At 46.0% G+C, this 288,358-nt stretch overlaps 3 protein-coding genes across 5 annotated transcripts; all 3 read right to left on the bottom strand.

Annotated features, from left to right (window-relative positions):
- Positions 1-10,463: 10,463 nt before the first annotated feature.
- LOC146867996 (bone morphogenetic protein 2-like) lies at positions 10,464-54,700 on the bottom strand. The gene is made up of 5 exons (XM_085615159.1): positions 53,950-54,700; positions 45,954-46,096; positions 17,567-17,683; positions 16,951-17,149; positions 10,464-11,127 (listed from the first exon to the last, which is right to left on the bottom strand). The coding sequence occupies exons 1-5, from the start codon at positions 54,251-54,253 to the stop codon at positions 10,685-10,687; spliced, it is 1,206 nt and encodes a 401-aa protein (XP_085471285.1). The 5' UTR covers positions 54,254-54,700; the 3' UTR covers positions 10,464-10,684.
- Positions 54,701-103,452: 48,752 nt separating this feature from the next.
- ERCC6 (ERCC excision repair 6, chromatin remodeling factor) lies at positions 103,453-279,397 on the bottom strand. Of its 3 annotated transcripts, none has more exons than XM_085608761.1 (21): positions 279,295-279,397; positions 275,019-275,477; positions 268,114-268,234; positions 258,264-258,381; positions 250,181-250,922; positions 246,761-246,889; positions 240,286-240,444; positions 238,243-238,378; positions 174,454-174,624; positions 171,784-171,960; positions 154,960-155,076; positions 150,071-150,166; positions 147,977-148,195; positions 147,668-147,778; positions 137,278-137,397; positions 127,013-127,107; positions 123,580-123,725; positions 121,645-122,310; positions 120,088-120,289; positions 107,718-107,793; positions 103,453-106,668 (listed from the first exon to the last, which is right to left on the bottom strand). In XM_085608761.1, exons 2-21 carry the CDS (start codon positions 275,474-275,476, stop codon positions 106,234-106,236), a joined length of 4,494 nt encoding a protein of 1,497 aa, XP_085464887.1. In that variant the 5' UTR covers position 275,477; positions 279,295-279,397; the 3' UTR covers positions 103,453-106,233. The 3 variants fall into 3 exon arrangements, with proteins under 3 accessions (XP_085464887.1, XP_085464885.1, XP_085464886.1); XM_085608759.1 differs by having other exon boundaries at positions 279,231-279,352; XM_085608760.1 differs by having other exon boundaries at positions 279,216-279,328.
- LOC146867995 (Krueppel-like factor 9) lies at positions 254,122-254,802 on the bottom strand. The gene has a single exon (XM_085614193.1). The coding sequence runs from the start codon at positions 254,800-254,802 to the stop codon at positions 254,122-254,124; it is 681 nt and encodes a 226-aa protein (XP_085470319.1).
- Positions 279,398-288,358: the final 8,961 nt, after the last annotated feature.

Here is a 288,358-nt window from a genome sequence, read left to right as displayed (position 1 = left end):
TGTTGCAGAGCTTCGTGATGGCCCTGGTCGATGCTGTGGAACGGAGCAAGTCCTGCCTATGCCTCCGGCGCTCGCTGTGTTGTCCTGCTCGGATGGCACGGGTGAGCTCCTGGAGGTTCTGACTAATGTCCCTATTGCCCTCTGCCACAACTGTGGCCATTTGCCACGCAGCGTCAGTTAGAGTGCACATATGTTTGGCCAGTCGTGAAATGTTGAGGTTCATTGTCCCCATGTGTCTCCCCTGCAAGCGCTGAACACGCAGCATCTGGGCCTCGACTCCACCATAAATGTTCCTTGCCTGGTCGGCTCCCTCGGCAGTACTGCGCATGGACCTGTGCCACTGCGTGACTCTGCCACGTGCTGGTGGTGGTGCTGGCGGTGTGACACCTGTATTACTTTGCCCACTTGTGGGTGCAGGACTCGGGCAGGCATCCATCACCTGCAGGGAGGGGCATGTGCCCTGCGTCTTGGTGGTTTTGTCGCAGGTGGTGGTGGTGGTGGTATTGTCGCTGGTGGTGGTGGTGGTGGTGGTGGTGGTATTGTTGCTGGTGGTGGTGGGGATTGACCTTCCTGCGGAGTGTCGCCATCGGAATCTGCCGGTGTTTCGGAGATGATGAGGCACTCACTATCATCTGAATCCCCAGGAGATGCATCTGTGTATGAAACAGTGCATTGTTAGTTTATTTTGTGACTACATCTGTTTGTCATTCTGCATTTATGTCCTACAATGAATTACATTATTTGACTCTCTGTTGGCCCTGTACTGCTGATCTCATTTATTTAGCATTTGTGACTATACATGCACACTTTGCTGACATGACTACGACTCCCATGATGCAATACTGATGTGAGGGCATATGTATTATGCACTTCTGCCTGCACACTGTGATTGACCTGGGGGGATGGGGATGGGTATACGATACGCAGCGTATGGGCGCAGGCATGCATCTTACCTTGTTCTGTGGTGGCTGCGCCGGAGGTGTCCATCTGCGTTACTCCGACGACCGCTTCTGGCTCAATGGTCCCCTCGACGAGCTCCTCCAGGGCAGTGTTTTCAGGTACTGTGGATGGCCCCCCTCCTGTGCCAGCTGCCTCCTTGATCCTTTCAGCGATCATTTCCTTTGCCCTCTTCCTGAGGTCATACCACCTCTTCTTTAGGTCGTCGATGCTGCGGTGCGTCACTCCCACAGCATTCACCCTCTCCCTGATGCGAAGCCAAATTTTCCTCTTCTCAGCTTCGGGCACCTTGAGTGACAGCTTGCCAAACAGCTTGTCATGCTTGCTGCTCACCCCCTCGATCAAGTGCTCAAGTTCCCTGTCAGAGAACTTTCTCTTCCTCTTTCTGGGTGTGTCTGCAGTGGCTGGTGCATCCCTGTCCATCCTGGATGAAGGTAGGGTGGATGGTTTCAGTGGGTGAATTCTCTTGCCTCAGCCTGCGTGCTCTGCCTCCTCCTGTGAGCTCCTCAGGGCAGTGAATGAGGGTGGGGCTGATTGACTTCCTGGTTGTGATGTCATCAGCCCGCTTCTGGAGCGACCCCATTTTAGCGAATTCGCTAATACCGAACTCGCTAATTCCGAATTCGGTAATACCGAATTCGGTAATTGCTAATCGGTATTCTCTGAAATTGCTATTGAGTAATCGGTAAATATTAGCGAATTTTAAGGATTCGCTGATATTTACCGAATCTGTTCATGCATTCCGAAATGCGATTCCTTATTACCGATTCTTTATTTCTCGCTATTAAGGAATCACTTTTTGGAATGTTGATGCATGGGCACCTATATGTTTATATAAAAAGATATACGATGAGACCACACGATAACAATACAACATATGCGTATTTGTAAAATTTCACCCTGCTGGTTATTAGTCCAGCAAGCCCTGGTAGGTTCTTGCAGTATTAATGAGCAATTCTCAATGATCCAATGCAGTCCTAATGCAATGCTATGCAGTTTGTAATACAAGAATCAAGCACTTCGTCATGTAAAAATAATGCAGTTTGTAATGCAACAATTAGGCAGTTCGCAATGCCAAAATAATGCAATTCGTAATGCAACAATCCAGCCGTTCGTAATGCAGAAATAATGCAATGCGTAATGTAACAATCAGGCAGTTCATTATGCAAAAATAATGCACTGCGTAATGCAACAAAAAGGCAGTTCGTAATGCAAAAATAATGCAATGCATAATGCAACAACTGGGCAGTGGAACACGGACCTCCAACGGCAGGCTCGGGCCGGCGACGATGAATTCCCACAGCTCCTCTGGGGATGCCGGTCCGGGCTGATGGCAATGACAATCACAGCACTTCTGGTCACGCTGTCGATCAACTCAGAGAACATGACTGCTCCGGGACACACAGTCACGGGGAAATGTTCCCACGAAGGTCTCAGGCTGCAACAGGGCACACGCACACAGCGTCGCTGAGACTCACTTAAGCTCCAGGTGCACACAATCGCAGGGCAATCCTCACGAAGGTCTCAGGCTGCACGAAGCACACGTATACAACGTCGCTGAGACTCACTTGGACTCCGGGTGCACACAATCACAGGGCTATCCTCACTAAGGTCTCAGGCTGCACAAAGCACACGCACACAGTGTTGCTGAGACTCACTTGGATTCCGGGTGCAAATGATCACAAGACAATCCTCACGAAGGTCTCAGGCTGCACGAAGCACACGCACAGAGCGTCGCTGAGACACTACCGGAAACCTTTATGTTCCTGAGTTTCCACAACAGGAGCCAGCTCTCCTCGGGCCCTTGGGGACAAGATGCTTCAGGACACAGCACACAGCAAAGTCCTTTCAAGCAGGGGGACACAGCACACAGCAAAGTCCCTTAGCCTGTCCTTGGTTAAATCAGCAAACTGCAGGCCAGCCCCAGAACACACGGCAAGGGTCAGTCCTTTTCTTCAGTCTCTTCAGCTGTTTCTTCCTTGGCAGAGGTTCCTCTTGACCACGAAGTAGTTTCAATCCTTTTTAAGTCTTGATCAGTTTGATTCCAACGTTCAGGAGTTTCAACTCTCATAGTTATACACCTAAATGTCTTTGAAGTCTTTTGTATCCGAACCAGTTCTGGGTGTCTCCCTGCCAGTGACACCTTCTTCCTTTGCTAGGGGGAGTCTGGGTCATTAATCACTCAGCAGGGTATGAAGCCATTGATTTATGGCAGCAGCCCGGGCCTCTTCACCTCCAGGGACTACTCCTCCCCCCTACACTCCAGATGCAGGTCAGCCTGTTGCTGTCTCACCTCCTCCCCTGCGTCAAGACATTCCCCAGATCCTATTGCTTTCAAATCCAGACAGTCAATCCACAACCAGGCAGAGACACACAGAAATGTTAGAACACAAAAACCCAGCCACTTCTAAAAGTCTGGTTTCTAAACACACAATGCAAAAACCACCTTCACAAAAAGATGAGTTATTAAATTGTGAGTTCAGGCACACTAAACTTCACCTTTCCATCTTAAGCCTATGAGAAGATAGGCTGGAAACATATTACACAGCCTCCCCATTCTGTCCTATGGGCAAGATGGTCTTTCAACAGTGAAAAATGAAATGGATAGTATTTCACTGTCAGGACATGGTACACACCTCAGTACATGTCCTACCTTTCAAATACACTGCACCCTGCCCGGGGGGTACCTTGGGCCTACCATAGGGGTGTCTGATCTGCATAAAAAGGGAAGGGTAAGGCCTGGCAAGTGGGTGCACTTGTAAGGACAACAAGGCAGTTTAACAAACTGCACACAGGCACTGCAGTGGCAGGCCTGAGTTTTCTCTTTCAGGCTACTGGTGTGGGTGGCAGAATTAGTGCTGCAGGACCACTATTAGTATTTGTATTACCAGCCCTGGCACACATAGTGCACTTTACTAGGGACTTTACTAGTAAGGCAAACATATCAATCATGGACAACCAATTACCAGTACACTTTACACAGGGAGCACTTGCACTTTGACACTGATCAGCACTGGCAAAGTATCCAAAGCATCTAAGTTGCAAACACCATGTCAGACAAGCATTTGCAATGCAATAGGTCTCGCAGTCACAAGAGTTTCAGCTATTGGCATTGTGAATAACAATGCCTTTTATTTATGTTTTTAAAACAAAAACAAAAATAAAATGCATTATTATTTGCAATGTCAATAGCTCAAACTCGCGTAAATGCAAGACCTATTGCATTACAAATGTTTGTTTCTCTTCTCTCAGCTCCAGTTAAAGCGATTTCTCAGCGAAGCTCACTACCAAAGCCCGTATTAATTAGAGGGCATGTGTGAAGCTCGGCCTTCCTCTCGGCAGTTGCAAAAACGCACTGGTACCAGCAAGCAAGCACTGGCAAGTTTAAATACTGTTCTCTGGTATTCGCTTGGGTTTTCGTTTGTCGAGCGTGGCGCCTATCCTCTTGTGCGCAACAGTTAACAGCACCAGAAAGTTGCATTTCGTGGCACTGTGCAAGAACTTTTACATCACATAGTAATATATGACCATTTCATAACATAACACAATGGTGTAACGCAATGTATTATTATGACATAAAATAGCACAGTGATGCAGCATAATGCAACTTTATGACACGCAGAACACTGCACATCATAACACAAGGACTCCGGGGTGACAGGAGCACAAGGACACAGGGCTGAGAATGCAGAAAGGTCACTTCAGAGTGAGACACAGATTCACACAGGAGACCCGGATATTGACTCACCCACCGGAGGGCGAGTCTGTGGCACACTGGCAGGGACATATGAACAGTGTCAGGTGGGCAACGAGCCAGGGGCATGAGAGACCGAGACACACTGATACACACAGATGCTCTGGCTCAGAACTGTGGCAGGGAAACACAACCACTCACACACTGCACTCGGTCCGTTTCAGTGAATGGTTCTAAGGCACAGTCAAAAACTCTAATCGCAGAGGGAGGCTTTCACACACAGATACACTTACTTTCAGGTGGATCTGGTAGAAATTCACGAGCGATCAGCCTTCTGTAAAATAGAAGACAGCCGTGCGCAGCTAGCGACGTGCGACCATTTCATGCACATTGTAACTTAAACACACCGCACGCGGTCCTCTGGAAAATAATAAAGCCTGATGCACTTTTTACAAAATTGCAACAGGAGGGAACGCCTACAATCCGCAGGTAACGGCATTAGGGCACCAGTAGAACACTGACACACACTGTTACTGACACAAGAAACACTAACAAGCTGTCTCCGTGGAGCCGACGGGGGACGGAAAGTGAAAGCATGCGATGTGCTTGTGAGCGCATGGTGGAAGCCAGAGACGAGACGCCATGCGGGCGCGCCGGTGGGAGTGTGTGAAGCAGAGGAGACACCTTGCGCGAGCACATTGGATGTCCGTGCGCGCACATGGTTTGTCTCCCTTTGCTAGGAAAAGCCACAACAATAGAGTCTCGCCAAGTGAATCAGCTGCGCTGCATTCGCTAGGCGAGTCCTAAAAAACGGTCAAGGTGGAAGGCAAAAAGTTTAGGGAACAGTAGCCAAATAGGGCCAAGTCCAACACAAACCCTTCCCAGCCTAAAGCCAGGGTAGACCAATCAACTACCTTGATGGACTTCCCTGCTTGGGGTGATAGAACACGGACGCAGGACCGCTACTGCAAGGACACCCTCCTGTTCTATGCCTTCCTGACCCCAGGGGGTTCTCTTGGTCACTACTCCCTGGGCCAACTATGCTGCTCCATGGGTACTTCCTGGCAATCGGGGCCTCTCTAGGGGTGCTGGTCCCTTGCCAACCCCCACCTAGAGTGGTACCCCTGGAAGACCCATTGGTCAGGATACTGTTCCCAGTTATCCTGCCCTCCAGGTTAGAAGTGGGTTTACCCTGGTCACTTCTAGGGGACCTAGCCCTACTGGCTGGGCACTGTTCCATGGGTTTTCCCATGGGTAGGCACTTTCCTCCCTTAAACTTCCATTTAGATTTCTGTGCCTGTCCCCACAAACTTCAGGACCACGGGAGCTCTGGTTACAGACACCCCACGCCCTCCTGACGCTAGGTGTTCTCCCTCACACAGCTGGCAAGTAGTTGCTAGGCCTCCAACCTGGTGCTCCTCTAAGGAACCCTCCTGTCTCTGGGGTGAGGTGGTGAACCCCTGGGGACGCTGCTCACATTCCCTTTCTCCCCTTTGAGACAGGGCACTACCCCGCATGCCCCCCCCCACTACTCTGGAACCTAACTGCTCCACTTTGCTTCTCTTCCTTCTCTAATGCCTCCTCAGACCCTTGGACCCATGACCAGGGGTCGGGCTCTTGTGCAAGCTCCCAGGAATCAAAGAGCTCGCACCCTAACAAGGTTTGGAGCAATCCTGGAAAACAATTACTGAGCCTAGGCTCCCGGGGGGCCAAATTGAGCAACCCCTTCAAATCATTTGCCATGCTAACCATCATCCAATCATCCAGTGCACGCTTGTACTCATCCACACTTGGCACTGGCTGTGCGCTGCCACTATCTGAACTGGACCCCACCTGTTTAGCCTTAATGTCCAGTTCCCTCATGCTTAACTCATGAGCTAAGAGAATCTTCTTATCTTCCAAGGCGAAAGCGTTCCTGCTCTCTTCTGCTCACTTTTCACTTTCAATGAGCAGCTTCTTCTCTTCTGCTTGAGCTTTTAGTTTCAAAACTTCCAACTCATGCTCTCTGACCCTTTGATTTTCCTCCAGCTCCTCTGGGGAAAAGCTCATCCCTGAATGGTTACTACCAGCCCCTGAGGCTTGTCCTTCCACTGGCAAATCCTGTGGACCAAATCCATTCCTTGAGTCATCCTCATCCACCTCAACATCACCTGTCTTCTGAGCCTCTTTGTCTTCCCACCAGGCCCTCAAGGCCGTTTGCAGCTCCTCCTTCTTGGCGCTACTTTTCATCCCAAAGCGCTGCAGAATTGCCTCAATTGATCAACTTTGTAGGTAAGCAATGCTTCAATGTCGAACTCTAATTCACTGGCTTCCTGACTCCTTTGAGACATGATATGTGGCTTAAAGGTCGCTCAAAAATAGAACCAAAAAATCAAAACACAATATGTGGTTGCGTCGTGGTCTGCGCTAGACTAGTGATGTATACGGATCACTGTGAGTGAATTTGCAAATACACGTTCAAATTCCCAACCGCTGACCATCAACGGTAGGTCCCAACCGTTGCCGCCAATGTTTCTAGTTGGCTGAGGTAGGTACCTTAGGTCAAATAGAGACCCTTGCTTCTAAGTCAATGAAAAGAAGGGCGCCTTCTCAGATATCCCCTGCTCACCCCCTCGGTAGCTTGGCACGAGCAGCCAGGCTAATCTCCAAGGCAAATGTGTAAAGTATTTGCAATCACGCTCCCAGTAACCCAATGGTAACACCCCAAATGGATTCCACACGAGTTTCCTAAAAGAATTATATGTTTATATAAAAAGATATATGATGAGACCACACGATAACAATCCAACATATGCATATTTGTAATATTTCACCCTGCTGGTTATTAGGCCAGCAATCCCTGGTAGGTTCTTGCAGTATTAATGAGCAATTCTCAATGATCCAATGCAGTCCTAATGCAATGCTATGCAGTTCGTAATGCAGGAATCAGGCACTTCGTAATGTAAAAATAATGCAATTCGTTATGCAACAATCAGGCAGTTCGTAATGCCAAAATAATGCAATTCGTAATGCAACAATCCAGCCGTTCGTAATGCAAAGATAATGTAATGCGTAATGCAACAATCAGGCAGTTCATTATGCAAAAGTAATGTAATGCGTAATGCAACAATAAGGCAGTTAGTAATGCAAAAATAATGCAATGCGTAATGCAACAATCAGGCAGTTCATTATGCAAAAATAATGTACTACGGCACCGTTCACGGTGCTGTGCATAGACTCTATGCCACTCATACTGACTCGGGGTCAAAATATGCCCCCAACACGGATCTGGTGTAAAACAAAGTGCAGCTCCACACTCCGGCCCCGGTACTGCCACTCCTCGGCAAGTACGGGCTGCGATTCTAACTTGAGCGGAGACTCACGCTGCAAGGATGGAAAAGGCCAAGAGCGTTTCTCTCCGAGACCACACCCCGCCCCAGGCGGCGACACACGCACGCTCGCTGAGCATTACCTGGGGGGTGACATCTCGCTCTCCTCTCCTCGCAGCTTGGCCTCCGTTGTGACTTTGTTGATCGCGAGCAGTGGAACACGGACCTCCGAACGTGATGGTTCAAGGTCTCTCCTTGGCAACGGCAGGCTCGGGTCGGCAGCTGTGAATTTCCACAGCTCTTCTGGGGATGCCGGTCCGGGCCGATGGCAATGACGATCACAGCACTTCTGGTTACGCTATCGATCAACTCAGAGAACATGACTGCTCCAGGACACACAGTCACGGGGCAATGTTCCCACGAAGGTCTCAGGCTGCAGCAGGGCACACGTACACAGCATCGCTGAGACTCACTTAAGCTCCAGGTGCAAACGATCACAGGGAAATCCTCACGAAGGTCTCAGGCTGCACGAAGCACACGCACACAACGTCGCAGAGACTCACTTGGACTCCGGTGCACAAGATCACAGGGCAATCCTCACGAAGGTCTCAGGCTGCACGAAGCACACGCACACAGCGTTGCTGAGACTCACTTGGATTCCGGGTGCACACGATCACAGGACAATCCTCATGAAGGTCTCTGGCTGCACGAAGCACACGCACACAGCGTCGCTGACACTCACTTGGATTCCAGGTGCCCACGATCACTGGGCACTCCTTACGAAGGTCTCAGGTTGCACAAAGCACATGCACACAGTGTCGCTGAGAAACTTCTGGAAACTTTTATGTTCCTGAGTTTCCACAACAGGGAGCCAGCACTCCTCGGGCACTTGGGGACCAGTTACTTCATGACACAGCACACAGAAAAGTCCTTTCAAGCAGGGGGACATAGCATACAGCAAAGTCCCTTAGCCTCTCCTTGGTTAAACCAGCAAACTGCAGGCCAGCTCCAGAACACACAGCAAGGGTCAGTCTTTTCCTTCAGTCTCTTCAGCTGTTTCTTCCTTGGCAGAGGTTCCTCTTGACCACGAAGTAGTTTCAATCCTTTTTCCGTCTTGATCAGTTTCATTCCAACGTTCAGGGGTTTCAGCTCTCATAGTTATACCCCTAAATGTCTTTGAAGTCTTTGTGTTCAGGGGGGCACTGACCCCTGTCCGAACCAGTTCTGGGTGTCTCCCTGCCAGTGATACCTTCTTCCTTTGATAGTGGGGGTCTGGGTCCTTAATCACTCAGCAGGGGATGGAGCATTGTTTTATGGCAGCAGCCCAGGCCTCTTCACCTCCAGGGGCTACTCCTCCCCCTTACATTCCAGATGCAGGTCAGTCTGTTGCTGTCTCACCTCCTACCCTGGGTCAAGAAATTCCCCAGATCCTATCACTTTCAAATCCAGTCAATCCACAACCAGGCAGAGACACACAGAAATGTTAGAACACAAAAGCCACTCACTTCTAAAACTGTGGTTTCTAAACACACAATGCAAAAACCACCTTCACAAAAAGATGTGTTATTAAATTGTGAGTTCAGGCACACTAAACTTCACCTCTCCATCTTAAGTCTATGGGAACATAGGCTGGAAACATATTACACAGCCTTCCCATTCTGTCCCATGGGCAAGATGGCCTTTCAACAGTGAAAAACGAAATGGAGAGTATTTCACTGTCAGGACATGGTAAACACCTCAGTATATGCCCTACCTTTCACATACACTGCGCCCTGGCCAGGTGGGTACCTTACCATAGGGGTGTCTGATGTGCATAAAAAGGGAAGGGTAAGGCCTAGAAAGTGGGTGCAGGCACTGCAGTGGCAGGCCTGAGTTCTCTCTTTAAGGCTGCTTGTGTGGGTGGCACAATTAGTGCTGCAGGCCCACTAGTAGCATTTGCATTACCAGCCCTGTCACACATTGTGCCCTTTACTAGGGACTTTACTAGTAAGGCAAACATACCAATCATGAACAACCAATTACCATTACACTTTACACAGGCAGCACTTGCACTGTGACACTGATCAGCAGTGGCAAAGTACCCAAAGCATCTAAGTTGGCTACACCATGTCAGAAAAAAGGTCTAGGGGGAAGGCAAAAAGTTTAGGGAACTTTAGCCTAAAAGGGCCAAGTCCAACACCATTAGAAAGAATTTATATTTTAAAGGGCTGATTTTTATGAGATTGTTGGAAGTTGTGGACGTGCTCATAGGATAGCAGTCTGCTCAGGTAAACACATTGATAAGCTCGGGGAAAGGAGGTGGTGTGCTAGTGGAGCAGTGTTCACAAACTTATGGGATGGCGCTGATGGCCTAATGGAGTATTGTTGACAACATTATGGAAAGGTGTTTACAAGGTAGCTGGAAGATGCTGATGCAACACTTAGGATGGTGTTAACAAGCTCATAGGACAGCTAATGTGTTTTATTGATCTTTCATGACAGTGTTTACATGCTGACCACGCTCAAATTCAGTATTGACAAGCTCACAAGTCTTTGCTAATGAGATCATGGGATCATTTTTATGAGCTATGGGGACACTGTTTACATGCTCATGGGATGATGTTGATCAGGTCATGAGACAGTAAAGATCAAGCAAGAGAACAGCTTTTTATTTTTGCCCAGGTGCTACAAAATAAGCATGGCTTCTAGCAGGAGGTGGGATGCGATGCAAAAACACAGACTACGGTCAGTGGCAGCCACAGCTCACAGCCACCATATCATCATACTGTTTGAGGACCACATTTTCCTCATCATCGAAGTACAGCAGGTTAATGGAGTGAAGCTTATCGGGCACGCAGCAGGGAGTGTCAATGTCCTTGGAGAGCTTCAGGGCATGGGCAATGGACTGCACTGTGGCATGATTGGTCGCACCCAGTCCTTGCCCCAAAGGAAAGACACAGGCCCCGCGGCAGTGGTAGGCATTGTATCCTCGAGGAGAGATGATCCACCCTTCCCAGCCAATCTCCTCAAAATCCACATAGAGGGGTACTCGCTGGCAGGACATGTGATGGTGCTGGGCAGACATCGAAAGGTCCCGTATCTGTCTGATTTTCTTCAGGTCAATGGCAGATGGGACATTGTTCTGATTTGGAAGAAATTGTGGAAGTTCCGCTGGTGCAGGTGGAAAGCCTGGTAGGAAAAGAGCAACAATTAAAGTTTCAAGCACAGTAACCATTTACATTGACTCCCAATGAGTCAGAGAACAAATCAAGGATGAATATTTGACATGGTGAGCAATATAGTCAACCCCAAGTGTTATGTGCAGTATTGGATGACAACACTTGCACTATAAAAGTTGCTCTTTAATTTTCCTCCTTCAAAAAGCAGCAGACAAAAGAATGTAGAATACCAGAACATTATACACTAAAACAGCTGCTAACAGTCAACCATCTCTTTTGTTTACACCTCATCTGAGCAGCTAAATACAAGTTTTGGTTTATTATTTTGTCTAGTAATGTATCATCTAACAATGTGGCGCATATTGATTTTTGTCATCTGTATTCAATGCAGATTTTGTAAGATCTCAGCGGCTGGTTTTTGGGCCACCGTTAATTGATTTTCTAATAATCAGCTCTTGAGAGAGAAGGAAGGCTCTACAAGATAAAAAGGGCTATTTTTGACTTTTTGAAATGAAACAAAGTAGAGATATGATGGACCAGATCAATGGGTTTTATGAGGATAGGTCTCAGCAGGATGTTACTGAATACTATCTACCAAGGGTGTTAAGACACAGGAAATTGTTGCCCTGGAGGCATAGCAGTCCACCAGTAAAATTCTCCTGGTAAATAGAAGTGTAATACTGCTCCTTAAGAGATAGCACTGGTGACTCGTAAATTATGTTTTGACCGTTAGGATGATGTGGATTAGAAAGTCTTTGATAGAGAAGCAAGAAAAGTATTAAGGTTGGGTTGAACTCAGCCATATCAGGAAAATAAAGAATGTCTTGCTCTAGAGGTGGGTTCTGAACTTATTAGCTTCTTTCTGTGATGGGAAGCTATAGGGAAAGGGCCAACATCAGTAGTTACAAACATAAAGATAGGTGCACAGCAGTGGCTGTCCTTTATTGTGTATACTCAATACGGCAGGAGAGTTCATGATGAAGGGCTGGCAGTAGATGTAACATCATTTGGAGGTTGGCTTTGGTACCTTTTTTTGTTTTCTGGGGGATGGTAATTTTACTTTATTGCCAGGTCACTGAAGATTAATATCTTTCAAACTAAATTCAAAACTTTCAGATTGCAGATAAAGAGCCAAAGCCTGGAGACTGGAGCCTATTATTTGGTAACTGTACGGTGAAGAGCAATGCAGAATATGGAAGCACTTTAATCTCACTTAAACGAGCACAATTACAAACACTAATCCACAAAGAAGTAAGACCATTGTTATTCACAAACTGCACTTCTAAATTTACTACAGCTAAAAATGACCAAAAAACAGTAGTATATGTATTCCAGCCCCGCCTTGGAATACATCCAGCACCACAGACCAAACATGGCCACTCACAGGTAATGCAACACACTCCCATAGAAAATAATGGATGGAGAGACTTAAAATTATGCTGGGCGAAATTTCTGTTATGCTGGCTTAATCTCTCATTATTTTGTTAATTTCATATTAAGTGTCTCACACGAAATTCCTGAAATTACTCATTTAGGACAGGACACACATCAAAAATGCTGTGCCGATTCACAGGAGTATCTTGAAGGATCAGAACCCGAGATGATGCTCTTCATGCCGCTTGTATTTTATGTGCTATTTGTTTAGCTAAAAATTAGTCCTCTTATCCAAAATTGACTTGAGGACACATACAATATAGTGCCATAAGCAGGTTTTACATTTTGCATAGCTATGCTGAATTTTACGGAAATTTTCATAAATATGCAAATGTAAATTATGCAAGTTTGGCACACCCCTACTTAAATCGACATCCCTTAGAAAATAAGCTTAAATAAAATATATTCTTTTGAATGTTATATTACACACACACTCACAAAAATAGACAGAATATTTTAAGTGTTAAAAGTTATACTGAATTTTTTGTTTGAAAATAAACGTTTAAAATGTATTGAAATATGTATTAAACATTTAATTTGATGAGCATATACACAGTAGCAGTTTGTTTTTTTAGTTCTATGTTAATAAGAAATATCTGAAGGTAATTAGCATTCAATTTTTTATAATTATTAAACTTCATTATTTTTCCCTGCACTTTACCGTAAGGGGATCTGCACCTCCATGGGGAACACCTCTGCCTATATATGAGAATTGACTAGTAGTAACTCTACACTTTTATATTGTGTTCCAGCAGACTCCACCCCCACTTCTGAAGTTGTAGAGACATGTAAGCCTGCATTTAGTGGTAACTTTACACACAGAAACTGTGACTACTTCTCCAATGAAGGAAGGTAAATACTTTTTTTTCCCACTTGCGACTCTTCAGTAATAAGATGAAGAAGTTCATAACATTTGTGATTCTTGCTTTTAGAATCTTTGGTTTAGCTGCTCTCTGGAGCGGGAACACACTTCAAACTGCATTTCTTTTTATAGGACTGATCAAGTGTTGCACACTCCTACAGTTGACACTAGTTGGAGGAGACAAATGAAAGATGTATGCTGATGATACCCTTCTTTGTGTCTTTATTACCTTCTAGATTTTCTTTAGTTCACTTAAGCTTGGAAAATAATTTCTCTAATTCAATTGTCACACGTGTCACACCCAAAATTATATTGCAGGTGTCTATTACAAGAGTCCACCTCATGTGTGAAACCCTGTGTCATTGGCAGGATTCAACTTTAGGTACCACAAGCATCTCATACAAGAGTTTATCCCAGGAATCTTTTACAGAATTTTACCTCCTGTGACATTCAACTTTCTACTTCCGGTGACACATAAGGTCCTGTCAATGACACATTGTGAAGAATCCTGTCCATTCCACCCATGGCACGAGAGGTATAGGAATCCACCTCAGGTGCAACAGGTGTCATATACAGTATTATCCTCCATTCAATCTCATGTGTCATCCGCATAATTTAATTGCAGATGTCATTTACCTGATTCTACCTCGTCGTAAAGTATTACACACAGAGATCCAGCCCAAGTGTAATTTTCTATATTCTGCCTCAGGCATTAGAAAAATGATTTTGCTCTGGGTGCCTCAGAAGTCTGATGTCAGACCCAAAAAATCTGGCCGGGCTGTCACTCAGAAGATTCTATCCCAGGTGACTTCTTTAGCATTCTGCCCTAGACGCCACATACTTGATTACACTGCAGGCATCACAATAGTACTTCAAATGGCAATGGGGTAGACTCCTGAATATACTACCTGTGGTACTATTTGACTACATTCTACAGCATTTATCACATCAAGTTTGTACCTTGAGTCCAATGACAGGATCCTGCCTCAGGTGCCACTCAAATGATTCTAAAGCAGGTGTAGTATGTACGACTCTACTTCGGGTGTGATCTACATGACTACCACAGTTGTCTTTTACATCATTTACATGATTCTAGGCTTGTGGCGTATACAAGATTACCCGCAAATTTACCTCAGAAGTCAGACCCTGAACTCTACATCGGGTGTCAGATGCAGAACTTCACCTCATGTTACACATACACATTTCCTCGTTATGTGTGACACACAATAGTGTACTTCCTGTGTCAAGCCACGCCACATGGCAGAAGCATCCTATACCAATGAATGAGAACCCAAAAAGCAACACTGTTGCAAGTCAACTGGATTGGAAGCTGGATCACACATTTGTAGTTGGAGGGTTCTGGTTTGGGGGTTCATGTGTAAGGGCAGGAATATGCTCTGATTGTGTCACAGACGAATTGATGCAGGAAATAGGCATGCATGGCAACCCTTATATGGTCACTTTTATGACTGGGGACAAAGTAGATAAATGCTAGATGGGTGATATGTTTAGAAGGATTAGAGGGTGGCCAGGGGGGTACTGGCAGTGTGCAGGCAGGTGATGTTTCAATAAATGTTAGAAAGAAGAGGAACAATCATATTTGTTTAGCTCTCCAGAAGTGAAAGAGGTGTGTATTTTGTGCATGTGACCAGCTAAAGAATGACACAGTTTAGTGGTACTGATCGCCTCACATATTGAATGACAACATATACAGTAGGTCAGGAATGTACCTTATTCACCATATATGGGTTTCCTCCTCAGTAGTTGTAAACTGAGGCATCTTTTCAACCCTAAGTTTATTCCTCCTTGAAGCAGGCCACAAGTTCCTACCAACAATAAGTGACAGAAATGCAGAACTAGAAGACAATTTTTGTGATTATGTTCTATTGGGGGGTTATACAATTCCATAGAAAAGACTGAACACCATCATATACAGCTTTCTATCCCCATTATCATTTGCTTTAGGTGTCACATACTGGATTCTTTCTTGTGTTTCACACTCACAGAGGTCTTCTTCAAATGTTATAGAAAAGATTCAATTTTAGGTGCCACACAAAGGCTCAAACCTAAGATGCTACACAATGGGGTTTCTTAAGGGGCACGAGAAAAAGTTTCACCTCTCCTGGAATATATCCATTCTGCAGCACTCGTCGCCAGCAAAACCTTATCTACGATGTCACCAAGGATTGTTCACCAACCGTAAAACAGAACATTCCATCTCTGCTGGTGCAACAAGGCTGTATCTCAGGTGATCTAAGCGTTCAGGCACCAAACATTTTATAGGAAACTCGCTGGCAGGAAGGATGGGCGGTACTCGTAGGCTAACTACTCCACAGTTGCTGGGGGATGCATGTATAACAGTTGTACTGAAATGCACTAAGATGATAAGGAACTTAAGGTGCAGACAAAGGTTGATACACAAATAGTAAATATACATTAAATAGTTAGCACTAAAACTAGTTAGTAAAAACTGCAGAAAAATACTATACTGGGCATTTATAACAAACGTTTGACATCTTGTAATTAAGCCTGGGTGGTAATCTTTTTTTCTCGCTCGCCAACAGTAAGTTGCCGAGCACGAGCGAGGAAATCCCAACACTAGACCACTTCCCTGCCAGATTTCTCGACGTGGGCGTTCGCGGATGGCTGCTACCACTCACGTTAATAAACCTTCCGTTTGCATTGAGGAAGCTGCTGCTCGAGTAGAACTTTTACTCGATCAGCATGAAGAAGCAGCATCCTCTTGCACTGCGCAGGATGCCGTTTGCGCTGAATTTACAGTGCGGGACAAACACCTGGCGCTATAAATCAGTGCAAACAGCGTGAGGTAACCCACTCTGCCACTCGCGGAACTCCCCATTGCTTGGCGGAGTTTTTCTGTCACTTGGCTGAGTTCCGCTTAGCATAACTCCGCGAACTCCGCCCAGGCTTCCTCATAATGCTGAAAGGTCACAATATTGAAGTGCCACAATTATGCTCAGTCCTGGAGTGCTTGAAGGGAACTGTAGTCTTAAATAAACAACAAATTGCAGTCTTGGAATGCTGTCAGATTATAGTTTTGAGTTTTACAGGTCACAATCTTGATGCGCCGCTAGTTCATAATTTTGAGCCAATAGATCACTGTCCTTCAGCTTTAATAGGTCACAATTTTTACTTGATGACAAACCAGGGGCTACGTGGGCTGGCAGTTCAAGCAGTTGGTGTTCTGACAGCAAGAGGCTTGGCAAGCTGGCAGGTCACTTGTGCTAACAGTTTACACCCAGGCAACGCTGACAGTCCACAGTCCTGGGAATGCTGAAAGGTCCCGGTGACCATGGAGAGTTGCAGAGTTCTGACAGGCTACAGATTAGGAGGACAGACTACGAGACTCTTGTCATGTTAACAGTGATCTTATAATGCAACCTGATTACAAATGTTTATTGCTAAAAACTCACAATAGTCATGTTTTGACCTCAGCCATTTTCCCGACCAAGCCCTTCAAAAAAGACCCAAAGTAGCATACATGCATCCCTTGACAGTACCCTTGTGGCTCTGTACCTGGCTCTGGTGGGGGGCTGGAGGCCCGTCGCCTCCCATCATCGCTGAAGAGTACAAGGAATGGTGAAGTCCGCCTCCCCTTCCCGGGGGTGCTCCGGGAGAAGCTCATGAAGTGGCTATCCAGGGAGTTGCCTGATGGCAAGGTGGATATGATCAGGAACCCATAGTTGGGGCTGGCATCCTGGAGCCACCTGGAAACCTTTTCAGAGAAGGAAAATAGCATGAGTAGCTGGTCAAAGGGCTACTGGTGGAATTGGACAGGGCCAAGTTTCTGGAGCAGGGTGTGGGCACAAATTACCAGAAATGGATGCTAATTTGGGTAGCAGAATGTACTATGTCATTCTCATGTCTGCATATTGATAAGCACAACATAACCACTGCCCTGGGATAGAAATGTTCTTTCGCCAAAGTGAATGAGGGCTGAGCAAACACTTTGGTAGGTGGTGAGAATCGGGTACCATGCAGCGCATGGGACCGGACAAAGGCAGTGGGACCGAAGTGTATCGAATTAGTAGTGAGTGCAGAAGTGAAAGATTTAATACTGAGTGGGGAGATCTCAGAGTAGGAAAGACCTTCCCTGGCCTTCTCATAGACATGCAACAGGAAGAAGACTCACCACCTGAGTGACGTTGAACACCTCCCACCCCTGCGAGTGCAACGGGAGAAGTCTAGATGAGATGAGGTTCCCTCTCCAAGGCTTGACGCGACTGTCCAGTAGTTCGTAGACATCCGCCTGAAACAGAGCATGTTAGACTCAAGGTTCTTGATAAACTTTGAAAGGGATGCTTCTAATATTCAGTTCTGTGGTCTTTGTACTTGAGTAGGCACATTCATACCACAAAGACTTGGCACACAGTCCCAGTGGAGAAACTAATAAAATAAGATTACATATTATGGTGTCTGTTATCACATTTATCATGAAGCTATGCCCAACCAAGAGCTTTTTCACATGTGGAAGCCAAGAGTCTGTCTCACACTTACACTCACCTACACTAGCAATCCATGATATGGAAACATGCAGCCTGCTCTCTACCAGTGTACCAGTCTACCAGTCTGAAGCAAAAGTGGTAAGGGTTGGTAGACGACTGCCTCTGCAGAAAATGGGCATTTTGTACTTGAAGTACCTTTGCTTGAATTTATGTATAGGAATCATTTTTGCATACATTTTTCTTTAGGAGGTATATTTGCTCAAATCTAGTCTGCAGAAGTTGAGTGTTTGCTCAGATATTAATTTTAAGTGGACATCTTTGCCCAGATAGTTCTGCAACAAGAACTCTTTCACTAATCCTTGTAGTTGGAATTTGAGCTTGGATTCCTCTTTAGAATAGGTATTTTTACTCAGATTAATGTGTTTTTGCACAAGGTGTGCACTAGTTGTGAATACTTTCAACCGGATACCTATGCAGCAGATACCTTAAGTGAACTAATTCTGTACAGGAGGGATACCTACTTTGCATGTCTCCTTCGGAGGGATAATGTCTGACACCTCTCTAGTGGGCATCAATCTTCAAGTTCTATGTGGGAGGACAATTTTGCTCGATAACTTTATCCTAGACATTTATTAAGATTTCAATTTGAAAAATAGTGACGAAAAAAGAATTACAAATTAAAGACTTATGAAGGAACAATAAGCATTAAGCTAATAATTATGAGCTTCATTGCAAAAAAAAAATACAACTCTTGAGACATAGTAACTGCTAACGTATTATGTGTTCATGTGTTCATACTTGTGCTCGTTTTCAAAGATATTAAAATATATATTCAAACTCAATGTATGTGAAATATGTCAATTAAAATGAATATATTACACTTTTGATAATGATAAGAAGTAGAAAGTGTATAAATGACGGCGACATGGCAGAGGAAGCCAAGATGTTGGGCACTCTTTAGCCGAGCGCCTGCACCCCCTCATTACCCTGCATTTATTCAGCAAACCTACACATCGGCTCTACGGTCACCGTAGTGAGCAGCCCTGATCACCTGCTCACCCTTCCGTCCTCCTCTGGCGCGGTAAACAACCAGGTGCTCCCATGTGTATGGGCCTTCTCCGAGCGGGCTTTCTTGTTGCAAGTGCCCGACGCCCCAGAGGGAACGAGTCTCCGCTGAATGGCCTGGTCATTTGGACCACATCAACACCAGGGGTGCGGGCTGGCACATGGACCCTGGTACCTCCGACTGAGCCTCCCTCTGCATGCCACCGTACAGTTGCGGGCTCAACACAGCATTCAAGTTTCCCTACAGCACTGGAGAGGGCTATGATACACGAGCCGGCCCACTGCGGTCTGGAGCAGGTTCATTGAGGCCCACACAGCCTTACCCTTGGCCATGGACAAACACGGGTCTCGATAAACAACTTTGCATGAGGGGTGTCTTCCTCCCCAACCACTTCTTGACCAGAGGGGTGCACATAGGCATGATAAGCTGCCTGGGTTTTCCTGTTGACGCCATCCAGTTGATGTCCCAACCTGTAAACCCCCACCCCCCTTTGACTTGCTCCTTTTTGTGGAGCCAAGTGGGCTGGTGGCAGATGAAAGTACAGCCCACTTGGGGACCCTTATCGAGCAGTGTGGGGCAGCCAAATCTGCTGGGACCAGTGAGACTCGTCGGCCGCTTGTGCTGCCCCTCCCACACTAGTTTGCTACTCCTGCAGGGGGAAGCAGGCAAGACCTGGACTGAAGTAGAGTGCACCTGAAGCAGGAGTGCTACATGAGAGGGGCCAGAGACTGGTCAGCATGAAAGACACGCCATGTGGAAAGAAAGACACGGGCTTTACTGCGAAGCCCAGACCAAGATGGATACATTCACTACTCACCATACTGGCACTTGAATGCCCCCACCTTCAAACTGCCAATCTTCAAGATTGACAGGCTCTTCAGACACTGGAGCCATCCTACAGGCCATACAGGCTTAACGCAAAGCAGTAAAGAATAAAATTGGTGAGGTGAAGGTAGACATGACCCTTCTCCGCAAGCACCTTCGCAACATGGCCAAACGGGTTTCTGAGGCAGAAGGTCAGGTTTTGAAGCTTTAGGTCAATGTAACTACACTTAAATCCCCATTGTGTAAAATGCTTCCGCCCACTAAATGTCTCAAAACCAGGGTGGAGGACGCAGAAAACAAACAAGGTGAAATAACCTGTGTTTTGTGGGTTTCCCAGATGGATCTGAATCCGCAGAGGATATCACAAAAAGAAGAGGGAAAAAAACACAACAAAATTCGTAGAGACCAATAAGTGAGTGGGAAATACACCAAATTTGTAAAACTGCCCTCACACACAGCAATCTGTGTCATGCTTCATCATAGGGCTGCTACAACACCTCCGCGCCAGCCAAACGCCTGGAGGTGGAGCAATATGGGGGGGGGGGGGAGACAAACAAACAACGTACAAAATAACGTGGAACCAACGGTTAGTTAAAAGTGCAGAACCAGTGATAGGTAGTGATTAAAAACCAATACTGGGAAAACCTTAATCCAATTTTAATATTAGGTGCCCAGTTTGGAATTAGAAAAATCAAAAAACGTGGGTAATGGGTTTGGAGAGCTTATAATGAGGTTCCAACCCCCCACTCTGCATGGATATCGACATGTTTCAGCCAGCACTAAAAAATAACCCGGCTTTCCTCAGGACTTCTCACCACTGTTGTTCCCAGTTGTGAAACCTTCCTACTCCCAATTTGGGAAGTACAAGGAAAAAATACCTCAAATGAGGTCTCTCGCCTTTTGAGAGGAACCGAGTTTATTGAGTTTATAAACTCGAAATGGCGGGGGAGTGAGGACAGCCGCCCACACGCACTCTTGCTTTCTAGGGCTGCTGTCCGCCAACGTATTTCGCCTCCTTCACCGCCGTCATCGAAAGGCGAGAGACCTCATTTGAGGTATTTTTTCCTTGTACTTCCCAAATACTTACTCTATAAAGGCAATCTGTGATAGGGCCCCCATGATCCACCCTCCACTGGTACTGGACAGTCCCTCTGCCTTAGACAAAGCCCGTCAGTAATGGAGAGTTTCTACTCAGTGAGCACATGAACATGGAGATAAATTAGGCAAGTTACTTTTCTGGTTATCTTTAAAAAATAAGGCATCTAGGATAATCCCCACCATACTAGACAACACAGGGATGGGATACACTAGGGCTGCAGATATCACACAGACATTCGCCGAGTACTAGTGCACTCTATATGCCCATCAACTGAAACCTTTTAGCGAGCAGACCAGGTCCATCCTGACTGACATCCCAATGTCTTCAATCTGGAGGGCCCAGAGGGCAGAACTAAATGCACCTCTTACATTGGAGGAGGTTGGTGATGCCCTAAAAGAGTTGAAAGCGGGAAAGGTACCTATACCTGATGGCTTTATTGCACGTTTCGCGACATGCTGTCCCCCCCGCTTGCTCGATCTCTTTGACAAGGCTGGAACTGAGGAGCAGTCCACCCAGACCTGAATCTTGCCATTGTGTCAGTGATTCATAAGTCGAAAAGAACACCCGAGCAATGTGCCTCCTAAAGACCCATATCGCTCATTAATAAGAAACTAAAGATTTTTGTTAAGGTTCTTGCCCGTGAGGGTGCTAGCAAGTGTGGCAGCAAGATGGCCATCTTAGGGAGGCTCTACCAGTTGGACAAAAAAATCCGGCATTCATCTGGCGTTTATTGGAGGTATTGGGGCTGGACTGACAGTGTCTCAGTTTCTGGGGTTATGCCACTCCGTTTGAGCCTGCTTCTGGTGAGGAGGGAAATATGTGCTCTGTTCATCGCCCGAGCAAGTTGCAGCCTGTTGTTTTGGTGCCGCCATCCACGCCCGTTCCCCGAGTGGACTGGCAGTGTGGGCAGGAGGCCTGGAGGGGTCCACTCATACTATATAGGGGGCCGGAGCATGGCAGCATGGACTGATGCATCAACAAGGCTGGACGTGGTTTCAGGGGTGAGTAGTGGTACAAAAATAACCTTGCCCTATGGCGGCTCATACAGGCTGAGCGGTGGCCTGCTCTCTCCATTGTGCTGTGGTCTGCTCTTTGCCTCCCCAGGTCAGACTGCGCCACTGAAGTGAAGCTTGTTGACCACCTATGGCCTGTTCATGCCACCCAAGATAGGTCACTCGGGGTGAAGTGGGGCCTGGGGGCTTGTGACTATACTCACCTCCCTGGAGAATCATAGAGCAGTGGGATTGCTTGGTGATGCAGCGGGCCCTAGCACGGCCTGAGTGACGAGATTGGAACCGTGCAGATCACGAAAATTGCTTGGGCCCACGGGAGCCTGCCAGGAAGAACTGCTGCATACTTCCACAATTGCGTTGTTTCACGCTGAGCATGCCTCCTGCTGGGAATGCACCTTACACTTTGGGACCTGCTGACTGACGTGGGCTTGCTTGTGCCCACTATGATTGATCTTCGGGGTGAGGCGGGGCTCTTGGGTGAAGATCTGCTTTTTTAATCCACCTTTGATCTGCAGTACTCCACACTTTTGGTCACTGATACGGAGTGGGCTACATTGGGAGGTGGTCATGCATGGATGACCATAGACTGCTTGAGTATGATGTATAGAGGTGCCTGACTGGACCCACACTTGGGGAGTAAAGAAGCCCTGTGGCCGCCAAAGTTCGATTCATGCACCTAGCACCCCCTGGTTAGTGGCACACCTCTCTTTCGACTACTTATGAGGCTCACCTTCAATATGGGAAAATCAACAATAAGCAACCCAAATTGACCTTAAAATCATGCAGAATGACACGTACTACTGAATTGCCCCCTGAGGACCAAGTGCTCGGCCCTCAGGACAGCAGTGGGCTTGCCATGGAGTCAGGCATCCGCTCCATGTTTCTAGATCTTAAGCAGAGCCTAAACGCCATTGAACCGAAAATAGACCTGCTTGCTGACCGATTAAAACCACTGAAGGAGAAATTTGACAGGCACAAAGAGTGAATAGACCAACTTGAATGTCGCACGTCCGATGCTGAGGATGCACACTCCTCGGCCGTTGAGCACCTGCTCCAGATGGAGAAGGTACTCAATTTTATCTGCAACAAGAATGAGGACCTAGAAGCACATTCACAACAAAACAATCTGCTAATTCTTGAAGCCCCCAAGGCAACTGAAATGGATCGCATGAAGGACTATGTGGAAGTGATGCTCTGAAGACTCTTTGGAGATGCCCTTTCCCCTAAGTTCATAGTTGAGTGGGCACATAGATCACTTGGTCAGAGACCTCCCCCTGGCGCTCCTGCTTGCCCAATCATTGCTACGTTCTTAAATTATCGAGAAAGGGGTACTATGCTGCATTTGGCAAATGAACATTCAGACCATCCAATATCAGGGCAATGAGATCACCTACTTTCCAGACTTCTCCTTAGCCATGCAGGCTGCTAGGTGTGACTTCCTTCCAGTGAAATGCATGTTACAGAAGATGGATGAAAAAGTACTCTATGACTTACCCAGCCAAACTCCACATACACCACTCCGAGAAAACCTATTACTTCACTGATCCCAAGACTGCTGCTGTCACCCCCTGACCGCCCATGAGATTAGGCCGTGGTCACCTCAGCGACAATGACTGACAGAACATCTCCACTTTGCGTTTATATAAGAATGGCATGCCATGATCCTGGAAATTGTGGCCTCTCTTAATATTTCTTTTCTTCGCTGGGAGCCAGCGGGCTTCCAGTGGTTTATACCCTGTCCAGCTGCCCGCCTAGGATGCCCAGGGTACTAGTTCTGGTCTTGCCTCAGCCAGCTTGATCTTCCCTTCTGACCACCCAGCGCACAAAGTGCCAGGCTGGGCCTACTGGTTGCCCCACCCCGGGGATGATTTCCCTTTTGCTGTTTTTGACTGTATATGGGGTTTTGAATAGTGGGTGACACAGCAATGCTTGGCCTGACTGAATGGCCTAAGTGGGAGGTGGGTTGTTGGTTGGGGCAATGTTTCTAATATACAGTTTATATTTGTTTTACCCCTTTTATAGCCACTCAGCATTGGGCTTTTCACCTCTTCTACTGATTTTATCCGATACCTATTAGCACCTCCTAATTCACTCATCTTCCTAAACAGCCTCTGTTAAATGCTTGACTTGGAACATTAGGGGTCTTAATTACTGATGTAAAGCGCTTCATGTCTTTGCATATCTACTACGCCACAACATTAACATCGGCCTGTTGCAAGAGCTGCATCTGATGGAATTGACACAGACATTCTTGACGGCAAAGTGGATAGCAGAGAGACATATGGCCTGCTATTCAAACTATGCACAGGGCGTTGTGGTGTTGCTCCGTGAGGGCCTCCCTTGGCACACACTTTGGGTACTTTGCACAAGCAGGGTTGCTATGTTATCCTGGCATGTATGTTATGATAGAATTCCTAGTCATTGGTGTCTGTGTATGGCCCTAACACAGATGACTCCTTTTTCTTTGCTGAGGTCTGGCGGCTAACTGGTTCGATGGACTCAGGGACGGCGCTCTGGGGCGATGACTTCAACATGTTCCTTGATGCTACTATGGAAAGGTCCAGTGATTCACAACGCCCACACCCTTATGCTGTTGCACAATTGCGTACCATAATGAAAGATAATAGTCTCATTTATATTTGGCATTCACGTCATGCACACAAAAAAAAAGCACAGAAGGTACGTGCCTAAGGTCCTCACATAACACCTGGTCCAGAATTGACTGGCCCCTGGTCACCAGGGACGACCTGGACCACTGATATTCTGCATCTCCCAAGCACACTGTCTGATCATGCCCCGATCCTTTCAGAGTTCACCCCTCCTAAGTACATTTCGTGTGCGTTCTCTTAGCAACTTCCCCCGGGAGTGCTGCGCAATCAGGTGTTCCGGAGTGCAGTACGAACAGTCATTATTGAGTATTTTGAATATAACTTGCAGTGTTTTCTCTAAGTCCATATTATGGGAAGCCTTTAAGGTGGTTATCCGTGGGGTGTACATTGCTAAGCAGGCGGGGGTGAGGAAAATGATATGAGGGGAATTAGTACAACTCTGGTTAGTGATTCATGCCCTGGAGCTCCACTACCTCACATCCTGCGATGTGGACACCTTGGCATCCATCTGCAGAAACTCCTGGAATATGAGGAAGCAACACTTCAGGAAATGCACTATTTGGGAAGGGAGACCCGTGCCCGGGCTATGGCGAGGGTGATAAGGCAGGTAAGACTCTTGCTGGACTAATGTGCAAGCCCTGGGAGAGCAAATATGTTGTGGAACTCCTAGACAATAAAGATACCGTCTATGTAGACGCAGACTCCATACAGTGTCTTATGGTCTTCTTTTATCCTGACTTGTACTTTCCTCTCAGAGACTGCCCCCTCTGACCATCTGACCTCTCACCTTATTTGGATACAAAACAAGTACTATGGCTAGAATACGGCCTCTGCCTTTTTCTCAATTAACCATTTAAAGTAGAGGAAATACTCCAGATCATCGGAAACCTACATGGGGATAAAGCCCAAGGTCTTGACAGCCTCACCACTGCCTTTTACAAAGAATGTGGACCCTTACTTGACCCCATTTCCTAAATATGCATGAGAAGTCCACAACAAGCAGACTTCTTCCCCTCAGCCTAAGTGAAGCTCTTATAGTTACTATATTGAAACCCAATAAGAATCCCCAGCTCTGCAACTCATATAGGCCTCTCTCTATGATAAATATTGACAACAAAATCTTAGCTTAGCTGTTCGCCTCATGTCTCCTTCCTCTGGCCTGATCAGTCAAGCTTCGTACCTAACCACTCAACAATTCATAACCTTCTCACATTTTTTGCTCATCTACACACGATTGAACCCAGCTTCGGTGCTGCTGCAGTGTTCTTAGATGCCACCAAGGCATTTTACTCACTAGAATGGCCCTACCTTTTCCACCTTTTAACTCATCTAAGGATCAGTGACAATTTCTTATAGCTGATTCGACTACTTTATGAGTAGCGTGTTGCACACCTGAGAATCAATGGAGTGATTTCCACTTCTTTTGCGTGAGCATGATCATGCAACACTGTGCCCAGTACAGATGGCTCTGTATGGGCCCCCCCAAGTCAGTGATATATACATACAGTGGCTGCCACGGTTTGGGCGTGGAATGAGCTGCAGTGGAGGGCACAGCTTACTCACCATTCACCCCATTGTTTCTGATTGCGGGTCATCCCTTCTAGCCCATGTCAGCGGACATAGGAGCTCATGCACAGCTTCATCAGATACAGCTGACATCCTTCTGTATGGTATATCAGGAGCGTACGTTTGTAATCCGTCAGCAAATAATTCGGGACCGAGCCACGTCCCTCTTGGACCCCCTGACCTACTATCACCTCCGAGCGTCCCTCTCCCTACGAGCCCTTTGATGACACTTTCCCTGCAGCACCTCCAACATTCCCTGTCTTGGAAGCAATTCTTACCAACCTGTTCCCCCGTAGATTAGTCATGAGTCTTTACGCTGGTATGCATAAGATCGCACTGCTTCGCACACCGTCAGCTCGACAAACCTGGTCTGATGACCTAAATATCAATTAGCGATGAACAATGGAAATACTGCTTCTATCAGTCCAAAGCCCTCTGCCTGAATTACAGGTCAAGCTTAATACATTTCAAATACTTACAAAGAATTTACCACGCAACGGCGCAGATGCTTAGGATGGGCTTGGCGACAGCGAAGACTGCTGACTTCCTACACGCATGGGACTGCCCTGATGTCAGTAGTTTTTTCTGATATTTTGTGTAGCCATTCCCCTTAGTGCTTACCCTGCGTTGTGAAGATAGGCTTTGTCAAGGAGGTCCCCCCAGAGATACGCAGATTGAGAACAATGATGCTGCTGTTGGCCAAGCGCAGGGTGGTGATCCATTGGGGTAGACGGCCAGCACCTAGTAGAGACATGTGGCTCCAGGATTCCACCAAATTGCAGAGAGCAACTGAACGCATATTGGGACTTGATGCCTTCACGGTCTCGCCCAAGGGACATATGGTCCCCTCTGGTAATATTCCTCAGACTTTGGTGCCAGAAGGATGATGCGGCTAAAGACCCCCAGGATCTTTATTCACCTGAAAATGTACTTGAGTGACCTTCTTCATAAAGAGCCCTGATAACTCACCCTACTAATGGTGAGGGGTATCGATCACGCCTGCGGTCAGACTAGTCACTATGATGTTGGACACCACTATCTATGTCGATGATGAACTCTGCTGAGTGACCAGTTTATTCCCTCCTCCCCCCTTCCTACCCTCTTCCCCCACTCCCCCTACATTCCATTTACCTTGATCTTGTACGCTTCAAATTTTTCTGAACCTTGAAAGCATACAGCCTTGTTGTTGTAGTTTGGTTTCTCACTGCAAATTCTAATAAATAAAAAAATGTCAAAAGAAGAGATTCTTGCCAGTAAGTTCCCTCAGGTACTCCTGTCTCTTGTACACCCAGACCAATGTGGATTCATGCCGGGCCGTTGCACGTGGCACTGCATCAAGCGCCTTCATTTGGCACTTGCTCGTCATCAAGTACTTCGGGAGCCTTGTGTTCTTCTCCTAGTTGACTTCGAGAAAGTTTTTGATACGGTATATTGGTTGCTTCTTGACAGGGTACTGGAGAGAGTGGGGCTTGGGCCACGTTTCCATCACTATGTGGGTTAACCCTACTTGTCCCTGGCTGCCCAAAGTACGTCCTAATGAGGTGCTCTCTGATCCCTTTTCCATTTGAACTAGACAGAACTGCCCCCTTTCCCCTCTTCTCTTCACCCTGACAAAGGAACCCCTGGCCCAGCTGATCAGATGTGATGCCAAGATAAGGGGCTGAACCTGGACTGGCAGAGGATAGGATAGAATAACACTATATGTCAACAACATTTTCCTATGCTTGACTCGGCCCCAAGACTCTGGACCACGCATTCTCTGACTCTTAGAACTATATGAAGAGCCCCCAGGATTATGGGCCAATTGGTCTCTACTGATTCCCCTTGGTGGAGACACAGAGCTGGTTACATGGCAGGCGTCCATACCATTACGACGGCTTAGCTTTTGGTATCTGGAGATGTATATCTCGCTGAAACCGAGCTTGACATGGAACCTCTAACTAGCTTCTCTTATCTCTCATATGAAGAGAGACTTTCAAAGTTAGGCCCCTCGCCTATTCAAAATTATCGGCAGGGTAGCCCTTCTCAAAACAAAGATTCTTTCCTGCTTTCTGTATGCCTAGCAAAATTTACGAACTGCTTATCCCACCCTCCTGGTTTTGCAACTTGGTGGCATTGATCCGCTCTTCCTTATGGGCAGGCAATGCCCTAGCATCACCCTAAATAAATAAAAGTGCTGACTTATGATGGGGAATGGGTATGGCTGATGTCCGACTATACTACATGGCAACGCAGTGTTGGTGATTAATGACTGGCTGAATGGAGGCTTAGGAGATCCTGCATACAAGACCCAACTGTCCCTCCTGGAACTTGATAGCATCCTGCACATTCTCTATGGCGGGCCCCCTCACCCAGACCTTCTTGAACCAATAAGAGTGATCTTCCTGACCTGGCGAGCAGCATTGTGTATGACCGAGTAGGATAAAAGGCCCACTCAATGTACTCTCCTTTGGAAGGGAACATGGCTCCGCCACGCCTCGCAATTTGAAAAGTTTGCCAACTGGGATAGGATCGGGATCACCTACCTAGGCGATGTCTGGCATGGATCAGCGATGAGGTCATGCCGGGAGCTACAAGCCCAGTTCACCCTCTCCACCACCCAGTTCCATAAATATCTACAGTGCAGACCAGACATACACTTGCAGCTCACCACACATATCTGCATAACCCCCCTGAATATAGCCTTCTCAAAGCTAAACTCCTGATGGGCCCTCTGGGAAAAGAGGGGAAACTCCCAGATTTATAAATCACTAGTGCTAAACACTCCAGACAAGTTCACAGCCATGAAACATAAATGGGAGGGTTGGGTACGCCCACTAGACAAAGATGATTGGAGATATGCCTGAATGGCTTCCGGTCACTTGCCATTTCTTCCCAGCTGCGTCTTATCCAACTACACTATCTACATACCACTTACCTTATATCCCGCAGACTGTGGCACACCCGCACTGATTCACCTGACTGCTTCCAGTGCTCTGCGCCAAATGCAGATCTCTATCATACGATCTGGAGTGCTCCTGCAGCTGTGATCTACTGGAAAACTGTGGAGTTTGGCCTGATCTGGATGCTGGGGGCACCCCTAGCATTGACCCCTAGAAATGCGCTGCTGGGTACTCTGGGGAATATGGGTGGCCCATGCAGCAAACACACATTAGTGGGACAAACTACTTTCTTGGCTGAAAGATATCACCTGGCGGTGGCAGTCGAAGCAGCCACCCAGCATATTGGGCTAGAGGGCTGCCATGGACTAATGTGCAAAGATGGAGGAACAGATTTATCGAGCATGGGGCAGGCCCCGTAAACATGTGAAAATATGGGGATGATGGTGGGAGTGCCCCAGATTGATCATTGATTGAGGAAATATGTGGGGTGTCTTTATTTAATATGTAGTCTCAGTAACTGCACAGGTATACAATGGTACCACTGGGCCATGACTGTGCTGTATTTGTAATAATGAAAACAAGAAAAGGTGGTTATGAAAAAAGTATAATATCAATGACATAGTAAGAATTAATAAATATACCCCTCCTAATGTTAAGAATCACAACAGCAATAGAGACAATGTAATATCAATGATAGTTTTTCTAATTTTGGCCCCACATATAATGTAGAGAGAATCCAGTAATCATTATTCAGCCAATAGATGATGGAAATATAATTTCCAAAACTCCTAAAATTCTTGATATTTCTGAGAAAGGCTGTGTAAATAGTATCTTACATCCAAAATGATGTAGCTGATATGGAAGATATACTTTTAAGTGTACTGATTAACTATTAGATTCTTGATATCTACAGAGGACCCATTGATTAAAACAAGTGTGCTAGATACAGATGAAATGTACCACATGACCGACTTTTAATGTGGGGGGGTATAGGTTGGTTGAGAGTGTTGGGAAAACAGTATGAGGGTGGGATCACCTTGATTTACAAAAATTATGTGTCTCTCATGAAAATGATGACGTGCCATTTTAAAGAAATATTTGAAAGAAATTGACTTTAATGTTCAAATCCCCTTTGCTGTCCGATTGCAAATTGATGCGTAACATTGACTGGGCATTCCGATGTGATCCTGGCTTGATTGCAGGGAGTTTTAGAGTGAAAAGAGAGAGGAATCAATAGATAGATATAGAGTTTGAGTACCCAGATCCCCTCTGGTCACAGGGTCATGCAAAGGTACTATATGACAACCTTTGAAGTAAGATATTTTTTATTAATACCTACATAGATTGCTCTTTTTGGTCAGCTACTTCCAGTGGGCATTATTTTCAAAGAAACCTCTGAAAGGTGCCCCTTTGTAGGTGGATCCATATTCTTCCTAAGACACTTCTGAAGGAGGCTATCCCCATCAAATCTTTAGGCTAAAACACGTGCGGCAAAATTTCTCATCTTTGTGTCAGGAAATAGTCTTATGCTGCTATGGTTCTGCCTATGAGTAGATGTTTGCTGGATATTCCACTACAATTCCCTGATTTAAGGAGTAATGTGATTTTACGCTGTATCATTGTGAATGTTTGTTTTCCCACCCATGCACAGTGCGATTCTGCTATGGCCAGCCTTGGAAATTAAATTATTCCCAAGAGAGAGGTTATTCAAGTGTTCCAGTGATCTAGTTGTTTTGTCAAGAGATTTTAATGCAAGGATCTCGAACCCAGATCCCGCTTATGATCACTCTCCCTCACTGGATCGTGAATGGCTCATATCTAAAACTACTTTGGGATTCGGTGCCTGAGGTTCAGTGCTGTAATAATATAACACATCTGAATGACAACTTCTATGGCAGTAGGCCAGCATCCCCAGTGCGGGTCTCTATCACTACTATAGCTTTGCTGGATTAAATGTTTATCAATATGGATACCAAAGGGGATGATGGACGGAGCGTTTGAGAAAATCAAACACTCACCCCCAGTCAACTGATCTGGGTTTAATCCATCATCATTCTTTAGCTCACTCCACCACCCCAGTTCAGACATGGCCATATGCAAATCAGTCTGACCCTGTGCCTCAGGGGAACAGTGGAGCCCGAACTGCCAAGCCATGTCTTCCCTGGACCGGTAACAAGCATCCTGGTACCGGTTTCGGGTTCATAACCCTCATCAGCCAGGCTATCTTGAATCCAGTGGCAAAGTGAGCACGGGTCCCACGTCTGGGCATACCCTCCCAACTTAGCGTGAACATAGCGATACCAAAGGGGATGATGGACGGAGCGTTTGAGCAAATCAAACACTCACCCCCAGTCAGCTGATCTGGGTTTAATCCATCATCATTTTTTAGCTCACTCCACCACCCCAGTTCAGACATGGCCATATGCAAATCAGTCTGACCCTGTGCCTCAGGGGAACAGTCCAGCCCGAACTGCCAAGCCATGTCTTCCCTGGACCGGAAACAAACATTCTGGGACCGGTTTCGGGTTCATAACCCTCATCAGCCAGGCTATCTTGAATCCAGTGGCAAAGTGAGCACGGGACCCACGTCTGGGCATACCCTGCCAACTTAGGGCGAACAAAGCGATACCAAAGGGGATGATGGACGGAGCGTTTGAGCAAATCAAACACTCACCCCCAGTCAACTGATCTGGGTTTAATCCATCATCATTCTTTAGCTCACTCCACCACCCCAGTTCAGACATGGCCATATGCAAATCAGTCTGACCCTGTGCCACAGGGGAACGGTCCAGCCCGAACTGCCAAGCCTTGTCTTCCCTGGAACAGAAACAAGCATCCTGGGACTGGTTTCAGGTTCATAACCCTCATCAGCAAGGCTATCTTGAATCCAGTGGCAAAGTGAGCACGGGACCCACGACTGGTCATACCCTGCCAACTTAGGGAGAACAAAGCGATACCAAAGGGGATGATGGACGGAGCGTTTGAGCAAATCAAACACTCGCCCCCAGTTAACTGATCTGGGTTGTCCATCAATAGTTCTTTTTGCATTTGTCACCCCGAGTGGGACGGGTATGCTCAGACGTGAGTCCCGTGCTCTCCATGCCTCTGGAATCAAGCTATTCTGGCTGAAGAGGGGTGAAACTCCGAAACCGGTCCTAGGATGCTTGTTTCCAGTCCAGGGAGGACCTGGCTTGGCAGTTCGGGCTGGACTGTTCCCATTGGGTGCAGGGTCAAGACTGATTTGCATATGGCTGGGTCCAAACTGGAATGGCATGGTGAGCAAAAAAACGATGGATTTAGGCCCAGATCTCTGTACTGGGGTGAATGTATGACATTGTTCTGCATTCTGTCCATCAATAGTTCTTTTTGCATTTGTCACCCCGAGTCGGACGGGTAAGCTCAGACGTGAGTCCCGTGCTCTCCATGCCACTGGAATCAAGCTATCCTGGCTGAAGAGGGGTGAAACCCCGAAACCGGTCCTAGGATGCTAGTTTCCAGTCCAGGGAGGACCTGGCTTGGCAGTTCGGGCTGGACTGTTCCCATTGGGTGCAGGGTCAAGACTGATTTGCATATGGCTGGGTCCAAACTGGAATGGCATGGTGAGCAAAAAAACTATGGATTTAGGCCCAGATCTCTGTACTGGGGTGAATGTATGACATTGTTCTGCATTCTGTCCATCAATAGTTCTTTTTGCATTTGTCACCCCGAGTGGGAAGGGTATGCTCAGACGTGAGTCCGGTGATCTCCATGCCACTGGAATCAAGCTATCCTGGCTGAAGAGGGGTGAAACCCCGAAACCGGTCCTAGGATGCTTGTTTCCAGTCCAGGGAGGACCTGGCTTGGCAGTTCGGGCTGGACTGTTCCCATTGGGTGCAGGGTCAAGACTGATTTGCATATGGCTGGGTCCAAACTGGAATGGCACGGTGAACAAAAAAACTATGGATTTAGGCCCAGATCTCTGTACTGGGGTGAATGTATGACATTGTTCTGCATTCTGTCCATCAATAGTTCTTTTTGCATTTATCAATATGGAGGCCTTTGCAACCTGTAGGGAGTTTCAAATGATCGTGTGTAACAAAAGTTATCACTTCCCCTGACTGACTGCAAAAATGTGTCACTCATTCAGTTTGGAAAACCAGCGGGGGGGGGGGGCGATTGATGATTATGTGTAAATTTCAACAAAGGCGGCCCAATGCCCTTAAACGGAAGCTGCGTAAAATTGTTCCTTTGGGACTCCACAGATCTGTCCTCCAAATCATCACAACCCGGATTGATGACAGTATGATGAGTATCACCAATGTGGCTAGAATTTTAAATCATTGTTTTCAGACTCACCCTCCACACCAGCACTGCAGATTATTCTTTTTCTTTGCTTTATATAATTTACAAGTTAGCTGAGAGTTTACTTCAGACACAGGGTCAAGTAAAATCTAGTGTTATCAGTTGCTTGTTACTTCTCAGGGGTGCAGAAAGCAACATAACCCATGACTTTGTAAAGAACTTGAATTTTGTCAAATAAAACCTTTTTAAGGTTTCAAGACAAAAATTGTCATGTTAACAACTGGCATGCTCTGTGTTGTAAACTCTGGCCATATCAAGCCTTTTTAGGCTTAACTACTATAGGGTTAACAGAAACAAGAGGTTTCTTAAATCTCTGGTGACACATGGATCAACTACATGTCTGATATTAACCAATTCCAGAATCCCCCCCAAAGAACTTAGGAGCTACAGTATTTAACCTTCTTAATTTATATAAGGACTCAGATTTTAGGGGTCAAATTGGAGGGTCTCTGATATTTTCAGTTACTAGATTAAAACAATGTCCCGGCTCGTATACCTTAAAATGGTAGAGTATAAGTGCAACATTTTGAAGGGGTCTCAAAAAGTAATTATCCTAGATGTGAAAAGCCCAAATGTGCATGTGAATATATATATATCTGTATCAAGAACCCACAAATTCCCAAAAAATGTATAGCAAGTCCTCCCATACCACCCCAGGTGTCATGCATCTTGATAGGGCCAACACATTCGTCAGAAATTGTTATAGTTATAATTGGGCTCACTGGTTTCCAGGGAGTACTTTTCTGAAAGGGATGGGATTGTGGTGAGCAGTGTAGTAGTTAAAAATCTCAGGAACCTTCCAAAAGATTCTTCTTTATGACATGAGGGCCCAAGAAATGGTTTAAAACTTGTTGGGGATGCATATAAGCAATATTCCTCTGGCATCATATAGTTCAACATGTATCAACCAGTGGGTTGGCCCTAAATGTCCTCCCAGGCTCAGTGGTGGCCGGCATGACTTGCAGGTGGCGGGGCGGGCACTGGGGAAGGGGGGTGGCGAAGGGGGTACGCAATGGAAAATAAAATCGTAAAACCTAAACTCCAGATGCAGGCCCCTGGGGTTCTGCTGCAGGTAGCGTTAAAATGCTGGAATAAATGCACCCGACACACAGTTGGGACTCCCCTTTACGCACCCGACCTACCCCTGATTGGTGTACCTTTTACAGAGGATCTACTGAGAGATTGGACAGCAGTGGGTATAACGACGGCTCAAGACTGATATCAAGTCAAAGAATTAATCCGCCTGGCCTAATTCCTTACACAATACGACCTATCGTCGGGGCAGTTCGTAAACTACCATGCAATGATGAGGACATTTAGCGTGCTATGGGGAAGAGGCAGTCATGAGCCCAATATGCACACAGTACTACAGGCAGTGGTGACACTTGATGCGGCAAGACCCTTGGTAAAATGGCTATACAAGGTGATCATGGCAATTACAGAGCAGCCCTTGAATCATCTACAGAGGAATGGGGAATCCTGGTGGGAAGGGACCTGACAGGGGGAACAACCTTTACAACGCAACTTTTACAACGCACTACACTTACAACGCATTTTTTACAACGCAAAATCCATTACAACGCATTCCATTACATAGCATGACACTACAACGCATTTTTAAAAACTACCTTTACAACGCATTCCATTACAACGCATACTACCTTTACAACGCATACCATTACAACACATAATATTACACTACACTATCCAACACTTACCCTACTGTTGCACCCCCTGGAGTTAGAATAGTAATTTTTACCCCTATACTATCCAACACTTACCCTACTGTTGCACCCCCTGGAGTTAGAATAGTAATTTTTACCCCTATACTATCCAACAATGACCCTACTGTTGCACCCCCTGGAGTTAGAATAGTAATTTTTACCCCTATACTATCCAACACTTACCCTACTGTTGCACCCCCTGGAGTTAGAATAGCAATTTTTACCCCTATACTATCCAACACTTACCCTACTGTTGCACCCCCTGGAGTTAGAATAGTAATTTTTACCCCTATACCATCCAACACTTACCCTACTGTTGCACCCCCTGGAGTTAGAATAGTAATTTTTACCCCTATACTATCCAACACTTACCCTACTGTTGCACCCCCTGGAGTTAGAATAGTAATTTTTACCCCTATACTATCCAACACTTACCCTACTGTTGCACCCCCTGGAGTTAGAATAGAAATTTTTACCCCTATACTATCCAACACTTACCCTACTGTTGCACCCCCTGGAGTTAGAATAGTAATTTTTACCCCTATACTATCCAACTCTTTCCCTACTGTTGCACCCCCTGGAGTTAGAATAGTAATTTTTACCCCTATACTATCCAACACTTACCCTACTGTTGCACCCCCTGGAGTTAGAATAGTAATTTTTACCCCTATACTATCCAACACTTTCCCTACTGTTGCACCCCCTGGAGTTAGAATAGTAATTTTTACCCCTATACTATCCAACACTTACCCTACTGTTGCACCCCCTGGAGTTAGAAAAGTAATTTTTACCCCTATACTATCTAATACTTACCTTAAATGCAATTTAATATTATGCGTTGTAATGGTATGCGTTGTAAAGGTAGTATGCGTTGTAATGGAATGCGTTGTAAAGGTAGTTTTTAAAAATGCGTTGTAGTGTCATGCTATGTAATGGAATGCATTGTAATGGATTTTGCGTTGTAAAAAATGCGTTGTAAGTGCATGCGTTGTAAAAGTGTGCGTTGTAACGATATACATCCACCTGACAGACACTCAATGGGGTAGAGCCCTGAGCAGCCCAAAGAAAATCTCTAGGAACTCCAATTTTAAGTTCTCACAATTCAATATCTTGCACATGACCTATCTTACTCCCCACAGACTCAACATCATGTACGGGAACGCTGGACAGCCGTGCCCATGGTGCACAACCCTGAACGTAAGATTTGTACACATGGTATGGGACTGCCCTGGCCTACAGGATTTTTGGCACCGGATTGTAGAAATAGTAAGTGAAGTGTTGGCATGCTCTCTGCCATCCCGAGCAGAGGTCTGCCTGCTGGGTTTGTTTCCGCCACCTAAAAAGAAGAAAGTAGGAACATAGGGGCATATTATCAAGGACGGCGTTGAAAATTATCGCCGGTTTAGAGGCAGAAAACTGCAGCTAAAGCGGCGATAGTTTTAACGCTGTCCTTGATAATATGCCCCTAAATTTGTTGATCTTGCACTGGTTCTAGCAAGAAGGTGTATATCCCTTCGATGGCAGGCAACAATAGGACTCCACTGAGATAGGTCATGAACCCCTACACCCCTCTCACTACTCTGGGACCTAGCTGGGCTACTCTGAACCTCTTCTCCAATACAGGACGGGATGATACCTGAGCTACTACTTTTGGAATCTTTTTCCCCTGCCTCCTCAGCGCTTCGGGCACTTTCCCAGCAGTCCGCTTTTATTGCAAAGTGCCAAGGACAAAAGGAGTCATACCTCAAGAGGTATTGGCGCAACCCGGAATAACAACTACTGAGCATCTGCTCTTTGATAACCATATTGACCGCTCCATCCAAATCCTGTTCCGGGTTAACCCCAAGCCACTCCATCAGTGCATCATGACAATCATCCACAAAATACCCCCACGACTGGTGAGACAGCTGCTTCTTACTGTCCCTGAACTTCAACCTGTACTCCTCCTCTCGGGAACAAGGTACCATACTCGGGGAACTGGGAATGGGACGTCCTGCACTGGACTCGATATCGCTGCCACCACTGGACGCTACCCTCCCTGGGGAATCCAGACAACTACAACTGCGCTCAGGGGAGAACTTACCCTCCAGAGCTAGTTTCTCTCTGGCAAAGGCCCTCTCTGCCTCTGCCATCCTCTCCTGCGCTAGGACCCTCTCGGTCTCCAGCATGGCATGCTCTATCCTGAGCTTCTCCATGGCCAGCTGATGCTCCCTCTCTTTCCTCCTATCTACCCACTCCTCTGGGGACAGGAAAAGGGAGGGGGCGCTGCCCCTGACACTGGACCCAGCAAGGGACTCCCTACCTATGGGGTCTTCACTATCTACTGGCGTCCCTGTCCTGTCACTTCCTTCCTCCTCTTCAGACTCCTCAGGGCTCTTGGCGTTTGGCCAGGGCCCTCTCCTCCTCACTGCGCTCACGTTCCCATTCATCCTTTTGCCATTGGATCAGGTTCTCCCTAAGTTTTGACAGGGAGTCTGATACACTCACTGCTATGCCTCTCTCCTCACAAAACTCAACCAACTCCCCCATACTGTATCTAATCTGACCACAGAAATTAAAAGCAGCCTCCATTTTGGCAGGACGCTCAGGGACACGTGCAACACAAGGGACCTAGGTGTCTGAGCTGAAGCAAGAGTACACAATTCAAAAATGACACTTTTTAGGAGAAGAATTTAAAATAAACCTCAGAACAATAATCCCCAAACACGTGATTATCTAAAATGCAGAGTTTTGTAGTGCAGCCAGTCGTCGCTGTGGTACTGTGCAAACGCAAGTCCTAATCCCACCTCTGATCACCAATGTTAGAAATGGGATTTCTGGTTGGCTAGGGCTTGCGCCAAAGCCAGGCAGAAACCACCACTCTAAGTCAGGGCTGAGGAGTTACACGCCAAAGATAACCCCTGCTCACCCCCTTGGTAGCTTGGCACGAGTAGTCAGGCTTATCCCGGAGGCAATGTGTAAAGCGTTTGCGCGCGCACCCAGCAACAACACCCTAGGCCCACCACAAAAGGAACTCGACACAAGGATGTATATAAAAATAGCTTTTGAATTATAATAAACACATTAGATGATAATCACATAGTTTACACTGTGCCAACTGGCACTGGCAGAATTTACAGGGGACTATTTACATAAGACAGGGCCACATGGACCACTGTCCGAATTAGCACAAATCACCAATTGTAGATGTAAAACATATACCAACTGTAACGCAAATTATCACTGTAGAGCACAACCCGTAATTACCGGCGCAATAATGACCCCAGCATTATCACATTAGGCATAACCACATTAGGAGGCATAAATACATTATGCACAAGCGCCGTCATAAACACGGTATGCCATAACTCCTAAGCATAAATCACATTAGACCTGAATCATATTAGGCAAAAACCACAGTAGCATGAACACGCTATATAATAAAACGCTGAGCACCATAGAGTCACTAGTTAGGTGCATACATCCCCTTAGCGTAATTTTGCTGAACTGACTCCCAGGCCACCTGGCCTCTTACTGGGGCTCCAATGCCCTATGTCCCAAAAATGTTAGGGCGTAAGCGGTGGGCCTTCTACTGGCCTCTGGGGCAGCGGAAAGCAAAGTGCCCCAAGCGCAGGGGGGCCGGGGGAGTGTATCTCACCGCTCTCGTGTAATCCAAAATGAATGCCCCACGTTGCAGTGGCCCGCTACGGCGGCAACACTGAGGGGAATTTGGCCCCAGCACTGGGGACGTAATAGCTCTCAACGTTGGAGTCCCGGTCTCGGACTCAAACGGGAATCCAAAACTGTGCCCACGAGTTGCAGCTGCCCTCTGACAAGTGGGGCAGCTGCGAGCACCGACAATGTGCCCCGAAACAGGCACCAACTAGGTGTGCGCGGGCCCCACAGGGCTTAGTCACCAAGGCAGGCCCCCTTTTTCACCCCACTCACCGGACTGAAGCGAGGACTCCTCAAGGCGGGGGACGCCTCCTCCGGTGTAGGCACGGGGCTCTCCCTCTCGGCACGGGAGCCCCGCCAGCCACTGCTGTACTCCTCCGCTCCTTCGCACACCGTCCAGCGCGGTGTGGGCTCCCGCCTGGACGCTTCTTCGGGTTTCCTCTGCTCTTCGTACCGGAGCGCGGGGTGGGCTCCTGTCAGCTTCCGGCAGCGGCGATCACAGGAGCGCGGGGTAGGCTCCCATCTGCTTCCTCGCAGCGGCAATCACAGGAGCGCGGGGTAGGCTCCCGTCCGCTTCCTGGTTAAGCCCCGCCCACGTCCTCACACAGGTTGCCTGGCTTCCTGTCCGGGCCGGGCTGCGGCGGAGATCCTCTCTTCCTTCACCGAAGCGCGGGGTGGGCTCCCGCCCTCGTTTGAAAGTTAAATATAATGAAATCAGCGGGGTGGGCACCTGCCAACGAGCACCGCAATGCAGGGTGGGCACCCGCTTTCGAGGAGGCACAACCGGGGGAATCCCTACGTCGGGATTCCTTCGACAAGGTTCGCCTGCTCAGCGCTGCAGATAGCCACGGGACGCGCTTCTTCGTCGGCGGGCCAAGAGCCAAGCGCTCTAGTAAAATATATGCAAAAGCGCTCCCAGGGTGCTGGGGGCAAAAGTCCAGGAAAAGTCTTTCAGGAGGCAGGGGGGCAAGGGCTGGGCCTAGGGGCCAGCTCACAGGGCCCTCCAGGCAGGGAGGCAGTCCCCAGTGGCAGTCTCTGCTGGCGCCCAGCAGCAGCAGCAGCAGACCCCCCCCCTCCAGTTAGGATCAGAAGAAGAACCTTTTCCATGGGGTCGCAGCCCCTTTTTATATACACATTTCCTTTGTCTCAGGCTGCAGGGTTAGGGGAAAACCAGATGCAACTGGTTTTGGAGCACTCTGTTGTGCTCAGCCCCTCTCCCCATTCACTGGACAGGCTAGGGACATCAGTCGCACCACAGGGGGCGGAGCCAGCATTGCGTAGGGAAAGCCCAGCCCTATTCAGGTCCCAGGTGTACTCCTCCCTGCCATCAGCATGCCGATCTCTCCATTCACCACCGGGGCAGACCCATCCTGACTCCTGGAGCCAGGCACACCAGCCAATTACAAGCCAGACAGTCACTTCACATTTATTACACAGACATGCCAGCTTCTAGAAGTGGCACTTCTACACTAGACACAGTAATGCCGCACACATCATCGCGCAGCATTCAATCTCACGAGTTCGCACATACCAAACTCGATCCTGCACTCTCCACGCATCAGGAACTACCAGGGACACACACATTCCCCATGCATTCCTATGGGAGGGCAGGCCAGTCTCACTAAATGTAACACAGAGCGCACACACTTTACACTGGGACACAGTGTTAAAGTGCCTAGAGGTCTAAAACAACTAACATCAGGTCACATTAAAAGGTGAAAAGTTTTAGGGGTGAACCTGCCAGAAGGGCCAAGTCCAACAATGGGCCTAGTACAGAAGGGGAGCAGAGAGCGGGAAAGAGACTTGGAAAACTAGTGGTGTAAAAAAAAAAGTAAAATGGCTTGTGATTGGCTGTGCACGGCACAGATTACATGGAAGCTTTCAAGGTAGTTTGCTCAGAGTGACATAACTTTAGATAATGCATCATGGGAAGGTGAAGCACGTGTATAAGGTGCAGCACATGACATATGTAGTAAGGTGAGGCCACATGTCGCCGAAGAATTACAGTAGAGAGGCTAAATATTGAGTGTTTACCCGTCGAGGCGTTTAGAGGGTGGCGAGAGATATTACTTATTGAAAGGTTCAAGGTCTGGGGCGTCTTTGAGATTAAGGGGTAGCTTGTCCGAGAGTCTGGGAAAATAACCAGAAAGTGCTCTCTTCCCTGTGGCTTCTGAGCCCCAGCCTGCTCTTGACAGTGCTACATCTAGATATGAAATGGCCTGACATGAAATGAGGATAACTGGGACTGACCCTGGTAGAGGCATTTTGATTAAATAATCCAGAAGCATATCAACATCAACTGATCTTTTGCTCAATTACCTCAGTGTGAGTGGGGCATTTTTTTCAAATTTGGTACATCCACATTAGGGTATATTTAGAAAGGCGGGGCCGGCATCGGCCACGCCGAAGGTATGGCGGGCGTGCTGGCCCCCGATGACCATACCGGGGCGGGCCTGTCGCGAGCTTTAATGATGCGACTGTTAAAATAACGTAGTACTTCCAGATAATATGATTCTTCAAGGATTTATTTCTTAGTTCCAATATACAACCCTCACGAACCTTGATCTGGCATCAACTGCCAAAACCAGGTTCTAACATCAACTACCTCATCCAGAATATAGAACATTACACATGTAACATAACGTGGTCAACATTCCTTTTAACTAGCATTGGCAAAACCATAACAGCGACAGGTGCGCCCCTGCCATTAATTGGTTAAGGTCTGGGGGCGTGACCAGGAAGTGATTGAAAGCACTTCCGGGTCACGCACTTTGGCTAACGCCAGGCCAGTTAGAACTGGTCTGGCCGGAATCTGGGCGATAAAAGGCTGGGGAGCGGCGGGGTCTGCCTCTTTGCTCGCTGCTCCCTCAGCCTGCCACTAGTTATACCAGCCTCACCAGGAGGCTGTAATTTAATTTAGTAAATTGAAGGTCCTTAGGGGGCGGCGCCATTCTTGAATGGGGTCGCCCAAGGGGGAGGGAGAAGTGGTCTCTCCTAGAACTCCTGGGGCAGTTACAGCCGGTTGGCTGGATGGGTGCGGGGGAGGGGGAGTTACGCTTTCCCGGTAGGCTGCTTGGCCACCCCGCACGTGCACAATGGCGCAAATAAACGGCGCATAACTGCAAGGGCCCCATTATGGAGATAATCTACAGGGCGTATGGGGGTGACCTGGGGGGGGAAGTACCCTCACAGGGAACGGGCCCTTTGCGCATGCGCAGTCCGGCTAGAGGGCGGGCATAAGGGCGTACGGGGTGACCTGGGGGGGAAGTACCCCTCATGGTGAACGGGCCCCCTGCGCATGCGCACTCCGGTTGGAGTGCGTGCATAATAGGATAAGGATCGGGCGCCAGTTATTGACCTTGCCGTAGGCTCACAATAGGGATACGCAGAAAATAAAAATAATTAAATATTGTTATTATGATTATTGATGATGGTATGTTTAGATTCGGATAGAAAATCCTTGTACTAGAGATATGTTAAGGTAATCCATCTGACATCTGCACCTACCAATGTAATCAATGTAATGTAATGGTTTTCTGCGTATTGTGTAAATATTGTATATTAAATTTGTTTTAAAATTTTTATGCAAATAAATACGGCCGGGGGTTTACGATCCCCTAATCCAAAATTCTTCTCATGTGATCTTGATATTGACGGGGGAAGAGGGGGTCTTGGTAGTACCTGGCCATATGCCTTAGATACACGACTAGGGGGCATTTCGGTTGGAATCCACTGCAGAAAGCATCTTTGCTTGGATACATCTGTAGGCAGACGTGTTTGCTCGGGTACATCTACAGGAAACATTTTACATGATCCCTCTGTATTAGGTGGTTTCACCAGTTTCACGGCAGAGACGGCATCTGTGTTCAGGCACCTCTGTTGGAGGCATATAGGTCTTTTAATAATGCTTCTTCATCTCAGAGGTTAAATGTTCCATAATCTCACTTTAAAGAGGTTTAAACACTTCCATGGTGGCACATGCTTGCTGGAATACATTGGAGTATGTATTTCAGATCAGGAACCTTAAAAAGGTGTGGAATTCTGCCTGGACAGCTCTCCAAGGAACATTTAGACTGGAAATGGTTTACATACCTTCAAAATGTTGCTCAGAAACCACTATGGGGGAAAATTGTTTCTCAGATTCCACTTAAGAGGACATTTTTGCTGGAAACTTGTACAGCAGATATCTTTGCTTCCATACCTCTCCCATTGAACATTTTTCTTTGTTCAACCACCTCAAATAGGCATTTCCACTCATAACCTTATGGAGAAGGCATTGTTGTTCCTATGCTTTTGAGAGGGTAGATTTTCGCAAACACCTCTCTAGAGTATCTTAACTCGGGCACCTCAGAGGGGTCATTGTATATTTTATCTCTGATCGTCTATATGATCTCATTCAGATAATTCTCTATAGGCGATTGTTCTTTGTTAAACACTATCAAAACTGCCTATATCCAGTCCAAGCCCCAGACTGCGTAGAGAAGTGGGGGCCAATTCACAGAACTAACTTAAGACAAAATCCTAAACTTACTACTTTTGGTATTCACAGAAGTTAGGATTTTGTCTTAAGTTTGTCTTAAGACAAACTTAAGACAAAATCCTAACTTCTGTGAATACCAAAAGTAGTAAGTTTAGGATTTTGTCTTAAGTTAGTTCTGTGAATCGGGCCTGTGGTTCTTAACCTGTGGTCCGGGGAACCCTTGGAGTCCGGGAGGCCTACTGGGGAGTAGGGAGAGGGCTGGGGGCTGTGAATATTTTACGAAATTAAATATTGAAATCAATACGTCAAAATGAATTAAGTATAAACCAATAAAGAAGCAACATTGAGAATTTGAAGTCTTTATCTATATTTGATTGTGAATTACACAAAATATTTAACTTGGTGTATATTTGTTTTTGTTTTATTGTGTCTTGTATTGAGGTTCACAACATAGCAATTGCTTAGGCCGGTGGTCCCTGGCTTCCAAAAATCACTCGGTGGGCGTCCCCAGGATTTCAGTAATGATTCACTGGGGGTCCACGGAAGTTAAAAGGTTAGGAACTGCTGGCCTAAACTCATCCACCACGACTGGCTTTATTACTCTCCTTAGAGTCGATTTCCTCACTCTCGGGTCTTCATTGCGAGTTCCCCAGACCAGTTTCTCCGAGTAACTACAAGTTTCCTGGTGTGTCTGGGCCCGGAAACAGAAAGTGGGCACTCTCTTCTGGAAGCGGAGACATCAAGCCCAGGGCCAGCTAGCAGAGCGGTGGAGGTTGGGAGCAACTGCGGCACCTGGCCCACTCCTGCCAACATCCTGCAGCCTGGAGGAAGCTGAAAAAGTTCCCTTCAGCCGGACTAAACCATCACGCCCTCCTGCCCCCATCATGCTCAGCCCTCCTGCACCACAGCCGAGAAAAAGCCTGCCACACATTTACTCCTGCCTCAATCAGATCACAAATATGTGCATATGTGGCCAGTTATTTCCCTTGGAAGGGGAAAATCGCACAGAAGTGTTATTCCCCATTCCAGGAAAACCTCTGTAACCCCAGATATCGGTGTAGATTTCAGCCCTCCAGTGCCCCGGCGGCTTCATCCCGGGAGCTCGTAAAGAGGCTCTTGAGGGATTATTAGACCGTTCACAATGGGCTTTGTCCGGTGCGTACCATGGACAGCTCCATTCTCTACCACCAGCTCCAGCAAAGTCAAGCACAGTCAGCAATAAATTAACAAGCTTTGGCAAAAGTAATTGGTATGACCTTGGCTGCCAGACTTTTGGATTTGTCAGAGCTTTTTTTGTTTGGGCAAAACCTAATTGTCGAGGAGTTTGCTAGGCCCTTGTCAATCGAAAACAAAAAAAAGAAACGAAGAAAACTTTGGCTAAACACAAACAATATTTTTGGTCTCAAAAAGCAAACATTGAAATAGTCCCTGAAACTGCAGAGAGCTGCATTGTGTGTGAATATGCTCCTTGAAAAAGGGCAGAATGGTTTCACTGGCAGTGAAGTTAGCCAGTGGCTGCAGTGGACTGACACACTACCCCATCTTGTGTGCTGTGCTGGACGGAAGTAAAATGTGAATAATACAGCATCTAATGGATAAAGAGCGCTGGTTCAAAGTCCCTATTCATAATTGGATGTTACAGGTGTCATTTTAGGAGAATCAACAGGTTTGAGGTAATGCCAGCCTAATAACACCAGGTCTATTTTTTTCAATGTGTGTGCTTATCTATCACACCTTTCTCTGATTAAATGGCTAGGCACAGCGACCTCAGACAAGATGATGCTAGCGTTATTGTAATTATTTTATGTGGTTTTCTGCAAGTGGGGGTTTCCTGCTGTAAAAATGCAGTCCTCAAATTAGGTAGTATGCACACAACTAGGGAAAAAGTAACAGGCACTACAGACACACACACTCACTTTCTAATAATATAACTGTCATGGCTCTACCTCAGAACTTTTATGCACTCTATCATTCGTATTCTTCTTGGATTTATTGTCGCCATGTACTTTCCTCCACACGTCATGTAACTCTGGTCTGGCTGCTTCTTGCTTACATACCCCACTGTATTTCGCCTACTGCCTTTTTTACAGTTAGGACATTATTTTTTATTTGCTCTCTTTGTACCTCAAGTTTCTGCTGTTGTGCTTACTCTGTAAAGTGCTAGTTTCATTATCTTAAGTGTTATGTTGCAATGCTCATTTACTACCTCTGGGAAATACTGCGCACCTATTCTCCCTATCCTTTCCACTCCCTACCATACCTACTTCAGAACTTTACATCCTCACATCCCTCTATCAGATTCTTATTTTCTATAATGTTGATATATATTTGTATTTATGCTTTATGTAACTCGGGCACTTGCTGCTATTTTGCCTTCATATCCCATTTTTCTACATGCCCTTTTTATCGTTACTATATATTTTGTATCTATTCTGAATGTAACTTATGTTATTGTTGTGCTTATTCTGTAAAGCTCTTATACCTTCTGGTCTAGTTTGATATAATATATATATATATATCACAAATAAATAATAAATCAGACATTAACCATGGTCACTCACACACAACAAAACACATCCCTTATTGGTGTCCCCGCAAATTCAAACTTTTTAAAGCCAAGGAATCCTGGTGATTTTTGAGTTGCTCGCTAATGAGCTTAGGTGCCTCCTCAGAGGTATGAATCGATATATATATATATATATATATACACACACACACACACACACATATATATATATATATATATGTACACACACACAAGTGCAATACAATAACAGGGGTTATCATTCACAAACAGCGATGAAGTGATGCTTACCCTGCAGAAGTGATGTCGGGGAACTCTTCCAGACCTCCATACTTGCCTCAGTTTGAAAACTCGCAGCTCTGCCTTCAACATTCTTTCACTCTTTGCTACTGACGAAATGTTGAAGTAGAAATAGGACTGGTCCTGCGTGAGGACTGGAAGAAAGCAGGACACAGGTGGTCAGAGCAGTGTCAGAACTCAAACAGCTGTGATGCATACCTCATACCAAGTTGTTGCCCACTAAAGGGTGCTGGAGCGCGGGGGGATCACGTGAGAGCAAAAGAACAGCATTACAAACAAGCCCGGCTCTAGGAATTTATATTTGGGGGGGCCAAGGGTGCATTCAGGTTGGCCACAGCTGGCCTGATTTATCGCTTATATATCTAGCCGGGCCTGCTTCTGGGCCCTCCTTTATCTCTCCTTAGTCTTACAAGGCCCAGTAAAACGTACTATTTTCCAAGTCTCTTTCTAAACTTTATCACTCTCAAAAAGTGCTTTTTTCCATGTAATGTCCCTTTGATGGGAAGAGGATGTTTCTAAGGTGGTAGTATCAGGCAAGTGACACCACTCGGGCTCCCTCTGTGCGAGCCTACAGGGAGAAACCCTCTTCATGACTACCTCCACCTGACCCCTGACTATGCAGCGCACTTCCTTACAGGCTTGATTATCCACTTTTCTACCACCCCTCTCCATTGCACCTTATCTCACAGCTGACCTTGGGCCCCAGCCCCATATCAGCCACCATCCGGTTCCACTTTCATTATTCCCAGTAAAAAACAATAGTAAAATCACCTTCAAACTTGAAACATTGAATATAGCAGTAAATGTATTTAGCATGCACTTTAAAGTATACTCCACAGTTGTCCTACTCACCTGAATGTTAATTAAATAAACAAAAACAGAAAGGCCATGACAGGGCTGGCTTTATTGCTGGTTGTAGGAGAGTAGGATCTGCTTCACATGGGTACCCCCACTTTTTGCTGGTGTTTCACTGTTTTTCGACCTTAGTCCGGCTGTGGCCCTGCTAATCAGGACCCCAGCCTAGCTGCTTCCTCTCTAAAATGGCTTCCATGTACATTAGGTACATTTCCAATTGGATGCTGGAGTGCCTTATAAGCCCCTAGTATATGGTATACTATGTACCTAGGGCATAGGTACCTCAGAGGCCTACCAGGGGCTGAAGCATGTATTATACCACCCCTGGGAAACACTCCAAAATGACACCACAGGTCTGCTACTGCAGCCTGGGTAAGGTGATGCTTGCACCCCTTACAGTGGTATAGGCTACCTATATCACCACCATTGCACACACATATAAAACCTATAAGTCACTCCTATGGCAGGCCTTAACAATCCTGATTAAAAAAAAAAGTCAGATTACACTATTACTCCAACTTTGCCCCGGTGTGGGATTCCCCTGGGCTCCCACCTTGTCTGCAAGACAGCTTAGCAATCCCGTTAAAAGACGCTGGGACCCAAGATGGGGAGAGTTATTGGTGGATGGAAAGGTACAAGATTGGGAGGTGCTGAGGGAAAAGGTGGGTAAGGCCTTCTCCAGGTTTAAATACATACAGTTGGACAGTTAGGCACGAGTACTAAATAGGAAAGGACCTCAATCGGGGAAATATAGCCAGTTCGAACAACAACTGGTAGAAAAGCAAGAAGGGGGTAAAGAAGTGGCAATCTGGTATTGGTGTATGGTGGAGGAGGCGGATGGGGATTTTGCCCTGCCAGACAAGTTATGGGGAAATGAGTTGGGCCTTCAGTGCGAGGACTTATGGATGAGATCCTTTTCTTTTCTTTATAAAATAGTTAAACCAGCTTGGTTAAGACGCAACCATTTGTTCACTTTGCATCGGGCCTACCTTTCACCCCTAAGGCTTTCCAAGTTTCTTCCAGGGAAGAAATGTAATAAGTGTAAACTGGTGGCAGCTACAGACACACACATGTTTATGGATTGTCCTGCCATTAGGCTGTTTTGGGAAGAAGTAAAGGTCACCTTGGATTCGATTTTAAATATATCATTGAACATTACTCTTCCGCTAATAATTTTTGGATTGGAGGAAAACGTAAACGGACAGGCAAAGTCTTTTCTTTTTTACTCCATTATTTTGGCAAGACGACAAATATGTAAATTTTGGGTGGAAGCCAAAGCTCCATCACACGCAGCTTGGTTAACATCATTGTATGAAACCTCAAAGACTGACTTGGCCAGATCGTGTTGTAAAAGAAATCTGTCCTTTTGGGATCTGTTAATAAACTGGAGATAGGACGACCAGTGTTTTTTTTTTTGGGGGGGGGGGTTTCCCCCCCCCCGGGTTCTATGATTATGCCAACTAGTCTCCAGAAGATCTTGGGAAGTGGTCTCTCCCGTACGTATTTCCAGGTCTGTCAGGTTGAACACCATTGACTGGAGCTCCTTCGTTTTCTACTTAAGAGGTCAGTCTCCCGCCTATTAAATAAATTCTGCCCGGAAAAGGTAATCAAGGAGGACAGATCGCTAAAATACTTCAAGGCAGACAGGTTTGGTGGTTGGCGTCTCTTTTGTGGATGGAGGTAATGGCAAATGAGGACAAAAAAATAAAAAATAAATAAAAAAAAAACAATCCTGAAGGCAGAGTGCTTGGTTTTTATGTGAGAGGGTGCCCCTGTATGAGCAGAGCCCCCTCTGCAGCGTTCGGAGTACCTCCTCTGATGCTGTTTGTGGTGCAGCCTGACCATATACTCTTGAGTGCATTATAACCTCGCGGTAAATGCTAACTTTGGGATGGCTTCACGGAAACATGTTATGTTTGGTGTCAAACGTTTTGGAATACTACCCCCCCCCCCCCGCCAGTTCTGGCGGCGGGGGTAGCATTCCACCCTTCTAGAGGGAGAGACATGTTCACACTGGTCTAACCAGTTAATGACTTTCTACAGCCCTGGCATCACAAAGTGGATGCCACTGCCACAGACACGGGTCTGGCCTCCTGCTGCTGACCGAAACTCTGGCAGGGGAGGCCTGGACAATAGGTTTCCTGTCCCAGGGAGGTGTAACCACCTCCCCAGACAGGCAGATGTGTATTGGGGCTGGGCGGGAGCACTCTCTGGTGCTTTGAAGTCCACCACTGGGGGCACACTTGGTGTCCCTGTGCATAGTCCAGTTCAAACCGGTTGCAGGGGCTACCTGCCCCTGCTCTGGCGCGAAACTGGACAAAGGAAATGAGTGTAACCACCCCTCTTTCCAAACACTCCCATAGGTGGGTCCCTAGAGTATGTTCAACCGCCAAACTTTGTATAAGTATGGGAACCCAGTCCTTACGACGTTAGATTACACTGGACGAAACTCTGCAACATAAATCCTGGACCTTCGACATTCTACTTTGCCTAGAAGACTGGAGAAATCTCTCTTGGGGTCAAGGAGTGACTCCTCTACTTGGCAGGCACCAAAGCAGCAACTGCCTGGTCTGCATCGCTGAAGCTCCCGCTGGACGCCGAAGTCTTTGCATCATCAGAGGTGGATTTCCAGACTTCCCCGAGGCTACCCTGAGTCCACAGCAAAGCTGAGGCCTGTGGCTATCGTGGGTGATGTGAAACCGTGACCCCTGGACACTGTGATCTTTTGCTGATCCATCATCTTCCTGGTCTTCGTCAAAGTTGTGCTTTGGGCTCCAAGGAGCTCCAGCCTTGAGCAACTCCTGCACCAAAAATTTATGGCCTCCTCTCCACGAGTGATCCGTGGGCCAGTTTCCACTGCGACCGCTTGAGGCTCCTTCGCGATCGCTTGCCCGTTGGCTAGTGGGTCCCCATGAAGGCAACTCCTCTTCTGATTGGGCTTTCCTGGTTGCTCCAGATGTGCCCTGACTTACTCTCACTGGGTGAGTCCCCCAGACCTTGCTGGTCTGCACTGACGTCCTTTCTCTGATTCCAAGTGACTTGACTCCGCCAAGGCTTGTTGGGTCCAATCTGGTTGCCGATACCGCAGCACTCGACAGACTATGTGGGACAGCTCGAATCCAGCTCCTGGTCATCACCGGCACCTCCTGGACCTCGTGGCTGAAGAGTCAAGACACCCATCAACAAGTGACGGCCCGTGTAGGGCGTTTTACCGGGGCGGTGACGTGGCGCAGAGGTGGGGCAGGGTGGGGGGTTGCAAAAAAATTTATAAAACGAATTTCGTTGCGCGCGCTGCATCGCATTTGGCGATGCAGCGCGCGCAACGAAATTCGGTTTATTAATTTTTTTCGTAACTTATCTGAAATCGGCCGTTTGCCGTATTTTGCAACCCCCCACCCTGCCCCACCTCTGCGCCACATCACCGCCCCGGTAAAACGCCCTACACGGGCCGTCACTGCCATCAACACACCTGAAGCACCCGACATCTGTGGGCATTGGTCTATCGTGCCCTTGGTCACTGGTAAGTGACCCAGACTCTGTCCCCTCTGCTTTCAGGTTCCTTCCATCCTAGATCCGGGCTTGGATCTCTCAGGACACTTCCCCTCTTCACGACAGCAGCACTTCCTGAGCAGCTTCTATTGAAAACAGCGACGCGACCCGACTCCATTTGACACCTAGGCACCCGGCTTACCTGGGTGAGGTAACTCGAGTACTCCGGTGCTCCCGTGGGTGTTGGCCCTAGACACCTCTAAGTCCAAAAGGGTTCGCTCGTAGATATCTTCTAAGTGTCCTTAAACTCTAATTTTCCAACCGCGACATTCCCCATAGAAGTAAACAGCGATTTGCGGCTGTGTTCTTACACTGCACGCGTCCCCCGTGGGTCCCCTGTGTCACTACCTTGGGTGGTTCCTTGTGGACCAAGCACTTCTACAGGCTCTAGGCCTTTTGTCTAGCTCAGTCATGGTTCTTATACCACTTTATTGGTATATGGTTTGGTACGCCCCTAGGGCCCAAACGTGTATTTGTGCTATTACTGTTGATTGCTAACTTGTAACTTAAGTACTTCGAACTCCAGTCTCACAAAGAGACTAGAGGGGTGTGTTTTATCTTAAATACATATATTTAACATATATATCTGGTGTGGTTGTCCTTTCATTTGGTCATTCAAGAGATTATAGACTGGTAAAACAAGCTGCTTTACATTCCTTCAAGACTTAGCCTGAAGGCTGCTCTCCATAGCTACCACTAGGATAGCTTTCAATAAAGGTTGTCTTTAACCTATTTCACCATAAGGGGTTGCTTGGACTGATACAGGGTGCCCACTATAACTAGTGGACAGCATATATCAGGCCAACTTCTCACACTGGTGCAAAAGTATTTTTTGGTGCTCCACCAATGACCTCTTTCTCTGTAGATAACTTAGCTACCACTGTCCAACAGTGCCCTTCATCTCTCCATAGCCCCTCCCCCTCATGTCCTTCTCCTCAGACTTCCTAAATAGCACCTTCCACCAGTGCCCCTCATCTCTCCGTAGCTCCCCCCACCCCATGACTTCCTCCTAAGATTCCCTCACTGCCACCCTCCACCAGCGCCCCTCATCTTTCCGTAGTTTCCCCCACTCCATGACCTCCTCCTCAGATTTACTCTCTTCCACACTCCACCAGCGCCCCTCATCTCTCTGTAGTTCTCCCCACCCCATGACCCCCTTTCAGATTTCCTCACTGCCACCCACCACCAGCGCCCCCATCTCTCTGTAGTTCCCCCACCCCATGACCTCCTCCTCAGATTCCCTAACTCCCACCCTCCACAAGTGCCCCTCATCTCTCTGTAGTTCCCCCCACCCCATGACGACCTCCTCCTCGGCTTCCCTCACTGCCATCCTCCACTAGTGTCCCTCATTTCTCCGTAGCCCCCCACCCCATGACCTCCTCCTCGGATTCCCTCACTGCCACCCTCCACCAGTGCCCCTCATCTCTCTGTAGTTCCTCCCCATCCTATGACCTCCTTCTCGGATTCCTTTACTGCCACCCTCCACCAGTGCCCCTCATTTCTCTGAAGTTCCCTCCCCACCCCATGACCTCTGACTCCCTCACTGCCACCCGCCACTAGTGCCCCTAATCTCTCTGTAGTTCCCCCTTACCGCATGACCTCCACCTCGGATTCCCTCACTGCCACCCTCCACCAATGACCCTCATCTCTCCATAGTCCCCCCACCCCATGACCTCCTCCTCGGATTCCCTCACTGCCACCCTCCACCAGTGCCCCTCATCTCTCTGTAGTTCCCCCAACCCCATGACCTCCTCCTCAGCTTCCCTCACTGCCACCCTCCACTAGTGTCCCTCGTTTCTCCATACCCCCCCACCACATGATCTCCTCCTCGGATTCCCTCACTGCCACCCTCCACCAGTGCCCCTCATCTCTCTGTAGTTCCTCCCCACCCCATGACCTCCTTCTCGGATTCCCTCACTGCCACCCTCCACCAGTGCCCCTCATCTCTCTGTAGTTCCCTCCCCACCCCATGACCTCTGACTCCCTCACTGCCACCCTCCACTAGTGCCCCTCATCTCTCTGTAGTTCCCCTCACCCCATGACATCCTCCTTGGCTTCCCTCACTGCCACCCTCCACCAGTGCCCCTCATCTCTCTGTAGTTCCCCCACCCCGTGACCTCCTCTTCGTATTCCCTCACTGCCACCCTCCACTAGTGCCCCTTATCTCTTAGTTGCCCCGCTATCATATCCATTTCATTTGTGGTATAGCGCTACTCATATCAGTGTAGGGTTTACAGTACTTTACATAACAGCACACGTTATACAGAGACAATAAATCCGTCTACGGGGAATGTCACATAAGCCAATGAGGATTACAAGGTGTAGAAATCACGTCATCCATACTGGTGGGCAATATATTTTACGAGGGTTTGGTCTGGAGAAGCACAAACTCAGGATTTAAAGAGTACTCCAGTGGTTGGGGGTTGGCTTTACTGATAAAAATGTAGAACTGCCTAAACAAACTCTCTTTTTAGCAACATTAGAATTATGAAAGCCATGAGAAGTTCTAACTATATCACAACACAAAAAAGCGAAGTTTGCATGCAGCTCTTTGATGCCAGTTCATTGGTCACTGTCCTATGTTCAGGTAGTAACTTCTGAACTGCAAGTAACACAATGATATCTGTGACAAAGGCAGTAACCCACTGAGCTATTCCCATAAAATTCAGTTTATCTGTATTTAAAAACGACCAACAGACAAATGGTTGCTCTGCAGCAGGATCATAAATCATCAGTTATCTGGATTTTTTATTGTTGCTGTACATCGGTGGCAGATGCACTGCGAGCGCCAAGGCTCATGGTTGGGTGGACCTGGCCCCCCGGCCCACCCGCTAGAACCAGGCCTGATTACAAATATGCCTGCCATGCTACATACTATCTTATTTATGCCTCCAGCAGCACTGGTCTGGTAACTAACGTATGCATTACAACCAGAAGAATAACCAAGCCAAAAGTTCTTATTTCCTCAAGAAGAAGGAAAAACAAAAACGCAACGATGAAAACTAGACAAGGTGAATGTTCCTCTGGCAGTGTCCTTGCATTGGCCAGAGCCACCCTGCTTCTCCTTCAGTGGGCAGTCTTTCTCTGCTAGAGAGAGAGACTGTTGTGTGTGGAGGGGGGGGGGGGGTGAAGTGGCAACCCTGGGACCCTTTCACCTCCGTCCCTTCTATGGGTCCTTGCTAGGTCACCTAAGGATAGCGCAGCATGAGACCCAAGGGGGGCTTATGCTTAATATAAGGTAACCACATTTTATTTCAAATAAAAACATACACCCGGCTTTACCGTAACAGCGAAGGAGGATGTGGCAAATAAAAGGTTACCAATACCTACAAAGAGATTCCCAATTTCGAAACCAAACCCCCCTGACCTGATGGAGAGAGACACTTCGATGGTGAGCAGAGGGGCTCCCTCTAGGGGAGGGGGGTGTTAAGTTCACCACAGAGGTCACGACATTTAGACGTGACGCGCTCTTCAGTGGGGACTACAGAGGACCTTGAGGTGCCCTTGATTGGGACTGACAGACGAGGCCGGCAGGTGACGCCCCCCACCCGTGCCTTCACCCAGGGCCCGCCCCAGCCCCTACCTTTATCCTCGAAGCTCCGCACCACGTTGCCCTGCTGCAGTCCGTGGCCTTTGGTGATGCCCTCCAGGTCCGCCACCGCGTTGAAGAGATCCACCATGAATTGAGGGGGCTTCCGATGAGGCACGGTGATGGGGGGAACCTCTCCAATGGAGAACACCTCATGCAGCATCTGGATGGCCTCGGAAATGACCTCCGATTCTGAGGAACTCTGTGCAGACACCTTCCTGGGGTCCTGCAAGGTCACCCACAACATGAGCACAGGCCTGCACACCACCAGCCACACGCAAAGCAGCCACGCGCCCATGCCGGACCCAATGGCAGGGCAGAGGCCAATCACGAGACGCCTCTGTGCAGGGGGTACCCCACTAGCCTCTGCTGTGTTGCCAATGCTCTTTCTTGACACCTCCCCCGTTGTGCTGGTTAGGACAGTGAGACGTCCATGGGGGCGAGATGCAAGATTTCCGAAAGGTGCAACCTACTGCAGAACCCACCAGGACCACCAACAAGATTAAACACCACAAGGGAAGAGCGTGCGCAAGAACTAAGGCTAGAAACCTGAACCTAGGGAAAAAAACTAACGGAGTGGCATGATTGAAATCTAGCGCCTTGAAGCAGGAATAGCGGCATGAAGAAAATGTAATGACATAAAATGGGGTGATTTAAGGAAATTCGGGTAAAGGGCCAGCGGAGGAACCTGTCCTTGGGTACAGACTCCGGCAGGTAGCCCCGCCGGGTCAGCACTGGAGTTCCCCCTCCGATGAGCCCCCTATTTAGCGAGGACAGCTCCGTGTAGGCGCTAGGAATCTCATCATTCACTCCGGGAGGCTGACTGCATTGACAGCACGGAGCAGGGCCGCGGGCTCTCGATAAGGCTGGGCAAACACCGAGCGCTGATTGCCTTAGTCCTGACCATTGTCACCTGGCGGCCTGTTTACAAGGCCCAGATCTCAGGTCTGCCCGCGGGATGTGCGCCAGGCCCGAGGCTGCGTCAGGGCCTCGTTCCCCGCGAAAGACGTCACGCCATTATATGGGATCTCTGCGCTGGGAAAGGCATGAATCAGCTCAGGATTTTTATGAATGGGTCTGTGGCCTGGCATCCTATCCTAGCCCGACAGGCCCGCTTCCGTGACACGCCGCCGTGTGTGTCTGTTCACCCGGTAGCTCTGACAGCTTGCGGTGCGCAATGCACACTGTGGACATACAGCAATCCCCAGCACAGGTCTGCGACCAGCGGCCTCCATGGCCCAGGGGCTACATGGGATGAGAAAACACCCAGTGAATCCCCAATATTATCCCCCAAGGAGCCCCGCACACCCTGAACTCCCACATCCAGAACAGAAAAACGAGCGGAAGTAAGCGATGCGATGCGCAGGCCTGAACCCACAACTGCGAATTATGGAATTGTATTAGAATGTTCAGTAAACCCCGCCCACACAAACACAGGTGAGCAGAGCGCCACTATCAGGGGCTGCAGGGATGGGATTTGTCTCTGAGGCAGAAATGCACGGAATGTCCTACCTTAGGCTCAGCATCGCACGTGCACACCCACCTCTCCCCAAATCAGAGAATAATCCACTCCCAGCACCGGTACCTGCTGGTCCACAGCAGGCACAGGCTTTAAACTGACACTACATCCTTACCAAGGAAATACGGAAAAAAACTCTCGGCAGTTAACCTCCTTCACTAATCCTAAAAGTGCCCTCCAACAAAAGCACCCACCATTCAATAACGTCTGAGTGACCCCGCCCCCGCCCCTGCCCAACAGAACCACCTGCTTCCTCCCTCTGGGATAGAGTGCGTAGATAATCTAAGAGTCTGTAGGCAACATACAGCACCATCTACCTTCAAGAAACACACCATCTCCTAGGGAACTAGAGGTAATCCCAGTGCTTTCCTCTGGTAGAAATTCCAGTTGACCAGTTAGAAATGGGTTCAACTGGATTCATTTGCAGGAGTATGGATACATGATTTTTAACGGAGGACGTCTCCGGCTGACTGAATTCTGATGGTACAGCTAACAATTAGAATCCTCTTTATTGTTACTGAGCAAACACAAAGATATGATGGACAGAGCGCTGAAACTTTTCAGACACTCACACCCACTCACAGATCTGGGTTGAATCCATCATCGTTTTTAAGCTCACTTCGCCACCCCAGTTCAGACCCAGCCATATGCAAATCAGTCTTGACCACATGTGGGTCCCTTGCTCACTTTGCTACTGGATTCAAGCTAGCCTGGCTGATGAGGGGTGTTACCCCAAAACCGGTCCCAGGATGCTTGTTTCCGGTCCAGGGAAGACATGGCTTGGCAGTTCGGGCTGGACTGTTCCCATGAGGGTCAGGGTCAAGACTGATTCGCATATATCTGGGTCTGAACTGGGGTGGCAAAGTGAGCTGAAGAACGATGATGGATTCACCCAAGATCCGTGACTGGGGGTGGGTGTCTGAAAAGTTTCAGCGCTCCATTCATCATCTCCTTGTGTTTGCTTCCTTCTACATGCAGCATTCATGCAAAAAATCGCTACAGCTTTGCCTGAACCCTTCCTCCTATGATGACTGACATAGTAGGCAAGAACCTTTAAAGGACAAGTGGAAGCTGACACTCATGACCGCTGCCTACTGTTCCTATTGCAAAATTGTTCTTGCTGTTTGAGAGAACCTCTGTAGAGCTGGAGGAAGACCACAACCAGGCATAGAAAGGTAGGCCATATGGAGAAGAGCCTGTGTATGTGTGTTTGTTGTTGCATGTTTGTTTGTGTGAGTAGGAGAGTAGGATCTGCTTCTTGTAGTTACCCCCACTTTTTGGCTCATGTTTTACTGTTTTTCGACTTTAGTCTGGCTGGGGCCCTGCTAACCAGGACCCCAGCCTAGCTGCTTCCTCTCTAAATTGATTCCCAGTACTTTAGGTACACTCCAGATTGGATTCTGGGGTACCCTTATAAGTCCCTAGTATATGGTATACTATGTACCAAGACCATAGGTACCCCAGAGGCCTATCAGGGGCTATAGCATGTATTATGCCACCCCTGGGAACCCTTCCAAAATGACACCACAGGACTGCTACTGCAGCCTGGGTAAGGTGGTGCACGCACCCCTTACTGAGATATAGGTTCACTGTATCACTCAATTTCACTGCACATATAAACCTATCAGTCACCCGTATGGCAGGCCTTACTAATCCTGAAGGCAGGGTGCTGGGTTTTATGTGAGAGGGTGCCCATGCATTAGCAGAGCCCCTCTGCAGCCTTCAGAACCTTTATTCTGGGGTTGTTTGTGATGCAGCCAAACCATATACTCTTAACTGCATTATAACCAAACGGTAAATGCTAACTTTGGGATGGCTGCATGGAAACATGTCGTGTTTGGTGTCAAACACCTTGGAATCATACCCCCTCACCAGTAACTGGTGTGGGAGTATGATCCCACCCTTCTAGAGGGAGAGATATGACAGCACCGGTATACCCGGTACCAGCTAACAGAGCCCTGGCATCACAAAATGGATGCTGCCAGGAACAGACACGAGTCTGCCCTCCTGCTGCTGGATGAAACTCTGGCAGGGGAGGCCTGGAAAAATAGGTTTCCTGTCACAGGGAGATGTCACCACCTCCCAGACAGGCTTTAGTGTATTGGGTCTGGGTGGGTGCACTCCAAGAGTGCTTTGACGTCAGCACTAGGGGCACATTTGGTGTCCCTGTGCATAGTCCCGCTCAAACCGGTTGCAGGGGCTACCAGCCCCTGCTCTGGCGTGAAACTGGAAAAAGGAAATGGGTGTAGCCACCCGTCTTTCCTGACCCGCCCATAGGTGGGTCCCTAGAGTTTGTCCAACCCCTTCCTTGGGTATAAGAAAGGAACCCCTGGCTACAGGACTTTAGATTACACCTGGACGAAACTCTGATACTGAATCCTAGAGCCCCATGGTGGCAGCAACAGTGTCCCTAGAGGTAGAGATCATAGTCATGACCATAGAAACCTGAACAAGATTGTCCCTCCCTACCAGAGTGGGGATGACATCCACAAATGGATAACTGCATTGGAAAGGGCCTGCAAAGTACAGAGGGTCCCCCAGGATCAGTGGGCAGCAATTCTGTGGCTCTCCCTTGCAGACAAAGGTAGAAACAAGCTCCTCACTGTTAGAGAAGAGGATGCTGACAATTACACAGTCTTGAACAGTGCACTGATAGATGGGTTTGGCCTACCCACTGAACAGTACAGGTTGAAGTTCAGAGATACCCAAAAGGCACAGACTCAAGACTGGGTTGACTTTGTAGATAGTGCTACTAAGGCTCTGGAGGGCTGATTATTTGCCAGTAAAGTGTGTGATCTTAAAGGATTATACAATTTGATTATGAGGGAGCAGATCCTTAATAATTGTCAAAATCAGCTGTTGTATCAGTACCTGGTGCACTCTGACCCAACCTCTCCCCAAGAATTGGGTCAGAAGGCAGACAAATGGGTCAGAACCAGGGTGAGGCAGAAGGTTCAGAACCAAGGTGGTGACTCCAAGAAGCAGGATTCCAAAAACTCTGATAAGGGTGGGGACAAGGGTATAGACCCAAAGTCTTCTCAAGGGCCCCAAAAATCTGCATCTGGTGGGGAGTCCCAATCTAATAAAGGAAAAGGCCAAAAGAAACCATGGTGTAAAATCTGTAAACAGAAAACCCATTGGACAAGTGATTGTACCAAGTCCAAAGACTCAACTCCAGCCACCATTGCCCCTAAGGCAACTGTTCCCCCTAGTTCAGCTCCAAGTGGTGGTACTCAGAATAAGAGTGTAGTAGGGTTAACCCTGGGTTCTGAGGTGGACTCTGGCCTAGTCAGAGGTCCAACTCAGGCTTCACTGATCTGTGATGGAGGCATGGATATGGCCTCCTTTGTGAGTCCCAGTAATCTGGGCAAATACAGACAGCAGCCTTTAATCAACGGAAAAGAGGCTGTGGCATTCAGGGACACAGGAGCGAGGCGATCCTGGAGGCACGTAGGTGTTCAGAGCAGAATACCCGGGGCGTGACTGGCGCCCTCCGCCCCAGCCGATCCTTATCCGGTATAGCCTGGACCCATTAAACATTGGGTTCGCTCATAGGGACTCGAATAAAACGTGATCCCTAGACAAAATTTGATATAGGTCAGAATGTATCCTATATGTCCATAGTCTAGTTATCTGAACTAACTATAACGGGGGAATTTCATTGTTTTTTTTCGAGTGAAATGTCCACCTAACTATAACATGCGTGAAACCTATAGTTTTTTAAGTGAATATATACATATATACACTTGTCTGACGAATTGAAAATAAAATGTCAGGATTTGAACTTTGAAACCGCTTGGTGTATTTCTTGGATGGCAGTATCGAACATTGACTGAGGTCCGTACCTGCTTTCAAACTCCCTTTGGGAAATCGGGAGGTCAGGACTTTGTCTGTATATATATATATATATATATATATATGTATTTTTAGTCTATTTATATGAAAACCGTGCTATAAAGTACAGCAAATAGCCCTGTTGGTTCAAAAGTTTCTTGAAGGGAGGAACCCCTCAAACTTCCTTAAATGAAGTTGAGCTTCCTTGCTCACTAGGTCAAATTTGTGTCGGGTCTTGACGCAACCCCTCTTTCAATGTTCACCAGTGACACTGCACTGTCATTTCAAACTGTGTATGTCATTAATGTATCTGTTGTTTATTAGTAATTCTACAGATTTAGCCTATAGCATGATGTAAGAATCCATCTGGTTAAGGGCGATGGTCACACTATTTCTTAGCAAAGCTAACATCAATCAATCAATCAAACATTTGTAGAGCGCACTACATACCCGTAAGGGTCTCAAGGTGCTGGGGGCGCTACTGATTGAACAGCCAGGTCTTGAGTAGCCTCCTGAAGGTCAGCAGGTCTAGGGTCTACGGTGGTGCAGTAGATTGTGTGCTTAAGGTCCTATCTGGCTTGTATAGGGGAGTCAACTGTAATGTTTTCAGCTATTTTGGAGGACGCAATTGTACGTTTATTATTGAGTGGACTCTTGTGATCTTGAGTACATAATAACGGATGGAAAAGTTGATGACCGCGTGGTCCAACCACGGTAGGGAAGGCAGTTTGGAAATTTGACTTGTGCGTTCTGAGAGAGGATGAAATGAAGGCAGTGCCAAGGAAAGTGGGTATGACGAAGGTCCCTGGCAATAAACTAGGGAAGGAGGCACATTCTAATGCATGTGCCATGGTGAAGGTCTATGTGAATGTGAATGAGCTCAGAGGAAAATATAGCTGTGGGTGTCTATAAATGGGAGATCAGGACAGGCATTTTGAAATGTTTTTCAGATTTTTTGGGGTTGGTCAGGGTGGGATACTTAGTGCTCCACAATGACACACAAGGGGGCCAAGTGAAAGTCCAGTATCAACATTTCGACTTTACAGTTAAGGAGACATCAAAAAGAAGTACTGACTAAAGGTACATCATTTGTACCCAGCAACCAACTAAAAACTGAAATATTTTTTTTCAAATTCTTGAGGAATCTATTTAAAATACTCATTTTTTCAACAATAGAAGAAGAACCACAGAGATTCCAGTGTATAATAAATTCAGAAAGAAAAGCACATCCATGCGCCCATCTCGCTCAAATCCTTGGACACTTTTGAGGCACTTGTGTACAATAATTTCAAACATCTAAATTATGAGACGAGATAGCATAAGTTGTCTAAATAGCATAGGTAAGCGGGTTACTGATCTAAGTATAACACCCACAGGTGTCTGCACCAACGTGAAGAAACTGCAGCACGTCTGAGGGAGATCAAAGATTGACCACGAAATGAATAAGATGCCAGACAGGGAACCACCCACAAGTTGTCACAGAAAACCAGAAAGAGTACACCCTAATGCACACACTTCATTCCGAACAGAAACCCTAGAGTTCATGAGGATATGTGCAGGGCTGACTGTGATCTGGCAAAGGATTTGATGGCAGTCACAACTGAAATTGTGCAACTCATGGAAGCAACATGTATGACACTCCATCCACGCTGACCTAAAGTGAGGGAATCCAGCTTTGAGAGTGCGTGTACCCTTTACAAGGCAACCCACCAGGGGACAGGATACTCGCAGCAGAGAGACTCAAGGCACTGTTTTATTTCTTCAATTATTCCCTCTCCAAAAGAGTTATTATCATGCCAGTTAGGGTTACTTTGAACCCATGCAGTTTTAACCTTGGAAAGCCTGTACCTCCAGTGCCTGTCTTCCCTACATTTCTGAAAAAAAAGTCACCCCTTATCTGAATGTTCTCTCCCGCCACCTTCTCCTCGACATGTTTCAGCAGCCTCTAGCCACATGGGTCTTACCACGGTGCAAAGTGCAGCCATTGCGGTTACTTGTGATGCATATTGTAAAGGCTCTAGTAGTATATCATTTTCTCATCTGGTTGGGCCTGTGCACATTTTCTGCTACTTTTTCCTTGTTTTATGTAATTCGAAAATGTTTGATTTTTTGGGGGGTGCATACCAATTGCAAAACACAATGTTTGCGGAGAAATTATCACTGCCTTTGGTCTGTCAAGACTTGCATTTTTTCAAAATTGTTTGCAACACAAACTTGTGCAAGCATCGAGCTGCAGAAACACTACACAACATCCATGTGCATTGCAAATTCATTTTGCACGATTTGTAATGTCTTCGTAATCAGACCCCTACATTATAACCTCCTGCTACCAAAGCCATGTCATCTAATGGCCTGTATTTGCGGTTATACTTGGGCGGGTGTACCACATTTTAGCAGAATGGGGCTTTGCCTCGAATGCTTAATGATAAAACGTGAAAAACATTCAGTGGCTCGTAGACATAATGGGGGAAACGCAAAGCAGATCCCCCCCAAAAAGGTAGGGTGGTGTAACTTTCCCAAGCCATGCTTGTGGCATAATTGTGGAGAGCCTGTAGTGCAGTCATGTGCCCGTCTCCTATGAAGCTAGAGTTGACAGGCAGAGATGACGCGACCAAGCAGTTCGAGCAGGACTATCCCTTATGGGACAAGACCTCGACTGATGCCTATATGTCAGCCCCTATCGGCGATGGCACAGAAAAGCAGCAGGATGAAACGTGCCCATTGTAACTACGAGTTGTAAACGAGTCAAGTTTTTCCATCAATCATTTTCTGCATCTTTTTTGGCTCCACTAGAGCAGTTCTCACTGACTGGCTAGGAATATACAGTCACTCATCTAAAAAAGGAGCAAAAGAGGGAACTATTATCCAGGACGCCCTCCACTCATAAGCTGCCCAACAAAAGAACCCGGTTATTAAAACACGTCACCTATATCTAGTTTCCATTAAATGGGTGTCATATCTCAATCCTTGGTAAGGCTATGCTCATTTATCTAGCCATGCCCACCGGTATGTGTTAGTCATTACTAAAATATCATCAACCGCCCAAATCAGGTCACAAGCGCATCAGCCGACGGTCTCAAAATGGGCGCAATAACAGTTATGAAGAAAAAATGTGGGGTGAGTCAGAAAGTGCCTCACGTAAGCATCATCCATGGAGCTATGCTGGGAGTCGCGTAACTAGTTAGCATGGAGGAGTCTTGTTCATTATCGGAATTATGAATATACAGTGCCAAACTCTTGAAAGCAAGAGATAGGTTGACATTTTGGTCAACTATTCTTTAGCCATGTTGCCCAGCCGTTAATCGGTTAACCATTTCTTTCTACTAGTGCAGCTGATTAAGGGCTTGAGATGTCACCTCTGCGCTGGATGGACAGCTCTCCCACATAAAATAAGCTGGAGGGCAAAGCTTTTGCAAGCGAAGACAGCAACCTAACTCCCAGTGCCCAAAGACATGGAGAGGTATAGCCAACATGAGGTTCTCAACATGAAGACCATTGCAGCCTCTGCAGGAGACAGTGCACATACATCCAGCGCCACAAATAGTAAGTCAGACAGCTATGAGGCTGGTAGAAGGGCTGTGGCACCTTTAAGTTTAAAGAAGCCTGTCCTAAAGAAGTACATCGAAACAAGTCACTTCCCCTGGGATAATGCTTCATGTCCTTCCGGCCACCGAAACGAAATTACATGTAATGTCAAGGAAGAACCCAGATAAATATATCTGCCTATGTATACACAGCCGTCATGTCTCAATAGGTCTCTGTGGCTGGAGACAGCGTGCCAGGGGAGGGGGGGAGGCTTCCTTTGAAAGGGGGTGGGAGATGTAAGCAGTTGCCTTACAGGAAGCTACAAAATTCCAGTGATCTTCCCATGGATACATCCGACTTGGCCTTTGATGGGCTCTATCATACCCCGGTTACAGAGCAGTAAAGGGCTACTGGTCCCCAACCATGGTGGTTTGAGATTGTTTATCAATGCTGTCCTGGGGACCATCCTAGTATGGCCCTGCAAGTTGTGCCAAGTACATCCTGTTCACACTCAACTCTTGAATATCGAGGACAAGTAGTCAAAGCCTTCTCAAGGTGGTAATATGCGGGTGGTAGGCTGAGTGTAGAAATCAACAGTCATCTCACTCTCTCATGTATTGCCCAGCCTAGGTCACATCTCTATGTTTAAAAGAAAGTAGTTTAATCACACAACATCACGTAATACTACACAGAGCAATTTGGAGTCGCAGGCACAGGGTTGTCATCTGGGTTGCGATCTTCAGTGATGTGCTGCACATTTGAGGTGCCTCACCCCGTTCATGGAGTTTCTTGGTGTCTACAATTCCTGGTGTATAAGGCAAGGCACTGGTTAGGCACAGGTGCAGTTCACTCAAAAGGTCCCCAAAGCTTAGATGCACACAAGACTTCAATTCACCCAAATTCACCTGTTAAATGTTTCAAGTTTGTATGACAGATTTCCATCTGATTCCCCAGTCTCACATTCCACTCATAGTTTAGCCCCAACATTTATCTCAATTCTGTAGACACAGCACTGGCGGGGGCTCTTGGACTGTGGGGGCCTCTGCTGCATCCCCTCTCAGAACTTGATAAATGGGCAAGATCAGCATTGTGGCTCACACAGCAGCTGTAAAGTTCTGCCTAGGCTAGGTGCAGACACGGTAGTTGGATGACAGATGGGGTCTGCTGCCTATACTCAGTCGGTGGGGTTGTTTAGTAGTTGCAGCATCTGAGTCGATCAGAGTTCCAGCTACTGCGGCGACGAGGTATCTCTGACTTAGATATCAGAAGTGGCAACATCAGCCTTTCCAGCACAAAGGATGATGCTGATCCCACATGATACTCTGCTATTTCAAAGTCTTGGCTCAGTTCACAGAAAGAACCCTTAGGGACTTCAGAGACCCCTTTACACAAGGGTCGCTCCTGGCTTTACTCCCCTGTAGTTGCTTGCTTTCTCTGGTGTTCCTGATGCCAGGATGGTACTGGATATCTTCTCCTAGACAGGCTCTCCTCATGCAGGGCCAAGCACACTCCTTCCTGTCAGCAGACTGGTATGGTTATAGGCAGACCCTCTTCTCCTCCAGCAGAAAGTGCTGACTTCGGGTCATGCACCCTCATATCTGGGAGACTTGCTTTCATGTAGACACCAGCCTTGGTCACAGCAGTCCTTAAATGTGATAAGGTGGTTCTGACCATCTTATCTGCCCGGATTCTTTTGCTTACTTGGTTTTTGATCTTTTACTGTGGGAAACCCATATAACCTGTGACTCACCCACAGTAAACTCATAGTAAAATGGACTGCACGTGTTTACTGCCAGTGTTCGCCTATTAAGATAAGGCCGCTGCGACGCAGCCAGGGTAAGGGCCAATTTGCTGGTTACACGTGTGCACACATGAGAGGGCTGCGTATGGGAGAATCCTGTGTTCATGTAGACACCAGCCCTGGTCACAGCAGTCCTGAGGATACGCTGCAGAGCACTCATTTCATTCGTTTGCAGTATCTTAGAACTAGAATAAAGTGGGGTGATTTGGGCCCTACTTTTAAATACACTTTCAAGACAGATGTGGACCCATTCCTTCAGGCTTCAGAACCGTTTTGGGTTGGTTTTCTTTCAAATGTCATTTTCTGGCTGCTTCTCCATCATAGCCTTTGTACAAGTTGATGACTCACAGCAGGCAGTGACTATGCTGGCTCCAAGCAGGAGTATCCAAAACGAGAGCCAGTTGAGGTATGAGATGCCTGCATGTGGATGTCATCAGTCTTCTAGAATCAGTAATCAGACACGGACATAAGCACAGGCTCTGTCTAGAAACGTCCTCATCTTGAACAATAGAAATTGCAGTCTCACACCTTAACCCTTACCATTCCCCAAATGGCAGTGCTTAGGAGGAGTTAATCAGTAGACCTCTGCAAACAAGGACCTCATTATATTTATAAGGGTCCCCTTGTCGCCAGGCTTATTCACTTCAGTGTCTGGGTCTCCAGCTACAGTAATTAAGTAAATACACATCCACTGTCTTTGAAAGCTATAGCCAGACTCCATCTTGTGCCATGTTAAACGAGGGGCCATCCAAAGTGGTATCCACTGGTACCCATACTCAGACTCTGACCAGAGAGCGATCCCCAAGCAGCAATCCACCACTACCAGGAAGGGGGGTGCAGCCCCTTGGGGAAGGGCCTTTGCTCTCCCTCTAAACATTTTTGGGCATATTCAGTCTTGTAGCCCCCCGGGGGAACATTGGGGCAATAGCCCTCGATCTGCCCCAGTGGCTCAGCAAGCCCACTAGGAACCAGGGATTTTTTTAAATGTAAATTTAGGGGTGGGGGGGGGGGGTTATCTGAATGGGCATTGTAATACCCCCACCCCACCAAGAAACAGGCATAGCCTTTCTACGCCCCCCCGGGGGGCAAATGGTGGCAATATCCCCTGATCTGCCGCCCCCTGGGGCAGAAAGCCCACTAGGAACCAGGGATTACATTTATATACGTTTAGGGGCTGCCCAGAATGCATATGCAAATGTCACAACCCCCACAAACAACTAGCCACACTCTTGTTATCCCCCCCCCCCCGGAGGAAGATGGTGGCACTAGTCACCGATCTGCCCACCCCCAGGCGAAGGGGGGGGGGGAGAATGCCCACCAGGAATGCTGGACTCCCTTTCAAAACCAGGTCATTTTGTGATAATAATTTTGATGTCTCCACAATACGTTTTAGGCCATTTCCTGTTGAAGGCACTAGACACAAGTGAGGCACTATTGGGGGAATGCTAGGTGAGTGGAAGTTTTTTGCACCCCGCAGAATCCAGAACTTGGAATATGTGTTTTGTTTTACAGTTTGAAGTTTGCAAGGAATTCTGGGTCAGTTTTTACTGGAAAAATGTGATGTGTCCATGTTGCATTTTGGGCGGTTTGGTGTCACGGGCACAAGGCCTACCCGCACAAGTCGGGTGGCATTTTTAGCAAGAGACTTGGTGGAATGCTGGGTGGGTGATAGTTAGTGATTACCCTTAGATTCAAGAACTTTCCATCAGAGAAATGTGAGAAAAATGTGTTGTTTTTTTTTTACAAAGTTTGAGGTCTGCAAGGGATTCTGGGTAACAGAACCCGGGAATAGCCACACGAGTCACTCTATCCTGGATGCCCCCAGGAATCTAGTTTTAAAAAATGTACAGGTTTGCTAGGTTTCAGATAAGCTAGGGCCCAAAATCCACAGCTAGGCACATTTAAAAAAAAAGGGTCAGTTTTCATTGGAAAAATCAAATGTTTCCACGTAGCGTTTTGGGCCCTCTCCTGTCGTGGACACTAAGTCTACGCACACAAGTGAAGTGCCATTTTTATAGGGAGACTTGGGGGAATGCTGGGTGGGTGGAAGTTTGTGGCTCCCTGCAGATTCCAGAATTTTCCATCACAGAAATGTGAGGAAAATGTGTTATATTTTACAAAGTTCGAGGTTTGCAAGGGATTCCGGGTAACAGAACCTGGTGAGAGCTACACAAGTTACCCTGTCATGAATTCCCCTGGGTGTCTAGTTTTCAAAAATGTACAGGTTTGCTAGGTTTTCCTAGGTGCCGGCTGAGCTAGGTCCCAAAATCCACAGCTACGCACATTGCAAAAGAAAATTGTCAGTTTTCACTGGAAAAATGTGATGCGTCTATGTTTTGGGCCATTTCCTGTTGCGGGCACTAGGCCTACCCACACAAGTGAGGTACCATTTTTATAAGGAGACTTAGGGCAACATAGAATAGTAGAACATGTGGTATTACTGTTTTTATGCATTTCTGCCATCGAAATGTAAGCCAGTATGTAAAAATAAGTAATTTTGAAAAAGACCCTCTAATTCACATGCAAATATTGGTACTCACAAATTCAGAGATGCACAAATAACCACTGCTTCTAAACTTGTTATCTTGTTCCCATTTCGGAAATACATAGGTATCCGTGATACCTAGTTTTCACTCTTTATATTTTATCAAATTAACTGCTGTATACCCGGTACACAATGAAAAAACATTGTAAGGTTCAGCTCAGTTATTGGCTATGGGTACCTCAGGTTCTTGGTGAACCTACAAGCCTTATATATCACCGCAACCAGAAGGCTCCTGCAGAACTAAGAGTGTATTGCTTTAAAAATTCTACAATAGTTGGAAGAAGGTACGGGTAAAAATGTAGGCACAGATGAACTGTTACTTTCTATAGGAAAACCTTGTAGAATCCACACAAATGACCCCTTGCTAAATCCAGACTGTTGTCTACTTTTCAGAAATGTATAGCTTTCTAAGATCCATTATTGGTTTCACACCGATTTTTAACTAACTAGAAGAAGGTTGAATGCATAAAAAATAAGAAGAATACGCTATGTCCCAGTAAAATGCCCAAACTGTGTAGAAAATGTTGGTTTTCTGACAAAAGTCTGCCTGTTCCTGAAAGCTGGGAAGATGGTGATTTTAGCACCACAAACTCTTTGTTGATACCATTTGCAAGTGAAAAAAACAGACACTTTTTTCTGCATCACTTTTTCCCCATTTTTCCCCCAAAAAACAAAAGTTTGCTGTATTTTGCCTAATTTCTCGGTCCTCTCTAGGGGAATCCACAAACCCTGGGTACCATTAGAATCCTCAGGATGTTGGAAGAAAAGGACGCAAATGTGGTGTGGATACCTTATGTGGACAAAATGTTATGGAGGCCTAAGTGCAAACTACCCCAAATAGCCAAAAAAGGGTGTGGCATGGGGGGTATGGCAGCGAAAGGGTTAAGGTTCCAGGAGGGTGCTGGAGGAACCCTTGGTGGAATAATGCGTTTGAGTCCTTGCATGAAAGCTCTGATGAATGGAATTTTGAAAAGTGTGAGATGCTGTCAATTTTTTAGATAAGCAGCAATTGCAGCGAGGTGTAATCTTATGGAAGTGTATACTAAATTTGCCTTTAGTAAATGAAACAGGTAGCAGACAATGTCTTGCACTGTGGCTTTTAGAGGATCAATTTATATGGATTGAGAGTAGCAAACAAATTGCTTCCACTTTGCTGCATAACAGGCTCTGGTGGTGGGTGTATGTGCTTCCTTGAGAATACCCATACAATAAGGTGGTAAGGCAAGGTAGACAAACTCTAAGACCTCAGGGGCCAAATTGCTAGGTTGAAAGTTTCTGGTCTAGGTGCCTGATTTGTCCTTGATTTTGAGTGAAAAGGCCCAGCTTTTTGGAGACCTTCTCATGTGGAACTACAGAGAGGTCTAGGAGTGCTGTGAACCAAGGTTGACGCACCAAGATCTTTGGAAGAGAAGTTTGCCTGAGCCTCCAAACCAGGAAAGGAAGAAGTGGAAGAGGAGGAAAAGCGCACCAACTCATCCATAGTGCGTTGCCCTTGGATAGTGGGTGTGGATACCTGGAGCCAAAGTTTGGGCATTTTGCGTTTTCTAATGCAGCGAAAAGGTCGATCTGAGGGGAAATCCCACTTTTGGAAGTATGGCAAGAGGACTTGTGGGTGGAGTTCCAATTCATGGACTTGTTACAGCAACCTGCTGAGCAGGTCTGCCAAGTCCTCCGCTCCTGGAAGGTATTCTGTCAACATGTGAATGCTGTGATGTAGAGCCCACTTCCATATTGCCATATTGCCTGAGACAGGTGTGATAGTTGTGAAGACTATGTCCCTCCCTGTTTTTGTACATAATACATGGCTGTCATATTGTTCGTCCGGACTAGGACAACCTTGTGAGCTAGGCGATGAAGGAAAGCATCAAGTGCTAAGTAAATTGCCTGAAGCTCTAGGTAGCTGATATGTAGAGATTGATGTCTGGCATCCCAAAGATATTGTATGGTGAGGTCTCGATGGTGAGCACCCACCCCGTCTGTGTTGAGAGTGAAGTGGGGAACAGGGTCCAGAATAGGCCGCCCTTTCAACAGGTTGTGGGGGTTCCACAATTTCAGAGAATGGTGATTGTGACGGTCTATCAACACTAGATTCTCCAATTGACCCTGTGACCGAGACCACTGGAGAGCTAGACATTGCTGAAGGGGACGCATATGTAGTCTTGCATGAGGAACTATGGCAATACCAGATGCCATAATTCCTAAGAGACACATGACCGTCCTTACTGTCATTGTCTGGTTTGAATGGAACTGGGGCAAGGTTGTCTGAAAGTTCTCAGTTCGAGCGGGGATGAGGTAGGCTAATCCTAATTGTGTGTTCAGGATTGCTCCAAAGTAAGGTTGAATTTATAGGGTTGGAGGGGAGACTTGTGGACGATGTTAGTAAAACCTAGTATGTAAAGTAGATCTAGTATCATTTGAGTGGGTTGTTCGCACTGCTGAAGTGTAGTGGCTTTGAAAAGCTAATCGCCTAAGTAGGGAAATATGTGAACATTTTGTCTTTATAGATGTGCCGTGACTACCGCTAAGCATTTTGCGAACACTTGAGGTGTTGTAGTCACCCCGAATGGAAGAACTTTGAACTGATAGGTTTTACCTTCTACCACAAATCTGAAGTGTTTGAGGCGAGCAGGGAGTATTGGTATGTGGAAGTAGGCATCCTTTAGGTTTAACACTGCCATAAAGTCACCCTGTCGAAGAAGAGGAATGACATCCTGAAAGGTGACCAAATGGAAGTGTTCAGATAGGATGTAGTTGTTTAGAGGCTTGAGATCTAAGATTGGTCTTAGAGAGCCTTCCTTTTTGGGTATTAGGAAGTACAGATAGTATACTCCTGAGCCTTGATATTCAAGGGGAACGGGTTCTATAGCCCCTTTGAGTAGAAGGGCTTGGACTTTCTGTTCTAGAAGTGTCTGATGTTCCTGAGATAAGTGAATGCGAGGTGGAATTTTGGTTGGTGTGGTAATGAGCTCCGGACAATAGCCATGTTGGATAATGGTTAGAACCCATTTGTCTGGTGATGGTATTCCAGACTGGGTGAAAATACTGTAGTCTAAGCCAGATAGGTGTTGTGTGGTCGGGGAGTTGGATAGGGTAGTCACTGTTTAGCAGTGAGAATTGCTCCGTGAGCGGAGGCACCCCTGCCCCTACCCCTGCCGGGTATTTCCTCTAAAGGAGACTCTATAGGAACTTTTGGTGTACGAGGTCTTGGACTGTTACTGTTGGGAGGTGAATGCCTCTGTGGAGGCGGACTGACGTACACATGTAGCTTGGGTGACAAAAGGAGCTCCAGCGAGTGAAAGTTTGTACTGCTCCCATTGCTTTGGCAGTTTCAGCATACTTCTTCATTTTCTCTAAGGTAGAATTTACCTGTGGGCCAAAAATATGTTCTTAATCAAAGGACATGTTTAAAACTGTCTGTTGGGCCGCCTGTTTTCACCCAGAATACTTCAACCAGGCATGTCGCCTAAGGATACTAGCATTAATTCTTCTAGCTGCAGTATCTGCAGTGTCAAGGGCACAGAGAATGTTAGTGATGGTCTGCCCCTCGGTAACATGTGTTGGCCTAATTTTCATATGCTCTTTAGGGAGGTGCTGGAGGAGCTTCTCCATTCCCTCTCAATGTGCTCTGTCCAACGGGCCAAAAAGACTTGAGAATTGGTTATACGCCAATGATTAGCAGTGTGCACTACAACCCTTTTTTCTTCAGCATCTATTCTTACTTTCCTTTTCTTGTGGAGGGGTATCCCTGCTAGCCTGGAAATTGGCCCTTGTACGTGCAGTAGTTGTCACAATGGAGCCTGGTGGTACTTGACTCCAAATAAATAAATGACCTGATGGTGCTGTCTTGTATTTTTTTTTTTACCCTAGGGGTGATAATTTGGGCCCCAAAATAGTCTTTAAATATGTTGTTTGCGTCTCATCCATTGGCGGCTGCCATAAACAAAGGGTGGTAAGGCGGGTGAAGGGAATGAGGGAGGGGTCATGGGGGGGGCTTAGAAATACTGTATTTAATAATTTAAAAAAAACCTTCACTTTAGCCGCCAGCCTCCTCCAGCGTCGCGTCGTCTCTCCTCTTCCTGCCGGGTCCCAGCAGCCCCTGCAGAGAAGCACGGGGATTGGCGTGAGCGGCCTAGAAAGACACTCCACTCAGACCAGGGTGTCTGTGGGTTTTCACCAGTCTGGTTGCTTAATGCAGCTGGGCTGGATAAATCCTAAGTGCACGTGTGTTTTGGTCAGCCTGAGACAGCCGGCCAAACTTACATGAGCACTTAGGGAGTGGAGTGCATGTAGCACTCCTCCACTCCCTCCCATGCCTCGGCCCGCTCCTCCCTACAACGCTGGCTCAGAGCCGGCAAATGCAAAATAAAACGATGCAAGAACATTGTTTTCTTTTTCATTTGCTAGCGGTGAGCCAGGCTGTGGGGCGACACTCCTCTGCCATTGAGGAGGAGCCGTCACTGGTCTCATCATGCCTTGTGTATCCCTGTGACTAGAAGCTAAAGTATCAGAGACGAAATCCTGCACTAGGGGTATCTAATTCAGCTGTACATTGTGGAAAGCAGTTGCTCTCGCAGTGACTTCCTGGTAGGAGGTTCCGTCCTCAGGAGGGGAAGGATGAGCCGGATACAGGTCTGGACCATTTGGTCTAGTAGGATCCGTGCCATATATATCCCATGGGTTAGGATCCCCTCATGGCTCCCCTAACCCACCAGTGTCTGACTGTAGTAATCCCTGAAGGGAAATGTCCTATATATCCAGTTGTGGTGATAATGAATGAGGAGAAGGGGGGGGAGTGGTGGAAAAGGTTGTGGAGGGGAGGTGGTGTAAAAGGCAGTTGATAGGAAGGGCTAGTGGCCATGTCCTTTGTTTTTTTCTTGAGAGGAAGGGGAACAGTTAGTGCCGCCTCAAAAGTCAATTTCCTCTTCAGAGGTGGTGGAGGAAGGTGATGCAATAATGCGACCAGTGCCCACTTGAATTTTGATTTTCCTCTGGGGGATGTCCAACTTTTCTAGGATGGGTTCGACAGGAGACACGGAAGCCGATGATTGTCGTGAGTCTTCCGGCTCCGAATGTTTGAAGTGAGATGCTTTGTCGGCGCAGAAGAAGATGGGGTTGGCTGCCGGATCGGTACCAAAGGTCGAGTCTTTTGGATTGAACCATGGCCCAAAGGCAGTAGTAGTCCTTTTGGATGGAGGAACAGGGGCTGAGGTCACAGTTCTCACACGCTGGCCGGATGGGATTTCAAGCATCTCCATGTCTACCTCCACATCCGAACTGGAGCTTTCATCTATCGAGAAAGCCTACTCATCCTTGACAATTGGCTTTTTTTGGATGTGTCCTTTGCCGAAGATGTTGGGTGTTTCCAGATGACGAGCCCTTCCATCCTGAGGAGTTTTTTTTAACCAAAACGACTTACACGTGTCACAGTCAGCTTACTAATGGTTGAGTGAAAGGCACAGGTTGCACACGAGGTGTTGGTCGGTGTGCTGGTACTTCACGTGGCAACAAGGGCAGAATCTGAAAGGCGTGTGATCCATCACTAAAACCACATTTAAGGATGAGCTGGTATGATGCTGAAGAAGGTCCCATCAGGCGGTGCCCCGAGGGTGATCGGACAAACGAATTCGGACTGACAAGTTGTCAAATGGAATGCAGATGGTAAAAGCACGAACGATAACCAATACCGTCAAAGACAGCAAGAACCGAAGGATCAAACAGAGTTGAAGCATAGAGCGAAGGCATACAAGTCCAAACCCGATGGAAGAGAGAAATCAATCTAATAATGGAGTCATTGCCCATGCACAATATCACTAAGAGCAGGAGTCACTCGACCTTGTGACCCGAAACACTTCTTTGAAGAAAAGCAACTTGCACAACTCCGGACCCAGCACTAGATGGCAGGAGTATGCAGAGTATGTGTATCTATAGGCACACATGCCATCGAACAGTGGTACCAAAGGGCAGTAACTTGTTCTTCTGATAGATATTTCTGAATGTAGATTCCTCAGCTTGTGAATAGATACCAAAAACAGTGTCTCCTGAGGTGGTGGGTATGTGGAATGACTCATGGCAAAAAATCCTGCATGATTGAATAGGCAAAATTCCCAATCTTACGGACCGTCAAGACAGTAGTGCTCCGTGGAAGTGTGCATCGATGAGCACATAGTAGCCGGACAGATATCCAGGAGGGGCTCTCCCGAATGCCAATGCAGCAGTGGTAGCCTTGGGTGAAGCGGAATAAGCCTGTAACCTTTTGGGGTGCTGCTTCTTAGCTAGTGTGGACCAGAGTTTAATGCAAAGGACTATCCACCTTGTATTGGTTCTTTTCTGCACTGCCTTGCCTTCCTTTGCCCATGAGAAGTCCACGAAGAGCTAATCTCCACACTGTGGTCACTAGTGTGATTAATACAAAAACTGAGGGCTTTTGGGTCTAATCGATTCAGTATTTCCTCCTCTTTCAAGGGATGAAGCAGGAAAAAGAATGCCAGAAGGGTGATAGCCTGCCCAACATGGAATGGTGTTACTACCTTTGGCAGAAATGCAGCTCGAGTTATCAACACGTCTGCCTCATAAAAAAAATTGTAAATTAGCTTGACCTGGAGTGCTATCAGCTCACTCTTTTGTAAAAAATACTTTAATTTGATCTGTTAAAATCATAAAAAGAGTGGAACATACCACCATGATGAAAGCGTCATAATTCAGATACAGAATAAAAATTACATTAAAACATTTTTAGTTGTCGTAACCCTCGTGTGGGATGGAACCAAAGAGCAGCGGATTATTATAACACCAATGAAAACATGTCCATGCTTTTTGTTGTAATAAAAGTGCTAATGCCAACGGAAAATGGGGAGGGAGCAAAGTTCAAAACTGCTATACATAATTTTCTATCCAGTTTCTTAAGTCTCTATGGTTTCATATCCTGGAACATTTACTGGTATGATCATGTTTGTGCCTAGGGCTTGTCATAGAAAGGGGCTTTGGAAGAAAGGGGAGTACAGAGAAAGGTCTGAAAAAGGCTTAGGCTGGCTGCTTTATACCCTTCTGCCAAGTTCTTATTTTGGTGTTTCATTCTTTCCAAGGTTTTGTGCTGTTTCCTTCTTTTCTAGTTCTTGTGCTGCTAGTGACAAAAAATTGACGGTGTTGCAAGACAGTTGAACTGAAGAACAGCTGAGGCATTTTATGACAGCTGCTCTGCAAGTCCGGATTTGAGTTTCTCTTAGGATTGGCCTTAAAAGTGACGTCCTTAGGTTATATAGTGCCGGACAGATGCACAATAGATGTAGTAGTGACTCTGCTCTGTTACCACAGAGGCGGCAGTCCAGGGACGGCCAGGTCTGTAGCCATTTTGGGGTGAATTCGTTATTTGAAAAAGAACCCAATCTCAGTAAGGTCAATTTCCGCTTGTAGTAGTCTCTGAAGCATTCTTGCAGATAGGGTTGTGGTTTCATATGCTTATAGGATGGGATCATCGACCATGCATGACTTTTACCTGCAAATATGGTCTTATCGGTTTGAAACGATAATTTTTTTATTGATTTGTTTGTGATTTTTTTTAAAACAGGTTAGGACATGGGTGTTTGCCAGGCTTCCTCCAGATTTAGCGTTAGAAGCGCTTGTTTTAAAATTTGGCATATCGAATTTTTGTTCCTTTCAGCTCACTCATGCAACAAACTGACATTACTGTGATAAAAAAACATAATTTTGAGGGTTAAGAGGCGTAGTGGATACTGTGCATTGGTGTATGTGAAGAGCGAGGACGAAATTCAGTTCCTACTGTGGCATCACAAAAGGCTTCAGCGGAAACATGCTGCAAACCTTTAAGAAATCTCATCACAGCAGGTGTGCAGTGGCCCGAGGGGATCAGATGGAGGCAAGGCACACCACATTAGCAGTGCGAGTAGCTCAGCAGAAGAGCAAGAACAAGCCCAGGCCACCCTTAGCAGTGCATGCAGGGCACTGGTGCACAAAGAGGAATGGAATCCCAGGACCTGGAAGGGGGCAGTCTCTGGCAGTGATGAGGTAGAGGTACTTGTCACAGAATTAGGAGGGGATGTAGACAAAAGGGGGGAGGCTCTGGAGGTTTGCCTCATTCTGCAGAGCTAGTCAAAAGGAATGGGTGACAGGACAATACATTTGCCATACCTTTAGACTAAGTGAGCTACAGTGTTGCCTTTTTGTTTGCCATCTGTCATGTACCACTGTAGGCAGTATGAGTGCTTAAAGGAGCAGATTATTCTACCATGTGCTATGTAGCTAAGAAGTGCATGGCTAGCAACTTAGGCAACTATTCTGTAGTTAGATATTGGATAGGATGCAAGCAAGGTCTGCATGCAAGTATTATTAATCCGGTCATATTACAAATCAAGGTCAGCAAAGGTAATGTTACACTCTATGATCAGTGCAGAATATCTCTTGCCACAATTGAGAATTAGGACTCATGAACGGACTCATACAAACTAGAGAGCAAGTGATGTGTTCATAATGTGACCAGCATAATTTAAATTAGCAGCAACGTATTGTACCTGCCGACTAAAAGAACTAAGGCAAAGCTGAGTGTGCCGGGTCAATTGAATGGAAAGTCCCATTCACCATTAAGTTATCTAGATTAAAAACTATTAGAGAGCATGCACAGATTGCCAGACTACACTTGACACACCTGCCAAGTATACAAAAGACAGAGCCATTCGCATGACTATTGATGCCAAGCAACCCATGCACACTACCTCTTCTATTCAGCCGCTAACAGAGCATCACTAGATTGACATGTTTCTTGGTTAAGCACCAGGAGCTACAAGCTATATGTGAGCACTAAACAGCTTCATTTTAGAGAGGAGACGTTTAATGCAATATTGATTGCACTCCATAGGAATCTGCCTACAAGTGTAATCAAGATTTCATTTATTTTCATATGCATTGACATTCATCAAGAGAGTGTACTATATAGGGCCTGGTATGCGGAAGACATTGCGGCGCCATAGGGTTGACCAGTTTAGACAATGTTGAGAAGTGAAAATGCAGGCAGAAAACCAGCGACCGGCACTGGGCTTGTAATGCTCGTTTTCGACATTCCATGGATGCAATTATCAGCCCAGGTGCTCGGTTTATGACGTCAGGCAGCCATGTGAATCATGAGAGCGACATCCCGCTGAGGTTCTACTGACCCTGAAAGGGCTTGGAAGTAGCTTGAAAGGCCCTGGGAGGATGATTGATGTGTACCTGTCAGAGCACAGCCTTAAATACTAATATCAGTGCAAGAATCTGCGAGAAGGGAACAGAATATTGTGTGAGCCAGTTTTCAGTGTATAAAACCGAGGAGTGTGGAAGGCCTCAGTGAAGATCACAGACGGGTTGTGCAGATCTGCCGCCGCCCGAAGCTGCTGCCCCTGGTAATGCCATTCCTAGGGAGGCTGCTAAAGAGATTGGAGCGGGCTTCCCCGCGTTGTGGTAAGTTAAGTCCCAGGGTGGTGATGGGCCTGATTCTACCGCTCTATCTTGGCTTATCAGACTATTATTATTGCACCTTCAATTAACTGCATTGCAATCGGTTCAAGACTGCATGGCACTACATTGTAAATCTACATGCAACTATTCTGCTAATGTATAATCATCATTGCTGATATATGTATTTGTGCTAGTACTTCTTTAAAGTTAAATTGTATTCTTTACCGGTGTGTTGCTCTTTACTGAGTGTCCTTGTTGATTTGTACTTGATTGACATTGCTCGGGTTGGTTGCCAGCAGCCAGTCCAGGATAGGTGATTTGAACAACCGAAAAAAGCCAAAAGAGCAGGCACAAAGCATTTAACATTGCCCAGTGCAAGACCTTGCTGGGCCAAAGATAAAACAAATAATAAAAGATCTGACGTTTTGGACTGTAATGGGTCCATCTGGCAATTGCCTCACCAATCCACAAACTTATCCCAGCACTTGGCATACACTGACTTTGTTGAAGGGCATCTAGCTGCCAAGATAACAAGAATGACAGGAGGTAGATCAAATGGAAACAACTGCCACCGCTAAATCTCCATTCATGGAGGAGCAGTTTTCACAGGGCCGGCTGCAAGGCCCTGTCCTGCTGCTGTGACCAGAAGATTACCTCGCAACAGTAGCTTGATCGGAGGTCAGATGCTCATGCCCAGGAGTTCTGGATCCCACACTCTCCTGACCCAATCCGGAGCCACGAAAATGACTAGGGCCCAGTCGTTCCCGATCTTATTCAGAACTTGAGCCAGGAGTGACAGGGGCTGGTAGTCATACAGGAGTCCTGAGCTCACTCTTTGTGGAATGGTCTTCAGAGGGATAGTTTTCTTGGGAATTCCAGCACGTAAATGTGCTGACATTGCACGTTCTCAGTGGTGGTGAACAGATCGAGCCAGGTTTCTCCCCACTGTGGGAAGACTACAACCAGCACATCTGGGTGTAACTGTCATTCTTGGCGGCCAAGGTTGCCCACCCTGCCATTTAAAGATCTAACCAAGTGGTTTACGAACAGAGAAATGCCCTGACAAATGAGCTAGTTCCAGGGGCGCAGAACCTCCTGGCACAGGACCCAATACCTCACTCCACGTTGCTTATTGTAGTACCACATGGCTCTGGTGTTGTCAGTGAGAATCTGCACCAGCCTTCCTCTGATGGGTCGCAGGAAGGACTTTAACAGATTTAAGTAGAGTTGGGTTTCTGCTGCAGACCACAGTCCTCTGATCTTCACCTTTCCCAGATAGCCTGCCAGCCCAGCAGTGTAACATCCATCAACATGAGGTTAATCAGAGGGTCTGCTGCTAGCCCAATCACAGTCAAGCAGCCACCACTGCAAATCAATTGCAGTCTCCTCTGAAACTTAGGTGGAATCTGTTTGTCTCCCCAGGTGCTTCGCCCACTGTGACTTCAGATCCCACTGCGGAGCCAGAATGTGCCATCTGGCATGATCAACCAGCAGGATGCAGGAGGCCACCTATCCCAGTAGCTTCAGAGTCATCCTCACAGAGATATAGGACAGAGGCTGAAGTATCGAAATCACAGCCCAAAAGTCCTTGACTCTCCACTCTGGAGAGAAAGGTATAAAATTGCACCGTATCGAGATTTCCAGATTGGCTTTGATGAACGGAAGCATCTGCGAAGGAGTCCCCCATGACTTTGACATGTTGATAGTGAACATTAACTATGATAGAAGGTTTGCCCTCTGGGGGTTGTCTACAACCGCCTGAGGGAAGCCTGCCTCTAACAGCCAGTTGTCGAGGTAGGGGAAGACTGGAACACCCTACCTCCGAAGGTTTGCTGCGACTACTACCATCACTTTCGTGAACACCCAAGTTGTACTGGTGAGGAAAATTGAGTACGACAAAGAGAAAACACTCCTGGCTCACTGAGAACAGCAGATAATGTCTGTGGGCCTGCAGGAAGCATCTTGGAGGTCCAATGCTAACATCAGGTCTCCAGGATCCAGGACAGAGGGAACCTGAGCAAAAATGAGCATCACAGGAAGGCTTTGAGAGGGAAAAGATCTAAAATAGGTTGAGGAACTCAGTCTTTCTTTGGCACAAAGAAGTAGCAGGAGTAACCCGGTTCCTGCTTCCACGGCTGGAACCCTCTCTATGGCCCTTTTGCCCAAAAGGTCCTGCAATTCCTGCTGTAAAACTGACATGTGGTCCTCAGTTAGCTGCCCTAAAGGAGTGGAAGGGGCAGTGGGGTAGAAAGAAATAGGAAGCCGTTTATCAGAAGTAATGTCTTGCCACCACTGGAGGAAATGGCGGATCCTGCCTCCTACAGTGTGGCTGTGTGCCAGAAAGGAGACAGTAGAACAGTTTTGAAGTTGTGGTTATTGAAGGGGCAGGGGCCATGTTGAGCTGTGCGATGTCCCTGATGTCCTGGACATTGTCTCAAGGAGCCGTGGCTCAGAACTCAAAAGGAATATGGAGGGTTTGTTGCACTGGCAGCTGGGTCTGGCACGGTCAAAATGCCAAACTCTGGCATAACCATGAAAGGGACGAAACTGTTGGGGAAACTGCCAGATAGGTGTGGAGAGATTCAGAACAAGCTGTGGTGAGACTCCTTGATTCGTTCAAGGGCTAAGCCCACTGTCTCACCAAAAAGGCAAGAGCAATGGAATAGTATATCCATCAAGGATGCCTTGACATTACTTGAGCAGCACGTCGACCTCATGCAAGCGTAGTGGTGAAGCAACACATTAGTGCCAGTTGCCCGAACCAAGCAATCGGTCATATCCAGGCCAGACTGATAATAAATTTAGCTACATCCTGGCCGTCCTGAATAGGGTGTTCTGAATAAGTCTGTAAATTGTCAAGAAACACCAGAAAGAGCTGACTAACCATATCCCATAGTGCAAGGTGTAGTGACCAAGGAGGCAACAGGCATTTCCTGAACCAAAACAAGACTGGCAGAGGGAGACCACCTCCATTTGCTTGGATTTGCATTTAAGAGGGGTTGCAGAAAAAGAGTTGGGGTTGACTTTGCTGGTAGATGCCTGACCACCAAGCTCTCTGGAGTTGGATGCTGCATAAGGAAATCAGGGTCGCCTGAAGCCAGTCTGTGGCAACGTGTGACTTGCTCATTGACCGGCGGGCTAAAACATTATTTTAATAAAGTGTCCAAAAGCTGTCCATTGGGCTTCATTAAAGAGCAGGAGAGCCTCACTAAGGGCCTGGTCAGGCTGAAGGACCTCCGTAAGAATGCTATTTTTAAACACCATCACTGGGAGCTGTGGGTCCAGGACCACTGCAACTTGTTTGATCACTAGCACATATAAAGCGTTCTCCAAAGTGGCTGGACCAGGAGGCAAGACTAATCCAGTGTCTGGGCCACTGGAATCCTAAAGCTCTTTGTACCAGTTTTCCTCATCATATTGTGGGTCAAATTGGCCCCAGTCAACGCGAACAGTTTGACTTTGGCCTGAATCTGAGTTGAAAATCTGAAGTAGTGTCTGTGCGCAACTGTGCAGTGAATTCAGTATGTGGGAGTAAGGATTGTCAATTAGCAGCACCACAATAGGATCAGGGCATGGCCTCAGCTGTGACGAGTTCAGCTCCGAAGCAGAAAGCACTATAAGTAGCAGATCCTCCTCAGTTGCAAGTGCCGGCATTGAAGGGACAATCGCAGATTGTGTCACCAGAACTCAAGTCAGCACCAAAGCCAGGGCCGAACCCAATGTGGACTTGAAGAGCACAGATGGCACTGAGGGTGAATCTGCACGTGGCAGCCTAACTGGAGGTCTTTGCGGATCCTTGGGACCGGGAAGCTGCTAGTGGAGAAGGTCCTCATCAGCTCCCCCTGTTGCCAGGCGCCTTCTTCCTCCCACTACTGCTAGGCTGCTTCTGCCTGGAAGTCAGCTTTGCCAGTCAGCCTGGTCAGCCGTCAGCCCTTTTAGGTTCCTGTAACCTAGGCTCAGCACTTCTAGGTTCCAGTGCACTAGGCTCATCCCTCCTAGGTTCATGTGTTCTTGAATCCAGGACCAGTGCCACTCGCCGTCTTTTCCCACTCACGATTTTCCAATGCCGTTTTCCTGGTTGCCCTGCGCCCCTCCCAGGACCTATTTAATGGAGGCCGCAGAGTTGCTCCACTGAGTAGGTCCTCACCAACTCCCCTTGCAGCCAGTTGCCTTCTTCCTCCCGCTGCTGCTAGGCTGCTCCTGCCTTCGAAGTCAGCCTCGTGAGTTGTCGGCTCTACTAGGTTCCTGTGCCCTAGGCTCAGTCCCCCTAGGTTCCTGTGCCCTAAGCTCCAGGACCAGTGCCACTCGCTGTTTTTCCTGCTCTCCGTTTTCCTGCTTCCTGCCTCCCAAACGCCCCTCCTACGACCTACTCAATGGGGGCCACAATGGGCTGCGAAAGGTAAGCCCATTTGCGCCCGTCTGTGCCTGCACCGCACCCTGCATCAGGAACCCTGGCCTGTTGGACAGCCACAGGTACTCCACCGCAGATTTTCAAGCCTTGGATCCCCGACACCACAACAAATGCTGCTTCGCATCTCCTCACTCCAAAGCAGGACCGTTCACCTGCCATCAACTCACCACCATCCTCAATGCATCTATCGCAACAGCCACCTTTCTTGACACCTGGAAACACGCTGAGGTCAGACCTTGATTCAAGAAACAACGCTGCTCCCATTTCCCCCCAAAGTCCTGGAGAAGGCCATGAACCTGCCAACAATGCCAGTTCACCTGCAACCTAGGACCACCCACCCTCATAGAAACCAACACCACTCCCACACTGCTGGCTGACATCACCCCGGAACCACTCCGATGCCTCATGATAAATACCAGATCGCTCTGCAAACAAGCCATAGAAGTCTGGGAAACCACCCCCACCCTTGCTCCAGACGTGATAGTCATCACAGACATGGCTCACTCGGCATCAGCCACCGTGACACCAAATGGCTTCAAGATGAAACACCGAGACTGCACCAACAAACGTGAAAGTGGCATAACCATCAAACACAAGGAATCAATCAGCTGCACCACCAACACAAGCATTGGCATTGCCAATAGGTCTCACCTTTGGGACCTTATAATAGTTTAGCCATGCAACAGTTGATGTTGTTGCACCAAGGATATTGTGCTGGATAACTAAACACTTATAAAATCCCGAAGGCGAGACCTACTGGCTATGCTTGTTATATGTTTGTTTCCATTCCAGCAGGAGTCCCACAGGACCACATGCGGCGACCATGCTGACTCCCGTGGGCGGAGGAGGGATGGGGGGGAGCAAGCACATGGCAGAGAGAGAGCGCAAGGAGGAGGATGGGAGAAAATCACAGGTTAGACAGCTTAGGGAGCCAATCAGAAAGATGGTAAAGAGGCTTGGCTCCATGGGAGGGAGAAACACAATGTTGACAAGCTGGGGCATGAAAAGCCATCGAATAAGAAGTAGACAATTGAGTGACAGTAAAGTCAAGTAATGGTAAGCAGTGGGGCCCGCTGCAAGCACCTGTGTTTTCTTGGTAAGTCCAAAATATGTCTTTTGCAACTGCACTGTTTGGTAGGCTCAACCTAAAGAGAGCGGAGCTCCACCCATTTCGTCTATACATTTATGTCTTGAAGCTGTTTTCTTTTAATGTGTGTTCTTTGTGACCTCTGTTTCTTTCAGTCTTAATTGTTCAAAGTGACTTCTTATGCAAATCCTTCCGCGGGAGGAAAGATATTTATTTTCCAATGCTTGGCAAACAACAGGCTCTGAGCTGCTGGGACCTTGGCTCTCAGCAAGTGGGGCCAAAAGTGAAACCAATGTGTATCATATGGGAGCTCTACTAGCAGGACAGAGGAAAGCTCACAACTATGCAGTGAGAGCATGAAGGGGCATCGAAAGTTGAGCTGATGCTCTCAGACACAGCATAAAAGGAAGATGGTAGCTGAAGCCCTCACGTGAGCCTCCCTCCAGTGTGCATACACCACCCTTCAGCTTGCTTCTAGCAGTGTGACCCACTTCTTTACTATTTGGTTCACAATGAAGCCCTTAATTTGTAAAATATTAAGTGCAGGTGCTCCCAAAAAGTTTTAGGAGACCACACCCTCTCCCCCCCTCACCCACCCCGGCTCCACCTACTACCTCCCATGACTGACCAAGTATTACACTTTCCCAACTAGACAAAACTAACAATGTCGAACAGCACAGTGACAGACATCACTGACTCACTCTAAGAGCTGGCATTAGCACAGATGGTGCCCAGTGCAACAAACCTTTTTGGTGCCCCCCTCCAATAACCACCTTCTCCACTGATTCCCTTACTACCACTCTCCATTAGTGCCCCTTATCTCTCCATAGTTCAGTCCCTCTCACAAAACATTTCATTTGTTTTCATAGTGCTGCTCATACCAGTGCAGGAAATGTAAAAAAAAAATATATAAAAAAAAAACCAATGAGGATTAAAATGTGTAGGATCACGTAATCTATAGTTAGGTAAGCATTATATTTTAATAGTGGTCTGGTAAAGCACAAACCCAGGATTTAAAATGTACCACAGTAATTGGGGTTGACTTTAAAATATGAATGCATTTTTACCCAAACTAACTAATGACAGTTTGTATGCCACTGTGTGGAATAGGATTGTCATTTATTAATTATAAGCAACCAAAGGATCCGTTACAAAGCAGTAACCCACTGAACTATCCACATAAAATATAGCTCTGTGACATGCAAAATACACATTCTTTACAGCAGGGATGTTAACCCTCTGTACTACTGGTGAGTTAAAACTTGCATTACACAAAACTCGAATCCTTCTCCAACAGGAACATTAATCACCACGGTAACTTTGACTTACCAAGAGGAGTCACTGACAGTGGTGGTTAAATATCTGCTGCCTCGGGATGGGCTTTGTAGCTGTAGACTGTGGAGTCCCTCACTGCAGACAGCTGCTCTGACTACCATGATGATGTACTGGAGACAGGAGTCAGTTACCGGCCATAGAGGGTAGTCTGCCGCAGTGAAAGAGATGATGCTGGCTCTCTTCTTTGCAGATAGTACTGTACTACTTTGCATCTAATATGCAGCTATAGAGTTAAGTTACTGCCAGCAGGCCAGAGAAGAGTGCATGGTTTGAGGTGGCAATGCCCATTCTAATCGAAATGGGTCGCAAACAGCACCACTTGTCCGGTCAGGGGCAGCAGCAGTTAAGGAAATTGTGAATCCAGCCTGAGACTGCCGCCTGGACATTAAGCATGCATTTGCAATGCAATAGGTCTCGCATTTATAAGAGTTTGAGCTATTAGCATTGTAAAATTACAATGCCTTTTATTTATGTTTTGGTTTTAAAACAAATAAAAGGCATTGTCAATTACAATGTCAGTAGCATAAACTCGCATAAAAGCAGTGTGCGGCGTGCAGCAGTGTGCGGCGTGCAGCAGTGTGAGGCGTGCAGCAGTGTGCGGCGTGCAGCAGTGTGTGGCGTGCAGCAGTGTGTGGCGTGCAGCAGTGTTTCGTGTAGCAGTGTGAGGCATGCAGCACTGTGTGGCATGCAGCGGCGTGCAGCAGTGTCGTGCAGCATGCAGCAGTGAGTAATGCAGCAGTGTGCAGCAGTGTGTGGCGTGCAGCAGTGTGCGGCGTGCAGCAGTGTGTGCCGTGCAGCAGTGTGTGCCGTGCAGCAGTGTTTCGTGTAGCATTGTGCGGCGTGCAGCAGTGTGTGGCATGCAGCAGTGTGTGGCGTGCAGCAGTGTGTGGCGTGCAGCAGTGTGTGGCGTGCAGCAGTGTGTGGCGTGCAGCAGTTTCGTGTAGCAGTGTGCGGCGTGCAGCAGTGTGCTGCGTGCAGCAGTGTGTGGCGTGCAGCAGTGTGTGGCGTGCAGCGGCATGCAGCAGTGTGTGGCGTGCAGCAGTGTGCGGCGTGCAGCAGTGAGAGGCGTGCAGCAGTGTGCGGCGTGCAGCAGTGTGAGGCGTGCAGCAGTGTGAGGCGTGCAGCAGTGTGTGGCGTGCAGCAGTGTGTGGCGTGCAGCATTGTGAGGCGTGCAGCATTGTGAGGCGTGCAGCAGTGTTTCGTGTAGCAGTGTGAGGCGTGCAGCAGTGTGTAATGCAGCAGTGTGTAATGCAGCAGTGTGTGGCGTGCGGTAGTGTGCGGCGTGCAGCAGGGTGCAGCGTGCAGCAGTGTGTGGCATGCAGCAGTGTGTGGCGTGGTTTGTAAACAACAAGAAAAGCGGACATCAAAGGAAGGGTGGGAGGGAACGAGCATATGGGGTGTGAGTTATAACGAAAGTTAATTGTTGTAAGAGGGGATGCAGGAAGTGAGGCCGAGCGTGCGCTGGCAAAAGCAGTCTGCTGCTTTCAAGTCCGATGCCAGCTTCGCGCTTGAATGCCTCACATGCACCGGCCATAAACCGCATTCCTAAGGTCTTATGCCGCTTACTAAATCTCTCTGAATGTGTGAGGCGGCGCATACGCAGGAAGAAGCTGGTGGCAAATGGAATGCGCATGGTTGTGTGCGTAACCGCCACCCGTTCCGCCTGGGAAGCCTTTGGGAGCATTTTCTGAAGCCCCTACATAAGTCTCGCTGAGCGAACGCTTACACGATAGCCAGGCGAGACCTAAAAAACGAATGTGCGCTCTGTTTGGAAAACATCAAAAGCAGCCCTGAATTTATGTGAGCTGGGCCCGGGCCGTGCAGCGCAGATTCTGTCTCCTCCTCTCCCTCCAGGGAAGAATGCACTCAGTACTGAATGTACCAGAACCACTTGTACCAGAGGCAGAGGTCGGCCCTCAAAACAGATTTGTGTATTTTTATATCCGGTGCCATTTCGAAAACAACGTGTAAAAAGACACAGTTCAAATCTAGTGTGAGCTCCGAGGCAGGTGAATGAATTGCACAGGGAACGCAGCAGCAGTGCTTTTCATTTTTAATTATGTGCAGGCGGCAGTGCTTCATTCGCATTCAATTTGTATATACGAATGCGTGACTAATGCATTTTAGTGCAGTGATACCAGCACTAAAATGCATTAGTGTAATCCCTGATGGGTGGTACTTGTTAGGGCTATCCAATGCCCAGGGAGGGAAAATTGATTCAACAGCCCCGGCCCTGGGAAATATGTGCCGGTGCTGGGCACCGGCACAAATTAAGCACTGCCTTATCACCTCCTAGTTGTGTGTAGCCCTTTACTCACTCCTTGTAGTAGTGCAGCCCTGCTCATCCACCCCTTACAGTGGGGCACACTATTCTCTGCCTTACATTGTACAGTGTAAGCCATTCTTGCTGCTAATAGTAACATACAGCCACGTGCCTTTTAAGTAGTGTAAACCGTATAACTCCTTGTATAAATGCGTACCCCTTCCCCCTCCCCTCCTTGGCAGTATTGTACAACTCTCACTCCCCCGTTTCAGACTTGCAGACATGCTTCTTCTGATGGTGTACACTCCATTATTGTAGTGTGCACATCTTATATGATTCTTGAAGTAGTGTACATCCCTTCAACTACTCATGCAGTAGGATGCACTACCTTACTTACACCTTGCCTGCTGCTTGCAGTAGTGTTTATAGTAGGGTGACCACCCAAAATTGTCTCTTTTTGGTAGTGTGCACAACAACGGCAGTTCATTCCATGGGGAGAGACCCTGTGCCTCCTACCCGACATGCACGCCCCCAAAATACACAAATCTCGCCCCGTGGAGAGTCCCCTATTTCAAGAGAGAGTATGTACCAAAGAGAGCACCTCTGTAGCGAGTATCTCCTATCTATAGTTTGACAGAGATAGCTAACGTCTCTACTCTACAGAACTAACTGTCGTTTCCCTCAGCACTGCGCACCCTTCCTGTACAGAGCAGCACCCTCCCCTATCAACATGCCCACCCCCTTCCAGGGGCGTAGCTACCATTGGCACCGGGACCCAGATCCCCGAGGGATCCATAGAACCCTGACAAAAAAGAGCAAAAGGGACCGCATATCGGCGCGCAGCGAGCAAGCACGTTCTGCAAAAAGAACTTCTCTAGTAGACATGTCCCCATGTGACGCTTTCTCCTCCCCCCGGCAGAACATCCCACTCTTTCCTCTTACACTAGCAGCTTGTCCTCCAGGACGGTGCAGAAGTACTCTTCCATGTTGAGACGTGCCATGGTGCTGGTTGAGGGTCCAGGCAGAGGGTGCAGAAGGGCCACGTGTGGGATTCGAGCCTTGCAAGGCAGAATCGCGCTCTGCTTTAGTCACGTGGAGCCTCCAAGCCACGTTCTGTTACCAGGGAGATGCGTCCTGGATGTGAAGGCGGGCCTAGCGCGGATAAGGGAGGGAAGGCAGAAAGGGTGAACCGAAATGTGAAGAGAAGTGAAAGGGAAGTAAAGGAGAGAGTCGGAGAAAGCCGAACAATGAGAGGAAGGAAACAATGGAAGAAAAAAGATGAAGGGAAGCAAATACGAGCAGAGAGAATAAAACGAAGAAAGATAGAAGCAGGGCACAAGTCCTAAACAAGCCCGGGAGTTGTGTGCACGCACGCACGCTAGCTCGAGCTCCATCTGTTTCCAATTAACGCAAACGCGAGAGCAGGCGCGATAATTGAAAACAGATGGCGCCAATGCTCGCTCCCGAGCACCCTAGGCCAGGGCAGAAAGAATGCGGGACATGCACCCGCCTTGGGCCAATTGCATGCTGTCTTTCTTAGAAGGACGCATGCAAAGGCCAATCGCGCGTTAAGAACACACACGAGCGTGTGTTCAGCGTTGAAAAGCCCTTACTGAATGCCTCGCAGAGCAGCGCAGGCGCCCTGGCTCAGGCGAGACCTAAAAAACGAAACCACACCGATCATGGAACACTTTAATTTCTAACTCCATACAGACAACAAAACAACCATCAAAGGCACCCAAGCCTACAGACCAGATCCCCAGTACCGCGTACCGGCCTTTGCGACGGCATCACAGACTTCATTGCCCAACTCGCCTTCGAATCCAAGCATTACATCTTCCTCAGAGACCTCAACTTCCACCTGGACGACCCTACAGACAAATGGACAACATCCGCCTCACCCAGCTATTCACAGACCCCCACATCCAGAATTACCGCCCCATCTCGCCACTTCTATTTCCCACTAAAGAAGGCCATCAACCTTCAGCTCACCGAACACCTGGAGAGAAACCTGCTAGACCCCTCCAAATCTGGTTTCAGAGCCAACCACAGCACCGAGATCACTCTGATCGACGCCACAGATGTCTGCACCCTACTCAACAGAGGAGAATTGTCAGCCCTGCTCCTTGTCAACCTCCCTGCAGCCTTTGACGCCATCTTCCACCACTCATCAAGAGACTGCACCAGTCGAATCAAAGAAGACGCAACCAGATAACTAGGATGGTATCATTCCTCACTGGATGCATGAGGAGAAACCGTCTTTCCCCTTTACCTTCCAACCCAAGAGCACCATCTACAGTGTCACTCAAGGTTCAGACCTGAGTGCCACCCTCTCCAACATGTACAGGACGCCGCTAGCCGATCTCAAAGAACACACATCGCCGACGACACCCAGCTCGTCCTCTCACTCTCAGCCAACTCCACCAAAACGAAGACTAACTTTCAAAACTGCATGAAGACCGTCGCAGCCTGGATGAAGGACAACTGCCTGAAGCTTTAGACGGACAAGACTGAAGCGCTGATATTTGGCAACCATAGCTCCCTCTGCAACAACACTTGGTGGCCCGCGGAACTCGGACCCACCCCTACACCAAAAGAACATGCCCACAACCCTGGCATCACCTTGGACACCACACTCACCATGAAACAACAGATCAACAGTCTCCTCGGCCTGCTTCCACACTGCTCATGCTCCGAAGAATCCCCAAGTGGCTGCCCACAAGCACCAGGTAAATAGTCACGCAAGCTCTAATCACCAGCTGCCTAGACTACGGCAACACACTGTACGCAGGCACCACCAGTGAACTCATGAGAAGGCTCCAGATGACACAGAACTCAGCGACCAGACTGATCCTCAACCTGCCCAAAAGGACCCATATCACCCAGCACCTAAGAAACCTCCACTGGCACCCAATACAGAAAAGATGCCAATTCAAACTACTGACACACTCCTATAAAGCCCTCCACGACCAAGAACCAGCATACATGAAACACCGCCTGAACTTCCACCAATCATCCAGAAACCTTCGCTCCACCTCCCACGCCCTGGCACAGACAACACACATCTGCCGTAGCCACAGCGAAGGACGTTTCTTCACCCACCTCACATTGCCAAGTCCTGGAACGCCCTCCAACCCCGAACATCACTCTCGCTGACAGACGTCAGGTAGAAACTCAAGACCTGGCTCTTCGACTAAGCTCAGCACCCTAGGGCCTGGATAAACTCATTGGTGATAAGCCGCACTATACAAGTACTGATTGGTTGATTGATGATTGAGTAGGATCCAGAAGCGTGCCAAAAATGGGCAGCATAGCCTCTCTAAAGGTCTCGATTTGCTGCTACATCACCGACGGACCTGGAAAAGTGGGGTGCATCAGACCAGACTCAGACTTGGCTCTTCAGGAGGTTGGGAGAGGAACCATGATGCACGCTGACACCCTTATGCCATCTCTGGTGATTGGAAATGGTGGGAAGGTGCCAGTTGCTGCTCAAACTTCTTGTGCTTCTTCTTTAAACTTACCCTTAGATTTCGACTGTAATAAAGATCTTCTGCGTGAACAAGACATTCCCCTCAACTTTGACCAGGGAATGGTGTCGAGTCTTGTGGAGTTTTTCAACATAGAGCTTCACTTTGTGATCTCGTATGGCCTCCCTGGGCATCTAGGCACAGTCATCGCACCTTTTGCAGTCATGTTCTGAACCCAGACACCAGAGGCATACCTTGTGGTGATCTGCCCAGCCGTTTGTTTGCAACAGTCCCTACAAGGTTTAAACCCTGTTGCTTTAGGAGGGCACATTTCCCTTGCACACTGGAAAAATATTTCAGTAAAAATCTCATCCGAGACTAGAGGATTAGAGCTCCAGAAGAAGGTGTAGAAAGAAAAGGAACTCTAGTCAGCGTGCATGTGTGACACTTATATGCAGATCATTCATAATTTCCAGAATGAAATGAAGTCTGTGTTGAGATGCATGACCCCCGCCTACCAGCTCACAGGAATACTGCTTCACAGTTTTTGTGGAAGCCAGTCTGACGCCCGGGGGGAAAAGGTGAGGAGCACAAGTTACTTACTTGTGTAACAATATATCTGTAAGAGACATTAGTTAGTGATAGATGCCTTACCTTAGAATATTCCCAGGTGTCAGACTGGATCAGGAAAGTTTTCGGCAGCAGGACCCCTGCGCGTCCTTAGGCGTCGTCGTGCGGCTCCGCGTACGTCGGTGGCATCGTAGCCGCCAAGATGACGTCGACGGAGCTACTTAGAAGCGCCCACGCGCGCTGACGTCAGTTCTGTACATAACTTTTCCGTGCCAGGAGCGCATTGCCATGCCAGAGACCACCTACTGGTGCAATAGAACTAGGGCCCTAAAAGGGATGACCTGAACCCTAGAGAACAGTTGGCAGAACAGGGAGGATGTGCGGGCAGTAAGGAATCTATCACTAACTAATGTCTCTTACAGATAAATCGTTACACAAGTAAGTAACTTGTGCATCTGAAAGACACGTTAGTGATAGATTCCTTACCTTAGAATACATACCCAAGCAATACCAACCCCGGTGGTGGGTCTGCGAAGTGAGATTACACCAGAAAGTCACGGAGAACCGAACGGCCAAAGAAGCAGTCTCTCCGGACCAAAGTGTCAAGGCAATAGTGCTTTGTGAAAGTATGCAACGAGGCCCAAGTGGCCGCCTGACAGATGTCTTGCAGGGGGACACCACGTCCCAATGCTGAAGTAGCTGCTGTCGCTCTGGCAGAATGGGCGCGCAGCCCAACCGGAGGCTTCTTTTTAGCCACAGAGTAACAGGCTTTAATGCACAATACAACCCATCTGGGGATAGTCCACTTGTGCAGAGCCCGACCTTTCTTGGCACCCACATAGCCAACAAAGAGCTGGTCATCCACCCGGAACTGTTGTGTGCGGTTGAGATAGAACGAAAGCGCACATTTTGGGTCCAGACGGTGGAGCCTCTCCTCTTCCCTTGAAGGGTGCGGAGGCGGAAAGAAAGTGGGCAGAGTGACAGTTTGCCCGAAATGAAAGGCAGACACTACTTTTGGTAGAAAGGAGGGACGCGGTCGAAGCACAACCTTGTCCGGATAATCCACCAGGAAAGGAGGTTCACAGGAAAGAGCCTGGAGCTTACTCACCAGCCGAGCAGAGGTGACAGCCACCAGGAAGACAGTTTTCAAAGTTAATAACCGGAAAGGACAGTTATGAAGAGGCTCAAAGGGAGCGCACATCAAGTATGTGAGAGCCAGGTTCAAGTCCCATTGTGACATCACAAAAGGAATAGGAGGGAAAAGGTGAGTAATACCTTTGAGAAATCTATTGACAACTGGGGACTTGAAAAGAGAGGGCTGATCAGGCAGCCTAAGAAAGGCTGAAAGAGCAGAAAGGTAGCCCTTGATAGTGCCCAGAGCAGAGCCCTGCTGGGCCAAAGAGAGAAGGAACAATAGGACCTCAGAAAGAGGATCTCCAGGTTTTGCTGTGCACCATGTCACAAATTTTTTCCACCGACAGGCGTATACCGTTTTAGTGGAGGGACGCCTGCCTGCCAGAATCACATTACAGCCTTCAGGAGGCAAGTCAAATGGAATCAGCTGTCGTCGCTCAATCTCCACGCAAGGAGGTGGAGGCTGGACAGGTTCGGGTGGAGGACTGTACCCTGTTGCTGCGACAGGAGATCCTCCCGAAGAGGCAGTCGGATTGGGGGATCCACGCTCATACTGAGCAGCTCAGGATACCAAACTCTTCAAGCCCAGTCCGGTGCCACAAGAATGACTTGGGCCCGGTCGCGTCTGATCTTCTTCAACACTCTGGGCAGAAGTGGTATAGGCGGAAAGGCGTACAATAGACCGCAACTCCACTCGCGACGAAAAGCGTCTCCGAGCAAGTGCTTCCTTGGAAACTCCAACGCACAGAACTGCTGACATTACGCGTTCTCTTCGGTGGCGAAGAGATCTAACCAAGGTTCTCCCCAGTGCTGAAAGAGACCTTGTGCCACCTCTGAGTGAAGACACCATCTGTGATCCAACATGCACCTGCGGCTGAGTTCATGCGCCCTGGTGTTCAGGGTACCTGCCAGGTGTTGAACCACCAAGGAAATGCCTTGACGTTCCAGCCACGTCCAGAGACGTAGAGCCTCCTGACATAGGGTCCACGACGCCACCCCACATTGCTTGTTGCAGTACCACATGGCGGTAGTGTGGTCTGTGAACACCTGCACTACTCTCCCCTTGACAGAGGGAAGGAATGCTTTCAGTGCTAGTAGGATCGCCCTGAGCTCCAAAAGGTTGATATGGAGCTTGGACTCCGTTGGAGACCAGAGGCCTCTGATCTCCGCCTCTCCCATATGGCCACCCCATAACAGGAGGGACACATCCATCACCACTGTGTGCTCCGGTTGGGGAAGGGAGAGAGATCTGCCACTGACCCAACGCTGGTTTGTGAGCCACCACTGCAAATCCTGTGCAGTGCCCTCTGGACACAGTCGGACAGGTTCCCCCGATACTGTGTCCACTGGAACTTCAGGTCCCACTGCCGAGCCCACATATGCCATCTGGCAGGATAGATCAGCAGGATGCAGGAGGCCATAAGGCCCAGCAGCCTCAGGGTCTTCCTGACCGAAACCCAGGACCAGGGCGAAATATCGGAATCATAGCCCGAATGTCCCAGACTCGCTGTTCGGGAGGATAAACCCGAAACTGTCCCGTATCCAGAACCGCTCCGATGAAGAGGAACTTCTGAGAGGGAATCAGGTTCGACTTTGGCACGTTGATGGAAAACCCCAGCAAATGCAGGAGGTCGGCTGTAGTCTGGAGGTGGGAGACGACTGCTTGGGGCGTGCCCGCCTTCAACAGCCAGTGGTCGAGATAGGGGAAGACTGAAACCCCTGATCTGTGCAGATGAGCTGCGACCACCGCCATCACTTTCGTGAACACCCGAGGGGCGGTGTTAAGGCCGAAAGGGAGCACGATGAACTGAAAGTGCTCGTGGCCCGCCGTGAACCGAAGGTAAAGCCGTTGGGCTGGCAGGATGGGGATATGAAACTAAGCATCCTGCAAGTCCAATGCTACCAGCCAGTCTTGCGGGTCTAGGGCAGACAAGATCTGAGCAAGCATGAGCATCTTGAACTTCTTTTTCCGGAGGAAGCGATTGACGTTCCGGAGGTCTAAGATAGGGCGCAGACCTTTGTCCTTCTTTGGAACCAAGAAGTAGTGGGAGTAACAACCACGACCTACTTCTGTCATCGGAACGCGCTCGATGGCCGCAACTTCCTGCTGGAGAAGTGCCAAGTGATCCCCCGACATGCGGTGGTACTGAGGTGGCATCGCTGGAGGGGTAGACTCGAAGGGGAGGGAGTAGCCTCTTCAGACTATCTGCAGAATCCACCTGTCCGAAGTGATGGTGCGCCAGTGGGGGAGGTGATGGCGAATCCTGCCGCCCACTGGCGTCTGGTGGGCCTGACGCACCCGACTAGGAAGGTTTGAGGTGGCGGGGGCAGGAGCAGTGGTGGATTGACCTGCCCACTGTCCTCGGGACCCACCACGTCAGGTCCCACGTCTGCGGCTGTGCTGAGACTGCGCAGGCCTGCGGGTCTGAAAGGAACGCGATCAAGCGCCTCGACCCCGACCTCGAAAAGAGCAAAAAGCGGACCCCGAGGGAGTGAGCGTGGTGGCGAGACCCAAGGACTGGGCCGTAGCACGAGAGTCCGTAAAGCGTTCCAGGGTGCTATCTGCCTGGGCACCAAAGAGGCGTGTGCCAACAAAGGGCATGTCCAACAAAGTGTTCAGAACATCCCCTGAGAAGCCAGTTGTTCTGAGCCAAGCGTAATGGGGGAGCACCACCATTGAGGAAAGTGCCCTGCCGAGTGAATCGGCCGCGTCAAGGCCACAACGGATAGTGAATTTAGCAGCATCTCTCCCCTCGGTAATGGCCTAGGAGAGCACCGCCCGAGGTTCCACAGGGCACTGAGGCAGCACCTGTGCCACCGTGTCCTACACAGAATGTGAATAGCGGCCCAACAGGCATGCAGTATTCACCACCCGCAACCCGGAATTGGCAGCAGTGAAAATCTTTTTCCCAAACTGCTCCAGTCTCTTAGATTCCTTGCCCGGAGGGGCAGAAGGGAACGCGCTCGGCGAGTTAGAGGGCTGGACAACCAGACTCTGAGGCGTCGGGTGTTGGGTGAGAAAGCTGGGGTCGCCCGGCGCCGAGCGATGGCGCGCCACACCCTTATACACAGGAGCCCCTGTGTTGGGTTTGTTCCAAGTGCTCAACAGGACGTCAGGAAGTGCGTCGTTGAAGAGCAGCAGCAGCTCCGCAGAGGAGGATGCTGGCTGCAGTACCTCAGTCAGGAGATTTGTCTTGATAGGTACAGAAGGGAGCTCGAGGTTAAGAGCCTCAGCCGCCCTACGCAACACCACAGAAAAAGTCCCAACCTCCTCTGTGGCCACGGAAGAGGGGGCAGTGTGCCAGAATGTGGAGAGAAATCCAGATCCACTGGACCTTCCACATCACCTTCCCATCCTCGCATTGAGCTGCGAGAGGGTCTTCAGACCCCTTCCAGTACTTCCCTTCATCTACCGGTTGTTGAAGGTGCCGGTAAGGACAAGGTGCCCGGGAGAATGGGATAAACTCTCCACCCAGAAACGGAACCGGGGGGCAATAGATCAATCACGGAACGGCGCTGCAACCGGCACCGCCCCCGACACCGTGGCGGGAGCTGGCGGCGGTGCAGAGGCCGGAGCCGGCAGCGCCGTGAGGTATCGTGCCGGTGTAGCTGGGGCCAAAGGGGGCGGCACGGGGGCAGAACCACCCAACGGGTCCACGGGGCCAAAGGCGCTCCGGAGGGACCCGATGGGTCAAACAAACGGCTCATGGCGGACAGGAAGCCCTGTATTTCGTCCAGAGTCTCGTGCAGGCCTGGAAAGGGCGGGTAGGCCGCAGGCAACAACGGAGGCTCCATCGGAGACGTGGGGAAGTGACCGCCCACCCCCTCCACCATGTCCCGCGACCGGTGAGGGGTAGACAAAGAGCGGCGTCGCTTCTTCGACTTTTTATGGCACCGTGACTTACCTGTCCCGAGTCCGACGAGCGATGGTGACGGCTTCGCGACCGGGCCCTCGACCTCCCACGGGAGAGGGACCTCGATCAGAGCTGAACCGATTGCGGGACCTCCAATAACTTTCGGGAACGCTCCCGCAAAGCTTTTAGCGCAATGGCCTGAAAATCAGAGCACGCCTCGGGGTCATGGGCGTGCCCCAAGCAGAAGAGACATAAGTCGTGCTGGTCCGCTACCGACATGTTCCGACGGCGGGCCCTACAGGACTTAAACCCGGGCATCCCTACTACACAAGGAGTCGAGTACTCGACAAAACAAGAGAAACAAGTTCTCAGAAACCAAGTTAAAACATTAACTAGGGGTACCGCTCTCTCTCGGATCTGCGCTTGCTGATGCGGAAAAAGAAAGAACCGACGTGTGGGCGCGTCTAAGAAGCTCCGACGACGTCATCTCAGTGGCTACAACGCAACCGACGTACGCGAAGCGGCACGATGACGCCTACCGACATGCAGGGGTACTGCTGACGAAAACTTTCTGGATCCAGTCTGACGCCTGGGGATATTCTAAGGTAAGGAATCTATCACTAACGTGTCTACGTGTCTCTTTCAGATATATGCATTTATGAGTATCTGGTTACACTTCTCATGCCATGATGGCATGATTCAGGAAAGGGTACCGTCACTTGAATGTCAATTTACAATTATCAATCCTACCTGGGAAGCCCAGTGCTCACCCACAGATGGTAAGCAACTACAGGTCTCAACTATAGGCCTCAGCTACAGGGTTGGCTTAGTTTTAACTCTCAATTATCATATCATCTGAACACAGATCACCTTCAGAGATTACTTATATAGTTTGTGTCCTAATCAAATAATCGAAACTAGTCTTGAGGACATGAAAGCAGAAAGTTGAACAGCAGGCCAATACATTGAAATTACTTGTAAACCTTTAGGACAGGAGACAAGATACTACGTCATGACTTCAGTCTAGGAGTGTCAACGGTACAGTGCAGAAATGGTTTGATTTCATGGGGAGCTGCCCTACAACAAGGGGAACAACAATGGAAGACCGATTTGGACTGGGTTTGTTCTACCGAAAAAGTTGTGTATGAAGGCAGGGGTTGCCCTGCGAAATGAGAGAAAGTCTGGCACCACTGGGTAGCTTATAGAGGTTTGTAAAGCTAAGAAGGGACGAGGGGGTGGGTGGTAGGTTTGGTGTCATATGACGCACAGGCTTTTACATGAGAGCGGTTATAACTGCAAGAATCGTAATCCAATGTACCAACAGTTTGTATTACGAAAATTGTACGTGGGTAAGTCTCCATCAGCTATTTCTCATGGATGTTGTACTGTATACTGCATAAGTTTATATCCAATAAAAAGATTTGTTAAAAAAAAAAAAAAAAGTGGTTTGATTTCCTACTGCTACATAGTACTCTTCAGGTGAAATTGTCTGCATGTCTCTCCGAAAACATTCAAATTTGATGTAGACCAATGCAGGGCTCATCTTTGACTATGTCCCCATTCTCCACTGAATATGATTACATTGGCAGTTTTTAGCCAGTTATTATCAACACTAATTTCAACCTACTCTACAGCTCATCAAGATAGAAAAGCGTGCGTAATGGCCCTAGAGAACAGCAGCATTTTAACACTCAACGGCTGCCTTCCCCAGGACCAACCAACAGCTTGCACCGGGCTAGTACACAAAACAAATGCAATTCCGGATTACACCCTAGTAGACATAGACCTGTTCTCAACAATCGCCCATTATTGCATATTAGCTAGCGTGGAGAACAACCTTTTTCCCTAGCATGTGGAGCTACTGCCATGCCCATCCAGGAGCCACTGACGCACCTAACCTGCTTATGACACTCAGCGTCTACAATCTGAAACGTCTCACTGGGAATGAATCCATGGCGGAGACCATGGACTTTATATCCTTGTTACTAGCACAACTGAGCCCCACACAATGAACAATACAGCTACAAGCCTGGGAGTCTCTAACAATGGCCATTACAGCCAACATTCCATCAAATACCACTCAACGATCCAATAATGATTGGGATGGTCGCAGCCTGGTTTACTACATCGCTTGTTTTGAAAAAAGGGAGATAAATATGGAGGCTACAAGACTCCAGTACTTCGACCAAAAGATCGGTCAAGATATATAGAAAGGCCACCTGGACAGCCCAAAAAACAAATCAGACGAATACATGGCTAAAGCGCCTTCACACAAGTAAACTGAAAAACAGCAGGCAATTCTGGGCTGAAGATGACACACTCACAAATGGCTGATTTCGCCATCACAACACAGGTAGCTACGAAGCTGACTAGATAGCTCACATAACTGCCGCATTCTCAGTGGATCTCCCCGACGACCAGATGTAGATTGCCTTATTAAATACGAAAAGCACTCTCCCAGAAGCACCGCTACTAAAATCATCAGAAAGTTCATGGCTGGGCAGTGCCTTCACGCCTTGGCACCTATTTAGTAGGCCGCCAGCACAGATGCTTAATGACGCTGTGCCCTGTGATATTTCATTGCTCTCACTCCAAATCTGGGCGGATTTATTCCACTGAATGCTTTATTGGCGACACGGCTACAGGACTTCTATTCTTCCATTGTACTGAAGAGGGCAACAGGTGAAAGGGCCGAAACGCGTCAACACTTTCTGTTGGCTGAGCCCTTGAAATTGAAACACATTAAAACATCATTGGGATACGCACTAAAGGAATAGGAGACAAGTCTGTCCTCAATGTGTGATTTTCCCTATAAGACTACCTCCTAATGTGAACTGTGCGTTCATTTCTTGAGACAGTCACATACGTTTAAAAGTAACTAGAAGACTGCCGTGAGTTTTCGAAGTTGCTATGTTTGCATTCATTTGTCTATAAGTTTCCAAGGTGATTGTCTTTCGTTTATGTTTCTTATTAATGTATTGTTATTTTTATGTATGATAATGTGGTAATTTGTATGTCAATCCGAGGTAGGAGTACGAGTTATTGAGCTTGTTCCTAATAAACCATGATTGATGATAATTAGACACATATGCGGGTGACTAATCTGAGTATTCACTTTGTTAAATTTGTATTAGATAATTTGTTCCCACAGTATACAATTTTTCGGTTTTAATTACAATACACTGATGACATCATTTTACTCAGTCAAACCCTGACTGGCCTTCAGCACCTAATCACCAACCTGGTTTATTACATCCAAACCTTGGGGCTGGAACTTAGTTATACTAAAATAAAAGTAATATCCATCTCAGTGAACCCCAGTGCCAACCACCCCATTTTAAAGTAGAAATCAGCTGGAAAAAACCTAGAGTTGCCCAATCTTACAAATACCTGTCAGTGGTAATGCACACCAGACTATTGTTTAAGGAACAACTAATCCCAAGGAGAGCCCTGGCCAATAAACTATGGCTTGCTTTTAACATGATGCAAAAAAAGATTGGAAGAACATCACAGCATCATGTACTCCAGGGTATCAGGGCAAAGTTTCTCCCCTCAGTCTTCAATGGCTCTGAACTATTAAAGGGGAGTGATGCAATCACACGAAACCAACTTCAATCCACCCGGTTATATTTTTCACCTCCCGCAACATATATCACAATCACAGGTGAGACTGGAGTTTGGTCTGTTCCATCAAGCCTCGGTCAGGATGGGTGCAATCTTAAAATTATGCTGGAAGCTTAGAACCGCTCCACCAGACTCCCTTGCTGCTCTGTGTTGGTCAGAAATGGAAAGGCAGCCTAATTTTAAAAATTCTGGGCCAACAATCCTTCAGCAAGCGCTAAGCAACTTAAGTTTGGCCAATACCTGGAAATCAAACCTTGACTTCACCCTTTAAAAAAAGAATTACCAAGAAGGTGGTAAAACTCCGATCTTGGACCACTGACAAAGCAGAGCTCACCCTCAAAAGGCACGGAAAGACAATCCTCCACTCCTGTACTGATTGGAGTCAACAACCGTATCTCAGAACCCATATTGCAGCACCCACTCAACCCTTTTATTTTGCGTGGGTGCTTTTCCATCAAAAGATCAGGTCCCCCCTTGGAGGCAGTCCTGGCCGGACTCCCAATTCTGCATATGCAGATACACCGAAGAAAGTGTACTACATCTCTAGTACATCTGTCATCTGTTACTCACCTCAGACAGAAACTGTTACTGTTATTGAGGGCCCTTAAGATTAGATCCTGCCGTCCGCAAGTGAAGGGCTACTAAACGGGCAGAAAGTTTCTGCTGCAAGTGAAAAGGATGCTCCTACAGCAAACAGCAAACATTTGCAAAGCAGTACTACTTGACTAGATCACACTTTAGGCTACAGCTTTTTAAGTAACTGAACCTCACCACAACCTTTTTAAATGTAGCTAATGCTAGCAATGGACTTTTAACTGACTGGTAATCTTCACTCTGCACATTTTAACTAACAAATTGCTATCTTCTTAACCATGATAAATGTAAATTTTATTATCGTGGGGTGATGATTTTTTATTAATCTACAATAAAGAATTTACTTACTCGTAGTATATTGCCAAATTTATAATAATGAAACTCAAATCTATCTTCAACTACTGAATGTTACAACAGGTATAACAAGTGGTTTCCTTAATGGACTTCTTCCAGAAAAGGATGCAGTAGGCTTGGGAGGGAAGGGGGGTAAATGCAGCAAAAAGCAGATTTTGTTGCTGCCTCCAAGGAACTGGTCACACTCTTCTGACTAGTATTGTTATATGAATAATCATCCTCCTTCTCACAACCTTTGAAACATTTATTATTCAGGTCTCACTACAGGAACACAAGTGAAAGCTGTAGCAAAAGGTTACAGCAAATCCCCTTTAAATTTTATGGTTCTATCTCTGTGCTCCTGATGCATCAAACTGCCTTTCTCCTTGTGATGATGTTGAATATAAATTACAAAAATAGCATCAAATGTGTTTTATTGCTAAGATGCTGCTCAATTTACAGAAGACAGAACTAGGAAGTCAGATTTATCTTTGGTATAAATGAAGCAAATACACTCCTCCTTGAAAGGAACTCCATTGTCCTTCTGGTAAAAAATGCTTCAATTTTATTTCTTAAAGCCCAGTCTATGGATTACCACCACTCCAGATACTTTACTGGACAGTTCATTCTTAATAACCTTTCTCATGTCATTGGTTAATGTTCCGGGCTGGAAGAGGTGACCTAAGATCAACTGGATCTGTCAGTATATGACAAAGGATATCAATCAAATTTCCAGGAAAATCCGAAAGCCCATATCCAATTGAATCCCCTGTCTGTCCTCCTAAACAACAGTGCCCCTCCTGAAAAAGAGAGCGATGGAGAAGGTGTTTACATACAATGAAAGCCCAGGAGTGTATTATGTTTATTTTCTAATTCCAAGCAAAGATGGCACCCACCAAATGATCACCGAACTGCATTCACATAAGGAAAAATAGATCCCAGATGATAACTCTTCACAATGGCATGCCACTCTTAGAGACAGACGATGTCTTAGCAGTCATGAGCTACAAGGAGGCTTAGATCCGCATCACAATCCACCCGAAGCATCACAAGCACTTTAGCTTTGTGGTTTGTAGCCAGTGCTTAATTTGTAAAATACTAAGTGCAGGTGCTAAACTTTTTGTAGGAGGCCACACCCACTTCCCCAGCTCCACCCACTTCTTACACTGGCTCCACCCACTTACTATATTGGCTCCACATCCGTTCTCAACTGGTACTGCTGAAGACATGCGAGGCAGACAGGCATGCATCCGAACAGGAGACGTTGGAAGGGGCAGGTAAGTATATTACTTGGCCATTCACAAGGGATATAAATTCAATAGCCCTGGCCCTGTCAAGTAAGTGCCGATGCTTAGCACCGGAAACCACCTGCACGAATTGAGCACTGTTCAAAAATGCTGAAAGGCCTGAAGTCTTTCTTTCTTCTTTAAGTATACAGCTTGCACTCTCCATAAAGCACTGACCTGTGATCTCTTACTCTGCTCAGTATTCAATTCCATTATTTTAGCTCTTCTGTCCCATTACTGAAAGCAGATGACCCGATGCGAGGCAGCTTCGGTCCTGCCTCCAAGAAGCAGTTCATCTTGACTTGTTGGCACATTAACTCGGCATAGGAAGGCAAGCGACCCCAGATACCATGCCTTGAACCCCTAGATACAGTGAGCTCCGGCACCTTTCACCGAGGGAGACCCCGAGACATCTAACGAGTGACTAACTGAACTGCTGCAGCCGGCGCTTCTAAGCACTCGGGGGTAGATTTACAAGCCCCTTGCGCCACTTTTGCGTCACTTTTCCCCATGTTAAAAGTGGCGCAAGGGGCTTGTAAATCTGCCTCTCGGACTCTCCATTAGTGTCATTCCATGTCGTTGTTTTTGAGCTCAGTTGTGCTGCTGCCCACCAGTCTTGACCCAACCCCTAAACATCAGTCACCCTAACCTTCAGGCGCAGAGGATATCTACATTAAAACGAACAATTTCATAAACGGCAGTAGGGCCGCAGTAGTCATAGTAGGACGAAGGGAAGGAAAGCCGGATCTTCTGTCCTTGAAGGTCCCGAGCACCTCTGAAATTCCAAGAGCCGTGAGCACTAGGACAGGACAAAGTTACGAAAATGGACTTAACTAATAAATGGAGTAACTTTCAAACTCCGCCTTGCTTATCAATGTCACACATTTGGGAAAGTTTGTTTTCAAAATCACTGCGCAGACAAGTGTTAAACAAACCTGTTGTTGCTGGACATATTTCCCATAAAAATTGATTTGTAGGAACACTCATCCACAGCAAAGTGACAATGTATAGTTTGTTCCCCTCACGCCAGCGCAGTCACCACTACACACCACTACACCCTTCTAGGCACAGGCACTTAAAAGCAGCGTTGGTTTTTATGGCAACTAGGCAATGATGGCATATTGGCATCGCTAGTAGCAGCTACTCGTACAGTACAGTACTACTACTAAAGTAAGTTAGTACTTAACTTACTGTTACCTGTGGTGGGCCGACCGGCAGGGACGCCCTCGGGACAGTAGGAGGCGAGGGGCATACTCACACCGGCTGCACGTGCATGCACGGCCTTTTCTTTACTGATTTTAGGCCTGTCTGGTGCTGCTTAATAATATTAATTACTACCAGTCAGACACTGGTCCAGCACAGAACTCTAGTCTAGTGGACCGATGTGGCTGATCAATGCCCGCCTCAATGCCACACTGGGTCGTCGTCGGGTCGGGCGCGGCAAGCCGACTTGACACGATGATACTCTCGTGGTGAGCTGCCTGCTGCGGTGGTTATGCTGTGGCATGGCAGCAATGTGAAAAAAATCCGCACACATTGTCGCACAGCCCGCCCCTAACCTACCAAAATCCAGCCCACACCAGTGTCCTCCAGTGTCCTTCGGCACGCCCACCACAGGCAAGTAGATAAGGCTGCCGCTGCGCAGTGCGGTGCCACCATTAACAGTTATATGAATAATAATGATCATGTGAATCTCCACATTCGGGGGGCGGGGCTCAAGGCAGGTTAAGTGTCCCACACGGCAGCACTGTTAACCGCCGGCACCGGCTGACTCACTCGGGACTAGAAATGTGATGTGAAACACACGATGCGGCTGCACGATCCTCGAGGAGTTAAGTAGTAGTACAGCTAGCAAGTGTACAGTACGTTAAATTGAAAAATGTGACGTGCACGATGTGCCTCATGCGCGCAGCGCAGCAAATGCATGTAGAATCAGAGTCAGACGGTAAACCCGGCCCTGTCAAGTAAGTGCCGGTGCTAAGCACCGGAAAGCACCGGCACAAATTAAGCCCTGTTTGTAGCACACCACACAAATTCCTTGCTTATCCTTTCGGAATAAAGTTTCTTCCAAAGATCTTCGAAAAATATTTGTCAATAGTTGAAACATATATACATCATCAAGCAATAGAAGTACATAAATACTCAGATGAGTGGTTGGTTGGGTGGTAGGGAAATTCATTTTCGTAATGCCAGAGAAAATATTGGGCTACAAAAGTTGGACAAAGAACGTCTCAAGAGCCCCCCCATCTGTGCCACATCGGGGTGTTTTTCATCTGAGAGACTCCTAGGACGAAACGTCGAAAAGCAAACGGTTCTAAAGTAAAAGACCATAAAACAGCAGTAACACCATTATGCAGCGCACAAGTTGGAAAAAAAAAAAGGGGGGGGGGCTAACCAGGTTAGGCACTATGCAAGTGACTTCAAGGTGCGTGACATTGCACGGCTCATGGCATCACAGGAAGATGACCTAACAGGAAGTGATGTCGCAGGAAGTGACATAAGATCTTAAGACTTCACACTGTTTAGCAGGTCTATTCGGAATACATTTGAGTGCATTACAATATTTAACGAATGAGACTTTGTTTCAGGATGTGCCAAAAAAGTGACACAACCCCTATGCAAAGTCTGGGCGTCAACGTATACACTTATTTTTTTTTAAGTGCGGCACTAAGAAATTGGCAACAAGGAGACACGGCAGTAAACCTGTTATGCTTCACTGGTTTCAAAGTGAATTTTAAAATATATTATGGGGTTAAGACACCTGCTGCAGAGATCTTTGCGAGCCCGGCAGATCTAAGGGAATAATAATAATGGTAAGGTAACTTTGGAGGTTAACATATTTGCTACTTGCAAAGCACATTATGTAAGAGGTAGACTTCAAATTTTTATTTTATGTATATGCAAGTGGGTTACTTCTTTTAACAGAGATCCTTTTGCTCCTTGAAGTTCATAAATTGTAATCCTTCTAATATAGCACAGTGATCTATGAAGGACATGTGGCTATTATGCCTTGTAACCCTCACCATCTTATGTAACACATCCTGTACACTGATTTACATTCACACACACACAATTTATTGTCAATATATCATAATGTGTACATGTGATGTAAAGTGCTCTGACACCCTGCTTTTGGATGAGTAGCGCTATAAAAGAAATAAAACAAAATAGTGGTATTTAAATTATTTGTGTAAATACTGGGACAGTCCAAAACATCTGACATTCTTACAGTGCATGCATGTGCCTTGTATACAGGGACTGAACAAAGTCAAAAGTGTGCCTCTCCTAAACACCTGTGAAGTGATAAGCTGTGTGCCTTTGTTTCCCCTCTATTGCAGTTAGGTGTAAGGCTCCCGATAGCTCCCAGCCTGAATACTCCAACAAAAGGAGGCATGATGGCTCCTTAACTTCGGCCTTTGTTATGGGCGCAATGGAATCTGATAAGTCTCCTCCGCGTCTGAACGAAAGCACACAATGTGCAGGCGCTCCTGAATGTGTCCTGAGGTCTGAAAATTACACCAGAACGTGTTTAGCATATTTCTGTGAGGCCCAACCTTTTGGCAGGGTAGACGGCATCCACCCTGTAAAAAAGTGGGTAGATGCCGTCTACCCGCATGCACCCTCGAATCGTGCCCTGCCATTTTGACTGCCTATTTTAGCTGCTTACAGTGCAAAGCCTACAGTTCCACAAAGGACTGGACATCATGTTCTCACAAAAATAGAAGATGCAGAGAATCATCCAAATATACAAGAAAAATAGAATCATGAAATAGAAAGAAAAATTCAAACTACAGCACGGGAAACAAATTCTGACTGTAAGTAAACAATGTGACCCATATACAGAATTAAGGACAATGAAAAAAACCTGGCAGAAAGGTTCAAAAGTGTTTAAAATAGTTATACAGCAGCCCACCGGAACAACCTTCTGCACATTAGAAATTGGTGCCCGGCGTCGACAGCTGTCTTGGATCGCTGAGTTACAAGTAAAACCAAAGGACATCAATATGGAAAAATGTCCACGTTTACAGTATTGGTCATGCTTGGGAATCACCCTCAGATAGCCAAGCACATGTGAAGAGTTATGGACATACTAGTGATGTGAACAGAATTTCATGTTAAATACAACATGGTAGTAACTGTCCAGAGACTAACATCAGTATTAGCAATATACCAATAAGCTTGAGAATATAAAAGTAACGGAGACCTTATAAATAATTTATCAAATAGAACCTGTTTTCACAAATTGGCACTTATCAGTTGAGCCTACAATAACCATAGAGAAAAAACACATAGTTCTTGTCCATATTCACTTCCTAGAAGTACAATTTTGTGTCATCTACCATTTGTCTGCACCAGTACTGATGCGAAAGAACAGATATAAGCGCTTCTATAGAATAAATCTACTTTCTTAGTGTTCCATCCTCCTGAGGCAAAGACTTCTGAAGTCCGTAGTCAGTATCCTCCAAATTGCTTCACTATTTCCTCAGCTTTAGGCCTTAATTCTCGTTCTCCACACGGTTTCCTTGTTTTATTTCTTCTTCTGATTTTTTTGGTTCTCTTGCCTGCTTAGAGTACAGCGATTGTGCCGAAGAAAAACATACATCTTAATGGCAAGACAATCGATAGAGTGATTGACACAAAGTCTGCAAATTGGCGAACTTAATGCACCAGAAAAACGACAACAAATTTGCGAAATGAATAACTAACAGTATTCACACCTTCACAAGACCCAAGAAACAAAATGTTTCTGGAGGCTGTCACTTCTGAAGTGTATGGTAAAGATACGAATCGATAATTAACACAAAAAAACATTTCTTTAGACCGCATGAGATTATTTAAGATCATTTTGCTTCTTTGCTTACTAAGACTGCTGTTTTATCTAGCAGGGAACGCTTTTGAATTTGACAACTGCACTATGCACAATGAGTGGCAATCAGAAGTCTGTTCCCAAATTTTCCAAAAGTTGGCATTCTCAGTCCAATGGAAGTCATCAAAACAAATGGAGCAGGCTCGAAGCAAAAGTGTATGTCCACTTACTCAACACTTTCAAGTCACTCAGGAGCTGAACAGAATTTCAGAGTGATAACCATACATTTTGCATAGCGGTGTTTGCTTCTCGATTTTACTAAATGGGACCCTACGTTACATACAATTGAACCCAGCGGTTCCTACACATTCTTTTTGAGGTATAGCATGACCACCATGGCATGATTAACGCCAACAGTTGAAACAACAGTTTACTCCAAGCATCATTTATAGTAAAAATGTATTGTACGTAACACTCCCCTGTCTCACCCAATATTTCATGATATTGCTGCTCGGGAAGATGTCACCACTAACAAGTGCTACCGACATGCTAACTCAATCGGCCAACTGCAATAAAGGTGCATGGTCCCACATTTTGCTGGTACTATCCTGTATTTGAAGGACTGAGCAACAGGACTACAGAATCCATCCAACTGTGTCATCAGACCAATAACATGGATTGAGCTTTATGTGGAATGATCACAGAGGAAAAGATGGACGTGAAAGCCACAAGATGCAGCTACTAATTCTGAGGTAGATACAATCAATATCCAGATTTCATCGAAGCAGATATTTTTGTGGGAAAAATCCAGCTGCTTTGTAGAACATTATGTAAGGAGCTATACTTCACCGAAATGAAGGTTTCAGTTTCCAGATACCCCGGCCACCAGGGCCCCGGGTGAATGTACATAGATTCCTGAGAAGTTCTCGGAAGACACAAGCTTGGGCCGGAGACAGCTTAGGCTCAAACTCTTGCAGGAGTTCTTGAGTGCTAGCCTGTCCATCCACCTGTGCTTGGAAGGCAATGTAGTTGCGCATGTCTGCCAGGAGTTCATCGTGCTCTGTAGCAATTGGCTGTTCTGTGGAGGGTTGCGGAAGTCCCCCTCCTTCACCATCACTCTCTGTTCTATGCTGCACAAGGTTGTTTCGGGCCTTAATTCTTGCTAGCAACGAAGAAGAGGAGAGGGCAGAAGGGGATGGGTCGCTCTCTTCTAAGTTTCCACTAAAATGAACTGTGGAAATGTTTTTCTTTCCCTCTTCCTTCTTTATCACACCAGCATCCTGCAACAGAAGAGAATAAATTCATCAGGAAAGGGAAAATCAAATATGTGCTCAAAGCCCAACTCCCCAAACCCGAGCCCCCAAAGCTCACCCAGTTAACCTTGAAGTGTCAATTGTAGAGTGCTACTGAGTGCTTTGTTCCAGCAAAAAGCACATGAATCCCCACCCCAGCACAACCTTACAGCTATTCAAACAATGCTTCCCAACAATGACGCAATCTCCCGAAAGACAGCACAATATTTCCAGACCACAACGTTCTCAGACCCACAGGTCCAGGCATAAAGTGCTCCCCCAGTGCTTGTTGATCTATTGGCTAGATTCTTGTTACCAACAAGCATAAACAATCTCTTACAGGTTCCTCAAAATGGACAGATGTTAACTCGCTGTAGGTCTTTATAGAGAACTAAAACATAACCAACTCCATTTTGAGATGAAAAAGACAAACAAAGTATAGGTACAATTCTCTGAGCCACAGTGCACTGTTGTCTATGGGAATATTCAGGAATCCCACCATGTCCTAACAGTAACTACAGACACAGGTCAAAGGGTTTTAAATGAAAGACACTATGTAATGGAGATGAGAGCTTTGTAGAGCCACTTAGTGACTTGTGCTATATTCATATTTTATGTAAAGTGTGTGGAGACACACTGCGGGCCTGAGGAGGTAAAGCCTCTAGAGAGAAATACATGAGATTGGATTTTGCAGAGACATCAATGAAGGAGAATTCTGCAATAAAGTCTCTTGGTAAAGTAATATCGGTAAAAAGTCTCTTGGGAAACCTAGGTCTTTGGAAGAAAGGTATGATTACTGGAAAAACGTGTATTGGTGGTGCATGGTATCTTTCCATAGATATCTGTGGGTGTTAGTATGTATAGACAAATATAGATGTAAGCCTTTAGAGACTTGCACACCAGTCACAACTTTGTACCTCTTAATATGTGCATAAAACAGGCATTGTGTTAGATGAATGCATGAGGTGGGGGATGAGAACGTAACAGTGTAGTTCACTATGTATGCAAAACTGGTCGATTTTTCTACATTTGGGTACCTTGCATTTCTCTCCAGGAGAATTTGATGAAATTTGTGATGAAATAACAGGATTCTTCTTCTGACCAAATCTGGACCTATAAAAAGAAACACATAGCTTAGTGTTAAGAAAAAGCAGCTCCTTATTTCTTTCTATTGCACCTACAGCTATGACATAAGCAATCGTCAATATACATTTGGCACCAATATTTGTCCAGAGGACCACTAGCTGTTTGCCCTGAAGAATTACAACTCCCTGTTCAAAAAGGATACACACAATCCTGGCTATAGGAACCCATCACATATTTCCTTAGAAATCCAATTCTCACCAGAGGACTTTTCGGTTCCCCTCTGAATAGTAACCCAGCCACGTATTTCAAAAGAATCTAATTCTCTTCTAAGAGAGTCCAAAACATTCTTTTAAGAACCTACATCTTCTCTCCTGACCACACACATCTAGAGATAATCACAAGGCTCCTCTTGAGGAACTCAACTCCTCTCCTAACAAAACAAGACTCCAACACTATTTTGTCTGCAGAGACCAGTCTGCTGTCAGATGAATGTGGATTTTTCAATGACAGGAGATCTGTGGGGAGGGCATGTGCTTAATGGGTACTATCATACTGCATATGCTATCATGTCCCTGGCATGGGTTTGCAGACTGTTGTATACTGGTTTTAGAGTTTTGAATTTCCCAAAGGCAAGGGACCCATGCGGCACAGTCGAACGGGGAAAATAAACAGAAAATGGGTAATTTTTATCTGACCCTGTCAGCATTTAAATGTTAATTGTCCACAGCCTTGTCTGATGGTGGTGGGTTTTTCTAACAGTTTGGCTTTTTTGATGGGAGTATACAACAGGGCTAGATGGGAAGGTAATTTGTGATGACTTCCACCAAACTTGTGCACAACCTAGAGTATGTTATTGTTCGAGTGTGCTGTGCATACGATGCCCTTATATTCTACAATATTCTGGTTTCTCTGTGTTGGGAGCTCCCCTAAGATAGAGTCAGGTGAGCTTCCACCAAACCCCATAAAGTGTGTTTGCATGCCAGTGAAGGTATCGGGGTCTCTCTCTCTTTGTCTGCATACTCATGTCCGCTGCAGTGGGTGTTTTAGAAGCAGGATTGTTAGTCAGATGAAACTTGTGACCCCCATACCCAACATTGGTGGATCTTGTGCTTAGTTCCTGTGTCAGTGTCTTCTAGGACAAGTTGGCAAGTCTGAGCATTAATGACCTAGGAGTGAGTGAGATGGAGACAGAATGAGTGAGAGAGAAGAGTGTGTGTGTGTGTGTGTGTTAGAGAGACAGAAAGAGACAGAGTGCACACATGGATTTGTTTCACAACAATCATGTCAAAGTCTCCAGTGTCTGCATTTGTGCACCAGTCCAAAATTGTGTACCTATACATTTGAGTCCGGAAACTTGTGTAATAGTCTCCATCTCCCAGTGTTTGTGTGTCTTAGTATTAGTGTCTCCATATAGCAGTTTGTGAGCACCTGTCTCTAGTTGCCATACGTACATCAGTGTTGCTGTGAAAGAGTCTGTCTCACTTTCTAGGTGCTCATATCTCTTTGTCCTAGTGTCTTCTTGCTCTAGGTTTCTATGAACATCCTTAGCCGATGTGTTCTCTATCACAATGTTGCAGATTATCTGCTACAAGTTTTGTGTAAGCATCGGCCCCTGCTACAATAGAAAAGTTACTTCTGTAACAATAGGTCTCCAGGGACAATTCCTGCCCAGATTCATAACCACAAAATGAATTTAACTGCAGTAAGGAACCCACTGGGGATGTGGATTTTCCCACCACACTGATTTTTTTATTTTAAAATTGTATGCAAGGAATAATCACATTTCAACATCTACAGCAGTGGATAAGTGGAAACAAAATCACGATACTACAAAAAACAATGTTTAGCAAATATGGCCACAAAAACATAAGAATCAAATCAAGCGAGTACATAAAACAAATCCAAAAAGCAGCAGAGCGAACCATAGCAAATAAAGAGAAATGGGACAGGTCCTAGAAGTGGAGGATAATCAGCCGAGGCTGAAATACTCCGTATACCCTAGCTCACAGTCTCTTCAATCCATTCTGCCACTCGAGCCCATATTTTTGCCCCCTTTACTCTCTTTCTATACCTCTTAGTCTTATAAATTGCAGATTCAAGATTAAACGTCGCCAGAAGTCTAGCCCTCCAGGCAAAAAATGACAGAGGATCAGGGGAGATCCAATCTTTCGTGATACAAGCGCGCAAGATCGCCATGCACATAAACAGAAAAGAGGTCAAAGATTTAGATCTTATTTGCGCTTCAACATCTGTTTTGATTCCTGTCAGTACCATCTCCCCTGTGATGCAGACTGGTGATCCCACTATTACTGCAAGGAAACATTGAATTGAGGATAACAGATCCACCAGTTTGCAACACGAATAGAACATATGCACAGCATCTGCAGCGGGAGTACCACACCTATTGCATTTGGTTCCAGCTCCTGTACCCCATTTAGAAATTTTACCCGGTGTATAATATAAATCATAAATGGCCATGTAATGTTGTGCACGCATCCTACCGGTCATTAATACTTCATTTGCCAAGGCGATAGAAGTGTTTAGAGCAATTCCCTCTGTGTTTAGATTCCTTGCCCACTTTTCCTGACAGTGCTGTAAATCATCTGGTAATAGCTTTATCAGATTAGAGTAAAAAAAAGAAACATGGGCATCCCTTTCCCCAGCCGTTCTATTAAAGGGTATTTTCTAAATTGGGACATAGCATTCGGGCCACCTCTACAATGATTTTTACTTACTTATGTTTGTAGTAGTAATGCTTTTTCCAAAATTAGGCTTTCGTACCAGACACAGGAAGGAAGGTTGAAAATATTTATGAAGAAGAAACATTTGTGGTGTAAAAAAGGGAAAAAGAAAAGATAATAACAATTGGGTGAGGGGGCTTGGGTTGAAACCTATACACTGGGAATGAATATGCTACTTACCAGTATGCATCTGTTCTTGGCATGTAGGGCTGCTGACATTCATATCTGTGCATAGATCGCCGCCTAGTGTTGGGTCCGGATGTTTGCACGTTGTTGTCCTGGAAGAGTCTTCGAAGTATCACGAGATAGGTGACTCCTCCCCTGGACCACAGTGCGCATGGGCATCCTCTCCATCCTTAGATTGTTTTTCGCCATTGTGGCAGTGATGGAGTGGATACAGTAAGTGATGACCATGCTATACAGTAATTCTGAGTGCTGCAGCCGCTACAGGCGCCGGGGAGGAGGGTGGGCGATATGAATGTCAGCAGCCCTACATGCCAAGAACAGATGCATACTGGTAAGTAGCATATTCAGTTCGAGGCATGTGGGCTGCTGAATTCATATCTGTGCATAGAATACATAGCAGTACCTCCTATTAGCGGCGGCTACCCGTGCCAGCTGCAGCAGTCTGAAAAAGAGTTTTGAGAACAGCCTGTCCTACAGCTGCCTGCTGTTTTGAGTGTACATCTACACAGTAGTGTTTGGTAAATGTATGTACAGTGGACCATGTGGCTGCTCTATATATTTCCTGTAAAGGAATGTTTCCTAGGAAAGCCATGGACGCCCCTAACTTTCGTGTTGAGTGGGCTCGTGGGGGAATCGTTAATGTGCGTTTTGCTTTGTGATAGCAAATTTGAATACATTTAACGATCCATCTGGCTATACCTGCTTTGGAAATGGCGTTGCCCTTGTGTTGTGGAGAAAAGGCAATGAAAAGTTGTTTCGTCTTCCTAAAGACCTTAGTCCGGTCTATATAGTACATGAGGGCTCGTTTTACATCTAGTGTATGGAGCATTCTCTCTGCGACATTTTGTGGGTTTTGAAAGAAAACAGGCAGTTCAATAGTTTGATTCATGTGGAACTGCGATATCACCTTGGGCATGAATTTGGGATTGGTACGTAGTACAACCCTGTTTGCGTGAACCTGTATGAATGGCTCTTGAATGGTTAGTGCCTGGAGTTCACTAACTCTTCTTAACGAAGTGATTGCCACTAGGAAAGCTACTTTCCAGGTGAGGAATTGAATCTCACATGAATGGAGAGGTTCGAAGGGTGGACCCATCAGTCTGGTGAGGACCAAATTGAGGTTCCACACCGGTGCTGGTGGGTGTCTTGGGGGAATTACTCGTTTGAGTCCCTCCAAGAAGGCTTTGATGGCAGGCACTCTGAATAAAGAGAGGTGCTGCCTGTTTTGGAGATAGGCTGCTATTGCGGTTAAATGGACACGTATTAAGGTGTATGCCAGATTGCATCGGTATAGGTGTAAGAGGTAACAGATAATGTTTTGAATGGATGCGTCCAGCGGGTTAGTGTCATTGTTGGTACAATAAATGACAAACCTTTTCCATTTAGCCGCATAGCAAGCTCTGGTAGTGGGTCTCTTGGCCTCCTTAATGATATCCATATAGTCAGGTGGCAGGTTTAGGTAGCCAAACTCTAAGACTTCAGGAGCCAGATTGCCAGGTTCAGCTGTTGCGGATCTGGGTGCTGAATCTCGCCATGGTTCTGCGTCAAAAGTGCGGGTTTGATCCGCAGCCTTTGATGCGGCACCACGGAAAGTTCTAGAAAGGTGGTGTACCATGGTTGGCGCGCCCATGTGGAAGCAACTAGGATGAGTGTCAGTGAGTGTTGTCGCAGTTTGCGTGCCACTAGAGGTATTAATGGCGCTGGGGGAAAAGCGTACGCAAATCTGCCGGACCAGTTCATCCATATCGCATTGCTCTGAGACTGTGGATGTGGGAACCTGGCGGCAAAGCTTTGGCATTTTGCGTTTTCGTTTGTGGCGAATAGGTTTATGTCTGGATGACCCCACTGTTGGAAGTACGGTTGGAGAACTGATGGATGTAGCTCCCACTCGTGCATCTGGTGGCTGTGTCTGCTGAGCAGATCCGCCATCTGGTTGTCCTTGCCCGGGAGGTGTTCCGCCATGAGGAATATGTTCCTCTGAATGGCCCACTTCCACATGCTCTGAGCCAGATGAGACAACTGTGGAGAGTGTGTTCCTCCCTGCTTCTGTATGTAGTACATGGCAGTCATGTTGTCCGTCCGGATCAACACGACTTTGTTGCACAAGTGTACTTTGAAGGCCTTCATGGCTAGGAAGATTGCCATCAGTTCCAGAACGTTGATGTGCATCTTCTTTTGTTGCGTTGTCCATAGTCCCTGCACTGTGTAAGTGAGTACATGAGATCCCCAACCCTGGAGAGAGGCGTCCGCTGTCAGTGTTATTTGTGGAACAGGCTCTTGGAACGGTCAGCCCTTGCAAAGGTTTTGTGGATTCCACCAATGCAGAGAGTTATATGCCCGACCGCTCACCAACACTAGGTCTTTTAGTTGCCCGTGAGCTTGATTCCATTGACGTGCTAAGCACTCCTGAAGCGTGCGCATATGTAGTCTCGCGTGCGGGACTATGAAAATGCAGGAGGCCATCATGCCTATCAACTGCATAAACACTCGCGCAGGAAGGGAGTGTTGAGGTTTGAACTTTGAGATCAGCAGTTGCATGCTGTTGATCCTCACTAAATTTGGCTGAGCTGTGGCTGCCAGAGTGTTTATGGTCGCGCCTAGGTACTGTTGTACGTGGGCGGGTTGGAGATGTGATTTTGGGTAATTTAGTGAGAATCCCAGACTGTGAAGAAGGTGAATGGTGAGGGACATGTGGTTGGCACATTGCTGGGCTGACTTTGCTTGAACAAGCCAGTCGTCCAGGTAAGGGAAGACGGGTAATTTAGTGAGAATCCCAGACTGTGAAGAAGGTGAATGGTGAGGGACATGTGGTTGGCACATTGCTGGGCTGACTTTGCTTGAACAAGCCAGTCGTCCAGGTAAGGGAAGACGTGAATGTGTTGTCTTCGGAGATGTGCCGCCACTGTTGCTAGGCACTTGGTAAAGACCCTGGGTGCTGTTGTTACTCCGAAGGGGAGAACTTGCCCCTGAATAGTGAACCGGAGATATTTCCTGTGTGAAGGGTGTATGGGGATGTGGAAATACGCATCCTTTAGGTCCAGTGCTGCTAGGAAGTCTCCCTGACTGAATAGCGGGAGAACCTGCTGTAGGGTGAGCATATGGAAATGCTCTGAGAGAATGTAGTGGTTGAGGGGTCTCAGGTCTAGTATAGGTCTGAGCGACCCGTCCTTCTTTGGGATTAAGAAGTACAGAGAGTACACCCCTGTCCCCTGCTGGTTGACGGGCACGACCTCTATTGCACCTTTCTGCAGCATACTTAGCACTTCCTGCTGCAATAATTCTAAGTGCTCTACGGACATAGGACGGTGCTTTGGCGGTATGTTGGGTGGAGTGGAGGTTAGTTCGAGACAGTAACCCTGTTGTATGATGTCCCTGACCCACCTGTCTGTGGTGATGGTTTTCCAAGTGGACAGGAACCGCTGGAGTCTCCCCCCGACAGGTGTTATGTGGTCGGGGGGAAGGGAGAGGGCGTCACTGTTTGTTTTTGGGTGAGGACCTGGTGTTGCCGTAACCACGTCCTCTGCCCTTGGTGCTGGAGCCACGATATCCACCTCTGTTGGTTTTATCGTAGGTACTCTGTGTGCCCCGTTTAGTGTATTGCTGCTGTGACCCCTGGCCTCTAGCTGCTCCTCTATTCCCGGGGCGACGAAAGGAGCCACTACGAAATTGCTGCGTCTGCAGAGCCCCCATTGATTTCGCAGTGTCAGTGTCTTTTTTTAATTTTCTCGAGGGTAGTGTCAACTTCAGGGCCGAATAAGTAGTCGGGGTTGACTGGTTGATTTAAGATGTTGTTCTGAATCTCCGGCTTGAAGCCTGAGATTCTCAACCATGCGTGTCGTCTTAACATGGCGCTGGTGTTGATTGCCCTTGCTGCTGTGTCGGCAGCATCCAGGGCGCACTTGATGGATGCATTGGTAAGGAGTTGTCCCTCTCTGATGAGGAGCTCTGCTGCCTCTTTGTATTCGTCTGGCAAATGTTGGAGTAGTGACTCTAGTGTGTCGTAGTGGGAACGATCATAACGGGCCAGGAGTGCCTGTGTGTTGGCAATGCGCCAGATGTTTGCTGCTTGCGCTGCAATCCTTTTGCCCGGTGTCTCCAGCACTTTGGACTCCTTGTCTGGGGGAGGAGCATCACCTGTTGTCTGCGAATGGGCTCGTTTGCGAGCGTTAGCAACTACCATGGAGTCCAAAGGTAACTGACACCTAATGTACATAGGGTCTCCGGGTGCAGGCTTGTATTTTTTTTCAATCCTGGGGTTTAGCACCCGCGCCCTGGTTGTTTCCTTAAAGAGGTCTTTTGCAGGTTTGGAGAACCCCTTTTAACATGGGCAGAGTCTTGACAGTTCTTTCGGAAGAGGCGAAAGTGTCCACCAGGAAGTCTTCCTCGACAGTGTCAGAGTGGAGTTCTACTCCATGATTGGCAGCAGCCCGTTCTATGAGGGCATTGAAGGCAGCAGTGTCCTCTGTGGGAGATGTCTTTGCGCTGTAAAGCTGCGTGTCATGGGTATCTGGCGCGGTACCCTGGTCTGTAGGGTTATCCCATGCCTGATCCAGGTCTTGCAGATGCTCATCAGGATCAGCATCCCCAGGGTAGGTGGTATCATCTCCCATATAGTCCTCTACTGCGTCTGTCTCTGAAGGCGTAGGAGAAAAGGACTGGGGATCGTGATAGGAGGGTTGTAAGCTTTCATGAAGAACTGGTTCCGAACCCGCTGGCAATTTGTGCTTGAGAGGGAATCTATAGGAGTCCAATCCCCTCTCTGGCGTGATTTTCCGCTTGCGGAGCATCAGTTTACCAGTGTGGGCGTCGATGAATTGTGGCTGTGAAGGCTCAGAGTCTGTGTGTCCAGTAGACGGGGACTGTGTCTGGCGGACACGTGTTCGGATCTCGAACATCTTCGGCGCCGTGGACGGCGGCAAGCCAAAAGTGATGTTGGTTGGCGCCGAGGGTGCATTCGGAGCCTTGTGCGTGTCGGGGCCCGATGTGGATCGGAGGGCTGCCCGTTCCCTGATGCGTTGCAACGATGCCGCGACTTGTTGCACGGAGAACGCAGAAGGCTCTTTGGAACCGGTCGGCACCTTGGAGGTAGGCGTCGACTGCTTTGGAGCCATGGGGTCATCGATCCGAAGAGAGGTATCGAGGGTTGTTGGAGTCGACGACTTGGCATGTGCCGTTGTCTTCGACGTCGACGCAGATGGTGCGGACATTTTGACTATGGTGGTCGGGGCCGACTGCTTCGGTGCCAGAGGCCGAGGCGCTTTGTGGGTACCGAGGGCCTTTTTCTTCGGCTCGGTACCGATATCCACTGCAGTGAGCTCGGCGCTGAAATCCCTTTTACTGCGTTCGGGGCTGACGGCCTTTGCTGGCGTCGAAGGAGTGGAGGGCTTCGAGGCCTTCGAGCCGATTGTAGCCAGTTTCGCTTTTGGTTTCGGTGGAACTGGTGCGACGATTGGTTTCGGTTTCGCTGAAGGGAACCCAGTCGTCTTCGGTAATAATGGCTCGCGGGGGATATTCGAGGCCGGGCCTGAAGGCAGGGCCGAAGAACTTTGAGATTGATCTCGGGTAAGGCCCGGAGGCGATCCCTCGACCTGAGCCTTATGATGACGCACTTTGTCGGCCTCCGTATCGACGGGTGGGCCTGGCTCCTCGCTAGAGCTATCTTCTTCGGCCCCAAAGGCCTCATCGTAGTCTCCTACCTCGTCGACTACTTCTTCTCTGTGAAAAAGCACCTCGTCGTCGTCTTCCGATCGGGAATCGTGTTCGGAAGCGGGGCTGGAGTTTACTTCTTCCACGCTTTCGGCGTCCTCGTCTTCGGTGCTGAAGATGTTGGCCGGGGCAGGCGCCGATTGCTGCGCTTCTTATCTCGCCGCCCGTCGATTCCGGAGAATCTTCTTCGATCGGAATCGAGCACAGGCCATACATTTCGACTCATCGTGATCCGGTGAGAGACATTTGTTGCAGACCGGGTGGACGTCGATGTGTGGGTATTTTGCGTGGCATAAAGGACACCGTTTGAATGGAGTCCTCGATTCCATCGTCGATGTGAGTTCGATGTTCGGACCAAACGGATCCGAAAAGATGGAAGAAAGTTCTAAAATAGTAAAGAGAGTAGTCGATACCGAACGGGAACAGTACCAACGAAACCTAAAGGCCTTTTGGCCTTACACCTAATTTCCCTAACTTGAGCTAAGATAGGCACATCCGAACCCAATGGCGGAAAAGAACAATCTAAGGATGGAGAGGATGCCCATGCGCACTGTGGTCCAGGGGAGGAGTCACCTATCTCGTGATACTTCGAAGACTCTTCCAGGACAACAACGTGCAAAGATCCGGACCCAACACTAGGCGGCGATCTATGCACAGATATGAATTCAGCAGCCCACATGCCTCGAACATTAAGAAATTTGTTTGAAGTCACACAAATTGTACCCAGTCAACATACGACATGGCCACTGATGATAGAACTCTCATACTTACCAAAGTCTGTTATAAATCTTGCAGGAACTGGCAACGCTGTACTGTCTTGATAGGCCAGAAGGATGGCAGTTAAGTTCTAGTTCATTGCCATTCTGGTGATGCAGCAGAATCTCCTCAGAAATATCTTCCTTTTAGCAGCATGCAAACGCCAGTTGACCGTATAGGGCAATGCAGTCTTTTCACTGTGACAATGAAGTAGCATGCATGAAAGACATCCGAATTCGACACCATGCAAAGCTTGCTTGCAGTTCTTTCATGCAAACGACGCTTGCTTGCATGAAATGACTCTGTTGGAAAACACTAATAGGTTGTAAAGGGCTGAAAGTTGTGGAGTCTACTTCAACCTGACCTTGGCCTGTCCAAGGTACGGTTGACACACTCCAGTAGGCCCTTTTGCTCTGCAAGATATGGAACATGGAGGAGTGCAATGTCTGCTAAAAGGAATTCCATTCCAAATGGAGCTAAAAAACACGGGCATAAAAATCGCTGGGTAAATGCAGCTTGGAAAAAATGAAGGTTGTCACTGCTTGTGGTAGGCAAGAAGTTAAGGATCGACTAAATAAAACATTTAACTGAAGAAAATGATTCCCAGTGGAGAGCAGGAACTCGGGAATGAGGAGAGAAAACTGTGGAGTACAGAACTTTGATTGTGTCGAGACACAAGGAGAAGCAGTTCTTAAGCTCTTAATTTAAAGCGAAACAGGAAGTTATCTATAGGAAGTTTCTCGTTATTGGATTGGAAACTAAAGGAAAGTTCTGGGACTGCGAAGGGACTGGAACATTTTGGAAGGAAGGTTAAAGGAAAGTTTCAGAAATTTCTGAAAAGTCTTTAAGAACATTCGGCATGCATTACAACTTCCCCTTAGCCATTTAAATACACGTCCTTCTTCAAGAAGTAGTCCGCTTGCATTTTTAAGAGATCTCCAGTATTTGGCTGGCCCTGGAGTGATAACACAATCAGGTCAAGGGAGCAGTACCAGAGCAGTGCAAGAATACGCTAACGGAATGCAGCCTTGAGGTAGAACTAACTGCGGCCAGGCTATCCATGTTCAAAGAAAGCAGCACAACTTGAGGTAGGTTTTGAATAACAGCTTGCCTGAAAAAAGACCTCTTTCCACAGTTGTCTGCCTTGGAGGCATTGAGATGTTTTGTGAGGTCTTGCTTTGTCTATGTAGCCCAATCAACACCGGGAATACAAAGAGCTAACTTCAAATTGCACCCCTAGCTGTATCGGGCAAAGGGATGTAGCATTTCTAAGCTGCTGTGCCAGCGTTCCCTCTAGGTGAGGGAAACAGAGTTTTGTGAGCATTCTGGTAAGACATCTTCATGTACTGTATGACCCACCAGGATATAGACTGCTTGGTGATCAGTTTTCTTTGATTATCTTGATTTTGACAACGATGCCCAAGAAGATAAAAACATGCATGTGGTTGCTTGCATTCCTGTTCAGAGGGCATGTGGTCTGCCGATTCAGGATGGAATACATTGTTAGGAGCAAAAACTGAGCTACATATGGTTGATCCTTGCATATAATGTAGTAGTTGAGCTAAACCTGATGAAACGTAGTGTGTTCAGTATAACTACTTGTGCCTCTGACAGCATCAAGCATTTCCAACCAGCACATTTGTGCTGGTTAGTTTAGGTGGCGTGGCAAGCCTAAATGTAGGTCACAAGTTTGCTCAGATTTAGAGATTAAACCTGCATGTCGCTGCTGAAACTCAAAAACGTTAAAACTTGCCCGAGTTGCTTGTGTTCCTATTGAAAGAGGATTTTACATAGCAGTTTGGACTGGACTGTTCATTCTGAGTTGGAGCCAAGATTGAATTCCATATGATGGACCGTGGCCTGTAACAGCACTGATGACCTACAAACTATATGATGGAGTGCGCTCACAGCAATTATTAGTGGTTATGATTGATTCATGCATTTTGATTTTTCTCAACTTCTCACATGCTTTATCATCACACATCTAGTGTAATAAGCTTACGTTTTTCACTGTACTGATAACCTATGTTACTAACACGTATTTATCTTATTGCCCATCACTTCCCTGATACACTGGATCCTTGAATGTCATCTTCGACCTGAATTCTGCTGGTGTTAGATTTCTGCAATCTGCTAACTTCATCGAACATCTATTGTGATGAAGCATATTGAAGAATTGCACATACAGTTGTTAAAGCAGTAGATCAGTGTTTCCCAAAATGTGGGTCGGGAGCTTATTTTTGGTGAGTCGCGAAAGTCAGAGCAATAAATAGATGCCTTTAAATTCTGTGTTTAACTTGTCACATTTGCTGATCATTCAAAGAAAGAGATCAAATGTCAGGTTGCTTTATTCTTTTAACATGGGATTAGCGTTTACTTTTTTTCCCTCTGACTGCAAAGTGAGAGGAGTTTTAAAGGAAATTATGTGACAATGTAGAATGTTGTTTTTTGCAATGCACAACATGTAAATACCTGTAAATGAACTGCATGCATCCGGCAGTTAGGAGAGAAAAAATGAAGCACATTTTTAAAATTCCAAAGTGTGCTGGAAACAGAGATTTTATTATGATCAAAACAAACCAAGAAACTTAACTTGGTGATGCACAAATTATAAATATTCACAGAAACCTGATTTCCACACATTATCATTTGTGTGCTAGATAGTTTTATCAGTAATACTGTATGTCTGTGCAAATTTACTGCTCACTTCAATGGAAAATGTGCTGTCTGGAAATGACAATGCGCTACCACCAGATGCCTTAGTTACATTCAACAATTGCACCGCCTCATGTCCACTAAAGGTAGGTGGGTTTAGAAAGTTTGTTGTTCTAATAAGTGGGTCGCGGTTCTAAAACGTTTGGGAACAACTGCAGTAGATCATTTTTCTCATACCTGGACATCTATTGGGAGCAAACCAATACCACAATCTTACCTTACTATTGGTGGTGCACCAGACTGCCCCCTGTTGCCGGTCCAGGTGGGCACTCCAGAGGTGGCACCCAGACACCGCTGGCGGGAGATCTTTAGCATCCTAAGAGCATCTTGGGCAACCCGGTTTGCCTCGGCTTCCACCAACACAAAGTCTGGATTGGATGCCTCCATGATGACATCGTGTTTCATGACGCTGTGCACACCTGTACAGCATGAAAGGAAACATCAGATATAGCACCATAAAAAGCTCTGCGCAATCCACAGATAAACTATGCCAGAGACCTAGTTAAACTGTGTTGGGAGTCAAAACTACTGAACTTCGAAGCACAGATTTTACCAGAGGGAAAGGAGAGCATGAGATGTGGCACCTACAGAGAAGAGAAACCAGACACGAGTAGAAGGAGCAGTACATGGAGAAAACGAATGTCCAAAAATCACAAACTGGCAAGAAAGCAATGAGAGGTGGTGGGCAGCATAAAAGAGACGATTTGAAGAAAGGGAGAATGATTGGGTGCATTGTGGTAACGCTTACTAATTAGATTTTTGCTTTCTGATATTGATGCATTTGTTTTCTATCATCCACCACCTAAATGGATCCTGGTAGAGGGAGACCTCTGACAAAAAATAGATGTATAAATTCAGCTCACACAATGGGTCCAGGACCTTGAAGACCTTAAATATACACTTTCTAGTTCTCATGGTACAGACTGGCCCAGCTTCCCACCTATATTTAGCAGATGAATGCATGGGAACAATGAAAGGACCAGGCTGCGACTCAGAGCACCAGATAACAGCAGCAGGCAGAGTAAGAGGTGAGAAGCACTGAAGTGAGAAGGTGAGCAATCTGTAAGGCGCAGGATTGGCAAATTTACCCTCGACAAGAAGGCGTTTAACTGAGGGCCCCTCAAATGGAAACATTATGTAAGCGGTGGACATCACAGATTTGCACTGGACAAGCAGAGATTCATGGAGGGTGCCTTGACTGACACTGCCCAAGTAAGGGCAACACTGGATTATTCTTGGCAAATACCATTGTGGAATATCATACTAAGAACTACATCAGTGATGTACACTAAAATCCAGTTCCTAGGCAGAGCACAGCTATATAAAACAAAACAATAAATAATTCCCAGGACAACCCTTGGAAGGCAATTAAATATTTTTCCATCTGTTGACTGATTTATTGCAGTGTTTTTCATTTTTCAAGACATCTTAATTTCTGTAGGATTGTGTACTTATAAAAATGTGTCCCTATATTTGCACATCCACAATCTGTCAGTGCAGCTTGTTTATTCGCCTGGAACTTTGCTGTTCCTGGAACCCAAAATAAAGTTATGTATTGGTAAGGAGAAGCCTTTTGAGGCTCTTTGTGCACCAGATATAGTCACAGATTCCTTGAATCTAGTCAGCGTAGTCTCGGGCTGTTTTTGAGATAAGGGCGGGGAAAGCGTTAAGGGAATTTGAGAAGGAGAGATGGAGGAACAGACGTGGGATTATAGCTGCCTATGTGTTATACCAGAAGCCTTTAAAATTATACTATACCTGTGCTTCCACTCACCAGTCTTTTTGAAAAGTCTTTCCAGCACGTAGTCGTCGGTCTTTCGTCTATCCTCTTCTGGCTCACTCTCCTGTTTACCCTCAAAGTGTGTTTGCTTCACCAGATGGGGAATGCGCTCCCCCTCGAACTTGGCGCCCTTTTTTTTATGCAACTTTTGGGGCCGGTGGCCCTCGTGTCCATTTGCATTGTCTTTCTGGCCATGTTTAGTCTTGGATTTGTGCTTGCGGTGGGTACTCTCGGGGCTCAAATCGCAGGTATTCTTTACACATACTGAACTTTGTCCTTCAGTATTCTTCCCATCGTGTACTTTGTGCATCTTATGGCTCTCGGCGCCCACATTCTCTGGTGCACCCTGGCAACTTTGCACAGTAGCTCCTGCTGCCAAAGCTTTGGGGCTCTCACCCACGCTGCTCCCTGGCCCTAGCCTGTTCTGGATATCAGTGTCTGGCATACCATTCTCAAGAGCACCTGCCTCGCCCGGTGGCATGGGTTCCACTTTCAGAGGGGAGGATACGCAATTCCCAATGGCAGTAGTTGCGGTTGGTGAGGAGGACAGCTGGGCACGTTTTGGTGATTTAAGCATCTCATGTCTTGGTCGCCTGGCAAAGGAATTGTTTGGCGGCAGGTCAAGTTTCCGCTTTGGCGCCTGAACATCGGAGCCAGTGCCTTTAAAGAGAGAACGACAATCAAACATTACCAGGAAAAGGCAGATAACATTTGCATAAGGAACCATAACCAGTGAGAGGACAGAATGTGACGAGTACTAGCACCCTAGGATATAAGAAGCATAGTGCAGTGAGATAGTAGTTTGTTAAGAATACCAATAAAATAAGAGGCCAGGGTGGCATGCACTAGCATTCTTGAATGAGCTGCAGTCAAATGAGAAGCTCGAATAGGGAAGCATTTGCCTCCTGTATGCAGCTGTAGTGCTCATGAAATACTGATATGTTGGGAGTACCTGTGCTCTTAGGTGTAAGCATTCAAAGCGCAGAAGCAGTGAAAAGCTGGTATGTTAGGAGCACTGGCATCTTTTGCTACAAATATCTGCAGGGCCTGCAAATGGAGAAGAGAGTGCAGTGAGAGGCCTTGAGCCGTCAGTATAGTAACGGAAGTTACTGATTGTGTGATGCTTTATGACTGCAAATGTGCAAGTAGACACTTTGTTGCTGCCTCTATGACTTCCTTTGTATGGCTGCTTCATGACAACCATGTGTGACGACCTGCATGTTGTCTGGAATTAGCTATGTGGTCTTTGAATGTCTATGGGATTTGTACTGATTTCCTACACAGCCTGTATCTTTAATGCTGCGGGTCTCCATCCATCCCTACATCTGTGCTGATGGATTGTGCTTGGACCACCTCTTTATGTGAAAGAGGCAACAATTTCAAAGCCCCCACCTGTCCAAAAGAAAACGGAGCTGATCCCAATCCCCTTGTTACATGGTGGGAGATTTCTACTGCTTAACCCTCTCTGAAGACAGGACTGATTTTAGTGGAGCCTATGCTTGCGATGATGGTGGTCACGTCAAGCTTCAGTAATCTCATGAATGATACTCATTTCACTTGCTACAAATCTAGGCATATGGTACTTACATGGGTGGCTGAGATGCCTATCCCTTCTGAACTTAAAGCAGACTCTAGTAGCTGTGTATTGGTGCCCTACTGTAGCACCGATCTTCATACTCAATTTGCCTGCAAGGACAGCGCTGATTCCCCTCCATCCCCATACCCTCAAACATGGCGGGTCTATACCCAACTTAAGTATACAGATGGCACTGATAAGCCTTTCCTTAACTATTCTTTCACACGTGGTGCTGGTACCAGCGAAAATACTTCTAGTCTCAACTTGCACCATACAGATGCTTACATGGTCTTGTCCTGTCCTTCCGCTGCTAACTACACAGAAGGCAGTGGATGTGCTCTTCAATTCAATACCTGCAAAGATGGCACTAGTCTCAGTGCCCTGCGCCCCATCAGGACTGGTGAGTGTGAAGAGTTCATATAGGTCATTAGACTTGAAGAAACGTCTCTGTTTCGGATCCTTCAGCACCCGATTGGTTAAAAACTGCTTAAAGATTTGCCTTAGAGAGACAGAAACATAATTACTTGTAAAGGCAAGCATGAACAGAAGCAATGAATCAGAAAATAGTGGTTTTAGTCCTTGCTCCGTCGTTAATCTTCCCTTCTCATGTACAGAATATGCCCATCTCTCTTACAACAACGGTCCATATCACATTTAGGATCTCAATATAAAATGCCCAGAGAGAGATCTCCAGTAGGGAGCCCGGCTAGGGCCACTACAGATGGCCCTGTATTTCCTTCCTTGGAATTACCATTGGTCCGTCTCACTTTAAGGACCTCATTAAGAGTTGCCTCGAGATGGATCCCCAAAGGGGATTCCATTCCGAGCAACTACAAGGGGCCCAGTGTATGTGTGGGCCTGGGATTACCATGGTCCAGAAACACTGAACCCTATTTCATCAGGAGCTGGTCTGCACCGGCTAAAGACATGGGCAGTGGCTGTGACCAGAGGTGCAGCCCGAAACCATTCTCTACTCCTGCATCCCAGGGGAGCAAATAACGTTCCCTTAACATTACTCTGCCCTTGTGTGACCTTCCAGCACCCCAGACTTGCAGTACTGTCCCAGTATGATTTAGCATTTGCTGAAAGCAAGTAGCAAATAATCAGAAAAGGGATTGTTATTTGACCCAGAAAGGGGAATGAAATGGGAAAAGGACCCAGTTTTCTCAGCGCTGCTAGTTTTGAGACATTCCAGGTGGAATAACTTGAAGGCCCCCTAGATGGTGTGGGTGATACGAGCTGAAATCCGAGATTCTAGTTACAGTGTATCCCCACACCAAATAACAGGTAACTCTGAATGAGGTCTTTAGTAGCCGTCTACCTCACACAGAGTAATAGTCTATCTGGTATCAAGAGCCAATGCATCTCAGGTAAAGCATGCACACGCCTTAGCCATAGAACCAGGTGTTCTCAGGTACAGTGTTAGCATGCCTCATGAACATCACAAGTTCACCTCAGGAACATCACAAGTTCACCTCATGTGCAGCACAAACATACCTAAAGCGCTTCGCTGGCTCACTCAACATGCTGCTTCAGTTCCTCCCAAAAAGAACTGTTGATGGACAGAATGCAGAACAATGTCATACATTCACCCCAGTACAGAGATCTGGGCCTAAATCCATCGTTTTTTTTGCTCACCCTGCCATTCCAGTTTGGACCCAGCCATATGCAAATCAGTCTTGACCCTGTGCCCTATGGGAACATTCCAGCCCGAACTGCCAGGCAAGGTCCTCCTTGGACTGGAAACAAGCATCTTAGGACCCGTTTCGGGGTTTCACCCCTCTTCAGCCAGGATAGCTTGATTCCAGTGGCATGGAGAGCACGGGACTCACGTCTGAGCATATCCGTCCCACTCTGGGTGACAAATGCAAAAAGAACAATTGAAGGACAGAATGCAAAACAATGCCATATATTCACCCCAGTACAGAGATCTGGGCCTAAATCCATCGTTTTTTTGCTCACCATGCCATTCCAGTTTGACCCCAGCCATATGCAAATCAGTCTTGACGCTGCGCCCAATTACAACAGTCCAGCTAGAACTGCCAGGCCAGGTCCTCCCTGGACTTGAAACAAGCATCCTAGGACTGGTTTCAGGCCTGATCAGCCAGGATAGCTTGACTCCAGTGGCATGGAGAGCACGGGACCCATGTCTGGGCATACCGGTCCCACTCGGGGTGACAAATGCAAAAAGAACAATTGAAGGACAGAATGCAGAACAATGTCATACATTCACCCAAGTACAGAGATCTGGGCCTAAATCCATTGATTCAAGCTATCCTGGCTGATGAGGGGTGAAACCGCGAAACCGGTCCTAGGATGCTTGTTTCCGGCCCAGGGAGGACCTGGCTTGGCAGTTCGGGCTGGACTGTTCCCATGAGGCACAGGGTCAAGACTGATTTGCATATGGAAAGGTCTAAACTGGGGTGGCATGTTGAGTAAAAGAATGATGGATTTAACCCAGATCTCTTGACTGGGGGTGAATGTTTTGATTTGTTCCGCATTCCGTCCATCAACTGTGTGCCTTTTGCTTTCTCACCCTAAGTGCGCCAGGTATGCCCAGACGTTGGTCCTGGGTCACTGTGCCACTAGAATCTGCTTTCTTACCACAAAAGGTAGAGCAGCTCCACAACCCATCAGGCACAGTGAAAGACCCTTTCAGATTCAGTGCCAGAACTCATTAAGTACAGGGTCAGACACTCTAAAGGCCAGACCACACCCTCTCAGGCCCAGGGCCACTCCATCTGGTCAACAATGTACTTGTGCAGCTCACAGACTAGGGACACTAGTTCTAATTTGCAATATCATCCGAGCATACACAGCCCATGCCAAATCAAGGCCTATTGAGTGCATGTGATCTTTTGATATTAAAAATCTGCGCTTAATTCCGTTTTCCTTTTTTATGCCTTAGATGTTAACTGATGCCCAGGACTGAGTGGCAGGAATTTTCCTCGGTTTTATGATTAGTACCATCTTAAATCCAGAGTACTGGCCAGTACAACAGAGAGCCTAGGTTCTGACACTGAGCTGTAGTTCTGATTTTGACCTGCAGGATACAGACCCTCAATGCAGTCTTTGCAGAGACACCCGCAAACAGTGTCCCAGTCCTGAGCTGCAGAGCACAAGTCTCAAGTCCTAAGAGATTGCCAGCCTTGACAAAAAGTCACATTATTGAGAAATAGCCAAATCCTGACATGCGTGAAATTAAGCTTTAGTCAGAAAAACTGCATTTTATTTATAAGGTATAGGGTTTTAAGTTCATTAATATATTCTGGGATGGAGTAATTAGAATCACATGCAAGTCACTAAGTTAACAATTAGCATTCACCCAAAAGATTGCTCTAATGAATTTATTTAAGGATCTTGAGGCCACTAGGCATGCAAAGGTTTTCATCAGCTTAGGTGTAGTTATGGGAAAAAGGGATATTTCTCAGAATTGGTTTTGGCCGGTGTTCAAATAAATGGGTGGCGGATCTAGATCATGGCAGAGTATTGAAGTTTGTGATTGTCCTCACTGGCACCATGGATGATGCATCATGAAGGCTGTTAAAAAGAATTGGGCTGATAGGTCTTCTTGAATTTCTTAAGTCCTATGTGCAGGAAATGAAGCTTCAGGTATGAAACGAAGCCTCAGGACAGACTAAAGCTGTCAGTTTCGACACAGAACCTCAGTTCGGACACAATGTCTCAGTCCAGCCAGATCTGAAAGTCTGACAAAATGTGGTTTAGGCCTAAAATTAAAACCAATCATCAGTCCTGACACAGTAGAGGCAGTCACAGATCACTGACCTGTGATAGATCTTTTCTTCGATGGTGCCAGCTGTCAGGAGTCTGTACACAGTCACTTGTTTCTTCTGCCCTATTCTCCAGGCACGTTCACGAGCCTAATGCAGATGAAAGAAATGCATCATTAGTTATAACAATCAGTCAGGACTCACAGGCAGAAGCAAGAAACGCTCACTGTGGTGCTTCTTAAAGTGCTTACTTTGTCTCTGGCGTGGAACAAACTGCAAATCTGATTGAGGGATACATCACAGCCTTTAATGTGGCCCTGTTTGAGTTACTGACCACATTACACACTGCAGCACTGTGAATTGGACTGTGGCACTCACTTTGGTGCTGATTGCAGGCACTATGTCACACTGCGCCATATGCTCACCTGCTCAGTGAGCTACTCGTGGAGTAAAAGCCTCCTCACACTTGTAATAGAAAGAGTGCCATCTTGTGATAAGGAACAGGATCTGAGTTAGTACTACTGGAATAGTGATACCAAGAGGGAGGGGAGCAACAGCGTAAGCTCTGCTGCTTGAGTGAGAACCTAAGGCAAAGATCTAAAGTGTAAAGCTTGTTGAGCCTACTGCCTGCTGCACAGACCGCCCGAGAAAATGACGTCTCCTACTTGAGAGACGGAAAAGCACTCTTTCAGAAGTAACAGACTGAACGAAGCCTATCGCTGTAGCAAATGTAATTGTGGCAAACTGCTGGTGAGACCGAACAATGTCTGCTCTTGGAATTAGCACTTTGGCCTGCTGTTGCTGGGCAGTAACACTCACTGAGGCGTACTTGTCAATTCACAGTTAGAAATGTATTGCCAGTGTGTATGTTTAAGGCCCAGCTTTAAATGGAGATTGAACCTGTTCCTGGAGTAAATGTGTGAGGCCTCCATCTATACTGAGAGATTGATGGTGTATTCTGGAGGAAAATGACGTCCTGCTTCTGCAGTGAGCACCTGAGGCTCACTAAGCTGGGTGAGAAAATGAGGCCTGCTCTTAATGTGACAGCTTGAGGCCAGGATCTTAAAGTAAATGTTAAAGTCTAAATTTACCTTAGGAGGACATTTTCCATAGGATCTATCTGCTGGATGAACTTTTATATACGACTCTAGTAGGGAAAACTGTGCAAGATAAATAAGCTAAGAAGCAGTGCTTTTCCTGGCAAGTCAGAGGATTGCTATTCTTGGCGAGGTATCATATGCAGAAGCTTTTTGATGAGATGGTATCTAACAACGCTGTTGCCATTTGGTCTCGGAGACTGTTCCTACATTCCAGAGGAAGATTCAAATGCCTGTACCGCAAATTTGGGAGTCAGGACATTACATTAAGTTATTGAGTAATTCGTTCTGGACATGAAAGTTATTCTACATGTCAGTCTGTGTGGCATCTCTCATATGCGAAGACAGTCTAGATCCACCACCACTGGTAGAACTAGATGGTCTAAAGATCATCAACAGAAGAATGGGGAAGGCTTATTTTAAGAAACCTATTACATATAGGGAACCCTTTTGCCGTTTGTGTCACAGTGCACATAAAACAGGTGTGTCTGGCGCAAGCAGGGAAAGTGTGCCCTATTACATTATATGCACTGCCCCCAGGGTAGCCGCAAAGCCGTGCTGCCCTGGGGACCCTCATTCAAGTGAAACCTGGAGCGGCTTTAGAGCAGCTGCTTCATGTTTCACTGTGCAGACGGCAATCTGCCTGAACTTTTAAGAGGGGAGAGAGATCCCATTGTAGACGGTTGCAACGAGGGACTGCTCCTGCCTGCAAGGGGATGTCTGGTGGATCCATGGGACCCCCTTTCCTCCTCCAGAGGGCTGCCATCAGGGGGCGCACTGACAGTGCACCACCTGTTAGGTGGCGTACTGTCAGTGTGCCTCCTGACATGTTCTTTGCCTCTGCTACTGCGTCTACCCACGGCTTGGGAGCAGAGGCAAAGGGGTTCCCTCTTTTGTATGGGGCCACACCCTCATGCAAATAAGGGACCACCCTCTGGTGATCGCTCTTGCGCTGTATGTGCGCCAGCGCTATCTGTATCACAGAAAGGGCCGCACAAGCGTCTGCGGCCCTTTCTGTAGTACCAAAGGACACGCAAAGAGGAAGCACATGCGCAGGGGGGCCCCGGGTCACTTTCCATAAAACAGTACCAGATCAGTTGTCCAAAAAGACATTTCTCTTAGAAACAGACTCTAGACGCCTAGATGTCAAAGTCTCAACATTTAGAACTTATTGTTATGGCAAACAGGTTTGTTTGCAGAACTGCCCAGTGGTAGAAGAGCTCTGCATTCCTTTGTAGTTTGGGCACCATTAATGGTTTTCTGAATTTAATCTGCTTAAATCTTCTTTTGCATTTTTAACCCACAGGAAATGTTTGCTGTAGTGTGCAGGATCACGACAACAATCAGAGGCAGATATTGTGAGTTTCCACAGAGAGGATCACAAACCTATCAGGTTACTTAAGTAACACATTGTGGTTTTATTGCCAGTCTGCCTCACGACTATCTCAGATATAATATGAAAGGGGACTTGTGGACTAGATGAATGGCCCTCAGTTCCAGCTTTTACTGGATTGGTTTATTAGCACTTAAATAATGGAAGCCTTTGTGTCCAGGGCACCTGAAGAATTAAGTGACTCCTGGAATCTTCCCATTAATAAAGGAGGAGTGTGTCATACCATCGAGAAAAGCGACGATTTCTGGAGGGGCCTCCTTTAAACAGATTGTATTCCTGGTACCACCAGAAGAGGATCAAATAGCTGAGGAGATTAAGGGCCAGACATATCAAAGGCCTGGTAGTAAATTGCGCAATTACTTTTTAGAATCAGTTTTTAGATGTGGGATGAGACTTAGGTACTATTAGGTCACATCCTAAAATGTCCAGGCCCAGCACCACATCTCTAATTAATATTGCTTAGATAAGTCGCTATTTTGACCCCATGATACTGGTTACAAACACAGGTATGGTGGCCTGCAAGAAATAGCAAACTCTGTCTCTGTATCTGCATTCCCAAAGGCCTTTTTCCTTTAAGGGACAAGGTTTCTTGTGTGGCAAAAAAATCTGGGGAGCCCGGTCCATTGCCTACTCTCCCCCAGGGCTGCGACACTTCAGAAAGAGGAAAGTGGACATCTTTCTCTTAATGAATCAGTTATTTGCAGCTCTCCTTTGAGGTGTTAGTAAATGAGCAATAGTTTTGCAGCCATAACTGAATTTGTAACCATTCCAACTTGCAATTCGGAGGGGACAAGGGGACACCCAATTCATCTCCGTCCTCACTGTGATTCAGAATTTATCTCAAAGCCCATCTAAAAAGTCAGAAAGGCTTATTCGACTCACAAAATGGATTTGGTACATAGAAAAAAACCTTTCCATTCCCAAACTCTACGATTGTCTGATTCACAGGGTCTGTGCCTGCAAAAGGGCGCTCTCTGTACATCGGGCCCAAAATCCCCTCACATCACTCATCCAGCTCTGTGACATTGTGCACAATAGGTTAAGAGAGGCAGTTCTACAAGGGGCGTCATGCAGCCTTGTATTAAGAACAGTGTATCAATATTTGTCTGAAGAAAAGTGTTGTTAACATAGCTAGATAATAGCTTTATTCTCCAAAAGTTATATTATTCCCTTCATGTTTCTAAGATGTCTCCCAAACCCTGCATTCTACATTTCAGTATGGAAGCGGACTTGTGTCTAATCTGGAGACTTCGTCTGGAGGTTTATAAAGGTCATGTGAAAATCGTATACACATCTTTTACAGTGATCTCTCTTTCAGAAGCCAATCTATTCATTTCATGGAAATGACCGACCACTACCATTTATAGACAAAAGGAATACATTTCTATTGGTACTACACACAGTTTTTAATACCCCTTAAGAATGTTCTTTATTTCTTTCAGGTTGAGTTATGAAATTATGCATCCTGAAGCTTTAATGCATGTGATTTGATGTAGTGCTAATATGATGAAATCTTATATCTTCGCCAATTTCTTTATGGCTTAAGGTAATTGATGGCTCTGAATTCTTCTTTGGGAACATTTTTTCCTAATAGACTGTAGCAGGAATAGATACCTTTGTTTCTTTGAGGTCTGGGAATAAGATTGTGCACAGTGGTTCCACCAGTAGGATGGCATGGGGGCAGAGGGAGAGACTTAATTTTTACCATTACTGGAGGCATTCCAGCCTCTGCTTACACTGCTTTCTTTTCCGCCCTTAGATTGGTGGCTCTGCATTTGATGGGAATAAGGCGTTGGGTGCTGGTGCTGCTGTTACACAATTATCGGAAGGATTATGTTAATTACCCTGTAAGCATCAGTTTGTTGCATTCAGTACTGTATATTCACATGCTCTGCATACTTCTGTCTGCTAGTCTTGGGAGATTACAATTGGCATTTCTTCGAAGAAGTCTACGGAGTCTTGGAGACTCATCCTCTGGTCATGGATGTGCATGCATGGACACAGACTCCATTGTTCGATTTTTTTTCGTCCAACAGGTGAGAGCAGGAATGTAGAAGTAAGCAGAAAAGAATAGTGTCCATTTTAGAGAAGGAATCACATTAAGTGTAAAAAAACACTGGCTTCCGGGGAGGAGGGTGGGCGTATGTGACTCTACAGCACTACATGAAACAAACTTTGCATCGAAGGTAAAGAGGTACTACCCTAAGCGGGGGCTAGCCAGTGGATGGTGCAGAGGCCTGAAAGAGAGCCCTAGGGACAGTTTGACCAACTTTAGCGTGCTTCCTAGCAAGAACAACCACACAATAATGCTTTGTGAAAGAGTGTGGAGTGGACATGTGACAGCTTTACAAATATCTGCAATGGGTATAGTTCCTAAAAAGGCCATAGTAGCATCGGTTTGCGTGAGAGTGTGGCTTGGAGCAGGAAGGTAGGGTTCTATTAGCTTTTGCGTAACAGGTTTGGATGCATTTGACACTCCACCTGATAATCCCTGCCTTAGAAATGGCATAACCTTCATGGGGCTGTGAAAAAGCCACAAGCAGTTGTGTTTTGCTAAAGAGTTGTTTATATCAATGTAGTACATAAGAGCATGCTTGGGATCAACTGTGAGAAGATACCTTTCAGCTACAGAGTTTGAATGCGGAAAAAAGACTGAGAGTTGGGTAAGAGTTTTAGATTAGTTCTAACAACCACTCTGTCCGGATGTAACTGGAAGAATGGTTTTTGCAATGCGAGGGCCTGTAGTTCACTAATATGTCTGGGAGACATTATAGCTACGAAGAAGGCAACCTTACAAGAGAGAAACTGCAAAGGGCATGAATGGAGTAGCTCAAATGAAAACCCGTATGTCTGGTGAGGACAACCTTGAGATTCCATAATGGAGCTGGGGATACCCTTGGTGTAATCACATGCTTAAGGCTGTCCATAGAAGCCTTAATTAAAGCAATTTTGACAAGGGAAGAACGTTCCCTCTTTTGCATATATGCAGCAATGTCCGTTAACTGTAGCCAGACTGACGTGTAGGATAACCCTGACATTTGGTAAATATGAGGTAGAAAATAACGTCTTCCACCGTAGGTGTAAGAGGGTTTATGTGCTTCAGAGTCCAAAATGCTTCCACATAGCAGCATAGCATGTGAATAGTGGGCCTACGGGCTTCCCGAGTATGTCCATGCACCCTTGAGGTAGGTCAAGTTAACTAAACTCGAGGACCTCAGGAGCCAAATTGCTAGGTTGAGTTGTCTGAGGTCAGAGTGTCTGACTTTGCTGTGGCTTTGTGCAAGAAAGTCAGCCTGTTGGAAAGGATCCCAGTGGTGGCAAATGACATTTCTAGAAGGGTCAAGAACCATGGTTGTCTGGCCCACTTTGGGGACACCAGGATGAGTGTGAGGAATAATAGCTTGAGCTCCCTGACCATGTAAGGAATTAGTGGGAGAGGAGGAAAAGCATATGCAAAGATCCCAGACCAATTCATCCACACTGCATTGCCAATAAACTATGGGTGTGGAAACCTGGCAGCAAAGTTTGGGGTTTTTGCATTATAATGTGTGGAAAAAACATCTATGTATGGGGACCCCATCTCTGGAAGTAAGGAAGTAGGTCTTTAGTGTGGAGTTCTCACTCATGGACTTGTTGCTACATCCTGAAGATCAGCTCCGCAAAGTTGTTTTCTACTCCCGGAACATACTCTGCCAAGAGATGAGCTTGGTGATGGTTGCACCAGCGCCAGATTCGCTGTGCTAGTGCTGATAGCTGAGGGGAGTTCGTGCCACCTTGCTTTTGTAGGTAGAACATGGCAATCATGTTCTCCATGCACACTAGGACTACCTTGCCTTGAATCTGTTGAAGAAATGGCTTTGAGAGCTAGATGAATGGCTAGCAGTTCTAAGTGGTTGATGTGGAGACCCCTTTGATGAGGAGGACACAGACCCTGGACTGTCATATCATTGAGGTGTGACCCCAGTCGACTAAAAATGCATCCATGGCAGTGGTCACCTGCGGAACGGGGTCAACACAGGGCCTGCCCTGATTGTTGCTATTCCACCACCCAGAAAGCGATGGGTACTGGCCCTTGCCAACACTAGATCTTCCAAATTGCCTTATGCTTGTGACCACTGGCTTGTGAGGCATTCCTGAAGCAGGTACATATGTCATCTGGCATGGGGAACTATGGTGGTGCATGAAGCCATCATTCTCAGAAGGCGAATTACAGTGCAATCTGGAGGTGGACAAGTGCCTGAAAAAGAGGGAAAAGCTGCTGGAAAGCTTGATCCCTTTGAGGGATGGGATGACTTTGTGAATTACAGAGTTCAGTACAGACCCTAAGAAGGGTTGAATTTGAAGTGGCTCCAAACGTATGTTCACTATGAACCCCAGGCTGTGCAGAAAGGAGATTGTGGCCTTGGTGTGGGTTAAGCATTCCTGCCTGCTTGAGCTCTTGATCAGCCAATCATCGAGGTAGGAGAACACAGAGTCCTTCCCCTCTAGAGGTGACCAGCTACCACTGCTAACCACTTGATAAAGACCCTTGGGGCCATGGTGAAATCCAAAGGGTAGTTCCTTGAACTAGTAGTGTTTCCCATGAACCATAAACCAGAGTTAGCACTGATGAGCTGGATGGATTGGTATGTGTAAGTAGGCATCCTTCAGGTCTTGAGTGGCCATGAAGTTACCTTAAAGCAGTAGTGGGATTACATCCTGCAGGCTGACCATGTGGAAATGTTCTGGCAGGATGCATCTGATGAGAGGATGGAGGTCGAGGATTGGTCTGAGGGATCTGTCCCTCTTGGGACTGAAGAAGTATACAGAATAGATGCCCTTGCCCTGATGTTGATAAGGCACTGGCTCTATGGCTCCTGTGAGTAGGAGCGCCTTAATCTCCTCTAGAAGCAACATGAGATGTTCTGGGCTGAGGGTGTGTATGTGCGTGGTGGAATGTTTGATGGGGTTGAGAGGAGCTCTAGGCAGTAGCCATGCTCGATGATAGATATGACCCAATGGTCTGTGGTGATCTCTTCCCAGCAGGGAAGGAACACTTGAACTCTTCTCCCCCCCCCCCCTCCCAACAGAAGTAGGGATGCGGGTGAGTACGTTTTTGGAGGTGGAGGCTGCCTTACTAGAAATGCCTCTGTCACAACCCTTGGAACCGTTTTCTCTGAAAAAGCCTTGTGTAAAAACCCTGTTACCCTTTGGGGGATAAACCAGTTACTGCTGATGAGACTGGGTTTAGTCTGGGAAAGTGACTATGGAGCAGGATCCCTTACCTGAATCAACCTGAAGGGCATCCATTGCCTTGGTGGTTTCAGTGTGCTTCTTGATCATCTCTAGCATGGTGTCAACCGGTGGTCTGAGCTGGTGTTCCCAGTCGAAAGGCAGAGACAAAGTGAGCTTGAACTTCTGGCTTGAAGCCACAACTCATGGAGCAAAGAGTGGCACCAAAGATTGACTGAACTGTTGAGACCCTTTGGCCACTGTGTCCCCTGCATACAGTGCACACCTAATGGTTGCATTGGAAATAGCCTGGAGTTCTGCCCTTTTCTTAGCAGTAGTCAGTAAGACATGAACATGGATACAGTGCAGGTCAGAGAGGGTCACCACACAAGCTTTCACTGACGTCTAGAAAATCTCAGGGGTGGATGTAAAGATCTCCTTGAGCATCAGGAGGTGCTGGACAGAGTGCTGTGTCTTTGAGAGTGTTTCTTCTAGGAAGTCATCGTCCTCAGACATGGCGTACATCCCTACCTTATGGTAGGTGGCTGTGTGTTGAATGACGTTGTGATACATCATGGTGTCATTGGGCGGAGCAGGCACTTATTGGGATACGTTCTATGTCAGAGTCTCATTGAGGGTTTATACCGTAATCCTCCCTCAGAACCTCTGAGGTACCTGGGTAGACTGGGGCAAACTCATCGGCCAGAGAATAAGGTCTAGGACTGCCAGTATTAGAGTATGACTCTAGGGAGCTCTGCAGTGAAGGCATGGGAGAGGGGGAATGACCTCCTCAAAGGAAAGCCTGCATTTCTTTGGCAGGTTCTTCTCTGAGGCAGAGATCTTGCCTGTGCGAGGGTGGATGGCCATCCTCCTTTGTCTTTTGTTGTGTTCCTGCTGCAGCCTTTCGAGGATGGAGTATTTCTTAACATCAAGTGCAGGTCTCGGATCTGCAGTCTCTGTGCCAGTGGCATCTGCTTCGCCACCAATGGCTCTTTCAGCCTCGATGATGAAGCTGGTTTAGAAGGTTCAGCTTCAACAGGTGTCCTTGGACTTGTGGGCTGAGGCCCTTGGAAGGGTCTTTGCTCAGCGACGATTCCAAGTGTCTGCTCCATTACCTCAGGTGGTCATTCTCGAAAGGGTAATATGGAGCACGCAGTTGCCTGAAGGGCCCAGTGGGCCGAGAGGCCCAGTGTCATGACTATGATGGACTTGAGGAATGGAATAGGCACCTTTTGAAGAAATATGTCGAAGAGTCCTCTCACATGGGATGGAAGGTAATGGATTCAGAGGCGTGAAGGGAACCTACAAACTTGTTGAGACCGGGAGCAGGCTTAATCACATCCGAACCGGATGGCCGAGAAAAACAATCAAACAATAAAGTTAGTGCCCACGCGCTTCCATGAGCAGAGGAGGAGTCACTGAGACCTGGTGACTCAAAAGATTTCTTCAAAGAAAAACAAGTTGTAATTATCTGAGCCCACTACTAGATGCCAGGAGTACACAGAGCATGTGTATCTACAGCCACACATGTTACAAACATGATGTTTGGTGGTGATCCATAGACAACAGCAAGGTTTTGGATCGTACATTAGAGAGAGCAGCTCTTCTCCACAAATAGTAAGGTTAGCATTACTTTAGAAGGCACAGTTTGTCCATAAGACAAGCTGCCTCTCTGACCTTCAGCTTCCTATTATAGTGGAGCATTTGTACAGCTGTTAATAATCCTGATGAGGCACCTAAGAGTTTTCTAGGTGGTTGAGTAAGCCACTCAGTTGGTTATGCACTGTTGGGAGAAGAAGGTGTATATGTAGTTTCTGTGCAGAATGTAGGGTGCTTTGTGTGACATTGAGAAGTGTGCTTTAATGCACCACCAACGGTGCCAATTTCTGAAAGGATTCAAAACAAAGCACTGTAAAGTTGGGGATACACACACAACTAGAAGCATGTTTCAGGATATAACATTACCTTGCAAAAAGACAAACACATTCTTGAATTGATATGACTGCAGTGATTTAAATGAAAGAAGGCTTGTTTCACTGGATTGAACACATTCAAGTGGTGAGTGGTATCACCCCTCTCACCAACCTTACAGTTTTTTCCATTAATCGCATGAATGGAGGTTCAGTGCAAGGACATCCTCTTATGATGAGTGTAGATTTTCTCGTCCTTGTTCATAATTTTTATTATCCAACAAACAGAATCTGATCTTCCCTCAATGATTTTTTCACCTCCAAAAGGGGATTTGAGAGCTAGTATAGTGGCTGAAAGAGTCGCAGAGGAGCACTATGCCGAGGAAAAAGTATACATTATTGCTGGGGATCCTTGCTCCACAGGGCTGAAAAGATATCTGATGCTGATTGACACTGCAGTGCACCTTGGATTTCTGTAGAGATCTTTCTCTTTAAATACACAGCCCCAAAACCCTGCTCACAGGCAGACACAATTTAATATTTAGGAATGTTATTGAGGATCACATACTAGAGAACTAATGAATGCAAAAATAAATATTTTCTTGCTAAACAAACTCAGTGTCTTGCTTCTTTCTTCAAGGAGCCCTAAAGGTAGAAAAGTGATTTAGAAACATTCACATAACTTTAATTTATGGGAATTTCCACGCACCTGAGTGTCTGTACTCGGGTTCCAGTCTGGGTCAAAGATGATAACTCTATCCGCTCCAGTCAGGTTCACCCCTAAACCACCCACTTTGGTAGTTAGAAGAAAAATAAATATTGAGGTGTCCTGAAATGGTAAAGCAAAGAACCAGTCAGGTGTGGAAAATGATTCACGTGCATCTCTGTCCTCAGAAAAGACTCATCTAGTAGTGTTGGTTATGTACTCCAGAGTCAGAAACTAAGCATGTAATAAGCAAGGAGAAATATGAATTAATGAAGCAGTGCCAGTTGTAGCTAATAGTATATATGAAGAAGTGCGGCTTGGAATCAATCTTAATATAGGAGACAGCATAGGCAACTGTTATTCTCACTGTGGGGGCAGTCTAAGCTACTGAATGTGGCTCTATATTTAGGAGTCAGCCTCACAGCAACTGGAAGAGGAGTTTTGGCTTCGCTGGTTATTTATAGGGCTATATAAGGTTGAGTTTGTATCCCTAAATGAGGCAGCGTGTGTAGGCTGGGGGTAATCTCACAACACAGGAGAGTGTAGGCCGGGTTTTACATTACCAAAAGGGGCAATTGATGTTCAAATGATAACCATCAATGCAGGTTAAGGCTGATTTCATCATATGGGCAAACGAAAATGGAATTAAATCATTTTACTGGCTACAGCCGGACGTAAAGGAAGTAACCACGCAGGTTAATCACACTATTTTTATTGGGGATGGAGGCAAAGAAGGCAAGTGTAGAAAGCAAAAGAAGCTCAGAATGAAAAAAGGAACTTGCTTGTAACACCAATTCTCAATATCTTAGTTAAATTCGTAAACATCAAAATCTCTGCAAACATTTAGTATCTCAGAATACTTTTCTCAACAGACAGAAATAACAAGCAATACCCATGTATAAGCAACATTTTCTTTTAATATTTTACTGACTATAACGTTTGAGCTCCTTTATAGATTTGGTCAAAAATTTGAGCAAATCACTAGGCCAGTCAGGAAAGGTGGTCCAGCACCCCAATTATTCTGCCGAGCCATACAAGGAGAAAATGTTAAAGGGGGAAGTAGTAAAATAGGCATGATTCAGCACCTCCTCTTATCAGATCTGACTATGGGGAAGTCTTGGCGGCGATAGCCCAGAGTACGGTGAACAAAGCCCCAATGGACTTGTACGAGGCTGAACCTGAGTTCTGGGCAGCAGTTATTACAAATGAAGTTAATTCAGCTGTTAAATTAGAGTTTCTGCCTACACGGAGGTCAGCGGTTAGAGTTCCCGTGCACAAGACAGGGAGTAGACAGGAATACAAATAAGAGATTAGACAGGAAAAAGAAAGGGAGCAGACAGGAATCCAAATGCTACTGGCCTATCTCCATACCAAACTCAATGGGAATTTTATTGAAGCTGGGTTTGGAAAAAATCATTGTTGATTCTTTGCGTGCTCTGCACCCGGATAACAGGGTGTGCATTAGGTATGGATCTGAAAAGGCGAGTGGGGGGGGGGGGGATGTCTACAGAGTTATTTGAGCTACAGCAGGGAGTCAGGACAGAGTGTGTCATGGCACTTACGTTATTCCTATTATATATCAATGGCTTTAATAAGTATTTCACATCATTAGGCAGGGACAGGACTTATTTCCAAGTCGATGGATGGATATTAGCATGAACTGGAGATGTATTATTTTGAAAAGCCCTAATGAAGCTCCTGTGAAAACGAAACACGTTGGCTGATTTCTACCTGGAAAAAGCTAATTATGCAAAACCTTTGTTTTTTACTACAAAAAATTGAGAGAGTTTCTTCGTTGGACTTTATAGTTTAAAAAGATTGCTGTGTGAATTTAGTTATTAGTGTTATTGCCTCTCTATTACTGCCAATTTTCTATACGTTGGGGTGATGAACAGCACCCACCTTAGAGGTGGACGATTATCTAGATAAGTGTGAAGGAGATTCATCGGTGGTGTGGTACCGCAAGTCCTTAGCTGTTCAGTAGAGTAGTAAGACACATTTAACAAATGCCCTTTGAAGGCAGTCATATAATCTGATGTACTAAGGTAAAACGCTTCTGCATGTTAAAGAAATACATTTTTTTATTCTGAAGAGAGTTTCAAATGTACGTTTTTGCAGAACTTATAATCAAGCGAGACCCTGGCTCCTGATTACATTAACCTAGGACCTTGATGACATATACACAGCTCAGCTCCTTACCCAGCTGTAAAAAGGTAACATTCATGGTCAATTTGAGGGGCAAATAGTGCTGAAAAACACACTTTTTTCACTACAAAACAAAATCTCCTTTACTCTCTCGGCCTACTTCTCCAAAAGATGGAGGTATGGGATCATTTGCACCATGTAAATTGGAGTTTGGGTTTATGACCCTCCACTTCCAAAGATCACCCGCTGCCGCTGGTATTGAGCAGGGGAATGTACAACCAATCATCTAATCAGACTCCATCTTTCAGCATAGTTTTCATTTTCCAACAACAGAGAAAGAGACACATGATGCAAGTATACTTATAAGAATCTACCCTGAGAGGTAGAAACCCTGTAACAGCCTTCCAGAAGGAAAATATGCTTAAGGACAGCAATACTTATGATGGTACGACACAGACTAAGAGCTGTGATATTCTCAGAAAAACTAAATAAATTGTGTGCATAAGGATATGTCTCACGACATACATTTCCCTAAAGGAACTCCTTACTTTTGCAGAGGGCAAAAACACTGCTTTGATCAGAGACTAGACAGTCTTCATCTCGAATGCAGACCCTTCCATTGCAGATAACAATATGGTTTATGAGGGCTGGTGAAGGCCATATGTAGTGGTGTCAGCACCAGCTAAGCAACCTCATAAAGGTGGGATTCACTTTTGCCTTTTGGCTCCCCTAAGGACAGAATCTCGGTGAAAGGACAGTGGCAAATATGGGGGTATCCTGTTGCGGTGAAGCAAAAAACAGCACTGCGTTGGTTTCAGCATCCAGAAAAGTATAAATATCAAAATGGCCCTAAAGCTAAAGCATCTTTCACTTCAAGAAGTAAACATCGAAGGACCTTCGCTGGTAAGCTCAAACACTGCGGTAACCTTGACTCATAAATGCAACTGCAATGAAACATGCAACAAAAACCATTGGGGACCACAGAGGAATGTCAAGGGTTGGATAGCAAAGACTGAGGCTGGGGAATACCTTCCGGTCCATTTGCTGCACTATCCCTTCTTCCCGACTAATGAAGTTCCATGAAAGGCTGAAATAATAGTCAGGAAATTGGAAAGCACTGAATTCTACTCAGGATTTTCTACAGAAAAAACACACCTTTTTCCGGAGAAATAATCACAAAAGAAACACAACTATAGTAAGTTTTTATCACAAGAGAAAAGATTTGACAAAAAGCATTCTCTGCAGGCAGAGAAAATAAATTTAAGTCCAAATATGTCATGAGGGAAAGGCAGAAGAGAAACCATAGTTCTAGAAAAAAGTGCCTCCACAATGAAGGCTGGTGTTGACACAAAAAAGGTTGTATTTAACCATTAAACTGAATGATTTTACCACAAAAGTAAAGCTTACAAAACAAAAGCAAGTCTTCATTGCTGAGCAGAAAAAGAACTACATTAGTACTGTCACTGTTGTGAATCTTTGCTGTGTTCGAACGTAAGTGAAGATTTAGCCCTATACACAAGAGTATGCCTAGTAAAACCCTTTTCTTTTTTTTTTTAAAGAAGAAAATTAAAAGTGCTGCAGCATCCATGTAACTTTGTGTATTTTTATTTGATATTGCAATGTCAATTTCTTGAAAGATAATGAAAAGAAAATGTTGGCTTTGCATAGATATTGTTACTATTTCTGTCTTGAGTGATTTCTCTGTTGAAACAGTGTTCCATAAAACTACAAGTCAATTAACATTAATGACTACCCCTGAATAAAGAAATTTTATTTTTACAATTCACACAATTTGAACAATCCCACTATGTCACAGGGAGGACTCGGATTTAACCCCTCAAGTCTGCAATTTATCAAATATATTGGATAAACTTTCGTAGGTATGATTTAAGTTATAATGAAGTTGAGAAGTTACTTTAATGTTTTGTGCTTAGGAGCCATTTTAATTCCCCCCTAATGGCATAATTCAGCAGACACAACACACTACACACAGACCACTAAGGAGAAAAGGCTCACTTGCATATAAAAATATAAACAGACACACACTGGAGAACAACTGTAATTGGTAGGTAATATTTCCTCCCTCACCTAGTCTGTAGGACGACATGCTTTTAGTAGAATACCAATACTGTCATTGATGAAAAAGTATTGAGGAACGATGCACAGTGAATAGATTTTTTTAGGAATGATTTGTTAAGGCAATCAGAAATCAGGAAGAAGGGATTGCAGAACGAGCCTTGATGTCGACATTCAGACTGCATTAACCAACTGCGTTAATGGTGAGAACTTTTATAGTTATAGCAAGCTCCAGGGTGACCCGGGACATAATGCAAGACGTTTACAAATATTATTTAACATAACCGTGTTTTGTCCAATATAATTAATGGTTTAGCCTCACGTCTGTGCTAAAGGCACACCATAAAGTCTGAGTAAGCAGATCTAAAAGGTACAGATTTTGGAAAGTTTCTGCAGCTCCTAGAATGAAACCTCCCAGTAAAAAAAATTGCAAATCTGACCTAGATGTAAAAGATGGGAAGTCAAACTCTCCACATAACACGCGTGGATTGGTATGCAGCAGAAACATAACTTCTTCCACTTGAAAACATAGTATGACCAGTGATGGGGCCTCTCCCTACAAGCAGTGGAACCATTCATGTGCCTAGACACCAAATTCATGTATGCCATATTGTGGTGAAGGATCCATCTCTGTACCTACGGGTGGGATTCTAGCATTCTGGGCAGTTTCATAGGAGGAAACTAAGAAGGATATAAAATATGTCCACAGAAGATATGCTTGGCCCACTGTGAAACAAAGAAACTTCAATTATAAAATCTGAAAGAGACCCAGCAGGTATATGAGCAGTTCATAAATTACATAAAATATGCTGGTTTGCTTTAGAAATCTTGAACTTCAGTAGTACTTAGGGAATGATAGGAATCAATGTAAAAGAGCATAGAATCATCGAAAGCAGACAGCGTTTGGAAAGTTATTGTGGAAATGTAAATTCAAAGCTTTGGAAATGTATGCGTTCTGCTTTGGAATAAAAATAAATCATGCACCCATCACTCCATAAGTCTGGAGGGAATAGAACATCCTCCAATTTCTCAAGCAAACAGTAAATATGGCAAAGAATCCAATGGCTGAATTTTCCTCTACAATAGGAATAGAATTGTGTAGGAAATTCGTCAAGTGAATTCTATGTCAAGACTATGGACTACCATTGTGCATAAGTCTCTTTATTGCCACTCCAAGCAGTATTTTTAAAGAAAATCAATAACCAGGAACAAAAATTCCAAAATAGATCACCAATGCCCATATAAACCCATAACCACCACAGTCTTTGCTTATTTTTATTACTGCTCCTCGCAGCTAAGTACTATCTTTAATAACTTTGGGGCATATGCATCAACCAAACTAATACCGATTCCTTAATAGCGAAAAATAAGGAATCGCCATTAAGGAATCGGTAATTGGCATGCATCAACAGATTCGGTAAAATTTACCGATTCCTTAAAAATCGCTAAATTTACCGATTCCTTAATAGCGGGGCACGCAAACGGCCCCACTAGCAAATAGCGAGTTCGGTAATACCGATTTGGCTAATAGCGAGTTCGGTAATACCGAATTAGCAATTACCGAATCGGTAATAGCGAAATCGCAAATTGCCGCGTCGCTCCGGGAACAGGCTGATGACATCACCAACCAGGAAATACTGCTGCCCCACCCACATAGCCTCGACAGAGGAGCAGACAGGAGCTGGAAAGAAGGACAGGCTGTGCAGAGTGAGGCCACACAGATTCTGCCAGTCACAGCACACATCCATCATGTCGCAGGAAGTGCCATCCAGCGCTGAATCTGCACGCAAGCGCAAGAAGAAGTTTTCAGACAGGGAGCTGGAGTACCTCATCGAGGGAGTGTCCAGCAAACACGACCGCCTCTTTGGCAAGCTGTCCCTCAAGGTGCCTGAGACCGAGAAGCGGCGAATCTGGCAGCGCATCCGTGAGAGGATCAATGCGGTTGGCGTCACTAGCCGCAGCATCGACGATCTCAAAAAACGGTGGTATGACCTCCGGAAGCGCGCAAAAGAGAGGATTGCTGAGAGGCTCCGGGAGGCAAGAAGGACTGGAGGCGGAACAAGCACTGCACCATCCAACACAGCCCTGGAGGACCTTGTGGAAGGGACGATAGAGCGGGAAGCCGTCGTGGGGGTGATCCAGATGGACACGTCCGGCGCAGCCACAAGTGCCCAAGGTAAGATGCATGCCTGTGCAACACCCAGCATAGCGTAAATCCATACCCATGCCCCCAGCCCAATCTCACTGTGTCTGCAGCTCTGGCACAGACAGTTCCACACATGACACTACTGCATCTTGGGAGTTGTAGTCTAGTCAGCCCAGAGTGCAGGCACAGGCGTAAATCCTCACACAACACATATGTTGTACATGGCTGTAGACTGTTCATTTGTTGGACCACAGAGGGACATTGATGGGTACAACACTATGTAGGTGTAATCATCCCACTAATCATGCACTGTTTCACACACAGATGCATCACCTGGGGACTCTGACGACAGCGACCAGCTGATCATCTCTGACACACCCGTGGAGTCAGACCAGGAGACTGTGCAGGATGCGCACGCACCGCCAACACCTGCCACCCCACCAGCACCACCTCCACCAGCGCCACAATCATCGGCACCAGCACCAGTGCCACAAGCCAAGGCACCTGCGCCACAAGCCAAGGCACCACCACCTGCGCCACAAGCAACGGCACCAGCAAGCCAGCCTGCAGCCAGTGCAGCCACAATACCGCAGAGGCACAGGCACCAAGTTGCGCCCTTGCAGGAGATGGCAACCCCCCCCCCTCAATTGGCACCCACGCAGCGCACATCCACACCACCTGCTGCACCACATGGAGGCTCAAGACACGCACGGCGTCACAGGGCCCGTCGCAGTTCCGTCTCCTCAGCTGACCAGGATGTCCCAACAACCTCTGCAATTGAGGAGAGGATGCTGCGCACACAGAACCTGCAGGGAAGACATGTGGCTAGCATCAGCTGCAACATCGTGCGCCTAGCGAGGGAGATGCGCGCCATGACTGCAGCAGTCACCGACATGGGCTCCGCGGTCAGGGACATGGGCACGGCGGTCAGGGACCAGACCACTGCGGTTGCTGATGGCAATGCTCAGCTCAGGGAGGAGGTACGTGAGCTCACCCGTGCCATCAGGGAGGGCCATGAGTCCCAGAGGAGGAGTAACCGGCAGCTAATGTTGCGTTCTGCCGCCGCTACCAAGGCCATACAACGGCACAGCAACTGCACCGCTGTGTTGGCACGCCGCACAGTCTCCCTGCAGGTGGACCTTGGGCACTTCTGCGGTGATGTTGCCAAGTCACTGAGACACATCACCACTGCTGTGGAACAACTTCAGAGCAGCACATGCAGTGCTGCAGCATTGGGAGGGGATGACACCAGTGAGGCTGCCTCCAGTGTCAGCAGCGTGTCACTGGCAGAGGCCAGCACCAGGCGCCGAAGTTCGCGTGCCTCCACGGGGACAGGCCGTGGTGAGGGTATGGATGCACCTGAGCGGAGGCTTGGTGTACGTGGCAAGCGGCACTAGAAAATTGGACATGCTGCAGGTCCATGGTGGAGCAACCATGGCCATCCAATTATCCTGTTTGCACAGGCCTGACTTTAAGGAACCTTTTATTTACATTTATGCAATCGGAGCATGATTCACAATGCTAGTTCTGTTGCACAATCCTCAGTGCTACTGTGCATTAAACAGTTGCACCCAACACCAACTTGTAATGTCTCATTTTACCCAGGGTCAAAAATGATTTTGCGTTATGTCTGTCCGCCTCCTATGGCCCTCTGCTGTGTTTGGGATGTGTGCCGGTCGTCGTTGGGCGGGTGGTTGGTCAGCCTGGGGGTCGTCATCCCTGTCCATCTCCATGGGTATCCCCCTTCTGGTGGCAATGTTGTGCAGCATTGCACATACAGCAATTATTCGACAGCATGTGTCTGGTTGGTATAGCATTGCGCCGCCAGTCTTGTGGAGGATACGGAAGCGGCTCTTGAGAATCCCAAAAGTCCGCTCTATCACATTCCTCGTGCTGATGTGTGCAGCGTTGTAGCGATGTTCCTGCGGGGTTGCTGGATTTAGGTATGGGGTTAGTATGTATTCCCGCAGGGCGTAAGCACTATCACCTAGAAGATAGAAGCATAGACTTAGCATTGGTGATGTACATACATGTGTGGTGTTGGTGTGGGGAAGCGTAGTTCTACTTACCTAACAGGAGTCCCTCTCCAAATTCGCCATTGAGTAGTCGCCTGTGCATTCCACTGTTGCGGAAGATGTATGAGTCGTGTGTGCTCCCTGGGAATTGTGCCACTAGGTCCGTTATGATGTTGTTGGCATCGCACACAACCTGCACGTTGATCGAGTGGTATGACTTGCGGTTCCTGAAAAGGTACTCATTTGCTGACGGAGGGCATATGGGGATATGCGTGCAGTCGATGCATCCAATCACATGTGGAAATTGTGCCACCTGGTAGAATGCCTGTTTGGTGCGGTCCAACTGCTGTGGGGTTGTGGGGAAGCTGATGTGTCTGTGGAGCATTGTCAGCATGGCATCTAGGAATTTTTGGAAGAAGCGTGACAGTGCGCTTTGCGAAACACCTCCGGCAACCGCAATTACCCCCTGGAAACTCCCTGAGGCCAGTAGGTGCAGGCTGCATAGTACCTGAACGTGCGCAGGGATTGCATTTGTCCGGTGGGTCTGGTGCTGCAGTAATGGTTCCAGGTCTGCAATCAGGCGCGTGATCATAGCGCGATTGAGGCGATATTTCTGGTACACCTCGTCCTCATTCTGGCCGAGCAGGGTTATGCGCAGTCTGAACACTCTCTCCTGTACCCTTCTCCTGCGCTGTCCTGCTGCATTGATCCGCATCCTCCTTGCAAGCACGTAGAGGGCAGCCATTTTGGGGGAGCCAACAGGGTCTCCTGGGCCAAATTTAAGGGTTTAGTGATTGCCTCAATCATTTGCACATGTAGGAATTTTTTTTGTTTTATTTTTTTTTTTTTTTGTGACTTTACCTCCAGGTTTTGATTCCCCTTATTTAGCTCTGGCAAAATAGCGATTTTTGGGATTTTCGGTATTAGCGAGTTTTCTTGCATTGGGGTGCGATTCGTTATTTGCTATTGGCAATTTCCGGGAGCTAATAGTGATTTCGGTAATTGCGAATTCGGTATTTAGCGATTCGGTAAATTAGCATTTTGGGTATTAGCGATTCGGTATGTTCGAGGTTATTTATTTAGCGATTCGTTATTTGCTCGGGTTTTGGGTTGATGCATTGGGATTGGGTATTTTTAACACAATACCGGGAGCTATTACCGAATCGGTATTTTACCGACTGGATTTTGGCTTGATGCATAAGGGTGAGAGTCTTGTGTGGTGTTTTTGAGTTACAGACATATGAAATTTAATTTTAATGGGGTCTTATGCGATGTGAGACGGTTCTAAACTATAGAACTCGTGGACGTTATATTTGGGGAGGAGTTTTTAGTAATATTTTGCTTTTGGAATTTATTGAATTTGTTTATTCAAATGGTGCAGCATGTGCCAGCACTGTTTTAAATACACTTATTATGTGGCTATTTGGTGAGTTTGTTTCCCTTTAGCTTAAGAGCGTTGCCAGTTGTGTTTTTTAACAGTACTTACTGTTATCACAGTGGTATGAGGGCTTAATTGGTTCTACTTTGTTATCAGAGTTTCCTCCGGAAATCTGAGCACTTTCAGTTTCCGTCAAACTCTAAATAAGGGCATACGTTTTTCATTGGTGATACTCTGGTTCTGCTCAACTGTTAGCATGACACTCTCCAGAAACTGCTAGGAGAAGGAGCATGATCCATTCCTCCTTTTTTAACTGCCAAAACACTGTTACATTGGTTACCTACACTTATTGCAAAATAAATAATACCAGAATATATGCTGTTATTCAGTTGAGAGTAAAATATTAAAATTCCTAATGGAGAGAAAAAGACATTATGTGAGTATCTGAACTTCAATGGGGCTCTAATCCAAAAAACAGAGACCACGAGAGAATTTGATAGATTTAAAATTAATACAGTAGATTAAAGGTTCGACAAACCTTCCACTAAATAATGCAAATACAAATATTTTGTGATTGTGAAGCTGCAAATTAATCATTTTATAAAAGGTAGCATAGACAATGTTGTTACTAACCTGGTTGAATCTAGCAATTAGAGGCTGTCTGGACGATATTGCTGTAGTACCATCCATTTTGATATAAGTGTAATTGCGATCACTAAGAAAAAATTCGAGAATCTGCAACATCTGTAGAGGAAAAACAGAATATTATAAACATGAAGGGTCCTCCACTCTGCTGAGAAATTAAATTTATGTGAGTGAAGCAATGATCCTGGTACTGAATGATGTGATAGAAGCATGTGGGGTAGAGGTGTGCCAATGATTAGCTCGGTCTATGTCTGAGGTGTTCAGCATGTGCTGGAGGTATCTGAACTGAGCTCATACCTGTCTGGATTGAGAAAACAGCAGAACCCGGTGATCCTGCTTATGCCAAATTTTTAACAAGGACTCTACTACGATCAACTTTCCAGAACGCTTCCAGTACCCAAAATGATCTGCTTCTTCTAAGTCCTCATCAGGTACTCCTTTGAGGATCTTGGGTCCACCAGAGTAGAGGTCAGGGTGGTTGCAAATCTTTCTCAAGGCGATGAGCCCAGGAAAAACCTAGAATAATATAAAAAAACATGAGTGGAAGAAGAGACGAAAAGCCAGAGGCAGGAGAGCATATGTAAGGGGAAGGAAGTCTAGGTACAAGAAAAAGAAGGGCATGGGGGAGATGTAAAGAGGATGAAAGCAGACATTAAGATATTTACTACGCCTATTGTTTATTAGACCTATATTTTTTCTACCTATTTATAGCACAGTATGGGCAAGAATATTTAAACATGTGCTGCCATACTACTATGACTCTGCTATGTCATTTCTACTGAACCTTTCAATCTACAGTGAAAAGAAAAATATTCAAAGATAAGTGTTCTAACGTCTTGGCCCAAAATTACACAGGGCCCAGCCCATTAGGTGGTTTTCCAGCCGTTTGAGGAAATAGAATCACAATACCTGGAGGTGCAAGATTTGATTCACACTGTCCCCTAACATAGTTTTTGATACTTCCAGAGGTGGTGAAAGGTTTGCATTTTAAGTGAATTCTCCTCCCACTCCAGATGCTCGCCTAGCTGATATTTTCTTCCCAACAAGCTTCACACTCAATCTCAAGAGATTTAACAGAGACATTGAAACCTCAACCAAATCGAAACCCACGCTATGACTGGCAGCTTCATGACTCCCTCCCAACCAGAGGCACGGGCCAGCCTCAGTTTTCAATGTAGGGGGTATGGAAGAAGACCTTAAAACACAAACATTCAATGAAGCAGGGGGAACAATCACAAGAGAAATCTGTGGAGCTGTGGGGTGGAAGGTGGTTGGGCAGCCAGGGCAAAAGTAGCAATTGCACCTCTGCATAACTACCATGCAAATCTGAAATGTACCAGTACCATTTGAGACAGGTTATTAAGGTCATTTCTACATCTTATCTCCTCAGCTCCATCTGTACCTTTGTCTGCCTTCCACTTCTACATTTCCCAGATTCCATTTTGTTTCTACCGTTAAATCGCTTACCTGCCTTCTTCCTTTACCTCAATCTCTATCCTGTTCACCCAAATACTTTTATTTTATTCTCGCATTCCTACCTTTACGATTCTCATTCATTAGCTCATTTTTTCTATATCTCTCTCTCTACCAGGTTAACTGGCATGCTACATTTATTATCCTTCACCCACACCCCATCCTCTTTTCACTTTCGTGTCTGACCGGCTCTCCCCGATTGCCCACTTCTCTCTAAAACGGACTACTTAATTGAATGGCTATGGAGACTGAGGAGCTCTGCAGAGAAAGCAGAGACGCATAGAAGCATACGTTTTTGACAGGTATTAAATCAGGGCACAGCTTCCACTGTCAAAGGCAAGAAAGGTAGGAGGATTGAAAGAAGCAATATTTAATTCGTGGAGGTTTTTTTTTTTTTTTAACTAATATCAACCGGGGGGTGTGAAAATAGCTCTTTCCTCTGGTCCTTCCAGGGAAACAGGAGAGGACTCTGTGTTCATCCCGGGTGCAGGTTTGGTGAACACAGCATTTGAGCAGTTGCTCTTTCGGATCTAACAAAGCAAGAGTGCCCCAAAATATGTAAAACCTAATCAAGATCTTGAATTTCCATGGCATGATGAAGCTCACAGCCAGTAAATGATTTCTTTCTAGTCCCACTCCCAGAAAACTACAATCCTTGTAAAGCGAGGATTATGCCAGAAGCACATGATTTGTGTTTAGATGCTCGGCAATGACAACCTCTGGGAATGTTTGGGCAGTTTATATGTGCACATCTTCAGGCCAGGTGTCTTTACAGTCTATCCCACCTCCTATCTACAGACATTTCCATATTCCTCTTCTCATCTCTTCCCTATGTTTCTTCACATCTCTCCTCCACTCCCATTGACAGTCCTAGCACTCGTATTCGCATCCCACACCAGACCCCTGACCAGTACTCACCATCATGTCTCCATTGAGGATCCTGTAAACTTCTTTGGAATCAATAAATGTTTGGTACACTTCACGCTGCTCTTCTGTTAGGCGGCAGAAAAGCACCTGTGAGGAGAAGGAAAAATCAACTTTACATAAAAATCTGCCAGCTCATTTAATATTACTCTTAGGACTTCAACGTCACTTTCTTGCAAGTTCAATTATCCTCTCGAGCAGGACAAACTGCAAGCCATAGTTAACAACAAAAACATTATCTATAAGAGTAATCAATCTAGGTTGTGACTAACGTGATCAATCTGCAGTGAAAAATCCACCCAATATTTGTAACTTTACTAAGGATCATAACCTGGAGCTTCTTGATCGTACTGAAACTTGGTTCATGGACAATTATAGTGCCATTTTAGATGTTCTGCTCCAGGAGGATTTCAGGATCCCAGTTAAGAATATAGTAAGAAGAGCAGGCCCAAGAATAACGGTCACAGACTAATAGATTCACCTGCTCTCAGATCAGCATACAAGAATAAATGGCTTTCGAATCTTTAAACATGAAATCCATGGGGAAAGCCATACGCATTTATCTGATTTGTTTATCGGCTGCCAGGCCAAGACACCAGCTTCCAAAAGGAAATCTAAAACATCATCCAGTGCTCAAGATGTCAAATAAAATCAGCTCATTCAGAGTCCTAATAAAGAGACTGGCCTACATTTCTATACTGGCCTGGTACCCGAGGCACAGGCATAACCCCACAATAATGGTCACACCATTCCTTTATCACTAGGCAGATTATACACCTGGAAAAGAAATCCTAAAAACTCTCACTACCTTATCACCCGATCACTAAAGCAAGGTGGAATAGATCTCTAAAAACCTTCCTGAGAAATATTCTCCAGAATATTGAAACACATTCTTTACTCCTGAAAATACACCGCATCCAAATCCCCTCCTGAGCTATTTCCGTGACAAACACACTAGAACTCTTTACATACTTGCCAAGCTTGCCAAAAAGAATACTCCAATCGCTTGTCAAAGCTGCAAATAAGTTGTACAATAGACAGCTGGCAATCCTATAAAGAGATTGAAAACTGCTAGAGCAGCAATGGCAGAAATTGGGCTTTGAACGGGAAAGCTACTGTGCAAGACCAATGCAAAGGGCTACCAGAAAGCAGTGCACCAACACAAGAAAGCTTATATAACAAGTGGTTCTCTGAAGGTAGCATCAAAACATCTGTCAATTTCAAGATCTACAAGGGTATTATCATGCTCCTCCAACAGATCACAAATGCAATCATCCCATCTCAAACGCTGTCAGGCAATTTACTTGAGCTCTGCAATAAAGTGGAAGTGAGCAAGTTAAAAGTTGCCACCCAACCAGCACTTAAGTTAGAGAGATACAACACCAGAACAACCAGTTGCTACAACATTCTTTTCCCCATTCTCACCGATCAACAGGACGACGTTATGTCGTTAGAAATATCAAAGGTTCTTCGGCCATTTCAGAGCCATGCCTAGCCAGTGGCCCAACAAATCACAGCCGTAACCCCAATTCTCACAGGGCTCACAACTGTTTAAGTAGCTCGTGGAAATGTTCCAGACTACCAGAAAAAGCTATAATCACCACACCCTTAAAAATGCCAAATACCAGCAACTAGCAGAATTATAATCCAATCTCCAAGTTTGTCAGGGTGAAAAATTCCGAAGAAGGTAGTAACAAAACAACAAACATGTGCAGTAAAGAATTATCCATTTGGCGTGATGGCTAATCCTTCTTGATCTCTCGGATGCATATGATACAGTGGACACAGACATCCTAGTTCATAGCCTTAAACATATCATGGGAATAAATGGGTTTGCCTTGAAATTCTGATTGGTGAAGTTCATCAACACAATGTATTTCATGCAAGGTACCTCAAGAACCTTGCTAACCCCCTGGGCCATTCACACAAAACTGTTAGCTGATGTGATTGACAAATTCAAGTCCTTTTTCAAACCTACATTGACAACACACAGATCATGTTGCGTCGCAGAAATTAAAGAGGCAACAATGTAGAATACAGACATCACCTTGTGCTTTACTCTTGTGCAAGAATAGATGGAGGACAACAACCTCAAACTCAATGCTTTAAAAACTGAACTACACCTCTTAGACAGATTCAACTCAAGGCAGTGCCTGTCCAAACGGCTGCCTTCAATGGAAGACTGTTTATCTGTGTGCCGGAGGTAAAAAACACAAAGATTCTTCTTTGATGGAGTACTATTGTTCAATCAAGTAACTAAAGAGATACAAAGCTACAACACCACCATCATATGGTTAATAAAATCACACCAATGCTGAGCTTCTATCACAAAGTGGACCTCGTTGGCTTACAGGTTTTATCATGCCTGTATTGCTGCAAAAACTTGTTTGTTGCAAAATTATGCAGCAAGATATCGCTAGGTCTAAAAAAGACAGGTCACATCACACTTAAGGATGACTTTTAAAATGCTGTTTATTACACGCAGAGCATTCTGGTTTTGTGGTATGAAACAGTAATAACTATTTAGGTTTTTCAATACGTACAGATTACCACACCACCCAAGCTCAAAATAAAACAAAAAGGATACATCCTGTATCTTTTAACAGGAAGGGAGACAGAGTTTTTGTGGGTCTCTTGTACAGTCTGCCCCCTACAATTAGGCAACCTCGTGTTCCGAAGAGACCTTTAAACTATCATATTACTTAGGGCTTTCCTGGACGTTCCTCTCAAAGCGTCTTGCCACAGGATTCAACATTGACAAGATTCTAAGGCATCTTTGAAGGTCTAGGTCACACTAGATGGACACACTTTCCAGATCACTCTAAAACTATCCTAACTACATACATATCTTTTCTGTATATAGGTCCCACTTTTCCTTCAGGTCCTGGAATGCTACTTAGAGGAGCTGATGATTTCTGCTCGCCTTCCTCTATTTTTGTCTGGCTCTCTGGTTGCTACCAGTGGCATGAATAGCACCTCACAAAATAAATCACCCACATGTTGGTAAACTCACTGCTATCTGTTCTGCTGCTTAATGGTAATGTATGCTTTAATGGGAAACAGTGCTTCTATGGTCCCAGGGTCACTTATTTGAGGAGACAGAAGATCGGGGCTCACTACTGCACCCTGAACTTCTTTTCATCTTATTGAAAAAGCTCAGAAAATGTGACTTTCCTGACTTCAAGTGCTCAGATATTAATATACAGGCACTATGGAAACCGAAATATAAAAAAATCACTACCACTATATTGCTCATCTTGATTTGGAAGGATGAACATGATTAGGAGCTACTCTAATGCCAGACACTAGGGTGAACCCCCTTACTACACCACTCTAGACAGAATTATGAATTTCACTTTACTTGCCAAGAGTGGTGTTTTGGAAAGTAATGTCATTTAGAAGAATCCCATGGAGAGGTCACATGCTGATGAAGCCATGGAAATGTCTTGGGATGCTGCTTGAATGGAATATATAACGTTACATTGCGGTCTTCACACCGCGATACCTTTACAACGCAGGCATTACAACGCAGGTCGTTACAACGACTTGCGCTGGAGGGCGCTGGACTTAGGAATAGTATGATTTACTATTCCAACTCCAGCCTAAGTAACAGTAGGGGAGGTGCTGAAATAGTAAATCATACTATTCCTTAGTGTATAGCGCCACCCAGCGCAGGTCGTTGTAATGCCTGCGTTGTAAAGATATTGCGGTGTGAAGACCGCGATGTAACGGATGTCTCCTGCTTGAATGTGGCAGAAGCACACATATAAAAGATGGACTGCTTGGGATCTGAAACCCGAATGACTCCTATTACATTCAATGTTTCAGACTTAGTACCCGTTGCTTCTTGATGTGATGTTTGAGTGAGGTTGGAGAGCTTTAGATCTCCTGGGTGTAACTGAATAACTGAGGCGTGCAGTTCATGTTAGATGGGTTCAGAACTCAGAATCCCTGCACAGCACCGGAGTACTGAATACAACTTTTTAAGGAGAATTTTACAAATCCACAAAATCAGGTATAAAGAAATGTGAATCAATAGAAGACTTTGCGGCATTGCTTCAACACTGGAATAACACCTTGAAAAGCATCTATCGTTTGAAACACACGCCATAGAAGGGTACAATCACCTAGACATAATATAAGAAGGAAGGGGGCAGGCACTCAACAGGTGAGGGTTAGAGAGTGATATTTTCCCATATTTGGGGGACAGAACATATATCATACATCACTACAGTGCCATGGTTCTCGTGCAGTTACTTTCAACGTGCCTGTCTTTCCATTTTTGCATATCTGTTCACAGCTACCACACACAGCTAGGAGGTAAGCATTCCCTATCATTGTTCCTATCATTCATAGATTACCATGTTTTGAACAATAACACAAAGTGCCATTTGACGTTGACTGAAAAGAGCATGTTACCATATAAAAAAAATACCAAGGGTGAAGAAGAATGTCCTTCACAAAGAAACACAATTGCCAGTGTTACGTTGTGTCATGTGTGTTCAATACAATAGATATTAGGGGCAATCACAGGTTACTGTCTGATGCTGAGGAATAATTTGAAAAACCAAGGACTCTACGATAGACCGATGCTTTAAAAACCGAACAGTTAACAGTTCTGCAGAAATAAGTAATCACAGACAACTTTGGGATTCTGGTCAAGGTGAAGCATGAGTTGATGACGGACCGGTCTTCCAAGGAGATACTCCCAATTATATTTCTAAGAACTTTTCAACCTATTCTGGATACTAGCACTAGATGGCAGAAATAGTTAAAGAACATGAATATAAAAAAAACATCTTGGGGCAAAATGTGACCAATTTCCTAGCCATGCCTCCAGATGCACCGGGAGCAATTTAAATGAATCTGGTGTGATTTATTACCTGCTCACTTTTATCTGGAAGTGAGAGACTCATCTTCACATCAGCCTTCATCCTCCGCAACAGATACGGGTTGATGGTGTCTCTCAGAACACATGCGCACTTATAGGCAGTCTTTACCTGAAAAGAAAACCTGGAGATCAGCTACAGAGATGTATTCACCGAAAATACACAATGAAAGTGAACTTCTGTATGTATAAAAAATAAAGAATCCTCTCTTCTCATTGGCCCACAGCAAATAGGCAAAATACATTCAAAGGATGGCTCCTCCTGGAGATCAGCTACAGAGATGTATTCACCGAAAATACACAATGAAAGTGAACTTCTGTATGTATAAAAAATAAAGAATCCTCTCTTCTCATTGGCCCACAGCAAATAGGCAAAATACATTCAAAGGATGGCTCCTCTCTTGCTTCCTTACATGTTCATCCAGAGTTGTGGTACTTAGTCCCATAAGTAAACTAAAGGACTTACTGTATGGTGCCCAATGAGGGTGGAGTGGGGTGTCTCCTGCCTCCTTCAAATCCCTATAAGTCAGCGTGTTTGCACTGTTCCTAGTTAGTAGTTGAGATACCATGCCCCACACATAGCCTAGTAATCACAGTGATGTCTGAAACCATATTTTCAACAATAAGCCTTGGCAACGCCTCAAAGAAGATTGGAGGAGGACATGAAATGACTCATAAGGCCATTTAAATGTTGTTTTAAACATTTGGTTACGTGAAAATCTGACTACTTTCTACCTAAATGAATGACGCAAAATAATACTTAATAAACAGAGGGATATCTCGACTACTTGTATATGAACAACACCGATACTAACGCTGGCCCTATAAATGCACCTCTTATTGAGGAGATGCATTGATAGGGCCAGCGGTCGTATCAGTGTTACTGTCAACCGACAATTTGAAGATTAAAAACACGAAAAACCAGAGGCCCACTTTCAGAGGCTGGTTACAACAAAGGCAATCATTTAGATTAGAAATTGTTTAATACCCTTTATTACACCCCCTCCTTCCCTTTCGCCATGAATTATTGTTACTGAGGGATCGGGTTTTCTGGAGGGAGTGGAGTTGGGGGATGAGATTTTGGGGAATAACATATTGGAATCCAACTTACTGTTCTGCTTCCTGCATGTCTTTCCCTAGACAGTTTGTGTGCCGGCAGCAGATGAAATCTCCAGATGAAATATTCTAGCATGAATTGCTCCAGAACTACATAGAACAAGCATTGGCATAGCCAATAGGTCTCGTTGTTGCACCAAGGATATTGTGCTGGACAACTAAACACTTATAAGGTCCCAAAGGCGAGACCTATTGGCTATGCCAACGCTTGTTCCAGTAGTCGCTGCTACCGGTCCCGGGTGGTAGGGAGAGTGGAGTGGTAAGGAGGGGGGGGGGGGGGGGGGAAGCTCCCAAGCTCCGCCTTAGCTTAGCAGCCGCCACTGCCTCCTTCAGGTGTGAGATGGCTGCTGCAACGGTAGTCTGTGCTGCTCTAAGGTATTCCATGTGGCTTTGGCTGGCATCAGATCCTTCGAAGAGGGTTAAGTGCACTCCCTAACATTTTCGCAGGACTAAGCAGTGAAATCAAAATCATGCCAGTTCGCTTTACCCGATCCTGTAACACAGAGAGCCAATGTTAAGCACCCAGTGTCCCTCTCAAAACGCATAATTGGGTTTTCAGACCTGTTGTGACGTCATCCACTTGGATAACTCACGTGGACGAAGGTCAGTACCTTGCACGACTGTTTCAGACAGCGCAGGGAAGGGAGATTGGTTTTCTTCAATTGCAGCCTTAATTATTTTGAACAAAATGTGAGTAGTTAGATTAGGAGATGTTGATGAGGAGCGGTGGGTTGAGAGGAAGTGAACACGCTTAATGCTCATTACCTAATTAACCCTTACTTTAAGATGTCTCCGCTGGGTGGAATGTGCTTCCCGTCTTGAAGCGCGGAAAATTCAGGTTAGGCAAAGGCTAATAAAACAGAAGCAACAAACCCAGAAATCAATAAAGGATCAATTCGATTTTATAGAAGTACAATATTATGTTGTTCCAGATGCATTCAATGGGCCAAAAGAGGAGCTCTAGATAACTACCTCAAGTACCGTGAATGTCTACACAAGGAAAAGGAGGACAGATGCTCAAAGACAGAACCAGAGAATATTCGGTTCCGGATGGATCCAGTGAGTAACACTAGCGAGGGTCTAGAGACCGGAGTAGGAAGTGGGGCCTTTGAAAAGGGAGGGAAAAGGTAAGATAAGTAACTTGATTAAAGGCTCCTACTGACTAGAACAAATTTAGGCCAAACAAGGAGATACATTCACATGTAGATGGGGGCACCGGTGAGTGTTATGCAATAGTGAAAAGGGAACATGTGCGGTTTACGCTAACACCGTAGCCCCCTACAGATGAAGTTAGAAAGGACACCTCAGGATTCTAGCGTTAAGTGCATGTGTTCAAAAGCGCCTGCTAACTCGCGCTTACCAAAGCTAAAACCATACAGAAAGCAAATAAGACAGGGCAGGATAAAAAGAGGGGACTGTCCCTACCGGTACTATATCCACCCTGGCAAGCTTACCTAACAAGATGCGGCACCGTGCCCTCCAGAAAAAATCTTGGGCGGGGCCCCCTTCGATGGTGCAGCGGGACCTCACAGTCTGGTTTGTACATCACTGGGCGAGGAAAACTTTGCTGGAATCGGCTGGGTACGAAGCGTCTCTGTATTCGGCGTCTCTAAGGAAGAGTCGGTGGATGCGTTCGATTAAAAAAAAGTCACGTGAGGATGGTCGGTAACACAGAAGTTCTATACCGGCCCAGGACATGTGACCTGTCCAGTAAATCAAGCTGGAACGTCAACCCCCAAGGTCGGAAAGAGGTAAATTACAGAGGCTATGATAGATGGCTGGCCAGTAGAAGAATGAGACAATGTGCAAGTCGAGAACCAGGCATACAAGAATAGTAAGATTCTCGAGTTTACCAAGAGCGTTGACGAGATGAATGTGAACTGAGCGTAAGATTGGTTTTCGACTGTACTTTTCTGCAAGGATAAAAACAAGCAACAAAAAGACGCGCGGCCCCGAGACGCGCTCTGTGGTGGGGGCGGAGGAGGAGCGTTGAAGTGCAAGACGGAGAGGTTGAGAGAGGCATGCGCGCTTGTGCGCGTAACCACACGCTCTATGCCTCACAAAAAGATGTGGTCGGCTTTTTGAAGCCCACTAACTAAAAGTCTCGCCAGAGCAGCGATGCGCTGGCTCAGGCGAGACCTAATAAACAGTTGCGACCGATAACTCATTTTACAAATGACGTGATCGCAATCCAAAGACTCCAGGTAGAACGTTTCAGTAGGTCCAAGCCATAAAATATAACAAATATATCAGGAAATAAAAAAGTAAAGTGCTGAAATGCATCAAGACTTGAGTTTCTGATGTATAAATATGTTGCGTAAAGCTAAATACAATATTTGAAAACACTTTATTGCAACAATGAGGGTTTGTTATGCTACTGCCCCAGTGCATAACAAAACAACTGTATGGTATTGAACTCACTGAAAAGTTGGAGTTGAGGTGATAAGAGAAATTAAATTCAGATGTCACAGCAGTTACAGAGTTACCAATATATTGTACAATATATATGGTGATCATAAATTGTATAGAGAATGACATCAACAATCAACACTATACCTTAAAATCGTGTAAGCAAACGGTATATAATGAATGTACTTTTTGTACCCAGGATAAACTTCAACACTGATGCAGAACTTTTAAAAGAAAAATCTTAGCATAGCATTAAACAAAGTATTTTTCAATTAATATATTCTTTCTTCAAAACTAGAAATTCCTCCTATAAAAACGACAGACCGATATGGAGCGACTATGTTGTTTCTGCACTGCAACATACAAAGCTAACCAACTGAAGCCATGCTTAGCCATTCTTGGTGCCCAGAGAGAGCCTTCCTAGCTCCCTTTATGCCTTCAGAGGCCCATATTAACCTTGGTATATGTCTGCAGGACCGTACTCTGTCCAACACTGCCAAGCCATCTGCTACTTTTTGTAGCAGCCAAGCCACCATTGAATCAAACTCTGTGCCTGCATAGGCTAAGCTCAGCCATACTGCGTAACAAAGTGGTCTTGCCCAGATATGCTCAATGTCTACAGAGATCCCTTTGAGGAATGCACAGATACCTTTCAGCTCCATTCTGGCCCATTCTTTGCCTACATTTGCAATATGTGTCTTGAAATGAGCCCACAGAGATATCGCTTAGACCCATTCTCTGCCTGCAGAGACCCCCACTTGGTCACATTTTATTCGAACTACCATATAACCCAATCAGTATTGATTAGTGCCTTGAAAGTCTTACGAAACCACGTTTTAGCAGCACAAGTCCCATACATATCCACTGTGTGTCTGGAGGCTTTCCTCTAAATACCTGCAGAGGCTTCACTCAGTGACATTCTGTACCTGCAGAGACCAGATGTGGCAGCAGTAAAATCACCCAGCTAATTCTTTGTCTTCAGAGGCCGTTCATACTCATTCGGTTTACATAGAAGTACAGTGGCGCCGGCATGAATCGGGAGCTAAAGGGGTGTAAAAAAAGAAACTTACCTTATCACCGCGTGTCTCCTCCGCGTCAGGCTGGAACAGGAAACACCCAGGTACCTCTTAGCCAATCACAATGCTGCAATGCAGCGTTGTGATTGGTCTGAGCGCCGTGGTTCGACGCTCAGACAGGGACTGGGAGCCTAGGCATGTTCTCCACCCAGGTTGTAATAAAACCTGGGTGTATTTGCAGGTTATTGACATAGAACATGCAAAGTGTGCATGACTGGCTGGCCCAAGATGGCTGGGCAAACATTGATGCACATTTACAGAGTGCCGAGCACTCCTCCCCCTACTCTGTGAGCACAGCAGCTCCGCCCCGCAAAGCTGCAGCAGCGGGAAAAAAATAAAATGATAACCGAGTTATTATCATTTTATTTTTCCTTTATTTACTCCTCCCACCTTAGCGGAGGAGCCGCCACTGAGGACTCGGGTAGCCCCCTCCTGTTCATGATGATGCCCCCATTAGCTCTGTGTCTGCACACACTACAAACAGTGGAATCGTGTGACTGCATTTCCCAGAGTAAGCCTCTCCCTGTGTGTGGAAACACCTCGCTCCTGTCTTGGGTTGAATCTGCAGAGACAATCCGCACCTGGAAAGGTAACTGGCAAGCACCTCCTATCACACTTGTGATTTTAAGTCAAGCTAAATGATAGCTTTCACTGTCTTGCTAGTCTCATGGTTTCTCAAAACAATATGTAATACACACAGAAATACAAAGAGGTGCTTTGGGTCAGCTCTCTTTAGTCACTGGTCACATAGAGAGACTTTGGGTCAGTCTCCTTGACTCATTGATCACATAACAGAGTTTCTCACAATTTGGATAAGCAACAGGCGGCACTGGGTGGTTATGCTGTGATGCTTTCTGGGTGACAGCATTTTGCCTATTTACTCTTGGCATCCTCTTAGGAAGTGTGAACTTTAAAAGACATTGAAAGAGTCCTTTGGCTACTTTTCAGCATTTTAAGGTTATTGACATAGCAGATAAGCAACATGCATGCTGCAGGTCAGCAGCTTATGCAAGGCTTTATGCTAGTGCCATCTGGTTTAAACTTAAAAGCACATTGTTGTGACAGCAAAGAGCCTCCTGGCAGTCTTCCAAAGCAGCTGACAGTTGTCAGCACAGTCTAAGCAAAAGGCACCTCCTGCACAAGTGCTGTTTCACACGCCTTCGGTGCAGAAGCAGTCACAATTCAGTTGCCACTGCTGAAAGGCGCGCCAAACAACTTGTCGGTGCAGTGGCAGTTGCATCAGTTCCCACTGTGCTGTATAAGTCTTGACGCCAAGGTTGCTACTCCTCCAGCTTACCAAGCCGAACATCTTCATATATAAGAGTCTGATACAGTTGACCTTGGCTACCGTTCCCAGTAAGACTAACGGAGTTGAAGTATTATCAGATTTTCAGCATGATTAGAACGTATGTAATGATGAGGTTTAGAAGATGGTCACTGCATTTACAATATAGAAACACTGCTTTCTCTTTGAGTCCTTCTGTTACATTAGGGAAGCGACTAGTGCTGCTGTTTTTGTGCCACCACCAATAAATGTACTATCATACACTTACAGTAGCTAAAATTTCAGTGAGAGGCGGCTAAACATTAAGTACTATCATGTTTTTAGCATGATTGAAAACATTAAGTGTTTTTTCTTTTACCTGAATCAACGTGTGGATGACATTTTACGATTGCTACTGCATTTAGCTACCCATCACGGTCAAGTGGCTACAGAGTTGTAGACAGCTGTGCAAGCTGATCACGGACAAGACCAAAATTGGAGTTCGGAAAGAGCATTTGAGCATGGGACTGCACCTGGTGGCCAACAGATCTAGGCTAGGACTGACACCCACCCTCACCACCCATGCCAAGGACCTCGGGATCATCACTGAAAGCAAACTCAACGTGATTGTCCAAGTCAGTGCCGTCATTGCCTCATGCTTCCATACCCTGAAGATGCGCAGGAAGATTTTAAAATGGCTCCCATTCAGCAGCTGGAAATCGGTCTTGCACACCTTCATCACAAGTAAGATGGACGACGGGCACACCCTCTATGCTAGAATCAACCCCAAAAAAAATACAAAAAACTCACCGGAATGCTGCAGACCATTCAAAATACCATAGCCAGAGTCACTACCAAACTGCCAAGCCGCAATCACATCACACTACACCTGAACGAGCTCCACCGGCTGCCCATAGAGAAACCAGCACAATTCAAAATTCTCATTGTCTCCTCAAGGCACTACATAACACAGGCCAAGCCTACCTCAACAATGTAATCTGCTTTCAAAACCTTCCAAACGCCTCAGCTCGTTTGGACTCCTGCTTGCATACAGTCCACGCCTACAGAACCCAGGTCTGGCGGTGAAGGCTTCTCCAACAGCGCTCCTGCTGCTACATATAAAAGCCTTCTCACTTCTTTATCCCTGCAAGATGCCTAAGACCTGGCTTCTTGAACAGTCCCACTAGACACCAGTTTGGGCTAGACTCACACTGCTCAATGCCATCATACCCCCCTGGGTGACAGTGCGCTGTACAAACCTGCATAACACAACATCACATCTATCTGCCTATCTCCTGTGGGGCTTTAGATGCAAAGCAATAGTGTCTGTTATACTGACTCTTTTTGGGATGTCAGCGTGGCATGCAGGAGCTTTGCACCCACTGTTTTATGAAATTACATCCATTTCTTTCAAGGAAACACAGACTGTGTAAAAAAGAGAGACTGTGTAAATAAATGAAAGACCACTGATGTGCACACAGAGATGGGGAAAAAAGTGAAAACACTTTCCTTATCTCCGCTTCGAAGCAGGCCTTACCAGATTGCCTCTTAAAGACAGTAGATCGCATTAGCTGTGTCACTGTTGGCAGCACTGCAGCACTAAGGCATACGGTGAGAAAAAACCTCTTATGAGCTTCCTACACTACATCCCACTGCCGACGGGGTTTGGTGGACACCAAAACTGGGGGCTATTGCACCCCAGACCTACAACATCCACAAACAAAGCCCATCTCTAGTCAGAGCACTCATTCACTGCTGCCAGCCCTCAAGGCTTCAAACTCCCACACACTGTGGCAAGCCGCACAGCTGTAGTGATTTGCTCACAACTGCACCCTCTTACTGCTATGTTAATTCTCAACTGCACTTGTTCACACATGAACAGTTACTAATTCATTCACTTCTGGCATCGTCCACTCTTGAACATTCATTTCTGTACTCACTCAACGAATATGGCTCTCACTCATGCATGTACACTTGTGTATTCTTATTTATACTCACTCATTCACTCCTGTATTCATTCCTGGAAACACAGTTGCATTTGTCACTGCTGCACTCATCCACTTCCACTTATGTAAGTTCACTACTTCCTTCTGTACTTAGTTGCCGTAGCACTCATTCACTCCTTTCTATTTCTTCACGCATGTACTCACTTCTTTACTCCATCATACATACCCATGAATGTATCTTTTCCTGTACTCATCTTGCACCAGCCCATTTCTCCAGTTAGCATCGCTTAAAATTGAACCAACTACTACCCATGAAAGTGGGGGGAGGATAAGGCGTAATTGCCTGAGCTGCCAACCTCGGTGCTGGAGCGCCAGGTTCCAGCCTCGGCGTCGGCTCAACATCCTGTGATTCTGGACAAATCACTTAATCTCCCCATAAATGAATGTGTCCTTAACTGGTGCTCATGAAAAGCGCCGGTGTTGGTAATTAAGTGCAGTGCTGAGCACCGGAAACTACTGGCTCAAATTAAGCACTGCTGCACACTTAGTCTCACCAATCAAAGCAGAAAAGTGTCCATTTATAAAAGTCCAGACCCAAAGCTTTGCCAATGCTTATTTTTGTTGAGACCTACGAATTGTTTGTCGTCCTCCGTGCGTTTGTAAGGGTTACATGACAAAGATTAGTTTGACTAGAGGCCAAGCAGCAGTCGGGGTTGCAGGGGAGACCCGTACTGCCCTAGGGTAACGGAGATCGGTACTTCTGACACTACACTGCCCCTCTATGCTCTGCTCGTCGCAGAAGCGCTGTTCTCAATGCGCTGCGCGACGACGACACGTTGCATCCCCTACGTGGGCTCCACATTGCCCCGTGTGGATTTGGCGGCCTGAGCGTTCCACAGCCGTCCGCGCGCTGCGTCGCAGTTCTGTTGCTGCTTCACGCACAGCGGCCCGCGTGCTCAGCGCGAGCTCTCCACGGGCATTGGAAAGATGGACTTCCATGGCCCGAGGCAGCTCTCACTATCAATGGGAGTTTGTGTTAATCCTGCGTTGGGGCAGGATTTATTGCACATGTAATCTACGGCCTGTGGAGATCTAAAACATAAAAGGAAGTCACCGCAAATGAGGATTAGTGGCCACTGGGCGGGTTTAGGTACTCCCCCGCCCTCATTACTCCGGGGCACAAAAGAAAGGTCTTGGCCAGTGACATCGAACATATGGCAGTAATGAGTGATACGGTTACTAGGCCCACCAAGCACAAACTGATATTAAATAGGAGCAAAAAGAGCATGACAGCAGGCAGATTATAGAACACAACACTGTGTTCTGAAGGTGTTCTGGGTGGGAGCAGAGACTAGCTGTGGGTGTGATGTGGTGGAGGGGCAAACGCGAGGTGAAGGTGGTGCACAGTTTTGAGAATTGTCAGAATAAAATGAATTTAGGAAGGCATAGTAATACACAGATAAAGGTCCCAAAATCTCATGCACTTGTTGTTTAAGGACATGGGGGCGAATCTGTAAAAAGACAAGCAGCAGGGTTCAAAGCATACCGCGGAGCGTCTGAGAAAGAAGGGTGTCAATTACAGAGGACGGAGATATAGGCTCAAAGCAGAATTCAAAAGCAATACATTTTAATGACTCCTCACGAGTCTGCAAGGACAAGGCACTAAACTACAAAGGCATGTATCTGGGCAGCATGGACACAATGACCAAGGACAGGGTTCCGACAACACAGCACAGGGTTTTAAGGCCACATGCTAAAGGGTCTTAGGTCAGACGAAAATATTTTCAAAACAGGATTCTTTGGATGCAGTTTAGAATTTGAGGCACACAGGACACGAACCCCTGGGCACACTGTAAGGCTGAAGGGTTCAGTGTTCCGCTGATGACTAAAGTATTACCATTAGGTAGCACAAGAACTTACAGCTGAAATAATGTCAAAACAGCACAACAATTGTGTTATCACTTATATGCGTTACCCATGGCACAATGCTTGCCTTGTGAGGCTCTACATATGTATCCCACCTGCCAAATAGGATTGGTCCTTAAACAAAGCTATATGGATATACAAATGGGCAAAACAAAGGCAACACACGATAGCAAAGGGAGAGCGGGTGTGATGACTCCATACGTTGATCTCCTTCGGAGACTGTACATCATTGAAAGGGTCTACTTCGCTCCTTCAGTCTCCAGCAACAGTATCCAATAAATGACCTTGTTCGTAAAGCAGCTCCCGCAGTGGAAAGGATGGAGCTATGGTACGGCAGCAACATCCTTGACAGAACAGTTCTGAAACACGGCTCTGTCAGCCCTCGAGTCTGAATGACATGATTTGTAAAAACCCTTTAATGGATGGAAGGTGCTCAACCCTATCTGCAATCTCCCTGAATAAGGGCTGTTTTTGCTTGACAGTATCCTCCAGGCTTAAGAAGGTTCATGAGTGGTTAGGGCCAAAACGGTAGGACACTATTCTTTTTTTTTTTTTTTTAAACAAAGGAGTACCTGTAGTAAAATACCTGTGTGTGCACTTTCCAGGGACTTTGTTAGTAGTATCTTCAGTATTTCCTCATTAAAAGCTAGTGCAGTTCTTTCTTTCCTACACTGGGTTTAGTTGTCATACAACAGTTAAGGCGCGTATAGTCTGCTCCTGGGAGCTAGACAAATTCTTTGCCTGGTCTGCATCTTAATTTCGCCTGAGCTTCTGATACTGTGAATAGAGTATAATAGTGCCGTAAGAGCTGAATCATTGAAATGGGCAAAGTTTGCACGGTGCTGCTAGAAACAAAGGGGTTATCTAACTATAAGTATAGTTTTGCAGCTTGAAGAATTTTCTGGATGAACCAGATACTTGGGTTCAGAATATATCTTTTTTGTCCCTTTTCACTTTATTTTTGTTGGGGGCGTCGGTCAAATTTAGTGTTATGTCCGTCCGCTTGTGATGTGAAATGTGTGCCCCAGAAGCCTATGCAAATGGTCATCACCTTCAGACTGTTTTTCTCCTTGGCAAAACTTGTGTCCATGTTTGCTTTGTATGCCTGTTTTTTGCATCCTTAGATCTTCAGCCTTCCATGGTCTGTCTTATAAGGCACCACATTTCTGGAGAGGGTCGCATACGAATTAATTAATTTTTATACCACATGGAATATTTAAATACTGGAAAGGCCAGTAAAAAAAAAAAAAAAGAAAAAGAAAGGTGGCAACCATATTGGTAATTTCTGGTTGATGTACATGGGGATAGATTTGCTTGAACTGGCTGGGTTGAATGGGTGTTTATGGTGTTTGAATACCCTGGGGGAATGCAGAGCTGGATGGTTCGGCCTGTGAATGGTGCTACTAGAAAGGACTGGGCAGGACTAGACTAGTTTCGATTGGTGTTAATGGTGCTAGAATGGGGAGGGCAGGGCCACACTGGTTCTGGTGGATGTGATGGGGCTGGAATAGCTTTAAAATAGCGGACTGGCTTTGATGAATGTAAACAGGGTTAGAGTGCATTGAGCAGGAATAGATCTGCTGGATGTCTATAGAGTTTGAATACAGTGTGTGAGGCTGGCTATGTTTAATACTGCTAATGGAGTTAGGATGGACTGGTTGAGTCAGGCTACTTCTAATGGTAAACATTTCTACTATCAAAGATAATTTTATAGCCCTGAAGACGCGTTGGCTGTACATGTGCATTTCCACATATGAGAACTATGTTTACTTGCCCATTGTGGCACGATTAAGATTAGTGTCATGGGGGTTGTTTGCACTTTTTCGTTACTAGCTGTGTCAGTGGTATTGGGGAAAAGACAGGCAAAAAGTTGTCTGACTAGTCAAGAGGGCATTTATCTGGGACAGGTGGTGTGGATGCCTGGACGTTAGTTTTGGCACTTTGTGTCTTCTGGTGTTAATAACAGGTCTAATTCTGGTGTACTCCACTGCTGGAAAACCTTTACTAATACTTGAGGTTGCTTTATCTCCCATTCGAGAGACACGGTTGCTTGTCTGCTTAATCCATCTGCCTCCACGTTTTGTACATCTGGTGGGACTAATTTTGACAGCGCATATGACTTTGTCCCTCCTTGCTTGTTGAGGTAACACACTGTGGTTATGTTGTCTACTTGGGTTTGTACAGTCCTCTCCTTGTGCCTGGACGGCCATTAAAGCTAGGAAGAGTGTCTTTACTTTGAACATATTTACGTGTGGTTTTGCCTCCCTTATTTTCCTGATGTTCAGGGCCCCCAATGTGAGCTCCCGTCCTGTGTGGGATTCACGTGTGGTGATCGTCACTGATGGATTCAGTTGTAAATAAAGTGTGCCTACAGTTACACTGCTCAAGTTCTATCATGTCACTTCCTTCTGCACTTTCTGTGTAACAACCACTAGATCCTACCGGTTGCTTAAGATCACTGACTGTGCATTCTGTTGATTCCACATGTCGGATTATATTTGAGAGCAATTCAAGGATGCCAAAGCCATCATGCCCATCAGATTTTCCACTGTCAGAGACTGTCCCCTCTTGTAAAGATGAGTTTCCTCTGTCATTGCCTGGTTCCTTTTGGCTACGGGGAAAGCTTTTGCCTTCCTTGAATGTAGTCTTGATCCTAAAAAGACTTTTCACTCTTCAGTATTGGTAAGGATTTTCCCAAATTCATTGAGAAGCCCAGTCTGTACAGTGTGTGAATAATTTTCTTTATGCCCCTTTGGCATTATGTAAACCAACTAACTTTTATTAGCCAATTTTCTAAGCAGGGGTACACGTGGATACCCGGTCTTCTTATGTATGCTGCTACCAAGGTCAAACATTTTGGAAACACCATTGGTGTCGACGTTATACCAAATGGAAGTACCTTTAATTGAGAAAGGCGCCCATGAGATCTATTGCCACCATATAGTATTTTCCTGCAGTCACTGGATGACCTCCTGAGGTGTCATTATCTTGAATTTTTGTGCATTTATGAATTTGTTTCAGAATCGGAGATCCAAAATTTGGACTCCATGTTTTGTCAAGTGTGGGCAGCAGGAAATATACAGAGTTGATTCCCTGACTGTTCTCTTCCATTGGTACTGTTTCTATTGTTTCGTACTGCCAAACTATCACCAACTCTTGTAGCAAACATTGTAGCTCTTCCTTTGTAAGGATTCTGTTTTTTTAGGCCTCACATTTGGAGGCGTTTTAAGAGCTTAATGAAGTAACCATTCTGGATGATGTTCAGTACCCATTTCTGAAAGGTGATGGCTCTCCACTCCTGGAAGAAACCTCCTATTCTGCCCTCCAAGGTGGCAAGGTACTTTTAGTGAGACTTCATTTGTTAGCAGTGCCTGCCCCTCTTGGAGGCTGATCATTTCCTGTGGTTCTGCCTCAAAACAGCTGTCGAGGTGTTGAGCATGAATTGCCACTGTGGTGGTGTTGACTACCGTGCACCCGTGTGCTCAAATTAAGTTTGTGGGGTCAAGATTTAAAACCCCCAGTTTCAGATAGCCTTCTAAAAGGAGTAGCTACCTTCTTGAGAGCTCCCAAAACTGTACAATTCTTAGAGCTCCTGAGGTCTTATCATTTTTTATTTGAAGGAGTGTCTCATCGACCACCGTTCCAAACAAGCATTCTCCTGCGAAGGAAGTGTTGATAATATTTGTCTGACCCTCATGCTCGAGTCTGAGATCCAAAGCCAGGTGTGTTTCCTACCGGTGCACAGTGGTCTGCTTACTTATCAAATTTGGGGATTACTGAGCAATTGGCCCTGCGCACTCCATCCACTAGACCAGTTCTTCTCTGGTCTGAATACTGAATAGTAAAATTATAAAGGTGTCGGGAGTAGTATTGTATTCAACACAACCAACAAGGTAATTGCTCTTAACCTAAACTAACATTTATTCTTTTTATGGAAGAAGAGATTTTTTGGGGACAAAAATCACATTAAATGAGATTGGAAAAAAGTCTTAATGCACAATTTATCACAAATGTTTCATAAGATCTCAGACTCCATGTAGTCTTTAAACAGCATAATTCTTGTTATTCATAGTTTATAAATAAACCACCCATGTACAGCCAGCACGTGTTTTGCGGTAAGAACATCACTTCTTCAGGGCTATAAAATTATCCTTGCTAGTACAATTGTTCACTATTAATAAACAGCAATTAAAAGGTCAACTGTGTCATCCCAGTAAGATTTGTCATGATATCTGCATATTACTGGCTACAGCTTACCCCACACAAACACTGTAAAATCTAGTCATAACCACATCTATGGATATGGATGTGTTGGCTGTACATGCACGGTTTTCTTATGGACTATGAATAGCAAGAATAATGTAGTTTAAAGACTACATGGAGCCTGTGATCTTGTGGACCATTTGCGATAAATTGTACATTATGACTTGTTTTGCATTTCGATTTAATGTATTTTGTTTCAAAAGATTTTCTCTCATAAAATAAAAATGCATGTTAATTCAGGTTAAGAGGAATAACTTTGTTGGTTGTGTTGAATGCAATACTACTCCTCACAGTTGTCTGCTTATTATATGTGCAGCTTCTAAGGCAAACTTGAAGCAGGTGATGGCCGTGACGTCCTCTATCACAGAGTTTGCCCTGTCTGGTATTGTCCAGGGAGGTGCTTCATCGGATCCCTGATTTGTTCCTACTGTTGATGGGTGTAGCGCTTAAGAGATGCGTTTGAGTTAACATACCTCTGTTGAGTGGCAGCTGCTCTTTGCACCTTGCGCCCTGCCATCTTCACTCCTGTGCTTTCCTTTACAGATGGAGGGCCCGTTGACTATGGGACATTGTCTCTCTATTTGTCAGTTGCCAAAAATACTGAGTCTGCGAATGTGTGGCTATTATTTTATAGAGGGTCCTTAGTGGAGTGCATATATTTTTATCCACAACTGGAGTTACAGGTTTGGATATTGCTTGTTCTCTGAATGCCTTCTTCCACAATCAAGAATGTTTGGTATCTTCAGGAGGCTCTGCTCTTCCCTTGGAATGGTAATAGAGGTTCCAGCAGAAAACAAGACTGTGATTGTTCTTCTAACTGCACCAGATATTTGACGGCAGCTCTTTTTTATCACTAGATTGTACATTGAAATGTCATGTGTGGTGATGGCCTCGAAGGGGCCTCCAGAGAATTGGTGTCAGTCTTGCCATTCTCCCTTGGTGCTGTTGAGATCTTATAAAACACCCCTTATTCATACGTCTCATCCTCTTCAAAGAATACTTATTGCTCCTCTTCCTGTGGTTCAGGTGTGATCACTGGTAGAAGTTCAACCTACTCCTCCAACTTGCGTGATTTTTCTCTTAGTGGTTACGAAGGGATTCGGAATTCTTTCACTGATTCACTTAAGTCCTTTTTCTGGAGCATGGCTGCCATCTCAGCTTCAAGGCGCCTTCTTTCTCTCCACCTTGAGTGTTCGTTATTCTGCGTCAAGGACTGGCAACATTTTTTCTCTTCAAGAGCAGTGTATCTTGTTTGGATTATTTCCCCCTCTCTCGGTCTTGATCACTTCTCGTCGAAGATACGTCTGAGGGACATACTCCAATTGTGGAAGATGTGACATATTTTGCACTCCTTAGTGTTATGGTACAGACAATAAATACACACCTTATGAGGGTCTTCAGAGTGAAATCTTTTCTTGCCACAAGGGTCTTAAGAGACCTTTTACAGAACTGTCTGAAATTGTTTGTCCTTAGATGGTAATCCCAGAGAAATGTGAAGAAATATTCAATGAATATAAGAAGCTGAAGTTGGAAGAAATATTCACTTATCTGCAAGGGAAACAGCAGAGATCAGAGGACTTCCTTCGCATTCGACATGCGGTAGAAATCTGAAAAACGATTGTCTCTCAAGGTGTGAACATGAGGCTGATTTTCTCCGATTAACTGAAGTTTGGTTCTTTTTAAATGATGTGACTAGGCCACTAAACAATCTGTGTTTTAGACCTAGGATTATATTAACACAGAACTGCTATTGAACGTTTACTGTAGGAATTCCAACATGAAGACAGGGATGATTTAAGCATGTGAATCTATGAAAGATCAAATTCTGGAAAACAGCTGTAATACAGCCACCAACAGTTGATCCCTCATAAATCTCAAACTTTCCTCAGGGTGACTGATATCTAGGTTATTTCTAGACTCCCTTGAGACATTAAAGGGTAGAACAGTAATCTCTATAATATTCAGATACGAGTGGCATACATCTCAACTCTTATTTATTACATGAGTTCTCTTTTTACCCATAAAAACCAAACTGATGTATGTAACTCTCCTTACAAAATAGCTCTTTGGCCAGAGTCAAGGTCTTACAGTGAGGTGGACAGACTGCACCTATTGCAACATCAAAGGAGAGATGTATTTAAACTGTTCTTCTAAGATTTATTACCAAGGACCGACAACAGTAAATAATTCAAATATGTGAATGGTTAAAGATCAACACTGAGAAAGAAGAGAATCTCCCGCCACTCATTCTCTATTAAAGACCTGCTGGTGTGATGCAGCGCTGTACCCTGTATAGTTCAAAAAGAACAACTGATTGACGGAATGTTAGACAATGTCAAACATTCACCCCAGTACAGAGATCTGGGCCTAAATCCATCGTTTTTTTGCTCCACATGCCATTCAAGTTTAAACTCAGCCATATGCAAATTAGTCTTGACCCTGTTCTCAATGGGAACAGACCAGCCCGAACTGCCAGGCCAGGACCTCCCGGGACTGGAAACTAGCATCCTAGGACCGGTTTCGGAGTTTCACCCCTCATAAGCCAGGATAGCTTGACTCCAGTGGCATGGAGAACATGGGACCTACGTCAAAAATGCAGAGTCAAGACTGATTTGCATATGGCTGGGTCCAAACTAGGGTGGCGTGGTGAGCAAAAGAACAATGGTTAAACCCAGATCTTTGTGACTGGGGGGCAAATGTTTGCATTGTTCAGCATTCCATCCATCAATTGTCCTTTTTGCTTTTGTACCCTGTATAGTGGCATGCATAATTGGCAGAGGTGAGATGGTGTTTAATTCTTATACAGTGGGGTGTGTTACCTGCACAGGTGAGGCGGTGCTGTACCCTCCCATTGTGATGGGGACAGAGAACTGTTCCATGAAAACAGGTAATGTGCCCAGCTTCCCGGGGAAGACGAAGTCGAAGAGAGACCAAAGTTCCTTTAAGTTGTTTTGCATGGGTGATCCAGACAAGATGATTCGGTGTGGTGTACGGAACTGCAAGAAGAAAAAAAATCAAGAGTCAAAATACTGAAATGCAATAAGGCCCTTGCACACAGCCTAATGCTTTCTTCCCTCCTGCAACTGCATTTAGTGTGGAAATGAGGACGGGAGAAGTGATTAGGCTTGTTTAGAACCACAGACTACAAAATGATCTTGGTCCTATCAAACAACAGTCATAGCATGTAGAGCCTGAGCGAGGAACTACAGAAATAGCAAAAACAAGGGAAGGGATTTACAGAGGCACTCCACAAATCATAGTGAATGATCTTGAAGCCCAGGTGAGAAACGTCAGAGAGGACAGAGTAAGAGCTGTACAGGGCCACAACATTTTTCCACCTCCCACTTACTGCACTTAGAGGCTAAGTCAGGGACTATAGTCAGGATGGAGAAAAAGGACAAACAGCCACCACCACCACCTTCACTGCACTGTAAAGCTGGCTGTGAGCAGTAAATCTAAGAAGAGGGAAAGTAGGGCTTTAGGGTACCATACTGCTCCAATACCCTAACAACTAATCAGCAGCAGGTTTTGTTGCAACAACCATCTCACCTAGTACCTAAAATACTAATGTTCTCGTATAAGCAATGTAGCATTCACCATTTCCCCCAACAGTACTGCTCTAGGTGGCCACCTAGTCTTGCCTTAGCACTGGTCTAGAGGGTGAATGTGATGGTTGTTATGGGTGAAATGTAGTCCCCACCATACCAGAAATACAGAGTAAACCAGATTGATGCTGGGCAAAGCAAACTATGTCATAACATTATCACTGGAGGGGGGACACCGTTTGACAATGATAGTACAAAGGCTGTCAAAATGATCACACAAAGGCTATCACTATGATGACACAAAGACTATCATTGCAGTGGCACGTAGTCCATGACTGCAGTGATGCGAAGTGTTGAAATATCACCGCACTAACAGTAGGTGTAGCACTACATACTATTGTTACACCCCGGGTTTGCATGCAATGCAACCTTTAATAGAAGTGACATTGTGTGGCAGAATGCCAATGAGAGGCAGATACTGTGACGTGGCTTCTGTTATTGTGATGGGTAGGAGCGTAGCTAGAGAGGGTCACACTGAGTCCCTTTTGGCAAGGACACCTGGGAACAGAGGTGGATTTAGAACCAGACTACAGCACAAGATGCTTCTCACTCTTGTGGTGTGCGAGGTGGCCTGGGTACTGCTCACAGCAGTGGCACCTGGCCTGATGCTTAGTGATACTGGTGGCGCCCACAATTAACAATCCTACAAGATAACGCCTAACAGTAGGTGGCTCCCACCAATGAGACAAAGGAATGGGAATGGGACTGGTAGTGAACTGCACTAGGCACAGAACTAGATCTCTCTTCACTACAATGAGGACTTGTTTTTTTCACTTTGTTGTCGCTGAAGGAAGAACTCAGTTTGGTATCCAGATAGTGATGCCTGAGGTTCAATGGGCGTCTGCTGGCTCTCAGTACATTAGCAGCTTGAAGTGGGCACCTGAATCTCAGTGAACAGGCTCTGTATGGCCCGTTGGTTATGGTCTATGTTCAATAGATTTCTCACATATGAATATGGTGCGCAATAATTTTATGAGTACTTGATGGGTGAGTTAGAGAAAAAATTGCCAAATGTGAGATGAAATGGTCCTACATTTCCTTTGTTGCAACACCTGAATCTTAGATGTGGATGGAAATCTGGTTGATCCTTTGATCTCAAAGTAGTGGTGGCTGAGCACGGTTATGGGTGTTTACTGGAATATTGGCTGTTCCTGAGCCTAGCTGCAATGGGAGTTCTGTTTACTGTTTCACTGAGAAACGGGGGTCATTGTGGCCACTAGTTCTCAGTATTATTGGGCTCACTCGGTCATTGCAGTTAGAGACTATGCCAACTACTGTGCTACAGGGCAGGGGTACATGTTGTGACTCTTTAATCTCTGCATTGTAGGGTACTGAATGGTCCCGGAGTCTCAGTTGAGTGGGGTTCGTGTATGGCTACATCCTGTTAGCGCAGTGGGTGCCTTAGGTGGTACAAGCCTGAGCTGAGTAAGGACACCGTGTTCCTTCTTGGAGTGAGTGCAGTAAAGGCACAATAAGGGACTGGCATCTCAGTGAAGGTTTCAGTGCGTCCCTATAGGTTTGGTCAAATAGGAACACGTGTGGCCCTTATAGTGTAGGGTGCGGGACTATACATATATGTCTCAGAGTTGCGAGTGCTCGTCGTGGGCTGGGTATCTCCATGAAAAAAGCTCCTTGTGGCCTGTAGGCTTTAGTCAGGTGGGCAGACCACAACAGCTTCTCTGTTTGAATGCACCGGGGTCTTTGCATGAGCCCTGGGTCTGACTGCAGATGGGGCCAGTTATACCACTGGTTCCAGTAATGTAAAAGTTCTGCATGCTGCTGTTGCCACTGTGCAGTCACAGGCTCAGTATGAAAACAGGCTTTCATTGCACTGAAGTTTGCACAAGGGTTCAAGCACATGTTCAACAGCTCTTCACCACTTACCTGTTTGCATGCCATAGTCACGGCTGCATTGGGGTTGCGGATCTTGTGCCCCTCGTCCAGGACGACATAGTGCCAATCATATCGCTGTATGCTCTCCTGCATAAGACGCACATAGGAGTAAGAAGTGATGAGGATTCCGCCATAGTTACCAATTTCACGGATCAACCGAGCCTGAAACCAAATGAGAAGCTCAGGGACAAGTCCAAATCGAAACCCACTGCAAATTTAGGGCTCAGACAGAGACAAAATGTGGTTAGATGCCAAATACATCACTAAGGCCCTGTGTGAAATGGGGAAAGTGCAAAACGTTTTGGTGCTATTAACACAAATCTGAATGAGGCAAACCATCCTAAATCGTGTGTGCCAAAGTGAACACTATTAAGAAAGAGTAGCTCTATATACAAACCAAAAATAACATTCAACATTCACACACACACATACACTTTCTATTTGATAATAAAACTATTGATTTGTATTAAACTGAATTTCTGTATTTCAATGCCCTTTAACGACTACCTAAGGAAAGCAACAGGCTGTGATAAGACCCTGCAGTCCTGCTGTTAGGTAGTAGTAGTATGCGAGAAGAGATGCTTAGGTTGACGTGCACCTGTCGGCTTCGGCGGACAGTAAATGGTGCTACTCTTCTCATATCCAGCAAAAGGGCCGGAGCCCACACCCTGCTTCTGTTAGTGGTCACACTATGAGACTAGAAGGAGTACGTCACAAGCAACTTTAGAAAATGTTTATCAAAGAAATTGTAGCAAATAAATCAGGTAACATTCCCCCAGATCAAGAGGTGGAGTGTCAAATGGGAAGTAAATGTAAAGAGGCCTTGGATAGTGGATAGATATATCCAACAGAGAAGGATAGCATCCTGATGCACCATTGTACCATATCTTCTACACTTGTCACATTAAACTAAGTGTAAAGGGGGAAAGTCGTGTGTAGGAAGGAGAAGGCTAATGACTGACACCCGGAAGAAAATGAAGATAATGGAGAGCTCATACTATTGCAAACATAGTTACGAAACCCCAGCTTCATTTAAACAGGGTATGTGCATTTAGGATATTTACTTAACTGTATTTCTTACACATCCAAATTCCTAACATCGAATGCTCCTACTCTATTATGCACATGCAGATGTAGAAGAAACGCCACTACACTGAAGAAGATTACGGGTCTCACAGGCGGATTTAAGCATTTGCCGTCTGGTGAGGCATGGGGAGTGCAGAGACTCAGCATGTAACCACTTTGGACTTGTTTAATGCATAAGGAGATTCTTCAATCAACGGGACTGTCCAGATGTTGGGCATGTTCTTCAGGTCTTGTGGCGAAAGAGAATTATTGGAAAGAAAAAGTGACCGGTGACTGATCTTTGACCCTGTATGCATAGCCCAGACTGCCTTAGTTTGCTGGAGTCTCCAGTTTTGGGATTCGCTGAATAGTCTAGCCTTACACTAAATGGTTATATGGGGTTTGGGCTCAGGTACGTAAAGCATATAGTTATATACAACAAGCGTAGAAAAAAAAGAGTACATTACACAGACCAAAATGGTATACATTGCGAAGTCTCTAGACCAAATAATTGGTAGCTATTTTGAAAAAGATGTTACATTTGGAATATGTCAAACACCAGATATTATTAGTCAATGGAAATGACTGTAGCAGTTGGCTCACGATTTTGGGGAATCACTATTGTTTACTTATTTAGGCCAAGTGGATGAAGGATGCAGAATCTAGATGTGCTAACCAAGTCTATGCCAACAGTCTGGTTTCTCATTTGGTTCAAAGCAGCTCATTGGACCTAGACTCTGGTACAGTGCAACAAAATGGTTTCAAAAGGTCTCTGCGCAAATGTCACTGCATCAGGTTTCCAGGTGACCCCCAAGCTTGCCTTGGCTGTAGGTTGGAGCTTCTGGGAAATTTACAGAGCCTAAAGTACAGAGTACCTTCAAACTGGCTGATAATGGTTTCAAAATTGTACGTTTTAGGAGTACTGATCCTAGAAACCAACTAGGATCAAGCTAGAAATCGACCCAAAAAACGATTGGAATTCGTTTAACTCCAATCAACTGGCATACCCAATCCTCACTTAGCGGGATCAAGTCTGTTACCAAACTGCGAGGAATTTGCCTCCTTCTTCGTTGAGTAGACGGAAAACATGAGAAATGATGTGCACAGCTATCTTTGGAGCCTCGTCCTCTCTTACCTCACTCCAGCCTACCCCTCTGCTGGGTTATTGTACCCTCATGACCACCTGGGCACATCCTCAAAAACATGGATTTCTTTCAAAACTTTTCAGGAAAGCACCATTCTCATAATTCTAGCAAAGATGAAACCCTCAAACCACTTCAACGACCCTCAACCCTCCTATTTCTTCAATGAGATCAAGCCGTAGATGCTCCCACTTTGGACCACAATTGTAAACGCCTCTCTGCTTCAAGGCACTCCCCCTGACTGCCTAAAGTCTGGACAGGTGTCCCCCATTCTAAAAAAGACAACGGCAGGTCACACTGATCTAAACAACTTCCACCCTATCCCCAAGATTACAGCTTTGTCAACGCTCCTTTAAAAATGGGCACACATCCAACCCTGTAACCACATTTGAACAATTCTGCCTTCTGGACCAATCCCAATCTGGATTCCGCCCGGGGCACAGTACTGAATCAGTTCTTACACACATAGTGGATGATGAGCTAAAATGATGGATCAGAACGAATCTTGCCTTCTAATCCTCCTTGATCTATAGTCAGCATTCGATATGGTTAAGCACGACAACTTACTAGACTTACTGGAACATGGAAGGGCTTATCAGGGTCCCTCCTAAACGGGTTCAACTCATTTCTCCAAAATAGAACTCAAAGATTGAAGGTTAATCAGTCCCCATCTAAGACCACTCAAGTCACACTAGGGGTCCCACAGGGTTCCTCTCTCTCACCCACTCTCTTTAACTTGCTCATTGAGCCTCTATCTGAAACCCTGAGTTCATCCAACATCCACTACCACATGTACACTGATGACACCCAATTATAGCTGCTTTAGGTTATTGTTTTCATTATTATTGTTTTGTACTATCAAAACTATTTGTATCTATATCATGTGGGGATCCCTCCCTTTTCTGGGGAGATTTATTGGTTCCATATGTCTCTGCTCTCTGAAGATGTGTAAAGTGCTCTGATACCTGCAAGGGTCATGTTCACACTATATAAAACTTTTAAAAGAAAGAAATACACAGCAAATATCTCAAGTCTGGTTGGCTGGAGGCAGGTTACAAATGATAAGGCACAAGGAGATTTTAAAGCCAGATATCTTGGGTGCCAGTGAGCTTGGATTTCTTTGCAGAGCACAGGTTCTGGGACTATAAAGTTTCAAAATCTATTGAACCAGGGTGTTCTTGTAAGTCTTTATATGCTATCACACCCAAAAGGACAAGGACACACCCCCAGGCCATTGTCTAATGTGACTTCCCACAGACAGGCAGCTTCTCTGAGAGAGGAATAAAAGTGATGGACACAGTGCTTAGATTACTCTCAAACACCGATAATTTTGCTACACCACATTCCAGTTAATATTTTTTGCTCCCTTTGCTGCCAATGACAGGGATCAACTGGGTGAGGTTGCATAGGCCCCGGGCACAAAACACCTCCATTTTACATGTTACATCCCTTTTACACGATGATTTTTAACACACATTTGCTTTCACGGCCATATGGGTTACTGTACTCAGAAATTGGTTTGCTTACACTTATACCACTTTGTAGGCATTGTATTAAGCCCTGGAACATTCTGTAGAAGGACTAAGTTCACTGCGCAAAATGTTGTTTGTTGTAGACTGTTCAGCGATAGCTCTGGGTGGGTAGAATCAATACTGACAGCCAGACCAGAACTCTGGCATAGAGAGAATGTGTGAAGTTTATTATATAAATTGTACCCAGCCTTTGTTTAGACAGATTGTCGAGGTCGCGCCACGCCGGAATTCTAGCCCACCTGAACCCCCTTACCATCCTGAGGAGGACGGATGCCTCTTCTACACCAAGACTGGGTACCAGATGACACACACCCGCAGGTAAATGGGGAGTTACACTACTATAAGGAATTCTGGCAGACTTGCACACCCTATGCTTTAGAGGATAGGTAGTGCTAGGTAGGAGTACAATTATATGTAAGCATGTCATCAACGCAATTGCACAATGGTTGAATTGTTCATGCTTTCCACAATTCTTGTAAAGCTGACAACATTGTTTAGCTCCATTCTATTTATCATTGCAGCACACACATTTTACACAAGAATCCAATTGCTTCAATAAATGTTTGAAATGCCAATTTGTGTACTTCTTGTGTCTCCCTTTGGGCATGCCTGAGCTAACAACGAAAGGGTAGATCAGTTTCCACGATTTCCTTGGGGAATCAGGGTTGTCCTGTTCTGAAAGTATAATAGAAAGGAGCGGAGTAATGTTACATGTTATAGACAAATAAATGTTGTAGTACAAAATGAATTTGAGTTATGTTTTTATTCCTTATTCTTTATAATTATTTGTGTATTTCCTTCCTAATTGTTTCAATTATTCAAAAGTATTCCAATAAACCTATACATTGGTTTCCATCTTAACCATCACATGTAGAACTGATGCATTGATTCATTTATACCAGCAATATTCAAAATTATACACTTTGTAATAAATCAATTCAAATAAATGATGCTTAGTATATACAGTTGTACAGCTTAATGCTCAATACAATGCTCAATATGTACAATTATACAGCCAACGCGTTTCGTCCTATCTAGGACATCATCAGGGCTGTAAAAAAAAGAAAAGAAAAACATCATATCAATATACATTGTTCGATATATAAATCCTATCACGATACCTATATAAGGAAGAAATATATCCACAATATACAGAATATACCTATTTGACAGTACAAACTTGTTGATCATAATCAAAAATATCCATGTATAGAACAGTGTTAACAGCTGCTTGCAATACTGAAAACAATATAGTAGTTGCTTCATTCCTTAATTGTCGAAATTATGTCCATAATCCCATCCAAGGCCTGTCACCCATTCAGTATATTTTTATTCAGGAGGATAACCTATAGTCCCCTTTATATTTCAAACATGAAAGTATAATCTTTAAATTAAATTAGTATTTCCTAATAGTCCATCCCTACTGCTTGTTTCTCACCTCAATGTTACCTGAAACAATCCTTGCAAATCTATGCTCTCTTTTCCTTCCGTACTCTTTCCAATTCTTCGTTTCCTAGCACTTGCCAATAATTTCAGTATCTCATTCCATACCTCTGTATATCAGTTAGTTAATCTAAAGACAAAAGACAAGTCAATGATACCAATCCTACATTCTTTACCATTAATGGGCTAACGCATCCTACTACCATGACGTACCTTGGAATAATATATCCCCATATATTCCACAACAGATCCGATAATCCAGCTCAATAGCTAGAAACCACCATCTTTTTTCCAGACACTTCCACATCCATTATTATTCCCGTAATTTCAGATAGGACGAAACGCGTTGGCTGTATAATTGTACATATTGAGCATTGTATTGAGCATTAAGCTGTACAACTGTATATACTAAGCATCATTTATTTGAATTGATTTATTACAAAGTGTATAATTTTGAATATTGCTGGTATAAATGAATCAATACATCAGTTCTACATGTGATGGTTAAGATGGAAACCAATGTATAGGTTTATTGGAATACTTTTGAATAATTGAAACAATTAGGAAGGAAATACACAAATAATTATAAAGAATAAGGAATAAAAACAAATAACTCAAATTCATTTTGTACTACAACATTTATTTGTCTATAACATGTAACATTACTCCGCTCCTTTCTATTATACTTTTGATGTTCTTTACTTAAGTGGCTTTAACGGTGGGCCACTAGGAGTGAGCAGGAGACCATTAATTGCAAGTAAGGATATTATTACACTAGATTATACTCTCTGGTGCACACATAGCAGCAACCCTCATAGTTGTTTCTATAAGTACTATTGTCCTGTTCTGAGGTTGCATATATCATGCAGAAAATCGTAAGGTTAGCAGTCCAGATGGTGCACTGTGTACTAGCTAGGAATCAGGTCAAAATATTCTGATGGTGTGCACGGACTCAGCTCCACATAGTTTTGACGTTTATGTTGCCCAAACGCAGTCTTACTGTAATAGTAGAAAGTGTATGACACAACCATATGCAAATTGGTTGTGAGCAGCAATAAGCAAATCAGAGGCGGTCCTATCCAGACATTGGTCCTGTGCTGACCCAGCTCATTAAGAAGGGGTCAAAGTTACACCTCTTTAACACACAGAAAAGGCATTACTAAGCTAATAAAGCAAAGGTTTTTTTAAATATTGAAGGAGGACACAGCATAGTCACCCTCGCTGAATATTAGGCAGCATCTTATGTGGGCAAGGTGCTGCAAGTTCAGAATTATGTTCCCTTGAGGAACAAAAACAGTTTTGTGTTTATGGTACAGTGATGTAATCACACTCCTTCATCTACTGGCCAGCGCTTGGACTTAAACAGGCTCAGGTCTTACACAGTAATGGTATAAAGTTACTTCTAAAATACCAGTGACCACACCCAACGGTATGTAAAACAAGCATTGCAATGGCACTATCTACATTGCTTTAGAAATACTTGTATGCCAAAACACACACTGGGAAACTATGTAAAGCACAACTGTCCTTTCGGAATCCCTTTTACCACATATCTAAAGCAGCAGTGCCATGTAAGAAACCCACATTACCACAGTATGTAAAGTTGCATTGCTCTAGGAGCATTCTTTATCAGGTATATAAAGCACCACTACAGTGCAACCATGCATATTCTTCTGGTTTGTATAACAACACTCTCATGCCCAAATCCACAATGTCCAGGTGTTTACAGCACCACTGTCATGCCAGAAATCGAACAGCCCCACTATGTAAATCCTTATTTCAATGCAAACACAATTGCCAGAATTCTACCACCCTCAACTTGCAACCCCCCACCACCCCCCAGCTCATCATCCTCCTACACACTGGGGCCTGAACAACGATTACAGCTGAATGCGCTTCGACCAGTCCACGTGCAACTGTACCAAGTGCCTGCTGAAGTTAAGCATGTAAGACAGTGTTCCCTCCTGTACTTCTGTTTTTGCTCTGTGATGGCCAAGTGAAACTTCTGCTCCAGACTTAAGCTCTGTACGTCTGTGGATAAAATCTATGCACATGTGGATGCATCTGTGCTTATGCACACAAGCTGTCGTGCCAGTACACATGCTGATTTTTTTATCTGCCTGTTAGACCTAGCATCTTTTGGCATGGTTTCCCCAGTCTTTTTGTTTCTGACCTCCTGTTTTTGACTGTAGACTGAATTTTTTGATGGTTTTTGATGTTTTAGGACTTTCGGCAATTTACCACTGCTGACCAGTGCTAATGTGCAAGTGTTCCCTGTCTAAAATGTATTTTTTTTTCCTCCATGATTGGCCAATTTGATTTACTGGTAAATCCCTAGTACAGTGCACCAGGTATACCTAGGGCCTGTTAGTCAAATGCTACTAATGGGCCTTCAGCACTGATTGTGCCACGCAAATGTTTGGCCCTGCAGACATGTCTTGGGCCTGCCACTGCAGTGTCTGTGTGTGCCGTTTTAAACTGTCTTTTCAACCTGGCAAGTGTACCCACCTGCCAGTCCCAAACCTTCCCTTTTACTACATATAAGGTACCCCTAAGGTTGGCACTAGGTAGCTCCATGGGCAGGGTGCAGTTGATTTAAAAGGTAGGACATGTATTGTTGTGTTTTACATGTCCTGGTAGAGAAATACCGCTAATTTTGTTTTTCACTACAGCAAGGCCTATCTCTCCCGTAGGTTAGCATTGGAGCTGCCTTGTAGCATCTTACAAGTCTTCTTATTGAAAGCCGATAGAAAATTGAATTTTGGTGTCTCTGTATTCACAATTTAAAAATACATATTTTGTATTCTAAATATTTGTACCCGGATATAGATGCCCATTTCAAAGCATTTAAGAATTTTATCGTACATTAATATTTACTGTATTGGAATTATGAATTGTTATTGAGATCCCGCTTTACCACTTATCTTCTTTTTTCACATCATGGGTCTGTGATTAAATGAATCAAGGTACTGTAACCGGGGTCTGCATGACTCTGTAGCCAGCCTGCGCTCCATTGAGGTCGGCCCCAAACTTTGAGATCCAACTAGGTCAAGTACGTCGTAATAGTCCCAGCCAGAGCTATTGTGTTTCTAAGCGCTAGAACTGCATTTAAGATTGAAGAAGTTGTCATTGGATTTTTGTATGTTGGATTTTTGTTGTTTTGGTCTTGTTTTAATCAGATAAGTATTGGTTATTTTTTTTAACTGGTGTGGAGGACTTTTGTGGTGTTTTCAATGTTACTGCGAGTACTTTACACATTTCCTCTGAGGATAAGCCTGACTGCTCTTGCCAAGATACCAAGGGGGAGATGGGTTATTCAGAGAGTGTAAGTCTAGAGTGTCTAGAGTGAGGGTCTGTAGTGCTAGAGGCACTCTTGTGGTCTGACACCCTGTGATGACCTTTGACTACCATTATTTTAATTGACTTCAGTGTGTTATTTTTCTCTAGCCTGAATGTAACATGTTCTGCATATGCCTGTTTCTCTTAAAAGTTTATTTCTTGTAGTCTTTCAGTGGGAGCTGTCACGGAGTACAACAGCCTTGCCAAGAACAGAACGTGTGGGATGTGCATTTGAAAGGATGAGAGGGAGAGAGAGAGGTGTGGAATGTACTTTTTGGTCTTGAAGTGCGGTGTTGTGAGCGGTGATGCACAGGTGTGCTCAGTGTTGTACATTGAGAGATGAAGTATGTGAATCTATAAGCAGTTGTGCACAATTGTGCATTGTGTTGTACATTGATGAGAAATATGAAGTTCTTACTATTGGCTTTGACATGACCTCACGTCATCCTGAATTCTGACTCTGCCTTGCTTCAGCCTTTCTGCATGCACAGCAGCGCTTGCAAGTTGTTTGGATTAATCTCGTTCAAGAGCTTTTTTGTTTCGTAAGAGATTGTTTAATGTACTTTCGTGAGCTTCGTCAAGATAAAGGCTGGAACAAGCGTGGGAACGTGAGCACTCCTTCCTGCCATGGAATGCTGGCCAGTTTCAGGAGGGTTCCTGGCGCAGAGGGAAAACTGTCGAACCTTCTAGTGTATGTTTTGAGATTATAAAGCTGAGGGTTGTTGACTTAGAAACCTGGATTTTGGAATCCGAACGGGGACGGACGCATCTACTTCGGAGTGTGGAACCCTGGTTGCTGAGGCTCTGAACCCTTGCTGTTTAATTCCCCCAGTCAGGAGTGGGCTAAGATGCAGTGTTTGCACCAGGTGAAGTATTGAGTTTTGACTAGTGCCATTGTGATGCGTGGTGGCTGTGGTCATTTGAGGTGCTTGAGCTTTGATTATTGCCATTGTGATGTTTGGCCAGTGGCTTTGATCATTTGAGGTGTTTTCTTTGTGATGTATGAGTGAGTTGAGGTGCACATCCAAAGTAGTCATTTGATGTATATATAGCTTTCTGTTCTCTTGCAGGACGTCCCAGTATATTTTCCTTGAGCCTTATCTCATATTTGCTGCTTGTTTATTCATCAGTATTATTCATGCATTTAACTGCTACATCTATCAAGTGTGTTATTATTGCTTGCATATAAACATATAAAGAGCATTGTGTAAAATAAAACCCCAAGCCTTATTCTAAAAGAGTCCTAGCATTTTGTAAAATAAAACCCTTTTCTAAAGGTATTGTTTGTTTTGTGTTATGTCTTTTGCTTCCCCGAGTTTTGAGCCATCGTGTGGGAGCCATATTATCTGAGAGGCAAAAGCAAGACATTTGGCGTCACTTGCCAGGATTCGTAAAGAAAATTAAAAGGGGAAAATGCTCTCTAAAATGCCTATGTTTTCAGTTGCAGTCTCAGATGCCAACTGAGTAATTTGAGAGGGAGATTGCCTCTCTTAAAGAGGGAAAACAACTTGGTATTTCATACAGAAACAGTGGTGTCATTTTGAATGTATTGTGTAGCATGTATCAAAACGGTGTAAATTTAGAAAAAGAATGTAGTGAGCTGAGACAAGAGTTAGCTAATGCTCAGTTTGAAAACAAGTCTTTGAAAAAAGAGTTAAACATGTACCAAGCTCCGAAGCCGTTTGTTTTGCCATGCTGTTCAGATAGCCAAGAGGGTGATTCATTTGTGAAAAATGTGAACTTAGAGATGTTGCCAGTTAATCTGCCGGTCTCACAAGAGGTTTTAATTAATTCTTTTGAGGATGTTCCTCAGCCAGAAATGAATTTTAACCAAGAAAATGTGAATGTGCAGGAAGATAAACAGACCAGTCTGTTAGAATCAGCGATCATTGGTTGCAGGTATAAATCAGACATGTCAGTGAATGATGAATCTTGCTCTACATGGAAAGACGCTATTTTGAAAAAACAAATGCAGCAATGTGCTTTTGAATCTGAACAACAGACTGTGCAGTATGTTTTTAACCAGTAGTCAATTCAGAAAGGAGACAGTGTATCATGTGTGCCAGTTCAGGAGCAGTGTGCTATTTTTGGTAATTGTGAAAAACAGGGAAAGAAGAGTATACTTTTAAAATTGTGGACTGAAACATTTTCAAATGCTGGATAAATACAGATACTTTTGCGCATTGAAGACACTGCGCACATGACAATAAGACAATGTAATTTTCACTTTTGAATTTTTTCAAATGCAATGGGAAGAAGCAAATGTTATCAAGTGGCATATAGAGACAGAAACTGCACATGACAATAAGACAATGTAATTTTCACTTTTGAGTTTTTTCAAATGCAATGGGAAGAAGCAAATGTTATCAAGTGGCATATAGAGACAGAAACTGCACATGACAATAAGACAATGTAATTTTCACTTTTGAGTTTTTTCAAATGCAATGGGAAGAAGCAAATGTTATCAAGTGGCATATACAGACAGAAACTGCAGTTTTGCATGAACATTTGCTGCAGGTCCCAATAGAAAGTCCAGGGGTGGTTTTTGAGACACAGGATTCCCCAGTAAAGTGGCAGATTTTACTGCAAAGTGCAGCTACTGTGCATGCTCATGGTCCTATACATTCACTAGACAGAACCTTTAATTCCCTTACAGAGGAAAAGGCTAAAATCTTTGAGACAGAGGTGGTGACACACGATTCAGATTTGGTGTGCATGACTAAATGAGAGCACCTAGGAGAGAAAGGCCATACAAACAGGTGGGCAGAGAATGAAGGGATGCATATTCCCCTAGAACTGTGATTCTTATGTGTCAGTATGCACAAGCCAGACCAGTCCCACAGAAGGTGAGGGGCGAGTTGAAGAAAGGAAAATTACCACAGCAGACAGAGCAGATGGATTGCCTTGGGCTTCTGCCAATTGATAAAGGGAGCACGTATTCAGCAGTGAATGGAAAAATAGTCAGGAAGGAGACTGCCCCAGCCCTTCTTTCTGTGCAGGGAAAAGGAGAGTTTCATCCTAATACCAAGAATTCAGAGACTATAGCGTGGGTAGAATTCTCAGATAATTCCCTAGAGCCAGCAGAGAACCATGCAGACATGAATGATAATATTGTGCCTTCAAACTCAAAACAGAGAAAGAAAAACGTGCGCTTTTTGAAAAATGTTTTTGCAAGAAGAGTGATGCTTGTATCTTTTACAGATCATACTGCGGCCTTATGTCCCTGTCCTGTGAGTGGATGCCCGTGTCTGTGTGCCCCGTGTGGGTGTGGGACCCCTCCCTTCACCTCCTAACCCTGGAGTGATCACCGGACGGTGCAAGCTGACATCCTGTGGCTGAACAAAAACAAACCGGATGAACCTACCAAGCTAAAAATCATGAACGGATATCATAAACATGAAGTAAAACACAGTTATAATTTTAAATGCAAGAAGGCTGTGTGTCTTTCACACAGGATATTATTTGTTCAGTATGAAGAAAAATAAAAGAACAACAAAGATGTTGTGAAATTGAAAATGTTTTTGGAGTTAAAGATACAAATAAGATGATGATGTTGCCTTTATTTTCAAGCACAAAATATATAAGTTTAGCTGCTTCAACAGTAGAAGTTCCAGATTTAGCCATTTGTGACATTAGGAGCATTACTGAGTTCATATGCTTGATTCTATTTGCATCATTTATTTTGTGTTTTCATCATACATTTATTCTTGCTGTGTATCCAGATATACATGAGCTTTTTCAAATGATTATTACATGCTTTTATGATTTCACTGTTTTAATGCGTGTTTCAATCATATTTGTGCTTTCAGTTCAGCACCCGAGTCTATAATGTTACTGTTTTAACATGTGCTTCAATCACAGTTGTGCTTTCAGTTAAGAAATTCAGCTTTTGATATAAGTTTGTGATGATAGTCAAAGGTCATGGGGTGGAATGTAGTGCTTGAGGCACTCTTGTGGTCTGACACCATGTGATGACCTTTGACTACCATTATTTTAATTGACTTTAGTGTGTTATTTTTCTCTAGCCTGAATGTATGATGTCCTGCATATGCCTGTTTCTCTTCAAAGTTTATTTCTTGTAATCTTGCATTCTTTCAGTAGAGCGGTCACTGAGTAGGACAGCCTTGCCAAGAACAGAACGTGTGGGATGTGCATTTGAAAGCATGAAAGGGAGAGAGAGGTGTGGAATGTACTTTTTGGTCTCGAAGTGTGGTGTTGTGAGCAGTGATGCACAGGTGTGCTCGGTGTTGTACATTGAGAGATGAAGTATGTGATGCTATAGGACATTGAGAGATGAAGTATGTGAATCTATAAGCAGTTGTGCACAATTGTGCATTGTGTTGTACATTGATGAGAATTATAGTCAAAAGTAGCTTTATTCGATAACAAGTATCTTAAAAGCAATAACATAAAAACAGACATCATAAGAAAACGAGTTATTAGATAAAACATAGTCTAAAAATATACAATCCATAAAATCAGCAATTTTAAAGTTTTCATAGAAAGATAACAGTGGGGAATTTCAGATAAAAGGTTTTGTGTGGCCATAAGTTAGTTCAGTTTCAACTTATAGAGCGAATATATAAATGGAAGTGCAACAGAAAATGCGAAAGAAACACAATAGTTCATCTAGGGGGTGACGCGTAGTATTTTAAGCCTTACTATCCAGGCACGGCCAAGATACTTGGCCACGCCGCAGGCCAAGAGGGTCCGTACATCCGTTTTCAGAATACGCAAGGCAACCCTGTGTTCGCGAGTGCCCAGTAAACTACAAATAGGTTTTAGCCATCTTGTTCTTGCCTTCTTGTAAGCGGGGCAAGCTAACATAAAATGGGCCATGCTTTCAGCTGGAGCTTTGCAGCCCGGGCAATCCGCTGATGTCTGATACGGGACACTCCATTTTCCAGTTAATTCTCGTATCGGGAGTGTGCCTATCCTGAACTGGATGTAAAGTGCCCTGTCGCGTGGTGTCTGAATAAAATCTAAATAAGGTTCTAAAAATATTCGCTGCTTATGTAAATAAAATTCATCTGTGAGTCTTCCTAATCTTGAGTTACAATGCTCTTGTGCGTCCACCCAAGCCCAATAGCGCTTTTTTAGGTTTGCCTTACTGGGTGGGATTTGGCTTTCCCACGAATCCTTCAAGCCAAGCGCCAAAACCAATTTTTTTTAGATTAAAAAACCAACTGATCTTTTGATTACCATCCATAGCCATCACTTCAGTAAGCGCAGAGGCATAGCTACCAAGCTCTGGGGTACGACGCAGGCGGTCCCAAAATAACAGGGGCCGCAGCCTAGCAATATCTTTAAAGGAGCGCCTACCCAGATCACTCATCAGGGGTTTTAGGGGTACCTTGCTGGGAAGCATCACTAGATCTCTGAAAAATTTGTGTTCAGATCTACTAATTCCATCGACATTGTCGAAGCCCCATAATTCGGCACCATAGAGAGCTGAGCTAACAGCTTTAGCTGCATAAATCGTGAGGGCAGGAGCCACAGGTCTGCTCTGCGAGGAGCGATGTTCTTTAAGTAGTGTTCCTACCACACATTTATGGCTCAAGAGCATTTTGTCAATATGGTGCCGCCAATGCATTTTCTCAGCAAGCCGAATCCCCAGGTAATCAAACGTTAGGACTCGCTCTAACCGTGTACCATCTAGTATAAAGTTAGCTTTATGTGGCTTGTAGGGATTAAACATCATGGGCCTTATGTAGGTAAATTACATTTACCGATTCTTAAATACCGAATTTTACCGATTCGGTATTTATGAATCGGTAAATGTAATGTAGGTAAAAAAATACCGATTCGGTAAGTGTCGGTATTTTAGAATCGGTATTTACCGATTCGGTAATGGTAACCTGTATCTCATTGATTCCTATGGGCCAGGAGGCCCATAGGAATCAATGGGAAGCCAGTTACCATTACCGAATCGGTAAATACCGAATCGGTAATGGGGGGAGCTCAATCAAGGGTGGCAGGGTGTCACATTGACACCCTGTTGCACCCCTGATTTCTGCATGTGTGCACATGTGGCACACATACATGCCCTGAGGGCATGCGTGTCTGCCACATTGCACACAACTAAGGGCCACAAAATGCATTTACTGAGTCATTCGTCATTTACCACCAACTTTCAGTTGGTGGTAAATAACGAATCCCCACACCCACCACACACTCCCCCCTACATCTCATTTCTGTATTCGGTATTTACCGAATCGGTAATTTTACCGATTCGGTAAATTACCAAATACAGAAATGATCCCCCTACATCTCAAAAGCCTAAATACCGGTCGGTAACGGTATAATTACCGAAAATCGGCCGTTACCGACCGGTATTGGGCTACCTACATATGGCCCCATATGCTTAGTTTTGGTGGTGTTAACAACCAACCCCCTGGACTCACAGAAGAGGTGGAACCTATCTAAGAGCTTCTGGAGCCCAGTCGGAGTTTTAGACAGGAGAAGAGCATCATCCGATGGAAGTTCTTGTAAAAAGCTGACCACCCCATTAATGAATAAGGAAAATAGGGTGGGTGCCATTACACAACCCTGGCGGACTCCTCTATTTACAGGGATCCTGTCTGTCTTCTGTGCCTGAGATCCCCACCTTACTTGGGCGTAATTGCCCGCGTGGAGGCGAATGAGCAGATTCAGGATCATAGGGTCAATCCCCATTTCGCCTAGTAGTTGCCACAGCCGATCACGGGGCACTAGGTCAAAGGCAGTCTTCAGGTCAATAAAGGCCAGATAAAGACTGCTCTTGCCAATTAGTACAACCTTCCAATAGATTAACAGTAATCTAAATGCTTGGTCCACTGTGCCTGTGCATGCCCTAAAACCCGCTTGATACTGGGAAAGAACATCCTTATCATCCACCCAATGGTGAATTCTCTGAAGCAACACCCTGCCAACTACTTTCTCCATAGCATCAATCAAGCTAATTGGACGGTAGTTGGCAGGGTCCTCCCTGGCACCTCTTTTAAAAATAGGTACCACCTCTGCACCTTTCCATGAGTCGGGTACTGCACTACCCGCTACAATCGAGTTGATTAAAACCTTAATATAATTTGCCCAATTGGGGGAGTCTGCAAGGAAAATGTCGCCCGGGACACCATCCGAGCCTGCGGCTTTTGCTGGGACTATTTTCTTAATGACTGCCTCTATTTCGTTTGTATTAAAGGGAACAATGACATCCTGAGTAGGGAAACTACTTATTTGACCAGCAGACCCATCTTGAGGGGTTAAGGTGGGCTCTGAATAAAGTTTCCCAAAATGGTTGAACCAGTCCTGATTTGCGATGCGGTTAGGGATTAGATCAGGATCTTTGTTGCCTGAACGCCTAGCCGCATCCCAAAAGAGATTGGAATCCCTGGCTACGCTTGCATCCTTTAGATTCTGCCAGTGTGTCTCATCCCATTCACGCTTAGCTTGAATAACAGCATTTTTATAGTCCTTTCTAGTTTCCCTAACTAAAGGGCAATGTCTGTTTTTTATCGCTGAGATCAAGGCCTTTTTCTTCTGTCTACAATCCGCATTGAACCACGTCCGGCAGTTTTTGCGACATATAACTTGTTTGCCAGCGCGATTCTTTATAATGAATAGAGACCCCAACTGAGTCATCATACTTCCATATAACTCTGGGATCCTAGACAGACTATCCTCTTCGCTCTGGGCCACACGCAATTTAAATGTACTTTCGCTGAGTATACGCTTAATCTCAGCCATTTGAGACTCTTGAGCCGCCACTCTTGGCCATTTAAGAAACCTACTGCAATTTGAGGGGACCAAATCTTTTGTCCTCATAAGAGGGCCTGTCCCCTGGGTTGTATGAATAAAAGGAGCCCAGGGCGATTCCATTGTCAGGCTTAGTATAATATGGTCACTATCAATAGAAGGAACCACTTCCATGTCTATTATGAATCTCCAAAATCCAACGTCAATTAATATATAATTGATTCGTGAGGGGCAAGACACTCTGTTATGCATTAGCCCCGGCGACGTCAGAGGGTGTTCTGCCGTTCGCAGCCCTTAATCCAGCTTCTAAGGTAAGAGCACTAATCTGTATTGTTACCTGTGACCATTTCTTGATAGGGGGTATATTTAGCAATGGGATACCCCACTTAGCGTCTTCGTCTACCCCCAACAAATCTTGAGAGCTTAAAGACTCGAAAGTGCAATTAAAATCCCCAGCTATCATAACATACGAGTCTAAATGTCGGGTGGATAATTCTTGTTCCAACGACATAACAATATCTGATGCTTTGCCCCCTGAAGTCCCCCTTATATAAACATTAAACAATTCAAGGATTTTACCACCATTAGCACCCTTGATCGAAAGCCACATAATATCCGGGCTCGCACATTGCTGCTCCTTTATTTCACAGTTCATGTCAATCTTGACCCAGACAATGAGACCTCCAGAAGGCCGCCCCCTACCCGTGTGTACAGCAGATGTAAAAAAGCAGGTATAGCCAGACTTATATAGTGGTACTAGGCTCCATGTTTCTTGGAATATACAAGTATGGTATTCCTCAATCAGAATATTCCAATCAGGTAAAGACATTTTATTTTGGAGCCCTGCCACATTCCATGAAAGGATCTTGAGCTGGAAAATAGAAAGACCATTTCCCGAAGAGGATGGTTGAACCAAAAGGGATGCAGCAGAAGATGGAACAAAAGTATCACAAATTGCTGCCGTCCCATGGTTCTTCGCACTACAAACCGAAAAACTACTGTTTCTATTCGCTGTTACCCTAATTTGGGATTGTTCCGAAACAGAACATAATTGAGTAGTAGTAGGAGGGCTTACGATATTGGAATTTGAAGTCAATTCTAAATCCTGGCTTACGTTTGAGTCCTGACGTAGTCAATCAACCGCCTCAAGTGAGGATCCTCTACATTTAGGCAGAGATAACACATTGTCATGGGCCCTTGCTGCAGAAATTGTTTGGAAACGCCTGATCTGGATAGATGTAGAGTCCGGGACACAGGTCCTATACTCTAGTGCCAAAAGATTTTCCGCCAGATCGGAATTAGTCAGGGTTAGTTCGATGCAATCCATAGAATTATTGTTGGACGTGCATCTCCGTGCCCTGATAATATCTTCCCTCATCAATGAGCGGCAACCCCTAACATGCCGTAACCAATGAATAGATTTATTTTTCAAGGATTCAGCATTCTCAAAGCCACTGCTAAGAACAATCTTAGGGACTTTAACTAGAAAAACCGTCTGTGGCTGGAATGGGGGGGGTGAGTGAATGGTTTGTTCTGTTGAGCTGAGGCATTAATACACATTAATGGATCGGATGTTAAACTTATAGGCTGATCATGTTTTTTGGCCACCTGGGAATAAGATTGCTTTTGCAAAATGTTGCAAGGCTGAGCTACAGTGGGGACGATCTGGATGGGGGTTGAGACCTTAATGGTTTGTTTGGATTGAGTTGTAGGTGCGTGTTGTTGTCCGCAGATTGTGGGGTCACCTACTTTGGATGGTTCTTTTGAATTACAAAATCGAGAATCTACAGGCATATGTAGGGTACTATTCTGAGCTAACAACCTAACAGTGCCCATAAGTTCCTCAATCATCCCTTTCAGTGATCCAACCTCCTCCTTTAATGAAGTAACCATCTGAATAAGGGTCGGTGTTAAAGGAGGGCTAGTAGGAACTACCACACTTGAACTCTTGTTACTAGAGGGGATAATTTGTGTTGTATGCGCTTCCCCACAAGTATCCAAATCCCCAGCCAGAACGTCGTAACGATTCGTACAGATAATGGAAGGCTCAAGATATCTCACAATATCGTGAGTGGAGGGTAAGGACAATGGAGGAGGAATGTCGGGAAGCAGAACTGGCCCATGGCCCAAAGTTGAGGACTCGCAGCCAATATCTACTCCTTTTTTTAAAGATTTTTGAAACATCTGGGGGACAGTGGTTGAACGTAGGGGGGTGGAATCCTTATCAACGATATCTGAGGGGAGCTCAACGCCTAATAGCCCTTCACATTCCGTAATTAAATTATCAATTCTATTCATTACACAATTATTGGCGGCAGATACGTTCTTTACTGCTTTCCTTGCCTTTTTCCCCTTACCCACCCCACTAACGGGGCCCGTAGCACCCCCTTGTACTCTCTATAGCTTTCCTTTTACCCATTCCCAACCTGATAATCGGCCGCTCACATCACCAACAAAAAACAAGAAAAAAACACTAGTGTAAATGTTTTTTGTATCAAGAAACGAGTTTAGACGGACTTCTAATAATGAAATTTTTTTTACAAAAGATTCAACAAAACAAAAAAAAAGAGAAAAAATAAATAAACACAAAAAGTGGTCAATTTGGTAACACCCCAAGTAAGAAAAATTAGACAATAACAAACTTTTGCAATAAATTAGGCAGCCTTCGTCCTACAATCATCACAGTACCTCAAGATAGCTGCTGAAGTTTTTTGTAATAAAGGTGTTCCTGGAGGAAAAGCGAAAGAGCTCAGGCCCTGCCCTGCCTCTTCCTGGCGATGACGGGCCCGTCCTTGGCCTGGGCTTCGCACAGCGCACGCCCGCACACGTCTCACGAAGCGGGAGCCTCGCTGTAATTTATGCGCCTCCGGGCGCGATGAGTATGCAGGTAGACAGCAGGGCAGTGTGGAAGCAGTAGTCCTCCCTCCTCGCAGCGGCAGTTGTCAGCGGTTCCCGTGAAGCGGGAGCCGTGCTGTAATTTATGCGACTCCAGGCGCGATGAGTATGCAGGTAGACAGCAGGGCAGTGTGGGAGCAGTAGTCCTCCCTCCTCGCAGCGGCAGTAGTCAGCGGATGAGAATCATGAAGTTCTTACTATTGGTTTTGAAATGGCCTCATGTCATCCTGAATTCTGACTCTGCCTTGCTTCAGTTTTTCTGCCTGCACAGCAGCACTTGCAAGTTGTTTGGGTTAATCGCATTAAAGATCTTTTTGTTTTTGCAAGAGATTGTTTAATGTACTTTTGTGAGCTCCGTCAAGATAAAGGCTGGAACAAGTGAGGGAACGTGAGAACTCCTTCCTGCCATGGAATGCTTGCCTGGAAGCTGGCCAGTTTCAGGAGGGTTCCTGGCGCGGAGGAAAAACTCTCGAACCTTCTAGTGTATGTTTTGAGATTATAAAGCTGAGGGTGTTGACTTAGAAACCGGGATTTTGGAATCCGAATGGTTACGGACGCGTCTTCTTCGGAGTGTGGAACCCTGGTTGCTGAGGCTCTGAACACATGCAAAAACAACAGTTGATGGACAGAATGCAGAACAATGTCATACATTCACCCCAGTACAGAGATTTGGGCCTACATCCATCATTTTTTTTCTCACCATGCCGTTCCAGTTTGTACCCAGCCATATGCAAATCAGTCTTGACCCTGTACCTCATGGGAACAGTCCATCCCGAACTGCCAAGCCACTTCCTCCCTGGACTGGAAACAAGCATCCTAGGACCGGTTTCGGGGTTTCACCCCTCTTCAGCCAGGATAGATTGATTCCAGTGGCATGGAGAGCACGGGACCCACGTCTGGGCATACCCTTCCCACTCGGGGTGACAAATGCAAAAACAACACTTGATGGACAGAATGCAGAACAATGTCATACATTCACCCCAGTACAGAGATCTGGGCCTAAATCTATTGTTTTTGTGCTCACAGGCTGTTTAACTCGCCCAGTCAGGAGTGGGCTAAGATGCAGTGTTTGCACCAGGTCAAGTACTGAGTTTTGACTAGTGCCATCGTGATGAGTGGTTCCAGTGGCTGTGGTCATTTGAGGTGCTTGAGCTTTGATTATTGCCATTGTGATGTTTGGCCAGTGGCTTTGATCATTTGAGGTGATTTCTTTGTGATGTGTGAGTGAGTTGAGGTGCACATCCAAAGTAATCATTTGATGTATATATAGCTTTCTGATCTCTTGCAGGACGTCCCAGTATATTTGCTTGAGTCTTATCTCATATTATTTGCTGCTTGTTTATTCATCAGTATTATTCATGCATTTAACTGCTGCATCTATCAAGTGTGTTATTATTGCTTGCATATAAATAAATATATATTGGAATTTTCTGCATTTGGCATCTCGGAAAGCCTTTTTGTTAGAGAGCATTGTGTAAAATAAAACCCCAAGCCTTATTCTAAAGAGAGAGTCCTAGCATTTTGTAAAATGAAACCCTTTTCTAAAGGTGTTGTTGGTTTTGTGTTAGATCTTTTGCTTCGCAGAGAGTTGCGCCATATTATCTGAGAGGCGAAAGCAAGACAGGGTCCCTGCTTGGAAAGTTCGCAAACCACTGCCAATCAGAGACCCCATTTCTAACATTGCCCAAGAAACCAAGCTGTGTGCAATGGATGCAGTCAGTGCCAGGGGTCGTGGCAAGAATGAGGTCATCGTTGCTTCCAGAGTTGGATCATGGTAACCCATAAACCCCTAAAAGGAGCCCCCTAGTTTGCAAATGACTATGACATGACAGAATTTCTGAATGACTAATCCTCTTCTGTGCTAGAGGATCTAAAGATGTCGGCCTTCACTACCTCCCTTTACTGCGATTCCTTTGATTATTCTCAGGCAATCCAAGCTTTCTGTTTACGTAGAGCACTAACTTAATAGACAATGAAATCAGGGAAATAAAAGTTTTTTTTTTTTTTCTTTCTCAAGTGTAAAAGCCAGGTTTTTACTTGTTGTGGAAGGAAAGGTGTATGTATCTCCATACTACGAATGAAAGGAGGCAAAACCTTGGCTGATAATGATGGGATGGCAAGAATTTCTAAACCAAAACTGAGGCAAGAAGTTGTCAAAAAAGTAGGACTACAATTGGATAGTGATGTAACGAACCGCGCTAGCATGGAAGTACTAGAATGACAAATGGAGAACACAGGACAAGCATGGAGAAACTTCAAATGGCAATCCAATTTGCATAGTGTGCATTTGTTACAGCCTGCAAGGTCTATTCCGTCACGAGAATGATGGTTCGATGTGGCCTTTACCCAGTATAAGTAGGCAGAAGAAGTGGTGGAAATCATGCCCTCTGATTTGTGGAGGCCTGTCTTCAGAGCCGGCGTTGGTCAAGCAGACAGCATACACCATACACCAGACAGAGGTAGCACTGAAACGACCGAGTGGCTGAGGTTGCAGTGACCCAGGGATCGGGGGCCTGCTGCGTACTCGGCCCTTACCCACCTGCGGAAAGCTGCATCATGTCAGTCTGACGTGGGGTGAAGCAGAGAAGCTGTTTTTAAAAACACTCCTGTGACGCTACTTAGTAAATTATCTCACTATAGAGAGATGGTAGGTATTAAGTTTGTCATTATAAGCGAGCAAACGCTCTGTCAGAACTATGCATTTTTGGTATTGAATCGTGTCAGGAAGACACAAGTGCAGAACAGCAGAAACTAGGACTGGGTCACGTTGACCTACTCTGACCCGATACTGCCTTTTGAAGACGAGTGTGGCGAAATTTAGTAAGCAGAAGTGGTGTTGTATAATAATGCCTTATAAAGCCGATCATCACAAGGTTTATTTATCTATTGTTACCTACCCGTATCAAGTAACCCCAGTTCCTGCCTATCATATCCACCCACCTAGCATCGCCCCCACCCCATATGCAATTACTTTCTCATCTACCCGAGCACGCTATACGATCCCCGCTCTCTCTGAACTCCCCACCCGTCAAATATACCCCCACCCGTCGGAGCTGAAGTCTTTGCCCGGTACCCCGCCTCCCGTGTTTTGGGACCTTTCACATCTCCCTGTATTGTGTACTCTGTGGGCACAACAATGCCGCCGTCGCAGCCTCCTCCCTTCCCGCCACGATCCGCCTCGTCGCTGATCCTCTGCCGGAGGTTCCCGCGCTCCCGGCGCCTCGGGGCACACCGCGGCAGACCTCTGAATTGAAAAGCTCCTGAACATGTCACCTTTGCTGGTGTTGTCGGCACGCGCTGAATGGTGCTGTCTGTAATGAGGCAGCTGCTGTCACCACAACATGTTGTGTGGATGGGCTGCTCCCGCCGGAGGGCACGGGAGACCCCCAGCTCCTGGAAGCCGACGCCAGAGAAAACAGCACTCATTAATCAGACTGTCAGGCACGGGAGCGGCCATTTACAGCAAACAGCTCCTTCCTGCACACATTACCCTGCCTTTAATTAATTACAACCTCCTTCAAGGCAAACCTTTAATAAACAGCCATTTGTGCTGACGGAGTGGAATCAAAGTGCTAGCATCGCAGCCGCTGAGTGCACAGATCTGTGCGGGCAGCACGCCTCCAGAGAGAACACTGGGGGTTGTGACCTGATCCGAGGGCTGCACGCGCTCCAATTCCTCTGGGCACCTTGGCTACAGGCCCCCAAAAGGTCCACTGAGGGTTGTGATCTGATCCCAGCGCTGCACCCCCCGCTCGGCCTCTGGGGACCTTTACGTGACGCAGAGGTGCACTGAAGGCCTTTCCACAAACGTCACTGCGTCAGGCTTCCCGGTGCCGTCAGGCTTCCCTTGACTATTGGTTGGCGCTTCTAGGAAATGTACAGAGACTAAAGTAGTACAGAGTACCTTTCAACAGGCTGATTATGGCTGCAAGGTTTGGTGTTTTAGGAGTACGGAACAGCCTACCACGGTGCAGTAGTGGGAGCCAAGCTGCACGTGCCTCAGACAGACCTAAAGATTACCAAGGGCGCACGTGCACAAGACAGTCACAGAGCACTCAAAGGAGTCCCGATGCAATGGAGGCTATGTGAGAAACGAAACCTCCGAATGAAACGGACACATGGAGATGCACCGTTTCAAACCGTCGAACTATACTGGGGACTGGCTGAACTTGTCATGGTCTCGAGAATAGTGATAGTAGTACGAACCACCATACTATACCTTATAAGCTGCACCTAGAGCGCAATGAAGGTTGACACGCACTATTACCCCACACATTAGGCTGATTACTGCTAACTTGTATGGTCAGCCCGTTTATAACTTTTGACAAGTTCTGCCCCGAAGAAACTGGCGACAAAAACACAAGTAATAACACAGCTGTTCTAGCTTACTTATTTGTTCACAAACAAACTGCATTTAGAGATCTTTATGTTCGCTTCAGGTCACGGGTTACAATCCTGGTAAAAACAACTCAGTGGGTTAACAGCATCAAAGAGCGGCATGAAACCTGCAAGGTATACATTGCACCTTTTTCTCAATGTTTCCTTCTCCAAGATATTTAAAAAGGGTTATTTTTGGTACTGCATTTTAACATAATTTTGGCGATCATAGAAGGCCTACCATATCCCTGGCGAGGCCTAAGGAGCTTTTCTGGGTGGTGCCGTTGCATTACTTACATAGTACATATTGAATCCTGGGCTCAGATGAGCTAACCATGGGGGGCACGGTTAAACGTCCAAAGTTTATTATAACGAGTCTACCCGGTTGCAATGATAAACACTTATTGGTAAGTATCAACTAAACGGTAATTAGTGTGAATGCACACATTCTCCCTTTTTTACAGGGCATGCATCGATCAACACCTCTTACTTACAGTCTTACACAGTCTGAGACAGACAAAAAAAATACCAAAATCTCACTTTATGATTTAGCAATTTGGTAAGGGGCACGCGGTCTGTGTTTGATTTGACTGCCATCTTTCTGATTCTGCAGCAAAGTGCTTAATTCCAGCTGTGATAGCCATCATTTGAGCTTCAACTCTTCTCAACCAGGAAGACTCAGACAAAAGGAGTGTCTGATTGACCTTTAAGTGAGGCATTTGCACCACACTAAGCTGGAACGGGAAGTAAGAGTCCTACCTCTACCCCTGTGGGCTGCTTGTTCCTCTGCACACAAAGCACACTGAAAATGGGGAAGCCACTGTATGGGTCCCGATGTTGGCAAATTGCACCAGGACACGGTCAGTTTGATTCCCTGAGGGCAGCCTGGATCTGGCACTATAATACCTGCCAGATCTGTAATGCGCATGGATCTCCCCTCTACTTCAGCACTGCACCCAAGTATCTTGGGATTTTACATAGTACAGGGCTAACACTTGCCGCCTTTAGGACCTCCTTTGTCGGCCATCTTTTCAGTTTTGCTAGTCTCCCTGGAGAGCACCAAGTTGAACAGTAGCCGCAACATTCCCAGGCAGATCTAGTTGTTTACTTCTTGGAGGTCAATCATTCGAAGTCTGTACTCTATGATTTATGAGTAGAATGGACTTGGCTATTAATTTCCATTGACTGTGCTAGTGTTATGCGGTATTATGGAAAAGCAGGCAAATGCGAAATGAGCGACATGCGTTGGAAATCCTGTCTCTGTATTCTGCTAGCATCCCGGGGGGGGGGGGGCAATCGGAAATGGAATTGTCTGGTGATAGTTAGCCTCTGGGTGCACTGAGGTATTGTAATTTAAGTAAGTGTACCACTATGTGGAAAGCCAGTAGATTCAAAATACATCACATCCAGCATATCTCCTGAACCAGGGTATCGTTTCATCGGGTCACCGCAACTGCTTTAGGTGCAGCATTTTACATCTTTTGTAGCAATTGCATTTTTTCAGTAGGAAGAGAGGAAGATGGCATATTTTGACTAAGATTACTCCCTGTACATCCGCGGTTCTTTTTTTTTTTTTAACGCCTTATCTAACTAATGCAGATTTAGGTGACATTTTTTATTTGTTTTTCCATGTTGTTCACCGTAAATTAGGGCTTTGACTTTTGTTTGGAATTTCATGATACAGCCACCCAAAGTGCTGGGAGTATGTTGGAGAGATTGAGATATAATGTATTGAATGTACAACTAGTACAATTTCAGTGTTGCCAGTCAGCTGGCATCCTTCCACTTCTTTAGGGCCTATTGATGACCATTTAGGAGTGTTATTTTTAAGGAGGTCATTTAGAGGACTTACATAGGCATTTGAGAGTGTGGGGTAGGGTGGTATGTCATGAATGTAAAGGGCAGGACGTTGCCATGAGAGCGTTTGGGGGTAGATGGGTGTCAATATGATTTGTAGAAGTATCAACAAGAGTGAGGATTTAGAGAGCTAGTCCTTATCCCCTAGGTTATATGTTAAATCAATGGGAACTAGTCTGAAGACGTGATTTAAGACTCAGAGCCGTGTGTTGTTGACAGAATAAGAGGGAAGAGAAACTTCTTTCTTTTTCATGAAGCCCTCACCCACCAACCTAGTTGGTGGCATGCTTCATCATCGGGCCCACCTGGTGACACAGAGTGTGTCCCTGGTGTGCTACTACGCCTGTATTACAGCGGAGCTGGTATATTACAGAGTGTGCAGTGAAGGTGACGTGAAGGTGAAGTTCAAAACTGTCCAGTGGTCCCATTCCCCAAAAAGGGATTAACTTTAATATTTGGGCCTCTGGCAGTAATAAAAAAAAAACAATGCGATGGATGAAGGTGGAGTGGTATTTAAGAAACTCCTGCATCCAGTGAATGGTCGACATGTTTCAGCCAGGCCTTTAAAATATACTGGCTTTCCTCAGGACCTAGAAATGTGAAGGGTGCGGTCTATACTATCTGTTTGTATAGATCGGGATATGTGTATCCCACGCTAAGGTGCTCTATATGTGAGAAGGCAGTTCCTTCTCAAAGCATACACTAGCAATTAGCTATGAATGCCCCCACGAGATTCCAGCAGAGGTTCTGGCATGCTTGAATGCTCAGGACCTGCTAGAACACCTGTGTTGCTGCATCGGGTCTCCGTGGCATTTGAGAGTGTGGGGTAGGGTGGTATGTCATGAATGTAAAGGGCAGGACGTTGCCATGAGATCATGAGAGCGTTTGGGGGTGGATGGGTGTCATTATGATTTGCCATGCGGTAAAAAAACAATGGTTTGGGTGTGGCCAAAAGGTCCAATAATAAAGTGATCCAAGCAGCATGAAGCACTGAGCTCCTCTCCAAAGACTTTCCAAATATGAACTGAGAGTGACCTTAACTAAACATATTGGCAGCAAATTGTTAAGCGCAACTTATACAGCTGACCCTGCCTTTCAAATTTACACACACGCGATATTCTCCCGCTCGTACCTTCAGCGAATTAATCTGGGTGAACTCGTCTACCCTCAGCTGTTTTCTGAAGCCCTCAATTGCTTTTCCTTGCGCTACGAATAATTGCATCAATTCAGCTTGCTCACCCGTTATATGTCCTGATGATTATCTCGAACAGTTTAGATCGAAACGCCGTTGACTCTTTACAACAAAACTCTTCCTATTCTATAAAGTTGCTTGAGGAGTTTTACACTACTGCTGTCAATGCGATGCCGTTATTTTAAACTTCACCATCACTATGCACGTCACGCCTCTTTCACTTATTGTGTGAGCACCTGAATTCTATTGTTGTGGAAATAAATGTTTCACATGAACTGACTTATATCCCTATGTACATTATACTTTTTTTTTGCTCCTTTAAAATAGTTCATCTTCAACTCTCTAACCATAAGTGCTCTCCTTAGGATCACTTTATTATTGGACCTTTTGGCCACACCCGAACCATTGTTTTTTTTTTTTACCGCATATTTCACCCCAGGTTCACGTATTGGGGTACTCTTGTTTTTCTTAAAACTAATTATGATTTGCCAAGCAATTCAATAACATGCTTAATAGTACTCTGTTATGCCGATATATGCCACTCTATTGAATGGTACGCCCAACATCACATTTCCCAAGCAATGCAGTAGCTTCATATGCCCACCACTGCCATCCTGCCTACCCAGCTGCCAAGGCATTAATTACTACACGCGTACCATTTTTCATATTCTATCTCACACTTGCAAACAAGGACCCTTTGTATTCACCTGTCACATGCAGTGCAGTCAGTTCCATGCAACTGCACTGTTGCTCTACAGACTCCTATCCTAGTGGCACCACCCTTGCGGGGAGAAAGGTGCGTGCATGCCTGGCGTTTCTATAAAAAGATAGATTTCCAAAGGGATGGCGCTTCATTCTTGTGGTCCTCAAACAGGAGGCAGGCACCGTCCTCCAGGGGACTCAGCTTCATCTAAACTCATTGCCAATGTCTTTGGGTCAGTGAACAAAGTGCCCCATATACTGGCAAATCACCGGCCTTGAGGAACGCGCTGCAAAAGTAGCCAACCCCTAAAAATATTCTGTGCGCATCAGGCAAACAGGTGTATGTGGTGTGTATTTTGGAGCAATGTTTGACATTTTACCATGCATTTCTGAAGGCAGCTAATGACAGCACTTGAGTGCTTTTGGGAGAAGCTTTTTCTCAGAAGAGGGCTCTGATGGCAGCCAGGAGGCCCCACTGGAGCTACAGCCAACCCATGTTCCACCTGGAAGTACCCGATAACAACTGTACCGAACAGGGGCATAATCAACACCCTGTCACACTCCATTGGTCTGCGACTCAGAGAGGATCTCAAGAAATCACAAACTGCTCAATGTCAGTAAGAGTAAAGTCAGTTTACAGGATATATCCACAGATTCCAACTGCTCTGTGGTTTAGAGCTTTTTAAAAAAGAAATGCATGGTCTGACTTCTATTACCCACAGCTCTGTCGCAGAATGACAGCTTGAGCAAGTTTCAAACAGGACTGCATGTTCATCTCCTTTTAAACCTGCCATTCTATGATAGTGGGTGCTGTCAGCTCAGACCCTACCAGGAGTAACAAGCAGTAGTAACGTTTCCCAGAAAAATCGCTCCTCGTTAACTCACCCGCTCACTCATGTACCATGGTGACTGAATAACAGCAGGAGCAGCACACAACTTCTGCTGTATAGAGAATTTAGAGATATCAGGCACAGGGAGGAAAGTATAAAATAGACTTGCGGCCTTTTCTGGTACCCACAAAGAGCGAAAAGGACCCTCTCAGATACAGGGGTATTTCCTCCTCCCTTCTCGAGCGGTCACTAAATGAATGCTGCCAGGGGAAATCTTTGCACACAGTTTGTTGCAACTTGCAATTGGTTGCGGTACAGCCACCCCAAGAGGAAGGGGAAATGTGAGGTGAATAAGTTCTAGCTCAAACTAGACTAGAGGGCTTGGAATGCAATCAGTTCATTAAGAGTTATTGCCCATGGCTCAAGGTATTATCAGCGTTTAATTGCCCACCCCTCAATTATGGCCACTACAGGAAGGCTCATAAAAGAAGGAAGGCCAATTAACAGCTGATAACACCAGACAGCATGTGACAATAAACCATTTAGGTCATCTTCCCTTAATGTCACCCAGAAAAAGGCGACAGGCAGGCCAACTCTCCTGGTCTGTTTTATGTTTCTACATCAGACTTTCTCGAGACTTGGAGAGCTTGCACTCTAGCGCGCTGGAGAGACTATTGGTCTCAAAAACGTATTATAATAGATAATAAACAATCACTTATTAAGGTATCATGGCATTTATTTTCCAAAACAATATAGCGCTCCCATGTTTTCCGTCTATCAACCATATAGCCTTCTTACAGCTGTAAGGTACTTGACGAAGCCACTTGACGAAGCCGCCTGACTCACTACGCCCCCAAAGGTTTGTACTATCGGCAGAAAGAATTAAATTAGTGTACCATGTCAATGATATTTACACCAGACCGAGATGATGATGATAAACTGCTGCACCACCTCTGCTTGTCCTGGAGGTGTTAAACATGGACATATCTCAACCCTATTCAAACTGCTCATTGGTTCACAGGCTCCTAATATAGGGCACTAAAACACAAAACTGAAGAGCGCCATGTAAGAGCACTTACGCTGATGAGACGTGACGATGCTAAGTCAAGGAACAAGACGTGAGCATTAGTCATATAAAACAAAGGAAGGCTATTGTAACAATGACACTTTCAAGCTCTGCTTGAATAATTAAAAGTCAGTTACAGTTAATGTTGCCTAATTCATAAAATGGGCCCCTGCCTAGACTCCTGCAGCGGATGAGAAACAGAGAAAACGTTTTACTTAATTATAAATAGATAATCATCACGTCCCATGTGGATAGAACTGCTCGACGTAGAAACAGGCCTTGGTCAAAAAAATATCAATTTTGTACATGTGTTTTTGTTTTGAATTCTGGGATCATCTGCTATAACTGTCAGCGGATATCACAGGGATACCCAATAGTCCTCTTAGAGTACATTGTTTTTTTTTGGATACTATCAAGAGCAAAACATTTGCTTTGGGAGAGGAGGAAATACGCATTTGCTTATGACTTGTGTGTTTTTTGTATTTGCAAAACAATTTTTATGAAATAACTGAGATAGGAACCAATACAAAAAAAAAGGTGTTAGAAATGTTCAAAGTAACCACAACACAATGAAATAAACAGTTTATATCCTAAAGTCATTAGTTATGATTACTTAGAAAGAAAACACTGACATCAAGAACGACACAGACACATAAAATCTTGACTTTTTTTTTTTTTCAACATTATTCGCCATCTTACAGGAAGTGAAATCTCCGACTTGCAGGTAACATAATAGATCCTTGCAGCCGGGTATTAACTTTATGCGTTACATTACTTTGAAAGGTACCAGTATCCTCCAGGTCACACCCACATCTCAGAATCAGGTTTGTTAACCCAAATGAGCAGAACATAATGGGACTGAAGTTTGACACATCCATTTGCAGACTTGGGAGCTTCATTGTCACATTGCCTTCTACTGGTAAGGCTAACATGAGTAACACTGTAGGCGAAGCTGGTTTATGGAAATATTACATTTTCTACAGAAAGTTACGCTTTCTTGCTGAAATGCATCAACGTTTCTTGCCACAACCTTTCAGCCACTGCTTCTTCTTGGACCTGGCCCTTCAGACCTATTAGTTGGCTGATCGGGCTCACTTCCCAGTGTTCATTCCCATTGAGATTCAACCACAATAAAACAAGGCAACTTTTCATTTTGCTCTTATTTCATATGATTGAAAGTTTCAGAAAATATGTCTATAGCAACACGAGCTTTGAAATACATTGTCAGTACCCGATAGCCTTAATCACTTAAATAATAAAAAAAAATAAAAGTTATGTTAGTGAACGCAATCACAAAATGGTCTCTTTTTAAATGTAACTGAAACAGGCGATTGCACAAATTGGCTGGTATAACCGTTCTTTTTAAAAACAAATAAATACAAACTGAAAAAAAATAATTGCAGCAATCATTGAACATACAGATCACTGTCCATAAAAGTTACTAAATGTGGAAAGGAAACTACAGTTGCCTGTGATCTTTCACGTTACAGCAAACATCAGAGAATCCATCGATTGGAGTTACATACCGATTGTGATTAAAGGCACATATCTTATAACTTGGATCTGCTATAAGCATTTCTATAGAGCACATCTGTCATCTGTGTGGTCTTGTAGAGCTGTGGGCTGTCTTGGATGTGTTGCCACACAGAACCGTGAAGAAACACAACACAATTACCAAAATGAAAAGAAACTGACATTATAATCGTTGGAGCAGAAAATCAAGTTTCCTCCGTCACCAGTCAAATATAAAAAAAAAATAAAAGACGATGTGTACAAGTACAAGATTAGTCAATTTTAAAACAAAACAGAGGCACTATGCTGGTCCGCTTAATTTCTATTACTGTGTGATAGTACCAAACACGAAAACCAGCAAAATTTAAATAGCATGCAGAAAATTGTCTGAAAAGGGAGAAATAAAAACAAGCTGTAAGCGAGGCAGCCTCATCGCTTTATCATTCTTGAATGTTGCAACAATTTTGAGTATTACTTTCCTGGCGCAAGAGAACTTAGAACGAGTTTAAGTTTTTGCATAGAAAGTTGCTGTTATTAGGTGCACTGTTGCAGGTTTCTGTGTGGTCATGAGCAAATGGAATCCCCACAATGCTGTGTCTCTAAAACTATATTGGCCGATCAAGGCACCAGCTTACTCATTCACCGCGAAAAGAAGCGAAATTACAGTGCACCTGGGGAGTTAGAGCAGGGTTCCCCAACATGGTGTTGGGTGCACTAGAGGAGCATGCCTCACTACCAAAAAGAATTGAATAGCTGGGGGCCAAAGGAACTATCAGACACATGAAAGAGAAGGCAGCTCATGGCTTGTTACACCCCAGTGGAATAAACCTGTGGAGCAAAATTATGTATGACAAACCAAATGGAGAGAACATTCATGGAACAAATACAGTTTTCTTCACTTGTGGGAAGGCAAAGGCTAGTGCAATTCCCTATATACAAGCCTTCTTTCCATCAGTACTCATACTGTTCCATTCTCAGCATCACACATTATTTCCAAGTACTCAGGCAAAATGGTGATCACCACTGTGGCACTTCCAAAGAATTGTAGCGTTGCCGAGACATCTGGAATTGCTTTGAACAATTCCGGATCCTTTGCAGTGTCTCAGGATGGTTATGAGAGACAAGAAAAGCATCCTTGTGCCCTGCACATCACAGAAGACACAACCAAGATGAGGGAGTGGGGTTGAGACCTTACAGCCCGAAAGACAAAACAAGTAGTGGATGAAGATGTGGATCTAGGCATTTGACTAATGGCCTGAATATTGGAGGACGACCAAGAAGGAAAGAGTGGGAGAGTTATTCTTTCAGGGCCACAAAACTGAATAGGGCCAAAAACAGTCTGAGAGTGAGAGTAGAGAATGTGTAATGACTGCAAAGAATTGTCATTGTGTGCAACGAAGTCTGAGTCTTAGAAACAGGGAACAACTTGGAAACGCTTTAATTGAATTTGTTATCCGTGCTTCTAGGAAAACAAGTAACCTCAGCCATGTCACCCACCATTGTCATCGCCAATGGAAGGGAGTCACTCCAGAAGGCTTTGAAACGCTGTTTGTAGAACCACCGGTCTTAGATTCTAGTAATACTGAACATGCTCTTACTACATATAACTTGGCTGTTTTAAGTGCCATCGATCAGTTGGCACCTTTAAAAACCTTTTCCACTACTCCTAATCGGCCTCTACACGCTTGGTATACTCCCCAGCTACGTATACTGAAGCGTCTCTGCAGAAAACATGAGAAACGGTGGCGCCGTACTCATGATGGGAATGACCGAGATCGGTTCTATGCCTCCCTGGCTAAATATCACAGAGATATCAGGGCAGCGCGTAAAGCTCATATAGTATTACAATTGGACCAGGCACACAATGATCCTAAAGTGCTTTTTCGTATTCTTCAAACGTTTACTAACCTTATAGCCTGTGAGAGCATAGTGGCCCCCCTCGCAAAAATTGTGTGACGATATTGGATCCTTTTTTAGGCAGAAAATAGAATCCATTTATGACCAAATAGTTTCATCAGGGAATATTTCTTTAGACATCTTACCACCTGAGACACCTACACAGACTGCTACCCAACTACTGGTGAGCTTCCCTCCGGTTACACAGGTAAATGTAGAGTTATTAATTGTCACTATTAAATCAGGGTCCCCTCAGGATATTATCCCGGCTAAGATTATTTCTTCTCTTGCTGGGTATCTGTCCCCTTCCATCACTCATCTCTTTAATTTCTCTTTAAAAGAGGGCCATGTCCCTTTAGAGTGGAAAGCTGCACAGGTGATGCCCATTCGTAAGAACACTAATCTTCCGTTGACTGAGCTTTCCAATCTCCGTCCTATCTCTCTCCTCCCTTTCCTGAGCAAACTTTTAGAAAAGCATAAAAATACACATCTATCTAATTATGTCGAACGGACGGGTAGTCTGGACCCTTCCCAGTTGGGTTTTCGACCTAACCACAGCACAGAATCAGCCCTACTAGAAGTCACCGATAACATCAGGATTACGCTAGATAGGGGTCATTCAACTATCTTGGTGCTGTTATATCTCTCTGTCGCGTTCGACACGATATCTCACCAAATATTGCTCAGGAGGTTGGAAGAGATTGGACTTCGAGATCTGACCCTCCAATGGATGACCAGCTTTTAGTCTTTTTTTTTTTTTTGTCCTCATCTCACCTGATCAAGCGGCAGCGGGTTTAATAGCCAACAAATAAGGATGGAGCGGGGGGGAGGCCCAGTGGCTTACCGCGCTTGCTTGGGGTCACCAGACCCATCCCTTCTGATGTTTCTCAGGGATATGGTGTAATCATAGGACTGATGGTAACAGGCTCAACGAGCGACCCCAACTCATTAACGGGTACCAGATATTTAAGACCTTGTCCACAGAGCGCTCATACTCCAGCCTAGCCATACTGAATGCCGCATTCAGCCAATCTTCTCTTTTCGGGGGGAGTGGATCCTTCCATCTCTTGCAGATCTCTCTCCGTGCCAATAATATCATGTACATTAATAACCCTTTATCCTGCTCGGTGGCAGAGCTAGTGAAATGCCCATCGGCTCCAAAAAACACCAAAGAGAGATTTACTTCCACCTTGAATTTAAAAATGTCCCGAAGGGATAACCCCACTTCATTCCAAAAAGCCTCCAGATTGTGACATTGGAAAAAAATATGCTCATCGTTGGCTAACTGGGTATGACACCTTGGACATTTCGGAGGGGGGCAAACTTAGCGATCTTATAGGGCGTGTAGTAGAGTCGATTTATAACGAAAAAGTGATTTTTCTTTAAGCAGGCTGACTTTATAAATTTATAAAGAGTTTTTAAGGAAGGCTCAAAGAGGGCATCGACTTGGGGGGCCAAGTTGGAGGAAGACCATACCTCAATCGCCTTGGGTATTTTGATGTCATCTGCCGCTAGAAGTAAATTGTACCAGACCGAAATCTCCTTCTTTAGGGGCCCTTGCTGACACAATCTCTCAATTTCCCCATTTCCTTTAATCTCGTCCTTCTCCTTTTCCACCCCAAACCAAGAAGTTATCTGGAGATATTTGAATCTAGACAAACCCGGACCTATCTTGATTCTTAGGTATTCCCAGGGTAAAACACCTTCACCATCCAGCAGATCTGACCAGACAGAGATACCAGCACACTTTATTGGGATGGCTAGGGCATCCTTAAGCCAGAGAGGAGTACCAGGGGAATCCCAAATAGGAGCCAGGTCTGAGAAATAACCAATCCCCCAACTTGATCTCACCTTATACCATACCTCTAGAGCAGCCCTCAATATCTTTAGCCTAACCCGCTTGAAAAATCTAGGAGAACCAAATTTGTAAAGGAAAGCCTCTCCTACATCCCCTCCCTCAGTTCTCACCATGTCAGCTAAAAGTTTGCCCCAGCTAGACTCATCCAGCTTCCCCAACAACATTTGTATGCTCCTGAAATGAAAGGCTGCTGCATAAAGGCTTAAATCTGGGAGAGCCAATCCTCCTTTAAGGAGTCTACGCCTGAGCTTTTTCCATGAGAGCCTTACTCCCTTATCGCCCCATATAAAACTCCCGATCCTACCCTGTATTTTATTAATACCCTTCAATGAAAATGACAACGGAATGGTGGAGAATAAAAAAGAGAGTTTAGGGAGAATGATCATCTTTACAAGGTTGACCTTGCCAAAAATCGTCAAAGGAAGATTTCCCCATTTGTTTAAAAGACGGACTATTTCCTTGGAAACTCTATCTAAATTGATTTGCGCGATTCTATCCAAATCTGCAGCCACTGTAATTCCCAAGTATCTAAACTCAGAAGAGACCTTCCCACTCCAATTGTCTATGTTCCAGCACATGACCTCCGTTTTGGAGCTATTTACTTCATACCCGGAGACAGCACCAAATGAGGCCACTAGATTCTCTATAACCGGAATCGAGATTTCCGGATTACCAGTATATACTACTAGGTCGTCCGCATAGAGGGCTAATTTCGAGCTATAGGGACCAGATTGAAAAGGAAGGAGTAGTTTCTTACCTGTAACTCCAGTTCTGTAGTAGGGGTATCTCTGTTATAGTCATAATCTATGAATAATCCCCGCCCATGTGCGGGGACCCCGGAGCAATCAAAAATATCTCTTAAGCTGTCCCGCATTTGCAAACCTGCAAAGACACTTAAGAGACAGACAAAATAATACAGCCTAATCACCACAAGGCTGCACTGGCCAGCACTTCCTCTGAAGTGAACACAAAAGCCAAAATAAAGTTGAAATGTCATTTTTATTCACATTTGACATGTTCCTTTATTATCACACACTCCCTTCACCAAAATCCCTTTAAACAATAGAGAGGAAGGGGTGGACAGAAAAGCCCTATAGGCTGTCATTATGTGTCTGCTAAAGGGATACCGTGCCTTTAAGAAACTCTCCAGAGACCCCCGGTATCCCAGGATGCACAGCCAACACAAGTTACTTTCAGTTCTTTTTGAAGGTGTATAACAACAGGCCTGATACCGTCAGGTTACTCCACCGGGGAGGAGGGAGGGTCGCTTATGACTATAACAGAGATACCCCTACTACAGAACTGGAGTTACAGGTAAGAAACTACTCCTTCTGTAGTAGGGGATCTCTGTGTATAGTCATAATCTATGAATAGAATGGCAAGCCCATCCCAACCAACAAGAAGCGGTGGAGTAAGACCAACCACCAACAAATCACTGTGCAAACAAATTCCTTAGCGAAGCCTGTCCAACCTGCGCATCTGCCCTAGCATCAGAGTCCAGGCAGTAATGCTTTGTAAACGTATGGACTGACTTCCAGGTGGCAGCCTTACAAATGTCAGCAATGGGAACATTCCTAAGCAAAGCGGTGGTAGCCGCCTTTCCTCTAGTCGAATGTGCTGTAGGCTTACCCCCTAATGTTTTATTAGCTTTTTGGTAACAAAGCTGAATACAGGAAACAATCCATCTGGAAATGGACTGCTTTGAGGTAGCTAAACCAGTTCTTACCGAACCATAATTAACAAACAGTTGATCCGACCTGCGGATATCTTTTGTCTTATCCAGGTAGAATTTCAACACCCTACGCACATCAAGTGAATGCAGAGACCTCTCCGCCGGAGAGGAAGGATGCTGAAAAAACGTAGGCAAAGTTATCATCTGATTCACATGGAAATCTGATATCACCTTAGGCAAAAATTTAGGATGGGTACGCATCACTACTTTAGAAGCATGGAAAACAGTATACGGCTCTTGGCAACACAGAGCCTGAATCTCACTCACCCTCCTGGCCGATGTAATGGCTACAAGGAAGGCCGCCTTCCAAGACAAATGCTGCAGAGAAGCCTTATGGATAGGTTCAAAAGGCTCCCTCATCAATCTAGATAACACCACATTCAATTCCCAAGGTGGAGAAGGCCGTCTAACAGGGGGAAACACCTTACGCAAACCCTCCAAAAAATCCTTAATCACAGGGATTTGAAAAAATGAGGTTTGAGAAGGGCCCTTCCTATACGCAGTCAGAGCTGCGAGATGAACCTTAATAGATTGGAAATTAAGCCCAGACTGAGCTAACTGCAGCAGATAAGGCAAAATAACGTCTTCTTTACAGGATGTAGGGTCAAAGTCCTTCGCCTTGCACCATAAGCAGAATCTCTTCCACTTATAGGCGTAGGAGGTCCTCGTAGACGGTCTCTTAGCCTCTTTTAAGATCTCCATACAGTCCTGAGGCAGGTTCAAGTGTCCATACTGCACTAGCTCAGGAGCCATGCTGCCAAACTCAAGGACGAGAGATTGGGGTGAACCATCTGCCCTCCGAACTTCGTGAGGAGGTCCGGCCGGCACGGCAGGCGCCGGTGTGGCAGAACAGACCGGTGAAGAAGGTCAGTGAACCACCATTGTCTCGGCCACTCCGGAGCAATCAGGATCATTCTGGCTCTGGATTGCGACAGCTTGATCAGCACCGCCGGAATCAGGGGAATGGGTGGAAAGGCGTAGAGAAAGCTGTTGGACCAGCTGATCCATAGTGCATTCCCCAGCGTCCCTGGCTGGTAGTACCTGGACGCGAAGTCGCGGCATTTGCTGTTTTCTGCCGTGGCGAACAGATCTATATCCGGAGTGCCCCATTCTGCGAAGAAGTCTCTTAGCACGTCGTCGTTTAGCACCCACTCGTGGTTCTCTTGAACGAGTCTGCTGAGCGCATCTGCTTGGGCATTCTGCACTCCCGGCAGGTGGGTCGCCGTGATTGTCAGATTCCTGGCCACCAGCCAGTTCCAGATCGCCTGTGCCTCCCGAGACAGGGTGCGTGACCGGGAGCCCCCCTGCTTGTTGAGGTAATACATGGTCGTAGTATTGTCCGTCTGAACCAGCAGGGAGGACGTCCTGAAGGAAGGATGGAACGCCTTCAAGGCCAAGTGTACTGCTCTGAGTTCCAAAAAGTTGATATGGTATGTCGTCTCCATCTGCGACCATATCCCCTGAATCTGAAGAGGGCCCGAATGCGCTCCCCAGCCCCGGAGAGACGCATCGGTCACTATGGTCTGGGCCGGAATGTCCTTGTGAAAAGGGGTCCCCTTGCAGACATTCTCTGGGGAACACCACCATTTCAGAGACTGCCGAGCGTGCTGAGACAACTGGATCTTGTCCTCCCAACGCCCCCTCCTCTGGTCCCATTGATCCTCCAGACATTCCTGCAGGGGCCTCATATGCAGACGTGCATTGGGGGTGAGGAAGATGCAAGAAGCCATCGACCCCAGTAATGAAGACACCGTCCTCACCGTAGGAGAGCGGGCTGAGATGAGATGCAGAGCCTTCCCACGGATCGATAAGCGTCTCTCCTCCGAAGGACACACGCTTGCGGTCAAGGTATTGACTGAAGCCCCCAAGTACTGGAGACACTGCACAGGGATCGGCACTGACTTCGTCATGTTGATGTGCAGCCCCAGACGGTGAAGCAAAGCCGCCGTCCTGTTGAAATGGCACTGGGCTTCCTGGTAAGTGGACGCTTTGATCAACCAGTCGTCCAGGTAAGGGTACACAAACACCTTGGTCTTCCGCAGGTGTGCCGCGACCACTGCCATGCACTTGGAGAACGTCCGTGGCGCAGACTTCAGGCCAAACGGGAGTACGGAATACTGGTAATGGTTGTTGCCTACCAGAAACCTCAGGAACTTGCGATGCTTCGGTGCGATCGGCACATGAAAGTAAGCGTCCTGCAGATCTATGGCGCACAGCCAGTCTCCTCGATGCAACGGAGGGTAAATCTGATGCAGGGACAACATACGGAACTTTTCTCGGCGGATCCACCTGTTTGCTTGACGCAGATCCAGAATAGGCCTGAACTCGTTCTTGTCTTTTTTTCTTACGAGAAAGAACCGTGAGTAGAGACCTTTTCCTTTTTGCCTCAAAGGAACAGCTTCTATCGCCTTCTTTTTTAATAAAACGTCCGCCTCCCGCTGGAGCTCCCGCACCATGTAAAGGGAGCGCACTGGTGGAATCTGTGGAGGCGAACTGGTGAAACGAAGACAGTAGCCATTGCAAACAATATTCAGCACCCACTTGTCCTGTGTTATTGTCCTCCACTCTGCCAGGTAGTGTTGAATACTTCCCCCCCACCGGAGCGGGTAACGGATGAGGGGGAAGTAACTTTTCAGGGCTTCGACCCGGACGGGCCTTTGTTCCCCGCCGAGGACTGATGCTGGCCTCTGCCCCTCTGGCGCTTCTGAAAGGGCTGCCTCTGGTACTGCTGCTGTTGCTGGGGCTGTTGCTGGGGGCCCGACTGACGCCCTTGGCCCCTCTGCTTGGTGTAGCGCCTGCCCGAGGAACGGAAGGACCTCCTCTGCTCCTTAGGCCGCTCCAGCCCCACCGCCTTCAGAGTCTCCGCCTCAGCCTTCATGCGGGCCATCTCGTCATCCGCATGCGACCCGAATAACGTCGTGCCAGAGAATGGTAGATTGGCGATCTTCTGCTGCGCTTCCGGCTTGAGCGGAGTCAGCCGCAGCCAGGAATGCCTCCTCATATGTATGCCGTGGCAGTACCCATGGGCCGCCAGCAACGACACGTCCCCCGCCGCACTGATGATCTGATTAGAGACCATCATGCCCTCGTTCAGCACCTCTTGAAAATCCTCCCTCTTGTCTCTGGGCAGGGAGGCCGCGAACTGTTGCAGGGAGTCCCAAAGAGACCCGTCATAGCGCCCCAACAGAGCGGAGGCGCTAGCGGCCTTCATTGTAGTAGCCGACGTGGAGCACATCCTCCTCCCCAAGGAGTCCATTTTGCGACTCTCCTTATCCGGGGGAGCCGTGGAGGAAGGCGTCGTAGAGTGTTGCTTACGAGCCGCCACCACGATAACAGAATCCGGTGGGGGGTCCACTCTGAGGAACGCCGGATCCGAGTCCGGGGCCCTGTACTTCTTTGACAGTCTCGAGGGCGCCGGCTTCACCACAGCCGGCGCTAAGAACACCTCCATCGCAGGTTCCTCCAGTCCTGGGACCAGCGGGAGGAGGGGGCGCGACAGATGTACTTTATGCAAAGTCTCAAAAATCACAGACGTAGTGGGAATAGGGGTAGTCACTGATATCCCCAACTTCGCAGCCCCTCTCAGCAACACCTCCTGGAACGTGGCAATGTCATCCACTGGAGAGACGCGGGTAGGAGGCGTCTCTGACAGCGAGGGCGAATACTTGCCAGCCCCCGGAGAGTACGTGCCCCTCGACCCTCTGGAACGGGACCGATACCTCCGTCGACCATGTCCAGAGCGAGTGGAGGATCTGCGCCTACTCCGTGATCGCCTGCGAGGGCGAGAGCGAGATCTCTGCCGGTGAGGGACCCTCGGGGGAGGAGGCGGTGGCTGCGGTGGTGAGGCAGGCAGCTGAGGCACGGGCAGAGGCAGCGGAGGAGGTGGAGGAGGAGGAAGCGGAGGAGGAGGAAGAGGAGGAGGCTGAGGAGGAGGAGGCAGTGCAGGCACCGGTGGAGGCGCCGGTGGAAGGTCGGGCACCGGAGGCAAAGGAGGCCGCTGGGTACGCAGCGGGGTCAGATGGTCTGAAGCCCCATCACTTCTAGCCGGAGAGCCCCCATCATCATTGTCCGGGCTCGCGGCCACTCTCCTCTTCTTGGCGGGCCTGTCCCGCGGGGAAGCCACCGAAGGCGAACGTCCGCGCCTCCCCGATCCCCGACTGGAGATCGTAATCACCGAGGACGTATTCCCCGATGTCTGGGACGTCGAACTGTACCTTGACCTCGAACGGCGTCTCTTCGCCCTCGACGACGAGTGCCGCCCCGCAGTCGATCGTCCTCTCGACGTCGAACCAAGTCTCCTCGACGTCGACCCATGCCTCCTCGGAGTCGAGCCCCGCCTTGATAGCCGTCGCCGGGGTGTCTGCCTCGACGTCGACTGTCTCCTCGACGTCGACTTCTGCCGTCTCGACGTCGACCGCCGGTGCCTCGGCGTCGACTGCTGCGATCTTGACGTCGATCGTTGGTATCTCGACGTCGATCGTTGATGTCTCGACGTCGATCGTTGGTATCTCGACGTCGATCGTTGATGTCTCGACGTCGATCGTTTGTGTCTCGACGTCGACCTGCGTCTCGGCGTCGACCGCCTCCGCCTCGACGGCGGGCGCCGGGATCTCGGCGTCTACTCCGTCAGCGTCGAGCCGTGGGTAGACGGCGGCGAGTGCAGTCCATGGGGCTCGGTACGACGTCGATGTGTTGTCGACGTCGACCGTGACACCTGCGACGGCGACCCGGTCCCGGGTCTCGCCGGCCCCTCCCTCGACGTCGAACGCCGAGGCTGCCGCGACCCAGAGCCCTGGATCGACGGCGAACATACCGGTGCCTTCTCTCTCGCCGTCGACGTCGTCGCCTTCGACGTCGAACGCGACCTACCAGCCGGTAGGTGTCGTTTCTGCTCCTTTTTCTGCCCGGAGGTCCCTCCAGGGGCTGAAGCATGGGCGGAGGAGGGGGAATGGGACCCTCCATGCCCTGAAGTCTCACCGGTCCTCTGCTTCTCCTGTCCCTGAAGGCGAGTCTTCTCCCGGTCCCTCAGGGTCCTTTTCGAAATACACACCTCATGTGGGTCCGTCTTAGCCTTCTTCCTCCCACACTCAGGGCATTTATCGAATAAAGCCATGCTGAGAGTGGGCCAAAACTGCTCCAGATTGCAGGCAGTAGTAGACCAAGGCTTTAGACGTCGAATGAAACCACTTTTAATCCAAAAAATCCGATTTTAATCAATTAAACCACCCAAAAGGGTAGAGCTCAAGCTCCAGGGTCCTGCTAGCAGGAGCCGGAAAAAAGAACTGGAAGTAACTTGTGTTGGCTGTGCATCCTGGGATACCGGGGGTCTCTGGAGAGTTTCTTAAAGGCACGGTATCCCTTTAGCAGACACATAATGACAGCCTATAGGGCTTGTCTGTCCACCCCTTCCTCTCTATTGTTTAAAGGGATTTTGGTGAAGGGAGTGTGTGATAATAAAGGAACATGTCAAATGTGAATAAAAATTACATTTCAACTTTATTTTGGCTTTTGTGTTCACTTCAGAGGAAGTGCTGGCCAGTGCAGCCTTGTGGTGATTAGGCTGTATTATTTTGTCTGTCTCTTAAGTGTCTTTGCAGGTTTGCAAATGCGGGACAGCTTAAGAGATATTTTTGATTGCTCCGGGGTCCCCGCACATGGGCGGGGATTATTCATAGATTATGACTATACACAGAGATCCCCTACTACAGAACTATTAGATTATTTAACCTGATCGCTTGCGCCAACGGTTCAATATAAATATTAAACAACAATGGGGACAGTGGACAGCTCTGCCTGGTCCCTCGTTGGATGTAAAAAACAGAGGTAAGCACCCCATTCAGGAGTATCCGGGCCGAGGCCCCCTGATAGCATCTCTGAAGGGTCTCAATAAAAATCGGGCCAAATCCCATTGCCTCAAGAACAACCCACAAATAGATCTTTTTGTCTTCTCGCACGCAGGCTGTCACTCTTGGGCCGTATCGTTCAGCACCTACAGAACTGACCACGGGTGTACCACAGGGCGTACCACAGGGCTCGTGTCTGAGCCCGATTTTGTTTAATATCTATGTGGCCCCCTTGGTCACTCTGTTGAGGAGATGTGGGTTTATACCCATCTCCTATGCTGAGGATACTCAGCTGCTCTTTCCTTTTGCAGAGAACACTTAATTAGTGCAGGAAGCATTCTCATCGGGAATGAGAATCGTTACTCAGTGGAGGAGGAGTAATCTTCTTCAATTTAACGTCGGAAAGACGGAGATTATGTTTTTGGGGGACGCGCAGTTACTTTGGAGCCCCAGTTGGTGGCCAACAGACCTAGGTACCTCTCCCTCTTTAAAGACCTGCGTAAACAATCTTGGCGTTCGTATTGATCAGACCCTCACAATGAAGGAACATGCCGCTCAGACAGTTGGCCTCTGTTTCCAAGCGTTGGGCCCGTTACGCCGTATTTTCCCTATGCTTCCCGATTCGACCCGGAAAACTGTGGAACAGGCTCTTGTCTTAAGCAGCTTGGATTACTGCAACGGCCTGTTGGCTTCTGCCAATGAAGCCGTTTTTGACAAACTGCAGGTTGTCCAGAACACTGCGGCACGCCTGATTGTCAATGCTCCACCAAGGACTGGTTCCCGCCCTTTGCTTTATAATCTACATTGGCCCCCCATACGGGAGCGGGTGAAGTTCAAGGTTTGCTGTATAGTTCATAAGGCTTTGGTGAAATCTGGCCCCATCTACCTCAGGGATAAATTAACTTTTTATAAGCCCCGGAGGACCTTGCGTTCCGAATGCAAATTTTTACTTGACATCCCGAGAATTAAAAGAGTCCGCTCGGGGGGCAAGTCTCTCTCTTATTTGGGCCCTCGTTTTTGGAATTCTCTCCCCTTACAGCTGCGGCAGTGTACGGATCATCTACTCTTTAGGAAACAGCTTAAGACTTTTCTTTTCTGTTTCTAATCCAGAATTGGACTACCCTCTTAAATTGTTCGCCCCAGCGCGGAGATACTCCTTCGGGGGTCGATTCTGGCGCTTAATAAATAAATAAATAAAAATCTCTGAGAAATAGCTTGAATATCTCTTTTGAACCTCGCCCAAGAAGACAACCAGTTTCTATGGCCCAAGGAATACTGTTCTATGCTGACAATTTAAAAAGCCTGAAAGTTTAACATTTTAAGTTGATCGTAGCAGAAGGCCCCTGCTGAAAAGGACATTCAACGAGTCTGTATGACACAAGATGCAGTGAGGAATCAATGGTCTATAGTACTGAGGGGCTCAACTGCAAGAAGAAATGAACGGCCTGACCGGCCCAGCCTCTCTGCAAATTCTCTTGGCAATCCTGGGCACCGCAATTAGTGGGGCCTAACCAGGCAGCCCATGCACCTGTACAGAGGCAGCTCTCTTCCAGTCTTCGCTCCAGAAGCACCAGCAGGGGAAGAAAAGAGGGGGGAAAAAAATCAAACCAGCCCTGTATTCCTGCTAGGAGTTTCCACATCCTTGCTTACTCCCCTCCAGAGATGACCATTAGCACATAAGCCAGTCACAGAGAAATACAAATTTGACAAACTTCTGAAGGTAAAGCACAACTCCCGAAGAAGCTTCTCTTTTCCCTCCCAAAAAATATGATCACGTTCGTACACCCCCCAAATGCCCAAATGGGGTAATCCTCCTGAGTTCAAGAAGAATTCCAAAATGTCAATAAAACACCACCCTTGAGACCAAGCTGGAGCAAATAGTCAGTTCTCATCTGTCCATGCAATGCTCCAGACGTGACGTAACAGTTTATGTGGCCTCCATGAAGCAAGGCTTTTTTTCCTTATAGATCATCTAGTGAGCTCTTCTATATGTATGTGTACTCCTGTTTCCTTGGATTGGGACCAAAGCAGTACTGGAGTGCACCGGTCTATTTTTGTTTAAAAATATATTTTGTAACGTTTTATTTAGCGTAAACTCGACCTGAAGGTATCCGAGCGCTTTACATGAGCACCAGTTGCGTTACAGACAGACACATTCATTTTGTTAGGAACGGGGAGATTAAGTGATTTGCTCAGAATCACAGGATGTCGAGTGTCCCTGCCGAGACTTGAACCCGGTTTCCCAGCTTCGAGGTTGACTGCTCTAGCTGTTAGGCCACATCCTCAATGCACAGATCACAGCCCTGTTTTGGCCAGGAGAAGGAAATCCAAAAAACACATAAAAGGTGATGGGAGGAATTCTTGCAATTTGTCTAACCACTGGCAATCGCTCAGGTAGCATTACAACCCATCGTTCTTTTGTCCACCATGCATCCTCAGTAAATCATCTTGACCCTGTTCCAAAAGGAATAGTGTAGCCTGAAATGCCAAGCTATGTCCTCCTAAAACCAAAACACAAATGACCCAAGACTGGTTCCCCAATTCAGGCTAGTCAATCAGGTGCAGCTTGGTTCCTGTGACACAGTGAGCATAGGACCGCGGTACATCAAAAACACAAAAGCTGATGGGAGGAATGTTTGCAATTTGTTTAACCACAGACAATTTCTTGGGAAAGTATTCCAACCATGCCACCTCAGTCTCAACCCAAAATCAGTCTGGACCCTGCTCCAATAGGAACAGTCCAGCCAAATTGCCAGGCCAGGCCATCCCTGAACCAGAACAGAAGCAACTCAAGACCGGTTTCTGCCCGATTGTGGTGAATCAGTCAAGTGTAGCTCAGTTCCAGTGGCACAGTCAGTAAGGACCAACGTCTGGGCACACACTTGCCACTTAGACCATGGTGGGTAAAAGAACGACGGGTTGGAATGCTACCCCAAGCAACTGCCAGTGGTTAGACAAACTACAAGCATTTCTCACATCAACTTTTGTGTGCCTGATGTAACACACAGAGTGGCCGACGGTATTATAGGATTATGTACCTGGATTAGGTGTTCGATGCAAATTTCACCCATAATGGAAAAAATCCTGAAGCCAATTTTAATGAGGGGTTTTCATTAAGTAAAAGCAATGATTGAAGAACAGGCCCATTCTACTCCTTGGGATGGGCCAAGAAAAAAGGTCCAATTCAATGCTTATCGTCCTGCAGATAAGTACATGGTAAAAGTGCTTCCAGAGCACGCACATGTGGAAGAACACTTCAAGGCCAGTGACTGTGTACTGTAAGACCATTTGATGGAACAAGCAGAAAAGCAAATGTAGGAAGCTATCTCTGTATATAGTGCTCTATTTGTGGTGGTTTGGTCCAGCAGCCTTAAGCCTAACACAGAGGAGTGTAAGACATTTGTTATGCACTCAGTGACTAATAAAGGAAACGACTCAAAGAGGAGATCCACGCCAATCTTCTAAAAAGAAGCTTCTTTCAAGTTTTATTTTAAGACCAAATGTATGCAAAAAGGTAAGTACGTTTATCAGGAAAAATATCATTCAATTGAAAAAGTGGACAGTGCAATTTTCAGGCCTTGCAATGTCAACCTATGGGGGGAAAACAAGAATGCAGTTCTGCAGGTAAGTGTTCGCCATAGAAGTTCAGTCTCTGGGTTCTGGGGTCAACACCAAACAAGGTTCAAATTAGCACCAAGACTGCACCACCAGTGGCACAGGGGAGCCAGGTGCAGAGTTCAAATTTGGGGTCAAGCACCCAATGTTAACCAATAGAGAAAGGGGGTAATCAAAGATGTGCTGTTCACAGGTGGTGACAGGGGTCGACCTCCTGGAGTTAAGGTAAGTACAGGGGGGGCACAAGGCAGCACCAAACTTATATCTTCAGCGGCACGGGGCGGCTGGGTGTAGAGTGCCCAACACAGCGTCGGGCGCCCAATGCAATTCAAAGGGGGAGATCAGTCTTGAAGAACGACTGCAGACTCAGGCCAAAAGGCCAGACGAAGAAAACCCACAGCTGCCCAGGTGAGTAGAGATGCTAGGGGATGTAGGGACACCATCAATCAAGATCCCCAAGGCCCAGGGGCTTCGGGTGCAGGGGTGTCCTTTGGCGTCTGAAAATTCTTACCAGGCAGGGAGCGATCAGAGGGAGACTTCAAGTTGAGGCTGCAGGAGTCGAGGAGGAGTCCAGCAGGGGTCAGCCCACGGTGGACTTTTGGTTCAGAAACACTGGGGAACCTTCGCAGCACCAGTGGGGCACATGGACTTGGGCGTCGGGTTCAGAAGAGGATCCGGAGGAGAGTTCATGGTATCAGGGCAGAGTTCTTTTTCTTTGCAGACGGTTTCTTCTGGACAGGTCTGCTGTGCACGGGAGATTAAGAGTCTCTCTTGAAGGCAGGCAGGCAGTCCTCCCAGGGTTCTGGAGGTAGCTGGTCTGTGGGGAGAGTTGCTCTTCTTCAGCAGGGCCTTTGAGGGATGCAGAATGGCCAGTAAGGCTGGGACCAAGTCAGTTGGTGTCTTCAGTCTTTGCTGTTGCATGGCTCTTTTCTTTGTAGATTGTTGGAATCTGCTTTCAGGGTCTGAGGGAAGCTACCTAAATTCTGGATTTAGGGGCATTTCCAGAGGAGTAACAGGTAGGGAACAACTGGTTCCTTACCCGACGTGTCTACATCCAGTATTATGCCACCCTCATGTGGGAGGGTGTATAGCCCCAGCCCTGATTAGACAAGTCCCACCATTTAAGATGGTGGGCACTGAAAAGTGTGCTTCACTTTGCCAACTTCACCCCTCAGGTCCTGCTGGCAAAGGGGGTGGAGGGGGGGACACCCTCTATTCGTCCTAAGTTTTCCAGCCAGCTCTCCTACCAAAAGTGGGGGGTTTGAACCAGGGGCAGCCACCTGCTGCTGAAAGCAGAGGCTGAGATCGCATTACAAAGGCGGCAGGCCTTTGAAGCTTTCCTCTGAAGTACTCGGCCAATCCTGGGGAAGGAAGTGTGACACTTCCGCCCAGGATGGGCTTTGTTTCTGGCCCGGGGCCCAGAAACTTGTCTGGTGGTGGCAGGCTGCCTAAAGCCAGTCAGAGACCACACCATGGTTGATAGGTTTTCAGGAGGCACCCACTGGGTACATATTTAAATAAATCCCACAATGGCATCAGTGTAGATTTATTAAGAGGCGTCGTTTGGAACCAAACACTTCTGGCTTCAATGAAGCCATCATTGTACTGGGGAACTCGAGTTGTCAAGTTTCCAGCCCATGTGCTCTCTATGGCTTCCCTGGCACTTACAATATTAAGGAATAGACTTAAATATTGTAGGGGTATAACTGCTCATGCAGATTGCCCACACCTGAGATATAGTGCACTCTGCCTTAGGGCTTGTAAGGCCTGCTAGAGAAGTGACTTACCTATACCTTTGTCTGTGTGCCATGTGACCAGCACTGTCTATGTGCCATGTTGACTTTGTAGTTTTTCACTGCACAAAGGCATACAAGCGGCAGTGGCATGGCCTTGGTGAGGGTTCCCTAAGGAACTTTTTTCGGTTCCCATGCCCTAGGTACCAAAGGTACCATTTAATAGGGACTTACAGGGGGCTGAAGTTGGCAATCGTGGTACAGTTTTAGGGAAGAAGCACTGGCACAGGGAACCTGGTAAGCAGGGACCCTATGCACTACAATCAAAACCACATATTTTTCCAGGCAAAAAGTGGGGGCAAACCATGTCAACAGAGGCACTTACATTCTCACACTAACTATTATAATATTTTTTTTAACATGGATTGTGAATTTAACACTATATTGGCAGCTCTTCACATCAGTGTTAGAGGAGGGGCTGACAATGTAAAAGATTAAACAAAAAACAGCAAGCAGGGGCATCTTATTTTCCTGAAAGTCTTATCTTTCACAGCCTGACAGCGATCACAAAGGAACACATCAGGTTGGACAGATAACCAAACAAGAAACAAAATGGACATCTCAACACAACTTCCTCCCTTCCTTTGAACACAGCAACAAAAGCACCTGCAATGAAAACTGTGAAAAGAACACAAAAACAGTGATCCTCAAGCTAGAAAAACACCCCTTGCTCTGCATCCCCATCTCAAAACAGCAGCTTCTCAAGCGATAATTAGAAAACACAAACTTTAAGGACAAAGTGTTCAGTGATCCTCTCCTGCCAAGCCAGAATATACACCAAAGCACTGGTACGGTGTGAGAAAGTGGCTCTGTATATACTGTTCCCAAATAGGTACAGGGTGTACAGAGTCCACAGTCCCCAAGGGTTTGACAGAGGCTAAAGTTAGATATAACCTTACTCTCTAAAGTGGTAGCTTGGTCGAGCAGTAAGGCAGTGTCAGAGGACAGTGTAAAGCATTTGTTGTACACACTCAGTCAGCAAATGGTCTCACACACTTAATAACTGAACTCTAGGCCAATGGTTTATATAAAAAAAATATATGCACGTTTTATTTTAGAACCAACAATTGGAATTAAAATATACTTTCTCAGAATGAGATGCTTTATATAAATACTTTTGCAAGATGTAATTGACTTTTGTAAACAGTTACAAGTGGTTGCAATAGGCAACACTATTTTAAACACAATAATGCATTGAATTCAATGGAAGTTTCATGTTATTTGCCACAGATTACTTTTAGGATTACTTTTGGAATTCCAGGACTGGATCCTAGATTCAGTCCAGGGTCAGTACTCAGAATCAAGTGATGAAAGTCGACTTAATTACTGTAATGATTTTTAAATAATATTTAGCTATTTTAAAAGTTGACACTTAAAAAATATTTCATAGAAAACAGTCAATGATTCCCTATGGAAGAAAATTCAGGTTACAGGTACAGTACGTTCTTGTTACTTTTGTAATCCAGTACTGGGTGCCTTGACTCAGTACTGGGACCTTTATCCAAAACAGGCAAGTAATTATGTTTTCAGATATTATACGATTTTTGAAGAATATTTAAAGATTGCAGAAATCGACACTTAAAAGAAATTTCACAGAAAAACAGTCAATGGTTTCCTATGGAAGAAAGGAATATGCTACTTACCAGTATGCATCTGTTCTTGGCATGTAGAGCTGCAGAGTTGTACACTTAGCATAGATCGCCATCTGGTGTTGGGCCCGGATGTTTGCAGTTTGTTTTTGTTCTTTGGACAGTCTTTGGAAGTCACGAGTTTGGTGACTCCTCCTTCGGTCCGTACTGCGCATGGGCTTCGGCTCCATCCTCAGATTGTTTTTCGCCAGCAGGGAAATGATGGAGCGTAGTAATAACAGTGAGAAACCCATGTGTGTTGTATCTAAATAAGATGTACTGGAACGGATACAGGTAACCGGGGAGGCGGGTGGGCGTGTACAACTCTGCAGCTCTACATGCCAAGAACAGATGAATACTGGTAAGTAGCATATTCCGTTCGAGGCATATGAGCTGCAGATTGTACACTTAGCATAGATTATATAGCAGTACCCAACCTTAGCGGCGACCACCGGTATCCGTTGCAGTGGTTTGAAAAAGTGTCTTTAGTACAGCCTGGCCCACCCTAGCTTGCTGCTTGGAATGCACATCTACACAGTAATGTTTTGTGAAGGTGTGCGGTGTAGACCATGTGGCTGCTTTGCAGATGTCATCTAAGGGTATATTCCCTAGAAAAGCCATAGAAGCCCCTAACTTTCTTGTAGAGTGGGCTTTAGGCGGAACAGATAATGTTCTTTTTGCCTTTTGATAGCAAATTTGTATGCACTTTACAATCCACCTAGCTATCCCGGATTTAGAAATGGGGTTGCCTTTATGTGGTGGAGAGAAAGAAACGAACAATTGTTTAGTCTTCCTGAAGGGTTGCGTTCTTTGTATGTAGTATAGCAAAGCCCTTTTCACATCGAGTGTGTGTAAGGCCCTTTCTGCAACAGATTGAGGTTGCGAGAAGAAGACGGGTAATTCCACCGATTGATTGAGATGGAAGGGGGAAATGACCTTGGGCAGAAACTTCGGATTTGTGCGAAGTATGACCTTGCTGTGATGTATTTGTATGAAGGGTTCCTGTATAGTGAACGCTTGTATTTCACCAACCCTTCTAAGGGAAGTGATAGCTACGAGAAAAGCTGTTTTCCAGGTGAGAAACTGTAGCTCACATTTATGCATTGGTTCGAAGGGTGGACCCATTAGTCGTGTAAGAACTAAATTTAGATTCCATACAGGGGAAGGTGGTGCCCTGGGAGGAATTACTCGTTTAAGGCCTTCCATAAAGGCTTTAATAGCGGGCACTCTGAAGAGTGATAAATGCTGTCTGTTTTGTAGATAAGCAGCGATCGCTGCTAGGTGTAGGTGTATGGATGAATATGCCAGGTTACACCTGTGAAGATGGAGCAGATAGCATATAATGTGCTGTATGGATGCATCTAAAGGGTTGATTGTATTGTTACGGCAGTAAATTACAAATCTTTTCCACTTTGCGGCATAGCATGCTCTAGTGGTAGGACGTCTGGCTTCCATGATGATGTTCATGCAATCAGGGGGAAGGTTAAGGTATCCGAATTCTAAGATTTCAGGAGCCAGATCGCCAGGTTGAGCTGAGCTGGGTCCGGGTGCCTGATTTCTCCATGGTTGTGGGTTAGGAGGCATGGGGATAGGTGCAGTTTTTGATGTGGTACCACTGACAGTTGTAGTAGCGTGGTGTACCACAGCTGCCTGGCCCACGTCGGAGCTACTAGAATGAGTGTGAGGGAGTGTTGTTGTAGCTTCCTTACCACTAATGGAATTAGTGGGAGAGGTGGAAAGGCGTATGCAAATCTGCCTGACCAGTTCATCAATATCGCATTGCCCTTGGACAATGGGTGTGGGTATCTGGCGGCGAAGCTTGGGCATTTTTTGTTTTCGTGGGTGGCGAAGAGGTCTATCTGAGGATGCCCCCACTGTTGGAAGAATGGGTGAAGAACTTGTGGATGCAGTTCCCATTCGTGTAGTTGTTGCGTTTGTCTGCTGAGCAGATCTGTAATGGTGTTTTGTACGCCTGGAACGTGCTGTGCCAGGAGAAAGATGTTTTGGGGAATTGCCCATCTCCATATGCTCTGGGCTAAGCGGGAGAGCTGGGGAGAGTGTGTCCCCCCCTGTTTTTGGATATAATACATTGCAGTCATGTTGTCTGTGCGAATGAGGACTGCTTTGCCCGAAATCTGTTTTTGGAAAGATTTTAGGGCTAGAAAGATCGCCAAGAGCTCCAGATGGTTGATGTGGAGCGATTTTTGCTGTGGCGTCCATAGACCTTGCATTGTGAGGTGTAGGAGGTGCGCTCCCCAGCCGGAGAGCGATGCGTCCGCTGTTAGAATCACCTGAGGAACCGGGTCCAGGAACGGCCGCCCTTTGGAAAGGTTTGTGGTGTTCCACCACTGCAGAGAGTGATGTGTGCGGCCGTCCACCAACACCAGATCCGTCAGCTGACCCTGGGCCTGGTTCCACTGTTGTGCTAGGCACTCTTGAAGTGGACGCATGGGGCACTATGAAGATGCAAGACGCCATCATTCCTATGAGCTTCATAAACACTCTTGCTGGAAGAGAGTGTTGGGGAAGGAATGTTTTGCGTAAGGCTTGAATGCTTGTGATTCTGGCTGAGTTTGGATAGGCAATACCTTTGGAGGTGTCTATAGTGGCCCCGAGATATTGCTTTGTGTGAGATGGTATGAGGTGGGACTTTTGGTAGTTCACCGTGAAGCCTAGCTGGTGGAGCAGTTGGATGGTGCTGTTTGTATGTTGCACACATTGGTGGTAGGACGCGGCTTTTATCAGCCAGTCGTCTAAGTAAGGGAAGACGTGAATATGTTGACGTCTGAGGTGTGCTGCCACTACCGCTAGGCATTTGGTAAACACCCGTGGCGCGGTGGTAACCCCGAAGGGGAGAACCGTGAATTGGTAATGCTGCCCGTCCACCACGAACCTGAGGTACTTCCTGTGAGAGGGGTGTATTGGAATGTGAAAGTATGCGTCTTTCAGATCCAAGGTAGTGAGAAAGTCTCCCTGACAGAGGAGCGGGAGGACTTGTTGTAGGGTGACCATGTGGAAATGGTCTGAATGTATGTAAGCATTTAGAGGCCGGAGGTCCAGAATGGACCTGAGGGTCCCGTCTTTCTTTGGTATTAAGAAATATAGGGAGTAGACCCCTAGATTTTGCTGATTGACGGGGGCCTGCTCTATAGCGTGTTTTTGGAGGAGGGAGAGTACCTCCTGTTTGAGCAGTGTGGAATGTTCTTGAGACATTGGAGGGTGCCTTGGTGGGATATTGGGTGGGGTAGATGTTAGCTCGAGACAGTACCCTGACCGAATGATTTGGGTCACCCATTTGTCCGATGTTATGGACTCCCATGCGTGGATAAAGTTTTGTAGTCTGCCCCCGACCGGAGTGGGATGGTCTGGGGGGAGCGGAGGGAAGTCATTGTGTGGGCGGGGTGGCAGAACGGGTGGTGTTAGTTTTGCCCCTGCCCTTATTGTTGTTGCCTCTGTAACCACCCCTTTGGTTGCCCTTTGAAAAGGTATTTTGAGGAGGGGACTTGTAGGAGGTAGAGGCGCTATCGGTGGAGAAGCCTCTGCCTGTGCCACGAAAGGAGGAGCGTCGAAAGGAACGTTTAGAGGCTTGTGTTTGGAGTGCCCCCATAGACTTTGCTGTGTCTGTGTCCTTTTTCATCTTTTCCAACGCTTCGTCTACCTTTTTGCCCAAAGAGAGTTTGTTGGTCAAAGGGGTGATTGAGTATGGACGCCTGGACTTCAGGCTTGAACCCTGAGATCCTGAGCCAGGCATGGCGACGAAGCAGGACACTGGTATTTATGGCTCTAGAAGCAGTGTCGGCTGCATCAAGGGCACACTTAATGGAGGTGTTTGTAATTAGTTTACCCTCCTGTATTAGTTCATGAGCCCTACGCTTGTGTTTCTCGGGAAGGTGCTGCATAAGAGCCTCAAGTTCGTCGTAGTGTGCTCTGTCATAGCGCGCAAGTAGCGCTTGTGTGTTTGCAATGCGCCACATGTTTGCAGCTTGAGAGGCGGTGCGTTTGCCAGACGCGTCTAGGAGTTTGGATTCCTTGTCTGGCGGTGGGGCTTCTCCTGAGGACTGGGAGTTAGCCCGCTTTCTAGCTGTAGAGACAACTAGGGAATCTAAGGGAGCAGGGCCCTTAATGTATGCAGGGTCTGTGGGTGCCGCCTTGTACTTTTTCTCTATTCTAGGGTTTAGTACCCTGGCCCTGACAGGGTCTTTGAACACCTCTGCGGCATGCTTGGTGACACCCTTAAGCATGGGTAAAATAGATGTGGATTTGTCCTGTATGTCAAATGTGTCCAGTAAGAAGTCGTCTTCCACTGGTTCACTGTGCATGTCCACCCCATGGTAGTGTGCTGCTCTCTGCACTAAATGATGAAACCCTAAGGAGTCCTCTGGAGGAGACGGCCTGGATGGGTATAGGTCGTCCTGAGGCATATTGGGTATATCAGGGTTATTGTAATCCTCCCATGGGTCTGGGGTCCCCGGTGGAGTGGGATCCATTGGGGCGTCCGCCGGGTAATTGTCCGGGTCCCCGTCGTCCGGATCTGGGGACGGGGTCGGAGAGTAATGAGGTAAAGGTGGCGGAGACCTGGGAGGGGGAGGGGGTGGAAGAGGTGGAGGAGGCAGGGGAGGAGGTAGTGGGGAGGGCACTCTGAGGGGAGAAGTAGCAGAGTCCTTCCGTTTGGGCGGTGGAGGAGGAGCCGGAGTATCAAGGCGTCTTTTCTTGATAATTAAAGTCAATAGCCCAGTCTTTGGATCTTTGGACAGAGTCTTTTGTAAAGGGTCTGGTGTAAACAGAGCCAATGGTGCCGAATCGTCCGTCGGCACCGATGATTTCGGAACCGAGGGCTTCGATGGTTTCTGTGCGCCATGCTTTTTTGGGGCCTCCGGTTTTTTCGGCGTCGAGGGAGTTTTCGGCGCCGGAGCGTCGGTGCCGACTGATTTGTGTTTGTGTGTGGTCGGCGCCGAGAGTCCAGTCTTCGGCACCGGTGGCTTCGGAGTCGAGCTGGATATTACTTTCTTCGGTGCCGGATGCTGTTTTTCGGCACCGGGCGTCGGCTGGCTCGATCCAGAGCTGCCGTGAGACTTTGGAGGCTTCGACACCGGGCCCGAAGGTGGGGTGATAGAAGCTTTGGTCTTGGTTTTGCCCAGGCCAGCAGGCGAGGGTGTAACCTGAGTCTCTTTGGTTTTGGGCGCGGGGGTGGGAGGGGGCACAGTACTCACGACCCGCTGCGCCGGTGTGATGTCCTCCACGTCGGAGTCGTCGGCCTCGGAAGCGCTGACGACGTCTTTCTCCTGCTCGGTGTGTATTTGCCCCGAAGCTTCGGCGCCGTCTCCGAAGATGTCCGGTGGAGCTGCAGACGATGAGTGCGCCATGGTGCGTCGAGCTCTTCGATTTCGGATGGTATTCTTTGATCGAAAAGAATTACAGACGGGGCAGTCTCTGGCCTCGTGTTCTGGAGAGAGGCAAAGATTACACACCTGATGGAGGTCGGTGTGGGGAAATTTAGACCCACATTTTGGGCACTTTTTGAACGGAGTCCTTTCCATCGGCCGGGACCGGAGTCGAGGAGGGCCCGAAGGCCGGTGCCGATGTACGGGATGGAGAAAGTGCCGCTTCGAGAGATGAAGATGATGATGAAGAAACTCGAAGAAACGAGGATTTTCCGTCGAGGCTGGAACCGTAGAAGTTCGAAGCCGGAGCACGAAGTATCACATCCGAGCCCGATGGCGGAAAAAAACAATCTGAGGATGGAGCCGAAGCCCATACGCAGTACGGACCGAAGGAGGAGTCACCAAACTCGTGACTTCCAAAGACTGTCCAAAGAACAAAAACAAACTGCAAACATCCGGGCCCAACACCAGATGGCGATCTATGCTAAGTGTACAATCTGCAGCTCATATGCCTCGAACATTGAGTTAAGGGTAAGTACAGTTGTAAGTATTGTCCGTGCTGGGCACCAAGATCCAGCACTGGGAGCTCACCTAAGAGCAGGCGAGTAATTTCGTTTGTTACTCGGCTGATTTTTGGTGAATTTTTTAAGATTATAAAAGTCCACACTTAGAAGAAATTTCAGGAAAAAGCCAGTCAATGTTACCCTATGAGGAAAATAGAGTTTGCGGTTTAAGGGTAAGTACTCGACTGCCAGAGTTGAGGTTCTGGGCATAGACTCAGGGGTCCCCCAGGGTCAGGTAGGTACATTTGGTTCACCCTCAGCGGCTCTAGGGCGGCCGGGTGCAGAGAGAGTTAGGCCCAATGTTATCCTATGAGGGATAGGGGGGCCTTGGTTGGTGGCTGCTGACTGGCAAGCCACGCGGCTGTGGGAGCTGGGCTCCTGGTCACTTACTCAGGGCAAGTGGGGAAGTAGGTAGGTGTAGAGTTTTTACTGCCAGGGACACTCGGGCGGCTGGGTGCAGTGCTTTTGAGCCTTCGGGCGCTCAATTGATTTCAATGGGAAATCTCCGGTTTAGAAAAAGACTGCAAGCTCGGGGACGAGGACTCTTCAGGTGCCACCACCACTTCGAGAGGTAAGTTGGGTAGTTGGAGGATAGGTAGGTACCCCGGGATTGGGCACAGAGGGCCGTGGGGCGCCACGTGCAGGGGTGCCTTTTGGTGTCGGGAAATCTTACCCTCTGTTGATCGCGGTTGGGGGGGCACCTTGTTCTGAGGCTGCAGGCTTCTTCAGGAGTGTCAAGGGAGGTCCTTGGGTGCCGGACTCGGGGTCACAGTCGCCGTGGGGTCATCCTCAGGGTCTTTGTTCACTCCGGCACTGGCCAGGCTTGGCTGGTGCAGAGTGTGCTGGGTTCGCGGTTCCGGGCTGCTGCCAGGGATTAGAGATAGGTTTTGAGTAGAGCCTCTACTCATGGGAGTCCCAGCGGCTTAGAGCCAAGAGGTAGCCAGGTCCTCCGGGGTTTGTGAGGTGGCAGGCCACAAGAGGTGCCGGGTTGGAGCAGGTTCGAGGGTCGACAGGCCGGTAGGGCTGGGGCCAAAGCAGTTGGGGTCTTCCTCTTTTTAGCAGCTGCAGGGCAGGTCTTCTTTCTTCTTGCTCTTCTTTGTAGTTTGGAATCTGGGGAAGGAAGGTTCAGGGTGCCCCTAAATACTAGATTTAGGGGCGTTACAGGTAGGTGAAGGGCAGGGGCCAATGGGTCCCTGTCCTGGGGTGGGTACACCCCCTATCCTGCCTCTCTCCTGTGGGAGGGGGGCAGGAGCCTAGTACTGATAGGGCAGGGCTTCCCATCTTCAAGTTGGCGAGAGCCCGGAGATGTGCTTCACCTCGTCTCCCCCACCTGAGGGGTGGGGTTGGCAGGCTGGCACATCCCCTGTCCTAATTTGGGGTTTCCGGCCAAGCTTCCCGCCAGAGTGGGGGGTTGCAGTGGCCTGGGGAAGCTCACAGAGGCGGCATGCCTTTGAAGCTTCCCCTTGCCCATCCTGGGGGAGGAGATTTAGCACCTCGCCCAGGATGTGCATTGTTGCAGACCCAGGAGAGCAGGGGCTCTCCTACCCAGGGGTCCAGCAACATGTCTGCTGTGTGGCAGCCTAGGCAGCCTCAGAACAGACGTGGATTGTAGGTTTAGGTTTCAGGGGGCCTCTCTAAGATGCCCTCTGTGGTGCTTTGTACATTAAATCACACACTGGCATCAGTGTGGATTTAATGTGCTGAGCAGTTTGATACCAAACTCCTCAGTCTTCAGTGCTGCCATTATGGTGCTGTGGAGTTCGTGTTTGACAAGCTCCCAGCACCATATAATCTTAGCTGGCTGCACTGCACTTACAGGACCCAGGAATGGACCTGGGTACTGTAGGGGCACAGGGCTCCTGCCTCTGTGCCCCCACCACTGGCATAGGGCACCCAGCTAGAGGGGTGGCTGATGTATGCCAGGGCAGTGTAGGTTGTGGGCATGGCACACCGGGATGTGTGCCATGTCGACTCTCTGTTTTGTCTTGTATCCAGACACTCAGCCTGCAAGTGCAGTGTGTGTGTGTTAGGGTACAGATCCTCTAAGGGTGGCACAATGAGTGCTGCAGCCCTTAGAGGCCTTCCCTGGTCACAAGGCCCTGGGTACCATTTACCAGGGGCTGAAATGTGGCCAGGGTTTGCCAATTTGGGTTTTGGCTGTTAGGCAGTTTTTTAGGGAAGGAACACAGACCCTGGGCACCTGATTGGCAGGAGCCCAGGGCACAACAAGGAAAAGTGCATCAGCTATTAGGCAAAAAAAGGGGGGGGTTACTGCAACAGAAACCCACTTTCTTACATACGGAAGCAGGGAATTCAGGAGACTGAAGACTAGGAGCCTTAAACTATGCAGTCTAATATTTCCTATTCCATTCAATGGAAAGTGCTAGTAAAAATGCACATACTACTTTTTAAACAAAAGGTTTGATATCAACTTGCATTGTAATTGAGAATTTCCAATATTCTTGTTGTATTTTTGTTATTTTTCTTTAGAGTGTCCCTGGTCAAGATGGGCCTTAGAATGTTTTGCTTTCCTTCAATATGATAGAACATAGTTTTGTCATGAGGCAACATTCAAGTGCCTCTGCTTCATCTTCTAAAATACTGATATGTCTAGGGCTATGTCAGCAAAAGTACATTAAACATGACCATATTTGTCAACAATGTAATTCTTCTACCTTTTAACTGAATGATTGTCTAACCTATTGATGTGCCTACTGTGTATTAAATCGCTCACATACATTTGTGTTTATTTATGAGCGGTGATCTTTCATGCCTTCCCACCCTGAAAAAAAAGATCGATTGTTTTTGTTCACGTCACTCCGACTGTTAGCTCATGTATACATTAATCTTCTTAGCCTAGGAGACAAACTATTATGGTCTCATAATGGAAGATTAATGTGTGTCTGCATTGAACAAACCAATAGTTGAATTTCTTCGTCCTGCATGTAATGTTTTTGTTTATTTTAATTTCTCTGCGACAGTGCCAAAGCGGAATAAATAGCACTCAGTAGACCTTGGCTTAACAGTAAGTGTTTGTTTCCTTTTACCTCCTTTCTCAACCTTTACCCGTAGCCAAACTACATGACCTCATACTTAAAACTTCCAATGGAACCACAGGTTGCACACTTCTTTCTAACCAAGCCTCTATGCTACGTCTGGCGGGAAATACCCACTTACAAAGAATGCAGATATAACACATATTTTACATAGTCCATGCACTGAACTCTATTAGTCTGAATACTTTAGTCGCCCTCATGTAATGTCCCTTGATGTTGATGAGCTCCAACTCTAGGCAGCTGGAATCTGTGTGCAGGAATATTTCACCACCTTCATAAATCATATTTTTGTTTCTCTAAAATATATATTCACATTCAGAATTTCCGCTGTTCCGGAGCATAGGCCCGGAACTGCGCCAAGTCCAGAACCGCTCCGATAAAGAGGAGCTTCTGGGAGGGACTCTGATGCAACTTCGGCACATTGATGGAGAACCCCAGCAAATGCAAGAGGTCGGACGTAGTCTGGAGGTGAGAGACGACTGCCTGGGGCGAGGCCGCCTTCAACAACCAGTCGTCGAGATAGGGGAAGACTGGAACCCCCAATCTGCGCAGATGAGCTGCGACCACCGCCATCACTTTCTTGAACACCCGAGGGGCACTGGTGAGGCCGAAGTGGAGCACGGTAAACTGAAAATGCTCTTGGCCCACCGTGAACCGCAGGTAACGGCGGTGGGCCGGCAGGACAGGGATGTGGAAATAAGCGTCCTGCAAGTCCAACGCTACCATCCAATCTCCAGGGTCTAGGGCAGCCAGAACCTGAGCTAAGGTGAGCATCTTGAACTTCTCCTTCGTTGACGCTCCTGAGGTCCAAGATAGGGCGTAGGCCCCCTTTGCCCTTCTTGGGAACCAGAAAGTAGTGGGAATAACAACCACGACCTACTTCTGGACCAGGAACGCGATCGATGGCCCCCTTGGCCAAGAGGGCCGTAACTTCCTCCTGCAGAAGTTGCAAGTGATCCCCCAAAATTCGGTGGCACAGCGGTGGCATGGCTGGAGGGGTCGCCTCGAAGGGGAGGGAGTTGCCCCTTCGGACGATTTGCAGCACCCACCTGTCCGATGTGATGGTACGCCAGCGGAGCAGGTGATGGCGAACTCTGCCTCCCACTGGCATGGAATGGGCCTGCAAGCTCGGACTAGGAGGGCTTTGAGGCGGATGCTGCTGGGGTAGATGTGGACGACCCGGCACGTTGTCCCCCTGTAACGCCTCGGCGGAATTCACATCCGTGACCGCGTGGAGGTTGGTTCTGCGGCCTGTGGCTAGGCGGACGTGAGGGGGCGTCCCTTCCTTGGCCACGAAAGGGGCGAAAAGCGGAAGATTGCGGGCGCGGGGCCGAAAGGCCCAAGGACTTGGCCGTAGCCCTGGAGTCCTTAAAGCGCTCCAGCGCACTATCCGCTTTGTCGCCAAAAAGGCGACTGCCATCGAAGGGCATGTCCATGAGGGCGCTCTGGACATCCCCAGAAAAACTTGTGGACCGCAGCCAGGCGTGGCGACTAAGCGCCACCGTGGTCGACATTGCCCTGCCCAGCGAGTCGGTTGTGTCCAGTCCTTATCGGATTGCATGCCATGCCGCATCCTGCCCCTCGGCAAGAGCCTGGGCGAGCCGTTTCAGGGCCTCCTCCGGACAGTGGGGCAGCATGTCCAAAAGGCACGCGGTGTTTATAGACCGCAACCCCAAACTAAAGGAGGAGAACAGCCTTTTGGATTCCCGATCCGGTGGAGCAGACGGGAAGGAGGTCTGGGAAGTAGAGGCCTGGATAACCAGGCTCTCAGGCGTGGGGTGGAGGGACAGAAAACTGGGGTCGCCCGGTGCAGGGTGGTGGCGCCAGGCCATGTTCTGGTCCACAGGAGGAATTGTGGAGGGCTTGGACCAGGTGCCCTTCAGAACGTCAATGAGTGCTTCACTGAACTGCAGCAGAGGCTCCAAGGATCTTGCTGACGGTTGAAGCACTTTGGTGAGGAGGTTCGTCCTCACGGCCAAAGCAGGCAGCTCCAGCCCAAGGGCTTCGGCTGCCTTGCGCAGCACCACAGAAAAGGAGGAGAGATGAAGCCAGTGTCAGGAGAGGTGTCAAGACCACTGGCATCCCCCAGTTCGTCTGCCCAGTCCCGAGATAACTGGCCCTGCCGGGCCAGAGGGTCCTCAGACCCCTCCCAGTCGTCACCGTCATCCGATTCCTGATATACAGGTGGAATGATCGGAGCCGGGCGGAAGATGAAATTGCTACCCATTGGCGTCGGACGGCGCCGCTCCGACGCTGGGCCTGGACCGGGACTAAACCGGGGAACGGCGTCGTCCGAGGGCGGCGCCGGGGGTGGCACCAGAGGAGTTGGCACCGGCGGAGGGGTCGTGAGGTCGATCGGCGCCGACAGGGATCCAGGCCTGGATCCCTCGGAGACCTGCGGCGTCGGAACCGGAGTCGACGACCATGGCCATGAGGAAGGCACTGACCTCTGCCGGAGTCGCGTCAGTCCCAGGGACCGGACGGACGGGACCCCTGTGGCTCCGACAGAGCCGCGCTGGTGGTGCCACCCGAACCCTCAGCCGAGTCGGGCGACCGGCGAGGGGAGCCAGAAGGGCGATGTCGCTTCTTCGACTTCTTGCTGTCCTCTACTTACCGGATCTCGAAGACTTGGACCCCAACGAGCGGTGGTGGCTGCGGCTCCACGACCGGTCCCTCGACCTCCTCTTCGACCAGGACCTTGAACGGCACGGAGCAGACTGCTGGAACTCGAGTAGCTTGCGGGACCGCTTCCGTCTAGCTTTCGAAGTCGAGGCCCGGCAGTCGAGGCACGACTCGGCATCGTGGTCGGCCCCAAGGCAATAGAGGCACCGGCAGTGGTGGTCCGTGACCGACATCAGTCGGTGACAAGAGTCACAAGCCTTGAAGCCAGGCATCCCTACCGGCACCAGAGTCGATGTCGACGAGAATAGAATCAAAAGAGTTCAAAAAGTTTTAGTCAAAAAGTGACTAAAAGGGTATGGTCTTCCCGGATCGGCACTTACTGGCGCGGAAAAAAGAACTGACGTCAGCGCGCAAGGGCGCCGTCCAAGTACTCCGACGCCGTCATCCCGGCGATCACGAAGCGGAGCCGCAGACGACGCCTAGCGACGCGCAAGGGTATTGCTGAGAAAAAATCTTTCCGGATCCAGCCTGACGCCTGGGGATATTCTAAGGTGAGGAATCTAACGAACGTGTTTCTTTCAGATATGTGAGATACTGAATACTTAAAATGGAAAGAAATGGAAGGGGGACATTGGACAGACTAAAGATTACTCAGAATACATTAGCTATAGATTCATTTTTCTCAAATTTTAGCACACAAAAGATTTTTAAAACTTAGTTGAGATTCAGAGATAAGATGAGAAAAACATGATTATGTATGGAAAATTGTGTGCAGTGAAACAAACACCTACCCGATTGTCTAGGCATAATATTCTGGCTATAGCGAACTTGCAATCAGTGTCTTTTCTCCCCAATTAAAAAAGGTAATCGACAACTTCATCCCACTCGGATGAAGAATTTCAAAGAATGGATGAGAATGCACAGTGTAACTCTAGACTGGCTGGACTCTTTGTTTGAAATCAATATTAATGCATTAAAATCTCAATCTATCTCTCCATATTTTCCCTTTTCCAAAAAGTAGTTCTTTAAGGTTCAATCCTTTCGCGTATTCAGTTCAATGTATATATGGAGGCTCTTGGCTCTTATCTCTAACACACTAATATCTCCAGATACAATTTTTTTTATTAAACCGCACTCCCAGGATGACATTGTCTTCCTTACCAAGATTCTTAAGAAAATTCAGTCTTGGATGACACATCATCACCTCAAATTAAACATTCTGAAAAAGTAATTCATGTTGATTTCACCCCCAACCACTTGGCACCTTTGCATTTCTGGATTTACACATTTAATGTGTGAGAATGTTGCCCACAGGAATCTGAACCTCAAAGCTTGCATCAGTTTCTTAGGGAAAGAGGCACAGTTCCAACTCAGATTACAGTAAGAAATAAACAACATTTCCTTCCTATACAATATTTTACACAAGTGGCACAATTCCTAGTCTTTTGAATCTTAGGCTATGTCAACTTTCTACTGGAATCCCAAGTTATACTTCGCCCATCTAAAGGCAGCTACGCATGCAGCAGCCCGGCTGGTCAAAGCTCGAAAAAGTACAAGCGCATTTCTACAATCTTGCTCTAACTGAACATAACTAGCTTATAAAGTGTTAATCTTGGGTAGTCTGACAACTTGAAGCTCTAACATTCTTGGGCTTGAATATTCGGCCTTTAAACCCATTCTGAAGGTTAGAGAGACTTATGAATGCTTCACAAGAGAGCTCATTTGTTTTTTTGTTCCAACCACTTCATTCTGTATACCCTGTAATCTTAAACAGAGAGCTAAACCGTCTGTAATTCCGATGTCACTTCTCCTTAGGATCTTTAACCTGAGAAGGACTGGGATGTTTGGATACAAACCGTCCGAGACAATTTTCTGAAAATGTACAAGTGTATAGAACAACCAGTGTTTACTTTGTCCATTTAAATGCAAAAATTCAATATAGGTTTACAAGATAGTCTAAGTTCGGTCTTGACTAACCATGTAACTTGTTTCTCCGTGAAGCCCTTGATCACTTATTTCGGTCTGATTTGCACAATTTAAAAACACAAATAAATATAATAAAAGCACCTAAATATTTTAGGACACTTTCCATACAGGAACCCACACAAAAATAGGTAACCAGAAAAACAGCGATACCCTCAATACTCTCTTCTCTTTTTTTCTCAACCCCATACCCATCACCCTACTGTCTTTCTCCACTGCACACAATGGACCATTTTTTCCCTTTTCACTTCCTAATCACGTCAAGGGATTTTCTTTCAGTGTGCACCTCTGTATTGATCTCCACTAAACATTCACTAAGACAGAAACTTATCTAGTTAATGGGCGCTTAAATAGGATTTTTTAGGTTGTGTAAAGCATTCATCTATATCGGGCAATTAAGCCATTAATTCCCATGATTCAGGCAGGAAATTCTGATCTACACTCTAGCATCCACGTTAAATATCCATTGTTCTTAAACAACTTTACATGCTTTCCACTCTAGATTAAGTGTTTCACTATCACATTCTACCTGCAGCCAGAAGCTCACATCCTGTTGGGGCACCTAACATATTACCAATGGTAACAACTGGATGCTTTTAAGTGTAGGGCTGTCACTCCATGTTCTGAAAGGAGCCCACTAAAAGTAAATCGCCAGAAGATAAAGGACCAAAACACTGTCCATTATGTAATCTTTCAGAATGCCTGTCTGGATCTTTACCTTGTAGGAGTTATGCTCCCCAACCGAACTGCAGAGTCGTACTTGCAGTTGACAGAAACTTTGCTACCTATCTAAACTGCAATATGAACATCAGATGAGTAACATTCCCACATTTAAACTGCCATTCAACTATAGAGCCAGGAGGCTGTTAATTAAACAAACTATAAGCCTGACCATCAGGCTGTAAAGACAGTGCTACCCTTCTGTGATGCAGTTGGGACCTCTACCACAAAGACGTTCAGTAACCCATTAATGCAGCAGCCTGGACAGGTCTATAATTATATATTTCTTCAAGGCATAGGCTTCCATCTCCTCTAGTAGAACCTGTACAGCTTTTTTCTTTAAAAAGGTTCAAGTCAAAACATTAACTTTGGTTACGGGAGCATGTGAATCTACAGGCACTCACCTTCTGGTCTGCATATGAGCCAGTCTCATGAAGCACTGCAACTCGAAACGGGGGCCACCAGGAGTGAAACTCCTTTACCCACTGATGCATAACAGTGGTAGGACAAACTATGATAGTAGGGCCCAGTCCCTCAAACCTAAAAGAAGAAGAGAAGAAGGATTAAATCCCCTAAAGAAGATGACAAAATAAAAACTAAATATACAGGATGGCAAAATGCCTTGCTGGAAGCCGGTCAGGCTGTGAACGGAGGAAATAGAACACAACAAGGAAGGAAGAAGAGATTTAGTTAAGACTTCTTTAATGTCTTTTGATGCCATTCTAGGCTTGGGTGGGGTCTACGGTGGGCACATTTTGGTTGGTGACAGGTGGCAGTGTACTAGTGAATAAATGCCATTCTGATTAAAGGAAGTAATAATAGCACCACCAGTTCTTAACAGTCATTTTCTGTACATTGACAAGAGCAATAAAGGTTAATATAAAGAAGTAGATTCTATCTTGCAAACACAGTAATCCCTTCTAAGTTCAAATTAAACTCTATGATTTGTTCAAACAGTACCCATGAAAAACAACTGGCTGACTGAATTTTTCTGCTTCTATGCCAACTGAACAGGTCAGTCACTTTTAAAAACATTTCTATACAAGCGAATCTGGTGCCAGGTGAGGCAGGTACCAATTTCCAACACTGTCAAGTACAAGCAGAGCACTTTTGAGAGATGTGATAACACACACAAAAAAACTCTGGGAATTGAGATGACCCAAAGGAGGACACACAATAGAAAAATTAAATGTAATGAGGAAGGAGGGACTCAAAGGAAAGGAAGGCACATCACACATGGCAGCATAAGTATCACCAAGGAATGCAGGGACAAATCAACTCCCTACCTTAAAAGCTAAATTGGTGTAGAAGGTAGGGAGTTGGTTTTCACAGGCAAGTGAATCAGTTTTGAAAAAAAAGAGGATTGCATGGGTCTTCCCATTCATATGTTGTAGTAAATTAAAAAGGTAATGCAGTCAAATATTTTGTCGAAAAAGAAACTAAAAACTCGAAGAAACCAAGTTAAAAATTTGAGGGTAAACCAAATGATATAACAAGGCAGGAACTTCCCCATTTTCAGGTCTTCTTCCCACACTGCTCTATCCTAACCTTGTCTACTAGGTGCAAATTTCAGTTTTAGCTCCAGTCATTTCCTGCATTCCTCTAATCAAGTCTCTCTCACAGCCTTGCTTAGATCTACCTTGCACTTGTCCCTCACCCACAACTCTCTGGATCCTCAATCTAAATCTCTTATCATGGGCTCCGGATATCTGTTGCTCTACAACGCTAGGGTATCTAACCATCTTGCCCTACTCCACAGAAACTGCTTCAGTCCACACTCCAAAAAAAAAAAAAAAACCACATACTCATGTTTTCTCCTACCCCATACTCCCTATCCAAAGTCTATTCTACTGTTCATGGCTCTGCTTCTCTGTACTTTCCCACAAAGGATCTAGGAGTTTGCTTTACATTTCCGATTCAGTGCACTTGAAACACACCAACGGCTTTCCTATGCATGGGTCTCCCCTCTGGATGCAGTCATCCTGAGCACTTGTCTGCCTCTCCAAGTAAAGATTGGTGTCTCCCAGTCTATGGTCCATGGAGTGCACTGCCATCCTGGGCACGCACGTTCTCTAGGAACTACGAAAGTATGAACCAGGCTATGGACTACAACTACTCCAGTCCGGTCCAGTCTGTAAGTCACTGACAAGCTGCTACACTGGAACCAGTCTGATCTGGACCTACAAATCCTCCTTTACTGTGGCTAATGTGCCAGGACCAGTCACTGTTGTGAGGAATTCATTAGCAGTGTAACAGGTTTAATTTTCACTGCCCTACAGATCCATCGCCTCGTAAAAACTTTGCCTTTGATGCTCCCTCTCAAAAAAGGAGGAATATTGTAATTGAAATGCCATCAATAATGCAGTAGCTGGTCCTCCAGCAGCAAATCCAAGCATGAAATATTCATAGGGCGGCGCCGACTGGCAGTCTGTGGGGGCGGCACTTGCCTGTAATTGGAGCCACGTGTTCGGACGCGGCTGTAGCTCAGACCTGCCAAGAAGGCAATTATCTGGATGGTCTTGCCCAGCCCCATCTCATCTCCCAGGATCCCTCCAGCCTGCTGGCAGTGCAGCTCCCAAAGCCACCGAACACCTGTCTGCTGGTACCTAACAAGACAAGAGCAGGGAAACCATGTTTGATAAACACTAGGACATAAAGGAAAAACATCCTCATCAATTAATCAGCACACCGGGCGCGGCACCAGCAAGCGTGGCACGTGGCGCACTCTGCCCGCGTCGGCCCTGTTTACAAGCAGCATGCATCTTTAATGCCCTGTGACAAATCCATTCTTTATGGAGGGATACAACAGAGCTGATTAAACCACTAGACAAGGTAATTAGAAGAGAGACTCACTTCCTTTAAAAACCAACCGTTTTTCCTGGCATACAGCGATTAATCAGTGTTCCACCTGCTTTGCAATGGCACGTCTTTTTAGGAAGTAAATTCAGAACCTCTTTCAGTGGCACACGTGGTTTTAAAAATGAGCACAGGTTTGCCTGGTCATTGTGTATGGTGTGAACCAGACATGTGCAGCTCACTTAGAAACTACAAAAGACACAAGAAAGCAGTTGGGCAACTCCTAGAGGAGTTGTGTGGAGTGTGAATTGGGAGACGTGCAGCTCTGCTTGAAGGTTGTGCAAGATGTAGAAAGTACGTAGCGCTGCACTGCCTCGGAATTAAGTAAGCAAAAGACACACAAATGATGGACAGAATGCATAACAAATCAAAACATTCACCCCCAGTCAAGAGATCTGGGTTAAAGCCATCATTCCTTTGCTCACCATGCCACTCCAGTTTAAGACCCGGCCATATTCAAATCAGTCTTGACCCTGCACCTCATGGGAACAGTCCAGTCTGAAATGCCAAGCCAGGTCCTCCCTGGACCAGAAACAAGCATACTGGGACCGGTTTCAGGGTTTTACCTCCCATCAGCCAGGCTAGCTTGAATCGAGTGGCACAGAGAGCCCGGGACCCACGTCTGGCCATACCCAGAGCACTTAGGTGAGAAAGCGAAAGACACGCAAATGATGGACGGAATGCAGAACAAATCAAAAACAATTGTTTAGACCAAGATTTTTGTACTGGGGTGAATGTTGGACATTATTCAGCATTCTGTCCATCAATTGTTCTTTTTGCATTTGTCACCCCGAGTGGGACGAGTATGCCCAGACGTGGGTCCAGTGCTCTCCATGCCACTGGAGTCAAGCTTCCCTAGCTGATAAGGGGTGATACCCCAAAACAGGTCCCAAGATGCTGGTTTTCAGTCCAGGGAGAACCTGGCCGGGCAGTTCGGGCTGGACTGCTCCCATGGAGAGCAGGGTCAAGACTAATTTGCAAATGGCTGGATTTAAACTGGTATGGCATGGGGAGCAAAAAACACGATAGCTTTAAGCCCAGATCTCTGTACTGGGGTGAATGTTTGACATTGTTCAGCATTCTGTCCATCAATTGTTCTTTTTGCATCTGAATTATGTAAGCCATGTATCATTGTGAGCCATGTGAGAAAAAAGCTATGCAGCCCAGACTGCAGGATCCAAGAAGTGAGGTGATATTTCTGTCTACTATAAGAAGCAAGCTATTCAGTACAGTCAGAAGTCAATGTGAGAAATGAACTGCACATCAATGCTTCTGAAGTATAAAGTATACAAGGGGTGCAAGGCATTTCTTGGCAAGTAGGCAGGATGCGAGAAGCAAGAAGTGCAGCGCTCATTTTGAATTGCCAGAAATAAACTGTGGTTGATTTTGGGTGAATTTTGCTGAGTAAGTGGAGTTTCTTTTACCCCTCCAAAACAGTTAATGGTTGAGAATGAAGGTGTACATCATTTCAAGAAATGGTGTGTGCTGTCAGAAGTCGAGATGTAAAAGGCACAGGGATCCAAATACTTTTTGTCTATGCTTTAACCTTCTACATTGTTTGGTTGTTTACAAAAAACAGGCAAAGGTGTTCTCTGAAGCAGTTCTATGTAAAAGCATAGCACACAGAACATAAAACTATCAGCTGATGACAACTCACTACTTGATCAACCTACATTATCAGCCTACAAAATAGCATTAAGAGTTTGGCAGTTCTACTGTGATGTAACAACCAGTTTGATGGTGGGAAGGTAGGTAGGGTAGTATAACTTTATTTGAATTTGCCCCAAAAAATCGTACACACAGAAGTAAAAACAATCAGAAAAGAGAAAACAGCTTATTACATAATAACAAGATCCATCCACAAAAATAAAAAAATTATAGTACATGCATGGAAAGCTTACTGTTCCACAAAGGCTGAGCAACAGTACATATAGCTAACACGGCTTAACTCCTAACTTATGAATATCTTCTCAGAGAGCCGTATTTAAAGTGCACATGCAAAAACGTTTCTTAAGACTCAAAAGGACACTCAAAACAAAAATGGAAAATGCACATGAACATACTCTTTGGCAAAGGAATGTCCCAGATAAAAAACGTGAGGAAAAAGAAGACATTATGTATGGGTAGCAGCTGTAAAAACAAAAATGTGGGCCTCACCTGTCTAAAATTCATAGGTAAAAGCATCATTCATTATACTTTAGTCGGCTATATAGCCATAAAAGAAGACAACAATAAAAACACAGGTAATACAACTAGTGCGACCATAAGAATAATGCAAAGCACAATATAAAAAAAAAAAAAAAAAAAAAAAAAAAAACAAAAAAAAAAACTTACAGTGGGAGCAGAGCCACTCTATATCAAATGTGTCTTAATTCATAACTAGTTATGGGAAGAATTACATAGAGGTAAAGTGTACATTTCTGTATACATACGGGGACTCCAGTACGTCATCACAAAAATGGGAAGAATCTTGTTTCGACCCCCTAAACCATTTTAAATTATATTAACCATTCTTTTAGAGACTCCTGTATTGCAATTAAAAATCTTCCTATTGCACATACAACATTTAAAAATCTCATATTTATCAACAGACTGACAACTTGATCCCCATTTATAATTTTAGAAGCAATAAATAGAGGTTTTAAAAACTCCTTCCGTTCATCTAGGAACCACAAGCAGTCTACCAAGATACGTGGGCCACTGCATTTTACCTTTAGCCCACATGTGAACAAGCCCTGTTAATTTCTCATTGCAGTTTTTATTTTCCTGTCTGCATTACATGGGTTCAGGTCGACTCTAAATTTCAGTACTTTGTTTCTAAGCTTAGGACTTGGCATGGTCTCAATATAAGGGAACATATGATCATTTCTCAACCCTTTTACCAGGAACTAGGTGGACGGTTTGCTCCCCAGATAAAGTTAATCTTCTTCTCGAGCCTTTGTGGCTATAATAGCACTTAACTTTTGTTTGGGGATCTGCTGCCCTAACTTCCATTGTTCTTTTTCCAGCGATAGATTTTGGGGGTCCCTTCTCTACTCAGTCTCTGCCAGAAGTTCATTGTAGCTTGCACTCCCAGATAGTTCCAGGCCGTAAGTTGGAATTCTGCTCTCACGGACTGGATCATAGTTGATGCTGGGAGAGCAAGAAGTTGTTCCATATTTTTACCCTCCTCAAGATTCCAATCCAATTTACCGCCTAAATATAGAACCTCCAATCCGTAATGGAATTGTGGGCAGACCATAGCATTAAAGGCCGATAGTATTGGCCGCAGAAACGGGCCTCTCTATATTTCCGCTTGAATTGCTTTAGGCCCCATACTGAGGAAAGTGCCTTTGGTTTTAGTGATTTTATACGGTCTCTCCAATTTAATTTGGCATCGAACCACATACCCAAATATTTATATTTGTCCACCACCTCAACTTTGACCTGTCCCAATTGCCAATTAAAGGTTACTTTTCTTTTATGCAGCCCCATTATTTTAGTCTTTTCTAAATTAACCATAAGGCATTTTTTTAAACAATCATAATAGATATCCAGTTTCTTTTGCAAACCCAATTTGGTCATGTCTACTATCACTAAATCATCAGCGTATAGCAGAAATGGGATGTGTATCGTACCCCCATCCCCCCTGCGCCCCCCCCCCTATCTTAGGGCTTTAACCACTGGCATTACTTAACGTATTTGGTAAGTCGGATAATAGTTGGGCCAAAACGCAGCCCTGGCGTAATCCATTCTTTATCTATAACTTCTTTCACAACGTCCCATGGGTATCTAACATTACCCTGGCCCAGTTCGGCGATTGCCTTTCCTGAATTAGTGAGAGTATTGCTTTATTGATTCCAAGCCGCCCCAACATATTCCACAGTAACTTACGATCAACCAAATCAAAGGCGGCTCGGAAAGCTACAACACAACAGAAAAATCTGCCTTGTAATTCGATTGACGATTTGGCCATTGCCCATAGACTGAGGCAATGATCTATTGTTGAGTGGCCCTCTTTAAAGCCACCTTGCTCTGCCCAGGCTTTCATTCCGCCTAGCAATATCTTTGAGAATACTTTCTCCACCACTTCCAGCAAGCTAATGAGGCGATAATTCTGGGACTGTGTGACATCCTCCTTTTTAGGTCCCACCTAGGCAGCGCTTGCGCTGTCTCGTTGAGACATGTAGTATATACTATAGCAGGGAAGCTTTGTTTAGCTCCGCCCACTCTCCGCCTATCTTTTGGATTGGCTTACATCCTAAATGCAGCATTCAGATTTGTTTTCGGCTTGTTAGTCCCTCCCCATGACGGCCATGTCATCATTTGTGCCCTTCCATGGCTAATGGCCCCTTCACTGCACAGACTACTTTCTTACTGTCGTGACCTCGGCAGCATCGCCAACACTCACAGCTCTCTCTGAAGGTAGTGATGACTGCGCTGGACATACATGTGTGAGGTTCTGATGCTGACAGTAGTTTTGTGACGAGCGAAGGGAGAGGTTAGAGCGGTTGATCTAATGCCATGTACACCGAGACACGGCATCCAGGGAGAGATTGGGTCCTACCAGTGGATCTGTACCCCACAGCACAGCTCCGTGCCACTTTCTGCCCCGCATACCAGTTTTCCCGCTGCAATCTTTCCCCCTGGACAGCAAAAAAAAAAAAAAAAGGAAAACGGCTGCTAACTGGATTCAGAGGTGGAGGTTATGCTAGATCCCAGCAGAGTGAAAATGCACAAGGTTCATGGGTTGTTGGTGGCGGGTAAGGGATTTAAAGAACTACACAAAGCACCAGCTCTGGGTAAAAACCAGTAACCATGCAAAGTCATTTTCAGCTACTATATTAAATACGCAGATATGCCTGGATTTCCACCCCCAATCAGTGACTGTTCCTTAAATCAGATTCTCAGTGACCAAGGCAATAAGAGAACTAACAGTGGATAGTATTGCATAGAACCCAGTGGTGATGAGAGAACCCCAAACACACTGCCAGTAGACAAGCAGTCAATGTTTAAAGGTACCCTTTTCAAATGTATATGATCCACTTCGGTCACTCTGCCTTTTTATGTTGGCATTAGCGAGAGACGTAAAAACACACACTTAAACATTTAAAAGGCAGTAAAATTTGACTACAAAGGTAGCATAGAGAAAGCAGGTTTGTGTTCACACTCAGGAGGGGGGCAGTAATGGGTGTGCGAGTAGTGATATGTGGCAGTAAGGAGTGCACAGCAAGGAGTTTGAAGGTAACCCGAGAAGATGCACATCTTTGATTACCTTTGTAAGGTTGATCGTTCAACACACACTTGATCCGTCTTTCCTTTGTGCTCACAGATGATACTGCACACACAGCAATTCGCAGGGCGACCTGAGCCCCCACCACCAAAGAATCCTAGGTACACCCCAGACAGCAGAAACCAAGTCCTTTTACCCACAAGAAAAACGTTGATAATGCTGCCTGAAAACAAGGAGGTAATGAACTGCTCGAACAATACTCTAAAAGAACCTCCTTTCGAACACTCCAAAAATATGGTCATCTATGTTACCCACATATTCACATCTATCATGAGGCACACGTTTTCCCTCTAAGTCTCCAAAATCTTACTGTGGCATCAGGCTAAAATCTCGCAACACAAGTGTGAAATCCAGTCTTTGTAGAAAGCAACCTCAGAGTACCTAGGCCCCGAGGGACAACACTGAATGAAGAATAACTGAACATTATAGAAAATTCAGTCGATCTTTGTAAATACCTCACCATGCAGCCTGATTCATCATGCTGATCATTTTCTATGGGGCTAGAGGACAACCAGCAATTAGCATAATGAAAGGCTTAAAGGACAGTAAAATCGTAAAAGCAGAAACACAGCCACTTAGAGCAATGTCCTCATTTGGTTTTAAAACGTTGAAAACATAACACGGATATCAGAGCAGGAAGCCACTTGATTTGTCATGGTTAACACTAGATCACTGAGCAGACCAACGTCTCACACACACACTGCATGATCCCAGCAGAACCATCCCTAGTCAAATACATAAACAAAAACAAATTTGGGTGGTGCTGAAAGGCCTGTAAGCATAAAAGCACATACTTAAAGAGTTTTCGCCAGAGGAACCCAGGCACCTTGAAGCCTTCATCAAACTCTTCATCGCTCTCATCTGAGGCTTCCCCCTTGGTCTGCTGCTCCAACTTCTGTTTCATACGTGTCCTTTTCCACTTTCTACAAAGAGAAGAAAGCTTTTAGAGTGGTCATTAAGAGATATGAATGCACAGTCGAAACTTTGTGCCCCAAATGTCCGCGTGCATTTAGGTTTGTTTGCATATTGACAATAGTGTAACAATAAACCTGGCCTGAAAGCTTATGGCTTTTGTGCAAATCTAACCCTGAGCCACACTTGATTAAATTAACTGAACCTTTGCTGCTGCTGCTGCACAGGGAAGTAGGATATATCATTTGAGGGGAAAAACAAGAGATATCAGTGACGTTGTGAGGGAGTAACCGAACCAAACACTAGTTTAATTTTAGAGATTTTAAGTTATCCTCTGGAAGAGGATGGACTCATGTGCCACTCTATCCTGTCCTTAAATGTGCACTTTCTCCAACGAAAGTGGTTGTCAGTCTGGCACATGATCACGTTTGCTCAAAGTCATATGTCAAATAGTCTATATCACACTTCATTTCAGTGCTGTTCATGTTCTGTGTACGAAAGGAGACAAAGGATGAATGATGATCTATCACTTCTCATGTGATGTGCCTAGCCCACCATACCAGCTGTTCCCTCTCAATCCTTCTTATTCCTGCCTTAAGCAGAGCCACTCACACCTCACAATGAGGAAGGAAAGTCCCTGCCTTAAAGCACAGTGTTTCTTACTGCTCTTCCTCCCCCAGTTAAACAATAAGGGCACATCAGCCTCTTCTATTCATTCACGAGGAAGGTATGCTAGTGTCAGTTTATTGACCCACTGCCAACAGCCTCTTGGCTCCACTGCGAGGCCTCCTGTCTCAGAGTTTTGTTATATATTACACTAGTACCAATCTGTTATACTTTATCTGTTTCTGAATTTAAGTCCAGTGCTACAGAAACAAAATCCCATTAGCATCAACATTCCCTGCTTAAAAGGATGAAACACTCTTTTTCACTTGTTCTTTTAACTTTTCATCATTCTTTAAAGGGTCGTCTTATTTAACTATCTTTCCTGGAGTTAAAATAGTGCAGCCATGCCCCAAAAATTAATAATAAAACACATCATCATTTATGGAAGCAGATCCCAAGATGTGATTTATAACAAGTCGGAGGACAGTAAAGCCTACAAATAGAACCTGAAGAAAGTAACCTAGTATGATGGATTTCCCGCCGTACTCCGTTTACAGGTTGCAATGGGGAAAAGTGGGGGTGGGAACAATAATGCAAAAAGCAAGAATACCCATAAATGCACATTTGAAGGAATTGAAAGATATTCACTGGCTTTCCTCCACTCTGCAGCACAAGTTAAACCACTTGCACATTGGCAGAAGAGTGCTTTCAAGGATAGAACAGGAAGAGATCGGAAACAAATGAAAACAATGAATGAAGAGACAAACTGTAAAAAGAAGCTCCAAATATCAAACAGTGCATATATACGTCCCTAAAAAAAAAAAAAAAAAAAATCAACATGCACTTAAATAGAATATTAAAGCACTTGCTGCCAAAATATGCAAGGAGCAGAGTTCAAATATTATAGTACCCTAAACCAACAAAGGGAGGGAACTGAGAGAGCGAGTTTTTATTGGGACATATTAATGCATAGTCTATATTTTTAGTAGTTTAGAGATTTTTGTAATCTGTTTTTGCAATTTCTTTTCAGATGGAACACTGCAACAGAAGGGTTTTCTCAATGAAATAAAAATGTTCATCAAGAAAACAAAAAAGGAAAAAAATAGAGTTGGCTGTGAAAAATGCATCTATCCATTGGTATTGCTCATGCAGATTGCCCTTTTAAAGGACACTAAGCAAGGAAATAACACTTTGCTTAGATTACATTGGTTAGTCTTGAAAAAACGGTATTTGTTATCAATAAACACAGCCTAGACATGACTATGATTCAGGCATTTCCATCTTTCTATGAAATATTTGTGACTTTAGCCCCGTGATTTCTTGGTCCCGGATGGTCTCTGTATTTATTTCAGATTTTTACTTCCATTTGTATTTGCAATTGGGAGCTGCGCGAGTTACATGGAATGTGCCGGTCAAAAGAAAGTAGAGGTAAATCCAGATTACGCTATAAGAGATAGAGTCCCATGAATCCCTGCACCTGAGCCTAGGCTACGGAGTGAAAAAACTATATGTGCCACAAAAACATCAACTCTAGCCACCTCTTCATCGAAAGGTGTAAAGTTGTACAAGGAATGCTGGGACCACTTCAAGACCAGCAGTACGTCTCTGCCAGTGAAATACCTCAACTCTGTGTTATTGCTGGACTATGATCAGCCTTCAGTAGATAGAAAAGAGTGAAGCACAATAGCACTAAATAAAATGTTTTTTTCTAAAAGCAAGTCCCCTATCTTAAATTTAAAATTTGTGCCAAGTCGATAAAAAAAAAATCATCATTTGTGACTATTTTCTCCATAATTTTCTTAAATAAATAGTTTTGTTTTTGAATTTAGTGATGTTGGTACACATCCCTCACACCTTCAAATAAAGTCAAATGCTTCTAAACTGGAACAGTTTCTCACATATTGATCTTTGGGTTCAAATGGCTAGCATGGTGTTCTTGGAGAAAACCCTACAGTGAAAAGGTGTGAGTGTGCACGCAAGATCTAGGACATACACACCTCCTGGACGGAATCCCCTACCTGTACTGTTAATAAGACTTTATGGGGAACATTATGCAAGACTGGCTGCATCTCCTTGTAAGGTATGCACAGAAGGCATCCAAAACAGCTACAGATGAAAAATGTAGAAACAGTTTCAAAGCATGAACACCGCTGCCATCTAGAGAATTTATGTATACATAAAGTTGGCAAAACAACATTACGTATGTCTTACCCCTAAGCATAGAGTATCAAGTTACATCAAGCTGTCAAGGAGTTCTCTGACATGACCCACCGAGTGAAAGGCAGTTATGGGACTCAATCATCTGTAATGTTTAGAAATGCTACGCTTTTCCAGATCTTAGGCTATTCATTTATCTTCAAATATAAATAAAACTAGTAATAACAGTGAAAGCTCACTGTGACTGACCAGCAATGCCTGGTGACTCAAATAAAAAGATGTACTCTTTATTTTCTCCCTCCTACATTTATAACATGAAACAGTAGTGGCAACTTTCTTTCTTCACTGCCACTTATTTACTACAATGCATGATTTTCTTCTCATCCGAACTGCATTACAAAATCGAAATGTATGCAAATAAAGGGACAGGTAAAGTTACAGTGCATGCTGCGATTTGCCCCTCCAACCCTCTAGCTGATATATCTTTAAAGATAAGAGTGCTTGCACTTGTGTACTTATACCCGCAAGTTAAAACCAACCTCAGTCTCTGCTTGTAGGAGTCTTCATCACCATCATCTGAACATTTAAGGATTCTGCCCTGCTTCACAACAGCCTCCTCTTCATCCTCTGAGCTCGGGAAATAGTCGTCATCCACAATTATCTTCTTGGGAGCCTTCTTGGGGGTTTTCCTTGGGCTTTTCTTGGGCGCTTTCTTTTTAGGCAATGCTTTAAGCTCATAGTCAGAGTGCTCTGCATCCTGCAGGGCTTCCTCCTCCTCACTCTCCTCCTCTGGATCAAATATCTCCTCATCTGGCATGTACTCTGAGCCATCACTATTGACACCATCCTCAAAGACCTCCCTGTATGTCTGAATTAAATGTCGCCCCTTCTTTGGCACCCCAATATTTTCCCTGACTTTATGGGCCTTGGCCTGAAGCTTGTGCAGATGTTTTTTCAAGCGCTTGTCCTTAAGAGACAAAGGTTCAGATTCCTTGTTTTTTATCTTCTGATCTGGGGTTTGGTTCTGTTCAGGCATCTTGACCAGGCCCTTAGTATTTATCTTTCCCTTCTTTAAGGCAGATTTCTTTCGGTTTGCCATCATCTCAGCTTGGTCATTGAGGTATTTTTCAAAGTCAGACGTATCATTCAGCATTAATTTACGAGGTGCCTTCTCTGGAATTTTTGTTCCAAACGGGGTCATCTGGCCAGTGCGGATAAGTGCTTCCCACTCAGACTCCTGAGACGGCATCAGCATACTGCCCAGAGATGAAGAGGCTGACTCTGAGAACAACAATACACCACAATTAGCACACACTCATGGGAGGGCATTAGAAACCTGCAACGGGAAGAGCCGAACAAGGAATAAGGTATCACAGATTACCATATAATAAAGTCTGCCTCATTACCAAAGAAAGCAGAGTAAGGGCTCTTTTACAAATTTGTCACCAAGGTGCTGGCAAACAAAACAAAAATGATGAAACACCCACTGGAAACAACATATTTTTTGTGAGCATCCTGTGATAAATCACCAGCAACAAGACGCACAATTAGCAGATTGAGTGACTGGGTACTTGGAGTGCTACCCCGAGCTATTGCCAGTGGTTAGACTTATTGCAAGCAGCATCCCATTACCTTTTGTGTGTTTCGTGTACTTGCCTAAGTGGCATGGGTATGCTCCGACATGAGTACCATGCTCACCGTTTCATTGGAACCAGGTCCTGGATTGCTAGTGTTCCGGTTCAGGAAGGACCTGGCTTGGCAGTTTGGGCTTGACTTTTACAATGAGAAGCAGGGTCAAGACTGATTTGTGTATGGCTAGGTCAAAACTGAGGTGGCATGATGACCCAAAGAACGATGGGTTGGAGTGCTTTCCCAAGCTATTCCCAGTGGTTAGACTTACTGCAAAAAGCCTCCCATCTCCTTTTGTGTGTTTGGGGTACTGAGAATACCCACAGAGAACCAACCAAACATCCAAGCAACACTTCTGATTATTTCAAAATGTAGTTAGAAAGAAATCTGTGCATTTGACAATGGGTACAGGCTAACTTCACGAAAATGGACAGACAAACTCTAAAAACGAGATGCATTGATAAGCACAGAGAAAATAATTTCCAGAACAAGGCACCACTAACTTGCAAAAAAGTAGAGAGCTCTTAAAACAAGACACTTGGGGTTCATACACATTGAAGTGTTCTAAGAACAATATATTTGAGTGAAATTTAAATATCACTAGTTCACCATTCCTCTTTTGCTATTCAGAAACTCCTTTCTCTGGATTACCAGGTTTCATTATAGTTTGACAACCTTGAGCACACTTGTCTTACTTAAGAGGGAGGAGGGAGTAACATTTAAGCAGATGGTGATTATATATTGCTTTGATGTTTGGGAGGTATATCCCACATTTTCCACTAAAGGAAGAAGGAGCCTTATTTACATTAGCCTGCAGAAAAAACCTTCCTTCAGTAGTCTCCCACTTTCTATCCAACAATTCCCTTTAACGGTCATAAATCTGTCTTCATTACAAATTCATAAAAGATCAAGAGAGAAAAGGCTGTAGTCCAGTTCAGACAAAACATAACTGGCCATAAGAAATGTTATGTGTAGCTTGGGAGTGGTTTACCAAGGTGCTTGTAGCTCCAGTTACTTAACAGCCCAGACTCCCTCGGCTCGAAGATTTATTCAGTCTCCAATCAGATGGGATGGGCAAATTACTCTTAAAAGAATCAATCAGATTGGACTAGCTGTGCTCGTGAAGTACTGGTCGTTTTTTGTAAATTCACTTTTCCACTTTTTTCAATTTAGAATTCTAACCAAATTACTTTAAAACAGCGGCATAGACGGGGTAAATACCTTAAAGCCATGGAGGCTAGCATTCCTACTCCTCTTTGAACACATTTTTTTCCATATATGGAATTTTGCAAAAGTGTGGAAAATTATGCCTCTTAGGTTTATATCTAATCTATTATTATTGATGACTTACCAGACATATAATGTACTTACGGAGAAATAACCTAACTTTTTGGGGGATTTGGTTGATGCCCACAAATTCTCGGTTCAAGTGACTGATGCTGGAAGTAGGTGGTTCATTTACGCTGTCATAGAAGCCAATATGATATTTGAAAATCACATAGAACTGAAGGATTCAGTCTTGTGACCATGGAAGAAGGTCCAAAGAAAGACTGTTCCCACCAACACACCTGCAAGAAGCTTGCTTCTAAATCAACAGAAGGACCAGGGGTGAGAGGTTATGAAGTATCAGAGTGTATAGTTAGCAGTAACAAGCTCATTCCGATGGGTTCTTTGCAATTGTTATTTGCACCCCAGAACCTTCTGAGAATTTATATACTGTCATCAATGGAAAGTAATGTGCCATGTGCTACAACTCGGAAAAAGGCAGGAGGTTGGTCTACAGTGCAATAGATCCAGAGGAAAATGATGCAGGCTCTATGCAGGTCAGCTACAGAACATTGCCTCCTAGACAGCTTTGGCTGCGGCCTTTATGACGCACCATGAAATAGACAAGAAAGGTCTGTCAAAAAGGAAAATGTGTATTTGGTAGTGTGATTGATTCTTTATAGTGTGGAGCTCAATTGAAACACCTCAAAAAGAATGTGTAGTTGATCTTGCTAGGCCCACAAATGAACAGATGGAGATGATTAGTCAGGTTCCATTACATAATACAGAAGCCAATTGGAAACAGGGTTGTCAGAATAGTGTTTAGGGCAAGCACTGGAATGGTCCAAGCACAGCTCGTGGAGGAACATGAATTTCTGGTACTGGCTGAGAAGATCTCTTTTCAAATAAGTAACTTATGAGGCAATCTCTCTAGATGGTGGCAGCAGCTCCTACAAACCTTGTGCAATAGAGAAATGTACAGGAACATGTAAACAGTGCTTAAGGCACCAAAATATTCCACTGTCAACAAGTGGCAAGGTACTGCTGATGTTATGTGGGCTGAGTCAGCTACGATTCTCAACAGTTTTTGGTGTATGCCGCCACTATCCTCACCTTTTTTGGATCTATTAAAGAACTTTGGACACGAACCTCGGACACGAGCCGCAAGTTCAGTCATAAATGCACACGTCTACATGTGTATTTTCTTTGGTGGGGGGGGGGGGGGGGGGGTCAGTCTTTAGAAAATTGACCCTAACCAGTCAGTGCGGCGTCGCCTATGAATAAAAATCTAAAAGGTGGTTTTTAGTTAGAAACATTAAAAAGTAGTATGAAATGAGGCACGATTCTAGAGCGGACTGGCATGTAAACTGACATTTGGTAACTATACGTAGGAAAGTGAGGTTCGGAAACCCCAATGTTTGCCCCATGCCCTAGACACATGTATATAGGCTTTCACCGCACCCCAGGCAGGAAACCCACACCTGGCTCACACCTGCTCCTGTCTCAGGCAACACGAGGTGTCTGAGGTGTCTGCGGCCACGCGTCGCCGCCAGGAGTGCCTCCCAACAGCACTTCTCTTCGACACTCACCTGTGATTCAGCCTGAAAGAAAACCCCACTTTTGTTCCTGGCTCGCACGGGCTGCCCCAGTACTCACCTGTGTGCACGCGGTAGTGCGCCTTCAGGTGCGAGGACTTGCCGTAGACCTTCCCGCAGCCGCTGTGCGGGCAACGGTGCCTTTTGTCGGCGCCGCCCCTGTCCTGCGGGTCTGGGGTGGGTGGCGGGGATGAACTGTCCCTGATGTCGCGGGTGTCAAGGGTACAGTCCTCCTGCTGCCCCTGGCGTGGGTCATGGGTACAGTCCTCCTGCTGCCCCGGGGGGCTGAGAGCAGGGCTGCTGCAGTCCTCTTGCTCTGGTGACGGTGGGTTGGGGGCGACAGGCACGCTGCTGTGGGGAGGGTACTCCAGCGCCGTCGGGTACTTGTTGAGGTCCAGCAGGCTCCGGACGATGGCCAGCAGGGTACAGTAGTCCTTCCAGGTGTCCCAGAGTCCGGCGGTGCGCTGCTGCAGAGGCGGCAGCTCTTTGGCCACCTCTGGCCGCGCCCTCTGGCGCAGCAGGTCAGACTCCTCTGGTGCGGTGGCACCCTTGGGCACCACTGACAGCAGCGGCGGCGCCTGGCTCTGTGGGGGCATCAGCACAGACGGGCGGTGGAAGGTAGACATCAGGCACTGGGCAGCCACAAAGTCGGGGTATGCGACGGCTTTCATGGTAGGGTCAACCAAGAGTTGCGCTTCCCCCTACCAGGGGGCACGGAAGGGCAGCACCAGGCAGGAACAATGGCAGCATAACCAAGTGGCTGCCAAGCAGGGTGTCTGCTTCTCACTCACAGCCTGTGTTCAGAGTGTCTGTCTGACGTCTCTGCACACTCACACCCACAAGACCCACTTCCCCGCCCGGGAAGAGCAGCCAGACCCCTTCAGTATCTCATTGTGTCTCCTCCAGCACTGAGTCTGTCTGTCTGCTGCCTGTGCCAGTCCCACACTTCAGTCCCGCACGAAGCCGCCTCTGCCCTTGGCAGGAGCATCCACACCGCCGCCGCAGCCCCTTCCAGCACCTTCACTTCTGTTCTGTCTGGGCGCACGCCGCTAATAAGCGTGCCTAACTCCCCCTTGTTCTCTCTTGCCGGTTCTGTGTGCTCACATCCCCTGATTCCAGAAACAGTGCCTGCTGCCCCGGCATTTCTGGTGCTTGGGAACAGTTTTGCAGAAACCTGAAGCGTGCCACTCTGATGCAGCTCGCCATTGGCTACCAATCTAGGGGATAGCATGCGGTTGTACCACGGTGTCCGCCCCCTGTCCACTTAGATCACTCCATTGGTAATGAGGGGGCAGGCTGTCCTTCAACACAAGGAGGCGGGCCAATCACAGCCAGCAGCGGGGCTCCAGCGTGCTACCCATGCATTCACCAGGAGGAATATTAAAAGGGCGATGGCACAAATGGCAAGGTAGGGCCAGGGGACATAATCAAAGCCTATGTAGCATGTCTCCAATGTATTGACTGAAGTAAATACATTACACACAATTTCAAAAATGGAAAGCACATCGACAATCATCTCCCTATCCACATGTTTTGATTGAAGTGCAAATATATTTTCATTCTCAAAGTCACCACTCCCCATAGTACGGGCCACGCAGCAGCAGGAGCTCGCCGACTTGGTAACCATGTTTCTCCTAGGTCAAGCAGAAATGCCTCGGAGAAACGCAGCAAATTTTCGGATTCGGGGGCGTGTTTTTCCTTCTCTCCTCTTGCCATTGGCTGGAATGTTTACATTCCAGAGGAGAGAAAGAAAGTAAAAAACACGCCCCCGAATCCGAAAAATACGGGGCTTAAATGGACAGACACCCCTCTCCTCCAATGGCTGGCCTCCGTTTAGGAAGCCAGCCAATGGAGAAGAGGGGCGGGTTCAAGCCCCGTACTAAAAAACATTGAATCTCGCGAGTGAGACTGCGCAAGCGCAGCCTTCGCTAGCAGAGACCTAAAAAATTAGTCCACAGTGAACGCTGTGTTCTTTATGTTGAAATAACTATTTGGTTGCACACTGGACAGCCTGCCATCATCACCAAAATGTGTTTCTACAGACTTGGAGACAGCATAGTGGGGCACTTATTACACCTAGATACACAAGCTAGCCTCCAGTGCGAACGTGGCCGGAAAGATATCTGACAGATGTTGGTTTTGATTACATAAGAGGATGACTTTTTCATGAGTCCACAACAAACACCTTCAGTAAGCAAGGCTGAAGTTCAGTTACTTCAAAACCCTCAGTGTCTGGTGAAAGCCATTCCATATACAATCCATGGTGCTTCCTAATACTTCAATCTTCTGGAGATGATGTCATCTTAAATGTGATATTGTTCATATTTTATGGTCATGTTCTACGATCGATAAATACCGGAGTGACATTTGCATGAAAATGAAGGACATTACGGTCAGAAACTTGTAAAGAGACATCTTTCACGCTGCAGTCTGAGTCCATTATTACTGGCCTCACTAATTATTGGAACAGATAGGTGGCAAAGTCTTTGGCTGTAGCTAATAACACTGGATGTCGACTGAAGCTCTGTCGACCAACAGATGGATTGTTGCAATGTCCCAAATAGATTCCTGATTGAGAATTCTAGATCAACTGGAAGATCAGTTCATGGATGCATTTGGGGTCCAACTTCTTTCCAGGGGTAAAGATTCTCCTCTTCCTCCGGGCCTGCATAATTCTACATTTACTTAATCGCCTCTCATCACCAATGACACTAGTATCTATTTTTTATTTTATTCTTTATTGAGCCGATTTACTGTTTTGGTTTGGTCTATTATTGCTCCTTGATTATCTTTGCCACCACCCTACCTCTTTCTTTCTAATAAGCACTCTGTTCTTGGCCTATACTGTCTTCTTCATCTTTAGCTCATCTGGACATTACTCTCAGGTAATAGAAACCTGGTTATATGTGACTAGGTTTCATTTATCTTCTTTTGTTCCAGGTAGGTTTGAAGTCAGCAAATATTCCCAATATTTGCTTGGATGCTTCTCTATAAGTCGATACAATTGTTTAAACTGTATAAAATGGTTTTAAAAAGAAAGGGAGGTACATTTCCCCACCAAAACTAATATTTAAGGATGATATATTTGGTAGTTAGTACTTCATGCTAATACTGTATATCACAGACATTTCACACTGAACTTGCAATAACATTAAAATAGCATTTAACGCTCAGCTTGGTGCTAACATTCACTGTATGTACACATTTCACCTTAAAGGAGGCCAGATTGCTAAACTTTGGCCCCAGGGTGGAAACATTAGTGACAAATGAGGTTTAATTATTTTAGTCGCTGCCCATTTAGTAACTTGTATCCCAAACGTGCATCCAACTATGTCAATTGTCTCATTCCTTTTCCCCATCTACAGTACATGTATGAAAATGTTTTCATTTTCAAAACAAATCTGGTCCTGCAATAGTTTACCCCATGTTGTACAGATCTCATCATGTTTAAATTGGACATCTTTTTAAGCACTGTATGGTCATCCTCTATGTAGAAAGGAATGAGATACTGGATAGCGGTATGGAACTGGCACATGGAAACGAGGAGGGAAAAGCGAAGGTGGGAAAAATGTGATTCTGCATAGAGCATTCAATTAAAACCATCATGTCTGGACTATGTTAAACTCTCAGCATGTAGCAGGTGGAGAAGCCTTTGAATGTCATGTTGGACAGCATGCCTGGATCAGAAGTTACAGGGAGCTGCTGTTTCAGAGTATGAAGTTGCCTTTGGTTGGGGTGAGCTTCAGCTAAACAGGACCTCTGGACTGGTCAAGGCAAGATCTCAAGTAGTTAATGTAATTAGCAGATGACACATTCAGGTAGAGTTATGGTTAACATGGTCTACTATGTTAAAAGCCATTGACATATCAAGGAGGATTAGGATGGTAGATTCATTAGTGATCGATCCATACGGTGTCACCAGCTAGCTGAATCATGGAGGTTTCAATGTTGCATTCCAGTCATCACCTGCTCACTGACTCTAGAGCTGATGCCATCCTTTTTACTATACATCCAAACCCGAGCCCTGCCCGAAGCAGCCTGGATCCTTCCTTCCTGATAGCACTTGAGCACTCATAAATGGCTATTGTGCATAGCCAGTGTTATACCTGCTTAGCTACCACCTGAAACTTACCTTCACCCTCAATCTCAATCTCATCCTCCAGGTCCTCGGGCAAACTACCAGGCTCAGCCTCACCCAGGATGGTTTGCATACGTCGTTGCTTAGCTTTGATCTTCTTGAGCTGTTGCTCCTTGAAAGTTAAGAATAAAAATTAGGAAAGAAAATTATTAAAGAAACAAGACAATGGTTTCATTGAAAAAATACAATGCAAAGTGATCCTAAAATATCAAAGACCGACTCCAAAATGAGAAATACACAAAGATTCAATGGTCAACTGTTATAGGAGCAAAATCAGTATTCCTACAGTGTTCTTTAAAAATGAAGTATGAACAAAAAAAAAACTGCCTTAAAGCACTCTAATTGACAAAGGCATGATCTGTGATTAAGAAATTCACAATGAGCAGAGGCATTAAAACAGAACAAATGGAGAAAAGAAGAGTGAAAAGCAATGGAAAGCTTGAGCTATAGAACGGTGGACACAACAGGGCAGCAGAGGATGCGCTCAAGGTTGGGAGGGGTGCAAGGGCAATAAGATCAGCAAGCAACGGGGTAGAAAAGACAAAGACGATGACTAGAAAGAGGATTTGCAATAGCAGCAAGCTAGAGTTCACAGGTATTCAAACGCAGAAGCAACACAAAGTGACAAGACAGAAGTAAGAAGGACAAAGGATAAGCCAGACTTTGAAACAACTTGTGCTGCATGCAGAGAGAAATTTGAGGGAGGCCTAGATGTGAGAAAACCTGGTTATTCTCAATTTCAAATGCCCCCACTATTCCCATAAAACCTGGGGAAGAAATGACAGACCAGAAAGAGGGTTAGATAGAAAATAAGTGATGTTCTGCTGTTACCAGACAGAGGACTGGAAACATGTAGCCTCACAGCAAACTCACGAGTAAAAGTTATCTTTCAGAATTATCAGGGTAAAGATTAAAATAGAAAGATGCAGAAAAATTCAAACTAAGCTACTAACATGTGTATATATATATATTACTTTATTCGATCAAAAATATGATCATTCACATCAAAGAAAACATTACATCAGAATAAAACCAGTTAATATTGCATTAAAAGAATGTTCATTGAGATATCCATTAAAAAACAAAAGTTATAAGTCCTATAAAAACACAATGAGCAGGATCAATCATAGAAACAGTTTGAGCTAAATAGGCACAACAATGTTCAGAGACTGGTTAACACATTTTGACCTCTTCCACCAGGCAAGTAGCAAGACTCTCTAATTAGCAAACACTAGCCAGCTTCTAGTATCCGATTTTAAAATGCATGTGGCTTCCGAAAGACACCTAATAGAAAGCCTACGGCAGACAGGAGCTATCCAGGTTCTTCTAAAATCAGCATAGGAGGGACAACAAAAAAGAAAATGCTCAAGCGTCTCGGGAGCAGTGTGGCAAGAAGGACACAATGAGTTAACCGACACATTTCCCCAGCTACTTCTCCTTGCATTTAAAGGAATGGTTCCATATCTAAGTTGGGTATACAGTGCTCGTGCCTGTGGTGGTTCGATATCATCCAGGAAAGTTTTGATACCAAAACTACCTTTAACATTTAAGAACCTCACAGTTAACGTGCCATGTGCAAAGCGTTCAATGCTTTCTGAGACCATCAGTCCCCAGAACCTTTTTTTTAACAAGGGGGACCATATATTTAATAATGGTCCCAGGTTCCTCCCAGAGCTGCCCCAACCCTATTTTTAAAAACCAAGCCTTGATCTTGTTGAACCACTTGATTCGACCGGTTTGCTTGTGCAAGGCAATCAGCTCGACCATGGCTTCCTTCAACAGGACCTGGGTGTTGCTTGTCCAAACCCTTATCCAGAACAAAAGTGCACTGAGAATGGCAAAGTGTTCAATAGGTTCTAGTCCAAGATCTAATCTTAGCGGCAGGAGTGGTGTATTCACTGGCAGGTTCATGATGGCTCTAATCAATTTATTTTCAGTAAGGGTTAGGTTTGTCAGATTTTCCAACCCCCATAGCTGAGCCCTATATAGGGCTGCTCCTAGACCTTTTGCCCTATTCAGTTCTAGGATGGGTGAAATGGGCCAGTAGGGGGAGGCCCTAGCCCTACATACTATGGCACAATCTACATGCTGGAGGGTCAAAAAAACTCTTTTCCAGCTGCGGATTCCATACCAGCCTATCGCTGATGCGAACTCCCAAGTAATCGAAGGACTTAACTTGCTCCATAACTTGCGTGCCCAGCAGGAGTTTGCCCTTACTTATTTTTATTTATTTTGAGAGTTTTATATAGCGCTGGCTAGACCCAGAGGTATCAGAGCGCTTTACATAAGGTTCCACAGAAATTACAAAATTACATCAGTTACATATTACATCAGTTACTACAAGCGCTGGCTAGACCCGTGGGTATCAGAGCGCTTTACATTAGGAATCACCTTATTACACAGTTAAAAACAGTTTACAGGTTACATCGGTGTACTGCTCGATTTTCCCGGCCTTTTTGTGTTAAAGGGTGACTAGTGTGACTTCAGTCTCTTACCATCCAAGTCTAAGGGTTAGAGTAGTGAATGGAGCCTATTTACTAGGCACCTCGACATGATCCTGTGTTCTTCCCCATAGATCAGGGCTTGCACACATATCCTAGGGGATAGATTCGTTAGTATTAGGGATAACCTGTCCTGTAGTGAGGGTATTTCATGGAGCCGTGCTGAATTCAGGCCTGGTAGGCCTCAAACGGGAGAGACTCCATCTTTCTTTCTGCTCCGGCAGCTTGGGATTCTTCTAGGTCAAGAGTTATGTTTTAGTTATGAGGTGTTATTCGCTTGGAGAGAACCGGTTCAGGCCGGCCCTTATCGAAGGATTGTATTTTTCTTCATGCCGAAGACACTACATCAGGCCGGCCGGCTGGGAACGTGTCCTTGGTACGGGGAGGTACAAGAATTTGGTAAGCGGCAGGTTACGGGCCGGAATTTTCCATGAGGAAATGCACCTCTATATTAGTGAAAGTCTGAGGCAGTTACATGTTCAGTCCGTAGGCGGCATCTAGCCGTTAGCAGTAGAGCTACTACTTATTCCAGGGAAGACAGACGCCATCTTGAAGGCGGAGAAGAATCGAGAGTCCTAACAGAATAGCCAGAGAGGAGAGAGTAGCCGATAAGGAAGAGGTCCCAGTGACTCGGAGAAGGGTGATTCCAGTCGAGCCGAGGCACAGACGAGAAGGGAGCCTAGATGACCACTGAGTGCAGGCTACATACTACTAAGGTGATGTCGACCCTTTCTTATTAGAGTGTACAACTTAATCTTACACTTTTCCTTGCAGGTTATGTGTTATATCGTAATGTTATGTGATTGTATGTGTAATGAGTAATAAAGTATCCAGTTTGTAGTGAATCAACATGTGCTGCGTGTTCTTGTATAAGAGGGTAGCCTATTCTTCTAGTCAGCTGTGACTTGACATGAACGGATGTTAACCCTGATCAGGTAAGTGGTAACTGAATAAGGGAGAGAGGAGCCCCTCGAACCAGAGAACAGGTTGTGCTCAAACTGGCAGTTCTTGTGTGATCTGATAAATAGTTGTATGTTATGGTAATCATAGGATGAACTTGTGCTGAGGCTGCCGTCTGGGTAGGAAGTCCTGGGTCCGCCTGGGACCGCGAGGCTGAGGCTGCCGTCTGGGTAGGAAGTCCTGGGTCCGTCTGGGACCGCGAGGCTGAGGCTGCCGTCTGGGTAGGAAGTCCTGGGTCCGTCTGGGACCGCGAGGCTGAGGCTGCCGTCTGGGTAGGAAGTCCTGGGTCCGTCTGGGACCGCGAGGCTGAGGCTGCCGTCTGGGTAGGAAGTCCTGGGTCCGTCTGGGACCGCGAGGCTGAGGCTGCCGTCTGGGTAGGAAGTCCTGAGTCCGTCTGGGACCGCGAGGCTGAGGCTGCCGTCTGGGTAGGAAGTCCTGGGTCCGTCTGGGATCGCGAGGCCGCCACTTGTATTATAAGAGGTCTAGATATATATAGGAGTAGGAATTCCCTGTCCTTAGGTGGTATATATATATATCTGTGGTTACTTGTTGTGAATAGGCCCTAGGGAGAGGGTAACGTTCTGGCTGGGTTAGAGAGGCTCTGATGAGCGGGTTCTATCTGATCCGAAAACCCAAGCAGAACAATCGGTATTACGAAACACATTTAAATAGTATGGAGGAAGGATAAATAGGGCAGATAGGGGTAAGGGGGAAGGGTGTAGGTGGAAGGAGGGAGATAACGGCAGGAGAGACGAAGGAAGGTCTGTCCAATGTCCAGTTGGGTAGGTGACGGCCGAGGAGGGACTCCACAGTCCATCTCCCCTATAGCTATCGGGGTAGCTCCACCGGGCAACGGTCAGGTAGCAAGGTCTGAGCGGTCGAGGGAAAGTTCACAGGGTAAATGTCCTGAAAGGGTGTGTAGGATACAGGTCAGTTGAGGGCTAAGATCAAGGTCTGGTCGATGACCAAGTAGGACCTTCCATGTAGGTCTGAAACCAATAATTGCTGTTTCAATCTATTTTGCGGCCTTTAAACGGGGTCAGGCAAGGGATTCTGCCCCTGGTGTTACATTCAGCCGGGCCCCATTTTATCTTTCCCCAATTTTATCCTTCCCCTATGTATTCTTAGAGGCCCCTAGGGTACTCGGCGCGTTGCTATCGGTGGCCTCCTTTCCCGGCACCAACTCAGGGGTCATAGCGCCAGCTCTCTCTCCTTGATTACTTCGGAGCCATACAGCACACAGTTCACAGCCACTCTGCTTTCGCAGCCCAGTCAGGCTGTGACGCCCACCGCAGCCGCCATTTTCTATTTCTTAGGGTCAGGCACTGAGGGTATCTTCATGCATGCCAGCGAGTTGTTCCTCAAACTTCTCCTCCAATGTCAGGGGACAAACGCCTCACCAGCAGGGTTTTTCAGTTGCAGCTCCCCCAACCAGTGATATCAAAAAGGGTGCTAAGCTCGTTCACCAGGGAAGCCTCTGGTTGGGCGCCATCTTAAGTCAGGCGCAGCCTCCCACTATTGGCTCCTCACCAATGCCCAGCAAGTGCACAGATCGGTGTGGGATGATCCCCTTGAGCTGGCTCAATGCTCCATGCTGCCCCCCAACTCGTCGCCCACTCACCTCCACAAGACTCCGCCGCCGCCGGGGTGCCTCAGTCTCTCACCCAGCCGCAGGCCTCCGCCTGACTCCGGGAGCAGAATCACAGGGGTGGGGAGCCTCGTCCAGCTCTCCCTCGTCCCTTTGCGGCTCTGGTCACGTTGTCTCCGGCTCCATCGCTGTCTGCCCGGGACCCGCTGTGCCTGCACTCAATCAGGTCGTCTCTTGGTCTTTCTCGGCCGCGGTCCATGGCGCCATCTTGTCACTGCCCTTTGCTCACGGCCGCGCTGCGGACTCAGCTCCCGATCACAACTGCTGCATTAAACAGGCACCTCCTGGCAATCCTTCGCCTCACGCGACTTTGCTGAACCGGATTTGGTATGTCACGGTTCTCCGGCCTTGTGCTGGCGGTGTTCGGCAGTCTTGGGGCTCCTGAGCTGATGTGGAGCGATGCGCTCCCCTCCGACACGGACCCCTGTAAACAGCCTCCACTCCCACCGATTGAAACATTAACAGAAGAAGGGCGCCCTTACGCAAACCTTAAAATTATATAAATGTGTTACAATGCATAACAAATAACACTTAGTCGCCACTTCGAATATGTTCCTGTTTGCGCATTGCCCCGAAGCTGTTATCTGTTAATCAGCACGATTCTTTTCTTCCATCTCTTCGGGAAAGTCATTTCCGCTTGAATGAACTGTGGCGTTGAGCACAGCCAGGCCTCCCAGCGCTCATCCGCTCGTGCCAATCGCTCGGCTCGTCAGTGATCAGGCACTCCTCACAAATCCAGCCGCCATCTTATCCCTCGCCGGAGCGCCTGCACGAGTCTCACTCAGTTTTTCTCTGGATACAGCACGTCTCCTCACCATTTGACCGCATCTGCTACTGGCAGCTGTAGTCCGATGCCGATATTCACGAATTAGTTGCGTGCATGTCGACCAATAGCACCACCTTTGGTCGGATTCCTCGAGGTGTTTTGGCAATAAGCAGTGGGTCGTCTGCAAAAAGCAGACAAGGCACTGCGCTGCCTGCCAATTTCATGGGGGGGGGGGGGGGGAGAAGAAGGGGTCACCACCACAATTATAGAGTTCACCAATTGGACCATTAATATAGACGTTAAATAATGTATGGGCAAGGACGCAACCTTGGTGCACGCCTTTCACAGAGGTGGCCTATCCACACTATCCATCACCACGAGAATTAGCAATGACAAAAACTTTTGTTTATGTATAAATACAATTATTTCTTCGAACCCTAATAAGGGACAGAAAACAAGTACCAAAAGAGAATCATCATATAGGATTCCCTGCTTAAAGAACGTCCCACATGGAGACCAGCATGTGGGAATGATACTCAAGTTATCGTTCTCACAGAATTGATACAGCATAGCGTTAGCAGTGAAAGCATCCAATCTTCCCTCTCTTCAGAAAAGGCACAGAGCACTGATCAGCATAATCAGTTAAAACGTCACTCCCACACAGAACAAATCAAGCAAGGGTTTCAGCAGTTCTAACTTTCCTCGGTCACAGATCAGATGGACAAATGCAGTGCCAGGTGCAGTCCCTCATGGGACAATTATAACATAGAATCAGAAGCTTAAGCTTTCCTCCATTACACAACAGGAACAGCATGACATCATCAATGCAAGCTTCTGCAACACAAGATACAGCATGACATGAGGTAGGTATAAGTGTGGTAACAAGAGGATGAATGTAAAGCTGGAGCTGGATGCAGAGTGGGGAACTGCTCAATGGAACATGTCACGCCCCATGGAGGCAGAAAGACACAGAGGAGGTGGCAGAGAAGAGAAAACAGAGACCTGGTAAACTCTATCCACACCTGCATTGTGTAGGTATTTATATGTGATACAAGGATGCTGCCACCATTCTTCCATCTACAGCAACACTCACACCTAAAGGTTTATTTGGTGGTATGGCTAAGACAGCAAGATGGCCAAGCATCCATTGTTATAACAAAAAACAGTCCACATTGCAACAATGCATGTATTTCAATAAAGGTTCTTCTTCAACAGTGTGAGAATATTTGTTAGAATGTGAGGAATTTGCACTTCCTACTGAGCAGTTCATTTCATGAAAGCTACACTAATAACTTCCGCCTAGTGAAGCAAATACATAACTGTATAATGTTCCTTCAGAAAACCAGGTTGGGCATTTTCTGAAACATGAAGCAGAACTAGTAATGTCTGCTAATGTTTGGACTGGCTTTGTTACAAGCTTACTAGTTGACAATCTGAACAGAATAGGTTTAACAGGAACAAAAAAAAAGTGTGTTAATGTGTTTAAGATCTAAAGTGTGCTGTGGATGGAGTCATGGACATGTTCCGCCACTGATCTAGAAAGAAATGCACAGGGTGGAAAGTATAACCCTCTGGTGATTAAAGGAACTCATTTATCCTGAGTAATCAGAAAGCATTTGGTTCAAGCTTGGGTCCAAGGAGCACTACAGTAGTCAAAGTCTGAGACCATGGCTGAGAAAGTAGAATTATCAAGCATAACAGAAGAGGTTTTATGCAACATGCTTAAGAATATTAATAGTGATTTTACTTTGCAACACGACCGACGTTATACATCACATTGTGAAACTAAAGCCTGGTTATGAATTACAAAAACGCTCTGCGGCACAGTCAGTCTGCTTCTTCTCTCTCTTGCAGAGTTCGATTAATCATCTGTGTGGTTACTTTGAGATCTGTTGACGGAATCTGTAACATGATTCCATGTGTGTATATTTCAATGAGACAGCTTTATGCATATGCAAGTGGTTACAAGTGACATTTGACTAGACAGAATTAATGCATCCCTGGGTGGGGAGAATGCGGAGTCTCCGATTATTGAAGTTATTTTTTACCACACCTGAATCCAGATTGTGTACAATCCTACAGTGTCCTTGTCGTATAGAAAACCATCCTGATGGTTCCATACTGAAAATTATTTAGAGAATGGAGTGGCAGATTACCAGAGCAATATCCTCAGTCAAGAATTATCTCCTTTTCCTAGGAAGCTGCGGAACATTCTGGACTAACATTAAGATGTTAGTCCAGAACATGATTTTTGTGATCCAGATTGAATGTTGAACCCTAAGGAGGGGGATCTGCATACAGGTTCTCCAGACCATACAGAACACTGCAGCCAGACTCATCCTGGACCTCTCCAAAAGGACCTAGATCACCCCACCTCAGAAACCTCCACTGGCTACCCATTCAGAAGAGATGCCAGTTCAAGATCCACACGCACACCTACAAAGCTCTACATGATCAAGGGCCGACTTACATCAACTAAACTTCCATCTGCCCACAAGACACCTGCGCTTTTGCTCACTCACCCTCGCACACACACCCTGCATCCGGCGCAAATGGGGTGCTTATTCTCCCACATCACCACCAAAACCTGGAATGACCTGACCATCCACATCCAAACCGCACCCTCCCTGGCAGACTTCAGGAAAAAACTCAAGACCTAACTTTTCGACGGAGACACAGCACTCTCAGCATCAGATAACCCGAGGTCTGACTGTGCTGCGCTATATAAAAGCCAATTGATTTATTGAGTGAAGACAGACAAGAACGCAACTTTCAGAAAACACCTGACAACCTATCCTTTTGCCATCAATTTCACTCCTAAGTGCCAGGACAGCGATTTTAATACAAGATATCAAAATCGGAACATCTTAAGAGAAGTTACCCAGGCTTTAAATTGAGGTTCAAAATAGGTTTTCTTTGCTCGACAGGTGGCTCGATTATACCTGCATTTGCACATGCAGCAAAGGTGCCAATGTTTATGAGGTTTGACTTCTCTCAGCATTTTCCACTCGTGAGGATTATTTTACACCTAGGAGCCAAAAAACCATCTCAGAGAAAAGGTTTTGGATGCTTTTGTGGATGAATTACTGCTTTACTTATGGTTTGCAGAGGCACACTGCCAAAGGCAGCAGTAGTTCCATCCTTAATACTTCACGTGGAAGTGTGTGACAGAAATTACATGCAAGACATAAGAATGACAAACTACAAAATATGCACACCTGCTGCCCATTGACAAGTGTGATTGGATGTAACACAGGTTAATAAATACAGGATACTGCTAAAACGTATTCACAATGGAAGGGCATAACTGTACCACTAAAGCAGAACATTTAATTTATACATAGATACCGTACCTCCCACAACTAGCCAAGCTATACACGAAATGTCATGATGCTTTATCAGTGATCTGCTACATTTATAAGAAGTGTTCTCCTCTAGTGCCTTACTTAGTGAAAAAGCCAATCTTAAAAGCCACAGAAATTGTATAGGATGGCCCACCACACTTCAAATGTGCAGTGGTTAAAAAACAATATCACAACACCAACAATTTGGTCTTTGAAAACACAAAAAAAACTGTTCCTTCCACAGAAGTATAGAATCTAAAAAGGAAACGGGTTTCAATTTACACAACAGAACGGGCATACTTGTGGCCAACATCAAGAGCTGTAAAGATCCCTGGACAGAAACCACAGCACTTCTTACACCATATATGTTGCACCATTTAAACTTGCCTGTGTACACATGGAAGTCTAATGATCGGATTCTACTTTACAAATACAAGAAGCCCATTGATGCGCAAAACATGTGCTGGAAGCTTGGGTATTATGATTTGTTTACACTTCTGTACAAATACAGTAAGCCAAGAGTATTACTAATTTGTCCCTGTACAAAGAACATGGGTATCATAAGGCCTCCCATCCAGTGCCAATTCAGACAGATTTGAAGAAAAGCTTCCCACACCCGAATCACCTTATTGTGCTTTTGTCGCTTCACGGAGTCGAGCTTTCTGTGAATCTCCTTGCTGATGGCTGCCTGTGGTGCCAGTTGATCAATTATTTTGTTGATGTGCATCAGAGAGGTAGTGCATGACCTGAAAAAGACAGCAGTTGTTTTTCACAAATTATTCTACAACCCCTTTGTGGGGGCAATTTTATTTATTTAACTACTACTGCTTTTGTGCTATCAGAAACACAAGTACATTTGCAGGTGGAGCATGTTAAAAACACAGTTAGCTATAACCAGACCCTAAACTAAACTAGAGCATGACCTTCAGTAAATCGGTTTCAAAAACTGGCTGCCAGATTCTGCATCTCAAGTAAGAACACTGACCAGCCCATCTACCTACAGGTCGGTCACATGGCATGGTGAAACATCTAGCATTATGAGCAAGGAAATAGCTACATAGTCAATCCCCATGTGAAACTAAGAGTATGGATCTACAGTCCTGTACTGCAGAGGACGCCCAAGTCTTACTTACAATAAGGAAGGAAGGTAAACTGTTGTAGTGAAGAAGAGAAAACAGTATTGTGGAATGAGTGTGTAGCCCACTTCAAATTAAGAATTTCAGATACAAGCCATAGTTACACATGAGTGTGTTCCCTAAAACTTGGATCTGCTTCAGCACATGCACAGAATATCGATTCTGGTCTGCATATTTGCTAACTACGTGTAGTGGGGTTCCAGGCTGTGCATTGCAGCCTGAGCTAACATTTCATATGGAACAAAGTCAGTGGACACAAGAACCCAGCAGATGGTCCCATCACCCTTCTGCAGTATGTTGTACACCTCAATATAGCTCACAAAAATCACTATGCATGAAAGAAATGACATCACGACTCATGCCCTCATACAAGTCATGGGTCATGTTGTTTAACCATGCATTGCTCCTTGCCTTGCACAACTGTGCATTACTAATCCCTTGTATGGGTACAATAGGTACAATTATACAAGGAGAGCACAAAAGTGATAGATATACATGTTTGAGCCAATGTAAACCACTGGTAAAGACTCTGGGTGTATTTCATTCCATTGTTTTAGCTTGTTTTTGCCTTTCCATCATCTCTCGTGCCATCAGAGTACGCAGGCGGCATGAATATCGAGCTCTCCAAGCTGCATGGACCACAGCTGCAGCTCATAGCCAAGGCCAAAAAGTCAAATTGGGTGAGCTGTTTCCGGTGATACATTCAGAGGAAACCTGGACTTAGCAGCAGATGAGGGTGAACTGTGATTTTTCCAGTACATGACAAGACAAATTATATATATGGTAAAGTCTTGTATACAATGGCAAATATAGGCAACAAAAAAACAACAATGGCATAAGACCAGAATAATTAGGGGTAGGTTACATTAATTCATGCAACCCCACCCATCCCTTCGGGGCTGTCCATTTAGGGTTAGCTGGGACAAAACGATTTGCTATTGTGTAGCTGGCCTTTGTAAAGGATTCTTTAGTCTTTCGGGGTCTAGAGTCTCACACAGAGGAATAGATTTGTGGACTGAACTTACGTAACTGTAGAAGAGGAAACACTATCATAGTTCTCTATTCGGACAGATTGTTATTGCCTATCACTAGAAATAAACATTTGCTGTATTGCATCTAAATTAGTGTAGTTCTTTTAACCTACATACTGCTACATCAAATTAAAAATCACAATAAGCAAGCACCAAGCCACTTTAAAGATTCCAAAACATAAATAAGTAGGAAATTCAAAATAATCTAGGTCTTTTTCTGTGAAAAGTCTCAAGAGTAAGGCACATACTCCTTAAGAACATAAAACTGGGTCCTATCTGTTATAAAGGCAGGAAAATTGCAGGAATGCTAAATATTCCTCATCTGGACCCAATAAGGCCCCTCTTGTGGGATCAGACATGCTGGCTCATTTTTCTGCACACCCTGCATACTTTTACCTAGAATTCTCGCACTGTTCACTGAAAGAAACACATACTCCTTCATTTGAGATATGGTGCTAAACACATATAAAAATATTTAGGGTTTTGAAAGTTCAAACTCATCTCAGGAAAGGTTTCAATGCACGTAAATCTTTGATTCCTGGCAAGTAAAAATGCGGATACCAACTGAAACAGGTTCTTTACAAGCACAGTCTCACTGGATAACCGAAAATCACAACGAAACCTCTAGTATCCACCGGGGTAGAAGTGCTTTCAAATATGGCACTTGCTTCCAATGGCAATGATGCTACTAAAGCCTGGCATCAATTGCGGTGTCACAAAAGACATTTCACTGAACAGTAGGCATAAATTACTGCATTTTAAATTCCTCCTTAGACTATACATCATGCCTGCAAAGACCCACAGGATAGACCCGACTAGGCCTCATACTTGCTAAAAATGTGCCGCCCCACATACAGACTTTGCACACCTCACCTGGACCTGCCCTGTTATACAATCATACTGGGAAAAGACAAATAAAATTTTGGGGAACAAGACAGCACTGTCCCTGGTTCCCATTCCGGAGGTGGCACTAATGGGATATGTGGTGAACTTCCCCAAAAAAGTAAGGAAATTCGCTGCCCTCAGTTTATTACTGGCCAAACGAGAAATAGCGATCCACTGGGGCCGCAAGACAGCTCCCACAGTACAGAGCTGGTTGAATAGTCTAGTATATTGCAACATCAATAGCGAGGTGTATTCTAATACCCTGCCTAGCTCTTCTTGCCCTAAAGACATTTGGGGTCCCCACAGGACATATGTGGAGTCCATTCGCCACACCTCCGACACATTAGCTGAACAGGTAATTACCCCTACTGGGGTGGGGTAGGCCGCTCATCGCTCCCGTAACCTCGGATACCAGGAAGTAATCCTGTCTACGAGACATTCGACTTTCTATTGTTACGTGCTGCCATTGGTGATTATTGGGTTTTGATGAGATTCTGATCAAGCTGAGGTGACAACGGGTGAGGCCGCTCAGAGAGGGAGGAGGGTGGCGGGGAGTCCGGAGAGAATGCTGTTTCTATTCACCGCTTATATTCCTGTCCTGGCTCTTTTGTTTGTTGACATTACCCTTACTAGACTATATATTGACATTATATGATGTGCACCGCTTATTAGGATCGCTCTGTAAATGACTGGCATGCTATGGTTCAATTGCTATGTTATGCTCAAATCTGATAAATAAAAGTTTAAAAAATAAGAAAAGAAAGCATGGCATCAAAAGAGCATAGGAGGGTAGTGATACCAGCCCCTTTTTGTAAGCCCGATATTCAGGCTATTCCTCAGGAGCCGATTCCAGAGTGGAACTCGCTAAATAAGGCTGGAGACAAAAGATTGGCAAAGCATTTCCTCTTCTCTGGAAATAAGGCACTTATCAGCTCCTCTAATTTGTATATTAAAAGGTGACTGTGAATTATGATTATGCTGAAGACTGATCTGGCACATTGCATAAGCAGAGAAGCAAACAAGTTCCACTTTGGGCTCACCAACTTATATTGTAATGGAGGTGAAGTTATAAACCCTTGTATGGAACTAAATATGAGGATGTATCTCAGTCACTCATTGATCTGGCTTTCGCTGCTGCTGTTCCAAACTACGAGTCCTTTCGATCAGTTAATGCTGCAGGGGTCTGCCTACCTATGAAGCCAGTTTGAAGGAAGTGCTGAGCCTCCCGGAAGCGGTTTTGAGAATAAACACAGCTCTAAAGTTTCTTCACTCTGCCAATGCTTAATGTATCTTGAGAAAACCAGCTAAAAAGCTATGCCCATGGTTTAAACGCATTCTAAGATAATCAAACTACTCAAAATGTTACAATGGCAAACAAGGGTTTAAGATGACTGAACTCCTGGAGGCCTGCATTCCAGATTTGCAAGAGGGAGTCCTTACCGGTAAGGTCAGAGCCCAAAATGTAAATGAACAATAGATTAAATGAATGCATGGCTACAAGGTCCTATAGGGGACCCCATTTTACTAGGGATAAAAAGGTATAGAGGCCACAATTGCAGGTCACTCAATGCCTTTCTACACCATTCTGTCATTCAGACTTTTTTTTTTTTTTTTTTTTTTAATGCAGAAGGGTTGTACTAGCTGAAACACTTGCTTGTAGCACAAATGGACCTGAAGACAACAGGCAGAAACGCACAGCACAACAGACTTTCTGAGCACCAGCAGAAACAATGATTCGAACTAAAAATATAAAGATATTACACTGGTGACCCTTCCTTTATGGCGTCAGGCTCCTCTAACCACTTAATGACAAAAACATTCTGGTGCAGGCAGGTGATCATTAAAAGTTTAACACCAAAACATGATGTAGAGAATAATATTTGCCTTAAAACTACAAGGACAACAGGTAAATCCCCATGCTCCTTTGCTGGCTGAGCACTTTGTCAGGTGAATACATTATGCTAATATATACTAAGCTGCCATTCTGGTCCACGTGCAATTTGGCTTTACAATATTAATATTACAATTTTCTAGCCCAAGTGCACATTGATGAAGAGGGCTCTAGGTGGTGTAGTATTAGAACAAAACAGGTAACTTATTACAGACTCAATCCCCTGCTCACGCAGCACGCTTGGTCATGTGCTATGAGGATAAGTTGCCCCCTTCACTTCATTTTCACCTGCTGTCAAGTTTGACCTCGCAAAAGCAGTGTTTCTCATGGCGTTATTAGCAGTTGGGAAAAAAAAAAAACACGCTGAAAACGTTCTGACCTTATACATCTTCAGAAACTAGTAGACACAGAAAAGGAAGGTTTGGTCCCGGTGTAAGCCTACACTTTCATATTTATGGCCATTGTGGGACCCAGATCACCTCAGCATATAGCCCTCAGGTTCCTTCTAGTAATTGCCATCTGGCATGGAGGACTTGCTCGGTTTTTATTTCTTTACCAAATCTGTCAGAGGATTTGAATCCAAGGTAACAACAGACCAAAGTGGAAACAAGGCGGTTTGCACTGCACAGGAGCTGGTGTTCCAGGGTGGCTGCTTCAATCAGATCTTTTGCCTCTATCATCTAGTTTAGCATCCAGCATATAGCCTTCCTCCTGGATTTCAATTATGGTGAGGCATTAAAGGTCCCAAATGAGAGGGTCAGGGGTACTACTCTGGCTTCATGTTGGGGATAGAAAAATTCTTACTTTTTTGTCTGCTTTCCAGTCCTTGGTGACATATCATTCACTTCATCTCTCTTAACAAATAGAAATTCTGTTCTTTTTTTAATCTTCATGCATTGCCCGGCTTCCTCCTAGTTGAATTGTTTGCCCAATTTTTTACTTTAGCTTGTCCCTGCAACATATATGGCATTTTCGATTTCTCGCTTTTATTTTACAACCATATTCCCCTAGTATTTTGATGCTACCTGAACCAACTCTAGACTATTCTGAAGATCCACAGTGTTCTCAGTTACTATACCACTGTAATGTTGATTCTTGCTTAGGCTATTGCTGTTTTTGATACCTCCGTACCATGTTCAATTGAGTGATTGGTCTGGTCTGTACTCGTATCTACTACACTCCTTCTCATGATCTAGCTTACAATTCCTTATTAGTTTTCTTTCATTACGTCTGTTCCCAATCCCACATTTTCCTTACTTACTCCCAAACTCTGAAATAGCCTTCCTCTTTATGCCTAGTCTTTGTATATATGCTATGCATTCCTCTCGTCTTCTGTTTAAGCAACTTTTTATTTTGCCTAACTCATTAATCAAAATGTAATTTTAATATTGCTCCTCATTTTGGGGGTAGATTTACAAGAAAGTGACGCATCTGTAGAGATGTGTCACTTTCCTTGCGCCACCCTGAGAAACACTTGAGCCACCATGGATGCGCTGTATTTACAATACGGCGCATCATGGTGCAAGGATTGACAGATGTATCAGAAATTCTAACGCATCTGTTGGCACAAAAGTCACGCATTGTTGGAGTTGTGTCGCAAGCACGACTCAACTCCAGCAATGCATGCAGAGGCCTATCCTCATTGTGCTGCGTCACTCCTCACTTTGACGCAGTGGGGTCCTAGAAGTGGCTCAATGAAATCTTGTAGATTTCACTGTGTCACTTCTACAAGGCTTTTTTGTGTGGGAATGCACACCCTGCATACAATAGACCAGACGCAGATATAATGTGACGCCGGGCTTTACAACGTCACGCATCTCCCTAGATATGTCAAGTGGTAAAAGGGCTGCATTTTCACGCTGTTGCTGCGTCACAAAAAGTGACGCAGCCACGGCGCAAAAATGACGCAAGGTGCTTTTAAATCTGCCTCTTTATATTTAGCACTTCAACGAAAGCTCTTTAAACGATTAGCTCAATGTGACTTTTTTTTTAAAAAATGCAAGACCAATTCATCCATATAAAGATCAATAAAACAAGGATGTGAAAGCTAGGTAATTGTAAGACCTTTTATTACACATCTCAGATATTAGTTATCAGGCTCTAACTGCCTGGAACCATAACATTTCTAAATTAGGAACACAACCTGCATTGCGAATTATGGTTTTTCAAGATTTCCCCAACAAAAAGTCTGAGTGATGGAAGAAGAAACAATCCTTAAAGGAAGCAAAGCTTCACAAGGAGAGCAAAACACATTGACTTATTTAATGTGGTTTCTCCAAGCAAAGATGAAATCATGAATTGATCTAACAGATTCATTTAGAGATTTCCTGTGCATTTGAGGCGCAGGGCATAACTAGCCACTGCATCCACATGAAGTTAAGGACTTCTTTGTAGGGGCCTAGTCACTGTGGACAGGTATTTTAGCAATATTGCCTCAACGACACTGCCTAAACAACGGTAAGCAGCAACTCGGCCTAAGCCAGTTGGGAAATCTCCACAAAACCGAAAACAAACACATAGCAGAAACTACTGCACACAACCATGTACCTCTTAAGTGCTTACAAGGTACATAATTCCTGGCTCTTACCGTAACTCTTCCTGAAGTGCCTGTGCCTCCTTCTTGGCCTCAGCAGCTTTTGCAGCTTTGCTGGCTTCACTGATAGCCTCATCCACTTGCTGCAGCACTCCTTGTTCTAGGACATCATGGTCATACACGTCCACACCCAAGCCCTCGAGCTCCATGGCCTGGGCGCTACGCTCCACTGCCTGGATCTGTTGACGGTCAATGCGCACCAAGGACTGTCCCTTCCGGGGTCCCTCAAGGGCTGTTGCAGATACAGAGGTTCTAAGGTTGGAAGCAGCTGATAAATATAAAGGTCCAGTTGGAAGGACAGATGAATCCACCATTTCCCCTTCATTGGCCATCGTTCCATTAGTCTCTTGCAAATATTTGTCATTGGTGCAGCTTCCATGGTCACAGCTTGATGCACTGGGTTCGGGTGTTTCCTCCACTGAATCTGTATATGCCAATGCTTCTCCAGGCATCCTGTGCCAAGAGAGATAATGTAGTCATAAATGTGAGAGAGAAGTAGGGACATTCTCAGATCCACAGCCACAACCAGGGAAAGCCATACCCAATTGGTGAAGGCACAGTCATAGTGCCCTACAGCCATACAAGACACCCAAAAAAACATAACATGAAAGCCACGTATAATCAGTCCAATGTCACAACCACACTATCACCCATACATATGGACTAGCAAAACGAGGACATACAAAAGAAGACATTTACTGACCCAAAGCTGTGCTAAGCAGGCAAAACAATCAGTGAAAGGAAGCCCAGACATGACCACACAAGCATATAATAGAATTGGATGCTAACAAACTAATCCATTGTTGGCTAGAAGAAAGATAACTACACACCTTATAGTCAGCTACAATAGACATGAGTTTGTTAGCTGAAAGCAAGCAGAGATCACGGTTTCAATACAAAATCTAAACCATACTAACCTGCTGTTACCACCATACGAAGTCGCTTCCACCCTTGAGAACATGACAACAATCCTACAAGCACTTTACTGGCTACCTGTAGCTAGACAAGCAATGTTCAAGACACTTTGTATCATCTACAAGGGTTTCCAGGAAAAAGGACCACAATATCTAAAAAACTAAATTAAAATAATATAAACAAAATAGGACACTGCGCTTCAGGCTTGTACCATGGATTGCCTCACTATAATAAATTGTTGGAGGCACTGCTTTCTCAGAACAAGCCGCCAAGCTCTGGAACTCACTGCCAGCCAAGATTCGAAACATCCCAGGAAAACTTACAATTCAGAAGAGAAGTAAAAACATGGGTATTTCCAAGTTAACTAGACAGTCCAATAACCCTGATAAAGAACCATGAACAATATTCACTCCTTCAAGTACAATCTACAGTCCACAGATATTCAACAGCCCGACCAGCACACTGGCCACATGTTCTAAACAAGTTCTAACGTCTCTCTATATCCAGGTGAGTTACGAAGGGCTGACCTGTGCCTAGCCTGGGTATTGTATAGTAAATTCATATGTAACCCATCTGGCCCTCACTAATACTTTAACACTCTGTGGTCGGGAAGCAGATTCTAATTCCTGCATACTGCTTGGCCCTCTTACACTCATTTAAGACACAGAGACGGCTCGCCTATAGGAGTGTAATGAGCATTGCCCCTCTGATCCCACTACACGCTGCTAGAAACAGAACATATTAAATGTATTTATATGTTCATTCTAGTTTTATTCCGTTCTGATAATCAGGTTGACGTGCCACTGTTTAGTGGGCGTGGCACAACATTGACATTGAGTGACTGCAGTGCTGCCTTCCCTCTGTAATAAAGTGTCGAACTGACCGGCTTCTTTGATACGACCAGCATGACAAGCGTACTGCAGTCTTCTGCAACCTGGGCTTTGAAACGGAGCCTTGAGAAACAGAGAGATAGCCCCCTGGTCTCAAACGGAGTGCTGGGTGCACCTGCCCAGCCAATCCTAATGCTGCTCTTGTGCTATTTCAGTAAATAAATGGCATAACAGCAGCATTTGGATTGGATGAATGGGGTCTGCTTGCTTTTGTATGGAGTGTATGCAGCAGGCAGCGCAGGGACAGGAACATCCCTTTGATACAGTCAATCACTTTCAGGCTTTATTTAGAAGCTACTTTAAAGATTTGCCATGTTTCTTCTGATCCGTATTTTGGCTGCGCTAACAACCCTTTACTTGCAACGCTGATCACAAGGATATGGAGGGACAGGGCAGAGCTAAGTTTGTGTGCCATGATCCCGTCCACAGGACTGGTGCCACTCAAACAAACTAATTCCTTGGATATAAATATTTGACACTGCCTTAGCGACGGATCCAAGTGCTGCGCATGTGCGTATGCAGATCATTGATTATACAAACTTACTATATGGGAAGGTAAATTCAACTAATATCAAACAGCTAGTTAATTGTGGTTTCAGCTTGTTGCTCCAGTCGCTTACTAAGAAGCGAAAAACACGTTTCCAGAGTCCAATTTATTTTATCTTACATACAACTGGGCGGAAAAGTGTGCACTGCCTTTTCCATTCGGCACCATGATGTGTTTATAATGAAATTGTGCCAACAAAGTTTTTGGTTAAAACTATCACCACTAATGCTTCTTATAGATAGATGAAGGTTACCTACATTTGATTTGTAGATTCAGCACAAATTTCGGAGCGACATTTTTTCTAAAGTTTAGCATTGGAGCACAAAATTAGGGAGAAACTATAGCACAATGTTTTCTTCTTGCGTGAAACGGATGGCACAAACAGGGTAGGCTCCAGTGTTAGCATCAGCCACATTATATAAAATTTTACACCAGTGCAAAAAAAATCTATGATTTGCACTATTTATACTGATTTCCTAATTAGGAACACAGCAAACACATTTGCTCCACTTAATTAAATGGGGACAGGTTTGAGAACAAATCAGTTCACTACTTTTTTTATAAAGCATTAACAGCCAAAATAGTGCAAAATATACATGCACCAATTTTGCCCCATGAAAATCATTTAAGATGGTCATGTCATCAGATTATTGAGGACCCAAGAACTGGAATATTAAATGTGTAAAAAAATCTATTTTTAAACCAATAACTTTTATTCAAATTCTTCTCCAAAATGCCTTTAAAATGCATATTTGTAAACACTGTATATCTGAAAATATTCATGGGGAACAAACGGAACTCTCCCACTAACCCTTTTTGGGTCACTTGGGCTCACTCGCTATGTCCAAGTCGCAAACTACATTTTCAGCCCACCACTTTTTAAAAGTCACTAGCCTCCACTGTGAAGACAGAAACTCTACAGGTCATGACTGTCGTCCAGTACTGTACAGGTACACAACAAACCACTCATCATTTGAACAGGCAAATTATAATTGAAGAGATTTGCCACATACTTCCGGTCTCGGGTGGGCTGCAATTTAGTCCAGCACTGTTGGTTCCAGCTACCAACGTACGAAGACCACTTATTGACATTTCAGAATGCCATTCACATATGGTATGATTGCAACTAAGTGCATCCCAGATTTACTGACTAGCTCTCCCTCTTATACCTGCTCAGGACCATAAACATAAAAATATCATAATAGACAACCCTCTGCAGTAAACAATTTAGTGGAATGCGATCATAAAAAAATACCAAAAAGGGGACTGCATAGCTGAGCAAAGATACCAGCTTGCCAAAAACTAAACTGCACACCTTTATCGCACACTTCTTCACCCAGCTACTGCTAAGTACAACACTCCAAAACACATTAACCGCACCTTGGTGGACATGTAAACATTAACCAAATAGGATAAACATACATTTCCTAACACACACCATGGGGTCCCACCCATGTAGGCAAGCGGTTCTGCGCCCCAATAAAGGGTAGTAAGCGCAATATAAATGTTACAATACATTAAGCCTTACCACACCGCCCCATAGCCTGGGGCAGGCATGATATACCGACACAGAGACAAAATCGACAAGTACTACAAATTACTGCAACAAGCACACTGCACACGGATATCAAAACACACTAAACGTAAAGTTAAATGACCCAATTTACCGCAACAAAAAAACAGAAAAACTAGCCCAAAAAACGATAATAAAATTCTTGCATAACCAATGTTACACAACCAATGTAACAGGAGACACACACATCATCATCACAGATATAATTATGAAATTATCCAATCCCTATAGTGGAAATCACAATCAAATCATTCAGACGTGCCTACCTGCCAGACACTTACATGAACCGTCCGTAACTCTGCTAATGCCCGTCGTCCGATGTTAAATCTTTCAAAGAATACTTACTATCTGGCTTTAGTTTCAGTACTTCCGGGTCGCAAAACACCCAATCCCCAGGCAGATCATAATCTGGAATTTGTCCACGAGCTGGCTACACGCGTGATGTATAACGAGATCTATGATTGGAGAAGTGTCGCTAACTCAGCAAATCACACTGCCCTGCACACAGTTCCAACGCGCTCATTGGCTGCGGAATTCTCACGTGCCTCTGCGATATATTATTACAATGTGAAAAGTGTCTTCGCTACTTGACACGCAGTTTGGTGTCTGATTGGCTTTCGTCGGGCCGTGTCAATTGGCAGAGGGGTGAGGGGGCAGTTATCTTGAACAATGGGGCGATATTGCCCGATCATGCCTTGCTGATGTTAACCAAGCCTAGCCTGGGTATTGTATAGTAAATTCATATGTAACCCATCTGGCCCTCACTAATACTTTAACACTCTGTGGTCGGGAAGCAGATTCTAATTCCTGCATACTGCTTGGCCCTCTTACACTCATTTAAGACACAGAGACGGCTCGCCTATAGGAGTGTAATAAGCACTGCCCCTCTGATCCCACTGCACGCTGCTAGAAACAGAACATGTTAAATGTATTTATATGTTTATTCTAGTTTCATTCCGTTCTGATAATCAGGTTGACGTGCCGCTGTTTAGTGGGCGTGGCACAACATTGACATTGAGTGACTGCAGTGCTGCCTTCCCTCTGTAATAAAGTGTCGAACTGACCGGCTTCTTTGATACGACCGGCATGACAAGCGTACTGCAGTCTTCTGCAACCTGGGCTTTGAAACGGAGCCTTGAGAAACAGAGAGATAGCCCCCTGGTCTCAAACGGAGTGCTGGGTGCACCTGCCCAGCCAATCCTAATGCTGCTCTTGTGCTATTTCAGTAAATAAATGGCATAACAGCAGCATTTGGATTGGATGAATGGGTTCTGCTTGCTTTTGTATGGAGTGTATGCAGCAGGCAGCGCAGGGACAGGAACATCCCTTTGATACAGTCAATCACTTTCAGGCTTTATTTAGAAGCTACTTTAAAGATTTGCCATGTTTCTTCTGATCCGTATTTTGGCTGCGCTAATTGTAATTGTAGGTGGTCTTATATAGCGCGTAGTTACCCTCAGGCATCCCAGCGCTTGATCAGCCACACCCTGGCCAAGAACATATTAAGCACCTCAAAGAGGGAACAAGTAAGATTTCAACAGTTTTCGGAAGCGAAGAGTGCCAGTTTCTGAACGCAACTCCAATGGGAGCGCGTTCCAAAGGGTGGTTATGTGGACTGCAAATCTTCTGCCACCCGTACGGGCCTTGAACACCCTAGGGACCTTGAGAAGGAATTTCTGGTCAGAGCGCAAGGTTCTGGACGCTTTATAGGGCACCGCCAGCTTTGTTAATATAGGGGGGCCTTTACCCTGCAGGATTTTGTGTGCTATGCAGAGGGATTTAAACTTGACCCTCTCCCGCACAGGGAGCCAATGCAAAGTCTTCAAGGCTGGTCTAGCCGACTGTCTCCTAGGCACACTAGTCAATAACCTAGCAGCGGCATTTTGAACTTGTTGGAGCTTCCTCAGTGTAGCCTCCGGGGCGCCAAGGAAGATCGCATTGCAGTAATCTAGCCTTGATATAATCAACCCCTGAATAAGTAACTTCCTTGAGGTAGGGGGAAGAAGGGGGAGGACTTTGCGAGCAGAGCTAAGGAGCCCGAAGCAGATCCCTGCCATTTTCTTGGCCTGGGTCTTAAAAGAGAGATCCTGCTCCAGCCAGACTCCCAAGCTCTTAATCTCCTGTTTAGGACAGGGGAGGTCTCCCAGACAGCTAGGCCAGCTAGACATAGGGAGTGGGGGGTCTTATGCCCTAGCAGCATGATTTCAGTTTTTGAGCCATTAAGTTTCAACGCTGAATCGCACATCCAGGTATATACCTGGGACATGCATTGATGTAATACTTCTGGGCTCTTCACCAATTGGGAGAGAGCCACCACCAATTGAGTATCATCGGCGTAGCTGACGATTTTTATCCCAAATGGAGACACCACATCCTCCAGGGGGGCCATGTACACATTAAATAGTGTGGGGCTCAAGGAGGAGCCCTGTGGCACCCCACACTGGAGGGGAATTGGTGAAGACCGCTCGCTGCCCTCCCAGACCTGATAAGTCCGACCAGTGAGAAAAGAGCGAAGCCACTGCAGCGCAACACCACTCACTCCCACGTTAGACAGCCGTTGGATCAACACTTGGTGGTTGACAGTGTCGAATGCTGCACTTAGATCCAGGAGGATCACTGCCACTGACCCACCTGAATCCAAAATGCCTCTAGCTTCGTCCACAACTGCCAAGAGAGCGGTGTCGGTGCCATGACCCGGTCGGAAGCCGGTTTGAGTTTCTCGTAACAGCCCGTTGGACTCCAGAAAGCTGGACAGTTGATGATTGACCAGCCTTTTTGTGATCTTACCAAGTCCCGGCAGCAGAGAAATGGGCCTGAAATTAGCCAAGTCCGAGGAATCCAGACTGGGTTTTTTCAGGAGAGCCTTCACCACAGCGCTTTTCCAACCCGATGGTACCACCCCTTGAGTGAGGGACAGATTGATGAGGTTCATGATCGGGGCCGCGATGACAGAAGCCACTTGTTTCAGGAACCTCATCGGAGCAGGGTCTTCTGGCGAGCCGCTCTTCATTGAACTAAGCTCCTTTATCACTTCCGGCTCTGATATCAGGTCGAAGGAATCGAGTAAAAAGTGTGCTCCTCTTCCTTGGCTCACTGAGTACATGCTCCCTGGGGCCCGAGGTAACAGAGATAGAATATTCTCAATTTTAAGATGAAAGTAGTCCGCGAGTTCCCTACACTTCTCAGCGGGATTGTCATAAGTAACTGGTGGCTCAGGGACTTTGAGGAGCTCCTTGACCACTTTGAAGGTCTCTCTCGAAGAGTTGGACGCGTTATTTATTTTTTCCTCGAAAAATTGGGCCTTAGCATCACAAAGTGCATTCTTATACATCCTCATAGCTGCACGATACTTCTCCCGACTCGCCACCTCCCAGTCTCTTCTCCAGGCCCTCTCCAACTTCTTGCATCTTCTCCTAAGAGTTCGCAACTCTGAAGTATACCATGGGGCCGAGCCCGTTCTGATCCCACTCTTAGCCACTCTCTTTTTGGGCAAAATGGCATCTAAGGAGTTGGTCACCCACTGCTCAGAGGCCAAATCGGCCATTGCCGGGTCAGCGGCCAAGGGAGGGTAAGAGCTCTGAAGCTGCGCAGTCCAACTCTCGAGTGAGAGTTTAGACCAAGCCCTTTCCAAAGAGTAGACTCTGGGGGACAGGACGGACCTTGGGTCACATTGCATGGTCAAGGGTATCAAGAAGTGGTCTGACCATGGTAAGGGACAGGCGGGCAAGGCTTCTAGGTGCGAAATATTGGCAAAAATAGGGTCGAGAAGACGTCCTTTAATATGAGAGGCCCCGCGATTGCTCAGGATCAGGTTGTATGCTTTCAAGTCACAGCACAAGTCTGCAGCTATTGAATCTGAAGGCTCATTAAAATGGAGATTTAAATCCCCCAACACCATAAAATTGGTGGTAGTAGAGGCCAGCAGCGTAACAGTTTCCATAAGGGAGCTAACAACCCTTTACTTGCAACGCTGATCACAAGGATATGGAGGGACAGGGCAGAGCTAAGTTTGTGTGCCATGATCCCGTCCACAGGACTGGTGCCACTCAAACAAACTAATTCCTTGGATATAAATATTTGACACTGCCTTGGCGACGGATCCAAGTGCTGCGCATGTGCGTATGCAGATCATTGATTATACAAACTTACTATATGGGAAGGTAAATTCAACTAATATCAAACAGCTAGTTAATTGTGGTTTCTGCTTGTTGCTCCAGTCGCTTACTAAGAAGCGAAAAACACGTTTCCAGAGTCTAATTTATTTTATCTTAGTTACAACTGGGCGGAAAAGTGTGCACTGCCTTTTCCATTCGGCAGCATGATGTGTTTATAATGAAATTGTGCCAACACATTTTTGGGTGAAAACTGTATCACCACTAATGCTTCTTATAGATAGATGAAGGTTACCTACATTTGATTTGTAGATTCATCACAAATTTCGGAGCGACATTTTTTCTAAAGTTTAGCATTGGAGCACAAAATTAGGGAGAAACTATAGCACCATTTTTTCTTCTTGCGTGAAAGGGATGGCACAAACAGGGTAGGCTCCAGTGTTAGCATCAGCCACATTATATAAAATTTTGCACCAGTGCAAAAAAAAGCTGAGTTGCACTATTTATACTTATTTCCTAATTAGGAACACAGCAAATACATTTGCTCCACTTAATTAAATGGGGACAGGTTTGAGAACAAATCAGTTCACTACTTTTTTTATACAGCATTAACAGCCAAAATAGTGCAAAATATACATGCACCAATTTTGTCCCATGAAAATCATTTAAGATGGTCATGTCATCAGATTATTGAGGACCCAAGAACTGGAAAATTAAATGTGTAAAAAATCTATTTTTAAACCAATAACTTTTATTCAAATTCTTCTCCAAAATGCCTTTAAAATGCATATTTGTAAACACTGTATATCTGAAAATATTCATGGGGAACAAAAGGAACTCTCCCACTAACCCTTTTTGGGTCACTTGGGCTCACTCGCTATGTCGAAGTCGCAAACTACATTTTCAGCCCACCACTTTTTAAAAGTCACTAGCCTCCACTGTGAAGACAGAAACTCTACAGGTCATGACTGTCGTCCAGTACTGTACAGGTACACAACAAACCACTCATTATCATTTGAACAGGCAAATTATAAGTGAAGAGATTTGCCACATACTTCCGGTCTCGGGTGGGCTGAAATTTAGTCCAGCACTGTTGGTTCCAGCTACCAACGTACGAAGACCACTTATTGACATTTCAGAATGCCATTCACATATGGTATGATTGCAACTAAGTGCATCCCAGATTTACTGACTAGCTCTCCCTCTTATACCTGCTCAGGACCATAAACGTAAAAATATCATAATAGACAACCCTCTGCAGTAAACAATTTAGTGGAATGCGATCATAAAAAAATACCAAAAAGGGGACTGCATAGCTGAGCAAAGATACCAGCTTGCCAAAAACTAAACTGCACACCGTTATCGCACACTTCTTCACCCAGCTACTGCTAAGTACAACACTCCAAAACACATTAACCGCACCTTGGTGGACATGTAAACATTAACCAAATAGGATAAACATGGGGGGGAGGAGCCTAGCGCGCATCCAAGATGGTCGCGTGAGCACAGGGCTCCCCGGACCCTCTCTGCTCCTCGGAATTTATCCTGAGAATATCCTGACGTGGCTTATGGAATCTGGGAGATAAAGACCAGCTGAGCGTATATCTCTTTTCAAAACTCAAATCGGACCTGGGAATCCTGAGTTGTCGTCGACGGAACTTTTGGGACCCACCCGACGGAGGTGCCCGGGGTGAAGGTGACCCGAGGGGCCGGGCTGCAATTGAACAACAGCGGCTTCAGCGCGGTGCCAGCTGCCGATCCACCACTTTCGGTTTCGGTTTTGCACTTCAGGAGACCGGCAGGGGGGTGCGCTCGTGGTGGAGAGGTGCTTCCTGGGCCTCTGCATGAGGTTTTCTTTCACCTGCCACTAGAGTGCCTATCGCCTCGGACCCCCTATACCGACATTTTGTGGTCTTCTTGCTGGTGCCCTTACACCTCTTGATTGGAGGTCCCCTCGAGTGACCGTGTTCACATGGGGGGCAAAGGGGGTCCCGAGGGCCGCAAGACCAAGGCTTCCCTCCGCGGGGGAGCAGTCCAGAGCAATAACATGGACCGCTACACCCAGGGCAGGGGGCCCTCTGGCGCTGCTGGCCTCCCCTCGGATACTGCGGAGGGAGGCGCGACCGTCACTACGGAACTATCCCTGCAGGACATTATGGGCGCCATTGATGGCATTAGGGAAACCATCGCGACGCAATATGAGGCCCTGGCCCGTAAGATTGACACTGTCGCGATCGATGTCACCCTGATCCGGGCCGACCTCTCCAAAACTAACGAGAGGGTCCAGGCTCTCGACGCACGGACCTCCACCCTCGGTGCGGAGGTGTCGGATCTGCGGGCCGCGCTTGGAGACATCAGGGTGGTTAACGATCATATGGCCCGGCGGCTTGAGGACTTCGAGGGACGGGCCCGACGCAACAACATCCGCGTCATAGGTGTACCGGAGTCCTCCGACGGCCGCCCGGTTGACCTCGTGGTCGAGGAACTTATCCTGAAACAGTTGTCCTCGGCTGGCCTAAGTAAGTTCTTTGCCGTGGAGCGGGCCCATCGAGTTCCGGGCGGTCGGCCACGGCCGGGGGCCCCCCCGAGGCCTATCGTTGCCAAACTGTTCTACTACAGGGACCGCGACGCTATTCTGCAGGCCTCACGGACCCACGGCCCGGTTCGTCATGAGAACTCGACCATCAATTTTTATCCGGACTTCACGCAACTGGTCCAGAAACAACGGATGGGATTCCAAGGGGTGAAGCGTCGTCTCCGCGAGCTGGGCCTAAAGTACTCGATGCTCTACCCTGCAAAACTCCGAGTGGAACATGGGGATCGGACAGCCTTTTTTGACTCTCCTGTGGCTGCAAGTGACTGGCTGGACTCTCTGCCGGACGGAGGTGGCCGTCCCGGACCCTCTGCGGGCACCGCAGGTGATGGGTCCCCTTTAGAATGACTTTTGGTCCTTGATTTTGCCTTTTTGCACTGTACAGTCGGGTCTTATTTCTTTTGCATATTGTGTTTTACCAGGACCAGTGAGGGGGGCGGGCGGGGACGGGTCCCTTACCTCCTCTGGGTTCTTTTCGTAGAATGGGGTTAGTGGGGCGACAGGCACACTGCAAGTTGGGGGGGTTTTTTGGCCCGCAGGGGTGCAGGGTGGGGGGAGTTGGTTCTGGGGTGGGGTTGGGGGGGAGGAGGGGTTGTTTTGCTGTGTGTTTTTTGTTTACAGGGCGAGGTACTGATTTTTGTCCACATTTGGGAACTGTGCTGCAGGCTGGGGGACCCTTGATCTATTGGGGGGGATGGGGGGGGACGGGTTGAGGCTTATGTCATGGAACGTCAATGGGTTGGGGGACCGTATCAAGCGGGGTGTAGTACTGCAATATTTGCGTCGTTTGACTCCTGATGTGGTGTTTCTCCAGGAGACGCATCTGGTTGGCAATGTTTGTCATGCAATGAACAGGGGGGGATACCGCCTCGTGGCCCATTCTGGTTTCACAACTGGTTCCAGGGGGGTGGGCATTCTGCTGCGAACCTCACTTCCGGTGGAGATCACTAAGATAGTCTCGGATGACAGAGGGCGCTATGTGTGTTTGATTGGGAGGTGGGAGGGGCAGCCCCTTGCCCTGGTTTCAGTTTACGTCCCCCCGGGCCTCCAGAACTCCACCTTCACTGACTTGGGTCGAATGCTGCTTGACCTTCCGGACAGCCTCCTGCTCATGGGCGGGGACTTTAATTCTGTGGTTTCGGGTGAACTGGATCGTCACCCACCAAGGACCCTCCCCGCTGCCCAGGCATGGCTGGGTGGGATGCTGGAGACCTTCGGCCTGGTGGATAGTTGGAGATTAATGCATCCGACCCAATGTCAATTCACCTTTCACTCGGGGGCGCATGGGAGTCTCTCTAGGTTAGACTACTTCCTTATGCCCGCGGCGCAGACTGGTCGGATTCGAGAGGTCAGGCACCTGGCGCGGGGTATCTCCGACCATTCTCCGCTGTGGCTTCTTTTTGACACCGGGCCGCGGTCTGCAGGGCGGATCGCTCCCATTAACCCATGGTACCTGCGAGACCCTACGACTCGTGACAGCCTGGTTAAGGCTATGGACCAATACTTCCTGGATAACGAGGGGTCGGTGTCGTCTGCAATGTCCCTGTGGGAAGCCTTTAAAACCGTGATCCGCGGACACGCCCTTTCCCAGATAGTGGTGGCTAAGAGGGTCAAGAGTGAGGCAGTGGTGAGGCTGGAGACTGACATCTTGGGGCTGGAGTCGGCCTTGGAGGCGAATGTCACTCCGGACGGGCTCCATGCCCTCAGCCTGAAACAGTTTGAATATAGGTCCCTGGTCACTGACGCGGCCAAAACTATGTATAGGGAGCAGCAGGGTCGACTGTACGATGCCGGGGACAAGGCGGGAAAGTTGATCGCGTGGCTGGACAGGAAGGAGAGAGTGAATCGTGTGGTCCCGGAGTTGCGTGCTGCGGATGGTGTGTGTGTGACGGAGCCTGACGAGATTGTGGAATGTTTTGCCGACCACCTCCGGGCTGTGTACTCCCCAGTGACTGACAGGGATGAGGACGACTCTCGCCTTCTACTGAGGGATATCGCCTTGCCCGGCCTGTCCGTTGAGGACCGTGAGCGGCTGGACGCCCCCTTGTCGGCGGATGAAATAGCGACCGCGATCCGCTCCCTTCGCTCGGGCAAGGCTATGGGTCCCAACGGTCTGCCCATTGAGCTATATAAATTGCGCCCTGACAAGCTTGCGCCCTTCCTCAGTCGCATGTTCCGTGAGTCTCTGGCGGCGGGTTCCCTCCCGGCCGATCAGCGTTTGGCCACGATAGTCGTTATCCCCAAGGAGGACAAGCCGCGAGACCGCTGTACTTCTTACCGGCCTATTTCACTGCTAAATGCGGAGCCTAAGATCCTGGCGAAAGTCCTTGCCAATCGTCTGTTGAGCGTCGTGTGCGATCTGATTCATCCGGACCAATGCGGATTCATCCCGCATCGTAGCACCGCTCTTAACTTGCGGCGTCTTCATGGCGCCCTTGCCAGGGCGGAGCTCCTCTCCGAACCGGCTGTGCTGGTTTCTTTGGATGCCACGATGGCTTTTGACACCATCGAGTGGCCATTCCTCTGGGCTGTCTTGGCTAAATTTGGCTTTGGGGAGGGATTTATTGGCTGGGTGAAGCTTCTTTACACGGGACCCATGGCTCAGGTGGTGGTGAACGGGCGGGTCTCTCGGCCCTTTGCCCTCGGCAGGGGCACGAGGCAGGGATGCCCGTTGTCCCCTTTGCTCTTCGCTCTCGCCCTGGAG

Source organism: Triturus cristatus, chromosome 1_2 (assembly GCF_964204655.1).
Source record: "Triturus cristatus chromosome 1_2, aTriCri1.1, whole genome shotgun sequence".
NCBI lineage: Eukaryota > Metazoa > Chordata > Amphibia > Caudata > Salamandridae > Triturus > Triturus cristatus.
This window is presented reverse-complemented; position numbering and strand designations above follow the sequence as displayed.

Bases quoted from the DNA above. Each gene is read 5' to 3' on its own strand.
- LOC146867996 (XM_085615159.1), bottom strand. From the start codon at position 54,253: ATGGGCGCGTGGCTGCTTTGCGTGTGGCTGGTGGTGTGCAGGCCTGTG. The intron at 17,684-45,953 runs GTAAGCATCACT...GCTCTGTTTCAG, and splicing joins CCCGACATCACTTCTGCAGG to GCGGATGTCTACGAACTACT. The intron at 11,128-16,950 runs GTACAGAGCCAC...TTTTCCTACCAG, and splicing joins CAGCCCCCCACCAGAGCCAG to GCTTTCCACCTGCACCAGCG.
- LOC146867995 (XM_085614193.1), bottom strand. From the start codon at position 254,802: ATGAAAGCCGTCGCATACCCCGACTTTGTGGCTGCCCAGTGCCTGATG.
- ERCC6 (XM_085608759.1), bottom strand. The intron at 137,398-147,667 runs GTTAGTAACAAC...TTACCATTTCAG, and splicing joins TAATTGCTAGATTCAACCAG to GACACCTCAATATTTATTTT. The intron at 106,669-107,717 runs GTACCCAAATGT...CTTCTGTTGCAG, and splicing joins CTCCTGGAGAGAAATGCAAG to GATGCTGGTGTGATAAAGAA.